At 45.4% G+C, this 221350-nt stretch overlaps 19 protein-coding genes, 1 long non-coding RNA gene and 1 other non-coding gene across 35 annotated transcripts; 10 read left to right on the top strand and 11 right to left on the bottom strand.

The window, feature by feature from the left end:
* Positions 1-15083: 15083 nt before the first annotated feature.
* On the bottom strand, positions 15084-16245 carry LOC111835750 (cystatin-like). Its single transcript, XM_023796363.2, has 3 exons — positions 15975-16245; positions 15666-15773; positions 15084-15319 (listed from the first exon to the last, which is right to left on the bottom strand). The coding sequence occupies exons 1-3, from the start codon at positions 16218-16220 to the stop codon at positions 15188-15190; spliced, it is 486 nt and encodes a 161-aa protein (XP_023652131.1). The 5' UTR covers positions 16221-16245; the 3' UTR covers positions 15084-15187.
* Positions 16246-26506: 10261 nt separating this feature from the next.
* LOC111835751 (cystatin-like) lies at positions 26507-27653 on the bottom strand. The gene is made up of 3 exons (XM_072709439.1): positions 27395-27653; positions 27087-27194; positions 26507-26739 (listed from the first exon to the last, which is right to left on the bottom strand). Exons 1-3 carry the CDS (start codon positions 27638-27640, stop codon positions 26608-26610), a joined length of 486 nt encoding a protein of 161 aa, XP_072565540.1. The 5' UTR covers positions 27641-27653; the 3' UTR covers positions 26507-26607.
* Positions 27617-34261, top strand: LOC111835752 (cystatin-like). Of its 5 annotated transcripts, none has more exons than XM_023796368.2 (5): positions 27617-27658; positions 31864-31923; positions 32546-32839; positions 33452-33550; positions 34010-34261. In XM_023796368.2, exons 3-5 carry the CDS (start codon positions 32642-32644, stop codon positions 34091-34093), a joined length of 381 nt encoding a protein of 126 aa, XP_023652136.2. In that variant the 5' UTR covers positions 27617-27658; positions 31864-31923; positions 32546-32641; the 3' UTR covers positions 34094-34261. The 5 variants fall into 5 exon arrangements, with proteins under 5 accessions (XP_023652136.2, XP_023652135.2, XP_023652137.2 ...); XM_023796367.2 differs by lacking the exon at positions 27617-27658 and adding an exon at positions 28034-28095; XM_023796366.2 differs by lacking the exon at positions 27617-27658 and adding an exon at positions 28936-29429.
* A 5556-nt stretch (positions 34262-39817) lies between these two features.
* LOC140588160 (cystatin-like) lies at positions 39818-41747 on the top strand. Its single transcript, XM_072709438.1, has 3 exons — positions 39818-40327; positions 40964-41062; positions 41522-41747. Exons 1-3 carry the CDS (start codon positions 40130-40132, stop codon positions 41603-41605), a joined length of 381 nt encoding a protein of 126 aa, XP_072565539.1. The 5' UTR covers positions 39818-40129; the 3' UTR covers positions 41606-41747.
* Positions 41748-41802: 55 nt separating this feature from the next.
* xpo5 (exportin 5) lies at positions 41803-55577 on the bottom strand. 2 transcript variants are annotated; one of them, XM_072709437.1, is made up of 34 exons: positions 55303-55577; positions 54659-54780; positions 54414-54486; positions 54148-54285; positions 53366-53548; positions 53057-53083; positions 52721-52906; positions 52222-52298; positions 51828-51866; positions 51500-51599; positions 51154-51237; positions 50884-51009; positions 50691-50781; positions 50263-50391; positions 49736-49851; positions 49264-49419; positions 48617-48658; positions 48277-48366; positions 47915-48114; positions 47573-47672; positions 46929-47110; positions 45839-45939; positions 45534-45630; positions 45316-45451; positions 45036-45134; positions 44792-44838; positions 44483-44589; positions 43953-44012; positions 43575-43675; positions 43377-43484; positions 42877-43014; positions 42623-42787; positions 42450-42515; positions 41803-42374 (listed from the first exon to the last, which is right to left on the bottom strand). In XM_072709437.1, the coding sequence occupies exons 1-34, from the start codon at positions 55402-55404 to the stop codon at positions 42363-42365; spliced, it is 3600 nt and encodes a 1199-aa protein (XP_072565538.1). In that variant the 5' UTR covers positions 55405-55577; the 3' UTR covers positions 41803-42362. The 2 variants fall into 2 exon arrangements, with proteins under 2 accessions (XP_072565538.1, XP_072565537.1); XM_072709436.1 differs by having other exon boundaries at positions 41803-42515.
* A 990-nt stretch (positions 55578-56567) lies between these two features.
* On the top strand, positions 56568-83621 carry tp53bp2a (tumor protein p53 binding protein, 2a). 3 transcript variants are annotated; one of them, XM_072709435.1, is made up of 19 exons: positions 56568-56708; positions 66051-66198; positions 67453-67566; positions 68693-68769; positions 69212-69313; positions 69403-69577; positions 70104-70300; positions 70461-70625; positions 73055-73102; positions 73539-73749; positions 75873-75977; positions 76082-76206; positions 76443-76854; positions 77744-78555; positions 80025-80162; positions 80431-80564; positions 81122-81288; positions 81660-81859; positions 82147-83621. In XM_072709435.1, the coding sequence occupies exons 2-19, from the start codon at positions 66051-66053 to the stop codon at positions 82186-82188; spliced, it is 3372 nt and encodes a 1123-aa protein (XP_072565536.1). In that variant the 5' UTR covers positions 56568-56708; the 3' UTR covers positions 82189-83621. The 3 variants fall into 3 exon arrangements, with proteins under 3 accessions (XP_072565536.1, XP_072565534.1, XP_072565535.1); XM_072709433.1 differs by having other exon boundaries at positions 56582-57258; XM_072709434.1 differs by having other exon boundaries at positions 56583-57258; positions 70104-70285.
* Positions 83622-84207: 586 nt separating this feature from the next.
* On the top strand, positions 84208-91519 carry polh (polymerase (DNA directed), eta). Its single transcript, XM_023796333.2, has 11 exons — positions 84208-84317; positions 85018-85163; positions 85366-85500; positions 85606-85829; positions 85971-86143; positions 86217-86320; positions 86737-86856; positions 87114-87237; positions 87349-87414; positions 88232-88404; positions 89276-91519. The coding sequence occupies exons 2-11, from the start codon at positions 85027-85029 to the stop codon at positions 90159-90161; spliced, it is 2142 nt and encodes a 713-aa protein (XP_023652101.2). The 5' UTR covers positions 84208-84317; positions 85018-85026; the 3' UTR covers positions 90162-91519.
* On the bottom strand, positions 91019-101508 carry LOC111835732 (GTP-binding protein 2). Its single transcript, XM_023796334.1, has 12 exons — positions 101141-101508; positions 99865-99891; positions 99036-99220; positions 98635-98743; positions 98361-98558; positions 98070-98244; positions 95402-95621; positions 95048-95183; positions 94708-94766; positions 94376-94547; positions 93682-93846; positions 91019-93193 (listed from the first exon to the last, which is right to left on the bottom strand). Exons 1-12 carry the CDS (start codon positions 101333-101335, stop codon positions 93044-93046), a joined length of 1791 nt encoding a protein of 596 aa, XP_023652102.1. The 5' UTR covers positions 101336-101508; the 3' UTR covers positions 91019-93043.
* Positions 101509-103142: 1634 nt separating this feature from the next.
* On the top strand, positions 103143-105766 carry mad2l1bp (MAD2L1 binding protein). The gene is made up of 3 exons (XM_023796207.2): positions 103143-103415; positions 103953-104251; positions 104599-105766. The coding sequence occupies exons 1-3, from the start codon at positions 103190-103192 to the stop codon at positions 105118-105120; spliced, it is 1047 nt and encodes a 348-aa protein (XP_023651975.1). The 5' UTR covers positions 103143-103189; the 3' UTR covers positions 105121-105766.
* Positions 105767-105782: 16 nt separating this feature from the next.
* ephx5 (epoxide hydrolase 5) lies at positions 105783-112020 on the bottom strand. Its single transcript, XM_072709432.1, has 9 exons — positions 111867-112020; positions 109159-109378; positions 108288-108468; positions 107879-108091; positions 107653-107782; positions 107354-107567; positions 106946-107055; positions 106641-106766; positions 105783-106362 (listed from the first exon to the last, which is right to left on the bottom strand). The coding sequence occupies exons 1-9, from the start codon at positions 111887-111889 to the stop codon at positions 106161-106163; spliced, it is 1419 nt and encodes a 472-aa protein (XP_072565533.1). The 5' UTR covers positions 111890-112020; the 3' UTR covers positions 105783-106160.
* A 1338-nt stretch (positions 112021-113358) lies between these two features.
* LOC111835679 (cystatin-like) lies at positions 113359-115473 on the top strand. Its single transcript, XM_023796227.2, has 3 exons — positions 113359-113647; positions 114533-114628; positions 114983-115473. Exons 1-3 carry the CDS (start codon positions 113441-113443, stop codon positions 115070-115072), a joined length of 393 nt encoding a protein of 130 aa, XP_023651995.1. The 5' UTR covers positions 113359-113440; the 3' UTR covers positions 115073-115473.
* Positions 115474-118370: 2897 nt separating this feature from the next.
* Positions 118371-120441, top strand: LOC111835671 (cystatin-like). Its single transcript, XM_023796209.2, has 3 exons — positions 118371-118660; positions 119647-119757; positions 120120-120441. Exons 1-3 carry the CDS (start codon positions 118454-118456, stop codon positions 120198-120200), a joined length of 399 nt encoding a protein of 132 aa, XP_023651977.1. The 5' UTR covers positions 118371-118453; the 3' UTR covers positions 120201-120441.
* Positions 120442-122368: 1927 nt separating this feature from the next.
* On the top strand, positions 122369-127024 carry LOC111835693 (glycine N-acyltransferase-like protein 3). Of its 2 annotated transcripts, none has more exons than XM_023796261.2 (6): positions 122369-122450; positions 123642-123766; positions 123864-123974; positions 124081-124189; positions 124322-124448; positions 124610-127024. In XM_023796261.2, the coding sequence occupies exons 2-6, from the start codon at positions 123692-123694 to the stop codon at positions 125010-125012; spliced, it is 825 nt and encodes a 274-aa protein (XP_023652029.1). In that variant the 5' UTR covers positions 122369-122450; positions 123642-123691; the 3' UTR covers positions 125013-127024. The 2 variants fall into 2 exon arrangements, with proteins under 2 accessions (XP_023652029.1, XP_023652028.1); XM_023796260.2 differs by lacking the exon at positions 122369-122450 and adding an exon at positions 122618-122815.
* Positions 127025-130256: 3232 nt separating this feature from the next.
* Positions 130257-131525, bottom strand: pet117 (protein PET117 homolog, mitochondrial). The gene is made up of 2 exons (XM_023796263.2): positions 131334-131525; positions 130257-130857 (listed from the first exon to the last, which is right to left on the bottom strand). Exons 1-2 carry the CDS (start codon positions 131427-131429, stop codon positions 130714-130716), a joined length of 240 nt encoding a protein of 79 aa, XP_023652031.1. The 5' UTR covers positions 131430-131525; the 3' UTR covers positions 130257-130713.
* Positions 131526-131920: 395 nt separating this feature from the next.
* On the bottom strand, positions 131921-134296 carry mgme1 (mitochondrial genome maintenance exonuclease 1). Of its 2 annotated transcripts, none has more exons than XM_023796258.1 (5): positions 134164-134296; positions 133303-133925; positions 132940-133162; positions 132342-132474; positions 131921-132251 (listed from the first exon to the last, which is right to left on the bottom strand). In XM_023796258.1, exons 1-5 carry the CDS (start codon positions 134202-134204, stop codon positions 132117-132119), a joined length of 1155 nt encoding a protein of 384 aa, XP_023652026.1. In that variant the 5' UTR covers positions 134205-134296; the 3' UTR covers positions 131921-132116. The 2 variants fall into 2 exon arrangements, with proteins under 2 accessions (XP_023652026.1, XP_023652027.1); XM_023796259.1 differs by having other exon boundaries at positions 134101-134168.
* Positions 134297-134528: 232 nt separating this feature from the next.
* Positions 134529-144485, top strand: snx5 (sorting nexin 5). Its single transcript, XM_023796257.2, has 13 exons — positions 134529-134668; positions 138095-138199; positions 138738-138848; positions 139297-139418; positions 139579-139702; positions 140030-140125; positions 140245-140350; positions 140430-140505; positions 141039-141078; positions 141509-141595; positions 141808-141967; positions 142561-142646; positions 142742-144485. The coding sequence occupies exons 1-13, from the start codon at positions 134633-134635 to the stop codon at positions 142790-142792; spliced, it is 1200 nt and encodes a 399-aa protein (XP_023652025.1). The 5' UTR covers positions 134529-134632; the 3' UTR covers positions 142793-144485.
* A 17414-nt stretch (positions 144486-161899) lies between these two features.
* rrbp1a (ribosome binding protein 1a) lies at positions 161900-183847 on the top strand. 5 transcript variants are annotated; one of them, XM_023796324.2, is made up of 29 exons: positions 161900-162103; positions 165176-165980; positions 170694-170851; positions 172034-172156; positions 172257-172409; positions 173060-173178; positions 173806-173959; positions 174374-174512; positions 174710-174891; positions 175096-175133; positions 175213-175285; positions 175422-175456; positions 175542-175614; positions 176644-176684; positions 176767-176854; positions 177042-177082; positions 177163-177253; positions 178913-179002; positions 179187-179276; positions 179393-179482; positions 179597-179689; positions 179767-179838; positions 180020-180115; positions 180290-180373; positions 180624-180713; positions 181426-181509; positions 182504-182596; positions 182713-182856; positions 183330-183847. In XM_023796324.2, exons 2-29 carry the CDS (start codon positions 165203-165205, stop codon positions 183366-183368), a joined length of 3351 nt encoding a protein of 1116 aa, XP_023652092.2. In that variant the 5' UTR covers positions 161900-162103; positions 165176-165202; the 3' UTR covers positions 183369-183847. The 5 variants fall into 5 exon arrangements, with proteins under 5 accessions (XP_023652092.2, XP_023652091.2, XP_023652090.2 ...); XM_023796323.2 differs by having other exon boundaries at positions 175419-175456; XM_023796322.2 differs by having other exon boundaries at positions 175213-175303.
* Positions 183848-183974: 127 nt separating this feature from the next.
* LOC111835726 (uncharacterized) lies at positions 183975-185839 on the bottom strand. Its single transcript, XR_002836277.2, has 3 exons — positions 185434-185839; positions 184983-185059; positions 183975-184442 (listed from the first exon to the last, which is right to left on the bottom strand). It is a non-coding gene; the product is annotated as an uncharacterized lncRNA (long non-coding RNA).
* A 1169-nt stretch (positions 185840-187008) lies between these two features.
* LOC111835677 (calpain-2 catalytic subunit-like) lies at positions 187009-197678 on the bottom strand. 2 transcript variants are annotated; one of them, XM_072709430.1, is made up of 21 exons: positions 197341-197678; positions 194337-194406; positions 193465-193583; positions 193191-193324; positions 192590-192758; positions 192188-192271; positions 191833-191918; positions 191670-191744; positions 191302-191462; positions 190939-191108; positions 190834-190845; positions 190502-190713; positions 189879-189915; positions 189369-189434; positions 189019-189076; positions 188811-188875; positions 188472-188540; positions 188281-188359; positions 187763-187879; positions 187583-187641; positions 187009-187490 (listed from the first exon to the last, which is right to left on the bottom strand). In XM_072709430.1, exons 1-21 carry the CDS (start codon positions 197575-197577, stop codon positions 187467-187469), a joined length of 2103 nt encoding a protein of 700 aa, XP_072565531.1. In that variant the 5' UTR covers positions 197578-197678; the 3' UTR covers positions 187009-187466. The 2 variants fall into 2 exon arrangements, with proteins under 2 accessions (XP_072565531.1, XP_072565532.1); XM_072709431.1 differs by lacking the exon at positions 190834-190845.
* Positions 197679-200996: 3318 nt separating this feature from the next.
* Positions 200997-201158, bottom strand: LOC111852356 (U1 spliceosomal RNA). The gene has a single exon (XR_002840214.2). It is a non-coding gene; the product is annotated as a U1 spliceosomal RNA (small nuclear RNA).
* A 5032-nt stretch (positions 201159-206190) lies between these two features.
* Positions 206191-216662, bottom strand: LOC111852340 (calpain-2 catalytic subunit-like). The gene is made up of 21 exons (XM_072709429.1): positions 216352-216662; positions 214465-214534; positions 212630-212748; positions 212356-212489; positions 211755-211923; positions 211351-211434; positions 210996-211081; positions 210833-210907; positions 210464-210624; positions 210101-210270; positions 209996-210007; positions 209664-209875; positions 209048-209084; positions 208538-208603; positions 208188-208245; positions 207981-208045; positions 207643-207711; positions 207452-207530; positions 206943-207059; positions 206758-206816; positions 206191-206665 (listed from the first exon to the last, which is right to left on the bottom strand). Exons 1-21 carry the CDS (start codon positions 216586-216588, stop codon positions 206642-206644), a joined length of 2103 nt encoding a protein of 700 aa, XP_072565530.1. The 5' UTR covers positions 216589-216662; the 3' UTR covers positions 206191-206641.
* Positions 216663-221350: the final 4688 nt, after the last annotated feature.

The following is a 221350-nucleotide window of genomic DNA, read 5'->3' as shown; positions in this document are numbered from 1 at the left end:
AGCTCAACAAGTCCCCTAACCAGGATGCTCCAGATATGAGCCTGAGGTAGGGAAGAAGAGCCCAGAAGAGACAAACTGCAGAATCTCTCCAGGTGATTGTGAGAAACACACCACGTCACAGTTGCCTGCAGAGATTACCCAGTCTGCCCCCTATGCTCGAGCTGCAGTGCACAACCACATATGCTCCAGCTGCAGTGCACTGACCCCTATGCTCCAGCTGCAGGGTGCCGCCCCCTACGCTCCAGCTGCAGTGCACTTCTACATACACTCCAGCTGATGTGCACCACCCCTTAAGCTCCGGCTGCAGTGCATTTCCACATATGCTCTGGCTGCAGTGTGCTGCCCCCTCCGCTCCCGTGCGCCTCCACCTACACTCCAGCTGCAGTCCTACACTCAGGCTGCAGTGCACTGCCCCCTACACTCCGGCTGCATTGCACTGCCACCTGCGCTACTCCTTGTGCTTTTATGGTAACACGCTTACAGGAATGTGTCATTAATCACTGAATTTCCTGAAAAAGAGAGGTGGATTTAAGCCTCTGCTCATGGGGAGCTGGGAGAAAACCCTGTAGGTAGTTTAATCTCAGTGGTGTGTGTCCCTCAGAGTAGGACACAATGGAAGTGTGCCATAGCCAATGGGGGGGCTAATCTGCACACCAGACTGCTGCAAGAAAGTGTGCCACGGCCAGGGAGGGGCTGCCACAGGATAATGGGGGTCTCCCGGTAGCAGCTGGTCCACGTCCTGTCCTCCAAAAGGCAGACGTCCCGGGAGAGCAGCTCTCCTGTCCGTCAGGTCCGCTGTTACCGTGGCGATGGTGAAGGAGGCATGAGTCCCATTGTTGGAAGTGTCCCCCCCGGGGTCAGCAGCAAGCCTGGGGGTGGGATGGTAGGGCGGGGGTCCGAGGGCAGAGGGCCACATTGGAGGTCAGGCAAGGCACCTTCACAGAGGGGCCCTGACCTCTGACCCCCCCTGAAAGGCTGCAACAAATTGAGGGGGAAAAAAACTGAAGAGAAAGTGAAAAGAGGGAGAGAAGGAGGAGAACTGGTTAAAGTTCAAAGAAACTCCATGGTAGCATGAAATAAAAATGTTTAATATCATCATTAATACTAATATTCTATGGAGTCGAACAGTAAGAGATTATGGAAGCTATAGGCTTGGATAAAATACCCTGGGTCTCTTGATACGATATACATATGATGTGTCGGTCTTGTCTGTGAATGTGTAAGTCACTTTATAAAGTATCTCAACTACTCTGGGGCACGATTTCGTTGATTGATGTATCAGTCTGATGAGTTGTTGGCTCCACCTGCTGGTTAAGTGATAGAAGGAGCGGAAGAAAAATTTGGTTGCCAGTAGAATTTAAAGTGATGAAAAAGAAAACTTACACCTCCTGTTTTAACACAGTGGAAATTTTTATTGTTTATCTATTACTGTATTTCAGTGACAGGTTAAAAAGAGGTTTCCCAAAAATCTTACATAAATCTTTATTCCCAAATGTTTTGCTTTCTGGCTTAAAACTATTTTAGAGGCTTTGGCCGATATTATTTTCAAATAGTTAAAATGTTTACAGTACATTATTTCTTGCCATACTGCTAATACTCTGCACCGGAAAAAAAACACTTGGTTACACATTTAACAGCTCTTTAACAGTTTTGAACAAGCGATTACAGCTAAAAGGTGATTTTTAATTAATGTAACCCATGCCATTCTAAAATACATCATGCATTACACACACACACACACACACGCACACCAATCACGACACCCTTAAATCCTACCCAGCCCGAACCTTAACCCCAAGGAACTAAACATACAAGACTTTTGGCTTTTTTCCTTTTTCGGTTGCATGCACAGATTTTTTTTTATAAAATTGAGGTTATCCAAATGGCGACCTGAAAAATGTCCCCAAAACACACACACACACACAGCCAGTACCACCCAACGACATTACTACTTTTGAAATTTCATTTTCGGTATATCTAGAATTTATATTATCCAAATGTTTAAAATTGGAAAATAAAGATACGCTATACGCGTTGCATAAACATTACTTGGAGGGTTTTTATGTCATATAGGCCTGATGACAACCAAGCCATTTAAGCGTTATTTAGAAAGGATGTACTCATTAAGTCCGAATTTTGCATTCAAAATCGGCGACTAAAATGTTTGTTTTGTTTTTTTTTTTAAATAACAGGACACGTGAAAGCAGTTTTGTTTTATTTTCTGCTTGTCAAATAAACCAGGGTACGTATAATAAAGTAATTAAAATTGTTTTGTCGTTTTGCTTACTGTATGTGCGGTAAATTTACGCCACGGTGATATTGGCTTCTAACGAACGGTTTTGTCAGCCGGCTGCCTTCTTCTGAGTGTCTAAAGGACCGATCATTTACTGATGGCGTTTCGGGCTCCATGTGGCTCTCCGGCCATTCAAAGGAAGTCTGAAAAGGTGGTTTGGAACTGACAAAAGAAAAATCTAAAGTTTATTGGGTGGAACAGCCTGGCGGTCCTTACTTTGTTATTCACTGAATAGACAGAGTCTTCTTGACAGCGCTAACCTCCTAAGCCGCGGGCCCCGCTGGGCGCAGCGGGGCTCGGAGCTGACCGCCATCTGTCGGAGCAGCAGTCCCTGCATGCTTGTCATCTCCCGCTATATTCCAACGCAGCCCGAAAACAATGGGTATTAAATACAAATACTAATATCTGGTAAGTGTCTTCCGACCGAACGAGGTTTCCGGATTTTAATTATTTAGCCCCAATTTTCATAGCAGCGATCATATTAAATTTATAATTTTACTAAGTATAAGCCACTTAAAATATCCCTATATTTGTAAGCCACACAACGTGTAAACAATTCTGAAATGCTTTAAGTTATGTTCAGTGCTTGCAACAGGCGTAAGCCCTTCCTTCTGGTTGTTAATCCTTCAGTAAATAGGAGGAGCGGTCTGCTCTCATTAGTGCCCGCGGGGCCGGAGCGCAGTCGGTCTGCGGCGGGGCGAGGCAGTGCGGTGCGGCAGCTGTGCACCTGCTCTGCGGTCGCTTCCCGCTGCGCCGCTTCGCCGCGGTTCCCTAATGACCGCTGCCGTGCAGATGTTGCGAGGTCTCTCCCCCCCAGTCGCCGGCTCATTGTTAGTCGCTCCAAGCGGTTCCAGAAAAACGTTTTGAAATTGGGGTCTTTTACGGCCCATTCACAAAGTTTTCAGAGCAACATCTACACTTATATCTAAAGCAAATTAATTCGTATTTACTCGCAAGTATAACGATGCTGAAAGACTTTATGGTAACTGAGACGCGTAGCTCTGCCGACCCCCAAACTCTCCAGCAGGGTACCGGGCCCTGAGAGCAGCTTTGCGTCTTTTTTCTCGTCCTTACGCTCCATTTAGCCGCCGCAGTTATATCCCCCACCCCCAGCGAAAATAAGATGTAATTTGTCAGTTGGATGGTATTTTCAAAGACATACTGTACAATAGTCCTTCCATCTGAATTATGAACACGTTAGAGCAGGGCGGCTTCCCGGAGAGGCTCATTGTGCTGCCGGCCGAAGGCCTTAGTGGGTGCGGAATTAAAGTGAAGGGTGTGTGGAGGGGGGGGGAGCGAGCGCTGCAATCACCCTCCGGCAGCCCGGACAGCATAACCCCGCCAGCCTCGGAGAGGGGGGGGGGGGGCACACTGCCTGCAAACAATTGCAATCTCGGTGAACGGGCCTGACATTTTTATTTGTCACAGCGTCGCAGTTCTGAATAGATCTGGCTGGAAACCGAGAAGAGGGCAGCGGGGAAGAAGACCGTGTCAAATTCAGAGTCACAGGTAGCAGATTCCAGTTACCCATAACAGAGGAGCGCAGTGTCCAGAGGGAATTCGGGGACAGTTCAACAGTACATAATATGAATAAGGACGAGTGGCAGGTCTCCAGTTACCGGAAACATTCAGAGCTGAGTGGCAATCCAGGTGCAGCAATTCGGCAAAGTGTAAAACCATTAAGTACATAAGCAGCACATAAATTCACTGGAACAGAAGTTACGATAAGAACAATCTAAATGTATTCGTCACCTCTGCGTTTCTGCTTCTTATCACCGACTCGCCATCGAGTAAAGCTACGCCGTAAAAAAAATACAGGAAGATGGCTTACTATATGAGTAATTCAGCTTGAACAAACTCCAGCTCAGTTATTACACAAGTATTATTGAGATATTAAATCACTTGATGGAACATGTTACTAGCAGCCTACTTAAATTATTAATGCATATACTGTAGTCTAAAATTATATATACCATATCCATATAATAAGTAAATACAGTATACTGTAGTGTTTCATATTATATGAAGAAACCAAAACGCAACACGCGCGTTTAACCACTTTTCAGTCACTGTGATTAAATGGTATTGAGTAGTTAAGGGACTTGTTTTGTCCACCACTAATTAATTAAAAGCTCAGCCGGACCGAAAAACATTCCTCAGACACGGAGTCGTAGGGATTATGGCCGAGAGGACATGCTGTTACAGAGAGCCACGGATATACAATATCGTCATATTACACGGCTTCATCATTAGTAGGTGAAATACTCAATTTAACTGTAGTCAATTTCCAGTAAAGTCAATCTCGTTGTGGCTACGAGATTTAGTAAATTGCCTGATACCCTCACGGCCGTCGTTTACGGGGAAGGAAGCAGCTACTCTTTCATTACTTACTTACACCCCGTTTTATTGAACTCATAATTCACCCATGTCCTCATGTCCGATGACAAAGATGTGATTGCGCTAGTACAAGATGGCCTGCTAATTTTCGAGGCTGGTATGGATCAGTGCTATCTGAATCTATGCTTGCGCTAAATGAGGAGGACGCCATCGGCGGACAGCATAGGGACCCTGACCTTTCATAAAGCTTTCCCTGCCCTATAGACAACCTAGGAAATCAATGCAAATAGCATCATTTTGGGTGTTTTACAGCCATAACGTTGTTAGTGTCTACAAAGTGGCTTTGCACTTCACCTCTGAGTCATTGCGCTGGTTATTTCAATTCCAAGTCTCTGCAGAATTGCACGTGTTCATCCAGAAGACATATTTCTAAATTAAACATTAAGGGCAAAAATAGTAAAGGCATCGAGTGCCATCATTTAACATGCATCTGAGGCAGCTCACCTGATCTTAACCCAGCGGGGAAATGACTGCCTGACACCTGTTTGAATAGAATCCCAAGGCTGTCTTGTAGAAATTAGTAACTTTACTCCGTTACTATTGGGGCGCATGTAGCTGACCTGTGAAACCAGACACCAAGTCAAGGTTAACCACGCCTCTCGTTCCATCTTGTTCCAGCATCTTTCAGGTGGGCGTAATTCACATCTGCGGTCTGACTGTGCAGCTAAAACTGCTTAGGGAGCACTCGTAAAATTGCGCATTGTAACGTCTGACCTTTTAAAACAATTTCATGCCAACTGCACAGCAGCTTTCAAACTGCAAGTCATCTGGGTAGCAATATACTTGGAATTTATATTAAAATCACCCCAGAGCCCACTGAATATTCCTTTCCCCAAAAAATTTCCCTGAAATGTTTTACTTTAACGATTCTGAAAGGAGCGGGGAGATTTGTTGGGTGATAATGACCCAGTTTAATGCTGTAGTTCCTACAAGTGTCTTTTTAACATTAAAATGAGGTTTTATGCCTTTGCCATTGATATCATGACAAACAGAGAACAATATCACTAAATCAAATCAGCACCAGGGGAGTTTCTAGCTATTGAACAGATCAGGCTAAGTCAAGTTTGCCTGGGGTTTGACTTTTTTTTTACAGTTACACTGTAACAGATGTAAAAACCAGCATGACGTCCTCCAGTTCATTAATAGTGTATTAATATGACTTTACGATGCAATATCTTTAAACAGTGAAAGTGATTAGTTGTTATTCTTAACGCACAACCATAAAATGTGCCCTCTGCACTGGAACCTGCTCACGTTTGGCAGTCATAAACAAAGCGTGACGTTGCAAGCATTCAACACAAATATCCGAGGTTCCTTCATACTATAGTCACTAACAGGCATTTTTGTGCTACTGTTTAATGGAGACTCAGGGTACAGTAATATGCCACTGACCGGCAGATCAGAAGTACAAAAGTAACAGCGATAAATGTTTTTATCATATGGTGTCACGAATGCCCGCTGTCCTGCTCTGACAAACTTGCATGCGGCTCATCGTGGGTCTGGGACAGTGATGGACTTTAACCAACCTTGTGTCCTTATCACTCAGTCTGAGTCAGCTGCTGGGCTTCCCATGACACAGCCCCTTGCCCCCCCCCTCACCTGCTCTCTCACACACACACACAAGTTGGTCTTCCTATCTTAATGGGGACCGTCCATTCATTTATATGTGAAAAACCCAAATTCCAATCATGAGACCCTAACCCTCTACCCATCCCTAACCTCAACCATAAGTAACCAACCCAAATACAAGACTTTTTTTTGCCATTTTTACTTTTTTTATTGCATTCACATATTTTTATAAAACTGTGGTTATCCAAATGGGGACCTCAAAAGATGTCCCCAAAAGTAGGGAAATTTCAGGTTTTATTACACTTTGGGGACAATTTGTTCCTCAAATGTGATCTATGTAAACCCACATACACACACATAAGTTTCTTGTCATATCTTTGTGGGGACTGTCCATTCATTTCTATGGGAAAAAATCCCAACTATGATAACCTTAACCATAAGTAAACAAACAAAATACTTTTGGCATTTTTAGTTCATTGATTGCAGTCACAGATTTTTATAAAATTGAGTTTCCTTTTGTGGGAACCCAAAAAAGGTGTTTATCACATTATGGAGACATTTGGTCCCCACGATGTAATGTATACATGACCCACTCACACATACACACACAAACATACATACATCCACATATATACAGACGCTCCCCAGGTTACGACGGTCCGTGTTATGATATTTCGACTTTACAACGGGTATTCCAATTCCATTCTGTTTTTCACTTTCAGTACATTATTCAATAATTACATGAGAAATTCAACAATTTTTAATAAAATATGCTTTGTGTTAATGATTTGCCCAAATGTAGGCTAATGTAAGTGTTCTGAGCATGTTTAAGCTTGGCTAGGCTAGGCTATGTTGTTTGTTAGCTTAGGTGTCCTGTATTAAAATGCATTTTGCTGATACCATAGGTTGATCGGAACGTAACCCCATCATAACCAGGTCGGCATCTGTACATATGTATATATAATCTGTCTGTAATCTAAGGATCAGCTGAGCACTCGTCAGTACCTGCGTTTCATTTAAAAATAGTCCCAGTGTTTATCTTCTAGCGTTTTCCTGTACGTACCGCCCCTGCCCCCAGGACAGGAGGATTCAGCTTCCCATCCAGCTGTGGGTGTGATGATGGGTCCATGGGAACACCTCCCCATGTCAAAATTAGCAGTCCGGTACCTCCAAACCCCCCCACTCCAACCACAGGCTTAAAGTCTGATCCTTTGTTTCCCCATCTCTCACTGGATCTCTTCTGTCAGCCATCCCTGCTGCTGATGCAAGTTTGTTTCACGATTAGTAAAAAAAAAAAAAAAAAAGATAAACAAAACTGGGGCTGGGTTAGAAGCTGTGTGCATTTCCCAGGCGAAGTGATGGATAAACAGCAAAACAGAGCCAAAATGTTAATGAGGTGGTGGAACTAAACCCAACACACACCCACAGCTAACCTGGGATCCTGTTCAACTTCATTCTGGCTCACATTATCGTGTGAAAAACCACAAAAAGCAAGCAAAACACATTATTCTCACTCCTGTCCATCAATCAAAATCTGTCTTATTACTGTGTATTTAACCCTGTATTAACAGCCTGGGCTGGAACACAGTGGCGGAATTCAGTAACATTTAAAATATTAATCCAGTTAGACATTTATTTGTAAAGCATAAAGTAAATTGGACATGTGCATCAAAGGAAGACTCACCCCAATCCTGACTCCACATTGCCTGTTTTAGATTAAAAATGCAGAACTGCAGTGTGTGTATTTGAGAACACCCAAACTGCAAAGGTAAAACAACCTTCCTCGATCCAGATACTGTTTTCAGCAGAATCAACATCATGATGGAACAAAGATCACCACATGAGGAAGAGAAGTAGAAAAACAGAACTGAACAGGTGAGAAAGACACCCCAAAATGGCCCTGTTTACGGATCAGGGCCATAAAAACATAACTGTGCCATTGATAATGATGCAATGCCCCCCCCCCACGGGAATCTGCACACCCCAAAAGAGGATTAGGAGTGTCTACAGCTCTAGCAGGGTGCAACATGCACCATCGTCATGCACCAACTGCATGTAAACATCTCTATTGCCAGTCGGCAAGCCCAGCCATCTCCATCTGAAAGCTCAGCCTTCCATTCCAAAAGAGGGGCTGCTGCTGCTGGGGAAAGACGCCCAAATCTTGACCCAGCCAGCCTACACCCTCCCCAAATATTTCCTGGCTTTTCATAAATGACAAGCTCCCCCCTCCTCAGTCACTGCGAAATCTGAATGACAAACCTGCAATCTGACCATCACTTCACTGGGGGCACAAACAGGTCCTTTAAAAGCCAATAAAATGAGTCACCTTTTAAAGAAAACAAGCAGTAAACACTTCCTTGGATAACTCACACAGAAGTACCATCCTATAAACAATTTCCTGCAGCTTTGTGGACAGGACGTGTTGCTGTCGGACGCAATATCTTGGGGACAAAAGGAAGTACGATAAAACACAGCAGTTCTGTGCAGAGCTGAGATGAGGACCCCAAACTGGTGATGCACACGAGTACAAACTCATTCACAACCACTGATAAACTGCACTAGTGGCCAAAATTGTGGAAACATTCCCAGTTTTTGCAGAACTTCATTCAACTATTGCTCCAGTTACTTATTTAATCATCCAGTGTATGATATTTGTAAACATTCTTCAATTGTTCATAAACACTGAGGAAACTTCAAGATGTAGTCATTTTTCAGGTAAACACTAATTGCATTTACTGAGATATTCCTGAAGAGGATTAGGAGTGGAATGTTTTGACTCATTATGTAAAATTTTGTTATGGTTAATACAGCTATGATAATGTTTAATCCAGTCAACATCAACATTATGCTGAAATAAAGACATTCGGCCACAATGCATTTCCTTCTCCAGTTTCACCACATCGACACACGGTCACTAAGCAGCTTGTATAAATACAGCGTGCAGAATCAGTCCAATAACACACACACATGGATTTCTGTTCAGATTCTACTGCAATTACCTCCTGTGCAGAGACCAGCTACCTCATCTATATCAAGCAAAATGCATTAATAAATTAAATAGTGCTCAACAGCATAAATATTCAAAACAAGTGTTTGGGCACCAGCATTTCAGACTTGCCGAATTTCATCAGCGTATTCCAGGGGTATTCGTGTTGCCTCACAGTGAAACAGGGACATTGCTTTGGTTAAAGGAGAACAATCTGCTATACTAATAAAACATTTATGTAAACATACCAGTGTTATAGCTAAAACACACAGCCTGTGGTCATTCTTTGGACTTTTTTGACTCCATTCTTAATTTCACTGGAATGGTGCAGTGAGTCACTTCACTGAGGGACGCACCTCTTGCGGGTGCCAGGATTTGAATGAGAATGGAAGTAGCACGTGCCAATTGTGTGAGGAGGAATAAATAAGGAGTGGGGGGGCAAAATGATTGATTGGGAGGGGGGGCTTCTCTTAATAGTGTTCCTGTTGACCTTACCCTCTGCCAGGGGTTAAACTAATTAGCCCCCGCTCTCGAATGACCCGCTGTGACCTCTGGAGAGAAAGGAGCTGTGCTGAAAGATGGCTGATGGCCTGGCCACTCTGACCTAGGAGGGTGACCAATGGGCCGGCAGAACAATGCCCCGCCCCTTACTCTGACCTAGGAGGGTGACCAATGGGCCGGCAGAACAATGCCCCGCCCCTTCTGCCACATGTGCCTCAGATAACGAACGCCCTTATCAAGTCAATGCGCCCCCCCAGAAAGGGCAAGCGGAGAAAATTCCGGCCTCGAAATGAGATTTTCCACCTCTTCTCATTGAACAAATGGCCATTTCTGAAGTTCTAGTCACGGTGTAATAACTTTAAATTTCACATCGAATATGCACAAACAAATCAGCAGACAGAGCCGTGAAAAATGAAGACATGAAAATACAAGGGAATAAACCTGATAGGCTAGTAATTTTCATTCGGAATAACTGATTTTGATTGGTGTTAACAGCAAGCACCCTGGAGTCACTGCGCGCGGTGGCTTCCGTAAAGTGGGGGTGTTTTCTAAGGGGCTCAAACATGCTGACACCCTCCAATGGCTATCGACCTCCTGACTGAAGGATACAGCTTCTCAGAATCTGGAAATTTCTGAGGATTGTGAGCCTCGTTAAAGGCGACACAAACACAGAGTAAAGTGCATAGATCCTGTATAGCTGAGCCACTCTCTAGCAGGTTGCAGAGAAACAATTTCTTTGTTAAAATTGTATGTCACACTCGAAACCAAGGCATCATCAGAACTGGGATCACATTGGGACGTTTGTTTACAGGGACCAAATGTACAGAACGAGTCTGAAAAAGGCATTATTAGTGTGAACTCCTTCAAAGAGACTCCTGCTTTGTAAAACAGGCAAACTGACCATCACATTAGGCTTCCTGTTAGGAAAACTACCATCTAATTCATCAGCCATCACCCGGCTGATGCTCGATCGATATTCCACAGCCCCGAACATGCATCGGACGCCTTAGGTCTCACTTCACCTGAACCGCTCCGTGTCGTTGCAACACCCAGCATCCCGGTCAATTTTTAAATGAAAAATCCGCCTTATTTATTGTGCCATTTCTTTTAACCCGCCAAAAACAACCCCTGGGACAAGTTACCCCCCCAGGCTCCCCCCCCACCCCCGAGACAGATCTGTGAGAGCGACGCGCGGCAGAGCGTAACGGCTCGGTTGGACACCGCCTGCCGACGCACGCGTGGATACGGGGGCTGCCGCCTCTGAACGCCACTCCGGCCAACTCCCCGGGAGTCACCGGCGCTCACAAGCGGGGGCTCTACGTCCCGCAGGCGTGTGCGTTTAGGAAAGAGAGAAGGGGAGCGTGAAAGGGAGAGAGAGGGAGGCGGAGTACCTTTTGCGAGTGGCCGGCCGCCTGAGCTGGAGGGGTGTGCTTCGTCTGGCAAGTCCGCGGGGAAACTGCAGCCGCGGTGGCCCGTCCAGTCGGGTCCTATTCCAACCCCAACCCCCCCCCCCTCACGTCTAGCCAAAGAGAGGAGGCCTGTCACCCCCCCCCCCCTCATCCCTACATGGGCTCTACCACAACTTGACAGTACTATGATGGGGGGGCTTAGTGCACTGACCACAGCCTGTAATTCAAGCTCTCTCTCACCTCATCTCAGCATCCGCTCATCCTTAACACCCGCCCCCCCCCCCCACCCTAAACGCCATGGCCACACGCCTCCCCCGCCCTCTCCAGTGGTACGTTAATGTTAATACAATCTCATTAATCTGCAGGAGACAGACATATGCTGCTCTTGGCTGCCGGTCCAGAGCCTGTTTGCCTCCTGTGTGTGTGTGTGTGTGTGTGTGTGTGTGTGTGTGTGTGTGTGTGTGTCTCTGTGTTCCCCTCACCATCTCTTAACGCTACAGACACAGGATTACAGCCTGAGTGAAAGAGAGAGAAAATTAGAGAGAGGGACAGGGACAAAAAAAGGGGGAGAGGAAAAGGAGAATCTGGTCACTGGGATAATCACTGCAGTCCAGATCTCGTAGCTCAAGCCTCCCCCCCCAGCTGCACAAAGCCCCATGTGATTCCAGTCGTATCCATCCCTACATAAATCATTCTCTTATTCCATTGGCCACATGCTACGTTGCTGGTATTGATCCCCCCCCCCCCCCCCACTCTTCTCATTGCTAGGAAACCCCTGGTTTTAGTGCAAGAGGAAGTGAGGACCAGAAAAAAGCCCACCCCAGGAAGACAAAAAGGAGAACTGGGAACCTGCGCGACCCCCCAGCACCCAGGACTTTTGAGCTTTGGGAGCCCCAACGCGGCCAATCAGGAGAGGAGGTGAAAACAAACCAAAAATGAGGAAATAAAGATGGAGGTTTTGTACACAAGACCCTTCTGAAGCAGGGGCTTCTGGGAAAGGGTCAGAGCAGCATCAGTGGGCGAGGTAGGGAAGTGCACCCATCCCCCCCAAGGCGCTTGGGAAGGGGGGGGGGGATAATCACAGAGAGACCCACCCCAGCCTCCCTGATGTGGGTGGTTGAGCCCCCACTTCCATCAGCAGTGACCACTAATAGGAATTGTCCAGTGACCCCCAGGACCTGAGAGTCCCCCAGCTGAGCATGTCACACATCGGCCCCCCCAGGGGGGGCTCGGACCGGGTCACATGGTAACCCTCAGCCAGCTCAGCTCATCAGTATGCAAAGCCACCTGGACGGCTGCCATCTATCATCCGCCTCTCGCTGGATATTTCCAATCATTCCTCTTTATCTGAGGTGGGATTAGCACTATGCAGGGGGTGTGGCCACGTGGAAGAGGGTGGCGGGCAGGGCGATTCCCGCACAGGGAGCCACTCCACCCGGGGGGGGGCCCTTGCCTCGCATCCTGGTCCAGACTCACTGAGAGTCTGTGACCCGGAACTTAATAAGCAGTTATGCAGAATGAATGAATGACTCTCAATCTCAACATCGGAAACATTGACGAGGGGGGTGGGACTCTGGGTGGTGGGTGAGCCAGTAAGGTGAGGACACCGGTGCACCTGACCACACCCCCTCTGCAGCCAATGGCTCGCAGCTGCCAGTCGGGGAGGGGAAATATAACTGAGGGGGCAAGTGGGCTGTACCACAAAAGGGGGGGGGGGGGGGGGGGGGGTGAGGGCACAGTCCTCGCCATCTGCCGTCTGGGGCAAGGGGGCACTCGGGTCCGAACAGGCACGGGAGGGTGAACCCCACAGAAGTTACCAGAAATCAGACAGGCCTCCTGCTGTCTAATCTGTGGGAGCCGCCCAACTCTCCCTCATTGTCTTACATTCGATTAACAAAAGTGACACTCGGGGGGCTTCGGTGACACCGTCTGGGTGACCAGAAGCGGCGTGTTTGCAGCAACTCCGCCTGGACCTCTGAAGAACCAGTTAATGCACCACAGTCCCCACCTTCATAAAGCGGAGGTATTTCTCTTGCATAAAAAGAAATCAAAATTGGTAACACCTGGGTTTGGAAACATGCAAAAGCCTAAGAATTATAAAAAGTGAGGAAAATAACACAAAAATGTCCTTGGGGTGGATCTCCAAATCACGAGACATATCCTGTAAACATCTGTGAATCCGTTCTCATTGATAACTGTGTGTGTGTGTGTATATATATGTACAGGTTTTTGTTTTTAAGGAGAAAATGTCTCCACTGAGAGCGAGTAAAGCCTAAAATACCAAAGGTCCCGAATGCAAAACCGCTGTTTTTCGTCACCTTCAAAAAATATATATATTAGAAGGCGCCAGCATATTTTGGTTTTATCACCACCTTTGACGTGCTTTAAAGATCTAGGAGTAGAGATGGAACCGATCCCAAATCCATCAGGGGATCAGTCCCAATATCCAGGGAGAAAGAAGCTGATCCAACTTTGTCAGAGAGGAGTAACCTAAAAAATCGTGAAAATGCTTATAGCCTTAGTGCAACTTACCGTAAACAGAAGTGAGGGTCCCGTGATGGATGGTTGTTTAGCACCGCAAGTGCATCGGAACCGTCATGTTGGCTGTGGGGAAATTCAATAATATACTTGACAATGAAAGAAAAAAGCAAAACCGCAGAGTGCGACGTATGCAAGATATCTTTTGTGAAAGTTGTTACTGAACAAAACAAAGCAGCAGACTTGTGTAAATCACGTCAGCCTTGGATTTTTACCTGTAGTGTGGGAGCATTTAGTTTTAGCAAAACGACCATTAAATTCTCATTCTTCGCAAACTCAAAAATGATGCTACAACACTTGCAGTTTGCCGTGTTACATGAAATGTATGGATACAAACGTTTCAAATGTGGGTGCAGCCTTCCGGACTGCCTACACAGGCCAGTGTGGAGAACAGGCTCATCGTGGGACTTCGTCTTGATCCATAATCACTAAAAGATCGGTGTAAGCCAAGTCCACTCTTTCCCGTTTTGCTAGCATGCCCGGGGGGGTTGGGCATCCAGTTGATCTGGGACCCCCAGGGTTTCCCCCCCCCTCTCCATTGTCATCTGGCTTTCTTAAATCTCTTTCCTTTCCACCCCTTCCTCTAATGATGTTCAATGCTATCACAATTCATGTAAAGCACTTTGGGGCGACTGATCTGAAAAGCTCTATGAAAATAAACTGAATTGAAATGTCATTAAATGCTTAGAAGTTGATAGAGGGGGGGAAAGAAGGATAGCAAGTCAGCAGATACTCAATTTTAACATTGGTATCAGACCAGAAAAGATGCCGATCTCACTAGCCTGTGTCACCCATTTACCAAGCGGGCTAACAGTGCAGCCAGACTCACAGGAGGCTGGTATGTTAATCCCATGGGTCAGAGGGCTTTACCTAACCAACACTCTGACAGATGGAACACCTATAACCTTTCCCCTAAAACCAGATTCAATTTAACGAACCACCAACACATACGCAACCTTTTCACACATTTGGACATGAATAAAACTGGTTCTCACCTCTTAGAGATGGAGGTCTGCATTTTAAAACCTGCTACTGGCAGAATAGTACCATTTATAAGTCAAAGGCTTTAACACATTGAAGCCCGAGTTTAGCCCTTCGCGATATAACAGGGAAGGCATATTCAGTTTTGCCCGGTTTTAGATTTACCTGAGATCTAATATTTGGCTTGGTTGCATTCAGACCAATAATCGTTAAATATCGGCACACTAACCCGACAAATACATAAAGAGTAGCTTGTACTGCCATCCAGTGGCACAATCGTATCAGCCAAAGAGGTCACCGACCTTACATTCTGCACCGACAGCGCTGAGCTAGGAGAAAAACCAACCCCCCAAACACCCCAAAGGCGGTGCATAACTGTACTGTTAGTTTCAGAAGTACAAGACAAATCTTCCATTACTCCAGACATCATTTATTTCAGCAAATGTAACAGTCATAGGAAAGTTGTCCGGGTTTATACGAAAGACACGGGAGCAGAGCCAAAATGGGCGCAAATCAGCGTGTCCCTTCTTTGAGGGAACGGCGAAAGCAGCGTGGACTAGGGGGAACGTCGATGCATGTCTTCTCCGTCAGCAGAGCTTTGCCCTCCCAGGGAATCGTGTACACGACGAAGCGACACAGCAGCCTCTGCAAGGGAAAAACGCGGCGGTCATTTAACAGCGCCACCTGCGCAGGGTGCAGACAAGGCGGATAGAGACGCACGTCCTAATTAAGTGTGGTACCGTTTAAAAATACCGCTGGATATGGTCAACAGATAGGAATATACTCAATTCGGAGTTGCCAAATCGGCATGCTTACATCGGTATTACACGCACAGCATCTTCTCTTTAAATATTATAATGCATAAAAGCACCTGACCCCACATTAGAAGCTAACCTTTGAGAAACAGACTGAATATCCAAGTGGGAAGCGATACGCGTTTTGTAAGTGCAGTTTTAACCAAGATTAGGTTCTGCGTCAGGTGCGCATTTACCTTCCCGTTTACTTGCAAAGGACAGGTTTCCGGGTCCATCGCCTGCGCTTTCATGCACCAAGTCAGGCCCAGTTCTGTGGTCAAGATGTAGTTCAGACCTGCCACAACCTGCAGAGATGGGGGACGCGAGTTCATGTCTCATACTTCGCTCATAAGGACAAATAGAACCAGAAATGGACTGTCGCGCAAAACAAAAATCAATGGAGCGCGGTGTTTGTGCAATTACAGAGAATACGCCGAAGCTCGGTCATTCACAGTTACAGTTTTGAAATCCTGCTGCGTTTTGGGGAGAGAAAAAGAGTGCAATACCTGAGTTTGAGAGGATACTATAGCCGTGAGTTTGTAGGCATAATTCTCCTGGGACGCCGCCGCATTGTACGCGGCTACGGCAAACCAGGCCGCTTGCCGCACTTCACACCGGTCCGAGGGCACGTCGGAGGGAGCCCCAGGCATCGCGGGCGCCCCGGGCATCGCGGGCGTCTCGGCCATGACGTAGCCGATGGGCGCTACGAGGACGCAAATGGCGAGGAGCTGCGGAAAGAAAAGCACTGCCATTACAACAACACATGAGCGGTACTACACTACCCCGCATAAATATAACCATAATTATTTAAATTAACCAATCAGCTGATTATACAATTAGTAGATAATTACTTGATGAAGACTGCAGGCCATTATTCACTACTCATACTTGGTGTGATCTAGCCTTACCTACGTGTGGGTAGTATTTGCACCTGAATAATTAGATATTCTGTTCATATGCTTCTTAAAATTGAACATGAACTGGTCAACTGATCATCTTGGTGATTTGTAAACAATATGGAGTTGCAATCTTCTCAAAAATAGTTATTTCTCTCCGAGATCAAATATCTATGGAGCCCCTGAATGGACATGTGCAAAACAATAAAACGCTCTCACTGTCGCGTGCACACGTGGTAAATTATTCATACCGTGACCGCGACATAAAGGCTTGTAAAGTGCAGCGCATATGTAACCTGGAGATACTGGGGGTAAGACACAGCTCTGCCGGCACTTTGTAAAGCCTATGGCTTGTAACCCGGGTTGCTACGTGAGTTGGAGGCACACTGTAGTTTTGAGTGCTACTTTTTTATTTGATCTATTTAGTTGAAAAGGAAACAGTGTAAGACAACATAAATGCATTTATGTCAAGATGTAAAACCTAATGTTACAAATATGCGGTTGTAATGAAATTACAAATGGAATTGGCACAATTAGAAACACTGGACTGAAGAAAATTGTCATTTGTGATTGTTTTTCCAATAATAACTGTAACTGAAACTTATACAATGTTAGTAGGTTAAATGGTATGAGAAGAAGTTTGCAACAAAGAAAAGAACATTCACGTTCATGGCTGCCCCGTAACTTCAGTCAAAAATGCAGATATTCTGTAACAGATAGTTAGGCCCTGCGTTTGGTGCGCGCTACAAATATGAGGTAATAAAACGGACAGGGTCGCTATTTGCTTAATTTTACTGACGATGTCAAAATACAGTACAGGTGTTTCAAACGCTTTTCAAATTATAGTAGTGTACAAATAAATGTATAATTTAAATACGTTATAATGAGGTAAGCTGACCGGGGGCTGGAAAAATACAACCCCACACACCAAATGTGGTACTTAGTTGTACTATTAGTTTTTCATTAGTCCAAGCCAGAATCTTGCATTATCCATCCATATTTAGACATCCTTCATTTTGGCAAATATTTCATTCATAGGAAAGTTGTCGGGGTTTTTATGAAAGATACCGGACCAGAACCAAAATGGGCGCAAATCAGTGTGTCCCTTGTGTGAGGGAACGGCGATAGTAGCGTGGACGAAGGGGACTGTCGATGCATCTCTTCTCAATTAGCATCATTCTACCCTTCCTGGGAATCGTGTACACCATGAGACGACACAGCAGCCTCTGCAAGGGAAAACCGCGGCGGTCATTTAACAGCGACACCTGCGCATGGTGCAGACAAGGCGGATAGAGACACACACCCTAATCGAGTACGGTGCCGTTTAAACCTTCCTCGGAGTTGGCCAAATCGGCATGCTTACAATTACATTGTCGGTATTACATGCACGGCATCTTATCTTTAATATTAGGTAATGCTTAAAAGCACATGACCCACATTAAAAGTTAACATAATCTTAGTTAAAACTGCATTTACAAAACAAGTGTCGCTTCCCACTTGGATACTCATTCCGTTTCCCAAAGGGTTTCTTCTGTGTCAGGTGTGCGTTTACCTTCCCGTTTACTTGCAAAGGACAGGTTTCCATGTCCCACGCCTGCGATTTCATGCACCAAGTCAGGCCCAGTTCCGTGGTCAAGAAGTAGTTCAGACCTGTCACACCCTCCATAGAGATGGGGGAAGCGAGTTCATGTCACATCAAACGAGCAGCACTTACCACATATAGGTAAATACTAGGGGAGTAAATCACAGCTTTCCTCGCGATACGATACAATATCGATTCCTTAAGCCAACGGTTCGATTTTTTTTTTATACCTCAGAAATTCCCACGATACGATACGATCCGATTCAGTTCGATACTGGGGTTAGTAGTCGAAATTATTACATTTCACACAATCCTTTACATTTCAATGAATTTAAAAAGGCAAATATAATTGCCATTTTGTCCCATAAAACAAGCAAAATAAAGTGCAATAAGGTAAAAAAATAAAAAACATTGCATGGACAGACATGTAGAATGAGGAAGATTAACATGACTGACTTCTGCGGTGAAACAAGTATGTCAGTAATCTCCTTTGAGAGGTTTTTTTTTTTTTTTTTTTTTTAAGAAAAATTAAATAGTCAACGTGTTCAGGAGATTGTGTGTTCAGGAAAGCGTAGCGTCACCTCCCGTACCAAACACACGCTTTGGAGGTATGCTAGCTTGCGAGCTACTTATAAATGACCAAGTCAGAATGATCTACCAACTATAAAAATGCAAAACATATGTATAAAAACATTGAGTATTCTTATTATTAATTTCCCTTTGGTATGAAGTATTTTTTAATTGAACTGGAATTTCAGTTCCTTCACCTTTCTCTTTCTCAGCTCGCTTTTACAGAGGTGGAAATTTCAGATCCAGAAAGTACAAATCCAGATCGTGATTTAGTTTCAACCAACCAGTTGAGCATAAAGAGTCACAGTTACAGAGTACTCCACTGGTTGGTTGAAACAAAATCCTGGTCTGGATTTGTACTTTCTGGACCTGAAATTTCCACCTCTGCGCTTTTCGGAGGGAAGTTAATGTCGTAGTTTTTATGAACAGTCCGAAAATGTCGCTCCGCATTTCTCTTCTTCGGAATAGTAAAGGTAGACTGACAGATGAGGAAAATGCACATTGAATATGACTTGTGTTACGACCCTAGTCTAGGGTTTAGGGTGTAACAGAGGAAGGGAATGGGGAAAGGGGAACGAGGGGAACACAGGGTGTGGTGTACAAGGGAACACACATGGACAAAGGGTATATTTTTATAGCTTTTTATATTTTTTATTCACGCAGGACAGACACAGAACAAATGGTCTAGGTGCGGAAAGACTCAGGAGTGATTATCGCCAAAATAAGAAACAAAAACCCATTTATCCAACACAACCCAATTCTAACTTAACTAAGTGTAAAACCAAACAACAAGTGATACTCCTTACTCCCTATCCAAAAACAGTCACAAAAACTTCCAAACAAAACCGGCAATCACTCCCTAAGCACCAAACAATCACACAAAACATACACACAGCAAAGCGTCAATGTTTGAGGGGCGCGCGAAGACGTAAACCAAAAAACAAGCAAAAGATCGATAACCAGAAAAGCAAGCAAAACCGGGCGAAAGTACAAAAAGGGGTAAGGCAAAGAATCGTAAGTCAAGGAAATCAAAAGTCATACACAAATATCCAAACCAAGAAAGCAATCCAACAATAATCAAGTAATGAGCTAAGCTAGCGAAGTGTCTCTCTGTCCGGCTCTTATCCCTCTCCGGACGGAAGTGACGGGGTCGAGTAGGAATCGAAGGCGGGGCCCGGAGGTGGGGGTGGAGCCAGGGCAGGTCTAGCGGGCACGGTCGTGGGCGGAGTTCGGACGTGGAGGCGGGGTGAAAACAACGGCACGTAACACCCCCCCCCCATAAGTGTGAACCTTGTAGGGTTCATAATTTCTAACACAATTACACATTACATATTCACATTACAAATTTAACAGGAACGTGAGAGGGCATCCGCCACCAGGTTGCTGGCTCCTTTTTTGTGGAGAATCTGCAAATTGAAAGCCTGTATAATCAAAGACCAGCGCATGAGACGTTGGTTGTTATTCCGCATCCTATTCAGAAAAAGCAGGGGGTTGTGGTCCGTGAACATGACCACTGGCTGAACACTGTCACCTACGTATACTTCGAACTGCTGTAGGGCAAGTAATAACGCAAGGGCTTCCTTCTCAATAGTGCTATATGCCAATTGGTGTTTGACAAATTTCTTCGACCAATAGCAGACAGGGTGGTCCAGACCTGCATCATCCTCCTGGAGAAGGACGGCGCCGGCACCGGTACCACTGGCATCAACTTCTAACTTGAAAGGTTTACCGAAGTCAGGGGTAGCTAATACAGGGGAACTGGAGAGTAACGATTTTACCGCGTCAAAAGCCGACTGACACTCAGCAGACCACATCATTTGGGCGTCCTTACGAAGTAAGTTAGTGAGGGGCAACACAACATCGGAGAAATTTCGGCAAAAGCAACGATAATAGCCTGCCATGCCTAGGAAGCGACGAAGGTCCTTTCTAGTTTTGGGAATAGGGAAAGATGTTATAGCCTGGACCTTGGCGTCGACAGGCTTCACTGTTCCGCGTCCCACTAGCTTACCAAGGTACGTAACCGTGCCCTGACCGAACTCACATTTCTCCAGATTTAATACTAAGGAAGCATCCCTGAGCCTAATAAACACTTGTTCCAACGTTGCCAAATGATGCTCCCACGAATCAGAGTACACGACTACGTCATCTAAGTATGCTTCACAATTTTGCACATCTCCCAGAATAAGTCGTTGGAACGTAGCCGGGGCATTTCGCAATCCGAATGACATAACTGTGTACTGCATGAAGGTGTCTGGGGTGACGAATGCAGAAATTTCCGAAACAGGAGGGGTCAATGGAACCTGCCAGTAACCTTTCAGGAGGTCGAGTTTTGTGACAAATTTGGCGGAACCAATGCGGTCTACACAGTCTTCCATTCGGGGAAGGGGAAAAGCGTCTGGTTTGGTAACAGCATTCACTTTTCGATAATCTGTACAAAAACGGAACGTACCGTCAGGTTTTGGAACAAGCAAACAAGGGGAACTCCACGGGCTAGAACTAGGGATAGCGAAACCCGTTTCCAATAGGTAATCCGTCTCTTTCTGTAGTTGCTCCCGCTTCCTAGGACTAACACGATAGGGGTGTTGTTTAATGGGGACATGATCTCCCACGTCGATGTCGTGAACCAAAACAGGGGTCTACGAAGGGGTGTCGGAGAATAGTGAGGGGAATCTACGTATTAGGGCTTGGATATCTGACTTGGCGGCGCGGGGCAAATGATCAAGCCTTTCCGTAAGGGTTTCAAGGGCACGAACACAGGGCAAACAATTCCGGCCAAGATGTAAACCATCGATTTCCGGCGAGTAGTCTCGCACCGGCACATTAACGAGGGCAGAGGGGAGCACAACAGGAGCGGACGAAGGGACAGAGACTGTGCGATCAACATACGATTTTAACATGTTTACATGACACAATCGGGTTTTTCGCTTTCGATCTGGGGTTTCGATGACATAATTGAGAGGACTAAGCTTTTCCTTTATTTTATAAGGACCTGAGAAACGCGCTTGTAAAGACGAACCAGGCAGGGGTAAAAGGACCAACACTCGATCTCCCTCCTGGAAAGTACGCTCTCTGGCTTTCACATCGAACCGAGCCTTCATCTTCTTCTGCGATGACCATAGCGAACGCTTGGCCAGTTCCCGAGCCGCACTAAGGCGTTCACGTAACGACTTAGCAAACATCGATACGTTCCTATTCTGAGGGGATGGATCAGGGGACGGATCAGGGGACAACCACTGTTCTTGGAGGACCTTTAAAGGTCCGCGCACGGTGTGTCCAAAAACGAGCTCAGCTGGGCTGAACCCGGTGGATTCCTGTATGGTATCTCGAATGGCAAACAGAAGTAGAGGGATTCCCTCGTCCCAATCCCTTCCGGCCTCTAAACAAAAGGTCCGTAGCATTGTTTTAAATGACTGGTGAAACCGCTCAAGAGCACCCTGAGACTCCGGGTGATAGGCACTGGAGACCCGGTGTCGAACATTCAATTCCTGCAACACTTGGGAAAATAACAGGGACGTGAAATTTGAACCCTGGTCAGACTGCACGTACTTCGGTAAACCGAAAGTGGTACAAAACTTAATTAGAGCTCGTACCACTCCTTTGGTACGTAAACTCCAAATAGGTATCGCCTCCGGGTAACGAGTAGCGGCACACATTAGGGTGAAAATATAATTATTCCCAGAGTGAGTTTTAGGCAAGGGACCCACACAATCGATGATAACATGTCCAAATGGTTCCCCGATAGCTGGGACAGGACGCAAGGGCGCAGGGGGAATTACCTGATTTAGCTTCCCTACCAGCTGACAAATGTGACACGAGCGGCAGTATTTCTTAACCTCCAAATTTATACCAGGCCAATAGAAGTACTTTAGTACACGAGCGAGCGTCTTTCTAATGCCTAAGTGTCCAGAACACGGGTGGTCATGAGCCAAAGCTAGTACCTGGTCTCTATGGGTACACGGAACTACTATCTGAAATAGTATAGCCCAATCCAAAGGAGTCTGAGGAGGTGTCCACTTCCGCATCCACAGACCCTGATCAACAAAGTACGCCACTGAATGGTCTGCTAAGGTCGCTTTTTCTACGGTTAAATCAAAACACTCCGTCAGAGACGGGTCAGCTCCCTGAGCTGCGACCAGATCCTTTCGAGTACATATATCATCTATAACTTGAGGTAAAGCTGGTTCTTTCCCAAGTGGGGGACTAGCACACGGGGGCAGAATAGGTACATCTCGATCAGCCATGAAGGAATCAGCCAGGTCAATGTCTGCGAATTGCCGAGCTTGGGCACAAGTAAGGACACAAGCGGGAAATGCATCAGGGAAATCATTTTCAAAGTTGTCAGAGCCACTCTCTGGTTCTGACGCTACCTCAGGTAGAGGAACTACCTTACCTCCCGCAATGTCATTCCCCAAAATAAAAGATACACCCGAAACAGGAAGTCGAGGTCGAACAGCAACTTTCACAACACCCGAAAAATCATTGGTTTGTAGATGAACCCGGTGGAGAGGCACTCTCATTGTTCCTAACTCGATACCTTGAACTAGTACGTCATAACCAGCATAGGACGAGTTATCAAAGGTTAACACAGAGTCCAATATGAAGGACTGAGCAGCACCAGTGTCCCGCAATATCGTGATGGGACACTTAACATCAAAGTTCCCCAGAGAAACAAAACCAGGGAAAACAAAAGGCTGGAAGGAGGGTTCCACAGAGTTAGGTGATATCGGAGCATCAGAGACGGGAACACAATCTGTCACAAGTACCTTTTTCACATTTAAACGAGTGTTCTTGCGTTGTAACGCAGGACAAACTGAAATGAGGTGACCAATTTCATGGCAATAATAACTACGGGTTTCCGTAGACGAGGTTACCGGAGTAGCCTTTTCCGATATCGGTCTAGGACTAAGTTGTAGGACTTTGCGTGGCAAAGGGGTAGGGGCAAACACAGTACGGTGCGTCAGTACAAACTCATCAGCCAAGGTAGCAGCTTCAACGAGAGTCGTAACTTTCTGTTCATTCAAGTAGACGACTACACGGTCGGGTACACAATTCTTAAACTCCTCCAATAAAATCAGTTCCTTTAGCTGATTAAAGTCAGTCACACTGCTAGCAGTACACCATATATCTAGCAATATGGCCTTTTCTCGAGCGAATTCCCCGTGGGTTTGCGTAGCGGATTTATAAAGCTTCCTGAAATTCTGCCGATAGGCTTCAGGCACTAACTCGTAAGCTCTCAAAACTGTAGCCTTCACAATGTCGTAATCAAGACTTTGCTCCAGACCAAGGGCTGAACAGACCTCTTGAGCCTTCCCCACTAGTTTGCATTGCAGCAGCAACGACCAAAGATGCCGGGGCCAATTCAAGGTGGTCGCGATGCGCTCGAAGATGGGGAAGTAAGCGTCTACCTCATTTTCCCTAAAAATGGGCACAAGTCCAATGTGACGGCTTACATCAAAGCCAATAGGTTCCCTCTCAGGAGGTCGAGTAGAAACCGGGGGAGATGGAGCATTAGGACGCACACTCTCGTCCAGTGAGCCTACACCGGCACGAGCGGTGGAGCGGTCGGCATCAAGGGGCGAGCTTACCTTACGAGGGTGAGGAACAGGCGGTGTTGGACCTGCCCTCGCCCTTTTCATGTTAGCATCCCGTTCCGCCTCCAACTCCAAAGCCCTAATGCGTAAGAGCTGGGCTTGGCAATCCTGCTTCTTAATCTCCAATTCGGTTTCTCGTAGCCGAATTGTGAGGAGAATCTCCTCCTTAGTCGAGCCGGGACCTCCGGGATCCATGCACCGGGCCTTCTGCTTCCGCCGACACAGGAGACCGGGGCGGGCAAGGTGCAACACCCGAAAGATCACCAGGCTCGGGTAGAATACCCTGCATGACTAACTCGTCGTACAGGACCTGCTTAATTTCTTGCTTCGACGCACAGATCGGAATCCCCACGTTGAAAAACCCCGCAATGGCTACTAGGTCAGCTTTCCTGCAAGCTTCAAAGCGCTCCTGCGTGGGGTTCAGGGTAAACTCAAGCAAGTCAAAGGTAGCCATCCTGCAATCCCAAGTACACCAACTATACCCACTATAGTCAATCCGCCAAGCAAAACCGAAAGTAACGGAAAGACAACACAGAGGAATGACGAAATCCCAGACAGGACAATCCCAGACAAAACAATTCCCGGACAGGAATATCCTGGACAGGAAAATCCCGGACAGGAGTATCCTGGGCCGGACAATATCCCGGACGAGCCCCCAATTTCTGTTACACCCTAAACCCTAGACTAGGGTCGTAACAGAGGAAGGGAATGGGGAAAGGGGAACGAGGGCAACACAGGGTGTGGTGTACAAGGGAACACACGTGGACAAAGGGTATATTTTTATAGCTTTTTATATTTTTTATTCACGCAGGACAGACACAGAACAAATGGTCTAGGTGCGGAAAGACTCAGGAGTGATTATCGCCAAAATAAGAAACAAAAACCCATTTATCCAACACAACCCAATTCTAACTTAACTAAGTGTAAAACCAAACAACAAGTGATACTCCTTACTCCCTATCCAAAAACAGTCACAAAAACTTCCAAACAAAACCGGCAATCACTCCCTAAGCACCAAACAATCACACAAAACATACACACAGCAAAGCGTCAATGTTTGAGGGGCGCGCGAAGACGTAAACCAAAAAACAAGCAAAAGATCGATAACCAGAAAAGCAAGCAAAACCGGGCGAAAGTACAAAAAGGGGTAAGGCAAAGAATCGTAAGTCAAGGAAATCAAAAGTCATACACAAATATCCAAACCAAGAAAGCAATCCAACAATAATCAAGTAATGAGCTAAGCTAGCGAAGTGTCTCTCTGTCCGGCTCTTATCCCTCTCCGGACGGAAGTGACGGGGTCGAGTAGGAATCGAAGGCGGGGCCCGGAGGTGGGGGTGGAGCCAGGGCAGATCTAGCGGGCACGGTCGTGGGCGGAGTTCGGACGTGGAGGCGGGGTGAAAACAACGGCACGTAACACATGGTGGAAGAAAAAAAAAGTCCTCCTACCATTCCGTATGGAAGTGGTAGGTTTTTGGCTTCTTCCTTGGTCCAGCTCCCCCATTCATTTTCATACCCCTATTAGTAGAAATAAATTGGAAGCTGACCAGGGGACTCGGCCGCTTGCCGGAGTTTTGCAGCAGCTGGCGCGGTTGAACGCGTCATCCAGCCTCTACTTTTTATACCAGGGTTATTCAACTCACGGTCCTCGAGGTCCGAGCACTGCTGGTTTTCCAGCCTTCCTTTACCTGTCAGTCAGGTGTGAAGCCTCTGACCAATCAGAATCAGTCATTATTAAACTACCTGAGAGAACTGAAAACACGGCCTGGATTTGGAATCGAGGTCCAGAGTTGAAGAACCCTGTTTTATACTATGCGATCTACCCACTCTACATTTGCAATCGACCAGTAGATCGCGATCGACGTATTGGGCACCCCTGGCGTAGACCATATATACGTCGGAGTGGATCATGAAAACAATACTTCTGCCTTTGAATCGATTCAAATCGATGCATTGTTACACCCCTGGTAAATACGGTGAAGCATAAGGACGTTGCTTATTTCTGATGCATTGTCGTGTAAACGCTTCAATATGCAAATTTTAATTCCTGCTATTAAATAATGAATACCATTTCAGCTCTGTCATTCACAGACACTTTAGCAGTTTCCGAATCTTGATGTGTTTTTTTGGGAAGGCATATTCAGTTTTGCCCGGTTTTAGATTTACCTCAGATGTAATATTTGGCTTGGTTGCATTCAGACCAATAATCGTTCAATATCGGCACACTAACCTGACAAATACATAAAGAGTAGCTTGTACTGCCATCCAGTGGCACAATCGTATCAGCCAAAGAGGTCACCGACCTTACATTCTGCACAGACAGCGCTGAGCTAGGAGAAAAACCAACCCCCCCAAAGGCGGTGCATAACTGTACTGTTAGTTTCAGAAGTACAAGACAAATCTTCCATTACTCCAGACATTTATTTCAGCAAATGTAACAGTCATAGGAAAGTTGTCCGGGTTTATACGAAAGACACGGGAGCAGAGCCAAAATGGGCGCAAATCAGCGTGTCCCTTCTTTGAGGGAACGGCGAAAGCAGCGTGGACTAGGGGGAACGTCGATGCATGTCTTCTCCGTCAGCAGAGCTTTGCCCTCCCAGGGAATCGTGTACACGACGAAGCGACACAGCAGCCTCTGCAAGGGAAAAACGCGGCGGTCATTTAACAGCGCCACCTGCGCAGGCTGCAGACAAGGCGAATAGAGACGCACATCCTAATTAAGTGTGGTACCGTTTAAAAATACCGCTGGATATTGTCAACATATCGGAATATACTCAATTCGGAGTTAGCCAAAACGGCATGCTTACATCGGTATTACACGCACAGCATCTTCTCTTTAAATATTATAATGCATAAAAGCACCTGACCCCACATTAGAAGCTAACCCTTGAGAAACAGACTGAATATCCAAGTGGGAAGCGATACGCGTTTTGCAAGTGCAGTTTTAACCAAGATTAGGGTCTGCGTCAGGTGCGCATTTACCTTCCCGTTTACTTGCAAAGGACAGGTTTCCGGGTCCATCGCCTGCGCTTTCATGCACCAAGTCAGGCCCAGTTCTGTGGTCAAGATGTAGTTCAGACCTGCCACAACCTGCAGAGATGGGGGACGCGAGTTCATGTCTCATACTTCGCTCATAAGGACAAATAGAACCAGAAATGGACTGTCGCACAAAACAAAATCAATGGAGCGCGGTGTTTGTGCAATTACAGAGAATACGCCGAAGCTCGGTCATTCACAGTTACAGTTTTGAAATCCTGTTGCGTTTTGGGGCGAGAAAAAGAGTGCAATACCTGAGTTTGAGAGGATACTATAGCCGTGAGTTTGTAGGCATAATTCTCCTGGGACGCCGCCGCATTGTACGCGGCTACGGCAAACCAGGCCGCTTGCCGCACTTCACACCGGTCCGAGGGCACGTCGGAGGGAGCCCCAGGCATCGCGGGCGCCCCGGGCATCGCGGGCGTCTCGGCCATGACGTAGCCGATGGGCGCTACGAGGAAGCAAATGGCGAGGAGCTGCGGAAAGAAAAGCACTGCCATTACAACAACACATGAGCGGTACTACACTACCCCGCATAAATATAACCATAATTATTTAAATTAACCAATCAGCTGATTATACAATTAGTAGATAATTACTTGATGAAGACTGCAGGCCATTATTCACTACTCATACTTGGTGTGATCTAGCCTTACCTACGTGTGGGTAGTATTTGCACCTGAATAATTAGATATTCTGTTCATATGCTTCTTAAAATTGAACATGAACTGGTCAACTGATCATCTTGGTGATTTGTAAACAATATGGAGTTGCAATCTTCTCAAAAATAGTTATTTCTCGCCGAGATCAAATATCTAAGGAGCCCCTGAATGGACATGTGCAAAACAATAAAACGCTCTCACTGTCGCGTGCACACGTGGTAAATTATTCATACCGTGACCGCGACATAAAGGCTTGTAAAGTGCAGCGCATATGTAACCTGGAGATACTGGGGGTAAGACACAGCTCTGCCGGCACTTTGTAAAGCCTATGGCTTGTAACCCGGGTTGCTACGTGAGTTGGAGGCACACTGTAGTTTTGAGTGCTACTTTTTTATTTGATCTATTTAGTTGAAAAGGAAACAGTGTAAGACAACATAAATGCATTTATGTCAAGATGTAAAACCTAATGTTACAAATATGTGGTTGTAATGAAATTACAAATGGAATTGGCACAATTAGAAACACTGGACTGAAGAAAATTGTCATTTGTGATTGTTTTTCCAATAATAACTGTAACTGAAACTTATACAATGTTAGTAGGTTAAATGGTATGAGAAGAAGTTTGCAACAAAGAAAAGAACATTCACGTTCATGGCTGCCCCGTAACTTCAGTCAAAAATGCAGATATTCTGTAACAGATAGTCAGGCCCTGCGTTTGGTGCGCGCTACAGATATGAGGTAATAAAACGGACAGGGTCGCTATTTGCTTAATTTTACTGACGATTTCAAAATACAGTACAGGTGTTTCAAACGCTTTTCAAATTATAGTAGTGTACAAATAAATGTATAATTTAAATACGTTATAATGAGGTAAGCTGACCGGGGGGTGGAAAAAAACAACCCCACACACCAAATGTGGTACTTAGTTGTACTATTAGTTTTTCATTAGTCCAAGCCAGAATCTTGCATTATCCATCCATATTTAGACATCCTTCATTTTGGCAAATATTTCATTCATAGGAAAGTTGTCCGGGTTTTTATGAAAGATACGGGACCAGAACCAGAATGGGCGCAAATCAGTGTGTCCCTTGTGTGAGGGAACGGCGATAGTAGGGTGGACGAAGGGGACTGTCGATGCATCTCTTCTCAATTAGCATCGTTCTGCCCTTCCTGGGAATCGTGTACACCATGAGACGACACAGCAGCCTCTGCAAGGGAAAACCGCGGCGGTCATTTAACAGCGACACCTGCGCATGGTGCAAACAAGGCGGATAGAGGCGGCTACGGCTACGGCAAAACGGGCCGCTTGCGGCACATCGTACGAGTCGGTGGGCACGTAAAAGGGAGCCCCGGGCATCGTGGCGATGGGCGCTACGAGGAAGCAAACGACGAGGAGCTTATCCTGCGTTATATTTAAATTCAAGATGGCTGAGTTCGGGGTCGATTAGATTCCTCCCAGTTCACGATCTACAATTCCGACTTCAGGGGGCCTTCCAGTTAAATTTCCGACTACAAGCTCGGAATTTACGAATTACGAGTTAAAATGAAACTGATAGCAATGGAACAGTCTAGGAAAAGGACTCGTTCTCACATTTGGGAACGTTTTGCTGTGTTATCTCCAACTAAGGTAGGTCAGAAAAATATAAAAGTAATCATTCCTCGGTACATGAATATTCATCTTCTCATGTAAGGTCCCGTGTCTGATCTGCTCTCAGCAACTGGCCTGCAGTAATAATAAATTACATGTGTGTGTGTGTGTATGTATGTGTATGTGTATATATATATATATATATATATATATATATATATATATATATATATATATATATATATATATATATATACACACTCACCTAAAGGATTATTAGGAACACCATACTAATACGGTGTTTGACCCCCTTTCGCCTTCAGAACTGCCTTAATTCTACGTGGCATTGATTCAGCAAGGTGCTGAAAGCATTCTTTAGAAATGTTGGCCCATATTGATAGGATAGCATCTTGCAGTTGATGGAGATTTGTGGGATGAACATCCAGGGCATGAAGCTCCCATTCCACCACATCCCAAAGATGCTCTGTTGGGTTGAGATCTGGTGACTGTGGGGGCCATTTTAGTACAGTGAACTCATTGTCATGTTCAAGAAACCAATTTGAAATGATTCGAGCTTTGTGACATGGTGCATTATCCTGCTGGAAGTAGCCATCAGAGGATGGGTACATGGTGGTCATAAAGGGATGGACATGGTCAGAAACAATGCTCAGGTAGGCTGTGGCATTTAAACGATGCCCAATTGGCACTAAGGGGCCTAAAGTGTGCCAAGAAAACATCCTCCACACCATTACACCACCACCACCAGCCTACCACCAGTTTCTTTCCCATTCTGACATTCAGTTTGGAGCTCAGGAGATTGTCTTGACCAGGACCAATTGTGATTGGTGGATTAGATAATTGCATTAATGAGAAATTGAACAGGTGTTCCTAATAATCCTTTAGGTGAGTGTATATATATATATATATATATATATATATATATATATATAGTGTTTTGCTCAAGGTATCCGGAAGGACATAAGAGATGAAGCCATAATGAACATGATTGTACTGAATACTCAGCCCTTTTCTGTAGCAGAGCTGGATGGTGGAAGGGAATGAGGCATCAGCTGTAAGCCTGAGAACAGACATGTGGACCTCACTGCACAGGGGTACATATCTCACTGAAACAGCTGCCAACATCATTACCTGTGCTGATACAGTGAAGCTCTGCCACACTGCTTGTACTGCACATGCTCTTAGCCGTACCGTTTAAAAGGCAATTGAGCAAACCCCTGGGTTCGATTTGACCATAGCATGGCTGAGAAGGATTGTGGTGCCAAAGCCTCTGGTTCCAGTGGAGATGGGTATGCCAGTTTCGAAACCGATTCAAGAAGTGGACACTCGCTGGAACAGCACCTTTGCAGTGCTGCAGTGCATGTTCAACAACACAGCCAGTGGGGCTGCCGTGGTCAGTTTAAAAACTGATGTTACCCTACTGAGCTATGAAGAGTATCACTCAGTAAAAGTGTATAGGAGTGCTCAAACCTTTCCAACTGGCCACTGTAGCTTTGGCAGAGGAAAAGACAGTGTCGGGGTTAGAAGTGATACCACTTGTGAAAATGCTGAGGCAGTCCTGAAGCTCAAAACTGGCAGATGAGAAGGCCGTTCACCTTGCCAATACCCTGGTAAGAATGATTATGGAAAAATATCTGTATGGGAGACCATGAGTGTTATGCACATTCCCACTCTGCGGGATCCCAGGTTTAACAATGTTGGTTTCTGCAGCTCCACAAATGCCCAAGCAGCAGTGAAAAAGTTTACAGCAGAATGTGCAGCAGATATGAGGAGATCAATGGACACGGCTGTAGGACCGTCGCTAGAATGCTTTAGTTTTACAAAGCGTCAAGTAATTGATTTAAAACTTCATTGCTTCAGAAAACTTTTCCCCATCACATATGCCTGGTACTACACTACACTGCATAAATATAACCATAATACTTTAAATTAACCAACTAGCTGATTATACTCTTAGCAGACCTGGGGGAAACTTTGCAAAAAAATCGTTCACTGTCCATTAGTGATAGAGTGTAAGTAAGTTCAAGTATTCTTACAAACTCCTTAAATCCAGCAATCCAGCATTCTTTGCTACAGAAAAGGGCTGAGCATACTCGTTCCATAAGTGGAAATTAGTGGGAGAACATTTTAAAATGAATTTGAGAAAACACTTCTTTACACAGCGTGTAGAGTATGGAATAGTCTTCCTGCTAGTGTAGTGCAAGCTAAAACCCTGGGTTCCATTAAATCAGGGCTAGATAAGATTTTTAACAACTCTGAGCTATTAGTTAAGTTCGCCCCAAATGAGCTTGATGGGCCGAATGGCCTCCTCTCATCTGTAAATTTATGTTCTTATACTATTATAGCATCCAGTACAATCATGTTCATTACAGCTTCATCTATTATCCCCTTCAGGTATCTGGAGCAAGACACACATTACATACACATATAATTTAACACCGAATATCTGGTACAGGTGCACTGGGAGCTGGGAGGAATCAAAAACGTGGACTGGCCGGGGATCCCAGAGGACTGGGTTGAGTAACACTGTACTATACAATATATTCAGATTGTGTTTCTTTGGAGTAAACATAATATGTTTTATGTTTAGGTACATAAAAGCTGTTCTGCAGCTTTTTAAATCACCTGTATAAAAAGCATCATTCTAAATATGTTACTTTTGGGGCATTTCTGAGCACTGAGATGAAATTCCTGCAAGGAGGCTTGCACCTTCTGTCTCTGTGACATAACGCATAAGTCAAACGGTATTTGGTCAAAGTCAAGAACAGGAAGGTTGTCTTTTGTTGAATGTCAGCAAAATAAGGGCAGATAATAAGGGTAAAATAGCATATTTTAACAAGCTCAGATATGTTATGAGAGAAGTCGTTTAACTCAAATATGGACATTAGCAGGTCTAAGAAAGGCACGTATCATGGTATTGACTAATGATCCAGAAGATAATGCATAATGGGGAAAAATATTTGATTGTGACATAGCACCTATTCATTAATACACACCGCACAAAGCTCTATTGAATTCAATTCTATTTACAAAGTCAGCTGCATTTCAGATATCCTATTTGATGTATGTTATGTACATTTCAGTTATTGCACTACTGCTTGTGCAAGTATGACTTTGTACTGCTTGTGCATTGTCAGCATTCTGCAGAACAGGGTGGATCGGCTTCGGATGCTATAAAAACCAGCCAGAGCTCAACACCATCACCTTATCTAGCTGCAAGCTGAGATTTCACGATGGCTTTTTGGTGGCTCTGCGTGACACTTCTCTTGGCGTTCCCTTGTGGGGCACGGATGGTTGGAGGACCCGTAGAGCAGTCACCCGATAGCCCCTTAGTGATGGATGCCGCTCGCGTCGCCATGACATTGTACAATGAACAGGCAAATGACAAGTACTTCTACGCTTTGGGAAAGGTCATCTCAGCCAAGACACAGGTGAGACCGTAATCTCGATGATCTCAGAAGCTGTTGAATGTTTGAGGACCCATCCTAACTTCAAATTGCTTTTAATTGCAGCCTTAACACATTGTAAGAAAATTGAATACTTTTAAAAAATGTAGTGAAGAAAATATTAAACAACTTTCCCAAAACTAACAGATTGCAGTATAAACCTAAACGCATGAGTGTCAATAAAGAGGTTTTCCAACTGATAGATAAATTGGAGATTTAACTGGAATAATCACATTATGAATGTACACTAATATTAAGAAAGCACATCATATTAAGAATAGATTTCTGCCACCTATTGGTTTGGCAGCTTAATAGACAGGATTGTGGCCTGATCTGACTCTGTAGAAACACTCCCAGTCTTTATTTTAGTCTTTATTTGTCTCTCAGCTGGCTGTAGTGTGTGTGTGTGTGTGTGTGTGTGACCAGTAACGACCTGGCAATCTGACCAGGGTGACCCCTGCTTCACGCTCCCTAATTCTGGGACAGTCTTGCCCCCCCCCCCTCCAGCTTTCACTGAACAAGTGATTATGAGAGTCTGGTTAATTTCTAGAAATTTCTACACACCAGTTTCCCTTCCCCCTCCCCATTGTCAATTAGGTGGTGGCAGGAGTCATCTTTTACTTGGAGGTGGAGGTGGGGCGCTGTGAGAAGCAAAACCAGCAGATGACATCCTGCCCTCAGGACAGCAACACCAAGGTGAGCGTCTGAAAAGCTTACGGCTGGACAGTTTACATGCCGATGACGTTCAGTACCTATAGTTACATATTTAGCAGAAACTTTTGTCCAAAGTGATGAACAAGTGAGGCAAATAGCCCATTACAGACATACACACTGTTAAGGAGTCAACTAGGGGTAAGTGCAGCTAGGCTGAACTTCCAGGGAATGTCCAGGTACAAGAGCATGAGGGACTGGAGCAGGAACTACACGACAAGATCTAACAGAGCAAGAACATAATAAGACTATTCAAGGAGCAGAACATTGAAGGAGTGTAAATGGGCTCAGGTTAGTAGAGGAGTTCATGGAGAGGATGGGTCTTGAGGTGTTTTTCTTGAAGGTTGGAGAGGGAGTCCGATGATGGACGTGGTTCAGCAGCTCATTTCATCATCAGGGAACCATGAAAGAGAACTAAGCAATGTTTCCCCTAACTTCCTGCAGACGCTGCTCTGTGACCTCAGCCTGTGGGAACAGCCCTGGGAGAACAGCAACAAGCTCCTGAAGAGTCAGTGTCGGGACGCTTGATTTGATAAAAAAAAAAAATAATAAAATCATTCATTTAGGTTAACAGAGCAGGTGAAGATCAATGTAATAAAATAAAATGCAAACTCTCCTTCATTGTTTTCCTTGTATGACAGAAACGTGAAACAAATAAATGAGAATTTTTGCCCACCCCAGCATCGAGTTCTGGATTCTCCTGGATTGAGATTTGCAAGACAAACTTAACAAGAGCTTAACAACTACATTTATTAAAATTTCAAAATATAAACAGCACGTACATTGCAAAGCTCGTTTTGTGTACAGTTTCTTTTTGTTTAGTGTTGATAATAACCATTTATAAAAAGGCAAAAACAAAAGGCAAGGAGAAATGGTGAATAAACAGACATATGGAATGTACAGCCACCGCTTTCAGCCTCAGTCATAGAGCTGCTTAAGAAAAGATCCAGGCCCCACAAAACAAAACGTCAGCTGACCGCCTGCTGGCCTAGTCAGTGCGTGTAGCTTATCTCACACACAACATGAAAGCATGGATCCATCCGTCCTTGTAGCAACAATTCAGGCTGCTGGTGGTGTAACGGTGTGGGGGATATTTTCTTGGCTCACTTGCAACTCCTTGGTCACTTCCATGACCTAACTGTGCTAGTCATGTTCAATTGTAGTTGTTCAGTTCAGTGTTTCCCAATCCACAGACAGTCCACGTTTTTGCTAGGGAGCTGGGAGGGAGCATAAACGTGGACTGTCTGTGGGTCCCTGAGTGAGCAAGGCCAGGACTTCCTGAGTGACCAGGTGAACAAGCCAAAACCTTATATTTAAAGTTTTATTTTGTTAGTTGCTGAGAATTCCAAGCCAGAATCCTGCACTACTCCATTTGCAATTAGACATTCTTCATTCTGGCAGGAGATTTTATTCACAGGAAAACAACTGTCTGGCTTTATAGGTGGGGGTGGGGGGGATGGGAGCAGTAAAGGAAACCAGTCCAAGGGGCTTAAATCAGTCTGCCCTGTGTGTGTGGGAGTGGCGGTATCAGTGTGGGTGAGTGGGACTGTCAGCACATCCCCTGACCACAGTACAACACAGCAACCTCTGGAAAACATGGTGTCTGTTTAACAGCAGAACCCGCAGAACCCGCGCAGGGTGACAAGGCGGATGGAGATGCACATCTTACTTAAGTATGGTACCACTTAAAACTCAGGTCCCCTCAAAAAACACACAGCTCTGATTAGGTCACATTGGCATACCTACAGTTGCATAATCGGTATTACATGCACAGTATCTTATCTTCAGTATTATTTAATGCATAATAATAAACACCCTGAGCCACATTTAAGGCTATCCTTATTTTTAATGAAACAGCATTAAGTTGTACGTATCGCTTCCCTCTTACCTACCCGTGTTGTATTTCCCAAAGGGTGTCACTCTGTGCGTAGAACTCCTGACACCTTTGGACTAGAATAGGGGTGGGTTCTCTGTCCTTGTCTTAGGTTTAGGAACTTTCTATTTACAAGGTTCCCAAATCAGACTATTTAGACTACTAAATTAACATATAATTCTGTAAAAATCTGTTTACACTTGGCTTAAACAAGTTCCATTATAAATAGGCCTAGTAGTTCATATGATTTTAATATAGAGTTGATGTAATATATGTTAAACACTGGATAATATTCCACTAAATTTTAGATCCAATATTCGCACCGATTCATACCTATTAGATGGATCAGGCATCAGCCAAATGTCTCCACGCCCAGTGCTTGTTTCGTTTTCAGCAGTCTGTAAAAACATTGGTTATTACATACAAGAACACCTTTTGCACACTACCATGAATACCACTAGTAACTCTTTTTGGAACTACAGCAATTGTAGGCCCACACCTAACAAACAAACAGTTAGGTAAATCATTCTATGCATTGTTGCCCAAACTGTTGCTGGGGAGCATTGCGGCCTTAAACCAAAGACCACTTCACTCAGAGCTGAGCAACACAAACGACACTCTCACCAGCAGCAGCTGCCTGCCGGAGAGGGAAGCCCTTAGTAGACTGAACGTTGGCTGTCGCCAAATAGTTGTGAGTAGTGATGGGCAGATGAAGCTTCATAAAGCACAGGAGGCATCGCTCTCAAAGTGGCGGGAAAAGTGTTGCTGTTAAACAGCGACATCTGGTGGATGGCAGACGTTATAACGGACAGCCTGGGTGAGATACACCAACCCCTTCTCATCGAGGCATGCTTGGGATTTTGGGGACACCAATACAAATGTACATTAGTTTGAATTTGAGAGTTATCCAAAACTTAGCTAACCAATGTCTAGACGTTGTTTATATATTAAATTTATGCTGCACAAATTCATATGTGTTGTCAGTGTCAGCTCTTGTTGTCCCACTCTGTGTCCCTTCCCCGTTTGGCCAGCAGGTGTTGCTGGTCATCCTGTCCCTTGTGTTGTCAGTCTTGGTGGTTCCCCTTTGTTCTGACAGCCGCATGGCTCAACTTGTTGAGCATATGGATGCCTGTGATGCCTGTGATCCCTTCTATCTTGTGTTTGAATCCTGCCTCCTATGTTTTTGTATTTTGTTCCCTAGTGTTTCATTTGTATGGCTTTTCTTGTTCCTGTGTCTTGTGATTTGTATTTGGTTTTGGTTTCATGTTTTGTGCCCGTGCTTGCGTTCTTACCTGTCTGTTATTCCCCTGGTGTAGATTTCGTTTCTTGGTTTCTTTGTTAGAGTTCCCTGAGTTTAAGTATTAGTTCCACCTCTTGCCTGCCATAGTGTGTTTTCCTGATTGCTCGTTGTCCTAACCCTCCCCAACTGGTTGTCTGTCACTCCTGCTTGTCATTACCCCGTTCAGTTTTTGTATTTAAGTTCCTGCCTGAGTTTAGTTCCCCAGTGGTTCGTTGTTGTATGTTGGATATTGCCCATCCATCTGCCCGTTCATCTGCCCCATTTTGTAATTAGTCTTTGTTTATCCCTGTTTACTTTTGACCTCTCGTGGTCTTTTTATTTTGTAGTGTTTCTTGTGTTTTTCTGTTTGTTTAATGAATCCCCATTTGTCCTGTGAGCCATCAGTGGGTCGTCCATTTCTGTTCCGACTTGCACTATGCCCCGTCCTCGTGTCAAACCCGCCCGGATCCATAACATGTGGGAAGTATATTAAACAAGATGTTTTTTAGTTCATTCATCTGACACTTTTATCTAGAACAGCTCAGAGTAGAGAGAAGGCTTACATTTCGGCTGTGCTCTCTGGAATTTGAATCCATGTCGTTGGCGTTAACACAATATTCTACGAGATAAACATTTGTGTGGGGATTCTTGGGGAAATAAAGAAGCTTGCTTCTGCAAATAAGTAGTGCTTTTGAGGGAACTGAATGGGGAGGGGGGTTATCTTTTTTATTTGACACCGTGTGGGGTGGGCACAATGAGCTGCAATGCGTCGGTACTGAAAGGACCATCAATAGTGAGGAATAACAGCTGTTTGAAGGGAACCCGGTCTTACAGCTCTGTTCCTTTCCGATAGGGGGCGCTGTTTACTAGGTTTATCTGTGGAATAATCATTAAAATAATGATAGTGTAAGATTAGGGACAGATTCAGACTTGGACATGCCACCATTATAATGTCATTGTGCATGTGTGGACTAGGATAAACAGCTCTACATTACCTGCATTGCCAGACCTAATGTCAGTGATCTGCATAGTAAACATTATAAAAGATGACCTCATATCCCTCTACTCTGACAGTGAATTTACCCTCTGTATTAAATGTTATGTAACAATGATGATAATGATAGTCATCATCCTTTACACTGGAACGCTTCTCTTTGGTTGCCCCATCTTGCTCTCCATAGCTTGGGCTTCAGAGCATAGGCTCACTCAACAGATCCTTCGCAGCTCAACATATCCCAAGATTCACTGCACAGGGGTAAAGGGGGCATGTCCCTCTAGGCGATAGGAGCGTGACTCAAGGGTAAGGGTGGGGACAGCTAGTGAGGGCCAGACCATCTTATTTAACTACGCTTCCCGTTCAGCCTTTGAAGAACGCAGCCTACAAAAAGTTACACCTTCATAGACCGAGACCTACTAAGGATGCCGCCCCTGAATTTGGACACAGCCTATAGATGCTCCCCCTCCAGCACGAGACAGGAAGCAGCAAAGAGGGTACAAATTACCGCACTACCATAGAAATACATACCATAGAAATGCATAAAATTACAAATTGTGTAATATATAAAATGAAATCCGTTCACGCAACCAGGTCCATGACCAGATTCTGCCACGTCTTTTCTTTGCCATTTCAAACCAACACACACAAGAGAGAAGCTGCGGGCAAAAGCTGCTACTGTTTCTGTTCCGTTGTTCAACAGTTTTTCCTGCGAAATTTCCAGCGGGAGCAGGATGGGAAGAAGAAAATCTCCCAGGAATCTAGTTGCAGTCTTGCGAATAATGACGCTGCAGGAGGCTGTGACAAAACAACACCCACACACCATACTGACTAATGACATCGTCTGTAGACGTCAAGGAGTGTCACACTTCAGTGTTTAAGGAGTCTTTTCAGATCCTTTTCAAAGTCTTCTACTGTATGGTTACAAATAACTGACAACAGAAAAAAAAAATGTAAACGAGAATAACTTTATTGGAAATTCAGCTGTATTAAAATGCAGTACGTGAGCACAGAGAGCAGGAAAGAAGCAAAGAGATGTAAACACCATCTGACAATAGGCAGAATGCAGATTAGTCATGTCCGATTCCTGAACGAATCTTTTTGAGCTGGTTCTTTTCAGTGAATCAGTCGAACCAGTTTGCAACTCTACCTTTTTAAATTCACGTATATTTGCTTTTCGTAGACTCTCCGTAGCCGTGTGACCTTCAGCGCCCCTCCGTAATGCTTTCTGTTTGTACTGTGCTCCTGCCCGGCCGCACGGTGCCTGCGGCTCACTCACTCAGCGCCTCCCTGTTGAACGCGGGTGCGGTAAAGCAGGTGGCTTGCGGCACGTCACACCAGCCCTAGGGCACGTCAAAGGAGGCCCAGTTACCACGGCCCTGGTGTGGCCGCAGGGCGCGCCGTGGAAACAAAAGCGCCGCCTTTCCGACAACATATGCACGGTGCTGCACTGTACACCACATAAATATACTCACCTAAAGTAACCGATTGGCGGAAGAACTTGGGGAAAATCACCATTCACTGTTCACACTTGGTGCAACCTAGTGTTACGTAACTTGTGGGTTGTACTTGCACATGAATTATTAGATATTCGGTTTATATGCTTCTTAAAATTGACCCTAAATGAGCTTCTTGGTGATTTGCAAACAATTTGGAGTTACCATCTTTTCAAAAATAGTTATTTCTCACAGAGACAAAATATCTGCTGCTGTAGAAGTTTTTCTACTGAGCTCATACAAAGGTTTCTAAATAAGCTTCATGCAATAAAACTTTAGGGTCATAAAAGCTGTTCTACAGCTTTTTAAATCACCTGAATAAAAAACATCATTCTAAATATGTTACTTTTGGGGCATTTCTGAGCACTGGGAAGAAATTCCTGCAAGGAGGCTTGCACCTTCTGTCTCTGTGACATAACGCATAAGTCAAACGGTATTTGGTCAAAGTCAAGAACAGGAAGGTTGTCTTTTGTTGAATGTCAGCAAAATAAGGGCAGATAATAAGGGTAAAATAGCATATTTTAACAAGCTCAGATATGTTATGAGAGACGTCGTTTAACTCAAATATGGACATTAGCAGGTCTAAGAAAGGCACGTATCATGGTATTGACTAATGATCCAGAAGATAATGCATAATGGGGAAAAATATTTGATTGTGACATAGCACCTATTCATTAATACACACCGCACAAAGCTCTATTGAATTCAATTCTATTTACAAAGTCAGCTGCATTTCAGATATCCTATTTGATGTATGTTATGTACATTTCAGTTATTGCACTACTGCTTGTGCAAGTATGACTTTGTACTGCTTGTGCATTGTCAGCATTCTGCAGAACAGGGTGGATCGGCTTCGGATGCTATAAAAACCAGCCAGAGCTCAACACCATCACCTTATCTAGCTGCAAGCTGAGATTTCACGATGGCTTTTTGGTGGCTCTGCGTGACACTCCTCTTGGCGTTCCCTTGTGGGGCACAGATGGTTGGAGGACCCGTAGAGCAGTCGCCCGATAGCCCCTTAGTGATGGATGCCGCTCGTGTCGCCATGACATTGTACAATGAACAGGCAAATGACAAGTACTTCTACGCTTTGGGAAAGGTCATCTCAGCCAAGACACAGGTGAGACCGTAGTCTCGATGATCTCAGAAGCTGTTGAATGTTTGAGGACCCATCCTAACTTCAAATTGCTTTTAATTGCAGCCTTAACACATTGTAAGAAAATTGAATACTTTTAAAAAATGTAGTGAAGAAAATATTAAACAACTTTCCCAAAACTAACAGATTGCAGTATAAACCTAAACGCATGAGTGTCAATAAAGAGGTTTCCCAACTGATAGATAAATTGGAGATTTAACTGGAATAATCACATTATGAATGTACACTAATATTAAGAAAGCACTTATCATATTAAGAATAGATTTCTGCCACCTATTGGTTTGGCAGCTTAATAGACAGGATTGTGGCCTGATCTGACTCTAGAAACACTCCCAGTCTTTATTTTAGTCTGGTGTCTCTCAGCTGGCTGTAGTGTGTGTGTGTGTGTGTGTGTGCATGCGTGCGTGCATGCGTGCGTGCGTGTGTGTGTGGCCAGTGACGACCTGGCAATCTGACCAGGGTGACCCCTGCTTCATGCTCCCTAATTCTGGGACAGTCTTGCCCCTCCAGCTTTCACTGAACAAGTGATTATGAGAGTCTGGTTAATTTCTAGAAATTTCTACACACCAGTTTCCCTTCCCCCTCCCCATTGTCAATTAGGTGGTGGCAGGAGTCATCTTTTACTTGGAGGTGGAGGTGGGGCGCTGTGAGAAGCAAAACCAGCAGATGACATCCTGCCCTCAGGACAGCAACACCAAGGTGAGCGTCTGAAAAGCTTACGGCTGGACAGTTTACATGCCGATGACGTTCAGTACCTATAGTTACATATTTAGCAGAAACTTTTGTCCAAAGTGATGAACAAGTGAGGCAAATAGCCCATTACAGACATACACACTGTTAAGGAGTCAACTAGGGGTAAGTGCAGCTAGGCTGAACTTCCAGGGAATGTCCAGGTACAAGAGCATGAGGGACTGGAGCAGGAACTACACGACAAGATCTAACAGAGCAAGAACATAATAAGACTATTCAAGGAGCAGAACATTGAAGGAGTGTAAATGGGCTCAGGTTAGTAGAGGAGTTCATGGAGAGGATGGGTCTTGAGGTGTTTTTCTTGAAGGTTGGAGAGGGAGTCCGATGATGGACGTGGTTCAGCAGCTCATTTCATCATCAGGGAACCATGAAAGAGAACTAAGCAATGTTTCCCCTAACTTCCTGCAGACGCTGCTCTGTGACCTCAGCCTGTGGGAACAGCCCTGGGAGAACAGCAACAAGCTCCTGAAGAGTCAGTGTCGGGACGCTTGATTTGATAAAAAAAAAAAATAATAAAATCATTCATTTAGGTTAACAGAGCAGGTGAAGATCAATGTAATAAAATAAAATGCAAACTCTCCTTCATTGTTTTCCTTGTATGACAGAAACGTGAAACAAATAAATGAGAATTTTTGCCCACCCCAGCATCGAGTTCTGGATTCTCCTGGATTGAGATTTGCAAGACAAACTTAACAAGAGCTTAACAACTACATTTATTAAAATTTCAAAATATAAACAGCACGTACATTGCAAAGCTCGTTTTGTGTACAGTTTCTTTTTGTTTAGTGTTGATAATAACCATTTATAAAAAGGCAAAAACAAAAGGCAAGGAGAAATGGTGAATAAACAGACATATGGAATGTACAGCCACCGCTTTCAGCCTCAGTCATAGAGCTGCTTAAGAAAAGATCCAGGCCCCACAAAACAAAACGTCAGCTGACCGCCTGCAGGCCTAGTCAGTGCGTGTAGCTTATCTCACACCGTTCCCGCTCTCTCCCCACCTCCTGATCAGTCACCTTCCTCCCCATTCATTCTGTCCAGGCCATCCATTGAAATCTGTAACAGCTCAGATTGTTTTTTTGCCTGGTGGCCGAGCGGCTCTCAAACAGCAGCGGGTCACTGTATCCTACTGTCACAAAAAAAAAAAAAAAAACCAAATCCTGACCTCCGATACAGCCTTTGCCATGAACCTGGTACTTCACGCCATGCTTGGCCGCCTCTCCCCCCATCTGTGTCTCGTTGCTCTTCCCTAAACATCATTCTGCTCGGTGGAGAAGAGCAATGTCAGTGTGTTGCTCTCGCTGTCCAGAAGATCCCTGGTCACCTCCGGCTTCACCTTCTTATAGAGTGAGGGCAGGTTCCTGATGTGGACCTCTTTCCTGAACTGCTCCCCGAGGGGTTTCTGTGAGGAAAGAGACGAGGGCAGCCATGTCATGACCGATTGGACCACCCCAGTCAGAGAGACCCCATTAATCTTTTGGGAACCCAGTGTACCAACGGCCATCTTACGCCGACGGTTCCAGCGATGAGCTTCTTGAATTGCTCCTTCCTCTTCCTCTCTCCTGCTTTCTGTGGCGGTCCCGCCTGGAGTTTCTGGTCAAACTGGTCCAGTGCTTCCAGTTGAATGTTGGGGATGCGAGTCATGACCGTCTTCAACTCGGGGTAACGCGATCTCTGTGGAGGGCGAGTCAAAGCTCAGGTGAGTGAAAGGAAACACGGATCCGTCCGTCCGTTCGGACAGATAGGGGGTGGTTTATGCTCACCAGGGCCTCGTAGATGAGGAAGGCCAGCTGGGTGAGCGCGGCACCACACCCCTCGTGCTGCCCGTGCATCTGTAGACCCTTCAGCACACTAGCGTAGAACCACGTCACGGCCTCGGGGAGCAGGCTGGCCCCGACCACCTGTGCAGTGCAAGGGGAAGTCACAAAAGGAGGGAGTCACAGCAGAGCGAGGAAGAGTCACAGCAAAGTGGAAACAGAGCAGTGTGGAACCACAGTAAGCCACGGAGTGACAAAGGGAGAGTCACAAGAGAGTGAGGGAAGTGAGAAAAGGAAAGAGTCACAGCAGAGTGGAAACATGGCAGTGTGAGTGGAACAACAAGGAAGAGAATGACAAAAGTGAGAGTCACAGCAGAGTGAGGAGAGTCATAAAAGGAAGAAGAGTCACAGCATAAAAGTAAATTACCATACAGGGTAGGAACAATATGAGTCAGAGGGACTTGGTGTGACTAAACAGACTCAGCAGCACGGGCTTCGGCACCCACCTGCCTCAGCAGTGTCCAGCACACCAGGGAGGCTGTGCGGTGGCAGTTGCCCGTGTCCCTCCAGGAGAGGCAGTTGAAGGAGATGGTGAGCAGGGTCATGTAGATGTCCTGGGGAGGTGGACACAGCCCACACGTCTGGCTCAGAGGAGACACCACGAAAGCCGGTATCCCCTCTGACATCTCCTTCGCCACTCTTACCTCATGCCTTATCAGGCACTTCCCGAGCTCCGTCAGCTCGTCCGTGGCGTAGCTTGGCGGTGCCGCGGTAGCCTGAGAGGACTCCACCATCATCTCCTCTTCTGAGGGGGGGGGGGCGCAAGAGCCCATTAGGAGAGAATATTTTTGATCGGCCTCCAAAATTAAATAAATCGGCCCGTTTCATCAGTAAGTGAGATAGCGGTTAAGCAGACAGGAAACGCTGCTGTTCCTTTGAAACATCTTAGCATCTGTAAATATTCTCATCCAGGAGGGAAAAATGAATAGGATGTTTGATGAATCAACAGAAAAACGGAACATGCGAGCATTTGTTTGAGATGCGGTAGGACATTTGAGGAGGAAAGCAGAGTAAACACATACCGTCTGCTTCCTCCTTAGTGCTGGAAGCTTCTGGAACCTTCTTTAATATGCAGGCCACAGCTGCAAAGAAACAGGGTAGGTGGTTAATCCTGACAACCAAAGATCTGGCCACCTTATATCACAGATCCTCCTGGAGTCCCGAGGAGGAGAGTTCAGGCCATTCACAGACTAAACAAAAGGAAGAACAAAATTTCTGTAATTACCGTTTACTCTGTGTGCGTGTGTGGGCATGTACTATATATATTACATTGTGGGGACATGTTTTGGGTCCCCACAAGGGAAACTAATTTTTATAAAAATATGTGACTGCAATCAAAAAACTAAAAATGCCAAATGTCTTGTATTTTGTTTGGTTACTTGTGGTTAAGGTTAGGGCTGGGTAGGGTTAAGGTTGTCATTGTTGGGATTAGGGTTTTTCCCATAGGAATGTATGGATGGTCCCCACAAAGATATGAATAAAAAGGTGTGTGTTTGTATGAGACACACATTCTACACAGGAGGGGTGGGGTGGAGGGGGGGGGACGACTCACTGAGCAAGTCGAGAACCTCCCGGGTGACCAGGCGGACAAGCTGCTCCTCCAGCATCTCCTGCGTCACCTGATTCTCCACATGGCACGCCTCCTCTTCTTCAGAGTCACTGTATTTGTGAGAGGGGGAGAGAGCGAGAGAGACAGACAGAGAGCGAGAGAGAGACAGAGAGCGAGAGAGAGACAGAGAGAGAGAGACAGAGAGTGAGAGAGAGACAGAGAGCGATAGAGAGAGACCTTCAATCACCATCTCACAGCCCACAACACTCACAGCCTGCTCACACCCAGAAGGGCCCAGACCACATATCTTACCACAGACTGCTCCTCTGGTTAATCACCTGCCAGCTCTGATTCAACCTCTAGAAGGGAGACACAACACAGTAAGTCAAACATCAGTCAGCATTATGGATATAACTAGAAGGATAATTTAATTTAACGATTATAAAAGTACCATAAACAGAACTCCATCTGGTTTGTCGATTGCATACAAAAGTGATATTTTCCAGTCAAAATAAGGGCTTGGTTCTGACAGAGATAGAGGTCAAGTGAGCCTTACCTGCAGCAGGTAGGCAAATAGGGGAGCCAGCAGGGGGCAGAGCAGGCTGTCATAATACTCCTGGGGGCAAGAGATCACCAACTGCTTCACGAAGACCCGTTCGCACAGTAACGTTAAGGAACGCAACTGCAAAGTGGCGATGGAGAGCTAATGCTGTACAACAAAGTCAAAAGCAAAAAGAACGCACAAAGATATTAAAAACATACATCGGTGTGGTCCAGACACCACTAAACCCCATCCAGCACACGCCGTAATGATCCCTCACATGGGAAAGGATATGGAGCATGGACCGCAAGCGATGATCGGGCACGTGGTCCAGGTGCACTAGGGCGGCGCTAGTGAGCTGCTGCGCCAGACCCTCGATGGAGTAGAAGTCCTGATGCAGGGAAGGGCCAGCATTGCCCAGAATATGGAAGCTGCCAGATCAGGAGGGGGCGGGTGAGAGGGGCCAGGGTGCGAGGGGGAAAAGACAGACGCCTATGCAGACGGCAGCCTCACCAGTTATCGTAGAGCGTGCAGAAAAAACCCTGCATGCGCTCCAGAGACGTCTTATACACAGGGGAGTCATAGTTATCCAGCACTGGCTGTGGAAGCCCTGTGGGGGAAAGAAATGTCAACGGGGGGGGGGGCATTGTGAAGGATCACCAGCCCTCAGTTCGCAATGGAGCAACATGTGACCTTACCAAGATTTTCATGCAAATGGACTGAATTTCTCCCATTTATAAGGTTGAGTATTACACAGGCTTTATCGTTAACCTTAGTGTTCCTAGCTCCATCTGACACGTTTTACGGAGCCCCCTTACCCAGCACCACATTCTTCTCTACATCCATGACGTCGTATGACCTGGCAAAGGTCTCGCTCAGCCGGGCCACGTTCTCTGACAGGAACAGGCTGTTGTGGGTCCTGTTGAAAGACTGGCATTGAGAGCCCCGCCCCCCAAGAGGCCTGCCCTCGGCCCCCCAAGAGGCCTGCCCTCGGCCCACCAAAAGATCTTCCCTCGGCCCACCAAGAGGCAGTCAAACATGCAGCAATGTTTCTATTAGGGATATATACTCTCAGAGGGTTTCATTTTGTAACTTTCCTCTGAAGGATTTCTGGAAAATGACCCAGGGTTCACAGAAGTGCCTGAATTCAAGGCACAAGTTCAAGATTCACATATTAATGTTAGTGATAAAATAACTATTTCTACTTCCACAAACTATGGAAATCATGTGGCTTTTGAGCCTAACAGCAAAGATTCCAGGCAGGGACTTATTTCAGAAACTCCGCCCAAAAACTTACCTGAAAAAGAACAACTTCAGCATGCTTACATGCTCCGTTACCAAGTCAATTTTTGCCATCACAGACAACAGAAAACTGCATCATTCAATGAAACCCCACATTAAGGCCCAATGATGACCTTCCAACCCACCCCCATGTTGGTAACCAGACAAATCAAAAAGAGGTGACTTTTTAACCAAAGAAGAAAAAAAGAAAAAAGGGGGTGATGTACCAGAAGCAGAATGTCAAAAAAAAAAGACAGAAAGACAAGTGGTGAGTCATGCTTTGCCTTAACCTGGTAGCGCAGGCTCTCATTGGCTGAAAGAAAGGCTGTACTACCCGTCGCTGTGGTTTCTAAGGTAACGGACTTCCGGGCTCACACTCCCCCACTTTCAGCCAGTGGAAGAGGAGGTCCCGGAAGATACATAGGCAGGCCCCCTTTTGGGTATTTTAAAGTAGACCTTCAGTACTACCAGCTGCTTTGACCAGCAGAGGGCAGTGCTGTGTCAGGTGAGGTAGCTCCCCCACTTCCCCGGCCGACGGGGCTCGTCCTCCATGGCGACCCACGAGAGGACGCGGCTCCCCAGACCGGAATGGGTTGGGTGGGGCTGCTCACGCGCACCTGCACCCACCTGATAATCGCCAGCAGGTTGGGCAGCAGCGCCTGCACTTGCGGCGTGCAGGGGTTGCGGTAGATGGGGCCGCCGCCCGGGGTGTACCCGGCCACAAATCCGCCGGCCTTGGCCTCCTCCACATCGGCGGGCCAGCGGGCACGCTTCACCACGCCCAAAATGGTGTATACACAAAAGCTGATCTACAGCAGAGACGGGGGGGGGGGGAGGCAGAGGGGAGGGGTTATTATAAACTAAATGAGGCCAAACGAAAAGGGACAGCAGATTCGAAGGAGCGAACAAACACACACACACAGCAGAGGCAAGGGAGGAAGGCAGAAGAGACTAGAGTGTTCCTCCCTGGAGGCAGAGATTAGGACCAGTCCAGTGTGTGCAGAGACCCAGCAGCACCTGCTACATTCCCACACCTGACTTACCCAATCAGAATCCATATGCTCCTCAGCAACCAATCACATCGCATTCAAGTCACCACTGAGCACATGGAAATGGATTTCACAATTCAACCAATCCTAAATGACCATTACTGATATTTAACCCCTACTTCTAGGGGGAAAAAAAGCATATTAAATAAGAATTATACCTTGCGCTGAATCACAACTGTCTTAGGGGTAAGAGAAGCATCAGAGTGGGCTGTGCTCACTCACCCTGGACCTGTTGATTCCCGTCTGGTCTTCAACGTTGGGGTCTTTCAAAACCTGATCGGCTCCCACAAAGGACAGGAACGACATAGGGTCCATCAATATTCTGTGGGATGGGACATTTAACAATGAGCCAGCAGCGACTGGGAAGCAGGGGGTGATAGATGGGAAGACGACAGAATCCTGGTGTAAGGAGCTGGTTTGGAGAGGAGATCACCAAGAAAATAAAGAGAAACCAAGACGTATGAAACCGTTCAATGTTTCGTTTGTAAAATTAATATCAATGGACATTCAACTGGAGGTCATGTTTCAGGCTAAGATACTCAATAGTTCTCAAGGGAGACGTACTGGTGCATCTCCTCCGACTGCCAGCGGAGGACTACAGGGGCCATGAGCTCCTCCAGGAAGGCCTTCTGCTTAGCGTAGTCCTTGAACTGGTTGCTGATGAGCACCAGTGCCTCCATCAGTGCACATTTCTCCATCTGGGTGAGCAGCAGCTCGTTGGAGAAGAGCTTCTTGACGTGGGTGTAGAGCATGTCGAAGCACGGCTGTGGGAAGGTACACACAAATGTGTAAAGTATTAGCCAGCAAGCTTATTAACAAAGCGACATCTTGGAACAAGGCTCGGTAGTTCCGGTTCAGAACTTTGACTTTCACATATGTACTTCCTGACTAGGTCTTTGTTAGAGACGAGCCGACTGGATACGCACCAGGATGAATTGTGGGTAGTCTCGGCACATCTTGATGATGGAGGAGCAGGCGTGTCTCCGCACGTTCTTCACGGCGCGGGTCCTCGGCGCCTGCCAACCAGTCAACCAATAGCTGCAGGTCAACCGCAGTCACTGGCCAATCGCGGCATTTGTTTGGCCAGCCAGGGCTACGCAGGATAGGCTGCAACATTCTGAACATTCTGAAAGTCACAGGTGTTCCCCAAAGCGGGGCGCACATGACCTTCACGGTAAACCAGGCTTTAAGGCGATGCAACCACAAGGTCTGACCTGAACCACAGGTTGGAAGATGGAGGGCTGTGTGAAGCTGAGAGGGGCTCACCTTGCTTTCTTCAACCACTTCAAACGTGATGGAGGTGAAGAGCTAAGACAGAAAAAAAAATACATGTAACACTCCACAGAGGGAGAGAGATGCAGCTTTACAAAGCGGAAACAAGGTGCAGCAGATATAACGAGACCTGACTGCGCGTTACCACTCTGCCTGACCCAGCGGCCTTTGAAAATCACGGTGCGGCCTGGCTGATGCTTTTCTTAACCACTTCAAATGTTGTATTGAGTGGTAAAGCGGTTTGAGGAAACACGTCACTAAAACCACTGTACAAAATGTATATATTTCATTTCATTCATTTTGTTCATTCAAAGAAATGCGAAATACTTCTAAACATCCATCCAAAGATATTGCAAAGCATATATGCAAAATATTATATTTGCATTATGTTTACATTGCACTGCATCTAAGCAGTTGAAATCATATTTATTGTCTTACTGTAAAAGCACCTTCATTTGTATTTGTGATCTGTGTCTAAGTTTTGCTTATGGGGGGGCTGGAAAGACAAGGGGTAATATTTTCATTGCATAGAGTAACTGCCAGTTTACTGTGCATATGACAAATATCTTGAAGATACACTGAAGGAAGTAAAAGCTTTTCCTGTAATGACTTGGGGGGGGGGGGGGGGGAGTGGAGCTCACCTTGGCCAGCACCTGGGGAACTAGGTGTGGCTTGTATGTGGCGAAGGGGAAGAGGGACGACACGTTGGTCAGTACACAGGACAGGATCAGAGGGTCCCGGGTCTCGTAGTTCAGAACTGCCTGCAAGAGCTCAAACCCCTGGTCTACGGGGAGTTTCTGCAGTTGGGGAGGGGGGGGGGGGCATAGGATCAACCAATCATTTTCAGCTTGTACTTCATATGCTACCTGTCCAGGTAAAACAGGAAAAAAATAAATAAATACAAGTATAAATATTAAAAATATATAGGAAATGTCTACAATGCTTCTCTCCAACTTCAAGCCAAAAGTCAAGGTGAAAAAAAAACAAAAAAACACCACACATCACGGTGACAAATTACGACTCTGACATCACAGAATTAAGCACCCAACTCCCCTCCCCCCACCTCAAACATTAAAGGACAGTGAGTTTGAACTGAGTCCCAGTTTCTGTTACCTCAGTCTCCACATTCTTGAAGAGCTGTCCCACGATGCTCTCCATGAAGAAGGTCATGGCGTCCCACTGCACCACGGACGGGGACAGGATGGAGCAGAGGCCCTCGGCCGTCTTTGCTGCAGGGTGGGGGGGGAGGGGGGGCAGAGATGACAATACTGGCCGCAGGGTACGACTCCAAACACTATGTCAAACTGCTGACTATGTGTAAACAGACTCATGGATCTTTATGCGCAGTGCAACTCCAGGATACAAGATAATGAATCTTCCATGTCTACCACCCCCTCTATCTCAATAATCAGGGATAAGCTTAGACCTCCAGGCCTGCTGAAATAGGCAGTGGGTAGCTTATAGAGCCTCCAGCTGTACTGTCTGCCTGTTCTGTTCCACTGCTCTAGGCCACAGGAATTTCCCCTAACCATTTCCTCCCCTCCCATTCCTAACTGCACACTTTAAGCAGCCCCCCCCTGCCCGCCCCAACTCTCCACCCCAGCTAGACCAGGGTCCGAGTTGCCTCCTCCCACACTCACAGATATTTGGGCCGACTTCGATGGGCGTCTTGATCTGGTACTGCAGCCACTCGCCCGCGATCTGGAAGGCCTCTAGGGGGATGATCCTGCAGGCTATGCGGACGACCTCGCCCTGCTGAGCCCGGAAAGCTGCAGAGAGTCAGGGGTGGGGGAGCAGGACAGTTAAGAGGTCAGAGGGTCGCAACCTTAAGCTGAAGAAGCAAGAGCGCAAAGCCCTATATCTGTGGCTCCAAACCTCTCTTTGAGATCCCTATGTATCCTAGATCATTCTAGGTTCTAGCTGTTACAGCAAACATCTGGACTGTGGCCTGGCACATCAGGCAGAGATGGCACAAATCAGGCTGCCTCATCTGGGCTGGGACTATGGGAAAAGGAGTGAAAAAACAGCAAGGTAGAGGACAGCGTGTCCCCTTAGAGCACAGACTCACAGTTGAAGAAGGCGTTGAAATCCTCGTCGCTGTCAAAGTCCACGCGGGAATACTGACAACTGAGACTGTCATTTCTGGAGGGGAAGCCGGTCTGTGGAGGAGAAACGACCAGGTATACCATTATACCAGCTCAGTGACAGAGGACAGTGGACTGGGCCAGGGCAGCATGGTAGGGTGGAGAGGTGGAAAATACCTTCACGAAGTTGGTCATGGTGGCTCTCATGTATTTGCTGGTCACCTCCACAATAACAGGATGCTTGGAGAGAAGCTCGTGTCTGAACAACATGCCCCACGTAAGCTGGGTGGATGACCTTAAGAACTGGACACATCGACCAGACTGGTTAAAATAACGGACCATTCATTCAAGACAGAACCTTCACTCTTTAAATAACATGATCATACTTTCTGCTTATTGATGATGGAATCTTATTAAAAGCAACCAGGTACAAGGCGGGTAGGTCACCTGGCTCGCGTGAGTGGTGAAGGCGAGAAACGCTTCCACAAACTTGTTAAGGTTACCAGGAACTTCTACGTCGATATCAGAGCCCTACAGAAAAGGCCAAACAAACAGGAGACAGCTGGAAGGTTCACTGCAGTTACTCTCAGCATACTTAAACGCACACACATTTACAAAACAATTATGTATTTAGCAGACTAATGCTCAAGTGAGGAAAGCGCAGGGTCAGGAGCAGCTGGAGCAAAAGGTCTTGCTTAAGGTCCTGATGGTGATACGTCAAACTCCCCCCTATTGTGGGGTTGAAACCAACAAGCTTCCGAATACAGCCAGAGATTCCTAGGAGAGTTCTTACCACCAGGGCACAGAGTTGAGATGCCAGCGCACACAGCACCTGGCACAACCTCTTCAGGAAGGTGTAGTGTCTCTCGACCAGCACGCCTCCCTCTGTTGACCTGGGTCAGACACATAAGCGCTGACTATGAACTGAGAAACATCGTGAATCGTGGAAAGCACTTAAACCGAATTGTCTGATGAGGTGGCTTTTGCCTTGAATGATGCGATACAACGCCGTTATTCACAACGTGGAACATTTTTTCATTATAGTGTTGCATACAAAACCGTACAGACTAGTGATAGGAACACAAACAAATCACTGATTTGCTTAAAATGCCCGGACTCACTGTGAGAGTTTGTTGCCCATCGCTGCTCCATCTGCAGATCTGGACCAGAGACAAGAGGAGTGGATGACAGAGGCAATAGCACAGCAGAAAGCCACTGTGAACCTTCTTGGTAATCCACAAATGTATACAAATGTTTGTGAGGGTTTTTACGTTCCTTAATTCCAAACCATAGAAAACTCTGAAACAATTCACAAAAAACTATTATGTCAGTTCTTCAGGATTTTGCATAAAACTGCACACACCCACATGACATGGGAACTACCAGACAGCTTAGCCAATCAAGAGGAACCAAGCTGGCAGAGAATAGGACAGAGGCTGTGACATCACTTCCTCTGCGGAGAGTGAAATGACAAGAGTTCCACAGGGAAAAGGGACCAGGAACGCAGATACTCACTGAGCGGCTGACAGGATGTAGTGCATGGCCACGTCGTCAAACAGCACCATGAGGGGCTTCCTGTCTTCTAGCTTACCCTGGGAAAGTGGGGGGGGGGGGGGGGGGAAGGGGGGGGGTCAGAGACACCAGGGAGAAAACGATTACCTCAACATCATGCATTCAAAAGCCATATGTACCTCTACCCATTCATATTGCTGAACAGAGATGTTTTGAGTTTAATTTCAGCGTTGCAATCATCAGATACGATTTAGCCCCAAAGGACTGGGGGGTAAACTAGTCCAAAGTCACACTGCCTGGTTTAAACATATATAGGTCCATGAATTCCTAGATGTTTCAAACTGAGACCAATAACAAAACTAAGATTTGTCTTAAGTGGTTCTAACGAGGTCTTTTGGTCGAGGTAATGCTTGAGCAACCAGGACCTAGAGCCCTAGAAATGGAGCCACACAGCCCCCCCATCATCATCCGCATGAGGCCTAAATGCATCCGAGGGTCCCACCTTGCGGCTGACGGCAATCAGCAGGCATTCGGCCGCCTCCAGCTGCAGCTCTGTCTCGCTCAGCAGCAGACACAAGATCTCCATCAGACGACACTGGTCCTGTGTGATGTGCATCAACGCCACCCAGTCGATGTAGCCCGCCAGGGTGTTCAGCGTCGCCACGCCGACCCGGCAATGCGCCCTGGCCTGAGTCGGAGGGGAGGGGAACCAAATGGAGGGTCAGGTGACTAGTGGAGTCGGCTTCCCACCAATTGCCAACTGTCATTCTATTGACCACAATATTTTTTTGGTGACCATGCATGTCAAAAACAAAAAAATTCTAGGAGTTTTACCTACCTTCAATTCCTGACTGAGATTTCGTTTCTGTAAAAGAAACATTCATTTTAAAGGAGGTCACACTTCTCTTCATCCAAAAAAAGATCTGACATAGATATTTTAATGAAAATTCTGGCATATTATATGCCTTCCCATACACAATCTTTTATATGCAGTTTTATATCATTACTAAAGCAATAAATACTAATGAAATCTTCCTTGCCGAAGGTCAACATTTCAACATATACATTACTTCAAACAGTCATGTGTAGCTTTACAGATGAGGGGGCGAAATGGAGTGGGGGTGGGGTAGGGGGGAGCGGTACTGACCAGGCGGCGGTACTCGTCCACGTTCTGCTGCAGGATGGCGAGCAGGAAGGCAAAGATACTGTCCATATTCTGAGTGAGCGTCTGCTGGATGTCTTTGCGACGTTGGCTGGGCAGCGTCTGGAAGGTGATCACGTCCTCGGCCAACCGGAGCAAGATCAGCATCACCAGCTCTGTCTGGGCCTCCTGGGGTTGGAGGGAGAAAGTGTGTGTGGGGGGGGGGGATTATTTCCTGACTCATTGTTTTCAAATAAAAAGAGTGGAAATGTCAGTGCTCATCTAACTACATTACATAAAGTTTCACAAGCCATCACTGCTTTGTATATAAGGTGCAAGTCAATGGCTGTGTCAAGGCTGCAAGCTCCTAAGGCTGCATTCTAAGGCCGAATGCATCAAAGTGGCACGACAAGGATGTCCCATTCGGAAGGCTCTTCAAACAGAAAATGCATGCTAGAAATGCATGCTCCTTTGCCAGGTTTGCAACTGAACATATCCCAAGTTTCACTGCCCAGAGGTAAAGTGGGTGCATACCAGCTAGGCAATAGGAGCGGCGCTTTGTGACTTAAGGGTAAGGGCGGGAACAGCTGGAAATTATCCACAGGGCAAGCCGTCCCATTTCGACCCTGTAAGAACACAGCCTACAAAGGCTACACCTTCGTAGATCGCACAGCCATATTACCCACCGCATGACATCACTTCTTGCGAAGCTGACGGCAGCTAATCTGGAGCAGCAAGCCAAATCACACCTACCGCACCGTGACACGTGGCGATCAGGTCAGACGTACCCCCAAATTGGTAAGGGCCTCTAGTTCCTTCAGCATGTCTGGCCAGTGCTGGGGCCACTCGCGTTTGATCATCTCCACAACGATGCGGGACAGAGCGTCCTTAATGTGGCTCTCCTCTTCCAAGATGGAATGTGTGCCCTACATCCAAGACAACACCTTATAAATAACCTGCATTACACAAGCGAAACTCTGGTTCATGATAATTTTATTTTAAAAGTTTGGGGTTGCGGACATTATGAGAAAAATGCACCAAGGACCGGACTTACATTTGATAACAATTCCATGGCACAGTTTTTCAGCTGAACCTTCTCATTCTGCGGCATGTCGTTCCAGCGAAATCTTACATTAAAAGGAAAATTCTTCACACATATTGCAACGATACACAGTGTTACAATATGCAATTACACTTTGTTTCAGAGCAATGCCAGCAAAAGCAGTATTGTTCAGTACCATGCCAAAGGCAGCTAAAGCTAACATGGCAAATGGCGCATGTGGTGGGAATATGACTCACTTGATGACATGCTCTATAATCTGAAGGCCGAAGTGTCTCACTACTGCTGGTTGCGACTTTTCTGCGAGTTGCAGACCGCAGGGGACACAGAAGGGGCACTTCTCTTTGAACTCCTCACAAAACTGCAGAGATGGAGGGCAGGAGGTTTACATAATGAACTGGGTGTCATGCTGGAAGTGGCATTTTCCGTAGTATTTTGATTAGATTAATCGTTCCACGTTTCAGTGACAGGTGTCCTCAGTCGCTGCATCGTTAACCCACAGATATAACGGCATTCTCGTTACGCCATATAACAAAAAAACCCTTAGAGGACAGCACCGCCCTGTAACCAAGGCGATCCACAGATGGCAGTTATGCGAGTTTCCTCCCCGGCGTGATTCCGTTAGCTAGCTAGCCAGGGAGGCTAACCCCGCACTCCACGTTGGCACAGCAACCACACCGCGCGAGCGACTTCCCATTCATTCTGAATGAATCATCGTTAGTCTGCCGGTTAGCTCGTTAGCCAACCACGACACGGACAACTGTGAATAAATCTCGTTAGAGGTTGACCCGGACGGACACGAATACCCGTAAATACGGGCGGTCGCTGAAAATAACCAGTAAGAGATATGACCAGTTATCCAGTTAACTAACCAACTAGCTACCTTAAGGGCCTCCAGGCGGTATCGTTGGCTAGACGCCGCGTCCATCATCACGTTTACGGCTTTAATTAGCTCGTCGCACATCGCCGCTATCGGTTCGGCCATAATGTCGGCTCTTGTTGGGGGGGAAAAACCTGAAAGAAGGAAAAGTTGTAACGCGACGCAGAGCCGAAAGCCGGACACCCGCCAAAAGCGTGTTAGGTTCGGCCAGCCGCTTAGCCGAGCAGCGCACCAGCAGCGTGAGGGCTGCCGGAGCTCGTGGCGCGTGAATGTTTCGTTTTCAGACAGCCCGTGTGGAATTGTGGGAAGTGTAGTTTTAACCCTCCATTCCTTTATGAAGAAGGGAAATGGGAAAGCTTCATAAACTTTTATTGCATGTGAAATTTTACAACACGTTACAATATGAATCACCTACAGAAGTACAAAGATAATTAGGAGACTTTATCTCCATATATATGCATACATTATGAACTTAGTTTATTATTCTATGAAAATTGACTTATGATTGCTGGTTTTGAGTGCTTATACATACACCAAATATACATAATAATGCATATGCTGATTGCACTAAAGATTTAACGCTGACGATGCAAAATGTATGATAGAAATCACAACTCTGGAGTAAGCCTCATTTATTTAAAAAAAAAAAGAGAACTGTACATTTTAATATTTCACTTACAAATATTTAACAGCATGCTACATTTTGCATTTGTCATCAGTAAATTCGCTTAGCAATATATGATTCTTATCAGCATTTTACGTCATTCGTCATCTTATCCTGAGAGGTGTTTTGGAATGATGACATTTAACGGGTTAGTTCTGCACGTCTTAGAAATCTTGGGAATAAGATGTTTGTATAATGCATTCTACCCAAATATATAATGTTAGGTATACAATATTTGCTCTAATAATTATAATAAGGATAATTGATATGTTGTACTTCACTATTAAAGGAGTACGTATTTTGGGAATTTCTATTACAAACAATGGATTTTCGCCAATGTTTATGAAATGCATGCATTTCTATGTTGTTTCATCTGCTCACGTTCACAGATTACACATTTTAGATTTTAAGCAATGTTAGTATATGCGATATACACAGGTTTGTATAAAATCTGCAACATTTTTTTGCATAACTAGCAGCTGCCATATAATGCAGTAATTCGTGTACTGTGTCCGCTGTGGATCGATACCGATCAATGTTGTTTTTTCCCTAAAATTGTAACCGATGAGTCCACTCCAGGATATCCGGGCGGTCCTGGGTTTCTTCGCTTTGTACCGAGGGCAGGGGCTGCGTGGGAGGCGACCTCCCTGGGCAGGAGGAGGAGGAGGTGTCCGGATTCCTAGGGGATGAGTCTTCTCCGCACAACGTCACCCAGAGCTGGGCTGCAGTTTAAGAGTTTGGCCAGGCACGGTGTCTTCGGCACTTTCCAGCGAGACGGTTTGACGTTTGCATGTATACCTGAGAATTTAGCTTAGAATAAACGCACGTATATGGATTTCTTTTCTTCCCGATGGCGTTTGTACGTTGCCGCCTGAAACCCAGCTGCAAGGCTGCCTGAAGTAAATGAACCGGGCAGGCTTACATCCCGTGGGAGGGTTTTCTCGTAGTGAAACTAGGAATTCGCTTAGTAAAAAACTTTCGTGATTGTAGGAAGGCCTCGAAGTCCCCCTGCAACAGGTTTCAACGAAGGAGGACTAATTAGGTTTCCAAAAAGTGGCCTGGACTGTAACCGGATCTAGGGAGCGATCGGATACATAGGCTGCATTTCCAATGCGAAGACTTTTAAAAGCGACCGCATATAAGCAGAAAGAGGAAGTGAACGGGAGCTAGTTTACCCATTGTGGGTTTTTCTCCTCGGGACCGCAGGACTGTCTAACACGCCTTCAAGTTTAATATAAGATCAAAGAATCAACTTGTCAAAGGTTTAAATGCGGTACGAAGCTAAAATGATGCCGGTGAGTTACCGATTCTGTTTGATTCTTGATCTAGCGAGAATTATGTTGGGTACAATATTAGCTCAACGAATACATGCGCGTGTTATTTAAAATACTGTTAATGATTTTGTGAGTCTACTGAAGCCAACATTTTAGATTTTTACGAGCACGCGTAAAGGGATTTTTAGCTGCTTTTTGATTAACTGGACACCAGTCTGAATAATTAAAGCAAATTAAATAATTATGTCGTGTGGTGTTAAGACTCTGTACCGTTTGTCATCAGTTTGCCATCAGTTTTGTCGCATTTTGGTATCACATTAATACACACAATATTTATCGGTAGGGGAGTAGGAACCGGGGGTCGGATACCTCCCAGTATTTAATTTGGATTAATTCTTCCCCCAGTAAATAGAGCTTTTTATGTAAGTTGTGTTCCCCCAATATCTAACTCTCCTACGCCGTTGTTTATGGCACGTACTGTTTGATTAAAGTTAATTAGTTTGATATCGTAGGTGGTTTCGTTATAACTGTCCTGAAACTTTAGTTTTTTCTTTTATTCAGTTCTTTAATACCATGTTTTTATTTGGGGATATTTTTAAATTACTGATTTACTATGAGTAGTACACTCCTTTTTAATCATTGAGCGCACAACATTACGCATATCAGCACAGCCTTACTGTTTTTGGAAATCCCTTTTATTAAGAAAAGTGATTTGATAATGTGGGTGTTGTACTTCACTGCACCCTGTTAAACATTATCGGTCCGATAATCTGAAGCTCCCGCCGCATCCGGTTTCGTTTTATGGATCGAGGGCCTTTGCCTCAGACGTCTGAGATTCGTGTATAAATGTAACCTTTTTTCTTTTCTCTTTCTAGTTTTTCTAAATGGTACAAATGTAAGAGAGCTTTCGCAGGTGGACGCACCAAACAGCGATCATTACATTCTAATAAGGGAGGGTGTAAAGGTTTCCTTTTATTTACCCATCAGGACAGCATTCAAGATGAAATGCTGCAAACGAAAAAGCTTCACAATGGCAATTTTAAAGTTTAAAATAAATGCGGGGAAGACGTGTAACCTGTATGACCGACGGCATGTAAAGGGCACGGGAAGGCGGCGTTTGGCCGGACTTGCAGGGCATCAAGGACTCCGGACCTCCTAGAGATCTGGGGAGGGAAATCTGTCCTATTTCATACCGAGGGTAGATTTTAGGTTGGGGTGGCTTTGCAGTTGGAAAGCGATGGTTTCTGTCGAGATACTGTCCAGTAATGTACAGTTTACAGTGAATCCCCTCCATACTCTCACTTCTGCAGAGATGGCGTGAGAAAGTCTGTGCGCGCGCACAACCCCGTAATAAAGGCAAAATAAATAAACAAAACACTGGCTCATAAATCTATCGCTGGTCGTGCCGTGGTAACAACTGCTCTAGTTTCTTTGCTGGTGTTATGCCGAAAAAGGCATCCCTGCCGTAGAATGCATGCCTGTCTCTAAATGATCGATTGGTCGCTGATCTGAAACGAGTTGAGCTACTTTGTCGAGTAAGGCTACCGTAGTGCTAATCAATAGCCCCAAAAAACCCGTAAAACTCTAACCCTAACCCCCAAAAAACCTCTAAAACCCTAACCCCCAAAACCCCCCTAAAACCCTAACCCTAACCCCTAAAAAACCCCTGACCCCCAAAAAACCCTTAAAAGCTCAACTCGTCGGAACACCGGCATGCATTCTAAGGCAGGGATGCCTTAGGCTTTTTCGGCAGGGATGCGTTTTTCGGCATAACACTTGCTTGAAGTAGGATATAGTCATCAGTCAGATAACACGGAACAGTTTGTATGATTTTAAAACTAAATGCTTCTCAGTTTTTCATTTATGGGTTTTATTTTTGCTACACCACAAATTTGACCCAGCTACGTATCTGACTTGCTAAATGGATAATTTTACCCTAAAAGGTATTAATCCGTTGTTAATCTTGAGGCTGAAAAGCCGTTTCAGTGTCCTGTTGATCATGTGGTGCTACAGGTTTGGTCTTCAGGTCAAGCTGCCATGACTGTACCTGTGACAGACGGAAATGAAATGCTTGTGTCCCTCCGTCACGTGCAAGTTAAGAGTTTACTCAGCACTGCTTCGACATGAGCAATCAGTCCCTCAGGGTGCTTTGAGAGGGCAGGTTGTAAATATATGAGAAAATATGTCTTTTCCCTATATGTCCTCTTCATAGTGCACATCTGCGATCCATCTTAGATTCCTGTTGAAATGAGAGATTCTGGTGATGTGGTGAACCTCTGGTGAACTTCAGAGGTTTCGTTTTTTTCTTTTTTCATTTTTGCCCTGACAAAACAGCCGGGTAATCGCAGAGTTCCCCTGGGTCCATGATGCATTTTATCGTCTCGTTGCTCCGGTGCTGTTTGAGCCTGAACGGTGGGATATAAAGCACTTTGTATTCAACCCCGTCCCAGCCTTAGTGGGAGACTGTCCTGAAAGTGAGCCGCTTTGGTGTAGCATTTCACGATTCAGTCATGGGGGACGTGTCCTCCAGAGGTGGATGCCTCTCTTGCTGATTGTTTGGATAAGGCTGTGGTGTGGTGGGGTGGGGTGGGGTGGGGGGTTGCTTCGGGATGAAATGATAAGCATTAAGAGTTGGTGTAATTTAATCTGGCTTCCGCTGTCATATTGAAAATGACCCCTGGGTAATAGGAGCTGAATTGCCTTTGTTGAGTGTTAAACGGTCTCAGTTAGGGGGATGTCTGCCCTGTTTTCTCGGGTTTGGTGCTTTGAGGCTTTCGGTGCTGTCAGAAACGGCACATTAATCACCCGTAAGCAATCAAATGGTGGTCCCCTCCCGTTATGTAATCTCCAACGCCCGTGTGTCTTGTATCAGGGCCTGTTTACCCAGAATTCCATTCAAAATGTGTCACTTAGTCACCACCGACACAATGCATCCTCGCTACCGTATGCGAGGGAACGTATTGTATGATGCATCCTGGGTAGAATTGATAAGGTGTTTAAATGAGTAAGGGGGGTGTAATCCAGTGTAGCAGGAACTGTTTGTATTATTTTTATTTTTTTTTGGACTTGAATGACACAATGGCCTTTGTGCACCGATTGCACTACAAGGTGATATGAAAAAGACCCAGCTTTCTGTTCTCAGCCTTATCTGTTTGTCCAACCATAACATCACAGTCAGCTAGGACCTGTTCCCTCCTGACAGGGTTAAGAGTTTACTCAGGGTGTTTATTAGTCTGGTTCTCCATATCTGCTAGGCATTTAGCTGAAATGAGCACCAGGCCTCACTGTGCCGAATCAGGGCTGTGAAAATGACTCCCCGTGGCCCCTTGACGTTCTTCACGCCGCCGGGGCAGTTTAATTTTTGGGGGCGTCATGCCAAAACCACCAGGAGATTGACTTGGTCATTTTTGTCAGTCTGAGAAGGACGTTGGTAATATGGGATTGAGGGCCATGCATCCAGAGTAACAGGCGCCAGAGGCAACCACATGTTTTAGCAAGACGCGTCCAGCTGCCACGTCAGAAAACTGATGCAGAACAGTAAAATGATACTGGGAAATAAACTTTTTGAGATCGGAGGAGCGTAGAGCTGCTTGGAAAATCCAGTAGCTTAGCCGAGGAATATTACGCACAGGGACACTATGGAAAGCACTGGCCAGTTGGAGCGATACTTGGCAGTGGGGGCAGGATTGTTGTTATGGGAACTGGATATCCTTACAAGAACTTCAGAGCGTAGTGGGGGGGCGTGGCCCCGATGGCCGGCGTGCTCGTAAAACTGATCCGAGTGTTTTTCGCCACTCGGAGGTAATCGAGCGTCCGCCGCTCTGTCGTGAGCTGCTACTCTGGGCGTGGCATGGACACGTGCCATTTGGGAGCTCTGGACTCTAATGGCACAGTTGCAAGCGCACTGGGAGCATGCTGGCATCCGCGCTGAACTTCTGTAAACAAAAACAGACGTTTTTGTTTACCCGTTTGCGGTAACTTGCGTTTCGGTTTGTTACTGGAAGCGCACTGTAGTTTTAAGAGGCCGTTAAACGTAGCGTAATAAAGCTTCTCTCCTCCTGTCCTTCACCCCCTTCATCTTCTCCTTATAAGAGCAGTGGTAACACCTCGCAGCTACTGGTTGATCACTTCCAGGCTCTGTGTCTGGAGGGCTGATGCGAGGATGTATTTCTCTCTGCCGTGGTGTTTTGGTCTTTGACAGTGATAATAGGATTGGGTGAATTTATTGGGGGTAGCTGGCTTGAGTTTTTGCGCCTCTGCTGCTTATCAGCCATGTGAAAGCTGGCACCTACCTTTGGCTCCGCCTCCTTTTCCCCTGCCCTAAGGTGACCTCCATGGTCTCCATGGACCTCTCTACCCAGCTGCTCCAGGTGTCTTGATGCTGCAGTCAACACTGCACTGAATCCAACGGAATGGATTCCGATTCCGGAGAGCGTCGTCTGGGATAGACTGTGTGAACCTTGTAGATTCCTCATCACGCTCTGTCCTCCCCACTTGTTCTCTAATGCATTTCTAAAGCTTCTGCAAGTCCTCAGTTAATCTGCCTTTAAAGGAGGAGCCCATCAAGGTGCTGTTTGTCTTTAATGTTCCACTGCTGCTTTTTTTTTTTTTTGAGAAATCCACATTTGCGTGTTTGAGACTTGAGTGACTCACAGCTCAGGTGTGCTGAAGTGAGTATTTGTACCCATTTAACTCTGCAGGTACTCCTGTGCCTTCAGGTCTAACGTCCATGTTCTTTGATTAAAGGTCTTGCTTTTAAATGTGGAACCTTCACTGTTTTCCTATGTGTGTTCCAGTCCGTTAAAAACCGTGGTTTGGAGAGTGCGCTTTGAAAATGGAGTCGGCGGTGTTGTTTCAGTAGGGGACAGCCTGCGTGATGAATGGATCTTTTGTCAGGAGTTCATGCGCTGTTGTTATGAACTTAGGTTTGGGCTTCAGACGTCCATGCAGCTGAAGATGCCAGTGGAGGGCAACCTGAATGGAGCTTCATGGTGGATCATAGACGGCTGGGAAAGTCGCGTGCGAGTGTTTTCCACAGGGGCTGTGGCCCTTCCCGCGACTTTATCTCCCTGCTCAAAAGGCCCCTGCAGTCCACAGCTAATGGAAAAGGGTGGACATGTGACCTTCTTGCAGTTACCCACAGGCCCTGTGTTGTGGTCATTGTCCCAAGTGGTCAGATGATAACCTCTCCCACCCCCGTGCCACCCCCTGCTGCTGAAGAAATGAGAAGGCTTTGGGGGCATGTGAAAGACAAGGATGGATGGGCAAGCCACCCCCCCCCCCCCAAAAAAAAGCAGCTGCTCTGATTGCTGCCATGATGCCCACTGTCACTGTGAAAGCTTTTCTAGACATAACAGGAAATTAAATATTAACTTGTGTTTGAGATTACATTTGTTTCGCTGTGGGATTCATATATAAGAGCGAGAGCTGAGGAATTCCTTGGATACGGAAGTTGACTCATGCTTGTTTCTGAGAACATGCGTGCCCAGCGTTCACCGTTGCAGTCTTGGTACAGGACGTTCATTTCTCGTGGCATCCCCGTGCTCTGCCACGCCTGGCAGGATGCCACCCTCGGCAGCCGGTTCCATGGGAGATGCCGATCCCTGGGTTAGCACTGTCTGGGGCTGCCCCCGGAAGGGCGGTAGAAAATGGTAGATGTTTGTGAAGAGACTATGGCAGGTTCCTCCGCACGGCCGTGGGGGTGCAAATGTCTCTGATTCATAGTTTGTATCGTTACGTTCAGTTTTGTCGGCGAGCCAGCTTATCTACGTTTTTTGTGAAGAGGCACAGCCCTGTTTGACAATGTGTATTGTTTACTTTCAGGGAGTAATAGTTTTTATGTTATGAAAACTTTGAAAAGGGGGACAGGGAAGCTAATAATGAGTTCTTGCTTTCTGTGCCCCTCCCAAAGAAGACTTTCCCTGTGCACTTGATATTCTATCATTTCTGGTGCAATCAGGACATGTGGGAAACCACCAGGTCATGCAGTTTGCTTTTTTTGATGGTGTTTTGGTTCAGTGAATCTTGCGTTGTGCTAGTAGATTCGTACCCTGTAGACCATTCAATGCCGGTGAAGGAGTAAGGTAATGATACTGATCATTTATTTTTATTTGCTATTTGTGCGAGCATGAGTACAAGTCTTCACATCCCTGAGCAGTGAGTGGTTTGCAGGGTTTGCTCAAGGGCCTAACAGTGATATGATTACCCAGTCATGGGAATCAAACTGGCAACCTTCTGGACACTGACTGCTAAGCCTCAAGCCGCTCAGCGCCCCGTGTTTGTGCCATCAGCCTCAGACTAGCGTGTGAATGCTCCCCCACCCTTGATTCTTGTGTGAAACTGGGTCGGATGCAGGTGTTTCATCAGTCGGGCCACATTGCTGTAGCAGGAGGAGGGAGGCAGTATCACGGTGTCACAAGGCAAGTTGTCGTATTTGTTTTTCTTTTTTCTTCCCTGCAGCATTCATGGTTGGATTAAGCTGAAGTGAGTTACCTCATCGCCAGGGGTGTGTGCTGGGGGCGCAGCCACAGAGACACTGGCCCCAGCTAATAGCTGATTGGCTCCCAGGGTGCCCCCTCCCCTGTCACTCACCGATTCAAAACACATTCTTAGCTAATGATAAGATCGGCCTCTCTGTGTGAACTATGGCCGCTGTCTTGCTTCCCACCTTAAACTCTAGAACCACCTCTGCTCATTGCAGAATCACTGCTGGTTCAGGTTCTGACCGTTTATCTTGACTTTAAGGGGCCTTTTGCACTGTCAGTGATTCCGTTTGTCGTAGTCTGTGGTTGGGCCAGTTTTTGCCCACGGGGGACGTCAGGTCTTCACATGACCCTTTTGGCTGGCTACCCGCTGTCTCTAACGGCCTGTTAGCAGTGAGTTCCATTCATGGGCACGCTGCCTGGTTTCCAGCTTTCTGCTGACATTAAACTGGTTTGCTTCAGCAGGAACGGCAGAAGTCTCCTGCTGATTATTGAAACCCGTTGGTATGCTTTGGGAGGGAAATGGGGTGGGTGACTGACTGATGCGGCCTGGTTCGGAGCCAAGTGATGTCATTTTCAGCCAGGAGCTGAAGGGGCACGGAGCTGTTATCGCAAGGGTTATTGTTTTGGGGTGGGTTATGAGTTGCGTAGGTCCTTGGGAGAGGGACTGACTTATGTCTCGAGAATCTGCTGAGCTGGAACTTGGGCACAGTGTCTGTCTAGTTTAATTGAGGCCCTGGTTCAGCTGTAGAATAAGCTCCTTAAAATCTTGCCATGCTTATGAAAATACCCTCACTTTGATCTGGATCGTCAGCGACTAGACTTGCATTGCGCAAGTTTGCGCAAGTGATCTTTAGCTCAGCCAAGCTCCGCTCATTGGCTGTGTCCTTGTAAGCCGCTTGTTTGCGTCTGCACTTGTGTTGTGTGACTTGTTTTTTCACGCGTTATGCACGCTTGAGGGTATATGGAGGATCTGAGCTTTTATGGAGCTCCTTGGTGCCCAAAGCACATTTATCATATGCTCTTATTACATTTCAGTTTGGTCTTGTTCACCAATGCATGTTCTGGGTGCCCCAGTGTCACTGAACAATAAAGGCCTTCACTGCGCAGTCAATCGCTGCAGCTTCTGCTCTTAAGTAGGTGCTGAATGTCCTGCCTGCGTTTCCCTGGTGACCTATGGCGAAGACCCCTCTCTGGTGGTCCCATTTGCAAGAACGTGTCAGACAGCAGTCAGTCTCGCTTGTTCCCACACTGCAGTCCACCTAGCTTGTATTTATAAACGTACGTTTTTTTGGGGTCTTAGTTCATGGGGACACCCTGCTGTTAACCATCTGTTTTCCCAGTGGTGCCTAACATCCTGCCTAGGATTGAGGCAATTGCCCCGTTTTTGGGGTTTTGCACACTGACCTTCAGGAGCCCCGGCTTAAACGTGGGTCTAGATGAATCCAGAATGCTGTTGTTGGATTGTGTGCGTTAATTCCAGTCAGGATAACTTTGCCCCCTGTTCGGTTCTGGGTCAATCGGGGAGACAGGGAGGTGTCATTTGCCCTCATTTTTCTACCCACTCCCATTGCATTTCCAAGACTCCTGTTAAAGTTTTCTGCTGTGGTGTGAAATTCCTCGGAATAGCCTTTCCACCTGAAAATTTCATTTCTACTTGTAATTGCCTCCTGCTTTGGGGTGTTGGTGTGACGAAGAGATGTGGCTGACGGAGGAGAAACCCTTATGACGCTAACTCGGTGTTGAAACTTTGTGGTAATCTTGCCAAGTCCCATGGTAGTTGAAGGGCATTCGGGGGGGGGAAGAAACCCAAAAATGGATTTAAGGTCTGCATTGAACTGATGTTCCTCATTGAGATCAAAATCAAGCTAGCAAGTTAGGGTTAACCTCCAAACAAAGCAAGTTTGGGCAGTTTTAATATTTACATGCAGCTGCGATTTCAATTTGAGTCCCCTAACAAGGGCGCTTGCTTTGAGGTGGTGGCAATCTTCTGTCGTGTGGGCAGGTCCTGAATCATCAGAATCATTCCTGACCACCTCACTTGTTTAATGTCGAGAAATATACTGAAAGTTAAAACTTTCAATTTGACTGCCTTGCATGTTTGTCTTCAAGCTCTTTTTAATCTGTGCATTGAGTCTGCGTATTAGCATGAGTAAAAGAATCGCCGCACCCTTAACAGAAAAGCTGCAGATCCACCCATAAAAAGAGAAAATATGAAACAATATTAAAATTGCTTGGTATTGTTTAAATTGCCTATGGGTGTGTAAACAAATTATCCAGAAATGTAATCTCTCCAGAGTTTCGCTTAGTTTATTTGTGCTCATTTGGCAGATGTTCCTGACCGTGTACCTCAGCAACAACGACCAGCACTTCACGGAGGTGCCCATCACACCAGAGACCATTTGCCGTGACGTGGTGGAGCTCTGCAAGGAGCCCGGGGAAGCCGACTGCTACCTGGCCGAGAGGTGGAGGGGATCAGGTGATCCTCTTGGGGACCAGGACACGTGTAGATCATGGAGAAGTTCACCTGTGTGCCTAGTGATAATCAGTCTGGGTCTGACTGACTGTAGTGGGAATAGCACATACCAAGGTCAGACATATCAGGATTGTTACCATACAGGATTTGAAACGTGGTTTTGGTCACGTTGCAGATCGGTGATGGTAGCCCTGGAATGAAGGTTAGGAGAGAGATGGCAATCTTTGTCCTCGTTCCTTTTCTCTCAGATTGCTGGACTCTCTTCTTGCGAAATCAGAGAGTTCAGGTTCAGTTATGAGGAAAAACGCCGGGGTTGTCAACTCGTGCATCTGGCGTGACGCTCACGTTTTCCGATTCTCACGCTCGCGCAAGAAATCTTACGGCAAATCTATATTATTCCATTATAAGCCTAAAATTAGCTACATCAAAAGCATTGGGGTAGTTTGCAAACCCTGTAGATTAACATGTTAATAAAACTGTTGCGTACATCTAAATGCTAGTTAACCACAGTTGGTGACACTGAAAACGCGCACAGACCAGCCCGCACACATACACAAACCCTCTAGAGTCCAGTCTCCCATGTCAAAAAGGAGTTTCAGGTGCTCTTGGGCTGGTTCCATTGTCCACCCTGAAGTACCCGGACTGCGTGTGCCGAGTCGTCGTCATGGCGACAAGGTCCGCCATGACAGCTGCTGGTACTTCAGATGGAGAACCCAGCTGCCTACCTCTGAGGGAGCGCTTTGGGTGTCAGGCGAGGGGTCAAAAACACCAATCTTACTCGATAATTAAGTAGCCTTCAGAAATGCCTGTGAATTCCTCTCATACCCGAGTAAACTACCCGGGTTGCAATAAAATAATATCTTTAGCTAGCTGAAACCACCAGCACATTTTTACATTTTTTTTTCCCCCCCTCGATACTGAAAAGTAAACATTAGAAAGCGAACCAAAAAGTTTGTGCGGTGACAAACATTCTTTTTAAAACGTGGGTTGGGCCTGTCAGGGCGGTTTGGCAGGGTTCCGCTAAGACGCGTCACGTGCTCGTCTCTCCGTCTGCTTCTGGAAATGTCGGGAGGAGGTTGACCGGAAAGGGTTGATACGTCGGGTCTCGTTGGGGGTTTTGCTGGGGACGTGCCGTGTGCCTCTGTGACGCAAAGGGAGGCCACTAAAAACAAGAACGGTCCTGGGGACGGACCTCGGGTTGTTTGGCTAGCGTGCTAACGCGCTAACAGGCCATGGTGTCTCTCCTCGCCGCCACAGAGCGCCCCATCGGTGACGGCGAGCGGATGCTGGAGCTGCTGCAGCGCTGGGGCCAGCAGCGAGCGGAGGTGCACTTCTTTCTGCGGCACGAGCGGCCGCCCAGCCGAGACTCAGGTGAGCCGGGCCGGGAATCAGGAAAGTGATGGTGGTGGTGGTTGGGGGGGAGGTGTTGAAGTGGGGGCTCGAAAACAGAGGGACTGAGTTGAGATAAGAGTGAGTGAGGCTTTGAAACTCGCTGGGTGTGGTGGGGGGGAGACTCTGTGCTTTGCTGAATTATCGGCCGGACCTGTGAGTCACAGCACACATGTGAGTCAGCCATAGTTGCTGTAATGCGGAACCGTGGCGTATTTGTCTGAGGTTTGCATACACCTGCAGGGATTGTGGGTAAAGCCGCTGTGTAAACCCGATGTCCAATCCGGCACAGGCTGAGCCATCTGGGCGGGTTAAGCCCCTCCCTCTGCATTTAGGTGGCTCTGCACGTCTGACCTCAGACTACGCATCAGTTCTTGGCAGAGGTTCCCCGCAAGGTGCTCAGTCAAGTAATCACCCCTGGGACAGGATGAAACGTCCCCTGGCTGACTGAAGAGTGACCTGCTTGGTTTAGACACAAAAAGCCAAGCAGGGATGATGGTTTTTTTTGGTCCTGACTCTCGGCTGAGGTTTGGCAGGCAGGCTGCTGCTGAGCCATGCAGGGAGGTCCAACAGCACTGCCCTGTGCTCCCCTGGGGTTGTGGTCTTAGCCCTGTACACTCTGGGGGGGGGGGGGGGGGGAAGCAATGTCTGCTTCTCCGGCTCGCGTTGCAGTTAGTGGGCCGAATATGGATTTAATTCCTGGATGAAACGTGTGTAACAATATTGGCTACAAAATACAACTAAAATGGCGTGTGTTAGTGTTTGGTGGGGGCTTTATTTTTTCTTCAGTGAATCATGAAGAATTACTTTTCTTTTCCTCCATGTGCAGTCTTTAGCCCAAGTTATGTAATCACTAATCCTTCCCTTTACTGTTCAGGATTAACTAGCTGCTAACGGTCTTGGGTTGGCCAATAACCTGTAAGTCTATGAAACATGCCTTTTGCAAAAAAAGCCAGACTGTTTTTGTGTGAAAAAGGGCTTTGTAGGTTTAGACCTCCATTCTCTGGCAGTCACATGACACGCACGTGGATTCCTAAGAAGGAGAATGTATTTTGGCCTGATTCTTTGTGGGAAACGAAAGCTAAAGGCTGAATGTCCTAATTTCCAGGTATATCTAGGACCCAGGAGCACACAGCTAAGAGGAACGGAGTAAAAGCCACCATAGACAGACGCATGGAGAACGGGGTGAGCAACATCTCCTGGGTGGTGTCCCCTGGAGCCATCAAACTGTTTTTTATTTATTTTTATTATGTTGTGCAATAAAGTGCAGTATGAATGAATAAATCTCAACTGCCTGAAAACAGTAATTTAATCCCTGCCCTTTCGAATTCCCTGACACATGCCTTTCTGTGTGTCATGTGATACGTCTGTGATGTTGCCATTGGCAACCGCATTTGCTAGAAAGTATGGCTGGTGTGTTTGTTCGAATTCCTTGCAAACCCCCCGCCACTCTGGGTTAAACTGGTTTCGTGACGTGGATCCCTCAAGTTATGCGAGGAATGTATTATATTGTTGGCAAACCAGAATGGCCGAGAGTAACCTTTGTGTGACCTGGGTTACTGTGTCCCTCGGCGTCTGCCGCAGCCTTGCCGCCAACAGGAAGCTGACCGTGTCATTTCCTGTCCAGGTGTACGGCCCGCGCATGGACATGACCCTGGCGGAGCTGCAGGATATGGCCACCCGGCAACAGCAGCAGATCGATGCCCAGCAGCAGCTGCTGGCCTCTAGGGTATGTGACTGTGGAGGCCTTTAGGGGTGGGGGGTGCGGTGCCCATCATCTGCTGAACTGTCGTGCCGTGCCGCCCCCCCACCAAACAGGAGCAGCGCTTACGCTACCTAAAGCAGCAGGAGCAGAGACAGCAGCAGCAGGCGTCCGAGCAGGAGAAACTGCAGCGACTTCGCGAGCGATCCGAAAGCCAGGAGGCCCGGCTGAAGAAGGTGCGGGCCCTCAAGGGCCAGGTGGAGCAGAAGCGCCTCAGTAATGGCAAGCTGGGTGAGTCTGTGCTGCTCGGCACCGTGGTCACGACCCTGCTTTACCTCTTCTGCCGGGGTCTGCGATACGCTTCCATTAGTGTCTGATAGGCACGGCTGATGTTGCCGGTGTTTCTCAACACTTAAATCATTATTTTAGCTCAGTGTTTCTCAATCCAGTCCTGCAGGACTACCAGACAGTCCACATTTTTGCTCTCTCCCGGCTCCCAGCCAATCAAGAACACCGAAAACCTGATACCTGGTGTGTTGGAAGCTGGGAATGAGTAAAATGAGGGCTGTCTGAATGAGAGTTGAGAAACACTGCCCTAAGCTGTTAGACAGACTGGTAGATGTTTAATCTCTGTTCAAACAATGTTTAATCTAATGAAAGATTGTTTCAATTTCCAAATCGGGTCCTGACTGATCCTTGGTAAGGCTGAGGGATGGAAGAAGTCAATGATTTGTGTCCGGTCAGATGGTTGTTATAGCGATGAGGTTGAAGGCTAACTTCATGATGTGGTGTTTGTCGCCTGTGTGGCGCCCCCCAGTGGAAGAGATCGAGCAGATGAGCAGCCTGTTCCAGCAGAAGCAGCGGGAGCTGGTGGCGGCCGTGTCCAAGGTGGAGGAGTTGAGCCGGCAGCTGGAGATGCTGAAGAACGGGCGCATCGAGGCCCTGAACGATAGCCAGAGCTCTGTGGCCGAGTTAGACCGCCTCTACAAGGAGCTGCAGGTCTCTGCTTTAGAGGTTCTGTTTAATTAAAGCTGGTTCATTGTGTAAGGGGGGGGGGGTTATGCTTTCATTTCATTATTGGAACTAGATTGTTCCTCCCTCGCCCATTAGGGGGCGATGTTTTCTTGAAGCCTGGACATGGCTGACTTTGTTCCCCACCATGCCCCCCCCCCAGCTGAGGAACAAACTGAACCAGGAGCAGAACGTCAAGCTGCAGCAACAGCGAGAGAATCTGAACAAGCGCAACCTGGAGGTGGCAGCCATGGACAGGCGGGTCAGCGAGCTGCGGGACCGTCTCTGGAAGAAGAAGGCGGCGCTGCAGCAGAAGGAGAATCTGCCTGTGAGTTTTGGTGCCGACCCAGTCTGAACCTGGTCCTGACGTCCCTTCCACCAGCTCACAACCGTCAAAGCAAATGATTGTTACATCAGTGTTTCTCATCGCAGTCCTCGGGGGGGGGGGGGGGCCCAGCCAGTTCCCAGCATGCCGGTACCAGGTCTTCGCTGTTTTTGATTGGCTGGGAGCCGGGAGAGAGTAAAAATGTGGAGTGTCTGGGAGTCCTGTAGGACTGGATTGAGAAACACTGAGCTAAAATAATGATTTAAGTGGGATTTAAGTTTTATCTCCCTTTATCTGAATTTATAATATATTTGTTCTGTCCTTCTAATATAAAGTGAAATTTAGTAAGAATGATGTACAGAGTATTCTGAAGGTGAGGCCTAAGCCTAACCCTAAGCCTAACCCTACCCATGGTCTGTTTGGCTGTGTCAGATGGTCTGTTTTCCTTTCCTATTTCACTGGAACATCTAAATCTAACATCTTATCACTGATTCGCTGTGTTTAGTTTAGTCTAATGCTTCCGCTTGCGTTTCCGTAAATTCTTGCCCCGCTGAAGATCCCCGGCCTATAATGACTGGAATGGCCCCGAAGGTTTCCCTTAATCCAGCCTCTCGTGGTTAAACGTGTTGACACTCCATGTTGTCGAGTCGTCTCTGCAAACTCTGATATCCTGTGTAAGCTTCTGAAGTCCTCCCCCCTACCTGTATCGATGGCGCGCTTCACTGGAATGACGTGAAGTGGCGTTTGCTTGATGAGATCTAATGTGCCTCTTCAAATCACGTAGGAGCACGTCACAGTCCACTGATGCTCAAGGCGCATTTCAACACTTGCTGTCAAATGTTTATACAAGGTGTGCAGATTCACACATCCTTGCAGTTCATGACCTCCTCCATTCTGATGGCAGTTTTGCGCCCTGAGGGATGGATTTTCACTCTGCCCCTGCATGCAGGTGCCCCCTGTGTTGCTTTGGCTCTGCTGCGTGTGACGTTCTTCTAGGGCAGCGGTGGCCAATCTTACCCATAAAGGGCCGGTGTGTATGCAGGTTTTTGGGATAACCTGTAGGTCAGCTGTTCAAACCCAGATGTGAGGACTCTTTCAGCCAATCAGCCCTCTAATTAGTAATCTAATTAGGGAGCTGCAGCGAAAACCCGCATACACACCGGCCCTTTGCGGATAAGATTGGCCAGGGGGGGTTTGATCTGTTGGTTAAATCTGAAGCTGGTGGAACCTGAATCATCCTGCAGGTGCTGGTGGTAACATCAAGGGGGGGGGGGGCACTGAATTGGAATGTTACTAACACTGACATGACCTGTTTCTATATTTGGGGAATGTTCTTTGTAGCAAGTAAAAAATCATTACATGGGAAATGATGGAAATTCTTTTTTTTAATGACATTTCATTGGGCAAGTTACCTAATTAGCCATATGACAGTGGTTACTATGTCAACACAGGAAATGTTGCAGATAAGCCAGTACAGAATTAAAGTTTAAAAAAAAAAAAAAGCACTTTCAAAGTCCCCACGTGGCATTTATGTGGTGATGGGAAATGTCTCACTGGAGACTGGAGTTCTTGGCCAGCTGCTCTGTCAGCGCCCCCTAGAGACGTCACTGGCCACCTAGAGGTCGCTGGACAGTTGTGGAAAGGACACTGCTTCTTGGACTGGTGCCAGGTTCCAGTGAGCTGGGAGAGCGAGTGGGAGGAGGGAGTGGCCAGTCGGACAGCAGTCATGATGATGTCATTAAAAACAGTCTGGGAAGTGTGACTGGGGTTTAAATTGGTGAAACAGTGTGGGGGGGGGACCACTTTGAGGTTTTATGCTGTGTGTATGGAAAAATAGTAAAAATTATTGTTTTAACATTCAGTCACTTTGAGGATGGGCCGAAAAGTCATATTAGCAGTGAATGGTTTGTCTCTTTAAGTGAATCTGTTTCTGGTGGGATTGCGCTCTGGGTCAGGGTGGTGGATGGGCGTATGTCTGCGGAGGCCTGGATGAGACGACCCCCCCCCCCTCAGTCTGAAATCTCTCATCCCAGAAGGAAGGATGAGTGCAGATCCCGAGGGGGTCCTGGAGAATCTGTGTCTTACTGTCCTTTTAGGGGGCCTCTGTGAGTAGGTAATTTAGTATCACAGTGCCCAGAATTTTAATGAAGCCCCCCCCCCCCACTGCAAACAGCCTGGCTTGCAATAAGGATTACGTTTACCCCCCAGTCTTTGCCAGTTTTGGAAGCAACTTGAAAGTCGAGCAAGCCAACTACTTCATTGCAACTTGAAAGGGTTCTCTGAAGGACAGCTTAATTTTTTTTTTAATTCTTTTTTTTGTTCCCCCCCCCCTCCGTGTTGACGGTCTCTCGGATACATGCCGCCCTCCTGATTTGGACTGTTTCTTCAGTGGCTGTCATATTTTGATCAGTCTGTCTTTTTGTTTCCTTAAGAATGGTTTCCCCGATAAAGAGAAGTCTGCAAAGAGCTCTCAGCACAAGGTAAAGCTACTGGTAATACTGGTATTTTCCGGAATCTTGTGTCCTGTTCTCGTTCTCTCTCTGTCCCCCCCCCCCCCCCAGTGCCTTTCCTGCTTTTTAAATGACATTCATCCGGGTCAGTTTGTTCCGAGCGGCATAGCTATACAGGCGAGGTTCCGGGTAGTCAGGGTCGAGTCCTGCGTTATGTGACTGCGACTGGGCGTAAATGCGGCCGGTTCCTGTAAGGCTGTGGTTTTGTGGGGGTGCAGCAGAGGAGATGCCCTGACCGTCAGCGCCATGTTAGTGTCTGACTTATAGATCAGGTGTTACTGATGCTGCCGTTATCCGTTAGACGCCATCGCCCGTAGCCTTTGATTCGTGTATTAATCGGTTGTGAGTAGCCTGTCTGTTGTGCTGTATTGACCCCCCCCCCCCCCCGTCCCGTGCCATTGCTCAGGTCCCGCCGGATGGCCCCGCCCCCCTGCCGACCGGCCCCTCGCGGGTGGCAGCCGTGGGCCCGTATATCCAGTCGTCCACCATGCCCCGAGGTCCTGTGAGGCACGAACACCCAGTGAAGCCCGCCTACCCGGACGGCACCGCCACCTTGCCCCCCCAGGACGGGCCCCTGAAAGCCCAGGCCCGTGCCGCTGCAGGGACCCCACCAGTAGGTACGTGCTGGTCGCCCCACGGCCCTTGTCCTCTGGAGGTCCTGGACACAAAACTCATCAAAGTGCCCCTCAGACTCCAGAAATGGCTGCCTAACATTATTGCAGTGTGATCTATCAGAGCCCAAGAACGGTCAGGCTACAGGTCAGACGTACTGCAGAGATTATGCTTTTTTTTTTCATTTTAACCAAAGGATCTGTGTTTTAACCACAGTAGTTAGGCTGAAAAACACTATAAAGCCAAAAGTATATGGACACTTCTATTGGAGGAACTGCCTAAGCTGCACCCAATGCTGACACGAGTGAATTTAACAGTCATGCAACGTCCTGCAACAAACAGTAGCTGCAGGGTGGGTGGTTGTACACAAGTAGTTAGCGGCACCATCGCAGGACGTCTTTCCACCCGGTCAGTTTACCGTATTCATACCCAGCCAGAGCTGCCCTGCAGGTGCGCGGATTGTGAAGGTTGAAATGTCTAAGAGCAAATTCAGCTGCAAAGTTACAGCCCCACAAGCTGACAGAAAGGGACCTGATCACCCAACATCTACACCCAACCTGAACTGCAGCGAATCCCACCAATAATGTTGCGGCGTCTAATGGAAGCTGTTTCCAGAAGAAGATGTTACAGCAACAGAGTGCGACTAACTTCATATTAATGTTTTTGGCTTCGGAATGAGATGTTGGACTGAGGCCTACATGCTGTTGGCTGTTCAGTGTAACTTGTTCAAAGGCACAGCGATTGGATGCCTAGGAATTGCATGTCCTTAGCCACCCTGCCACCTGCTGGACAAAAAAAGTCAACATTTTTTGTGTTACTTCTAGTAGATGCCCCACTTTGTCTGACCCCAGAGCCTGTCTGAGAATGGTGAAGCTAAGCCAGTGGCATTTTTAAACCACGCATGTTAACGTTAAGGACGAAAGTGACATTTGTCCATGGGGAGTTGGGAACGTGCTCTTTGAGAGCTGGGAGGCTTGACCTTGGCCGGTGCTAAAACTGCAGGGTTCTGTGGCTGTTCTCCCAGGAACGCACCGGGCCGGCGAGCCACCTTGGTCTCGGGCCAAGTCCAGCCCCGAGGTCACGCTGAGCTCACAAGGTGCCGCGTGGATTGGGTGCCCTGTCTATGGTGATGCAGTGCCTCTTTCGGGGATGTCACCGTTTTTCTTCAACTCAATACGTGTCTCCACAAGAGGGCACTAGCGAGTAAGGGTCACCTAGGCCATGCGTGTTTACTGCATCTTAACTTGGTCATGCGTGTCCTTATAAAACTGTGTGGCTTGAAATAGGACTGATTCTTGGAGTTTAATGACCCGACTGACTCACTGAAATCCGGAGTTAAGCTCCAAGTTTCTTGTTAATAGTTTGTTCCCTGAATCATTTTATTGAGCCCTTTCACCATAACTGGGGCTCCGGACACGTGACGCCGGCAAGCCTGCAAAGGCAAACGACGCTCTGAGTCACTCCGGTAGAATGACTTTGGTGGAATAATTACCAAAGGATGGAGGGGAAGAGAATAATGACACTGTCCAGACCCCGAAATCGTAATCTGGGTGACCTCTCAATCCCTGCCTCCACTCCGTGACTCATCCTGCTGTTCCTGGGTTTAAAACACGCCTCCCCCCCTTTTTTTTTTTGACCTGCCCCCAAGATGGATGCAGTCAGATCTGCTTAAGGGGTGGGTGGGGGATCCTGTAACTGGGCGGTACCCCGGGGAAGCGGCATAGCCCCTTCGCTTGCGTCCGAGTGCATGAGCTGTGTGCTGTGCTTTGTGTTTGTTTTTGCGGTGGGAGGAGCTTAACCACTTAACCCTTCGTGGAGCTGCGGGCTAAGCGGAGAGGTACGGGCTGCCCGTGCCCTGCCAAGCGTGACCCTACCGGCGGCTGCCATGTGTCGTGTGCTTGTCGACCTTCCTGCTGTACTCCGCCGTAGCAAAGCTAAACCGCGTACCTGTAAAACGTGGCGTATTTCAGAAATCATTGATTCATGGTCACATGATGCTTGATTCCTGAGTTTTTTTTTTTTATGATCTGTGTGCCAACGGACTGATGTCCCCCCAAGCACCGCATGGGCAAAGCCCGCTACTTCAATGGTGCTAGCACCCAATGCTAAACGTTGGATCTCCATCCAGGAGGCAAGGTGTCTGAGTGGAACATCGCCGGCCTGGAGTCCAACGGGGGCCCCGGACTCTCCTCCACCCTCCCCCGCATGCCGTCCAAAGCCGCTGTGGAGCTAGGTAACCTTCGACCCCCCCCCCCCCCCCCCCCCCCCCAGCCGTCCATTTCCTCACGCGCCCAGACCGCTGATGTGAGCCTCCTCCTCCTCCTCTGTTTCCACCAGAAGATGCTGAGGGGCTGAAGAAGGACAAGAAGCTGCGTCCCGTCTCTATGTTCGAGGCACCGGAGCCGGGGACCGCCTCGCTGCGCAGGAACCAGAGCAGTGACGACCTCTTCAGGGATGCCCAGGTAAATGCCCACGAGCAGCTGTGCCCATCCTGCCTCTCTGCTCGCTGTCTGTAGGGCATAAGGCATCACTGAGCAGCAATCAAAGTAGTTAAATGATTTAAATAGATTTTTGTATCGTTCTGAGAATACAAGCGCATAGCCTGGCTTGTTTGTAGTGTGATGGCTCCATAGTTTCTTCCCTCTTAAATCAAGTCAAGTCTAACAGATTATAAATCGTTCCTTTCCTCCTCTTCCAGGGGAAGGGCGTGGTCAAAGTTCCCCCCCCCGTACCCAGCAAACCCAAGCAGGTGACGCTGCCCCCGTCCTATGGCAAGGGGGGCCTGTCTGCGGGCACCTTCCCCGGCAAGGCCAGGCCGGCCGTGCAGCTCCAGCCTTCCCGGGGTCCGCCGCCCCCCCAGCAGTGCCATACGCTGCCCCTCCCCCCAAAGCAGGAGCTCCCCCCAGCGGTTGCCGTGCGGCCCTTTACCCCCGAGCCGCCGCCGCCCCCGAAGGAACCTGCCCCCTCCGCTTTCCGCAAACCCCCCATGGCGGCGACCAGCTCCATCTACTCCATGTACACCCAGCAGTCTGCCATTGGCAAGAGCTTCCAGCCCGCAGGGCAGGGCGCCGTGAGCCGGGCGCCGGGCCGCTCCAGCCCCTTCTTCAGTGGTGAGCCTCACCTCCCCTCCTGGGAGTCTCTGTCAGCACCAATAGGGGACCTGTATACACTCAGGAGAGAGAACTGTGGGAAGGGTTAGGACCAGGGGTGTATATAGGGGCGGGACCACAGGGGCACCTGCCCCTTATTGAAGCTGATTGGCCCCTAGTGACTCCTCCCCTGTCACTCACCGATTCAAAACTTATCATTGGATAAAGACAAGGTTACGGTGTTCAATACCCAGGATGCACTTTTGATTGGCACACCCTCCTTTATAGACTCCTCCTCTTCTGTCACTTATTTAAATCTTGGTCACATCACTGGCATTTCCTATCCCGAGTCAAGGCTGGGATTCGAACCAACGACCATGCATCTTAATCTTTCAATGAGCTGCCGAGGCTCTGGATTAGTCCCAGTTATCGAGTCGGTTTTGTTTTAGGGCTGTAGTGGGGCTTGACATGCACCAGGAAAAACGATTTGTAGCCTTTAGCTTAGACTGCTCAAAATGGGTTCACATCACACCTTGCGTCAAACGGGTCTCTTTATTCTGATATTTCTTGCTGTGTGGATGTCACATCAGTTAGCTGGAAAACGGGTATAATCAAGTCAAAACATGTAAAAAGGGCTTTTTTGTGAATCCCGCTGATATGGTGTTATTCTGGGAAACAAACACTCTTCTTTCCTCCTCTGGGGATTAAGCTCGGCTGCGTCGTTCTTATCTTCTGCTGCTGAAGAGTATCGAAAATGTCAGACATTGAGTCCACAGTGTAGCTTTTTGGGCAGGTCTGTTAACCTGGTGCTGAGCCTAAAGGTTAAGAGTAAGGCATCCTCTGTCTGTCACACTGATCTGTATTCGGGTCGTCGGCCTGATTCTAACCTTTCCCCCGCATCTCTGTGCAGTGTACGGGAAGCCTGTTCTCCAGGGAGGGATTCAGCAGTCCCAGTATCCAGAGAATCCCTACGCAGATCCGCCCAGTACCGTGGTGGACCAAGCGGTCAACAACGGCCTGTCCACTGGGGATGCCCCGGAGGTGGATCGTGCTCCCCGGCCACTGAGCCCCACCAAGCTGCTGCCCTTCATCTCCAACCCATACCGGCACCAGAGTGACGTGGAGCTGGAGGCCCTGCGCAGGCGGCTGGCCAACGCACCGCGGCCCCTCAAGAAGCGCAGCTCCATCACGGAACCCGAGGGGCCCGGCGGCCCCAACATCCAGAAGCTGCTTTACCAGAAGACCACGCTGGCCGCCATGGAGACCATGGTCACCACGGCGCCCCTTCGCCCGGCCCGTGCTGAGGATGAGGAGGAGGAGGAAGAGGAAGCAAAAGGAAAGGAAGCAGACGCCAAGGAACAGGACACTGAAGCCACACCAGCTGACAAGACTCAGCCTGCCGAAGCCCCGCCCACACCAGAGACCCCGCCCTCAACGGAGTCCCCGCCCCCTAATGCCGAAGATGACATAGAGGACTTCGTACCGCCTCCACCCCCCTCCCGCCCAGCACCCACCCTGGACGACACCCTAAGCCTCTCTCCTCCCCATCCAGCCCAGGATGTTGATGAGTGCTCCCTCAACCCCTCGACTGATGAGTTCCTGGAGGAGTTTCCACCATACCCCCCTCCTCCCTACCCCAGTGGTGGGGAGCAGGAGAGCCTTGGGGAAGACACCTTCAGTATGCAGCCCCCAGAGATCATGGGACAGGCCAGTCTGCCACCGGTACGCAGCCCCGGAGCTCAGCAGTGCAAGTGGAAAGATAGACAAACACCCCCCCCCCCCCCCCAATTACCAGAGCAGGGAAACATGGTCAAAAAGGTCAAAAAACATCCGTCATTATACTATTCACTGTCTTCACAGGCTGATGGTATTTTGTGTTGGTGTAGTATAAAGTGGAGGTAGAGTCTGAAGAGGTGAGTCACTCCTGCGGGAACGGGGGAGGTGACTCAGCAGTTTCTGGGTGTGAGGGGGGGAAAAAAATCTAGGCCTCATTTTAAGGGGAAGTGATGCTGTGCATCTGTTTCATCCCCCCCCCCCCAAACAGTTTAATGGCCCTAAGTAGCTGCTCCCAGGAGCCCGTTTGATTATGGAAGAACGACCACAGTTATCTGTCCTCGTTTCATACACCTGCAATGCAGCTGCAGAATGTCTGCCCCCCCCCCCCCCCCCCCCCAGTGGCTCCCTCCTTCCTGGGACTAAATCATGTCTGACAGTGGGAAGCCAGACGTTAAGTTTCAATAAAGGGAGAAGGCACAGCCTGCTTCAGTGAGACACATGGAAAATCTTTCCTGAAGTGTCTAGCAGGTAATACTGCAGCAGGCTAACTGGAGGATTATGGTGCCAGTGGTTCACCATCTTTCATTATGTGCAGTAATAATAACTGCACTTCACACAGTAATACTTTAATATTTCTAAGTAATTTGATAGAAAGATGATGCCGTGATAAGGAGCAGCGTTTTGGAGGATTCTGAGTTTGTAGGGAGGGATCCGGTGCTTCTCTGTGTGAAGCCCATAGTTCTGGCTTTCGTGTCTCAAGTGGCCACGCTTGGGTCACCCTGGTTATTGGGAAATGCGCCACCCGTCAGTATCGCGTGCAGCCATGCGGCCGCCTTAGTGATTCTTACAGCCTTTCCGTGACGACGCAGCGCCCCTCCCCTGCCCCAGATTTGTGGGCGTTACTCTTTTTTTTTTTTTGCTACTATGTGAAAATAAACAATGTGCAGCACTCTGTCCCGGGCATTTCGGCATGAGTTCTGCCAAAGTCGCATTATGGGATGGAGCTGGGCTTGGAGTGTGTGGTGCAAACTGACCCACTTCAAAGCAGCCTTTGTCTGTAAGCCTCATCCCCCTAAATCCTCAAAAAGGCTTTCTTGTAGGGACCGGGGGAGGGGGGCCTTAATCAGATTATGCGACCCCATTAATTGAGACCAGCTTGTATTGGTGGCAGTTTCCCCTAAAGAGTGCTTTAGTATTTGTTGGAGACTTCTCTCTGTCCTCAGAGCCAAGACCAGTAATAATCGCACTGTAAGTTATGAATAACAGTCCTGTAAATAGTAGTGATGAAGATTTCTATTTGACGATGCTGTGAGTCATAAGTCATGGGTGTGGCGCAGCTGTGCTTAGCCTGGCTCTAGGTCCGAAAGCAGTAGTTCGGCTGCCTCATTGGAACCTTGTCTCCCCTTGGGACCCAGGGAAAGAGGACCAATTTGCAGAAACCGGGCTCGGAGCGCATCAGCCACAGCATGCGGGTCCGGTTCAACCCCCTAGCCCTGCTGTTGGACTCGTCGCTGGAGGGCGAGTTTGACCTGGTGCAAAGGATCATCTATGAGGCGAGTGAGGTTCCTTGTGCATGTTATTAAACCCTTGAGGTCAAGGACATAAATTTGGTTATAGGTGGGTTGGGACTTACCGATATTGATCTAGTACCTTGTGTGTAGGGGGACTTGGGGCTGATTTGGTCTCCACCAGTGTTGAAACCAAATTTAAGCCCTTGTTAAAGGTACCATGAGGTTTCACCATCACTGCTGGCTACCCGGGCTGATGTGACAGATGTTCTGTAATGTAAACCTCGGCCAAATGTGCACCCATCCATGTCAGGTGGAGGACCCCAGCCAACCCAACGACGAGGGCATCACTGCCCTGCACAACGCCGTCTGCGCCGGGCATACCGACATTGTCAAGTTCCTTGTGCAGTTTGGGGTCAACGTCAATGCTGCGGACAGTGATGGCTGGTAGGTCCCAGTGGTGCAGTGGCAGTGTGGTTAGTAGGTTCAGGATAAGCTGGTCTGGAATTTCACTGGCTCAAATCCTGTGGCTGACAGTGTAAACTGTGTAAGTGCTCTCTGATGCCAAGCTTTCCTCACTTGGGTGTTGTTTTGGACCAAAAGTTCCTGTTAAATAAATGTAAATGAACAGAATTCTGGCCAAGGTTCGATATTACTACTGTCTTTGATTCTTAGCTGCACTGATCAAATGATTTCATATTTTTCAGTTGTTAAAACCTGTTTACTGCAGCTGGGATTGTTTTTAAACCATTTTAAACACCAACCAGTGTTTCCCAATCCAGTCCTTGGGGACCTCCCAGCTCTCGGTAGGGAGCAAAAATGTGGACTATCTAAGGGAGCGAAAATGTGGACTATCTAAGGGAGCGAAAATGTGGACTGTCTGGGGGTCCCCAAGGACTGTATTGGGAAACACTGCTTTAGAGAAAGGGTGCAGCAGCAGGCAGGTACGGGGAACACAGGGCAAACGGGCACTTTCTGATTCCCCACCCCCCCGTGGTTCCCAGGACACCCCTGCACTGCGCAGCCTCCTGCAATAACGTGCAGGTCTGCAAGTTCCTGGTGGAGTCCGGGGCCGCCGTGTTCGCCATGACCTACAGCGACATGCAAACTGCAGCCGACAAGTGCGAGGAGATGGAGGAGGGATACACCCAGTGCTCCCAGTTCCTGTATGGTCAGTATCCCGTCTGAGACATGAGGCTGCACAGTCTTCAGTATAGTCCTTTATCCCGCCGCCTCTTGAGAAATGAGCTCTACAAAAATGGGGCTGGTGGCAGTATGTCTTTCATCTGCATGCAAATCAGCCCAGCAAGTGCTTGAGATTAGCAAAGTCATTCAACATAGAGCTGATTCAGCCAGTCTCAATGCACAGTCTGTTTTTTGTGTCTGTGTATGTGTGTGTAAAAGCTTTCAGTTGTGCCAGCAGCACATGTGTGTTGGCAGTTTGAAGGGCCCAGAAAGCTCACGCTAGGCAGGGGACCCGGTGAGGTCTTGGAAGCTTCTCTGGAGGCTTATGTGAACGTGCCGGCCCACGTCTGTCCACAGGTGTGCAGGAGAAGATGGGCATCATGAATCGGGGCGTGGTCTACGGCCTCTGGGACTACGAGAAGGAGAATGAGGACGAGCTGCCCTTCAAGGAGGGCGATGGCATGAGCGTGGTGCGCCGCGAGGATGACGACGAGGTGGAGTGGTGGTGGGTGCGGATGGGCGACCAGGAGGGCTACGTCCCCAGGAACTTGCTTGGGGTAAGTGACCTCAAAACTGTAAACCAGTGTTTCCCAATCCGGTCCTCAGAGGGGGAGCAAAAATGTGGACTGTCTTAGGGAGCTGGGAGGGAGTGAAAACCTGGACCATCTGCGGGTCTCCGTGGACTGGACTGGGAAACACTGCTGTAAACTGATTTTTAGTTCCCATCCTTAATAGTCATAAATTTACTATCATGTCATTAGACTTCATTAAAGACCTTTTGGGCCACAGAGGGGATGGGAATATGGCGCTGTATATTTAGTTTACATGTGGTTCTTCTCAACAGCTGTACCCAAGGATCAAGCCACGGCAGAGGAGCCTGGCCTGAACACAGTGAAAGCAGACAGATTTCATCACTGCCATGGTCCGCACTGCAGATCGACGGCAGCACGGTGTAGGCAGGGCTGCAAAGGTTATCGAAGCTGTGACTTAATAATCACAGTCGTGCGGACAATGAAACGAGGAGCTGGCCAAACACATGAAGGATTTTTGTTATTATTACTATTGTTTATTTTTTTTACTAAATGGTGAACTGCGGATGTGCTTGTCTCGTGGCAAGTGTCACTGGTTACCAGGAGAACTTCCGTTTTTCTTGATATCAGAGAATGAACTAGTTATGTGAAAACTGAGTGTGACATGTCTGGATAAGGTTGTACTAGTCTTTTAATGACAAAAAGAAACAAGTACAAACAGTGTTTTATGTAGCAAGTTATTTTTTCCCACTGACTGTTTCATGTACAGTTTTTCAAGACAGTTATGCTGAAATACTTGGGTAGGGGGCTGTTTTAAGTGCTTTTTACAAAGGAGGGGGGCTTTTAAGGTGTCTTCGATGACAGTGATAAATGGTGTTTATGCGGCTGAAAGAAAAAGAGAATGGGCGCCCCCTTGGGGCACCATGCGGTATGTCAGTGATGCTGTTACGACTCTGTTTTCCTTGTATAGTTTCAGACCATCTGTTAGGTCTGGGCTTGTTTACGCTAACGCCTGCATTTGTGCATGCAAGTCTGCACACTTTAGTGTTGACCTGCTTTTTCCCGCTTATTAACGGGGGTGGGGGGCACCTTATAAAACACTAGCTTTTAAAGTTCATTCAGTCTGACAGATCTGGATACCTACCTAACTTTTGTTAAAACGAGCCTAGCAAGATTACTGTCACAAAAATGGTTTGGATGAAAAGATTTTGGTGAAAAAGATTGACTATACAGTTTTGTACCAGTAACCAGTAGACCAAATGGAATTCAAAGCAATGACACATTTTTTTGTTTTCTGTACATACAAGTCATACATTATAGAGATACCATAGAAGACAATCGTCCAGCAGCAGCAGTAACTAACATTACGACCAATTGGATGGACAACAGACACTTTGACACTTTGGACTGGTCACTATACACCAGGGGGCCGATTTAGCCCTAATGATTACAATCTGATTCTGCTTTGTCAGCGACAGTGACAAATCCTGCCATATGAAGGTGTACTAGTCGAGGAAATTAGGTTTAGAAAAATCCAGTCCTTCAATTGGATTTGATCACATCATGCCCTCACACCAATTCCATGAGTAACCTCAAGGCTATTAACGAGTAACCACATGGTTATTATTAAATTGTAGACCTAGTCACTACAGGGTTACGACGAGGCAGCTTACGACACTTTTCTTGTTGCAGAAGTATTTATTTTGTGATTGTCCTTTAATTTTCTTTCTCATATTGAAAATGTTACATCTGTAGAATAAAGATTTCCAATAAAACACTTGAAATAAAATATCGCCTCTTTTTCCTGAACTCTCTCGAAACGCTGCATATACGCATCATTCTAAACGTAGCCTATTAGACAGACGAGGGATCGTAATAAGAAAATCGATCCAGTCTGTGTGAATAACAGACACAATACAATACAGACAGCTGCAGTACGACAGCTTTGTGTGTGAACATTTCCCTCGAGATTTCACTTCTCTACACCGTAGACGTCCTTCGGGTATTTCTTGTGATAAAGGTAACGATGTTCCGTACCTAGAACATTTTTTTTTCGTTTTCACAGCATAAGTAAAACTCAACGTGCGGCGTGGTGCAATGCTTTTTTCCTTTACATATAGGTTTTAATAGCATAACACCTGACAAGCACGATAAAATCCGCCTCCTCCAACATTACGTCACAAGACATCATCTTTATGTATATACTGTATGTATGAGAACCACTAACAACCGGAGACAATTCCATGCGTGTATGAATATACCGAGCCGATAAACCCGAATTTGATTGTGTTTCCGAAACCGCGACACACAGGTAATTCTTTTGACCTCACAAATATGGCGCCCAGAGCCGGATACCGGCTGGTGCTTCGGTGCGTTTTGATGACGTTTTTATCGCCGTTTTCTTCCGCGAAGTCTGAATTTTCTCTGAAATGGATTAAGTGTTTACTGTTGTGCAAGGAAGCTGCAAATTAGCGCTCTCGACTTTGTAAGTTTTATTTCTGTGTTGTTTAATGTACACGTTATGTGCAGGTGATGAGATTTAATCCATAATGATGCTATCAATAAGTCGTATTTGAACGTCGCTCCTTACCGATTCAGAGACAATTTTCACTGTTGTTAACCATGACTCGAATTGTTTATACCAGAAGATGTCGTACACAATTTACAATCTAAATTCATTCATTTGCTAGCTGATAACATGAAAATGCATAATTAGTCTGCCAAAATGTACAGCTTCCCCCAAGCATTTCAAAATTGAAGTATATATATTTATATAAGTATATGCAAATCACCCTGAACTACAGCTGTAAAATGGTTTCGTTTAACTGAGGAAGTGAAAACTAGCCACTTACTGATGTCTTACGGGTGTGTGCTGCGTTTGCCTTGTTAATAATCGAACTGTTTTAGAGTAATGCTGCACCGACAAGACCGATGTTATTTAAATATTCTGTCTGCTTTGTGGCACGGTAATACTGACAGAAGGACGACCAGTTTTTATTTGTCTTAATCCAGTATCAACGAACAGCCTAAGTAATTGTGCACTGAAATATATATATTTTTCCAAAATACAAAGGTGCATCTTTGTTTAAAAAGGGGAAAAAAAATCTGATTTCGCTCATCGGTATATGGAGCACTTAATTAACTACGGTTAGGTTTATCTAAATTACCTTTTTTTCTCCCTTTAGGCTCCAAAGATGAGTTACGGGAAGGAGAGAATCATCGCTTTGATAGACATGGACTGTTTCTACGTTCAAGTCGAGCAGCGAATGAACCCTGAGCTGAAGAACAAACCATGTGTGGTGGCCCAGTATAAAACGTGGAAAGGTGGGGGGTGAGTTACCCAGGCAGTCGCTGGCAGTGAATAATGGTTGTGATGTGATATGTTGGGGCTGTGGTCTGTGGTGTCCCAGCGCCCAAGTTATGGCCCTTTAAGGCATTAGGTACAATGTTTGGGGCGTCGTATTTCCAATGCTCGATTTACCAGACAGTCTCGATGAAGCCCTTGTCCCGCTCCATGCCGGTCCTTCTTGCAGCATCATCGCCGTGAGTTACGAGGCCAGAGCACATGGCGTCACCAGGAACATGTGGGCAGACGACGCCAAGAAGCTGTGCCCCGACCTGCAGGTGGCACGGGTGCGCGAGTCCCACGGCAAGGCCGACCTCACCCAGTAGGTGAACGACCTGGTTTCCCAGTGTGGACAGAGAACCCCCCCCAGCCGCCAGGGGCCAGTCAGTGGGCTAGTCAGACCAAGTGTCCCCTGACTCCCGTCTAGTTACCGTGAGGACAGCGTAGAGGTGATCGAAGTGATGTCCCGCTACGCCGTGATCGAGAGGGCCAGTATCGACGAGGCCTACGTGGACCTGACCGCTGCTGTGCAGCAGAGGCTGAGGGACATGCGGGACAGGCGGGTCGAGCCCGACCAGCTGAAGACCACCTACGTGCAGGGGTTTCCACAAAGTACCACGGGGCACTCAGAAGCGAAGGAATTAGACAAAGGTCGGCCATGTTGGTTCCTCCGTAAAGTCAAAATAATGAGACAGTGAAGTGTGTGATTGTGTCACAAACTGGTAAAGGTCGGGAGGTGTCACAGGGGCCTGCTGATTGGTTGCTGTGTCTCGCCCCTTTGTGTCTGTGCAGAGGAACAGCGGTTGCTCGGCCTCCATGAGTGGCTGGCCTCCCTGTCCGGTTGTCCCGGCAATGCATCACCTGACCTGCAGCTGGCCATGGGGGCTCTGATCGTGGAGGAAATGCGAGAGGGCGTGGAGAAGCACACTGGCTTTCGCTGCTCTGCCGGGATATCGCACAACAAGGTGGGACACAGTGAAAAGCCCAAACCGGAAAACCTTTGTGCACCATTTGAGCTGAAATATGTCTCTGTCACAGGTGCTGGCTAAACTGGCGTGCGGCTTTAACAAGCCAAACCGGCAAACCATCCTCCCTTCAGGTTCTGTGCCTCAACTCTTCAGCTCTCTACCCATCAGCAAGATGTGAGTGCCTCCATTCATTCTACGCTTGTAGGAGTTTTAGTTACGCAAAAATGTCCTGAAGGCAGAATGAAAAATGATTGGTTCAGAGACATAACCAATCATATTGTAGAGGAGGTGGGCCCAAGCAACTAGAGGAGGCGGGACCACAATATCTGATTGGATCTTATTGGTTATCTCTCTGAACCAATCATTTTTTGTTCCTCCTCCTGAACATTTTGGTGTAAGTAAAACTCCCGTGAGCTTATTCTACACCTGCTGCGAGCCCTCTGGTGCCTCCCTCTGTTTATATACCAGAAAAATATGGAGCCATTGGGTTTTTACTCCTGGCGGTCACGGTGTACGGATGTTCTGGTCCTCTCTTAAACTGCCATCCTCGCATGACCCTTTAACCGAGTGTCACCACGTCATCGCTGCAGCCGGAACCTTGGTGGGAAGCTAGGAACGTCCATTGTGGAGAGTCTGGAGGTGGAGAACATGGGGGAGATCACGAAGTTCACCCAGGCCCAGCTGGAGCAGCGCTTTGGGGAGAAGACGGGGTGAGCCCCAAAGCACGTAGCATTCCCAAACACAAAAAAAACGAACACAAGTAATTGATTTGGTAAAGGCACATATTTTTACAATTCTGTAATATGACAGGTATGCGTACTTTCTGAAGGTCAGTGGAATTTAAAATACTCATAATCAAAGGTGTTTGAATAGTATCATCCAGATTAAAATGTGGATACATTGGCGTACTGCATTTTTCTGGGGTAACCTCTAATGGACTTCTGTTCTAACACGGTTCTGTCTCCAGTCAGTGGCTGTTTGACCTGAGCCGTGGGATTGACTTTGAACCCGTCAAACCGAGGCAGCTTCCCAAATCCATCGGCTGCAGTAAGAACTTCCCTGGGAAGTCTGCCCTGGCCACCAAAGACCAGGTCTGGTACCCATGATGAGACGATTGGTCAGATTGCTCCACTCTTTAATCTGATTGGTCAGCACGCTTTTAAAGTACTGTGACATCAGTCTCCTCCACTCTCTCCTCACAGGTGCAGAACTGGCTTTACCAACTTGCCCTGGAGCTGGAGGAGCGACTGACTAAGGACAGAGAGATGGTGAGGAGGGCATAAGGGTCCGAGTGACACTGACAAAGGCAGAATTATGATGGTTACTCGACTGGGTCAGAGCATCTCCAAAACGGCAGGTCTTGTGGTGTGTTCCTGGTATGCAGCAGTCAGTAACTCAGTACCTACGAAAAGCGTTTCAAGGAAGGCCAACCGGTGAATCGGCGATGGGGTCATGGGTGCCCAAGCCTCATTGGTGCGTGTGGGGAGCGAAGGCTAGGCTAGCTGACAAAGTTAATGCGAAGCATGATAGAAAGGTGTCAGGACACAGTCCATCGCATCTTGCAGCTATGATAGAGCACACAGTGCAGCTGGATGCATATAGAGCTGCGTGGCCACAGACTGGGCAGATTGCCCATGCAGACCCGTTTCCACCGGCAAAAAAGTTCAAGGTGTTGACTTGGCCTCCAAATCTAAGGTCTCAATCCGATCAAGCATCTGTGGAATGTGCTGGACAAACAAGTCCGATCCTTGGAGGCCCTACCTTGCAATTTACAGAACTTAGAAGATCTTCTGCTAATGGCTTGGTCTAGATACCACAGGACACCTTCATAGGTCTTGTGGAGTCCATGCCATGACGGGTCAGAGCTGCTTTGGTGGCACGTGGGGGACCTACAGAATATTGGGCGGATGGTTTTAATGTTATTGCTGATCGGTATAGTTACCCCCCCCCCCCCCCCAAGACTACCTAGAACACACACCCTGAGACACCTAGACAGTGAGATGTTTGACCTCTGATTGTGGGGGCTTCAATGCACTGTCCTGTCATGCTCAGTAGACACATGCCAATGCAAGTGTGTCCCTGCAGAATGGCCGCGTTGCCAAGCAGCTGACAGCCGGGGTGCGTCAGGCAGGGGACCGGAGGGCCTGTAGCTTCTCCCGCTGCTGCGCTTTGGCTCGCTATGAGGCCGGCAAGATCGCCGCTGACGCCTTCGCCATCATCAAGAGCCTCAATGCTGCTGGCAACCACCAATCAGCATGGTGAGTGACCTCTGCTCTGAGCCAATCTCTGCTTGATGTGGGCAGGATGTGGCCCACAATAGGGCTGCCCAATATCACATCGTGGTATAATTGTGCAGCAATCCCCAGGGCTTCAGATGACGGGCAAAACATTAGTCCGGACGCCAGCTTTTCAGGAATATACAGACATTTACTTACGCCTACAATTTGATAAGCAGATTAATACTGTGCTTAAAATATTAATGAGAGGTGTATTGTGACGCCCAAAAGCTAAGCTGTATAGATTTGGTGTATCCTTATGTTTATTAAACTCAGTTAGCGGAGAACGCCACATGGTACTGTTTTGATAAATCATGGAAGCGATAAGCACAAGTGGCTGTGAAGAAAGGGACAGATCAACAGCCACATCTTTTAAAAGGGGATATTGTGGATAAACAAGGTAGAAAGATGGTATCCACAGCCCTGTAATCATTCGTAGGCGCTGGTTTGTGTCTGTTAACGTAACTCGCAGCAACACCACCAACATATGACATTCTATTGGTAGATAATAGCAAGTTTTGTTTGGCTGTATTTTATTTCTGGTAAATTTCATCTTTTGTTTTATAATATTAAGCGCTCATATTTCAGACAATCGCAATATGATATCGTGCAGCCTTCTCCCATGCCACCAGCCCAGGGTCCAATGGGCTGCAGTTCTGGTTCTGTTGGCCCAACCCTGGGCTGTGCTGGGGGCCCTTCAAGGCTGAACCTGTTCAAGGTCAAGCTCTAGAATCCTCAAACTGAACGGTCAGGTCACCTGAAATACCGAGCCCTTAATTATCCACTATGCGCTGCTCAATCCTGTCTGTCTCTTTATGCTCGGTCCCTGACATGCTGCTGTGGTTCTGTGCAGGTCACCCCCCCTCACGCTGCTCCACCTGTCCGCCAGTAAGTTCATGGAGGCTCCGGGTGGATCCACAGCCAGCATCGCTAGCTTTCTGAGCAGCGACATTAGCGCCACGCAGAAGGAATCTGCCACTGGCTCCCCCGCCCCCGCCTCCCCCACCCCTCGCTCTCCCATTGCCAGCTCAAAGGCAGGTCTTGCCCCCAAGCGGCTCAGTACCATCCAATCCTTCTTTCAGAGGGCTGCTGAAAAGCAGGAGAGGCGAGACACAGAGTCGCAGCCCTCCCCCACCAAAGCCCCGCTGGCTCCCACCCCCCAGCGCTTGGCCCTCTCCCCCAAGCCCCAGGCCGAGCGCAAGCCTGGCATCTCCTCCTTCTTTGAGAGGAAAACCCTCGAGAACAAACTGAAGATCGTAAAGGACCCAGCCTCCCCCGCAGACGGGGCCCCCCAACCACCACACGACGAGCAGCCGAGCTGGGGAGGGAAAGGGGGCTCCGCTTGGGGCGGAGACGGAAGTGCGACTCAGGCCAGCAAAAATGGGTGGGGTCCTGTGGAAACGGGCGGCCAGCCCCATGTGTCAGGGCAGCTAAGCAGCCCCTCCGGCTGCAGCGACGCCGACGCCGTGAAGTGCGATCGCTGTGGCCAGCAGGTGTCAGCGTGGGACATGCCGGAGCACGCCGACTACCACTTCGCACTGGATCTGCAGAGCTCCTTCTCCTCCTCTTCCTCATCTTCCCCCAGTCCCGCCCCTGCAGTCGCCCCTCATCTGGCCGCCGAATCTCCCAAGTCGTCACGCGGCAAGACGAAACTCAAGAGCCAATCGGGACCCCAAGCGAAAAAGTCCAAATCTCAGGGATCCCACCCAACGCTGGACTCCTTCTTCAAGAGGACTTGAAGCAAAACAAGACTGCTTATATAGATCCATATAACCATGCTTTTTTTACACCTGCTTAGTAATGATTCCTTAACTAAAATATACAAACCATTGCAATTTTAACAGCCTGCACATATGATGCCCTAACACAACATGCAGAGTATTTCAGTGACGCTGAGCAGTTGCACTTTCCTGCCTGAAGGGGTCAGCATCTGCGTCTATTCTGCTGACTGGCCTTGGACTTGGGGTTTTTTTTTTTTAGTAGAATCGCAGCTTTGACCAAAATGTTCTCCCATCTTTTTAAGGGCCTTTTGCTTGCATAGTTTGTGTTTTGCTTTATCTTAATGTTCTTGAATTATAAGTACAGTAAACTACGGTGAATAATGCTGACTTATGAATCACCTTCACAGCTTGGGGGATGTTTTGTGTTAAACACAGGGATTTGCTTGCTGTGCTGGAATATAGGTTGGCTGCTGTGCGATTCAAGTCTCTTTGACTCTGGTGTTCTGGCTGCTGGTAGACAGTGACACAGGCACTTCCTGCAGAGGAACAGCCTGTAGATGATGCTCGAAGGCTTTTTGACAAGAGGTGAGGCCATGATAAGCCCAGTGCCGTGATGTCACTTCCTGTCGGGGGTTCCAAAGCTCTCCAGCCAGTCATTGTGTATTCGGGCCCCAGCAAATGAGTAGCTCACCAGCTGAGGGGAACTGAATCCAATTTAACCTTGTCTTTCCATCATGAATGCTTAATAGGTTCCTGTCGACACAGCAGTCAGAAAATGTCTGCATTCAAAAGTAAGAACTTTACTGAGTGTTAGAAGCGGGAAATGAGACAGCAGCAGATAGACTGAAGCAGCACTGTGACCACAACCCTGTGGATAGGTCTGTAATAAAGATTTATTTATATACACAATAATATACAAACTGGAACTGTACATAAGTCTCTGATAATTCAGTCAAAAGAAAGATTAAAATATTACTATGTTTTAAAAACATTCCTGCATTGGTACCTGGTAAAAGAAACAATGTTTGTGATACTCAGGTGTGATATTCGGGTGTACTCCTAACTAGTGGAGGAAAAATGAAAATGATGTTTAAAAAATTTGCTAAAAGGTGACCTACAAAGTTATAAAATAAAAAACACTTTGAAACAGTGAGAACGGTTCAAACAGCTGATACACTGTTCTCTAAAGATGGTTTTGGTTTGTATATAAGTCTCCCCCTGGGAAAAAAAAATTGCACAAGAATTATGAACAAAATCGTCCAGATAGAAGCTGGGATCTGAAACGATTAAATGTTTCTACTTTGGAGCCTTTGCTGCATTTTAATGAGGAACTAAGTCGTCCTTCGTGAATGATGTGGGAGAAACGGCCCAGAGCGTGGTGTCCGAAAAAACACGTCGTCCCCATTCGGTTCCAAAGAGTAGCACCAAACGAAGGTTTAACAAAAACATTCCGGAAACTCAGGGAGACGTGACAGTTGTCCCTCTTGTAGGCACTAAGTTTAACCCCCACAACTTAAAGAAGCGATAACGGTAACAGGAGACGAATCCGGGAGACTGCTCTAAACGCGACCACTTGGTGGCGTCGCGGTTGAAGTGAGCCGCTCAAAGAGGCTGGATTAGCGCATGCTCACTCGGCTCTGCCGGTGACGGTGACCTCGCCAGCTTGGGTCTCGGGTCCCCAAAGCTACCAGACTTTGGTCAGGCATCTTCAGTGTGCTGCTCGAAGATGCACCTTGGGGCAAGTTAACAATCGATCGCTTACAAACAGAATGCAGTCGTTTAAAAATACTCTGCAGTGGAACTAAAGCACTTGTAAGAAACAGACAGAATTCTGTTTACTGACTGTCAGCTTCGATTTTACAAAAGGCAATGATTCCAGCTCGTGATTTACAGAAATCCCATCAAGGTCCCGCTTGACTGGGCTGATGGAGCCTTTCTGTTCTTGAGTTCAGGCAGAGATTGGGCGATCTGCCCAGATATGCACGAGACAAGACGGGTCCGTAAAAGCAGAAGATCCCCCTGTGATTCCAGAACCTCTGCGGCTACTGTCAATATAAATGCCTCTTAATGCCATCATGTTTCTACAGTTACTGAGAGAAACTCCCAAGTAATCAATCTTGTGCCGCCTGTCTCTAAGCTGCCCTTAGTGGCGATGCTGTTCTGGGGCCCAAAAATATCCCACCAGTCCCAGGGCTTGGGTCTGATAAGGGGGGACCTTCTTACCCTGGCTTATCGCTGAGGCCAGAGGACATCTAGTAGCTGCCATAAAGAGAGAGGACTCTTTTTTTTTTTGGTATTGTAAACGTCTCCAGCTGAGAAGACTGTTCGCACGTTCAAATTTCACTCAAGACAAACTTACTTGGGCCAACCGCTGGATATGCCTCCCTTTAAACGTTTAGCAGAGTTATGCATGTGACAGACATCTCAACATCCAGCGCGACTTCGGCAACTTTCAAGGATATTTTCTTTCTTAAAGCTGCCCAATTTCCTTCAATACTACGCAGTTGCACTCTACTTGACCTAGAACTGCCTGGTTTAGTCACGTAGCTGCCTCAGCATAATATTCACATATTTCAGAAGTAAAATATATCTGATGTATTTTTCAGATTGCTAAAAACAGCAGAACTAGTGTGGCAGGCTATCAGCTTCGACACCAAGTCTTGCTGGTCAATAATCTGGTGAATGAGTCTCGGGATGGACGTATTAAAATCTGGCATGTAAAACTGTTAGTGCATGCTAACAGCACTTCTTGTTTTATAAAAAGTGGGGGCTGGCAAGGTGAGGCAGCAAACGTTATCCAGAGGCCAACCCAGACCAAAGAGGGACAAAATGGGGAAGGGGGGGTGGGGGGTGGCGGTGCTGAATCGTCATCAGCGGAGGACTGGTCTGGGTGTGCGGTGTTACAGGGAGACTGGCTGCAAACTGGTGACGTGTCCGATGCCCTTGGTCACGCCCTCCCGGAACAGCAGCTTGGCGCCCACCTTCAAGTACTCGGGATGCTTGATGAACCTGAAACGCACCACTGCCTTCTCCCCTGTGCGGAGCTCCTCCTGGAGAGAAACAGCAGGGGCACGAGTTGACCAATCAGGGCCTAGTCTGAAGGCGGGACTTCCTGCTCTTTGACAAAGTTCTTTTCAGTAGTAATTAGGAAATTGAGTACTGTCAATTTCTAGTGGGGGGAAAAAATTCTAGTGAAAGTGGGGATACTAAATCAGCTCATTTTGTTTATTACTTTAAAAATACTTTACACCTATACAAAAACAGCAGCCATAAATCATGCGTTTCAAGAATGGTAAAAGATATACTACAATGCTCAAAATAAAAACATAAAAAAACACTTACAAAAATCAGCATTACTGCAGATTAGTGCTTCCCAACCCAGGCCTCAGGAACCCACAGGTGGTCCATGTTTTTGCTCCTTGCCAGCTCCCGGCAGAAATAAAACATGGACTGTCTGCGGGTCCCCGAGGACCGGATTGGGAAAGACTGCTATAGATGGACAGGAGGATGTGAGGCTGGTGCTCAGAGGACGACCCACCTTCCCGTACAGACGCTCCACCATGGCCGTCTGCCTGATGTTTCCTATATGCACTGTCACCTGGAAGCCTTTGTGGAAGGTCTTGGCGTGGAAGAGCAGCACGATCTCAGCCTCAAACAGCCAGCAGATGGTGGGGTTCATCTGCGGACTCACCATCACCATGCCCTGTGGGGGGAGGGGGAGGGGGGGCATCATGCCTGCAGTCCTTAACTAATTGCTGAAAGGTTGCACCAACATCCAAAATGTAGAGGTGGAGATTTCAGGTCCAGAGAGTACAAATCCAGACCAAGATTTTGTTTCAACCAACCAGTTGAGTATAAAGAGTCACAGTCACAGAGTACTCAGCTGGTTGGTGGAAACAAAATCTTGGTCTGGATTTGTACTCTCTGGACCTGAAATCTCCACCTCTGCCAAAAGGTGACAGAATGGCTGAATGGAGCAGCACTGTGGCACTGTAACACTAAGGGGAACAGGAAACCTGGAAGGGTGACGGAGTCCCTGTAGAACAGCAGCACCCCCATTAACAATATGGGCTTGTAACCTGAAGACTGCGGATTCAAATCACACAACACGAGCGCTTCCAGGAAAATACTGTATTGTGCAGATTTCTTTGAACAGAAGCACCTGTTACAATAACCGACATGACAATGAGCACAATGGGCCCCATGGCGACCAGGCCGCGCCAAAGGCTGACCTTTCGAAGCAGCGAGCGGTCAAAGCTCCCCAGTGCCAGCGTGGCGGCCTGGCCCGCCCGGAGCACCCTGCAGGCCGAGCGGTTCCTCTGGATGCTGCACACCGTCAGACCCAGGAATTTGCCCTCGTCCGTGGGGCCCACCACCAGCTGCTCGCCCTCACGGCAAATCCCACTGCAGGCAGAACCGGGGAATGATAAGCTGACCAGAACTCTGACAGCCGGGCAGCGCCAGAGTAACGGGATCCCAAAAACACGGGATCCGTGTCCCGCTGATGGTCAAGGCACATTCTGAAAGTTCCTGGGGACACGTGGGGGCTTGTTTATGCACTGACCTGTAGAGAGTTCCTCCTACCACTGTGCCCACGTCTGGCACAGTGTAGATCTCATCCACCTGCAGGGACACCATCTCTGTTAGGTTGGGCTTCATTTAGCAAATTACTAAAAGTGGATATTTATATTTTTATAAATTGAACACTTTATCTGAAATATTGTATAACTAAGAAAGCACGGTCAAACAGTCCCTGGGTGGCTGAGGGTTAAAGGCCTTCCTGTAAAATCACTCTGCCGACGCTTAGATTTGAACCGACGACCTTCTGGTCACAGACACAGCGTCCCAACCTGCTGAACCACCCCAAAGGAAAAAAAAGATGGAAATATGCATCTTTGAAGGACCTGGAATTCGGTGAGCTGCTGCATGAGCTCCTCCTGCTCCTTGCTGTTGCTGAGGGGGGGCAGGATGTTGAGAAACACCTTGAGCAGATCTAGGCTCTCCCCCGACACGCTGGACAGGGTGAAGATCGGTGTGATGCTAAGAGCGGAAACACAAGACTCTCCATCAGACGCCGAGCTCCGGCTCACAAACTCACCACCGTAAGGACGACGTGTGCATGTATGTCAGCTCAGCTGAAGACCCCGCGGCGGCTGCACAGATGGCCGCAGCTATAAATAGCCCGTTCTGCCGTGAGCCGTAAAGACACCGTACATCCGGTGCGGTAGGAATGAAGCGACGGGACGCAGACGACTCACCTGGGTGACTGAGCAAACTGCTGGGCGGCGGTGACGGCGTCGTCCTCGCTGGCCACCTCCATGGGGACCTTGTTGCAACCAGGCTGCTTGAGGATCCGCTCCAGCTGCCGCACGGTGCGCTCCACAGTGCCACACGGGCACAGGTCCACCTTGCTGACCACGATGAAGATGGGCACCTTCAGAGCCATGGCCAGCCCTAGGTGTTCCCTGGTGGTGCCCACTGAGAGCCAAACCAGAACCATCAGTGCTCCGTTCACTACCCAACCAACAGGAGACTCTTCTCCATTTTCAACACTGGACACACTGGTGCCAAAGCATAAAACACCTCAAGGTGTCAACATGAAATAAGTAGGAGCATTCAGAGTCGGGCACTGAGAAGAATCTGGAAACTTCTCCATGGCACAAGAAAAAAACACTCTGGTTACAGAATGAAACACCGTGTTGACAGTACAAGGCAAATTAGCCAAACTGGTTTATTATGTCACAGATATAAATCCAATCAGAAGGGAAATGGGTTTGTTAGCTTTGAGTAGTGGCTTTGTTCAAGGGACTCGAGACTCCTGTGAGAAGAACCAGCATGACTCATTACGATTTATCTAACTCACACTGGTCTCACATACAGAACCTCCTCGACCCCTCCCTCCCAGATTTCCACTCCAGCTCCATAAACTCAACCCTTCATTTTGCTGCCGGCTGCCCCAGTGAAAGCGGAGATCGGAGAATCAGGTTTTCCACCTGACCGCCCCAGTAGGGCCAGTGACACCAGAGATCGCCCCTCCGGTGCTGATCATGACATCTCCTCTTTGAAATGTAACATCTTAAAGTTCTGGATAAGTAAACAGCTTCTTTCGATCTTATCCTTGCCCAGCTCACCTACTACTCACCTACTACCACTCTGAAGGCTTTGTGGAAGCGCTTACACAGAACACTAAACAGAACTTCATCAACACACAAAATAGTGCTTCTTAAGTAGCTCTCTGTTCTACACTTGACAGATAGGGGGCACTGTAGCAAAAAAGAACAGCGACACTGTGCTACTGCCAGGTGTCTCTTGTATTGTGTGTTCATGGTCCATTTTTGAATAAGCTGAATGTCTTTACAAATGCTGAAGTAACCTGTAATACAATGTATAGTCAATGCATCTACAGCCCATCTAGGAAAAGGCAAGATCCACAAAGGAACCAGGCATCTGTTTGCCAGTATTTATGAACGTGCTGACAGCAAGGAGATACGTCCTCCCTCCCGGTATACGGGGATCTGCATCTGATGCTTAGAGCACAGTTCCCACAGAGGTTGTCCTAAGTATTAAGTGCTTTATTTCCATCAGCAGTGAAAGCATGTATGACACAAACATAAACACCCCAACTAATGCCCTTAGGGTTCCTGTTACATATTGTGAAGAACAATATGGATTAATTCTCAAAACAATGCTAGCATCACGGTTAGCATCGCGCTGCACAACTTCACCTATTCCGAATTACTGACACCAGATGTCATATTGCGCTGTAACAGAATTATGTCGTTTCAATCCCAAATGTTCGGGGACCGCAATCTGACGAGGGAACCTCAGCAGGCATGGTGGAGGTGCTGCAACTGAAAGACGAGCCTTAAGAAACCTGATTTCTAAATACAGCTGACCCTTACTGTAGAGGTCGCCATTCCTTAGCGAGCCTTAGTGACCACTGCACACATCACGACACTCGAGAGGAGTTTCCCCAAGCGCCTTTGCGGCAGGACCTGCTTGTAAACACATCGTCGCCACTCCCAGCGACTCTGATGCCGTAAAACAGCCTGGATAGCTCTGATCTCGATGATCCCAAAGAATGCTAATCACGCTAAGAGCGCACCGCATATAGCACAAGGGCATCGACCCCATGGCAATATGACAGGCGTTACACAAATGCCCGCCTGCATTAGCTGATCCGGGCACCAGTTTGCCAGCTTGTAAAAGCGATATAACTCTCCAAAGTCCAAAGTCTCTCACCCACTATTAATCATTCATGAAAATGCGTTCTATATGAAAAGCACTGTCTCTGGCAAATGATGCAGTTGTTTTATGAGAATCCATTAAGCGCACTGGTCCTTGGAGCTTTCCATCATCTAGGTTTTACATACAGTATTTACTGGCAACGCCGAAAAAAAAAGGTGCAACAGCAGTGACATCAGCACACCCCTAATGGCCTCAAAGCCATTCCTCAATGCTGCAGTCCTGACTTCCTTGGCCCTACAGCGGTAAGTCAACAGCACTTACAACACTGGCAGGGATCTCAGATCCCCCCCCCCCCCCACCTCGTCACAGTCCACCAGTAAGCTGCTACGTAACAGATTCAGTTTACTGCCAGATAAGTAAGACCTTGGCTCTGGTTGCAGGAACAATACACCCTGGACAGGCCACATTCCCAACCCACTTTCGCGTGTGGCACTGACGCATTTCCGTCGTGCCGGCTATCCCCGTATCTGTGCCAGACCGAGCCGCTACCAGCGGTGCATTTCGGGTTCTGAACCTCTACGGCTACATCTAACTTCCACCTTACAGCTCATCTAACAGCATGTGCGTTTTGGTCGTCCCTCTGCCCCAGCAAGAATTATACCGCGTGTTCATCTGCCATCCAACGTTTATACATAATATAGCTGCTTTCGGGCAATTGTGAAAACATGACAGACTCACCGATGCCGGTGTTGGCGCCAACGACCAGCATGGCAAAGTCAGGGCAGTAACTGGTGAGGCCAAAGATGGTGGTCTTCAGGTACTTGTGGTGCCCGGCCAGGTCTATGAACGTGATCATCTTGGAGGCGCTCTCGCAGATCTCCTCTGCCGTACGAGACTCGCTGTAGTTCACCACCTGTGGCAGAAGGAAACTTAGAGGTCTGAGGCGTAATGCTAATTACCAGCTCGCAGGTCCCCACAACAACCACAGCTCCGTTAGCTTGAGGGAGCCTTAGTGTCGTTGTGGCTTACCTCCCCTTTGCTGTTGAAGCCCAGGATCTCAAAGCTAATGCTGGACGTCCTCCCAGACTGAATTTCGTGGAGGTGTCTGAAGAGGTTGAGACGTGCCCGCCCTCGGCCGTTGTCCAGCTCACCTTGCGTCAGCACGCCCAGGAGGGTGGACTTTCCGGAGTCCACGTTTCCCAGCACTGCCACACGCAGGTCCAGAAACTGCGCACGTACACAACCCGCGACGTTAGCATGGCGCTGGGCCACACCTTCGCCGTCTGGCGCGAGAAAAACCCACCTGCTGGTCGTCCGGCACCTTCCTCACCAGGACCTCCGCGATCTTTCGGGAGACGTCGGAATCGTAGTCTACCTCTCTTTCTCTGAGGATCGTGATGTCAGCGCCAACCCTGCAGATGAAGGCAGGCGTCACTTAACAGATGGTACAGAAGCGGCCAAAGCACCTGGAGAGACACCCCCCAAACGCACCTCTGGGCCATGCAAGACTAGGCACTGACTAGAAAAGATAAAGTTTTCACAACATAAAGTCCCATAAAAAGTTCCTATTTAATTAAAACTTTAGCCTAAAGAAATGTTATTCATTTAAATATTCACTTCTCATCTAAGGTAAGGTAAGTGAGAAATTATTGTCACAGGAGATATTAAAGAGAGAGGGGGGGGGGGTTCCAGATGTAAACGCACTTCTCTGCCATCCTGCGCAGAGTCCTGAGCGACGCCCTCATCTCCTCCTCCGACAGGCCCACCAGGAGCCCATTGTCCTCCACGCCGATCTGGTAGACGGCCTCGCCGCGGCCCTCCTGCAGACGCCATTTCAGCTGCGTGGCCAGGTGCTCAAAGCGATACTGCGTGGGGTTCACTAGCTTCAGCTGCCAGGGAAAGATGCCGGGGAGGGGGGCGGGGTTAAGGTGTCAGGGCAGCACTGATTATTGGGCCAGCATCTCCATGGTAACCTGGCCAGGCCAATGGCACTGCCCGACACATGTGAGCCATGCAGTACTGTAACGTAGACTGTAACGTGACACAGCAGGTCATTAGAACTCTAAAGATGAGCCCAAGAACATGGGTGCCCAAGCCAGTCCAGCCCATAACATCACATTATTATTATAAAAATAATAATCATTATCATCATCAACATTACTTAGCAACTTCCATACACCTAAACCCAAAACTAAAACTGTACAATGCATTATCTCCCTCTACTGTCATTTAAGCAGATAATAATATACGAATAAATTGAAATAAGACCAAGAAAACTGAAAAAGTGGTAAACAAGACAACACAAGAGAAAATTAAAGGCATTAACAAAAAATGGTAAGAATAAAAAGAACCAACCAATAAATAAATAAATAGTTACAGGCGTTTTTTTTAGTCTGGCCAAACATTAGAGTTTTTCCCCAGAGCTAATAGAGTGCCACCATGTGTATGGTTACTAATCCTTGACAGCTGTGTTCAGCTGTGTTCAGTGATAAGGTGTCCTGTGAACCACCCTGTCAGAACAGCCCACATTTACCTTGTATTCGATATTTCCTTCTTCAGCCTGAAATGGGGGAGAAAACGAATTTTAGCATGATCAACATAAAGGAGAAACCTAATTCTGCCAATTATTATTTTACTCTAAAAGTATGCATAACTGCAAACTAAAAGCCCCAAACGCTAAATAAAGTTAAACAATTTCACAATTGTTTGAGGGCTGCACAAAAACAGTACTCTCCCATGTCAATGATCATTTTAGGTCCATATTCTTCTTACTGTATAAAATTTCACGGGCGTAAATTCACAAGGTCATCAAACGCCATTGGATCATGTTGAGACTTGTCCCCTCACGATATGTAACAGGAAGCTGAAGTACTTTATTTGGGGCGTTATCTGTGCATGTATGTATGTATGGTACTGCTCGTTTTCACTGCTGACGGAAAATTTTTGACGGAGTCAAAAAGCGTCACAACAAAAGCCAAACGAGCGAGATCCGTTTACTGGGCGAAATGTTTTCAGTAAGACACCCACTGTGCCGTTAAAATAACCAGGGGTGACATGTCATGCCAGCTGGCCTCTAGCTTTCTCTAAATGACAACATATATTTTAAGATACGCTTAATGTTTAACTACAATTTCTTTTTCTGGGATTTACATGTTCGTGCGGTTAAATGCCCTTAAAAAATACCCCCACCTGACAGCAGGGGCAAGAGCAAACGTGGTGAGATACGGCTAACACGCAATGTACGGCTGCTAAACTGTAGGTATCATGGAGGTTAGAACATGCATATATTCATTTATCGGTTTTGCAAAGTACAGCTCATCCCACCCCATCGCTCTGCAGATTTTCAGGGTCAAAGTGACGCGACTTCTCCGTGGGTGATGCATTCCCGCCCCCGTCACGAGTGTCAACTCCCCGTATTTACAAACACGGCCAAGCCCGCCCAGCTGCTCCGCTATTAGAGCTATTAAAACGGCGATCGGGCAGCACGGCACCGTACAGGGGTGTCCTCCGAGGCTTTCTGCAAGCGTTGGGCACAAATGTGCAAAAAGCACAGCAATGAGAAACGGCCATGCAGCCGTAATTAAGCATGCATTCCCAAAACACAGCAAATCCTTGTCATATATAAGCAATTTAGCTGTAACGCGTTTAGCATAGCAAATAAGGAAGCATTAGATAAATTATATTTCCGCTGATATATCCGCGAATGCTCAGCCTGACTGTTATTATGAAGCACTGATATTGGCCACGTAGCATCGTCCAGAACGTCAGCGCAGCATAGCTTTGTCTGCCCGGTAGGACAGGACGCTTACCTCCGGAGGTAGGTATGGTGGGTTGTTGCTGGGTTTTGTGCCTCTGCTGGATCTACTCTTTGCCTTTTTCCCGCTTTTCGAACCGGGCTTTTTCAACCCCAGCCCAAACCCGTTGCCCGCACCTGAGCCCAGTCCCTGCGAGCCGGACTTCAACCCGGCGCCGGTACCGAAGAGCTCTGACACCCGCGGATCCATTCCTTCAGACCCCTATTTATAAAATCACATTCGAAGATATATTTTATTGATTCGGGTCATTCACACCGAATGGGCAAATACAGAAAAAAAGGTAAAGATTTTTCAAAAAATAAAAAAGGAAACAGACCACCTAAACCCCCCATACAGGGACTACAAAACAGATCCAACTCGTTTCCCCATATAAAATACGGATATACGTCATCGATCTCATTAATATTAACATGACGCCAAAGCAGTCTCCTCTTTGTCATTGGTCAATATGTCTGTCAATTACCTGATCAGCGATCAGTGCTTATTTATTATTCATGAGTAAGTCGCGCAAACGTTGAAATCTCCTGCAATAGTTATTGCTCTACTTTTGCGTCATCAAACGGAAAAAAGAAACTGAAACCCTTTGTAATCTTCCATTATCTTTTGTATTCCTTAAAAAACTTAGTCAAAGTTTTTATTGTGTATTTTAAAAGGACACAATTCATTATAGTATGAAGGGTCTATTAAAATATCGCAGTTAACCTGTAATGTCGTGTATTATCTGTCCTGAGTACTGCCCCAATTGTATCATATTTTTGTTTATTAAGTAAGTTATTTTATCATCCATATTCCTGTTAAACCTAGAGCTACTGATGGGTTGAAAGCCACAGAATTACCGAACTATCACATTTATTATTATTGATGTTGTTGTTGTTATTATTATTGTTATTATTGTTTTGCTAAGATGCGCTATATATTGACTAGGAGCATTGTCAGATATTCTTTTAGAATCGTTAAAATATTTCAACAGTAAATTTAACTCAGTCAGTGCATGATTATTTTAAATGACTGAAGTAAATACCATAATCTTTAAGTAATGCATAATCTGTTTCAGTTTCTTTATTTCAAGTTCACACCCAGACATAGCAGTGTTTGTTTGTATTGTTAGCTAATGACGTTTTAGAAATTCTTGTGGAAATAGAGTACCCGCATCATACTGGGTAGTGGATAACATCAATTTAATTGTATACATAATTTCAGACAACTATGCTAGGTTTGAATGTTTTTAAGACTTTATGTGTGTATGGTTATATTTACACGTAATGCTAATTACGACGCCTTCAACATCTAAGAACATCACTTAGCATAAGAACCAGATTCTTCGGCAAAATCAATAACGGAAAAAAATTATACTCGAAACTATTTTCTGTGTACAGTAGTCCCCCAGTATCCGCAGTTTTTAAAAAAGTGTAAAATGACCAGCGGATATTAATATAAATTACTTTCTTGTTTATGTTTTAAAATAATTGATTAATACCCAGTATGTGAAGTAACCTGAAGAATTTATTCAAGAGTGCTCACATTTACTCGACGTTTTTAATATCCTGCGTAGTAATGTCTGAAAATTAATTTAACTGAGTGAATTTCGCAGTTGAACATTGATTAAATGATAATGAGCACGCGAAACGGCACGACTGACTACCGCCTCCTAGTGGTTAGGGACAGGCTGAGCCGTGACTCAACGTATCAGATAGAAATCTTAATTTTGTAATTATACAGGATTAGAAAACTTTTATTGTTACGGAGGACACTGTTTATATATTGTAGTGTATACTGATTCTCATTTTTAGGTCGTGTAAAGATTTATTTTTTTCCCCCTGGTCAGTACAAACATGATTTTTTAACAAAACTAACTATAAAACGCCGTTTAAATTAAATCAGTTTAGGCATTTAAAGTGTCACACTTTTATTTGTGTATGTAACCTTCTAGTACGCAAAGGCAAAAGTTCAAAAAGTAAGTTTTTTTTGCAGGTTCCGCTTCCGGTTTCCCATGATGCATCGCAACAGGGGGAGATTCAAACCTATTTCCACCCTTTCCGAGAGATGGCGGATCGGTGTTTCGGGCAAGCAGTCGCTGGTGGGGTGGACCTAACACACATATCTGACAGCGATATCATTCCCGACCCGGAATGTAGTGAGGCAATGCCGACGGAGGGCTTACATGTAGACAACCGCACAAAATCGTCCAGTATGATGGATCAGGCTGATAAAGAAAACTACGATCTTCCGGCCCTGTCTGACTTAATGCTGGAGGATCGGTCCTCTGACGGTGGGTCCAGAACGTAGTGCAGTGTTTATCCGACGTTTGTATCACGAATCGAGTGGTTCAGCACTTCAACAAAAAGCGAAAATCAAGAAGCGCATTATCCCCGAAGTCCCAATTGGCTGTACTACTGTACCAGACTGTATCACAGATGTATTAAATTAATGTGCAAAGAGTGTGTGTCACTATTAGGTAAAAGCGTCAGCTCGTAACGGAGTATTTTGTGAAAATTGTAGAAACCGGGGGCGTTAAATGTCTGCTATAATTATAATTTTTCCCTTAAAGTTAGTTTGTGGCTTTAAATCGTCCATGACGTTTTATGGTGCTCGAGCGGTGAAGGCATTTCGAGACTGACATCTGACTATTTAGCTAGAACTTTTGATTGTCCGTCGCATGGACGCGGCACAACCGACCAGCAAAATTAATCTTGCTACCATTACATATTTTACATTAGTCATAGCGCTGCATTATTCATTAAATTTTTATTTATATATATATATATATATATGTGTGTGTGTGTACGTACATTTTTTTATTTTCCAGACAACTCTGAATCTCAGAAGAGGACAGGCAGTTTGACAAACTACACCTCGTCAACGGACTTGAGGGCTCCCACAAACATCCCCGCCAGGCAGCATGATTTGCTGGATGATGAGGAGGTGGTACGGATGGCCAAGGAAGAGGGCCGAGTGGCTGTGGTGTTCCCGGGCAGAGTCACCCAGGACAGCTGCTGCAAGATTGTCTGCGAGATCCTGAAGTGTGTCCTGTATCAGCGACAGCAGCTCCCCATGATGTATGATCAGCTGGTGTATTACCAGAAGAAGCAGCAGGCGGCCGGCCGGGTATGACTGGGGTGTCACCTACCATGTGCCCTTTTATCATGGGATAGGCCCCAGGTTCCACACTACCCAGTACTGGGTAATCAGTTATAGAAACTAGAGGATATGTCCCCTAGTCTTTGCATGTTGTGATTATACTGGGGCACAGTACAAAAGTGAATTTTAATTGGTTAGATGTTTTTTGCTTCTGTGTGATGTGTGGATCACTACTTTATATATTTAGGTACATAATTATATTGATGGTCTTGACTGTTTTGCATGACACCCCAAAATAAATTCCTTATATGTAAAAGTACTTGGTGATAAATGAATGATTCAGGTCGAGAGACGGGCTGTTCCTTGTGTTCAAGGTGGAGGATGCCGTCGGCTGGCAGGCAGCACGGCCGGGTGGCTGGGATTGGAGGAAGTGCCAGCGCACGCTGCAGGATCTGGATGAGGTCATGCTGCACCTGCAGGACCTGTTTTCCCTGAGCCGGGTGCCGCGTGTCCTGCTGATGCTGGGGGGCAGCGTCGTGCTGCCTACGGAGCTCTATGAGGTCGACATGGAGGCGCTGGCGGCAGGCATGGGCGATGGCTTCCTCCGCACTGCCCCCTGCCTGCGACAGCTCTTCCGTGCCCTCTTCGTGGCCGACATCCTGTCCGACGCCCGACCCGTCCGCCTCATGGCCACTACGGTCATGGCCTTGGCCCACCGGGACTGCGGGGTGGACTGGTTCCGGCCCAAGCTGGACTACCGAGTTCCGGCGCGTGTCAAACGGCAGATCATCTCCTTGTCCAGCGACCCGGCCCTCTCACATCGACCCACGACACAGGCCTGGGAGGACTATGTGTGGTTTCAGGCACCTATATCCATCAAAGGCTTTTGCAAATGACCCACAGGAAGGCAGATTATAGTACCTTTTTAAAATTAAACTTTGACTTGGGGAATCAAATTGCAGGGAGGCAAAGGGACTGAAGGCAGGTCCCCACCATCAACACTCAGGGTTTTACTCTGCTCAAGAGTTCAGCGGTGCTATTTTAATCAGTGATCAATATGAGCGACGAAGGCCATGCCTTCCCCGTCTCACTCGTGTTCGGTGCATTTTAATACATGTGCATAATTCTTGGATTTTTTTTTTAACCAGTGTTTGGTGCTGATTAGGATATTGCTTTGGGGGGGATACAGTGAAGCGAGATCCAGACTGGATTCACTTTCCACCAAAATGGATCTTCAGCGTGATGTGAACCAGTGTCTGCATCTCCTCTTCATGACTGCTTCCTAACTTTTTTCATTTTTTTTTTTCCTCACCCAACTTTTAAAATATTTTTTTCTGTTTACTTTTAAAGTATTACCCCTTTTAAGTTATTTTACACCCTCCCCTGTTTTCACTGGAGGAAGCAATGTTGCATTGCACTTTATTACACCTCGTATGTGGACGTCTCGTGTGATGTGATCCAACCCTTATCCGTACATCCCCAGTGTTTTCCAGGCATGAGTTGTGTGCATAGTGTATAAAAATATTAAAACTCCTGCAAGCATGTCGTCTTGACCTCATTACACATGCTTACAGATTTTAATGTCCCATGACAAGTATAACCGTAAAAACAGTGAAGTGCTCCACATTGCAGAGGTTACTTTATACATGCCACTCAAAATTATTTCAGAAAGGAATCATTTTAAACTCAGGATGTATCTGACTTAAAAAAAAAATCAGTCCATTAGAATCAATGTAAGTAGAACAAGCTTGTTAAAAGTAGTTCAACTTCTAAACATTCTTACTCTCTGCATTATGGGATTTTAAAGAATCATCAGTGCAAGAACTTCTGTTTTTTTCCATCTTTGCTTCCTGAAACACCTCAGAATTAGTTACTTCAGTGATTTACTGAAAGCAGCCTGACCTCGTCAGCTGCGATCTGCGCATCGTGGGACCTGTTAAAGCTTCTCCACCTTCTTCACAAACATCCTGATGTCACTGGCCAGTAGCTCAGGCTGTTCGAAAGCAGCGAAGTGACCCCCCCGGGGCATGTAGGTGTAAGATTGGATGTTCCTGTACCGTCGACGTGCCCAGGCCCACGGACAGTGTAGCATCTCGTGTGGGAACGCCGCCAGCCCCGTGGGGACGTGCACATTCATCCTGAGGACAGAGACCGGTCACATCACTCTCCTGTGTCCAGGCAACATCCGTGATATTTCCAAACACCGGGAATGGCTGATTCTGGTCCCAGAAAGCTACGCTCTGCCCTGGTGTTGCGTGCATATAATTTTTTTGTGAGTTGATCAATAGTACTGTCTTTGAAAACATTAAATTAAGTAATTTAACTTGAGGCACACTATAAGATTTATCGGGTTACCGTATTTACAACTTTAGCATCAGAAGTTTAAGCTACGAACATGCTAATGTTTTGGTCTTACTTGTAGTCCATTCTGTTCTCAATGTTATTCTTCATGTTTTCTTTGTAGAAGCGCATGGAGGGCACAATTGTCCCCGTTGTCCAATATATCATCACGTTAGTCAGGAGATCATCAAGGGTAAATTGTCTGGGATACAAAAGTGGTTTTATGTGAAAGAGGAAGGAAAGGGAGGAAGAAACGTTTCCACATAAATAAATTTCCTATTGGCATAATGAATGAAAGATATCAGCATACATTAGAAATGTACATTTTTATAACAATCTAAGTTTCAGACATTCTGTGCTGTGATTCTAGCTTGTGGTTACCTTTCCAGACCTCCATCCGCTACATTCCTGTTGTTATAGTCAGTCCAAGTAGAAAACTTCTCCAGGATATAAGAGGCCAGACCCACGGGGGAGTCATTTACTCCACAGCCAGCAGGGGGAGACACAGTCAAGGTTAAAAATATGTTCAGGCTTTAGTAACAACTTCCCAGTGGTTTATAGCAAGGGTGTTCGATCTCCCTTAATTGAGGGATCCCCAAATGAACACAGACCACGACAGAGTTAGAGACCCTCTTTTTTCACTTCACGCAAAAATGGACGATAACAACATTTAAATTTAGAATATGTTTCTGAGGACCTCCAGCTGAGAAATCCTATTTTAGAGCAAGCTGGAAACTAGCCAGTGTAAAATGAATGCATACTCTTAAGGAAGACCGAGCTGCTCTCACCTACAGTGTCGGGCTTCGTGGCCTGGATATGCAGGTAGCCACTCTCCCTCAGTATCTCGTACACATTCTTCTCCATGAAGGGGAAGAGCCGCTTGACATCCTCCTGGGTAAAGCCCACCAAGAAGGGCAGGTAGGGCCCGATGATCAGTGAGAGCACCATGCCGAGCCCTTTGCTTCTCACAGAGAAGAAGTTCAGATGCAGGCCCCTCACGCAGCTGCAAGGTCACCAGAAAAATGAGGGCTGTTCACATATACCAGGAACAGCATGGCTGACGTGATTTTGTGGACCACTCTACTCACGCTGGTTTCATCTGGGCCATATTGCTGGTAATGAGGGACCCCCAGTCACCGCCCTGCAGGTAAAATTCCGTAAAGCCCAAGCGCTCCATCAACTTGAGGAAGATGCGTGCAGCATCGAGGGAATTAAATCCTGAGAAATACAAGAATTCAATTTCTCCCACCCTTTTCAATCCTCTGGCTAAAAAATGAAGTCTGCAAAGGACAATGATTCTTTGCTGTTTCTTACCCTGCCTGTTGGGGGCCTCAGAGAAGCCATACCCTGGGATTGAGGGACAAATGACCTCAAACGCCAGGCCATCCTCCTGCTCAGTCAGCAGGGGCAAGATCTTGTAGAACTCAAAGAAGGACCCTGGCCAACCGTGAACCATCATCAGGGCTCTGACTCTGCAGCCCTCAGGGAGGCTGGGGGAACGCACACGGATGAAGTGAACATCCAGCCCTGTGATTGGCAGGTGTGGTGCACACATGAAAAAAAAACACACACACAGCAATACTGAACAGCCAATCACAATCAGCAAGGTAATAATGATAAACAAGTTTTGGATGGAACTTTATTACATATATATGATGATGGCACACAGTCATCCACCATGCTGTTGACCTTGTGTGATTTATTTATTGCCACTGAATCTCACCTTCAATTTTGGTTTTGAAATGCGGATACTTATTGAGAATATCGACCTGTTTCTTCCAGTCAAACTCATTCCTCCAATAAGAGACCACCTTTTTGAGGTAGGTGGTGTTGAAGCCGTAGTGAAAGCGTGCGTCCTCTAGGGGTTCGGTGAACCTGGCCTGGTCGATGCGTCTGTGGAGATCCTGGCAGGAGGGAGTTGGAAAGTCAGTTGTTGCTAATTCAAGCACATGCAACTGGGTCAACAGAGTGTACTGAGACGCTTAATGATTCCTTGCATAATATCAGTTGTCGGTGTGATGACATTTGCCTCATTTCCACCAACACGGAAATTGGTGCTGGTGCCGATACTGGGCTGGTTCTCACTTGGTGCCTTTTGAGAACCTGCCCGCGTTTCCACCGATTTCAAAAAAGAACATAACGGAATTGTTATGTAAGCAGAAGTGAGAGTAAAGTAAAGGTTTATATGTATTCCATCTGGCAAATCAATCTTTCGTTTTCCACAGAATAAAAAAAATGATGTAATATTATTCCACTAATCAGTTGGCAAGTTGATTCACTGCCGGCACCGGCGATATTAGACAAAACGTTATCGACTATGGATTGAATTGGAGTCCTTTTCACTGGCCCAGGACAAATTTTTTCGCAGCACAAACATGTGGAACTAGTTCTGGATTGGGAAAAAGTCTGGCACCGGCACTCCCTTGGTGGCGGTGATGATGCATCACCACAAATTTGTACCAACTGTCACACCCTGTCTTGATGGGAGTTAAAACTCTATAGCCTACTTTGACTCAAGACCACAGATTTGCATCTCTGAAGGGCAAATAGGACGTCACAGAAAACTCAAAGACAATCCCTGATGCATCCCTTACCTGAATTTCGTCTTCTGACATTTTTACCAGAAAAGGGTAAATACTTTTGTCCTCTGACGGTGGCTTTGGACCAACACCCCACCAGCCATCGCCCATCGGGAGGGTCTTTGCCTTCCTCTGAGTAGCACAGTAACATGCCGCTAATCCACCTACAGCCAGGACAGCTCCAGATGCTGCCAGGAGGTGCAGCCTAGGTGTGTCCAGGCTGAAAAGCGTCTGTCTGCAAAACAAGCAGAACACAGTAGGCCCAGGTAACACCTAACCCAGGCGCATTCCACCGACAGGTACCTGCACGTCACAGATGGACTGGCAGGATTCCTTTTTCATTACCACGGGCTGAACTGCAATTTACAATCTTCTTACAGCAGCACTGAAGCCAAATCACCAAGAAATGCAGGTGGCCTCTATGTATGTACATAACCATGTAGAATGGCTTGATTTTTCTCTGATACATAGTTATTCGTGAATTATAAACTTTCTTCTATAATTCTATAAAGCACCTTCATTAATATGAGTATTTTTAAGTATTAAGAGAACAACTACAGTACATAATACACTCACCTAAAGGATTATTAGGAACACCACACTAATACGGTGTTTGACCCCCTTTTGCCTTCAGAACTGCCTTAATTCTACGTGGCATTGATTCAACAAGGTGCTGAAAGCATTCTTTAGAAATGTTGCCCCATATTGATAGGATAGCATCTTGCAGTTGATGGAGATTTGTGGGATGCACATCCAGGGCACGAAGCTCCCGTTCCACCACATCCCAAAGATGCTCTATTGGGTTGAGATCTGGTGACTGTGGGGGCCATTTTAGTACAGTGAACTCATTGTCATGTTCAAGAAACCAATTTGAAATGATTCGAGCTTTGTGACATGGTGCATTATCCTGCTGGAAGTAGCCATCAGAGGATGGGTACATGGTGGTCATAAAGGTATGGACATGGTCAGAAACAATGCTCAGGTAGGCCGTGGCATTTAAACGATGCCCAATTGGCACTAAGGGGCCTAAAGTGTGCCAAGAAAACATCCCCCACACCATTACACCACCACCACCAGCCTGCGCAGTGGTAACAAGGCATGATGGATCCATGTTCTCATTCTGTTTACGCCAAATTCTGACTCTACCATTTGAATGTCTCAACAGAAATCGAGACTCATCAGACCAGGCAACATTTTTCCAGTCTTCAACTGTCCAATTTTGGTGAGCTTGTGCAAATTGTAGCCTCTTTTTCCTATTTGTAGTGGAGATGAGTGGTACCCGGTGGGGTCTTCTGCTGTTGTAGCCCATCCGCCTCAAGGTTGTGCGTGTTGTGGCTTCACAAATGCTTTGCTGCATACCTCGGTTGTAACGAGTGGTTATTTCAGTCAAAGTTGCTCTTCTATCAGCTTGAATCAGTCGGCCCATTCTCCTCTGACCTCTAGCATCAACAAGGCATTTTCGCCCACAGGACTGCCGCATACTGGATGTTTTTCCCTTTGCACACCATTCTTTGTAAACCCTAGAAATGGTTGTGCGTGAAAATCCCAGTAACTGAGCAGATTGTGAAATACTCAGACCGGCCCGTCTGGCACCAACAACCATGCCACGCTCAAAATTGCTTAAATCACCTTTCTTTCCCATTCTGACATTCAGTTTCGAGTTCAGGAGATTGTCTTGACCAGGACCACACCCCTAAATGCATTGAAGCAACTGCCATGTGATTGGTTGATTAGATAATTGCATTAATGAGAAATTGAACAGGTGTTCCTAATAATCCTTTAGGTGAGTGTAGTTAACATTATGAATTAAGGAATGTATCTTCTGATATTTCTTTTTCTCTTTTACTAATCAAAATTTTAATACACATTTACAAATTTACTTATCACTATTTTACCCTGCTGAGAAAACCAGCTTGACCAGCTTCATTCTGTTGAATTTGCTTACACCAGCTAAAACCAGCTACCAGCATAAACTGGTTTTTAGCTGGTTTTTCAGCAGGGTTTATATGGCATTATATATATTACATCAGTAATGTGGAAAAAACATCTATTTGTTATGGTTTAAGTCAGGGGTAGCCAATCTTATCCGCAAAGGGCCGGTGTGTATGCGGGTTTTCGCTGCAACTCCCTAATGAGATTACTAATTAGAGGACTGATTGGCTGAAAGAGTCCTCACATCTGGGTTTGAACAGCTGACCTACAGGTTATCCCAAAAACCTGCATACACACCGGCCCTTTGCGGATAAGATTGGCTACCCCTGGTTTAAGTAAAGGAGCTGGGCTCCTATCCAGATTAAACATCGTCATGACTCTAGATTCATTTTGTAACATAATTACACGCAAATGGGAAGTCTTAAATGTTACTAATAGAGAAATTATAGCAATCTGAAGATCTGTCAAAACGCGCAAATCTAAGCTTGCGATCAATAGCATGGCCGTAAACACCGTGTCCTCACTTTTTAAACGACCTACATGCGGAAGACAACATACGTAACTACTACTTTCATTCAAAACGAGCTTCCTGTTGATTCTTCTGCATTTTGTTGTACAATATGCAAAAGATAGACCTGACATAGTCTAGACTGGGTATCCAAAATATTTAAAATATAAGCTAACTCAAAATGTTTTTTGACGCAGGCATTTGCCATAAATGATTCGTCTAATTTGTTCTTCCCTTTTCGTTGATGACATTAATGTATTTTGTGGTAATCGCCTTTACTCACCTAATGCTCTCCAGAGTTTGCATATTTGTTTAGAAAGATCTATGTATGTAAAATATGCTGCTTTTTGCGAGCGAAGTCCGTCGCTAACTTTAAGGTTAATCTCTTAGCTGCAGCCTCACCAACTGGCTGAAACGGTGCGCGAGAAAAATGAACGTTAATGGGTCTGTGGGTGATTATTAACACGCATGCTGGCCTGAAAGTGTCACCGACTCGGCAGATAAGCTTGGATAAACCCCCCTTTCCTGTCACAAGTCTCTTTTCTGGTCAGATTTGTTAAACATGTCGACCTCCCCCGGAAAAAATGCACTGCGAAATTTCACAGTATAACTGTTAAGTTTACAGTTAAACCTTAATTATTCATAGTTGTACTATGAAGTTTACAGTTCGACAATGAACGTTTCATAGTAGAACTGTGAACTCTTGCTTTATTTTGAAGTTCATGGATGCCTCTTCTGGTGTTTAATCATTCTGACAGTGAAGTTTTCAGTTCAACTATGAACATAATATAGTTGAACTGTGAAGTTAGTTTGGTAAGTCATGCAATATACAGTCAACTGTGAATATTTCTATGTTCTATGAACCAAGGTCATAGCCATGAAGTCAACAAGGGGGGGGCAAGGCTATAAGATTAATCAATGCCCAATCCCCTAAAACAGGATAAGAACACTGATATTGTTCATTGTGTTTCGTAATTAGTACTGTGTATATTGCTAATCTTGCCACTCCGCATAACATTCTCTTTCGGTAATGCCCTAACTTTAATGTAAAAAGGGTGCCTCAGCCACACTGTGAAATGTCATGTCATATTGTCTCCCAGTTTTTGTTAAATGCTGAACGTTGCACAACCACATAGAGATCTCATTATTTAACACCCTGTGTCACTCTGGTTACTATAGTTTGTATAGCCATTAGCAAGGTGTTTTGGCCACAGAAATGTTTTTTTTAATTACACAATTCCCTGTAATCACTAGACACTGTACTAAGTGACAATCACGGGAGGGTGGGTGTTTCTGAAATGCTGGAAATACCACATCCGGAACCAAGTCACACCCTGTTTGAAACCACTTGGATCATGTATCTTAGCTGCCCTGCTATTTAGTCGAGAAGTAAATGACCTGAATTGCAGCTACATGATTTTCAATAACAGCGTTCTGACTGTCAGACATCCCACCTTTCCTGTTAGTTCCGGGAGCCTCCCACATATTGATAACACTTCCCTGTCGCCCACTCTCCTTCTCCAAAGGTTCTATAAGCTCTGAGGTCTTTGCTTACTCTCACTTTAAAAAACAAATATCCAGGATATTGTCCAGGGAGCTGCAGGAGACTCATGGAACTTCCAGGAGAGCTGGGATGTCTGCTATGTTAATGTGCCTCTGTTAGACAGGGTTAAAGTTCCATTACTCAAAAAAGAAGGACAAGACTCTACTTGTATGGCCTGCCTATGCTCGCAAATATCCGTACAAGCCACTCCCTCACCAAAACCAATAGTCACATGACTTCAGTGTTTATATAACCTCACCAGCGAACTACGTTTCTGTTTATGCGTCCAGATTAAAACGGTGTAAATTGGGAAAATGGCTTTTTCTTGGAAAGCAGTAGGGCTCTGTCTCGTTGCATTTTTAATGGTGGCAAATGCCACTCTTGTTGGTGCACCGAGTGATGCCAGCTTGAATGACCCAGAAGTGAAAAAGGCCCTTCGGTGGGCTGTCTCGGAGTACAACAAGCAGAGCAACGACGCCTATCTCAGAGGGGTGTCAAAAGTAGTCAAGGTCCAGAAACAGGTTTGTAGTCATTAAAATGTGTCTCTTTTTGTCTTTTATTAAAAAAAAAGGATTAATGGCATGCGTCATCAGTAATAAAATTTAATAATAATTAAAACTGTAACAGGATTTGTTTAACCTTTCATTTCCCATTTCCTTTGGGATGTAATTAAGTTACCAAATACTGTACTTAACCAAAAATACTTTTACTGAGTTGCGTGGTGTGTCATATCCCAGTAATCCGTACATAAGGCAGTCACTGTTAGATTGAAGAAAACAAAACTAAAAGAGAACTGCAGCTATTTATGTATGAAAATAAAAGCAACATGTATTCATTTAAAGCAGAAGCTTTATTTGAGAGAGAGTTAATGTTTGGTGCCTGGTTATAAATTGTGAACGTGCTATATGTAACTCAGTCTTACTGTTTTTGTGAAGGTCTAATGTATTTTATTATTAATATTGGGTACAATTGTAAGGTTTCAATGATGTTTTGTTTACTCTGTAAGCCAATTATCAAGCCACTAAACTGATACACCTGTCTTGATAGAAACAAAAATGTTTTATTATATTTTACGTACCCCCAAAAAAATCTATGCAATGTAATGCGGTTGGCTAATTTCCCATACTTGATTAACCATTTGATCATTTAAACTCTATGCTGACTTTTCAGAATATATGTAGTGAAGTACGATGTTTAATGAGGGGATGTGTAGTTCATGGAGACATTTACTATGGTTAAGCCTTTTTGAACCTGAATCAACATGAATCATGTGAAATTTTCAGCCAGTAATATTTTGCTTGTTTTTTTTTTATTGATCTGCCTAAATGTGTCTTTAATCAAATGTTCTTGTAATCAGAGGTGCTTATTTAAAACTTGATCACTTTCTTTAAAAATGTTGCCCACAGGTCGTCAGTGGCATGAAGTACATTTTCACAGTAGTTCTGGGTAGTACCACTTGCAAGAAAGGTCGTGTGTGTGAAGCGGGTTCAAACCAGGCAAAGGTAAGGAGCCTCATTCCCCCCCCCCAAACACCCCCACACAGCTTCCCATGTTCCTCACTGGGATGGCTTGTTCCCAGTGACACAAATTACTCAGCCTCTTAGCCACCAACTTAAATCATGCGATGAGTCACAGTTTTGGTGATTTGGAGCTTTCATTGACACATATAAAATGTGATTTTTATATAATATGTCTGTGATGGCTTCATGTAATGTTGACATATATGTGAGTTTTTGCGAGTGTGTGTGTGTGTGTGTGGGGGGGGGGGGGGGCGTCATTTCAGCAAGTCCATCTGACACCTTGACATATTAATTGATTAGAGTCTTCTTCAACTGGTTGAATTTTTTTCCTTTCAGCCCTACATTTGCACTTTTGAGGTATGGAGCCAGCCCTGGCTGAAGAATACCCAGCTGGTAAAGAATGACTGCAAGGAATATCATCCCTGAGCCCTTGTAGCCTAGTGTACTTTGTAGCTAGAGTTGGGTGATACAACACAATATTACAATGATTTTTTCATATCACTTGATAATGATTTGAATCATGTTATAATTGAACTAATTATTTCTTTACTTCAGGGCTCAATTTTTGCGTATAGTTGTCTTAGGATTCCTCTTAAACAGATTCAGAGCAAGAAAAAGTTAAATGGACTGCAAAATGAAATGTAATTTTAAATAGAAAAGATGCTGTTGGATAAACAACAATGTATTCTCTGGACAACCCTGTCACCCCTCCCCCCATCTAATCCCTACTCCTCTCACACCTCCAACCTCTACAATTCCTAGAATTACTGGATGGATCAACTGGAATTATGAAAGCCAATAAATGTGTTTTTACACAAATGCCCTGAGTTCACAACACTGAAACTACACTCATTTATTGCACATTCCACTTACAGGCCAATTTGCACAATCTTTCTCCACCAATTAGTTAGGTAACTATTTCTTTGTGTGTATCTTAATGTCTTAAAATTACATTTATATATCTAAATATTTCTATCCATTTCTCATTTGCACTATGACCAACATTTTCAATCACATTGCAGTAAGAGCTATAGTACATGTACCATATATACCATATACAGAGCCCTGGAAAGGCCACAGACAGCATGTGCTAAATCGAGTTCACAATTTAGCTTGACATGTTGATATGCCCATGAAATAGTAGAGGGAGGGTAAAATGTGCAGACATTTTTTTCATGCTTTCAGTTTGCTATTTTAAGCTCTCAGATGAATTGTTGTGCTCACATCTCAGTTATTTGTGTTCTTACCTAACGTCATGACGGGAAGCGCGGAATGGGTGATGATCCATATGCAGCTTTAATAAACTGAAGGAAAGTTACACAGCAGGGTGAAACAGAATACAGAAACCAGCCAAGTAGAGGGGGGAATCGGACAATTCATGTAGAACAGGCCTGTAGATTAAAATACTCCTGCTTTATCCCAACATCTTTTATTTCTTTCTATTGATGGTACAGAGTCCTTTTCCTCTTGACCTTCTTCTTAATTTTAGTTGAAAACCACCTTGGCTGTGTCTTCACAGTTTATTTATTTATTTATTTTGCAGGAAACCGGTTTGAATCCCCCTTCAGCTTGCAATAATGTGCTATGTAAACATTCACAAGGCTACTCTACAGTTCTGGTATTTACCTCCATCCAGTTTACCGTCTCCAATTTCTGTCTCATCCCATTACAGTTTGCCTTCCTAACATTGTATATTTTTATTACTGACTTTGCTTTATGGACATGAAAATTCACCTCAAATTTAATGGCATTATGATTACTGCTGCCAAGTAGATCAAGAACCTCGAGTTTACCAATTCTGTCTTGGTTATTTGAAAGCACAAGATCGAGAATGGCAAACTGGGTGAAAAAGCAGTCTTGTACCATTTCCACCATATCAAGTTCATTTGCTGTAGAGCCCATGACCGGATGCATTTACTGTATACCTGGTAAATTAAAGTCACCCATAAAAACCACATAATTTTTATTACTCATACCCCTGATATCATTATATAAAGTTCTGCTCCCCTCTCTATAGAAACAGATAATGAATACCAGATGAGAGACAGGTGAAAACATTTCACTAATGAAACACCAGGGTAGGAGTAATCAGGAACAAGCTGGGGGTGAAACAGAATAACCAGTGACATCTGCTGGCCAAAGGAGAACATGACATGACTGACAGAGACCGATCCAGACACCTAAAGAAAATGTAAGAACTGTGACACCCCAAAGGTATAACTAACTACCATACAAATTGCAAGGAAACTGATAAAAATGACAACAATATATTCCCTGAACACCTCTTCAAAAAATTTGAAGTAACATGGAAATGATACAATCATTAATTTACCATTTGCACAAGTACAACTACAGGAACACTGGAATGCTTCTTCTCACATACCCCATTTCGTCCTCCTTTTGAGACGTACAGAAATTGGTGAAGTGCCGCAAAATGATAGCAAAGAGAAGGGCAATCTCTGACACCATTACTGTGATACTCAAAAACTATTTTTTTAAATATCTTTATTAGGTTTCTCATAGCTGAGATCGAGAAGTACAATGTAACTGCATTAGTCCCAATCATTTATTACTAACCATGCCCAAATCTATTCAGTTTTGAAAATTAAGTTGAAAAGACATTATTAATTTCATGAGGTTCTGAAACGGAGTAACCTATTGGTGATTTGATTTTGGGGATTAATCTCAAAGTGCTAATGCGCATGCCTGGCTCTCCAAGAGCATCCCTACTTCGACACCAAATTCAAGAATGTATGTACTGTAACAACTGTCTTTCAAGTTGAGAGCAAATCATATTCAGACTGGAGTGGGAGGCATCTCCTATACAAGTCTGGAGAGTGGCGGAGTACTGGTTTTAAAAGCTCATCTGATATGTCAATCTAGTTCAGCCATTTTTTACTAGGGGAGAAATTAGATAACTTGTCCATGAATTATAAGCTTTAAAAGTCTCCCAGAGAATGCAGCTGCTATCCTCGGGCATGTTATTGGTCTCAGAAAAACTTTTTTCAGATAAAAGAAAATCTTTAAATGTATATTTAGAAAGTAAACGCGAGCTGAATCGCCATTGTTTACACGGTGTCACTTTTCGGGGAGACCTAATGTCTACGGTGTCATATACAGTACGATGCGGGACGAGAGCAAGTGCACTGATCTAACAAAAGGGTGTTTTATTAAGTATTTAGTAAAAGGAATAAAGACTTGAAAGTAGCTGGATAACAGGGGATCGAAAACTGGAGGATCGTTAAATTCTCACGTTTATAACAAATACAACTTCATGAAAATCGGTTCAGAATTAATTCAGAATCGTATCACTAAACTGTACTGTATTACACCTACAGTACGTCTGTCTGCCCCATAGCATACTGTATGCATACTATCTATATTATATATGGTGTCTTGTATGTGTATTACAGTTTCTTTTTTAATTTGTGCATTTGTAAAGTTGTATTGTTCTACGGTTGTTTTATGTAGTCTTTATGTACAGTATGTTCAGTTTGCTTTAATTAATGTACTGCGCTGTTCATAAGAACTCGTGACCAAATGCTTTCAATCCCCAGTTCTAGCGATGTGAGAACAAAAGCGATTTGATTTGTTTACTAGCGGCTCTTGACCTCTCTAACATGGCGGACGCGGAGAGGCATAGCGGCGACTTCCAGCATCGGCCAATGAGCTGTCGGATTTATACCTATGAGCCACGCCCACTCACTGAAAAAGAAAAGTCACATGATTAGAATGTTTATATACCCTCTGCGGCGAACGGTACGTGTTTAATTTACACTCCTAGACTAAATTGGTGTAAAGGGGAAAATGGGCTTTTCTTGGAAAGCAATAGTGCTGTTTCTCGCTGTGTTTTTAATGGTGGCGAATGCTACCCTTGTCGGTGGGCCGATGGATGCGAATTTGAACGAGCCGGGAGTGAAAGATGCCCTTCAGATGGCTGTCTCCGAGCACAACAAGCGCAGCAACGACGCCTATCTCAGAGACGTTTCAAGCGTAATCAAGGTCCAGAAACAGGTTTGTAGTCGTTAAAATGTCTTTTCGTCTTTTATTCTTAAAAAATGTATTAATGGCATGCGTCATCCGCAATGAGATTGAATAATTATTAAAACTGTCATAGGAATTATATTAATATTTTATTTCTGATTTCCTTTGGGTTGTATTAAATTGCCATAGCCTTAAATAACCAAAGATACATGGTGTGAGGTCGCTACATGCGTCGTGTCCAATGTGATGCTATTGTTAGGGCTAATCCGTTATGTAACGCATCAGTTCGGTCGCCATTAAACTGAATAAAACTGGAAGAAGATGGCAGCCATTTAAACCTGAAAATAAAAGTAGAACTTTTATTTCAGCAGTTACGCCAAATACATTTTTTTAAATAATATTTGCAGTGGTAGTGCGTCGTTTTTTGTTCACTCTCTAGTGTAAATCGCTTATCAAGCCACCAACCCGATACGCCGATATTATTTCACGTCTGCCCGATTAACATCTATGTGATGTAACGCGGTCGGCTAATTTCCCATGCTTGATTAACCATTGGATCTCTTTGTAAATTGACTTTTCAGAATTCAGTTCATAGATACATTTACTATGGTTAATTTTAGTTTTTTTGGACCTGAATTAACATGAATCAGGTGAAATGTTCAGTCAGTGTTTTTCTCTGCATTTCTCTATGTACGGCGTGTTTTTTATGTTGACCACATGACGACTTCTACTCATTTTTGGGCTTCGTATCTAACATTAAGTTGCATATTAATTATTCCCTTATTAAAATGACTGCAAACGAGTAATTCAACTTCGTTCCTGTGGGAAATATATCTATCCATCTTACCACCGCGTATCCAGATCAGGGTCGATGGATTGTGGAAAATAATTCACTTGTATTAAAGCGGAATTTAACTTAATATCTGCCTAAAAGCATCTTAAATGAACTGTGCTTTTACTCAGAGGCGCTTTTTGAGATATTCCTTAATTTCTTTAATGTACTGCCCCCTTCCCAGGTGGTCAGTGGCATTAAGTACATTTTCAAAGTGAACATGGGCCGAACCGCTTGCAGGAAAGACGGTGCTGAGTCGTCGTGTGCAGTACATATGGACGTAGACCAGGCAAAGGTAAGGAGCCCCATTCCTCCCCACAAACCCTCCCCCACACATCAAAGCAGACATTTACATTACTGCAGCTTGCCATAGTTTCTTCCCAGTGACATGAATTTTAACGTTAGCCAATTCACATCAGGACTGTGGCTAGTAGCTCCTAAGTGCCTGAATCAATTCATCTAGTGCTGAGTCTCACTGTTGAGGCTTTTATTGATGCACATATAATGTGACTCTTGTATGTAACGTGTCTGGATTGGCTTCATGTAATGCTGAAGCATCTATGTGTGTGTGTGTGTGTGTGTGTGTGGAGGGGGATCCTTTCAGCAAGTCCACCTGACACCTTGACTGATTTAGCTGTGGTCACTTTCTTGTTTCAGGCCTACGTTTGCACTTTTGAGGTGTGGAGCCAGCCCTGGCTAGGAAGCATCAAGATGGTGAAGGATGACTGCAAGCAATGAGCTGACTGCTGCCTGGATCTGCTTTGCCTCAGTTAACCCTCTCTGTACCTGCAGTTAACACGTGCAATTTTTAGTATTTTATCCTTGCACTTTGCTTTTTTCTGGCATGATGATGTATATTGGATTTTTTTAGGCAGGCTTCCTTTTTAGGAATTAAAAAAAAAAATGTAACAGTCATAGGACTAATTGATGTTTCAAGCTATGCAATCATTACATTTAATAAATGATTCTTAAAACATCATATTTGCCTGTTGTTTTTCACAAGTGTTAGTAGTCCTTTGCCATAAAGGGTTTAAAGTGTGGTTTGTCTCCCCCCCCCCCCCCCCCCCCCCCCTTGTGAAATGGCAGAATGTGGGCATTTTTTGTTTCTCATCTCTTAATGGGTCTTTCCATTGGAATCCAGACTTCATTGCACATCGCCTTGCAGCGTTCCAACTTACTCTCTCCCTGTTAAAGTTTTTCCTTGTACAGGTTTTCCTTGTACATGCACTGTTATATAATCTTTCCATGTTATAAAGGAAACTTGTTCTATTTTACTTGTATTTTCATTTATAGTTATTCACTCAGTTTTCAGTGCTTAAGTATAAAAAAAATCTGCAGTTTATGAAATAAATGGAAAATTGGTAAAAACCTGTGGTGTGACTGGTAGTGTATATTCATGTGGTCTTCAGTACAAGTGAGTATGGGATAGAGGTTTAAAAGGTTTTCTAAAGCCTAGGGGTATTCCTCAAAGCAGAATTTCTCAGTTAGCTGGATAACTGAAACCAAATGGAAAGCTGTCCAGTAGGAGTTTCTGCAGTGAGGTTCTGCAATGGGTGGCTGCCCTTTGTGGCCAGCTTGCTCTTACTTAAAGAGAGCAAGTTGAGGGGGGCATAAAGAGAATTTCCCCACAGGGATCAATAAAGCATTAATTATCTGGCTAATGGAAAATGTCCCGCTTCGTGGAATATACCTCCCCTGCTGCAGCTTTGGCAGAACATCAAAGGCTGTTTTCATTAAGGGAAGGACCATTTTCCTTATGGCACAGCATCGTGTATTTAGATGCTCTGGTTGTCTCCTTAGCATCAGGCAGGAGGGTTAGGGTTAGACCTCCTACAACATAAGGGCCCCCACCCCCCTGCATGCGCTCTGTGTCCCCCCATATCATCAGGCTACGCAGTATCAGGGCTAGATCCTCTAGGCCAGGGGTCACCAACATGGTGCCCGTGGGCACCAGGATGCCCCCAAGGACCACATGAGTCGCCCACGGACCTGTTCTAAAAATAGCACAACTCACCAGTGAGCAGTGTCTAAAATTGAATTTTATCCCGTTGCTATTCTTCTTTAATCACATTTTCATTTATATAGATTTGAAAATGACAATATCTAAAAAAATAAAGCCTTAAAAACATGTTTATTATACATGGTTTGGATAAGTTTAGGAGAGGGTTTCAAACTGGTAGCCCTTCGTATGGCTCAGTACCTGTGAAGTAGCTCTCAGTTTCAAGAAGGTTGGTCACCCCTGCTCTAGGCTTAGGAACAGCACCTTCCCTGATCTCTGCCTCCCACTGATCCCACAGCCCCCACATCTCAGACGTACTGCACTGTCACTTTACAGCCAACGCTCTTTTACTACTTTTTATTATTTTTAATTCCATTCTTTAAATTATACCTCTCTCTATTTTTTGTACAGCACACCAGAGGAAACACATTTCGTTCCTTTACGTTGCACTACTTCTCATTAAATCGGTCGCACACACTATACCGTCCAACTTATCTGTGGGCGTGTTGCTACGGAGTTTTATACGTAAAGCACCGCGCGTAATGTCTTATCAACTGATATTGCTAACAATTAACCGGGCTAGAATTGGATTTCATGATTAGTCGGATTATTTGTCGTATTTAAGGTATTTCGGGCTAATTGTAAGTGAACGAAGATAAAGGCCATTTAAACTGAGGTACCTTAAATCCGACAAGTTGTCCCGCTAAGCAAAAAATCTTGCTTTTTCAGAAAAAAATGGAACGCACGATTAATACAAGTGTAAAAGACCCCCAAGACGCATTGTGATCCCATAACTCACACCGTTTGCCGATGTGGTCTGAGACGCATTTGACCACATGCTTTCAGTGTAAACGCTGATGCGTCCCACACAAGAACATTGCCGTAAATTCTTGGGCAGTAACGAAATCTGAACACATGCATGGTCAGCTGGACACCTCGGGCACGCAACTATGAAGGGCTATATAGGCCTACCCATAACCCGCTCTTCGGTACGCTTCATTTAGGTTTCCAACTACACGGAGGAAAGTTATTAACTAGCTACCAACGCCACTATGGTACCTTCAATATACAGGCGTAAATCAAGCGCTGCAACGTGCTTGTTGAACAGGCTCGTCCGGCGACGTGCTGCGTGCCGGGTGGGTGGGTGGGGGCCGGGTTGGGGGCCGGCTTGGATGTCCACCCACGCCTCCCCGTAGGTCGGTGCAGGTCGCGGCGAGACATGTTTGAATTTTCTTTGACTTCTTGTTGATCTAAAGAAGGCATCCTGCAGATAACGGTTAAAATCTGACAGGCGCCGGGGTGCAGATCCTCGAAAAATTTGACGGACCGACTTTTCTATCGCGTGACTGTCAAGGTAGCATAAACAAAATCCCCGATTTATGTTGTTCATATATGCATATTTGCAGTCGTGTAAAAAAGAGGTTTACAGAATGTAACTAAATAATCAGTTTTGTGGTATAAGAACTTGGTTTGTTTTTCGTTTCACATGTATTCTAAATCAGACGTTTTGTTCCGGTTATTGGTTTATAAAGTATAACCTTCGATCCGACCACACTGAAATAATCTTAAATTATTTAAATGAGATGTGCTTTCTAAAGAACGTTTATTTTTACGTTATTAAAAACATAGAAATAACATTAAAATAGTATATCGTAACATTATATTTAACGTAACAGAAATACACGTTTTCAGATTTGTAAATATTAATTCTCCGTTCGTTAGGTTATACACGCGTGTCACATGATGCATCATCTCGCAGCCGATGTACTTCCACAGCTGAACAGCAAATTCACAAACTCCAAATTCTGTCCATGAGACTGTCCGTCAATGACCTAAAGTCATACTTCCTCATTGTGGGCTATTTCACAGTATTGGGAACCAAGACCCACTCGTTACATTTTCAAAACTCATTCCACAGACCACAGAAGTCATCTCGAAAATGTATCCCACGGACTGGGTGAATTTAGAAAAATTGTTTTAGAGTTATTTTATCTTTTGTCAGTCCAAGCCTCTGGGTGTTGTGTACCCGTTTGACATCAAGTCCCACTGCCGAAGTATAGTTCCAATCTTCACGCTCTTGGTATTTGTAAACACCCTCTGTCTGGTTTTCTGTATTTGTTCTGATATTTTCCTTTAAATCCCTTAGCATAACTTGCAATACATCTTCTTCATTTTCTCAGTCTCTCAGGCTAGAGGTTCAGTTTTATGATCACTGAGACATCAAAGGAAAATGAAGGTGCTTACCAAGGCTCAGATGATGGACGCAGCAAAAGTCCTGGAGACCTTCCTGCCACAGTCCCAGCAGGTGAGTCCATGGCCAAACTGGTCATAGAGTGACATATTAACTGGTCTTTGAAAAGAAATAAAATTTGGATATTGATAGTGATGTGTTGATTTCCTAGGTTTATGGACACCTTTTGCAAATGAGCAGAATAAGATCTTACCCGATGGACATTGCAGTGGATACTTGGCCTAATTTCACGGCAATAATTTGCAAGCCAAGAGTTGAGACGGTACTACAGATGACGTGTTTAGTGCTTGTATTTTGTTTGTGTTTTTCCATTTGTAATGCTGATTTTTTTTCTTACTCGTTCACTGATGAAGTTCTCCTGATTGCAGGAAGGAGATCTCTTCAAAGACTCGAGTGTCTTTGCTAAAGATGGAGCCTCCTTAAGGAAAGTCTTGGCAGAGCCGGCAATTATCAACTGGGGAAAGTTTTTCTGTCTTGGTATCTGGCTCAAATGTGTAACTTTTTTTACTCTTCTGAACTTCTTGGCACTTTGGATAAAAGCATTTCCTAAATAAATGTAATCTTTCTTTGTGTAGATCTATCCCAGTGATGTTTCCCTTTGCTCTCCAGCAGCCGATCTGTCACTGGAGGCCGTCTTAAAGGAGGAAGCTGAGTGTAGGGGGGTGTCATGGAGACGTGTGACGACATGTTACATGCTAAAACTGCAGTGTGTGAGTCATCTTCCCACAGTGGACAGGTACAGTAATACTACCAGGGGTGCAAGGATGCCAGACCCTGGGTGCATGTTCCAACATAGGCTTCTGTAGTCGTCACCTATATGCCTCATCCTTTCATGGTTGTGTATGGCTGTCTTGAGATGACTTTCAAGGCTGATGCCATCTTCTGGCTCTTTCGCAGTGCGCTGGGGTTCAGGATATCCTCCCTCGATGAGTCTCATGTGGACCTGGTGAACCAGAGCTGGAAGTTTGGGGCTGGAAAGCACAGCGTCAGGATGATCCAGGACATGATTCGACACTTCCCCTCCTGCTGTCTGCAGGACGGGGAGGGCCGGGCCGTTGCATGGATCCTCACGTACCCTTCAGGGTGCATGGGGATGCTCTATACCATGCCTGAGCACCGGGGCAAGGGCTACGCCAAAATCGTGATAAATGCGATGTCGCAGAGGCTCCACAGCGGTGGCTACCCCGCCTACTGCTTTATCGAGGTGGAGAACAAGCTGTCGTTCAGACTGTTCAAAGGCCTGGGCTTCACTGAGGACCCCACATACAGAGCAGCCTGGTTTACCTTTAATCATTTATGAAGTAGGACAAAAAAACTAACAAGCTAAATCAATTAAATCAGTTGATTTTAAACAAGCATTTTTATAAACCACTCATCACTTAATTACCTGAAATTTTGTAGCACTTGAAGAAAGATATAGAATCTCTTGTGGGAAATTACACTGGTTTACAAGGCTTTTGTTTCCTTTATCAATTTTAATGTGCCAGATAGATTTTGTGATGCTGATCACAAACACTTTATTTGACGGGACACAAAAACTAAATGGTGCCTCAGTTACTACTGAAGTACAAATTATGAACAAATACTATAGTTTCGTGAAATAAAATATGTCATGATTTATTAATGATGAGCAAACATGAGATCAGTATTTCACTTGCGTTATTCATTTCTTGTTTCATTTCTTCTTTAAGTCTGAGAGAAAGACCTGAGAGAGAGTCTTCACACCTGTGAACAAGCTTTACATCTGTAAATATAAACCTACGGTGGAATTATACTGACCAGATGGACACTTATTGACCGCACAGATCTTTTCCTGAGTGATTAAAAAATAATAGGTTAATGTGATTGGCCGAGAGATTCGTGTCATGTGCTGAACACGATGTACAAGGAATCTTCAGGTGGGAGGTGAGACCGAATCGGGAATCAACTTGGTGAGGTTTTCCTTCATGCTGCATTATCTTTTGTTTGTTTGTTTTGTCTTTTGAGCCCCTTGATAAACTCTAGATTGTTGGCCAGTTGCCAGTATTTTTTTCCACAAATGAAAGCTAGATAATCTTTGATTTTTCTGAAAAGCCAGTCATTGTTGTGTGTAGAGGTTTGTGGGAGGGAGTTACTGGAAAACATTGTCTGAATTCTTAGAGTGCAGCTGATTTTTCCAAAGTGTTTATAGCGTATGAATAGCTTTGGTTTTGTTCTGGAAAACAACAAGTTTCAAGTGGATGAAGCTGTATTCTGGTTAGTTGTGCAGATAGTAATTACAGAACCTCTTCCTAACTGCACTGTCATCAGTCTTTCATTGACATGATTCATCAACCTGAATGCTGTACTTTTTGAGCTACGCTTCACTTTTCTTCAATACGATGCTGCTTTTTGTCCTGTCTGTCCACTTCCAGCAACCCTAACCAGTAAATCAATTTTGGGAATAAACAAACAGCTTGATCTGGGTCCTCAGATTGTAACAGATTCTTTAAAGGGCTGCTAAACCAATGCCAGAGAAATTAACATTTTAAAAAAATAACGTTTGTTATTTCAAAAATGTAATTGATATATCACACAGGTATTTATGTCATTCCACGAAAAACCTATGAATGCAATTACCTCATTGTAATGCTCATTTGGGTTCTCGTGGTGTTCTAGCACTGATACGGTATATCCTGAAATATTCCCACACAAGTGACATCAAAGCTAATTTAACAAAAGGGTCAAACTAACTGAGCCCACAACAAATGTGAGAGTGTCTAACATCTGAGTCACGATTCCATGTTCATTGTTTTCAAACCATTTTCAGAAATTTAAAACCATTCAAAACTATTTTAAGCAGTTAAAAGACCAGCAAAAATCCCAGGCTTGAGCCAAGCATATTATAGCATATTTTCAAACATAAAAAAATCAAAGTGCTTTACAGAAAATGAAATATGAAATAAAATCCATACTTAAATGGACATAAAAACGCAAAACATTTAAAAACAGATATTAAAAGTGAGAAAGTGCTGGTCACATAAATCATTAGAATTAGGTGATCATGTGAAAATCATGTGAAAGCAGACAAGTATGGAACCGTTTTTAACAAGGACTTAAAAGTAGTGACATGAGGCATTTTTACGTTCACTGGTAGGAGGTATGGAAGGAGTTACGATCGTAGCGGGAGCATTTTGAATAAGATGAAGTTGTTTGATGGACTTTCAGGGAGAACCAGCCAGGAGACCATTACAACAGACCAGTTAACTGGAGATAAATGTATGCATGCCTCTGATTTTCGCTATATCTTTAAGACTTTAGTTATAACTTCAGCAACTACAACGAAGTTAACGTCCTCATCTATTATTAAACCAAGATTTTTAACTTGGTCTGTAGTCTTTAGAGCCCTATTGCCCAGAAAAGCTTGTAATTTGAGTCTATTCTGTGATTTCTCAGACCCCAGATGCTGCCCCGCTGGGCTGAGCTGTATCACACTGCACTGCACCCCGCTGACATGCTTGATCTCATCTCACTCCCTCCCCTTGCAATCACAGCTGCACAAACAGCCCAGCTGGGGGCTTGACCAGCACCCCCAGAATCCCACAACATCCAGCCCAAAATACCTCCTCCAGAGAAAAGGAGCCCACATACAGGACAGAGGAGTAGCGGCTCTGTGAATTTGTTGTTTAAATTATTTTGAATTATTTTACTTAATTTCTTTTATACAGCTGGGTATTTTACTGGTGCAATTTGGTTAAGTACCTCAGGTTACAACATGAGAGTCCTCTTCAGGACTAAGCCAGAGCCTGTCCTCTGACCCCAAGCTTCTCTCTGACATGTATATGTGTCTTACAGGAAAGTGAGATAGGAGGCCAACACTAAAGAATTCCAATGTACAGACTGTACCATTAACCACTGGCTTCCGTTCCAACTAACAACTTGTACGTCAAAATGGACATATGTTGGAAAGGGATAATCTGGATAATCACACGGGATGGTCCCGCTGCTGTGTAGCACAGTACTTTCCCACATCAACTAGGTAGCACAGCACTGCGGGGCGTACTGCTACCAAAAATTTATTTTTATGTACATTTACTGATGTTTTTTAAAAATTGTGTGCATATGTGCGAGTCCTAAGTTGCATAGGTGGTAAATTATGGAGATTCTGTACCTATACATGTACAAATTTCAAATAAAGCATAATTTCATTTCACTACGCCGACCCAAAAAGGATAAGCGGTTTGGAAAATGGATGGATGGATGTCTTCTTTACATTTTCAATCCAATGTACTGGTGGACTCACAAGTGAGTAAAAAAATTCTGTTGAAACAAAATCAGTTAGACACCCTATAGCGTTTTCCTCTGCTTACATGCACATCAAGTGTGGTGACAGCTTCTGGCTTCAGCTGAACCACCCTCCCTTAGTGTACTGCTTAGCATATTGCAGACCTATTCAAATCACACTCCCCAAGGGACCAGCACTGATTTTCCAGCCTCCCTTTACCTGTGAGCCAGGTGTGAAGCCTCTGACCAATCAGAATCAGTAATTATTAACCTAACTACCTGGGAGAACTGAAAACAAGGCCTGGATTTGGAATTGTGGGCTAGATTTGAATAGGGGTATCAATCTGATTGAAACCCAACGCTAAGTGCGAGCATCTGTCATGATCAATCCGTTACCATTCTATGAGCTGAAAGTGTGTTCTGGTATCATCATGACAATTTCAGCTAAATTATCTCCAGACCTAAAAACCCAAACTGCACACACACTGTGGATTCCTCTCATGAGTCAGAAAACGTTTAGAGGCTCCGTGGGAGTAAAGCCGTTTTGCTGCTTTGTCATTTTGGTCAGAAGTTTTTTTTTTTTTTTTTTAAGCAATGGTTACAGTTCTTTAATGTTAAAGCTGGTTTGGTTGCCCTGAATAAGGCCAGCTGAGCGCAGTGTGCTGTAGTTAAGTAGACGCCCACACCACAGGAATTCCAGCTCCAAAGGTCACTTCGGCTTGCAGGGTGCAGCCTTTCCAGCTCGCCTGAAAATGCCAACCGGCCCAGTATCACATGGGAAAGTTAACATAGCGCTTGGATAGATCTATGTTACCCATGTACTGCCAGGACCAGGGCTGACAATCAGCCAAAGGTCGATGAGCCTGTCCTGCAAAGCAGCATTTCCCAATCCGGGCCGCGTTTTCTTTGCAAACGTGGACAGTCTGACAGAGAGCTCAGAGGGAGCAAAAATGTGGACAGTCTGACAGAGAGCTCAGAGGGAGCAAAAATGTGGACTGTCTGTGGGTCCCAGATGACTGAATTGGGAAACACTGCTCTAAGGACCGGGGCAGATAATGTGGTAATTTCACCCTGCTGTTCTTTCAGACTTCGTGTGGGGAGGCAAACTCTTCCCTTATCCCCAATCAGACCTTGCTTTCCACCCCACCCTGCTTCTGCCCTGGGGAGATGGGCAGAACTTCACTGCTGCATACTCAGCTGCAGCAACACCAGCTGCAGTCAGATAGAGGTCTGAGGTCTGGTTCTCCTGGGGATATGAGTGGCAGTCCCGACAGCAGCACTGACTTTGGACTCACGCATGAGTGTCAACCAGATTAGAAATAGGGAAATACACAATGGTGTCTTTATATTATCCCATTCCCTTTTATCTGCACAACCAACATAATAATCTATTTTATTACTTTATTATGTGAACCTATGACAGGGTACATTCAACCCAGTCCCATCGTGAAAGTAATGGTGTCTCTGGCCACAACACCAATATCATTCTGCCTTTAACCATGGGACACTCAATCCTCGGCATGTAATACTCCAAAGCCCCAGCAATACAGAACTGTAGGCTTTCCCAGTCACTGTACAATGCACTGCTTGTGCCCAGGTTGGAAATACACCAGAACACTGCCCTTTCCCAGGCCAGGGCTCCCAGAAACCACAATTTACTTAAGCTCACTGCACGATTGTACACCTTTTCCCTTCAGTGCCTGTAAAATTAGGACTTGAGTTGTGTAATCCCTCCCCACCAAAGGCAAACAAGAAACAACACAGTACCCTTTTCATACGGCCTCTGCGGTGTGATTTGATGAGAAGCTACATCTAGTGCTCAAACTGTGTAACTTTGTACGTCTGAAGTCTCCTGTACCTTCGGAATATGTTTCTCAGACAGTGCCTTCAGTAGAAGATTAGTGTCAGGACCTCCTTAAAACCACTAAGGAACAAAAACCACCAAGGGGACTTAAACTAGTAACCTTCTGGCTACGAATCCATCTGTGCTACAGGCTTCCCCATTAGCTGTAATCAAATTAGACAGTGCATGTCATAGGGATGATTATGCACAGATATCATGAGCTTATTAGAGATGATGCTTATGAAGCAATTACTGCTTTAAATATTTCGTAAGGTTGTTTCAAAACTGACAGAAGACCCAAAATGTTGAGATAATGCCTGAACCTGTGGACCAGTAAACTGATACTTAAGGCATTATATAAAACTCTTGAGTCATAAAACTGCCACAACTTCATCATAATGATTGACAGTGGTTAAACTTTAGCTGAACTTTCTAATTTAAATGAAAATCAACAGTATGTCAGAAGAAAAGCACAAAAAGTTTAATTGTGTGTTACTGTCCACATCAGGGTTCCTGTGAGGAACAACATGATGGAATTAGTTCTTCATTACACTGAAAATCTGTGGTCTTCATAGCAGACTAATGCCGGCTTTCGCGGGCCTGCTTTTGCGTCACATTCATGGCCCTTGCGCCCCCTGGAGGCCAAAATGAAAATCGCCATCTGGCCTCACGTGCAGTTCAACGACCAGTTGGTTGCTACTACAGCCTGGAGACCAAACACCATGAAAGATGGGATACTCTCCAATATCCTCACAGCACAAAAACATACAATACGAAGTACGGAAACCTGCTCATCTCATGGAACATAATCCACTTTGTATGAAGCAGTTTGTGGCTAAAATCCATTCAGCACGTTTATGCAGTTACGCAGACGATGAGGCCGCCCTAGCCCCCACCAGCACTCAGGTATCCACATCTAGGGTCCCTGCGATGCGGCTGCTCCTTGATCACGCTCTGCCTCCAACCGCTTGGTAAGGACGATCTGCTCCTCTAGCTGCCGCAGGTTTGCTTTCTTTCGCTCCAGCCTCTCCAAGTCTCGGACGACTCCCTCGCGAAGTCTCTGGCAAAACCATGATTACAGCATGTGGCACTTAAATTTGGGCTACTGCCCCTGAAGGCTTAATTAGCACGTCTCCACCTACACATATGCAGCCCGAGTACATTTAATAACACCATTAATTACTTTGTCGTAATAAGTTGCAGTAATGGTTTTCAAACCAGTCACAGCTGACGGTACCGTTTGGTGTTACGGCGTCTGTGCAAAATTGCCTCTTTATTAGTTTTGGTATTAAAGTGTCACTTTACAGCTTAAAAATGCTGTGACAGGGTACCGTGGCATTGTTAAGCATTTTCGTGACATTGTCACCGTTTCACATTGTGAAGCAATGCAGCGCACTGTGGTCTGATAATTTAGACGGAAACTCCTAACACGCCACTGAATAAATCAGGTGCTGTCTGCTTGGACATCAGAGAGATGGGCCAAAACAGGCAACCCGATAACATCCAGACGCGCTGCTAATGTCGGTGATTATTTACCGCTCTCTCCCAGTTCTGTTTGACATGCACGCCAATCACGGTAGCTAGGGTGAGACCAACCGATACACCCAGGACCATTTTCGAAGCCGTGGACATGGTGAGACCCTGTTCTCCTCCGGCGACAAACAAGGATTTTCAGCTCTGCGTGAACCGTAAGGTTCGGGTCTGTGCTACGTCACAGACCCGGATGGAATCGTTTCTCAGGCCAAACTAATCGATTACCAACCCCGAGTCGCTTACATTCAGCATCTCGATTCATTGTTAAATCCTACACTATCACCCAAGTCAAATATTTAATATAAACTGAACTATAAATTAAATACTGCACCTAAGTGAAGAAATATCTATTACTTATCAACACACAGTACACTTAAAACAGTAAGCAGATGGCTATACTCATATGAGTTTGATGTTGAGATCCTCTGTTCAGGTTTTCCTTAATTTTTCAAAACTTTGACTTCAATAAAGTCCTCAGTGAAAAGGAGGAAATTTATTCTTCTTTCTTTAAAACAATAGTTTTAGCTTGTAACTTGAAACATTTTGCTTAAAACACATATTACACACTTCAAAGAAAACACATTTTGAGCTGATTGAAAAACCATGTCATTTTATTAAGACACACAGTAGTCTTTAATGAACAATACTCACAATTAACATTGTTGTGAAAAAAACAGGGAAATTCTATTACTAAACAAACACATTGTGTGCAAAATGAATGTGTGCTTCACAATTAGAAGGACGCATCTCACTTTTAACCGCGTAATGAAAATCTTCAGACACGATTTACACCTTCTCCTTAAACTCCTCTAGTCGGATTAGCCATCTGTTCCAGTACACCAAACATACGTCATGTTTCATAAAGTGGACGTGCGCAGGTGAACCATCTTTGTAGGCCACCACGATCAAACCGTTTTGTACCTACAAGGAAACAAGAACAGCAGCACTAAGACACAAAAGTCACAGAAGCACAAATTTTCAGATGCAGGAGAACTGATCGAGCAGACTGACCTGGTAATTATAATTTCCGTCGTCGTTAATGGCCCCCATGTAAGCAGCGATCTGTAGGGGGTTATCATATGTGTTGCGGAGGTGCGGTTTGGGCTTCTCTGAGGTCTTCCAATCAATCACACAGAGCTCCCCTCTATAACAAAGAGACACCATGTCCTCAGTGATCTACTTGTGCCAACAACTGGAGCAGAGACAGTAATGTTCAATACCAATGTGTACGCACAAAACATTTAGGTTTCATTTGACCTTTTAGTAATAACAGTCATCTAAACTTAAATACTGACTAGCACACTAACACCAAATAGATAGTTAAGTATTTCTATTATAAAAAAAAACTAAGATCATTTGACATAGAATACCATAAACCTTAATTCCCAAAGATATTGATGTTAATTTCACCAAATCCGCTTACATTTACAAATGGGCGTTCATTAGAAGCTCAGCCGAGCTTATGCCTAGTCGATTCCTTGACAGCATGTATATCTGTAATCTGCTATTTGTCCTGCTTGCATGTTGCTTTGGACAAAAGTATCTGCCAAATAAAAATAAGTGCAAATGTAAATGCACAAACCAGTTAAACCGTGGAGGCTGTTCCCACCTGTACATAGCTACACAGTCCACCAAGCCAAGGTAGTTCAGTGACTGATGCTGCACAACACTCTCAATGGCCCTCACTCCACGGATTTCTCTGAGAACGTGGCGAACACTCTCGATGTATCCTTCCACCGACTCTGAAGATCCTGTGTCGCTGGACAGCTCTTCCTCCGGTATTAAAATGCTCTCCAAGGCCGAGTGGAAGCGTCTGCCTTGTCTGAAAATATCTGAAATAATTTGGCAAATAGCTTTTCAGTTTGCTACACTATAAGCTGATCAGGTTAACATGACAAAAAAGAGCCGCTTTGAGCCTAGTCAGCTCTGGGTATGATCTGATGTGAAGCGGAAAAGGGTTAAAGTTTCTTACTGATGGTGTACTCCTTGAAGCCTTCTTCTCCAAGTTCAGCAATCATCCTCTCCTTCCAGCGTTCCAGGTAAAAGGCTTGCTCAGGGGGCATGGTCTGCTGCAGAATCTTAGTCACGCTGGGGACCGTGACCTTGCTTGCACCTCTCTGCATGGCAATGCGCATTGGAGGATTTCCCTCATCTTCTGATGGACGATCCAGTGTCTTGTCAGGATAAACTAGTGGATGGGAGCTTTTGGGAACTTTGCACTCTTGTGCAAAGGCTGGTTTTGATTTGATAATGGGGCCAAAAATATGTTCATCTTCCTCTTTAAGGCTTGCTGGAGTTTGGGAGCTAGTTCTTGATAACACTGACCTTACCAGGGAGGAGTACTTCTCAGTGTCCACTGAGCTGTACTGGCTGGACTTTTTACGAGTGCTCCAGCGGCTGGATGTTGAGAGACATGCAACTGGACATAAGGCACAATAAGGAAAGAAGGAAGCCACTAGCCCCTTCATACTTACATGTCTGATTTGATTCAAAAGTTGAGTACATTTCATTTTTGAAATAAGAAAGCCAAATCCTGCATAAGCCTTTTGTATTAATGATCCCTTGTTATCATTAGTTGAATTTCGTGCCAAGATGCTGTGAAACAAACGTGAAATCACTTTTACTTGACATGAAATGTAGACATATACTTATTTCTAAAGTCAGTTTCCAGAAAAGTAATGTAACCTCCAGAAACTATATTCTAATACCGCTCTGCACGTGTTACAAATTACAACAGCACTAAGCAAAATAATCAAAAGAATACAGTTACCACTTCGTTCTTCGCGAGCTTTTTTCGTGCCGTATTTTATGAACCAAAAGCGATTGGTAGTACCTCAATGTGATGATGGGAATTGTAGTTTTTCTCTGCTCCATTTAAATTGTTCCGGTGCTCTTAACTCCTACAAATTCCATGATGCTTTGTCCCCATATTCTGTCCGTTAAGAAATTCCGTCCGTATTCTTGATGCGGAACGAGATGTATGTAAATTACCCGAGCCACGATTCCGCCTACTACATTCCTTTCAACTGAGCAAAAGAAAAACATACCGGATTCAGCGGAATCAGAAAGCAACAGAAAACCCTATGACTGACAAGCAGGAAACGTAATAGGAAATGGGAACAGAGTTTGGCCCTGCCTACCCCGAAACGTCCGTGGCTCGGTTTTGAACAAAGTTAGTGGAAGTAAACGGAGTGACAGGAAAGGCAAGGGCAGTGGACAGTAATTTGGATAAAGTAGCTCTGTAATTAAATGAGCGATTTCTGTAATACTTTACCTAGTTAGTGTGTACCGTGTCTTGAAAAATGGCATTGACCCCCGATGAAGGCGATAGAGATAAGGTGAGTGAAGCCCGTAGCTAATTCTTTCTATCGACAGTTTCCATTTTCTAAATTCTAAAATGACAGTACGGGTTTTTAATACATAACATGTTCACTTATTTCATGCAGCTGCAAGTTGACATGACAGTCTTCTATCTTCCGTTGTTCATTATTAAAAGATGAGCCAGTTAATAATGTGTGTCACGGGAAGTTGAACTTGATAGCTAACTTGTTAGCTAGGGCGCTCCTGCAGGACGTGTCACATGCTTTGCCCATAAAATTGTTTTTCCTTGTTTTATTCCCGTCTAGTAAGTGCGCAGCCCATCGATGCTTTCAAAGTTAGCATTAAAACTTGCATTAAGCTGCACAACTCATACGGAGATAGAAAAGTAACGTATGTTAATTATGAATGAGATTACCTGGAGTTTTATTTTCGTTTCTCACAGTATAACTGTGTGTACAGGCGTGTCTTGGAAGGCTGTGCCCTTAAATTATCTGCACAACTAAGTATAGCGATAGTAGTGTTTGGCTGTGAAATAATGATACACTTGTTGTGCAAAATACTTCTTTATGCGTGTATTTGGCGTAGTACTGGTGTTTTTGCGTTGTGGTGGGGGGGGATTATATTTGGTTTGTATAAGCGTGTGTAAGTGGCGAGTCTTATTAATTTTAATACTGGATGTCCAAGGAGACATTGTGAGCACGCCTGAATTTGCGCCCTCATTTGCGCCTTTCGCCTGTCACCCTCGTGTCGGACGCTAATTGCGCTTTTTGGAGGTTTGTTATCCGATTATCGCACGCGCCATCCAGACTGATTCTAGTTGCCAGTTATTCTATTATACACTTAGCGCTTCTTTCTTTTTCCAGCATTACTTCCGAGTGCATTGATTTGTTCTTTATTGTAACAACATTTGATCTTGACTTGCGTAAATGAGATCACTTGTCGAAATTTAGGTGTCTTTTAATTTCCCTACCGAATTAGCAGTTAAATATTGATTTTGTAAATTAACATTGACAAGTTACACCAGACTAGCTTGCTCAAGAGACATTCATCTATATATCAGATTGGTGTCTGGTTGCAGTAAATGTTCGTGTGCCTGTGTGTGTGTGCAGGAATGCAGGTATTTTAGCTCTTTCTTTTTTGCGTTTGGAATTTGAGTCATACATCGTGTTGCAGTCAAGTGCACCGTGTTGTGTTGATTATATCATAGGCCAGTGATTTTGGAGGTCTGCTTCTTTAAGGCTTCCTGCCAGGCATTCCACGGGAAATAAGGACTTCCACCTTATCTGTGGATGTGTTTCTGCTGACACTGCAGTCGACCCTGGGATTGTGTGACACACGGGTCAGGGTTATGGGGACATGCTCTGATCATCACTTGCATTTATCTGTTTTTTTGTCCGAAAGCTGAGTTTTCTGTGCCAGCTTTCTGTGCACCTTCCATAAGAATTGGTTCAGAATTACTGGTAGTAACGAACAGACTGCCAAGGAATTTTACAATGTGCTTGACATTCAGTTATGCCTGAAGCTCTTCCTTTGTTTGCTGTGATTGCCATGCTTGCCACTGTCATTTTGTGCAATAACCCAGTGAATTATGGGAAGTAAAGGCCTTGTGGCGATTTAATGTATTGAAATTATCTAACCACCAGATGTGGATGGAGTGTGTTGAGGCCCTGAGGTGAATTTTACCTTTGTCTCTCTGGTAGAAAGCATGTGGTTCTCTGTCTGCCTTGAGTGGATTGGTGTCTGTCTGCATCCTAATTACTAATAAGGCAAGCCCGGACAGCTGAGGTAGGGGGGACGATGAGCTGTGTCATCCATTAGCACATTGCAGGTCGCTTTTTTGTTTCCTGGTGTATTGTTGGTCACCTTGTGTGTTGGGTGTGTGAAACAGCAGAGGCCTGGTTTTACTGCTCGGAGGCCTCGTGTGATGCAGATGGACATGGAACACACACACAAGTCTGTTTATTTTGACATGGACAAATGCTTGTGTCAATCTGGATTATGACACATCAGTTCAATTCAGTTCTATTCAACTATTGTCATTATAGTATCTAGAGGTAAACATATAATGAGTGTCTTGTGACTCCTACAGCTGGTGCAACAAGTTTAAAATAGAATAATGGAATAGTACAATAGTAGAATAACAAAGACTAAGACAGTAGAATAACAGACAGAGTAAGGAGTATATGTGTCTAAAGCTTTTACATAAAACAGGCAATACTGTATTTGTTCAAGAGATCAATATCATAACAGTATGAAGGATATGGTGTGGTATAAACATTGAGTTCTGTAAACAATTGTAATGAGTAATGAATAGATCAGCAGATATGTATACCAGGTCAGAAGAGTACTACAGTGCAACATCAGGAGACAGGGGTCAGGAGTAGGGGGATCTGTGGGGGATTGGAGGTCATGTTTCACCATTCAGATGTCTGGTACTGAAGTAGGTGGTCCAGATTCTGAGACACTTAGGTCTTTTTCCTGAGGGCAGGAGTGAACCATTGAAGGATGAGAGGATTCTTTGTAGATGCTATGCCCCCTTTTCAAGCGGCGTTTGTAGCAGACATCCTGTGTTGCGGGTAGCTGAGTATTGATGATGTGCTGTGAGGCCTTGCCCACTTTCTGGAGAGCCTTCCTGTCTGAGACTGCACTGTCACCGTGCCATGCAGTAATACCATACGTGACAATGCTCTGGAGGGTGCTCTGGTAGATGTTGACCAGGACATTCTTAGTGAGTCAGACCTCCTTCATCTTCCAAGGAATTAGAGGAATTGCCAGGCCTTCTTTGCAATGGAGGTTGTGTTGAGTGTCCCTGAGAGATCCTCAGTAATGTGGACCCGTAGGAATGTGTAGTTAGTAACATTTCACCTCAGAGACATAGATGTAGATAGGGGTGCGGTGATTACAGAGATGTCTAAAGTCAATAATGAGTTCTTAGATTTATTTTTTTTGTTGTTGATAAGAAAGTTGTTGGTGGAGCACCATGATTCAAAGTGCTGGACCTCCTCTCTGCACCATGCAGAAGACTGTTCCTTCTCTTAGGACCACAACTACTTTGCACAGGTCATCTTTGGTGTTGCTGGCCGTTGGACCATGGGGCCCTAGTCTCAGTCCCAGGCTCAGAAGAGTATAAAAGCCATTTGTAGGGTTGATTGTTGTGACTCCTGATATGAATGTTGTTACACTCACACATACACAAAAACAGTATGTTTAATAAAAAGTGTACATTTCCCTGGCTTCCATTTCCAAAAAAGTATATTTCTTTCTTTAAATACTCACGAAAGCAAAACAAGGAAAGGAGAGAGAAATCTTTGAGGCCCTTGTCTAGAGCCAGCTACAGGACGCTGTTTTTCCATTCAGTAATATAATTCTTAGGTTTATTTAAACTCATGCAGCAGTCTTGAAGCAGAAGGGATTGTAGATAAGTGAACACTTTGTCTTCTCAGGTCCGATCGGTGTCTGTGGACCTGAACAATGATGCCTCTCTGCTCATCGACATCCCCGATGCTTTATGTGAGCGGGACAAGGTGAAATTCACAGTCCACACCAAGGTAAAGGGGGGGCGCCCTTGTTCTCAGTGAGAGGTGTCACTCAGAACTCTGCCTTTCTCCCTCTGGATCTCCACCTCCCAGTTGGTGGGGGCCTCTGTGTTTGACTCCATGACCTTAAGAGCAAAAGACAAGAAGGTGCCTGCTCTGCATGTTATAAATTTGTTACCCCCCCAAAGAAAAAAATGTTTATTTGGACAGATTATCTTTCATCACAGAGCATGCTCACATGCATACCAAGATTTTAACTTAAATGTTGACATTATATTTGTTTTTTTTTGTTTTGTTTTTTAAACACTAGATATCTGTGGTCTACTGGCCTATATCTTTTATTCTGTGATAGCCAAGCATGGTTCAGACTTTTGAAACATGAGAGAATGAAGACCTACAGCCACATCCTAGCTTTGTGAAATGCAAAACGTGCATTTATCGTGACTGTGTTTAGCTAAGTGTTTGTGACCAGGCCCGTCCCTGGGTAGTGTTAGCTGCCCGCCGTGCTCGGTGAAGCAGGCTAACGGAACAAAACCCTATGTTTCCTTAGACGACACTCAGGAACTTCCAGAAGCCCGAGTTCTCAGTGCCACGGCAGCATGAGGACTTCATCTGGCTCCACGACACCCTGGTGGAGACGGAGGAGTACGCCGGGCTTATTGTGAGTCACCCGACCGGGCCCAGAGGGGGCCGGTAGCTTGGCGTTGGGGAGTCGGGCACCAGCCAGAGAGAGGTCTCCAACAAGGGTGGTGCTCAGCTGGACACATTGAACCACGTTGTTGACAATGAGTAAATCGTCTGATGCAGGCTGTGTAACTTAGCCTCCTCCCTGGGCTGGACTCACAATCTTTATGTAAATAACTGTCAGAGTTTGGCTGTGTCTCTTATCTGAGACACATGGCTGCTTCTGTAATATGTTAGATAGACACCCCCAGTCTAATGGGGACTTTACAGTAAGTGCTGTTAGCGTTTTCGACACACAGCCTGCACTTTGGGCTTCCTGTGCCTCACTTTGCGTGTTGCACAATTACCGGTCAGACACGCTTACGTGGCAGACACTCTTCCGACCGTCACAGATGTGGCTCACTGTCTTTCCACGAACCCACTAGATCCCACCAGCCCCTCCCAAGCCTGACTTTGAGAGCCCCCGGGAAAAGATGCACAAGCTGGGGGAGGGAGAGGCATCCATGACCAAGGAGGAATATGCCAAGATGAAGCAGGAGCTGGAAGCGTAAGTGCAATGCGGCCATTGGCCACCAGAGACATTGTAATTAGTAACTTAATGGCAGGACTGTTTAAGGAGCTCAACATCAATGTAGTCAGGTGTGTGGTACTTTCAGGAGATCCCTCTTCCCCCGAGTTAAGCCCCATGTCTGTATGTTTCTCGGCAGTGAGTACCTGGCAGTATTCAAGAAGACCGTGCAGGTCCATGAGGTCTTTCTCCAGCGCCTCTCCTCCCACCCAGTCTTAAGCAGGGACCGCAACTTCCAGATCTTTCTGGAGTATGACCAAGACGTACGTGGCTCCCGGTCCCCAGGGCAGGGGGCGTGCCCAGGCCGTGTCCTTCCAGGACTGGCTTCCTGTAGAGTTGCTGGCCTTGCATTTGCAGGAGGATCACAAACGTTTTTGCCTAACCTCAGCACTACAGCTGTGTTTGTTACATGTATATATTTTTAAAGAACAGTGTTTGCATGATTCCTGTTTTGTAATATGGCAGCTATATAGCATTTTCTGCTTTTGTTGATGATGTGTTTGGGTTTCGTGGGGCCTGTCCATTGTTAGTGTTTCACGTACCTTTTCTGAGAGTTGAGGTTCACTGCGGTTCTTTGGTTCCTCCGACAGCTAAGTGTGAGAAGGAAGAACGCCAAAGAGGTGTTCGGAGGGTTCTTCAAGAACATGGTGAAGTCTGCGGACGAGGTTCTGATCTCGGGAATCAAGGTCCGTTGGGCGTCCTGGTGAAAGTCAACACCTTGCCATTCTCAGTGCTGTTGGCGTTCGGAAGGCATCGGTCACGTGTAGGTCCCATGACTCGTGACAGATAATACTATATCCTGCAGGAAGTTGATGACTTCTTCGACCAGGAGAAGACCTTCCTGCTGGACTACTTCAGCAAGATCAAGGACTCCACTGCCAAAGCGGAGAAGATGACTCGCTCCCATAAGAGTGAGGGCACCTTTCCCCAGCCTGCTTATACCTTGTTTCTGTGAGCACCCCTCAGTGCTCACCTCCCCTCACTTTGCAGGTGTGGCTGAAGATTACATCCACATCTCCGCCACCCTGAACAGCCTCTCTGCAGAAGACACCACAGCACTGAAACAGTGGGTACCTATAGGACACGGTGCCTGAAAACCTCTCTGCTCTTTGTCTCTGGGTTCTCTGTTTCCGTCTGGCTTTTGCATGTAGCTTTCCAGTAAAAATGATGCTCTACAACATGGCAGAACCTGTGGTGGTTGCCCTGTTGTCCAAGACCATGACTCCGCCCCCTTGTGCCTGCGCAATGACACTTTATCTACAGCGGTTGTGATCCATTAGGACCTGTAGCTCAGGTTACATGGGGACCAGATTTGTTCAAGGAATACAAAGCCGTGGCATATGGCCTTCCTGAATTTCTTACTTTCTCTTCCTCCTATTTAAATTCAAGCTTTTAAATTAAATTACATTTTTTTTATATAAAGTGAAAGAAAAGCTATATTACCAGATAAAGTATCAACACTCTACTAAAGCAGTCAACACACAATAGACTATGACTGGAATATATATTTAAATGAACTGCAATAAACTGCATGTTTGGAGAAGATAACAATTTTTCTTTCTGTCTCTTTCCATCGCTTCCTCTTTCTGAATCCACAAGGCACTTGGAGAAGCTGTCGGACCTGTTTGAGAAGCTGCGGGTACGTCTTGTCGAGTCCGTGGTGGTGCTGTTAGTGTGCATGGTGCTGTTAGTTCGCATGGTGCTGTTAGTGTGCATGGTGCTGTTAGTGTGCATGGTGCTGTTAGTGTGCATGGTGCTGTTAGTGCGCATGGTGCTGTTAGTGCGCATGGTGCTGTTAGTGCGCATGGTGCTGTTAGTGCGCATGGAGCTGTTAGTGTGCATGGTGCTCTTAGTGCGCATGGTGCTGTTAGTGCGCATGGTGCTGTTAGTGCGCATGGTGCTGTTAGTGCGCATGGTGCTGTTAGTGCGCATGGTGCTGTTAGTGCGCATGGAGCTGTTAGTGCGCATGGAGCTGTTAGTGCGCATGGAGCTGTTAGTGCGCATGGAGCTGTTAGTGTGCATGGTGCTGCTTCTCACCGGCCGGCTGCCTGTCTGCTCATTTCTGCCAGAAAGTGGAAGCCCGGGTGGCGTCAGATCAGGAGCTGAAGCTGACGGAGCTGCTCAGGTACTACATGAGGGACATCCAGGCTGCCAAGGTGAGGGCCGTCTTCGTGGCAGGAGGGTGTGTTTCCGCTTAGTGGCCCAGTGCTGAGTCGGCGCACAGTGCGTCTCTGATTTTTCTTATTGACTTATACGGAGCTGGATTGTTGAGGACCGTCCATTTGTAGTCCTGGCTGTGGCCAGCAAGCAGTGACGTTCATGGTATTACACTCCCTTCCCATGATCCCCACCTACCCACGTCCCCTAGGACCTCTTATATAGACGGGCCCGGGCGCTGGCCGACTACGAGAACTCCAACAAGGCCTTAGACAAGGCTCGGCTCAAGAGCAAAGATGTGGTCCAGGCGCAGGAGCACCAGGAGCAGTGTCTGCAGAAGTTCAACAAGCTCTCCGAGTCTGGCAAGAAGGGTGAGGGCGGCACTGGGATGGCGTTTATTCAGCCCGCCTTGGGTTGGTACTTCGGTGTTCCAGTGGCCCAACAGGAACTGTGAAGGCATCAGATCTAGCTGACTTTCCCATTAGTCATAGACAACAGTGAAATGTCAGATTCACATGTGTAGAGATCCTCCTGAAAATAAGATTGTTCTGACCTTGGCAATGAGGGGGGGGGATCCTAGAGAAAAGAATCACAAGAGGAGATTATTAAAGGGTTATTCACAAGTCTTAGAGGTGGATATCCATTGGTTTCCTCCAGTAAGGGATGCAGTGATCTGGAGTCTGTTCAGGCACAGAACCAGATGCACTTTGGATGTCAGTCCATTGCAGGGCATATACAGATACTTTAAGAGCAATTATGTTAATTTAGTGATTCACCTAAAGCTTTGGGGGTGAACCACCAGAGCACAGGGAGGTCAGACGCAAACCTGCAGCCCAGTAGATGTGTGATGGTGACACGAAGCATAGACCCACTATGTTACCCAGAGCCGAAGATGATGCAGATCATTTTTCTGAGGTTTTATCACCGAATTCAGGGTCATTGACATGATGTTTTTCTTCTGCAGAGCTGACCAGCTTCAAAGGAAGGAGGGTGGTAGCTTTCAGGAAGAACCTGATCGAAATGGCAGAGCTGGAGATCAAGCACGCTAAGGTGTGTGATGGACCGACCAGCCGTTAGCATCCCCAGCGGCTCCCGACCCTGTGTTGAACCCACCCCCCCCACCGTCCATCTGTCTGTTTCTGCAGAATAACATGTCGCTGCTGCAGAGCTGCATCGAGCTGCTGAAGAGTAACTGAGAGCCAATCTTTGGACAGCCAGACTGAAGGGAATCCCCTCAGTTCACCTCCAACTGCACCACCCACACCTTCCCTGGAGCCACCAGCGTAGCTGTCCTTCAGCACACTTAAAGTTTACAAATATTCCACCCCCCCTTGCTGCTCCCATCTCCTGCTAACCTACGTCTGTTTGACCTTCCTCATGCTCGGTGTCCATTTTTGTGTTTCCTGAACGCTTTGGGCGTTGTGTTGAGTCCTTCGCCACTGGAGTCCCCACTAAAGCATGCCATTTTGAATTTAAGTACACATAGCTTCAGCTGTGTACCCCAAGTTTGTTTATTGAGTGTACTGACTAGCTTTAGCCATTGGTTGACATGCACTGTCTTTTGGGTGCTGACAATGAACCAGAATCCCCAGTTCTGTCCTCTGGTCTTTGCAGTGAATTTAGTTGCCCTTAGTTTGTTGATTGCCTACGGTCTTCTCTCTCTATCTCTCTCTTTCCCCTTCTCTCTCTCATTTCGTCACACAGTGAATATTTCCTTTTTTGCCTGGTTTGATTCAGGCCTTTGAAACGCTGACAGTTGGCCTTGCTCTGCACTGATGTGGAATGAGGTTTGGACACTTGGATGAGCACGTTAGAAAAACAGAACAGGAGTCATTGCGTTCCTTCTTCCCCTTGGTCCGGTGTAGTTTCCTGTATGTGTGTTTACCATCCGGTGGCACTGTGTTTGTGTTTATGTTTGTGTTTGTTTTTCCCCTCGAGGGATAAATGGAGCCACCGTGTAGCACTATACTGGTAAAAGCACGGCAGGGATGATTTTTAAGACTCTGGTCATGTTTCTCTCTCTCTCTCTCTCTCTCTCTCTCTCTCAAAGGACACCGTAATGCTTAAAAATACAAATTATCCCCAGATGGGGCAGGTTAAATGTGGGAATCCTTTTCAGCGATATACACGCGGCCTTTTGTGGCGGGAAAATGAACAGCAACAACAAAAAAAACTGACCAGTTTTTTGTTACTGGTTTTTTTTACTTGGGGATATTTATATGCTTTGACCAGTGCCCTGTGTGTTGGTGAGGCATAGTACCAGTGTGAGTCACCCCCTTAACCTTACATCCGCCCGAGTCAGAGTCAGATGGTCCTGACTCGTGGTGGTGCAGCCAAACCCACTTCCTGCTGCGTGTGGCTTCTCCATCTCAACTCCACACCTTCCACCAGCTTCCTGGCCATTCGTGCCACTGTGCCAGCCGTCCTGATGTTCTCTCTCTCTTTCCCTCCATCTCTAGCATCTAAAGATCACATTCTGTCTCTTTCATGCTTCTGTTTCAAAAAGATGTTTGCTTTTTTTATTTTCATAGTTAGTCGCAGGCTCTTTTCTATTTTTTTTTCTTTCCCACAGACCCATGAAAATTGCATGCTAAAGCAGTGGAATAAATTTGCATTTCTGTGTAACACCTGAATTCCATCAACCCAGAAAAAACGCCATGTTTAAAAGCAATAAGAGAGCGTGATGGCACTACAGTTTAGAAATCAATTGTGAGCTTGATTATTTCCTAAATCGTTATTGTTTTTTTTGATAATTGAATGTATTTCTAATTGATACAGATTTTGAACAATGTCTTGTAGATTGTTTTTCTTATGGAGTTTTGTTAGTTTTTTGCTCTTTTTTAAGATTCTTGTAATAATGACAATAAATGTCTTAATTTCCCAGCTGAAGGTGTTTCAATCAGTATTTTTTTTTTCCTTGGGATTCATGGAAAATAAAGAAGGACATTAGTAGTTACATTATTTTGCCAGTAGGGGGTAGTGTCTGCCAATGTGCCAACAATGTTTTGACCTGTTGTCTGAAGTCTTATCAGCTCTATTCTTATTGTACATTTTTGTAGGAGCTGAGAAATTTGAACTGTCACTGAAACTATGCAAGTTCTATGATGCAGTTTTTTAAAATTATTTATTTATTTATTTATCTTTAGGTTTTTCCTGTCATGAGCATTTTTCAGAGCATAAAAAATGCACAGGACCCACGAGAGACAGCAAGTCTGCAGCCGTTTAGCTGTACCTCAGTGCGTCTGAGCAATGGCAGTACCCCTGTCTTTCATTTTGCTGTGCTTTTTGTTTGGTCTGTTTTTCTCTTCTTCAGATTTGCCTTGCCCAGCTGGGATTGAGTGTGCTATGAGGAGTCTCTTCCTGGGGGGGGTTGGATTCTGTTACACTGCCATATGATTATGTTACAGAAATCTCCGCACAGCCTATATAACGAACTGCGGCTTGGACCAAAAGTAGCGGTGGCCAGTGTGAGCCCTGAAACGTTATAGGCCTGGGATTTTGAGTAATGGCTGCTGTTAATCTGCAAATGGAGTAAAGGTCAAGGTGCGGGCGGCGGGGGGGGTGGGTTTTGACGGGCCGGCGAATCCCATCATGGCTGCGAGACCATCCGGAATATTCACAGAGCTGGGCTCATGGCGAAAATGTGATTAATAGCCCTTAGCAAGTCTGATATCCTTGTTTTTCAGCTCAGATGAGGCACTGTAGAGCGGTTTATACACAAACTAGGCCCAATTTCCTCTCTAGTATTCCTGGCTAGCCACAGCACTTGGGTGTAATTTACTACCTCCCTTCACGTGGTGAGTAAAATTTTTTTTGGAGGGGGAGGGAGGGTTCCCAACATAGTTACTCTAAAGGGGTTAATTTAGGACAGTAACAACAAGGAATACTGAAGCTAATTTTGAAAGTTACGAACTCACTGACAGGCAGGAACGCAGTTGACATGCCATAGCCACACAGGGGCCACACCGCTGCAGCTCCTTTGCTCTCCAGAAGCACTCGAGGAGTCATGCATTCACCTCCTGCGCACCACTGATGTACTGAGCTGTTATTTTTGCACTTGTGGTTTTCCTGTTAGCATTAATGAGTCTCTCCCTTAAGCAATGTGTTCTCAGCAACTGAAAATTCCATTTAACTGGAGGTTTTTGATGATCGCGTAATTCTCTGTGATTTCTAGAGATTGCAGTGTGTGAAAATCCCAGGACCGGGACTTTCTGGATCGGCCACATCCGATATCGACAGTCATGCCATGATTATCTCAGGAGTGTTAATGCTTAGTCAAACAAAGCCTGAACTTCTTGACCCTGTCTCTACACACTATGTATTCAGCATTCAGAGGAGCAGCCTGTTTGCATTAACAAGCAAGTGTACCTAATAAAGTGTCGACAGAGTGTAATATAATGTGGAAAAAGGGGTCAAAATAAACCCCTAAGGTGTATCGAAGAAACAGGTTTTCCAAATTATTGCCCAACCTGGCCAGATGTTAAGTCTATGAAAGTAAAAGAAAGCACTTCGAGTGTTATCTGAACAGGAATTAGGGACCATGTAATGAACTATGGTCAAATTGGTTATTTTTTGTTTTTTTTGTTTGCGATGTCATGTTCCCTGTGACCTCCTGAACTTCAGCATGGACCTGGATCGATGCAGTCACGTGTCTGAGCTCTGAGATATTCCAGTTTTGGTAACAGCTGGGAAGTCGTGCGCGTATGAATGCTCCAACAGCAGTGGCGCGCTGCTGTGGAGAGCAGGATGTCTGCACCTCACTGTAGATCAGGAAAGCGTCCACCTCTGGGCCGGACTGTGTTCTGGAGATCTCAGCGAAAGATCTTTACCCTGGAATGAATCTCAGCCTCAGCAAAACAAATTCATGTGAGCATATGTAGCCTTCAAGACTAACAACATCCTTCCCTCACGGAAGGTGAGATGAGAGAGAGCCAGGACCACACGATTACGTGACCCTATTCAGCAAGACATCATGCTGTAGATGCAGAGTAACTGTGGCTCATTGGTTGACTTGGGAGCAGATTCAAACTCAGCCCAAAAACATACTCACCAGTGTTCAATGTGTGCGTGATCCTTCTTCCAGCCCCTGGAAGCTCTCAAACTGTGCTTTTTGCAATCGAGTGTGACTTACATCAACGGTCATAACCTGGAAACATTAACTATCATCTTCCTGATTGTTAGCATAGTCTCTACCCGTGAAGTTTCATTTTGGTGTTTAGTGGTAAACCAGGAAGTATGTTGCAACTGCAATGTTTATCACAAATTCTTTAGATGACCAGCAATAATAACATTAACATGGTAGCCACAGGTAAAATGCCTGAATAATTCTAGTTCTATTATAGTCTGGCAGCACCTTGTGCTCTGCAGCCTTTATACAGTTGAGTTTTGCCACCCTCCTCTCCTGGTGTATTAGCTTGCAAAGTATAGGTCCATTCATAGAGCAGAGGCAGTCACATGACTCAGGCCTGCCTAGGCGCTCTTGGACGTCTGGAAAAAGCATTGCGAGTCAGAGCCGCAGCTCCAGCACGCTGTGGCCCGCAGGTGAGCTACTTGCGAGCCATTCTCTCAACAGGAAATGCCAGTAAGCCCCCGGCAGGAATCACCTCCACCAAAACACACACTGCGTTTCCTGTGCAGGCCACACTGCCTGGCAACCGGCCGCAAACAAACACTCTGTCTGCGGAAGGCCGGCAGTCCGGCCAGAATCTGATTCTGTTAGGCTCTCCGAAGTCGATTTGGTAACTCCCTAAAACCTAGAGTGGAGCGGCTCATGTGGCATTTATGCTGCATACTTTCTGACCTTGCTCCATTGGGATTGCGGTTCTTCCTTGCTGATTGGCTGCTTTTCTGGCTTTTTGAGTCCCTCCCCTACAGTGACTCAGCACTTACTGCTGCTGGAATTTGCTGACTTGGCACTTTGCTATATATCTCCTCAATGACTAGTTGTGTCTTTATTGGCCTCTCTGTCACCCATCAAACTCAATATCTAGCATCTTATCGCATCCCTCAACATGCTTTTGGCAGCAGCATAACTGAGCCACAATTTTTCGAGACAGAGAGAAGTGCTAAATCGTACACCCTCCAACTGTGCAAATAGGATCTGCAAACTGTTCATATTCTATCTGCAGCCAGTTATTTCTTTCCAATCAGTTGGAGACCAGGATCACAAGGTCTGAGCTGAAGTCCTGTGAGGCGATGGTGCCATCTTGTGCTGGTCTAGTACTCTTGTTTATGAGAGATCATTTTTGTGTTACATTTTGAATGAAACTTTAGTACATGATTTTGCTGAGTTCCTTCTGAGGTATGAATTCATTGTTTCATTGACATGGTTTGTTTGTGCACAGATTTGAATGGGATTGTATTTTTTCATTTTTTCTTTCTTTTTCAGCCATCTGAGATGCTTTCCATTGAAGCATCTACAGCATCTTCTCAAGGGCAGTGCTGAGTGAGGAGGAATTTGCACGAGTCCGCCTTCAGAGACGGCCGGCTGAAGATTGATTTTGGGGGGCTGATCCGACTTGGTGATTTCCCCTGACTTCGTGGGCCAAGTGTACAAGTTCTCCCATGAAAGGCATGTGCAGATTGGTCAACACAGAGAAACCCAACATTGCCTCTGCCATTTTCTGCCCAATCTTCGTCGCTCTCTGGATATGTAGCCCGGAAGTTTGGCTTGGGAGTGACGGCCATTGAAATTGGGGAAGCTCCAAAACACCCAGCACCAACAACATCTTGGAATCCTCAATTTCTCGAGACCGCCATCAGCAGATGCTGCACTTCCCATCATTCCTCAAGGCTTTGATCTTTGCAGATGACGGAGGCCTTTCCATCCAGAACTTTCCAGGTGCACTTTGAAGATCCAAGATGGCATGATCTTGGAAGACTTTGATGGAGCATCACCTGTCTGTGATTATCAGTAAATGCTAAGTCAGGGGATCCGTGGTACCTTGGTGAAGCATCAGTCATCCCAAGAAAACCCAGCACAGCCTACCTTGCTTTTTCATACAAGGTTTTCTCAAAGTTTCCTCCTTTGGTGAGACAGACGTGATGTAAGAAATCACGTGTCTGCATCTCTGTGTACTTTTGAGCCGGCTCTGTGTGTTTACGTGAGCAATACTGACGCCCAAGGTTTGGACTTCCAGAGCAAACATTGACCTGAAGTAAGCAGAGCAAACATGCTGACACTTTGCTGTTTCTCACGCGGGGCCTTAAATGCGAGTCTGTCAGCTTCCATCTGCGTCCAGGACCTTTCCTTTCCAGTCCTTTTTTTTGAAACCCAATATCTTTCATGCCTGCTTCCGTGGGGCTCAGGGTACTGTGTGGTACTTCTGTCAGCCCTGTCAAATGGCCCGGTGCAGCTTAGATGTGGCTCCAGTGATAAAGAGACCAAAGTCCTCAGCTGTGAACAATAGCCTGGTGATGAGGGTCACAGTGCCCAGGAGGACACGGCCACAGGACACTGGAGTGCATCTCTGTCGGTGTTTCATCAAGACTGACCCCCCAGGACCCGAAGGTTCTTTCTGGAGTCATTCCCAAGGGTCAGTCTGACACCAGTGATATGCAAAAGGGCAAGACTGTGCCACCCACCTGGCCCGTCTAAAGTAGATAACAAAATTACTGAGTGGATCCAGGGGCGATTCTAGGACTTTTTTAAGGTGGCGGCATATGATACAATTCATACAGAAGAGGGGCCATAATTCATACAGAAGGGCCAACCTTTTCATCATATGTTTTGAATTGGTGAGTGACAGAGGAGTGGAATCCAGGGGCCAATCAGCTTTCAGTGCTTTTTCAGTGCCCTTGTGGACCCGCCCATGTATGTACCCCTGGGGAACTCAACTCGCTCTTCCCCCCACCACATTCTTCTCAATTCAAAAACATATGTACACACTCCTGAGCTCTGGCTGGGGGGCCTGTCAGGTAGGAGTTGATCCTTTAGGGCCACACAAAGGCCGGTCTGTGCTCCCGATGGCCTGAAACCCCCTCATATGTTGAGTAGATGCCTGATGACCCCCCTCCTTCACAATGCACAGAGGGTGCAAGCAGAGAGAATGGGCACAAGGCTAGAATAAAATAATAATGCAATAAAAATCCAGAAACCCATCGTTTGCGATGCCTGCTGGTTTGTTATTACACTCTAGCGTTGGCACATTATGTCAGTTGTTATACCAGTTTAAAGGTGTCTCTCTTTAATATGGTCAGTCTGCTTCAGTCAAGTTTATGGGTTTTTGCTGTAACAGGTGCTACAGCAAAGGGTGAGGTGTTCACCCAAGGCCAGGGTTCAGTCTTGGGTCACGCAGTACACTGGTGATATCAAGTAGGTCATCTCCTGAGATTCACGGCCTCATTGGCGCTTCCAGGCCATACCCTTGAGTTTGCCACACAGAAGTTCTGCAACTCCTTGTATGATTCACTCTGGCATTTCATCTTCAGTCCCCAAGGCTGATGACTTCACAACTCGAAGATCATCAGTCTATATCCACTCAAGGTCAAATGTCGGCCAGGAATCGGACAGTTGAAGTCAATCTTATTAGCAACGGCCTCGGAGCATAATTGATCATAGCCTTAGTAAATACTCACAAGGCATAGCTACTACTAGTCATTGTGAATCAATTAATGCTGTGGGATAAAGAGGAACTGAAATTTTATAATGTCATGAATCATGTATCATCTTTCTCATAGTGGGAAACTTTTAAACTGTAATTTCATTTATGTAAGTATTAAAATTGGTGTTTTCATCTTTTGTTTCTTGGAGTTTGTATTGGCAGTTTCATAAAATGCCTAATAAATGTGTTACCTAGACTATTCATAACCATTCATGGCACCAAAGGCTCATGGGGAAGAGATTATAAACTTTAAGACAAATCTGGAATTTTATTTTAAACACCAAAGTAAAAGAATGCTGCTTAGAAATGCATCACTTGATGTTAGACTATTAGTATGTGTATTTTTTTGAGTTACAAAAATACATCTAATATTTAGTTGTTAAAAGCTTTTGTATGATTTCCTCTACATGGAACTGAGGGGCATTTCTGTCCACATGCATTATGATTTCAGACTTTAAATCGGGTAGTTTCTGGTGAAGTACCATGTGAAATCAGTGGGTTTTTCAGAAGATAACCTGCCATGTCTCCCTTTGTGGATGTGTGGCGTCAGCTGAAAAAGAACCACCCCAGGAGTGACCAGGGAAATTTTCCTGCTAAGTCAAGCGAAAACGAGTATTTAGTTTTATTCATTAGTGAATTTTTTTTGCATCACATTTACAGGTACTTTCAATCATCAGACACCTCCGTCCAAAGCGAAGTACAAGTACCTGATGCCGAAGATCCAACTGGAGCATAAGAGCACTGGTGCTTCTCCGGACCTCATCGTTTCATGCCCATACATCTCTGACAGCCATGTATCTCACATTGCAAATCAAAGCTCCAGTGAATTCCACAAGACAAAGGAGAAATGAATCAGAAATTGTAATAATTTCCAAAAAAATGCTGCGAGTTATAATTAATTTCTCATAATTCATCCCTTGCAGTCACTGTGGACATTCAGCAACATTAGTAAGGGCATGCCTAGCCTTTAGTAATTATGAAACTGTACACTAATCAAGTTATTTCCTGTCTTATTTTCAGTTTCTAGTGAAACGTTCCCGAGTTACAGCCTGATTCACTCATCATAGAGCTCCAGGTTATATGAACCAGCAGCTGAAAATACCGAAACTCTCCCCCTGGTCCCGTTCCACCATCCAGTTTGGGAAGTTGCATAAAGCTGGACAGATGGACACTGGTGACAGCAGCCACACAAAAAACACAGTGACTCCAGTGAAGCCAGAACTCATGACGAGAGCAGGGAGGCAGTACATCTGTCTGATGCTGCACCCCCAGCCGTCATAGCAGAGGGACAGCATGTGTGATGAAATGCATGAAATGGCTTTTGTCCGGGCACAGAAAGTGGCTCAGGCAACTCTCAGACCCAGTTTACAGGGGCTTGGTAATGATTTCCAGGCCCTTGGTTGGGTCGTCTATAAGTGTGGGACTCTGCTGTTCAGCGCTATCGGAGATGTGGCTCTAATCACTGGTCACTGGCAGCTCTACCAAGCCGCTCAAGTTGTGCCTGTGCCTCTTCGGAAATGCTCCTCTGCTATTGGTTGCACGACAAGTGAGATGTCACCCTTGAGAATGCCGAACATTTTCTGGTGACACCAACAGGTCCTTTGAGCTTCTTCCGCCATTTCCCACAATTCCTCCAGAGGAAACTGCGATGCATTTCTCGCCCATTTACAAACATATCAACAAATGGAAAACCTTTGCACTGCAGCATATTTATTCTGCAGTATGAAAATGAAGGTAAACCAATCAATTTTGGAAGGCATGAAAGAATATAAAACACACATGACGTTTAATGCATACTAATGTGTATAGATGGGTTGGCACCCCATCCTGGGTTGTTCCCTGCCTTGCGCTTGTAGTCTCTGGGATAGGCTCTGGACCCCCCGTGACCCTGAATAGGATGAGTGGGTACAGAAGATGGATGGATGGATAATATATATCTGGAAAATCTCAAATGTTGGTAACATTGGAGATGCGCATATCTTTTATCTGGTAACTGTAAAAGTTTATTCTTAATGAGTGAATGTTTGTTCCACACTCTTACGGGCTGTGTTTCCTGCCCGTCTCTCCCCCTCCATAATACGGAAAGTGGGCCACGTCCTCTGCTTCAAAGAGGGCATAAATTGAAGCTCGTCATTCGTCTGAGGGAGGGGGAGCGAGGGAACCTGTCAGATCTGTGATTCACACCCCCGCAGATGAGCACGAGGGCTTCAAAAGGCTGTCAGCGGAGTGTGGCCCCCTATCGTGCCACAGGTATACACACAAGAATCTACAGGGACGTTCGTTGCCTTTAATGGGGTTTTGAATGCTTGTTGCTAGTTTGTCTTTTTGCTAACACTTAACTTACTGCCATGTTCTTAGTAATTTATAAACACATTTATAACAAAAAACAGTGCATTCATAAAGCATTATAAATATAGCTATAAATATTTACGAAAAGGCATAACACATTATAGCTATGTTTATAATGCATTATGAATGCATTATTATTTGCATTATTATTGTGAGTGAGTGGGGTGGTGTGTGGCTCTGTGGGTAGGGGACTCTGTGCCCATGATCAGGAGGTTACTGGTTCAACATCCATGGCTGAACGGGTGATTTTAATGTTGGGGCCTTAAGCAAGACCCTTAACCCCAGATGAGTGCTGAGTGCTGAGACACATAGTGCATAAAAGTCGGCAATGTTCTGTTGACTCAAAACTGGGAGCTTCGTGGAATGGGCTTCCATGGACGAGCAGCTGCATGCAAGCCTCACATCACCAAGCGCAATGCCGGATGGAATGCTGTAAAGCACACTGTCACTGGACTCTGGAGCAGTGGGAATGTGTACTGTGGTGTGATGAATCATGCTTCTCTGTCTGGCAGTCCGATGGCCTCGTCTGGGTTTGGTGGATGGTAGGAGAATGTTACCTGTGTCTCACTGCAACTCTTAATGCTTCAGCATACCAAGACATTTTAAAAATTCTATGCTCTTCCAACTTTGTGGAAACAGTTTGGGGAAGGCCCTTTTCTGTTCCAGCATGACTGTGCCCCAGTGCACAAAGCAAGGTCCTTAAAGACATGTTTGGGTGAGCTTGGTGTGGAAGAACTTGACTGGCCCACACAGAGCCCTGACCTCAACCCCATGAAACACCTTTGGGATGATCTAGAATGGAGATTGCGAGCCAGGCCTTCACATCCAACATCATTGCCTGACTTTACAAATGATATTCTGGATGAATTGGCAAAAATTCCCACAGACACACTCCAAAATCTTGTGGAAAGCCTTCCCAGAAGAGCGGCAGCTGTTATAGCTGCAAGGGGGGGACAAACTCCATATTGATGCCTATGGACTTGGACTGGGATGTCATAAACATTTCTGTGGGTGTAATGGCCAGGTGTCCCAATACTTTTCTCTGTATAGTGTATGTCATAACCCACCTTATGAGCATTTGTACAGGCCTGATGAAATGATTGCATCAAGAACACAAAAACTGACTTATAACCACAAGAAGCTGTTTCCTGATGTTTGCAAATTGTTACAAGCTATTAGTGCATTTCGGTTTGCGATGTCAGTTGCATTTTCGCTTCTCAGACCAAATATGGGACGATATCAGTTTTTTCAGGTCAGCTGATGTACTGGTTCAAAGCGGGGGCATGTCTAGCGTCTAGCTTGGCCTGTGCTCAGGAGCTGTTCCCACATGCTGTCTACATGCCCCCCCCCCATACTCCCCTTTCCTTTGCAGCCTCATGACAGCGGCTCCACTGCTCATACAGCCTTCTCTTGTTTACTTCTAGCGCACATTTTATCAAAGATATTCAAATCAGTTTGTTCAAACCCATCTGATTGAACATGCTTAAAATGCTCTCCGGGTAGCTACTACTAACCATTTCCTGCTGGCCTGCTCTCAGCTCCTCCTAGCAACACTACAAATAGCAGCGAAACAGCTTCTGACGTCCGACAACAACTAGGTAGCCTAAATAAGCCAGAACTTAAGTGAATACACAAAACATCAAATGTAGCTGGGAAATAAATAGTATGTTTAATTTTTTATTATACAAATCATTGGATTTTACTGCGCAGAAAAGGTGGCTCGAATATTAGCCAACTGTGGCAGATAGCTACCTGTCAGAAGGCTACTCTGCCGATAGCAAATGATGGTGACCTCAAACTTTGTATAGATTAACCGCAGTGCAGTTAAATAACATGGCGCTTAGGTTAACCAGGTGAACTATAATGTCAACAATTTTACCTCTCATGTCCTAATTAACCTGACATCAGGGTGAGGATGCGTGTGTTTATTTGGTGAGAACCAAAATTAGACAGTTCAGTGGTAAGGGGAATGGCGGGGGTGGGGGCGGATTGCCAAGGATTGGATTGGAGCATCCAAATGGTTAAACTGGTCAAAAGTATGTGATAGGAATAGGACTAAGGTCCCACCATTCTGTGGGCTGGCAGGGCAGGTTCGGGGCTACTGCCTGGTTCTTGGTACACCCCTGGTTCAAACCAAAGCACAACGTCTCACTTTTTTCCCACAACTGTATGGGACATCTGCTGCCATTAGGGGGAATTAGAGGGCTCTTACGATCAAAAGGGTTGAAACATATGGAGGCAATGGATAAAAATGACAGATAAAAACTTCTGGAAACCATCCAAGCAGGGCGAGGTCACTGGTTTATCGTTGACCCTTACCTGCCAGGAGTCGGCGTGCCCTGCCCTAAGGACCGATATTCCACGTCAGCGGTCACAAATGTCTGCACTTACTGAATCAGTGATATGGGCATTACAGGCCACTGCTTGGCAGGTTCCCGGGCCTCCGCCCTCCAGCAGCCTGATGTGGGTATGGTACGGAACGGGGGATGGGCTGTCACTGTGCATTTCTAGCTGTCCTGCATGATAAAGTTTCCTGTGTGAGGTGCTGTAAACCTGAACTTAAGAACTTGTTCTAAAAATGCTCTCGAGTTTCACCTGCTAGACATTTCAATTCCAGTTTTTAACCTTTTCTTCCTGATTCTCTGTAGTTGTCGAAAATTGGTTTTGCCATTATTTTCCACGGAAAGAATGGTGATTCTTATGAGAAAGTTTCATCTCTGTATCTGGTTTCTACTTCCTTGAAGAAAAGGAGGGTTCACTGTTAACTCTGCCTTGCTGATATGGGATCAGATCAGCTACTCGGCATTCCAGCTTTCATCCCGGTGCTTTTCGCTTGCCTGAGACTACACGATGCTCCCCGGTACAGGCTGAATAATCTCCTGTGATTCCTGTGTTTGATGTTGGCTCCCAGACAGGACACTAATGATTTACTCCGGGTAGACACTTTCCCGGATCAAGGCTACTTCTTGCCAAATCCTGTTTACTCAGCTATAGGAGGGTCGGGAGTCATGGGTGCGCATGGGGTGGCCGGCCAAGCACAGCCAGCTGGGGCAAACTGTTTGACCTGGAGCCACATCAAACGCCAGAGATGCCGCTTTCCTCAGCTAGGAGGAGCTCAACTGCTGCACCCTAGACAATGAGTCTGGTGTTAATACCAGTATAGGTTTCTACTCAGCAGTGAGGGGATTACATTTCAACCACCATCCCAGAAAACCACCCTTGTCTTTAATTTTCCAATGCATAACCTCTCTGATTTATTCATTCATATAAATAATGAAGATAACATCCATCCATCCATCAATCTTCCAACTGCTCATAAGGTACTGGGTCCTGAGTATAATTCTTCTGTTGACTATGAAGTGGAATCTGTGTTACCTACCGTCCTGCTCCAGTGGCAAGGTGGCTGTATGCAGTTTATAGAGCTTTTGTGTGACATTAATGACCTTGACAAGAATGAGTGTGACAAGGTCCATGTACAGTACTTACACTTGAAAGGCAGACATAGATGTAACACATGTGAAAATGTGACACCTACCTTCAAAGTGTTTGGTCTCACTGTGGTTGTCATTTACAAGACATTGATGGGAAAATTATAAGCAATGTCTTCAAGCACTTATGCTTTGCTTGTGTGGGGCTCATGCTGTGGTCTGTGTTTATGTGTGTGTGGTGGTGGGGGCACTCCGGATTCTTACCCACCCCCAGGTCAGAACATATTATTTTGGTTTGGGTGACTGCTCACACAGGATATGATGCCAAAATACACAAAAATTTCTCAGTAAAAACATGGGCATCTCATTTTTGTAACTTTTTCGTCTAAATAATGTTTTCCTGAAACTGGTATCAGAGCAGTAACCAATAGAGAAAAAGTTCATATCAGCGTACTAGCAGGGTTGCCAACTTTGGTCAGCTGGCTGGCTTGAGATTTTCAATTTGAAACACGTATGCAGACGCATTTACATGCATGTAACAGTTTTAGTACCTTTCACACAGTCTGTAGGGTTTGCAAACTACCCTAACACTTACGATGTAGCAAATTCTAGGTTTATAATGAAATCATATAGATTTGCCATAAGATTTCTTCCATGAGCATGAGAGTCTGAAAGCGTGAGTGTCACGCCAATGCGTAAGAGTTGGCTACCCTGTATTAGTGAGTCACATGAGAAACAGCTGAAACTGTAGCCTAAATGACATGAATAGTGGAGGTCAGTATAAGACAGTTAACATCTTATACAATTTTCATGTCAGGATTCATCCAAGCGCTTATACTGATATATACACTCATTGGCCAGCTTGTTACCTGAACTGCTGGCTAATTCAAGAGCCTGTTCCTCCAAACAGCAAATCATGTGGCTGCAACTATGCAGACAGCATGCACACGGTCAACAGGGTCACCTACTGTTCAATCAAGCAGTAAGACACTTGACGTAAGTGGTTTTCAATGTAGTCTGATTGTCGATGCTGTACGTAGTTCTTCCTGAACCATTTCAGCAACCCTCCTGGGACCACAGAGTGTGGAGTTTAAGGAGAACGGTTTGATGAACAAAAAACATCCAGTCAATGACGCTTCTACAGCCAAAAACACCTTCTTAATGAGAGAGGGCAGAGGAGACTCGTTAAAGCTAACAGGAAGACACAAGTGGAGAAGTGACAGCTCTGTGCAACAGTGCCGAGGACCCTGGAGATAGACCCTCCTTGTTAGTAGATAAGTGCACCCAAAATTTTATATATTTTAAATAAAAAGTATATTTTAAATAAAAAGGAGCATTCAAAACAAGTAAGGCCAGAAATCTGACCCTAAATATCTAAAGTCTAACTTTTGCTTTGTTGTGATTAGAGATTTGAGACAAGATTAAATAGACATGAAATAGAATAATTAATAAGCACTTATATATAATGTTTATTGTTTTGGAATATAAGATGTTCACTTTATGCAAGAAAATGTTAATTTGTGAATTTGTTCCATTCTATAGCATAATATTTCATTTGCCTTTCCTTAGATGTCAAATAAGACTTTTTTTTAGGTTGGAATGCCATCCCTTGATGAATTTCTAGGCTTGTTTCACTTGGGTGATGTTAACAAGATTGTCAATATTGTTTTAATGGTTGAACCTCTCCCATCTACAATCTTTCCAGCACGTCGACTGTATCGAAATCCATCAGCTCCAGTTTACGCCTTTATATTAATAATAAAACAATGAAATGCTTGTGTTAATTAAAACTCCAGGAGTTTTCTTTATGAGGGCCACCAGAAATTTTTGATTGATCCATAAATATTTCACAGCAAACTGAATTTATGAACCACCACATATCAATTACAAATAATTTTATTTTCGGCCAACTCAATTCAAGCACAAATGCCCCATACACATTCACATCAAGTTACATGCTTGGCAGACTGTTTTCAAAAGCTGGCAATATAAATATTGTCCAAAGGCTTGTTTGATCACTGGGCAGATAACATACACTATATGGACAAAAGTATTAGGACACGCCTCTTAATCATTGAATTCAGGTGTTTCATTCAGATCCAAAGTCACAAGCAGTCATGCACCTAGCCATGCAGTCAGGTTTACAAACATTTGTGAAAGAATCGGTCATTCTGAAGAGCTCAGTGAATTCAAGCGTGGTACTGTCATAGGATGCAACCTTTGCAATAAGTCAGTTTGTAAAAAAATTTCCCTGCTAGGTATTCCAGAGTCAACTGTAAGTGGTATTATCGTAAAGTGTAAGTTTTTCAAAACAACAGAAACTCAGCCATGAAGTGACAGACCACGTAAAGAGCAGTGCTGCTGAGTGCTGAGGCACACAGTGCATGAAAGTTGCCAACATTCTGTTGACTCAATAACTGCACAGTTCCAAAACTCCTCTGGCATTTACCACAAACACTGAGGGCCGGGATCTTCATGGAATGGATTTCCATGGCTGAGGAGCTGCATGCAAGCCTCACATCACCAAGCGCAGTGCCAAGTGTCGGATGGAGTGGTGTAAAGCACACTGTCACTGGATTCTGGAGCAGTGGAAGCATGTTCTATGAAGTGACAAATCATGCTTTTCTGTCTGGCAGTCTGATGGACGAGTCCAGGTGTGGTAGATGCCAGGAGAACATTACTTGCGTGACTGCATTGTGCCAACCATAAAGTTTGGTAAAATAGGAGTAATGGTAAGGGGTTGTTTTTCAGCAGTTGGGCTTGTCCGTTCCAGTGAAGGGAACCCCTAATGCTTCAATATGCCTAGACATTTTTGACAATTCTCTGTTTGGAAATTTGTGGGACTAATTTGGAGAAGGCCCTTTCTGGTTCAGCATGACTGTGCTGCAATGCACGAAGCAAGGTCCATAATAACATGGTTGGATGACTGAGGTGAGGAAGTACTTGATTGACCTGCACAGAGCCCAGACCTCAATCCCATCGAACACCTTCAGGATAAACCATTACGGAGATTGCAAGCCAGGCCTTCACGCCCAACATCAGTGCCTGACCTCACAAATGCTCTTCTGGATGAATGGGCAAAAATTCCCACAGACACACTCCAAAATCTTGTGGAAAGCCTTCCTAAAAGAGTGACAACTGTTATAGCTGCGAAGGGGGGACTAACTCCATATTGATGCCTATGGATTTAGAATGGGATGCCGTAAAAGTTCCTGTAGGTAGCCAGGTGTCCCAATACTTTTGACCATACAGTGTACCTGCACAGAATTAAAAAAAAAAAATCTCAGAATCTGAATGTGCAGACAATAGGTGTGATGATGTCATGATGGTCAATACAAATATTAATTTATCAGTCTTTTACACACTGGAGAACATAAACGCTGCATGACCTGTTGTCAAATACCATCATCTTTGATGCATTCCTCTCATTTCAGTAACATATAAAACTGTAGTATTACATTTCTTTGGTCCCTCCTTCTTCCTCCTTTCTTGCTGCAGTCTCTTTACGCTCATGTTACTGCAATGATACTGCAATGTCATGCTGCTGTGCCTCACAGAGACATGACAACCCTACTTTTCATTCATTATTAAAGGTCACTTTCTCCACCCTGACCCTCAACGCCGGCACTTCGCAGGGAAGCGTTCTGAGTCCACTGCTGTACTCCTTGTTCACGCCTGACCGTGGCCAGACACAGCTCCAACACCGTCATTATGTTTGCTGAGGACACCACCAACAAGATGTGGCTCATGCCCCCATTTGCATTGGAGGAGATGCTGTGGAGATGGACAGCAGCTTCAGGTTCCTTGGAGTCACCCTCAGCGATGACCTCAAATGGACAGAGCAGCTGTCACCCAGATGTCCACCACAGTCCTCACCAGTGTCTACAGGAGAGCTATGGACTCCACCCTCACAGGGTGTATAACATGCCGGTGAGGCAGCTGCTCCGCACACGAGAAGAAAGCCCTGCAAAGTGTGGTGAAAACAGCTCAGAAGATCCCTGGCACTCCACTCCCAACAATGAAGGACATTTATACCATGCGCTGCCAAAGTGTTTCATGAAGGACTCTAGCCACCCTGCACTGCCTCTTCTCTCTTTCCTGCCTTCTGCTAGGAGACACAGGTCAACGCTCACATGCTTCACAAGATTCAGGAAGAGCTTTTACCCCAGTGCTGTCAGACTGTTCAACATACACTGCTGTGACATATGAAGGTGTAATGTGCAATAATAGCAATGCTTACTATGTGCAGTATAATGTGCAATATACAGTATACTAACAGTGGGTTCAACAAACTTACGTGCAATATTGCCAACACAAAATACACATGCTACAGACTGTTTAAAAAACACTTCACACCTGCACTCTTATGGTCACTCATGGACACCCTGTCAATAGCATGTTATCTGTTAGCTGTTTACTGTTTGTTGTTTATTTAATGTTAGTTATTGTAATGTTGCACTGCTCTGTTAATTGTTACAACCAGTAACCCAGCAAAAGATCATGCATTCACCCCCACAATATTTTTACTATTTGTGATTTACAATCTTGCATCATGTAATTTGCTAACAAGGTGTTTTCGTTGAGCAAAGGGTCAGCAGGAATTATGCGGGGAATTGAGAGGGGTGTTGGAATCAGCTAGAAAGACCACCCACATTTAGGGCTGTAGAGCTGTCGGTAGCAGAACAGAGGAGTTCTTGTTAGCCTCTCGTGGCTTTGCTGTGCCAGATGCCATATGCATAGAGAGCCAACAAAGAGGTGCATCAGGCAGTCAGGGTGTGCTGAGGGGGGAGTCTGAGGTGGAACATTCCAACCCCCCCAACCAACCAACAAGTACCTTGTCATTGGGACTTCCTCTAAAAAGCTGTAGTGGCTTTGGGGGTGGGGGGGATGCTGTTTACATTGCCCCTCCACTTCCCACAGAATTCCCGGGCTGTGACCATGCAGATAAAATGCGTGCCTTCTGCAGACACAGACAAAACAACAGCCATGCTCTTCCGCTTCCCTCAGGCGGTAGTTTTAATAAGTCTATCCTCTGGGCATGTGCTCAACGGATGCCATGATTTCACAACTGCGTGGGAAGCATGGATGGGACATTTTTACACAATCAAAGTCATCTTCAGCCTTCTCATTCTTTCTTTACACTATCTTAAAATTCACCCAAATTCCAGCCAAATAGTTATGACACAGCTGCATATTTCTTATACCAGCTGGCATCAGAATTAATGTTGAAACTGCCTGCCACTATCTGGATATCTATCCAGCATGTTGGGTTTGTACTGGCAACCAGGTGTCAGAGCCAAGTGAACTGATTTGCATTTCTTTAATTGTTAAATACTCGAAGAAATGCCACGGCCTCCTAAGAGATCAAAGAAATATTACCTATTTGATGAGTTAAGGTTCCGTTCTTGGGGTGAGCAGACAGCAGTGCAGACCCCCCTTGCAAAAGGCAGTGATAAAAGTAGGTCTGCAGAGACGAGTGTGTATTAACTTAAGTCTTTATTAGGGAAAACTAATTCGAGTCAAAAAATAGCCACATTCTTTGCCACAACAACAAATTATAACGCATCACTTAGTAAGCAGAAAATATCAAAGTGCACTAAATATAGATAAGAAATATTTTTCGATAAGAAATACAATATCTCAAAATACTCCAGATATTAACTTTTTCTTTTAAGTTTCATTTGTGAATCTGTTCAAGTACTGCCGAATTTTTTGTCATAACTGTCTGGCGTCTGTAGTTCTTTTCCCCTTAAAGCGAAGGGCAATAAAACTAATAAAAACTACACTTCCCGAAAACGAGCCATTACGAGCTTCACTCGTTCAACGTTGCTAGTATTTCAACGATTTGGTTGGTTAGACACAATTGATTGATCACATTCTAACCAATTAGATCTGGACTAGATTATCAGTACCTGAACCACTGACCGGCTTTTTGCCAGCTCACAAAAAGTGCCACGACTCCACAAGACTGCTGCTACTCTGAAATACTGGGAACGGGAGGCTGTGCAGAGTTTTTTTTTGCGTTTGAGAAAAGGAAGAAGGAAAATTGGAGGCTTAAAATACATCTTTAAACATTTTTGACCTACATTTTTGAAGCGGTCTACAACTACTCCAAAAGGTTGATAAGGTGAGGTCAGGGGGATTTATTTTATGTTGGTTGACCACTCAGATGATACCTGGAAAGATGGCTAAATTTATTCATGTTTTTAAGTCTTAAATATTTGCCCAAGTCTGCTAGTGTAATGCACATTACATACCCACTGATTACAAGTGCAGATTAAAACCTAACCCACTTCCACGATACTGAATTTTAGTTGAACTGTAGCAAATGTGGCAAGTCCTCAAAATATTTTTATTACTGTTATAATAATACATCGAGCACGTTTTTGACATAGGGATTGTACTTAACTAGTTCTTCCTCCATATGTCTATAGTAAACGGGAAAATTCAGCCAGTTGGCTAGCGACACGTTGAACTGTTGCATTATAACCAGCTATAACGTTACCCACGTAGCTAGCTGTTTGAAGACTTAAGACGAGACGATGAACATATTTAAGAGAACCCAGGATTCTTTTGTTTTTCGGCACATCAGTTAAGTAATTTTAAAAACGTCAAGTAATCACAAACGCTTAATCATTTTAATGTGTGCCGGGCTAGTACACTTTGTTAGTTCCTGTGGAATTTTTCATGAAACGCTTTTTTCCAGTTGTCAAGTTTATAAGATTGCTAATATTGCGAACATTTGGCAGTAGGGGAATTTAAATGATCAGTGATGTGGATGTAGACGCCTTTTTAGCCAAATAAATGTTAAAGGACTTATTGGCTGCATGTTTTTCGTGCGGCTACGCAGAAGTTGGATAACTTTGATTCGATCTCCCCCCCCCCGACATTAACACAGCTACTTTTAGTACGTTATCCGGTGTCGCTGACTTTCTGCATACTTTTAGATGCTGCTAAGGTGATCCCTTTCCGTCCTTAAACGTTGCATTTTGTGCGCCCCTTCAGACAAAAAGAATGCGCACTTCGGTAAATCGGAGTGACGTGTTCGCATGTAACGCCGAATCCACGCCGGATGCGTTACGCGATGCTTAATGAGCGCGTGCCGATGAGACGGGGGGGTTAAACCGGAGTTTAGTGTTCGTGTGTAACGCGACGCCTAATGAGCTCGTGATAATGAGGCGGGCGGTTCCGAGCTCTCGTGTGTCGCTTCGGTTCGGCCGCTTCATTAGAAGCTCCTCCCTTGTCTGTCCTCGTCACGCGTGGAATCGGCGTTACCCGACCTGAAGATGCCGCATTGTGTGCTTAAGCCGCCCCGGTCCTCGGTTGTGTGCTGCTACGTGTCCAGTTGTGTGCTGCTACGTGTCCTTCCCCCTTCCACATCTTTTTTATTATACATTATTTTTATCTTTCGGAAATATTCTATCACCACTGGCCGTTATCATACCTCACCATGTATTTTGTACTTAAATTGAAATGTATTATGTATTTAAATCGAATAGTTATCTTGTGATATGCTTTGTTAGACCGAATGCTGATGTAATCACTTTCATGGCGATCTGTGTATCCGTAGTGGACATTTAATTGGGGAATGCCCCATTCAGCATCTGGTGCTGACTCGAAAGTTGGCGATCCCAGTTAAGACGTAATCAAGCGACTAGCCCTTGTACTTAAGACTTAGAAATCAATGTCAGCTAAATTACCACCTCAACTAAACAAATGTATGCTGTTAATTTTTTTCCAGAATATTAGCAAAATGTGTTTTGTGTTTATACAGTTGGTGAAAGGCAATTATGGGGCCTTTGGGTAATTAGAAGTTGTTAGTTTTTCTCCTGAAAATGAAGTCTGTGGATGGGATAAAGCTGACTTTTTTACCCCACAGGGCAGTTCTTGTCGTATGGTGGGCATTGACCCACTTGCTCTTGCCCTTTGAAAAGGTCTCTTTACTTCCTGTGTATCATATTCCAACGTGGAAAGTGTACAGTGAAAATATGCTGAGAAATTGAAGGTGTCTTTGACTAGATGTGAGGCCTTGTCTTTTGTTTAGTCAAATGTGCCTAAAAAAATAACTGTGTAGGAAACTTATTCCATGGTTGCTTGTATCTTTATACTGTCTGTACAGTAACAACTTATAATGGGTCTTTATAAAAGGTATGAGGGGTTCAGCTCTTGGGGCCTCCGTTGCTATGACACCCCCGGAGGTCCAAGATGACACTGGGGGGCCCCAGTGAGTGAAGCGGGCCTGGTCCTCTGGGAATCCTTCAGGAATGGGGAAAGTGGAAGTGGTGTTCACATGCATAGTGTGAAAAGGTTTGGGTAGGAGTGGTCAGTGGCAACGTGGGAAAAGTATGGTACAACTGGCCTGGGGGGAGGATTGGGGTCAGGGAAATTGTACAACTTAGGTTCTGTGCAGGACAAAATGACCAGGATTGCCTTTTGCTAAAGAAAAGTTCCTCTCGGGTAGCAGGAAGCCTTCTGAGCCGCTGTCCAAGGATAGTGCCATCTGTTTTTCTTAAAATGTGTGTTCAGTGTTGTGAACTTTGTGTGTGTGTGTGTGAATGTATGCCGTAGCTGCTACTGTCAGTCCTGAGTTGTTGTTGAGAAGCTAGGATGTTCTTGCCCTTAAATATATATATTTTAGCCTTACTAGTCTGCAGCCATTTAAATATGTGTGGACTTTCAAAAACCCCCTGCAAAGCAAAGAGCTGCTGTTGTCTAAAATAGTTTTCCAGTATGGAGTTACCTTATTGTGAAGAATGCCAAGCTGAAAGTGGAGGAAATTCCACGATCACTTTTCTGAGATAATGCCTGTCTGCTGTACTTTGAACCAAAAGAAATGTGTTCCTAGATAAGAGATTGTAATTAGTCGGCTGACTCTCCAGCACAAAGCTGTCTAATGCTGTGTCTTTATTTTCCTGACCTTTATCGCCTAAGATGGAGTGCAGTGCTCCGGGTGGATAATAATGCCAATTCTGGAGGCAGCATGCAGTGAGACTTGTGGTGATTGAAGTCACTTATGTTGCACTGGGGAATCTCAGAACTAAGTATTAGTTAATGCGGTGGAAAAGTTTAGCTTGTATGGTATAGAATAACTTGGGGAAGTGATATTCAGAACAATATAAAAAGGAAAGGAATAAAATCAATGACTTCCCCATCCTGCTTTTATGCTGCCTGTTAATTGATTCGTTGTCTGCTTAAACAGGCTTGACTGAACGTTCCTCGTGCAGCCATGGACATCTATGACCCCCAGACCCTCGGCATCATGGTGTTCGGCGGCTTCATGGTGATCTCTGCCATCGGCATTGCCCTGGTGTCGTCCTTCTCCATGAAGGAGACCTCATACGAGGAGGCCTTGGCCAACCAGCGGCGAGAACTTGGCAGGACGCTGCCTCAGCGCTCGGAGAAGAAGAAGAAGGAGAAGCCTTCGGAGAAGAGGAGCCGTGCCAAGAGAAAGGATGAGAAACCCAACGGTAAGCTACCCGAGTCGGAGAGAGTCCCGGAAGCTGGAGAGCCAGTCAGCGACTCGGAGCACGAGCCGCCAGCCACCCCTGATCTCACCCCTCCCGTCTTGGAGTCTCCCATCGTCGTTGCCACAGCTGCGCCCGTTCCTGTTGCTGCCACCCCTGTACCCATACCTGCCCAAGTCTCGGCCCCCGTACCTGCCCCAGGCCCTGCCCCGGTTTCTGCCCCAGCTGCTCCTGCCCCTCGCCCTGCTGTTGTGGAATCTGGCCCTGCTCCCTCCCCAAAGGACAGGAAGAGAAAGGAGAAGAAGGTAGCCAAGGTGGAGCCCGCACCCACCCAGACTGCCACCGCCCCGCCTCCCAAGGCCCCGCCCGTCTTGGAAGTGGTCACCAAAGAGGTGCCGGTCATGGCTGTGCCACCTGTTGGCCCGCGTCCCTCTGCTCCGGTCACCGTCGCCCCTGCTCAGACGCCTATGAAAACAGAGGAGTCCAAGGCTGAGCCCCCCCCCAGGAAAAAGGCAGCTTCCAAGAAGAAAGCTGAACCAGGTGAGCTGTGACCCTCTGTGGGTCACACGGTTTCAGGCCCATGAAGGGCGCCCTCTACAGGATGGTGTCTGGATCAGAATGGAGGGGCAGCTTTCTGTGTGCAGTACGATGGGTGATCGTGCAGCAGTAACATATCAGGGAAAGTTTAAAAGTAAATATTAGTGGTGCACCAATACAGAAAATTTGACCTGTGCTGATGGCATATTTTTATGTAATATCACTGATGCTGATAACCGACTGACCTCATAGTCACTTGCTGAGTGGAGGTGGGGTTGATGTCCCTTATGTCTTTGCTTCTGGTGCTGTTTAACATTTAATCCTGATAGTTAAAATGTCAGACAAAATTGACACATCAGACCAATACCGGTATGATGATTAACAAATATCACATCAGATCCCTTTTATTGTCACATTACCAGGACGAGAGATGTAGGGAATGAAAGTCTTGGGCCATGATTTTCCTATCAGCAGTGCAGTACATGAAATAAATGCAAACTGTGCATAAAACAGCCGTACAACGGTGTTCACTCACAGACCAGGTGCTTCACAGCAGTTTAGTGTACCAGAGGAATTCACCAGTGCAGTGGGGAGTGGGGGTGGTGACCTGTGGGGTGGCAGACCTTAGCTGGAGTTCAGCATCCTGGTGAAGAAGCTGATCCGGGGTCTGCTGGTCCGGCTCTTGGTGCTGCTGTACCATCTGCCTGACTGTAGCAGGGGGAGCAGAGCGTGCCGGAGGTGGCTGGGGGTCCCTGATGATTTTAGCGGCTTTCCCCCGGCTCCGCCTGGTGTAGGTGGCCTGCAGGGGGCAGTAGCGGGGCGAGCAGAGTGTGTCCAGGGTGGCTGGGGTCCCTGATGATTTTAGCGGCTTTCCCCCGGCTCCACCTGGTGTAGGTGGCCTGCGGGGGGCGGTATCTCCCCTCCGATGACCTGTTGGGCAGAGCACACCACCTTCTGCACTGCTTTGCTGTTTAAGGCAATGCAACTTCTAAATACTAGCTGATATATTGTGCATCTCCTAATAAATACAGAAGTAAAGTAGTAAATGGTTTAGTGCCTTTGTTTGTTCACTTATGTCATTACTACTGTGGGATTTTGCTGTAAGTTTTGTTTAGAGTAGCTAGTTTGTTTCAAATCTTTCTGTTGAATCATTTTGTTTGGGTTTTTTTTTTTTTTTTTTGCCTTCATGTCAACCAAAAGAATGACAGCCCTATTCATTAAGCTGGGGCAAAACCACGGTGTTTTAGGTTTGTGATGGATTTTCACCTGGGGCACCAGGTGAACTTGAGGAGGGACATAAAAATAGCTTCTGTGAAAGCGGTTAAGCGCTGAGGTCTAGGGAGACGTAGCACCACCAATAGCCCCTGGGGGGAGCTGGTTTTCCCCATCCATCCCTCTAAATACAGCAGCTTGTTGGTGCATTAGTCTGACAGCAGTGACGGTGCTGGCCTTTGTTCTCTGGTCAGGGTGAGGGTGCTCAGCCTTTACCCCTCCGCTAAGTGCACACGCTGTGTCTTTGATCCCAGCGTCCCGGTTGGTGCCCCGCAGCAGGCGTGGCGCTTGATTGGTTGTCAATGTTGAGCTTCAGCAGCTGTGGAAATGGGCCCCGTTTATGGTCTTAACATCTGTTTCACCAAAGAGGGAACATCTCATAGTTCGGGGAGCCCTCTGTGCATCTATTTGGGGCTGCTTCTTGCCAATGCTTATCTCCACGTAAAGACGGCCAGTAATCTGTGTAGTAAAACGAGAGCACTGTATTCCTGGGAACAGTTCATCTAATGTTTTATTTAGCATGTTCCATTTCCCTAATTGACTGATTTCTTGGCGAGTTTCCCGGATTGTCAAGTCAAATGTAAATATTTTAAATGGAAATAAATGGCAGGATTCTGCCTTGATGGGCCTTCGGACTTTGGTGCAGTCCAGAAGAAAGTGATATGATATCGGTGGTGGCGTATGGGACTTTCTTCCTGTCGTTGGCCCACAGAAAGCCAGCTTATTTGGGTTTGGCTGTGGTCCCTCCCTGAAACCGGCAGGATTGAGTCCGTCTGGTTGATTCGACCACTGCAATTACAGCCGCGTCCTTGTGCGAGCGCTCCGGAAGAGAGCCGCCGCTGCAGACCCGAGCCGGGCCTCTGCGTGCGTAGCTGCATGTCTCGCGGTGAATTGGGAGGGGGATGCTTCGGATGGAATGATTTGTGACGGGAGGGGGTGGCCTGCTGGTGCAGACAGACGGAAAATAGAAAGTGTAATGTGTGTCTGGAGCGGGTGTGTGACTGGTCGCCTTCGAAGGAGGAACGGTAGAAGCACGACTGGGCTGGATCCTCTAATTAAATGATACACTTGGCCGCTTCACCTGAATTCAAAACAAGGCCGCAGATGTATCTTATCGGGAGTTTTTGCAGATATTTTTAGGTATGGAAAAATTCCAGTGGTGTAATGGTCTTTTTCTGTGTATGTGATGTGTGATGTTTGCAGCCTGTGCGTAACTGTGGGTGGTGCCCTGCTCCTGAGCGTGAGGCCTGCGTTTTGTTTGTGGCGTCACGCAAAGGGTTTCCGACACATGCGGTAAAGTTAGCCGGAACGCCAGTGCGCCAGCATTGCAGCCCCGGTTACGGTCTGACATCCGGACGCGTGTGCCTGGATGGAGGACTCGCATGCACGGTGTGTTGATTTTACCTATCACTAGGGCGACCAAGGTAGTTTGTGGGATGGTTTTATCCAGTACCTTTTTTTGTCCTCTGAGGCTCTTCTGATGGATAGACGATTCTCTTGCTAACCTCCCCCTGCTATCTTGTTGATCACAGGCTTTTTGAGTGTTGTCTGTGCCAGTGTGCTCAGAGCATTGGTCCAGGTTGTCCCAAAGTATTGTGAGTTGCCTCCCCACCCCAGGTCCCGAGCCCCTAGCACAGAGTAGCCAGAGTTGCGGCTCACCCCCCCTTGAGCGTGGGTAACGTGTACTCGACAGAAGCTCTGGCAAATATCATTAGCCCCCAAAAGCGTTGCTTTGGGCTTCAGCAATGGAAGTTTAATAGGTACCAGAGTCATCTATAGAAGGATGGAGAATCCTGAAGGGGCTGTTATGTAAACTGTTGTGCAGCAGGTATCTTCTGGACGTCCACAATGCTCTTACGGCTTCTACATGGCTGGATGGTGGTGGCAGGAACCAGTGCTTCTATAATGTAGAGTAGAGCCACACGGCACTTGAGAATTCAGCCTGGCGGATTTGACTAAGAAGTTAAGTATGCAAGCTTCTGGTTCTCAGCCCTGTCCTTCGTGGGTGAATAGGAAGAGTAGTGTCCCATCAGTCCCTCTTTTCAAGGGGGGTGGGGGGGAGCAGGGTAAGATTTTCCATACTCTCACCGAATGCTTTCCAAGCGCTACTGTAAGCATGCTGGGGGAGTCTCTAGTCTAGCCGTTGACTTTAAAAAAAAAAAAAAAAAAAAAAAAAGTGGACGCATGGAATGTGACATTCTGAGAGTGCTGGGGGGGGGGGGGTTGTCAGTGGCTTCTCACAGTAGGATGATTGAGGGGTGTGGATTAGCAATCGCGCCGCGCTTCTTTCCGGCGATGGCGGACTGCGAGGAGCCGCGGTTCGTGGCTCAGCCCCGTTCCATCCAGTCTCTGGCTGGATGATGGTCTGGCACACGCCGGGGACTGCGGGCGTTCGCCTGAGAAACGCCCAATTAACAAGCGACTTTTGTTGCTTTTTGATGGTAGGAAAGGAAACGGTTTCTTTCCAGTTTGAACGTCGGAGTTTATGGCGCGGAGCCTGCTCTAGTCGGAGTGAAGATCTGGGTGGATTGTATGACCCAGCAGTGGGAAGTGGGCACTGCGCCAAGCACTGGCACACCTGGTATCAAAGGGTCGGAAGAGTTTGGGCTTTCCAGGCAGAGTGAAATATTCCAGCGGGGGTCGTTTCCCAGTCTGCCTCTTAAGTGGTGTTAATGACGCCGTGTGGAAATGGGGAGGCCTGTCGCCTGGGTTATGGATCGGAGGCGTGTTTGTGCCTCACGCCTGACTTTCCTGGCTGTGTGCTTAGGTCAGCTAGCGACTGTGTTTCCCTTAAGCGCGATGAGTAGCTGTGGGGTGCAGCTTAGTCACGCTCCTCGGGCGAAGCGGTGTGGCCGTCCAGTCATGCCAACGTCGATACCGGTGCCGAATGACATCAAGTGCATGGCGGGATATTTTGTATTGAATTCAAAAAATGGATATAGTTGTATATTATAGGACTGGACGACGTGCCATATTAGTACCAACATCTCATGTTTTGCACATCCAATTCTTACATTGGTAGTCAGATTACGCTTTTTCTTACTTTCAATTCTGTATGAACATTATAGTGGGGGGTGGTTAAAGTTTTGCTAAAATGCTTTTATTCTGTTTGTCATAGGAAAAAAAAAAAACACTTGACAAGCTTTGCAATTGTAATTATTCCTTTTATAGATTCTTATGTTTAAGAACCATTTTACCTCCGCTGCGTTTGCATGAGCACTGCCTACGTCCTGAGACAATCGTAATCATTTCCATCTTTGGCATTTAAGTAACTCGAAGATGGGTTTGAGAGAAATTTATGAACTCCGCTTTTTTGTTTTATAAATACCCCAATATTTATTACATCAAAATCACAATGCTAAGATCAGCGCGCCGCTACCATTAGCACTGTCACCTTTTCCTCATGTGCTGTAACGCCGTCAACACTCTCTCCTCCCCCTTTAGCTCCGGTGGCCCCCGCAGCCACTGATGCTCCCCTCAGCTTGCCCTACAAGTCTCTGGCCTCCACGCTACGCGGCACGACGCTCAACGAGGGTGAGGTGCAGCGGCTCATGGAGATCCTGTCGGAAAAGGCTGGCACTGTGCAGGGCACCTGGCACACGGTATGCCCCCCGCCAGCTCTCCGGAGCCACCTTCGGACGCCTGTAGCTGTCCCAGCTCCCGCGTGATCCAGTGGAGACAGGGATGCTGAAAAACTGCCCCGGCTTTGTCTAACGAGCCGCCGTGATGCGTCCGGAGATACAGGAACTCCCTGCTTCCTTGCCTTGGCATCTGGCCGTGTCTGATTAGACCTTTGCACACAGCCAGCCAGTGATGTGGCTTTGATACGGCTCCTTCCTTTTATGCCGTCTGGCCGTGACTGTGACCGCCATTCAGCACTAAACACTTGCTGAGGTCAAATATGTGTAGCGGAACGCAGTTTGTTCTGTGGCCTGTTAGTCTAGTGCGACACCCATTCATGGTGAGGCATCTCAACCCTGACTGCATGGATGCTGGAACAGAGATCGTTAGGGGCTCTCTGTGAATGATCTGTGAATGATTTTGTTGTGGTTTTCATGTTGTTGTTTGTCTGTCTGAGCCGAACTTCACCCTGTTTCCAGGAAGCATTTAAAATTCCTTGCATATTTGCATGATTTTTACTCATTTAGGTTCAGCTTTAGTGTAATGAAATGCTTCCTAATCTATTTCCTATTGACGAGCTAATAGAGCCATGTGTCAAGTTTAGTGATGCTGACAGTGTTTTAATTTTCAAATATGGGCGTACTTGCTTAAAATAAGATTTGAAGTAGATCCAATACCAAATAAATCAGTTCACGGAACTTTTATGCTGCCCTGCACTTAGCTGACCACCTGAAAATTCTGAATTGAACAGGCTGTTGGATGCAGTCTTACGATGAATACTGCCTCATGTCTGACTGCCTTTCGCAAAGCAAGGCTCCCTGTTAGATTCTCTGTCGTCTGACTATAAAAGTAACACTGAGGAGATGCTGATGGTGTTGACGTTGATGGTGTTGACGTTGATGGTGTTGACGGCCTTAGCCTGGCAGTCAGTGAGAGCCGCCATAAAGACGACAAAGAGCCTGTTATGTTTTTATTCCTGTGACCCTGTAACAGGGCGTCAGCTGCAGTGGAGCAACCTGCTCGGCCAATCGGAGGTTGTTATAAATCTGCATCAGGTTTTCATGTTTTGACGTCTTGCCCGTTAGGTTGCGTGTGTCGGGTTTCAGACGCCCGTCGGTCCGAAATGTCATTTCCTGGCATTGACCCCCCCACCCCCAATTCAGGCCACCCAGAGGGGGGACCCCTTGGCTGTGCTGAAGAAACAACTGGAGGAGAAGGAGAAGCAGCTGAACGCGGAACAGGAGGACGCCGCTGCAGCTAAGGGCCGCCTTCGGGAGCTGGCCAAGGTGCGAGTGGTGTCCATCCCAACGGGAGAATCCGTGCCGTTCCGGCCAATTAGATCTGTCACTGGTGACCTGACCCGACCCGTCTGTCTTCATCTTGCAGGAACTGTCTGTGGAGAAGACCAAGCTGACCAACGTGGAGACGCGGCTGAGCTCCCAGCTGAGCTCCCGGGAGCAGGAGATGAAGGCTCTCCAAGCTCGCATGCAGGCCAGCTACCAGGACCATGTTGCTGAGACCCAACGGCTGAACGCCAAGGTGGGGCCACATGCCACATCAGGGGCTGGGGCCTGGGGGTTCCAGTGGGCTTCTGGTCTGCAGCATTGGTCTGGGGGCTGCGATAGGGTTCTTCAGATATTGTGCCTTTGATGTCATCCTGTTGAGCGCGGTCTACTGGAATGCCGCGTACTGTAGTATGAGGTCTGCTATCCCTGAGTTGGAAAGCGGTTGTGTGTGTGACCACCTTCCTGGCAGGATCTAGCAGTGCCTCTGTTGGCATCCGGCGTGTCATTGAAGATTTCACTTTGGTGGCGGTGTGCTTTGAAGTCTGTGTTGCTAGCATGCCCGTCTTTGAATGTGAATGAGACTGCGCCCACGTGAAATCTCCCTCATCTGCATCTGGGTCCTGGCCAGAGTCATGTGATGCTGGGATTTGAAGTCCAGCTCCTATTGTGCGGAATTGTATGTAGGTCCAGAGTCTCCGTTCCATTTGGCTGGCTGCCCTTATTTTTTTCTGCAGAAGGTCCGAAAGCTTGCGCACTTAGTAATGCAAGCAGCTGCCTTGTAGCGTGACTACAGAGACTTCTTGTTTTTTTTTTTAACCAGCTGCGAGAAAGAGGCAGCGATGTCTGTCAGCTGTCCGATGGTAACACTAAACAAGGAACCCCCACCCCTCCACATGCACACAGATCCAGAGCCTGCAGGACCAGCTGGAGAAAGGCCCCAATGCCCAGCTCGCCCGCCTGCAGCAAGAGAACTCCATCCTGCGTGATGCCCTCAACCAGGCCACCAGCCAGACCGAAAGCAAGTGAGTGCCAGAATTGGGGGGGGGGGGGGTGGGTGATTTGGAACTGGTGATGACCCATGCTGAGTCCCGGGCAGGTAATCGTAAGAGCAGGGACCAGAGGTGGAGCATCGTGGTTTAAAGCAAAGAACATACTTTCGCAGTGACTAATCTGATTAGTCTGCTGAGAGCTGAAGCCCGTTCCCACAAATAGCTCAGCGGATGTGTCCCCAGCCACTGGCGGTGCAGTGTTCAGTGCGAGCACTGCTCCACGCCCCCCCAACACTGCTTCCGCTCGGCCCATCCTGGGATTTTAGCCATTCCCCATTGGTCCCGAAATGGAGAGGTGCACAACCCCCCCCCCCAAGTGAAGCAGGGTCTGGAAACCCCCTCACCTTGCTGCTCTGGGTACTGAATGCAGCCGTCAACGACTGCTTGTGTCCCAGGAGACGCGTGTGAACGGCCTTCACTGGTCTGCGAGGACAGCTGAGCGAAACCGGCATGTAGACAGAGCAGAAACTGAGAGGGGAGACTATAGGAGAATGATGATTTAAAAAATAAAACCTCTTTATGCACCAGTGCAGCTCCGCACCAGCTCAGTGCGTTTGTCACATCTGATCGCGGATGCTCCCCCCCCCGTTCTCTGTGCAGGCAAAACGCAGAGCTGGCCAAACTGCGTCAGGAATGCACCAAGCTCTCTAAGGAGCTGGGGGACAAGAGCGACGCCCTGCTGGCAGACGAGCAGCAGCGCAAAGCCCTGGAGGCCAAGGTGGTGGCCTCTGAGAAACAGCTGGCCCAGGTCCAGGTGTGTACGGCCTGCCTGCTGCACTACAGCGCCCTCCTGTGGATCTCCACCAGAACAGTCACTGCCAGAATGCCTTAGTCAAAAATAGTGTGAATACCTCACCCCAGTTAAGCCCGTTTGCCTTAGTTGCTCTGACCCTAAACCACTCTTCTGGTTCTTGTCTGTAATTTTGTAATCTTGTCTGTAAGGCCATGATGTGCAGAAAGTGTGTTAATGGTGGATGGAGAAGAAATGCTTGCTGGTTTCTATTCTTTTAAAAAGAATGAATGTGTGAATGAAAGACTTGATCACCCATCAGATGTATAAAGTCATTTTACCGGGAGTGACAGGTGTCAGTAAGGGGTAGAATTATCAAACCCTGTCCTAGCTTAGCTGTATGTTTTCCTGTTCATGGCTCACTGTTGCCCCCTATAGGCCAGCCAGCTGCAAAGCACGCATGCTCTGCAGCATCGTCTAGAGGAGGTAAGCGATGAGCTCCGCAAGGCCCAGAGCACCAGCGGCAGCCTACAGACGGAGCTGGACAAGGCCCGACAGGAGGTGTCCAGCCTGGCCGGTCAGTCTGCATCACATGTTGTTCTGTAAGAACTATGTGCTGTGTGCTTCTTCCAGAAGATTCTGAAGTTTTCCTGCCCTTGGGTCTTGACCCTAAAACCTGCTGGTAGAATTTCTTACCTGCTGTGGGATCTGCACTTTCTGTCTGCCTCCCACAAACCCTTGTATACTGCTGCTCCCTCCTTACACCCCCCACAGAGGTCCAGGCACGTGCAGCCAGCGGCGAAGCTGAACTGAAAGGATCCCGTGCCCAGGAGGAGAACCTACGGACCCAGCTGGCCCAAGGCGAGACGGAGCGTGTCCAGCTGCAGGAACGGATCTGCTCCATTGAGGCCCTGCTGGAAGCCGGCCTGAAGAAACAGGAGCAGGAAGCAGAACTGGTATGGGTCTTTGCTGGGCCATTTGGGGTTTCCTTTTGACTGTCTGTACCACCTTCTGATTTTGAATGCCGTCCTTGAAAATTTGTCTTGAGCTTTCTGGATCCTTGTTGTGTGTTGATGTTGACTTGCGCGTATTTCTGAGCGCAATTCCAAATTGCATGTGATCTGGGAGCCTGATTGGCAGTGTCCGTTTTGCATTTCCAGCTCTCCAGATCTGCAGACACACAAGAGCTGCAGAGCAGGTACCCTCTCGCCCGTCCGTCTCTTCGATGGGGCCCATTCAGGTGTGAGCATCTTTTAGAAAAGCTCTTCCTCTCTCAGCTTGAAGGAGAAGGAGTGCCTGGTGGCCTCACTGGAGGAGGAGCTCAAGCAGCTGAAAGACAAGATGGAAAATGTGAGGAAGGCCAGCGCCGTAGGTTCCCGACATCCACAGGGGCACCAGTGAGAAGTTCTGAGTCCCGTGGGCTGCAACACCAACACAAAGAAGGTTCAGCCTGGTGATTTTGGATTTTTGTGTTTTCCCCCAGCAGAACCGTGTCATGGAGGTGGACCAGCTGCACAGAAGGTCTGTTTGATTGCTTTTACACCCGTTTTTAATCTATGGAAGCTTTTAATAAGCAAATGATTCAAAGCCATATTGTCCTTTTCAGCTTGAAGGAGAAAGAAGACCATGTCAGCACCATGGAGAAGGAGCTGAAGGAGCTGAAGGCTGAAAGGGAGCAGGTGAGCGATCCCAGTGGTGTACGTTTGCCTCGCTGGCCGGACCATCCGTCGAAAAGCCTGCTGACTCCTGCTGCGTTCCTGTTATTCTCTCTTTCAGATGTATAATGTAACGATTATTTGATCTCTGCAGAATTAGTAGTCATTCCATATCAAATAACCCAGTTTGAGAGAAATTTCCCAGGTCACCCTCTGATTCCCCTGGAAAAAAAATCACGTACTCTCCTCTACCAAACTTAGAGAAATCCAAAATATTAGGTACGTCTCTCTAATAGTTTTGAAACTACAGCCTTTTGAAGTTTCAGCTTATGAATTTTGCTGACTGTTCAGGTCCAACTTCCAACATTCATAGCTTCATAATGCTTTACGAGGCATTTGTAATGCATTATAATGGTTGGTATACGAATTAATAGAGAATTAGAGAACAGTTGTCAAATCATTTTCAGATAAAACATGGTAAAAATACGAAAAGGAATTTTTAACTTGCATTTTGAATTTTTGGCCCTTTTCATGGCATTTTAGAAGGGAAATTTACATAACTCACTGATCTGATTACATTTTTAAATGTTACTAACTAGTCACCAAGTTTCAAAGCTGTACGTGCCATGTTAAAGGAGCGATGCATATTGAAAGATGGGCTGAAACACTGAGTCAGAAACATGCATAAAATTTCAAAAGGCTGTAGTTTCAAGACTTAGACCCAATATTTGTTTGGTATAGGAGTACCTGCAGATGTTTTCAGGGGAATTTGAGGGGGTGACCCTAGACCCTCTGGGTGATTTGATATGGAATGACCCTGTAATTCTACAAGTGTAATGGTGTGGATCAGTGGGTTAGGTTGCTAATCAGAAGGTTGCTGGTTCAAATCCCAGAGTCGTCAATGATTGTGCTATTGGATTGTTGAGCGAGGCCCTTAACCCCCCCCCTGATTTCAATTGTACGTTGCTTTGGATAAAAGGATCTACTAAATAGACTGTAGTTGTTATTCAGCAGGAGAATCTAAATGTTTCTCTTGTAATGGGTTTATTTCAGCGACTGGACAATGCAGCCATGGTGGCCCAGCTACAGGAAAGGTTTGTTTTGGTGATGTCATTCACCACCACCCCCACTCCAAGCACCGCAACCTTTAATTTCTCACCTTTCTGCTGCTTACAGTTTGAGAGATAGAGACTCACAGGTGGTTTCACTAGAAAGAGAGGTACAAAAGCTTGAAGAGGAGGTAGAAGACAAGAGCAGGACCTTGGTGAGTCTGCCGTGAAGACACTGGCCAATGGAGTCGGCATCCCCAATTTATGGCACAACCATCATTCTCATTAAATTGGACAGTTTATTGTTCTGTGCAAGATTAAGAGAAATCCTTGAATCTGCTAGAACTGATCACATAATTTGCCTGTGGTGTTAACATGCGCTGGTGATTCTGTTGTTCTTAGCAATCTGACAGCATGGCCCAGCTGGAGCAGTTACAAAGCAGGTACAAATTTAAACATTAAACAAAGCCCCTGTTGTACAGCTGTCAGTGTGTGTGCATTCACACGGAGTGAATTTTTCCAGTCTGAAGGACAAAGAGGGTCTGGTCACATCATTGAAAGCTGATCTTCAGCAGCTGAGGGGAGAAATGGAGCAAGGGAAAAGCAGGAGCAGTGTAAGCCCCGCCCTCACTCCACACCCATGCCTGCTATTGGTCACCGCTGTTTTTCTGTCCAATTGTACTTGAAATTAGCTCTGTTAGAATGTGATGGAGAAGCCATTCTTGATATATTTACCTGTGCAAACTATCCTGGATGGATACGTCCGTTGGTGGACTAAGCCATCTGACCATTTGGCAAATGACGTGTGATTAATCGAAGGATTTAAAGGTTTGTTCCTTTTTTATTTGTGGGATTGCAAGAATGTTAGCAGATAAGGTTTGTCTGGGCTGAAGCCATCTACTTATAAAACGCTACCTGCCGTGGGAGTATTTTGGCTGTAGCTCTGAAGCCGAGATCACGTACATGTGTGGTAAATGCAGGCAAGCGAGTGTTGTGAGCCCACATTATCCCGGTGTGAAGCCGGGGAGTCCCCGTAGTCGTGTTTGTGGAGAGTGATGTAGGTGAGGAGGCTGTTAAGCCAAGTTCTGCACACTTGGCCTGTATACTTAAGGGTAGCCTGGAGACTGTTAGTTTGCTACAAAGTCTTGACTGCAGTGTAACCTTTAGACCAGATAAGGTATCACTTTAGCTTAACTAGGCACTTTCTGAATAATCCAAATTTTGTGCTTCTTGCACTGATTATTTGCCCTTAAGTCCTTGAGTGCTCACTGTCCCCCCCACTTCCCCCCCCCCCCCCCCCGATCTCCAACTTGGGTCATCCAATGACATTGTAGATTAGGCTACGGTGGCATCTTTTTTTTTTTTTTCTTTCATACCATCAGACCTTGCAGACATTTCCCCTTGGCATACTGTGTATGATGATGTTTATTTAAATGTAAATCTTGTAGGCTACTGTACACTCTGGAATCAGAGCCGGAGAAGTTGAGCACTTGGGAAACGAGGAGATGAGTTGAAAAGATCAGCCTTTGTTTGGCAGCACTCACTGCCCGTCTGGCCGTATGCGTACCGGGTTTCACACGCCTGCACATTCTCCAGCAGTTTACAGCACATTCATAAGATACTGCCCAAAAGTATTGCAGATGATAAATGATTAAACAACAAGGGTGCGTACTTTGTGTTGGAAAGTCACACAATATGCTCATGTAGTTTCAAGTACAGAAGAACCTTGGAACTCGAATGCCTCTTAACTCGAGCCAAGTCGGACATCGAACAGGTCGGTCATGGAAAATCTATCCACAACTCAACTTTAAACTCGGAACATGATAAAACAAAACTGACCTGCTAAAACTTGAATGGATCAAGATGCGTCTCTGATGGGCTGAAACAAAGGCAACTGGACCTGCTGTGATGCTTATGCCTATGAATGGATCTCAGTCTCTCGGTTCCTCTCCACGGAGTTCGACGTGCGAAAGCAGTGTTCCTGTTTGGTGTGGTTTTTTGTGTGCTTTATCTACACTACAGTACATTTAGTGATACACTAAAAATGCCCCCAAAAAGTGAGCAGTGATAACATGATAGTGGTGACAGTAACTGTAGAACTTAACTTACATTATTTCTTATGTAGAAATTCGACTTAGACCTCGATCAAATGGCAACTCGACCATCCTACCTGAAAGAATTAAACTTGTGTTCCAAGGTACCACTGCATTGTAATGGCCCAGGAGAGGAAGTGAGCCCCCTTGTGGCCAACAGTTGTATGCCTCCATTCACAGGGTATTGAGCAGCAGTTGAGTGAAGTTAAGAATGAGACAAGGATGGCTCTTCAGTCCCTCTTCCCTCACATCTCCATAGAAACAGAACAGGTAAATGCATAACCGCTGTCCCATCCTTGATGCCATTAAACCAAACGGCTAACAGATTTGGCATTCTTTGTGTCATTACGAACACCCATGATTTAATTTTGGTGGGCTTTTTGCCTTGGTTGGGTTCAGATCACAATGGCCTTATCTGCAGTGTGCACGGAACCATCTTTCCCTTTTATTTCAGGCTCATTGGCTGCAAGAATTTGCACAGAGAGCCCATGAGGATTTACAAAGCCGGAAGAACCAGGGGGCCCAACAGACGAAAGAATCGCCCGTAAGCATCTGCCTGCTTTTCAGTGCCCCTCTGAACTTCGACGGGGGGGATTTGTGCAGGGATTAACGCAAGCAGCTCGTACATTAGCTGAAGCCTTTCGCCCGTCGCCGTTAAAGGAGCTGCAGGGGATGCTGAACGCGGCTGAGGAGTCCAGGAGCATCCTGCAGGCCGAATGCGATCAGTACAGGACTGTCCTGGCAGAAACCGTAAGTCTGGGGCTGCCGGTCGCTCAGGCAGGGGGGGGGGGGGCGGGGCATGCTGAGGCACCTTCAGTTAAGCTCCCCTCTATAGCAATGGCTGTGTGTGACACCCCTCTGCAGGAAGGCATGCTGAAGCACCTGCAGAAGAGCGTGGAGGAGGAGGAGCACGTGTGGCGAGGCAAGATGGAGCAATCAGAGGAGCAGCTCAGGAAGGTGACTGTCGGCCATCTTAAATGCCCCCCGCCCCCCAAGAGCCCCTGCACCTGGAACACTCATCTGTCTGTCTGTAGGCCTTGGACCAGGTATACACCCTGGAAACAGCCATGGAAACGGCAAGGACAGAAAACCAAAGCACAGAACAGGTGATTGCAACCACAGCTTAGCGTGTCTCTGTGTGGTGATTAAATGTGACCCCAGGCAGAAATGCTATTAGAGCTGTAGCGGTGACACACTCGGGGGCTGCTGGAAGCATGTTCTAGCTGTGATGGAGTGGGGGGGGCGGTGTTTCTGGATTGGATCATCAATTTATTCTCATGGGTGCAGCTCAGGAGTCAGGTGATGCTTCTGGAGGCTCAGCTGGAGAAGCAGATGGAAGCTGCCAGCTCATACGACCAGAGTACCTCTGAGGAGATGACCCAGGTACAGGGGTCGTGCATCATCCTTGTGACAACGTCATGCACCACTAGCGAAGAGCCAGTGCCACGTAGTCACCTATGGAAGTGGACTGCCATTAGTTTTCTCTCACCATCATAGTGATGGATCATGTGACTGGACTCGTTTGCTGTGAGCTAATGACTTTCCCTTCTTTTGCAGCTGAAGCAGTTGCTGTCAGAGACTCAAATCCAACTGGAAACAGCCCAATTAGAAGCCCAGAAACAGAGGGAGGAGCTGGTCCTGGTGAGGGTTGCCGTTGGGCAAATCATCAGCTTTAATATCAATCAGTGTTCTTGTCCCCAAACTGCATTTTGTCCAGCCTGGCCTGCAGTTTTTCGGTTGCTGTGATGTGATCTCTGCTCTTGCCGTAAGAGGAATGACGATTTGGTGGGCTGGTGTTAAGCTTTCTGATCATTGAATAAGAGGGAGGGAATGGGAGGGCATTGGCAAGGGGGGGGCAGGGCCTGTGATGAGCGACAGCTTCCTGTTGCAGGTCAGGCAGCGCCTGAGCGAGATGATGGAAGGCACGTGGGAAGCGGACAAGCCCCGCGGGCCGCAGAACGGCCAGCTGGAGCCTGTCCAGGTCAGGGCTCGAGGCCGTGTTGGGGCGAGTGGGGGCATGCTGGGGGACACTGGGTATGGACTGGAGGTTACGGCCCTGCTCCTTTGCGGGGGAGACCTCCGTGTTTATGGTTTTCCAGTTCACCTTGCTTGCAGACACCTTGCATCTGGAACTGTTGAGATTTGGTGTCCAGGCAGCTGTTCCTGTAGTAACTGATCACTGCTAAAACCCAACGCATGCTATGTCCTTAGACATCCAATATATACACTGACTGGTGCTTCTATGAGCAGCCCAATCTCTTCTTTCAGCAAGTTCTGACCCCAGTGTGCCCCAGAAACAGCCACTAGCAGTTTGCTACCAACCCCCCCCCCCCCCCCACAACATGTGGTTACTTTATTTTTAGCCTCCTAGACGTTTTTCAGGATGCCTGTCTTCTCACTCTGGCATGTTCATTACTGTGCTTTTCCCCTCACCTGCTAATGAGTCATTCTAACACTTCTGTGCCAACGGCTGCCTCGTCCTGGAGGCCTTGTATTACAGTGCCCACTGCAGTCTGGAATGAGCAGTGCGGCCTGACAGATTAATGTTATGGTTTTCTTATGCCTGATTGGGTGGGGGCGGGGATTGGGGCAGAGCCAGCCCACCAATGAAATGCACAATTAACCCTTATTGGTCTGCATCTCTGCCTATCACTGGATACCTGTGCTCCTTTCAGACATAATCTCTCCCACAGGTCCTCTCCCAGTTGCAGCAGGCAGAGAAGACCATAGAGACTGAGATGGCACTGAGGCAGGGACTCACTGAGGAGTTTGAACAGGTATCCCTGGCCCAGCTGCCAAGGCCTCTCATTCCACGCATTCCCCTCCAGCGCCATGTCAAACGTGGCAGGAGCTTACAGGCCTTGGCTTGACAACACAGGCGGTTTCTATAGCCTTGGGTCCCAGTTGGAGAGGAAGCCGCATAAAGCTCCCTGTGGGCCAATGACGTAACAGCAGCTGACTGGGGGAGGAGGAACCAACACGTGTACCTAAGCCAGTGTTTCCCAACGCAGTCCTCAGGGACCCCAGACAGTCCATATTTTTGTTTTCTCCCGGCTCTGAGTTCTTGATTGGTTGGAAGCTGGGAAGGAGAAAAAATATGGACTGTCTGGGGTCCCTGAGGACTGGGTTGGGAAACACTGACCTAAGCATTGTCAGAAGTTACTACTGTAGTGGTATATGGCTCTGGGTTAGGGGCCTGTGCTTGTGTTTGGAAGATCATTGGATGAAAACCTGTGGTTGGCGGAGTGATGTCACCATTGGGCCCTTGAGCGAGGCCCCGAACCCCCAGCTGCTCTGGGGACTGGCTGATCCTGCCTTCTCAGAAGGGGAAGAGTTGCTTTGGATAAGTGCTAAATAAATAAGATCTAAAAGTATTTTAGCAATATTCTTGAAGTTCTTTTCACATTTGTATTTCACAGAATTTCCAGGGAAAGATCTTTAAATGGGTGTGAAGCAGAAGGGTTTTTATTCACCTGATTATATCTGAATTTAAACATCATGGCTCTAGGGTCTTGCATGACCCTGCTTTCTCTCTGCGTTGCTTTGGATTGAAGCATCTGCTAAATAAATGTGATTCTGTGAATCCTACATCTGACAGCTTCACCGTATTCGTACCACAGCCCCTGGGCAGCTACCCAGCTGTGCAGTAACACCCGTCTAACTGACGCTGCTCAGAGAGGGATCCCTCATTGAGACATATAGCAGGCCTGTCAGCTTTGACCTTGTGTGTCTTCATTGACCCTCCCTCCCTTCGCACTCCTAACCCTCAAGGCTCAGCGGTGTGTCGTCGACCTGCAGACCCAGCTAGACCTGCTGAAGGCTGTTGGCTCCGCCCCAGACACCGAAGACGTGACCCAGCTCAAGGTACGGGTATCTGGCAGTGCTGTGCGGAATAGCCTTTCACACTCCAGACTGGGTGGAAAGAGACCTGCCAGCCATTGGCTAATCGTAGCTCTCATCTGTGTTCCTGGGTGCTTCAGGAGCGGCTGGAAAAGGAGAAGAAGCTGTCCAAAGACCTGGGCCAGGCAGCCACCAAGCTTCAGCAGCTGCTGAGAACCACCCAGGAGCAGCTCACCAAAGAAAGAGACACTGTCAGGAAGCTGCAGGACCAGCTACAGGCAAAGGTAACATGCCGGAGCCACCGGGGGCCGCTCAGATTATCACGATTTGAGGCATGAACACACATTCGTAATATAAAACTATCACAAAAAGATGAAGCTCAGTATTACTCTTGCTAAGTGTCAATCATTCAATACTTAATTTTAAAGCTGCCAGCCCCAATACTTTTATTTCCTGAAAATTCCATATGCATATCTAGCCCTTTGGGCTTTCATATGGACTGATGTCTATCCCTTACTGTGTAATGGCCCCCCCGTGCTGGTGTTCATAGTGGACCTTCAGATCCTGGATGCCGATGTCAGGCTGTGTGGAGAATGCTAACATGGCCAATTCGAATGCTGCAAGCTGCTGTCGAACTGGGACAAAGCGTACAAGTGTACCCAGCAACAGGCCAAACACGCGAGCCACGTCCGAGCTGGCCTGAGTGCAGGGTGATGTTTTCTCAGCCAACTCAAGTCTGCCTTTCTCTCTCTTCCAGGATGGAACTGATGAACTGAAGGAGGGGACCTCTGTTTGAGACCGAGACACTACAAAGTTATCAAATTGCCTTGCAATTCACTATAGTTATGCATTCCTGAAATATATGCTGTTTATTGTACTGTAGTTTATAATTTTTTTTTTTTCTGAAACTTAAGGAAAAAGGAATTAGCGATGAACATTTCATTGCAAAGGAGAGGGCTAAAATAGTGATGTACACCTTTTTATAAATATCTAAATGTACATTCCAACAGGTGACTTCTGGCTGTGTCAGAGATTTGACCCAATCTGCCTTATGTTGACAGATTATCCCCCCCCCCACCCCCCACTTCAGTGTTAAAAGGGAAGTCATGTGTACGTTAAACGTACATCATCTAGTGCAATTTTACTTTTTTGTTCCAAAAAGTAGAAATGTTATGGTACAAGGATGCAAAACATGTATCGCCTTCTACTTAGTGTAGCTGGTTGTCAACAGAAATGTGTGAATTTGATGAAGAATAAACTACAATGTAACTGCAACTGCTCTATATTTTCTGGATTTCTAATGTGCTACATAAAGGTGGACTTGTAACTGCGAGGTGGTTAAAAAAGATGCGGTTTCTGCTGGAGGTGGACAAATCAGGTTGTGCTAGACATGTAGGGGTTCACTTGTTTAATTGCTTGACTTTGTATACATTGGAAACTCAGACTGAAGCTTGACAGAAGGGTTTTAATAAAATGGAGAAAATGTACGTAACACATCTGAGTTTTCCTGCTGGCAGCCATCACAGCACTTTCCACGTAGGGTGGAGAGGTTTTGAAAAAGTGAATAACAAGCTTCACCCGGTTAGGAAAAAAAAACAAAAAACGAAGGCTTTTTAGTTTCGAGCGAGCGGAGGGTTTTGAGCTTTGAGCAGTCAGTTTCCTGGCTTTCGAAAATTGACCGTGTTGCTGGTAACTACATAAGGTGGAAAAACTGTGAGGTGACGTCCTCAGGTAGAGCGATGGTGACCACTGGGGCATCACGTACAACGGCTTCCCCTCGATAGTCTTCACTCAGTCTAACTAATTTGACGGCAAGTTCTGATGGCTGGTGTCTCAACATTCTCTGTGATCTCCCATTCGCACCTAATGCCTGTGGAATTAACCAAATGGAGCCCCAGGTAAGGACTATACAAGTCGTACTTACACATATACAGTAATACAGTTGTCCCTCGCCATTTCGCGGCTTCACTCTATCGCGGTTTTTTCAAATACATTTATTCATTAAAAAGTTGACAGACAGTGAAAATGATACAGCCCGCGCTCGGTTGTCTGAGTCAATTATACACCTCTGTATTACAATTAAAATTTTAATTACTGTACGTATGGACTGTAGGCCTATGTATTCGAGCACCCCCGCAAATCCTTGTTCAACGCCAGGTGCAGCCGAATAATAAAGAAATAAAGAATCCTACTTCGCGGAAATTCATTTAACGCGGTAGTCTGGAACGGATTAACCGCGATAAACGAGGGGCGACTATACAAATTTAGATCTTATGTGCACACCCCCCCCCTCCCTTTTCCCCTATCACTATGTCCCACCTGCTGTTAGATACTAGGGGGTTTCAACCATCTCTCTCCTCCACAAAAAATCAGATGCTGGATGTGTAATGGCACAGATAAAGCCTGTTACCTTGTAGTTTTATCTTGAGGGCAGTCCTGACATCTGTATATGCCTTCGTATTTCTAACTGAAGCATTTTCTGGATTCCTGTGTTTTAAAAAAGATCTCATGGTTAATGGGTTCACATTTGCCCACTCCCCGTTTTGGAATACTTTAACATTGGCCAGCTGATGCTTTGTTGCGGGCCCAGCTTCACGGGGGTGCCAGGGTGGGCCTGGTCAACCCACCCAAGAGGGGAAAGAAAAATAGAAAAATGTTCTTCTCCGGAAGTGATTCTGATTCTGTGGGATCATGAAATACATTTTGTCTTTTGCGAATCAGTATTTTATTGCAAGATATGATAAAGAAGCATTTTAACTAACTTATTTGATTTAATCATTAATTCCACTAAGTCCCCGACACCCCTTGTGAATTTAGCGCTATTTCTAAACGTGCGGCTTCATCAACAGCTTCAGACTCACCATTGCTGAAGCGTTTCGGATCGCATCCCCTGACGTAACCACTACTTTTGAAGTCAGTGTGCGCCGCAAGAAGGGACCGTATGGGCTGATATTTGTGCCACTAGAAACTGAATATGAATTTTGTATATTTTAATCTGCAGTTATCCGGACTACAAAACTGAATCTGAATTTAATAGTTTGAATTTGAATTCCAGTAACTCGAAATAGCATTTATCCTACCTCGAAAAATTCAGTTTGCGAATTCAATTTCAATCTAGTGTGACACACATCCGGGTTCTTGAGCAAAAGTAATCGACCGCAGATTCACAATGCAACTCATTTCCACGTTTACGACTTTTCTACTAACATTTTAAATAAAACAACAACAGCCAGCCAAACAACATAAATATGCACATGTTAACATGATTAAGAATATTTCATATCGTTCATAATTGGTAAGACAGTAACTCGAAAACGTACCATTTTTACACTTAATTAGCACTAACTTAGCAAATAGGAAACGATTCCCCGGTTGCACTTCCTGTTGTGGCTGAGCGTGCACATGACGTCAGTGGCTGAGCGTGCAGATGGCTGAGAGTGCACGTTCTGAGCGGCTGCAGCCAGACCCTTTTGAGCTTCAATGCCCCCCAGCAACCTTCAACGGGTGCAAGGAGCATGCTGGGACTAGCGACACCTACCCGCGACACAGTGAAATCAGCTGGCTAAGTTGGCACCTGTGTCACCTCATGGATTGACTGGCACAAGTTCTCACCCATTGTGGGTAAATAAGGAAGGATAAGATGAACTGGCTGTGCTATTGGTGGAATATGCCAGGATTGTGTTGAGGGAGGGGGCACGTGTACGATGTGTGTGCCAGAGAGGTGTTAGGGTTTGAGGTGTTCCCCTCACCTGATGCTGCCCATTATCTTTTATGGAATTCAACCAGGTTCTTTGCAGAAATCTGACAACACTGAATCATTACCCTGAATCATCTCTGATTCATGCACTGACTAATTAATCACCATATAATATAAAATGCCATTGGCTGTTCTGGGGACAGCCTATAAGAGCCTCCAAGGATGGTTTTCACTGCTAATTGGCCATAGTCTGTGTGCCCTGCAAGTGGACTGGCATCCCATCCAGGGCATCCAGCCTGGCATGTGCTGCATGGGAAGTTCTAGGCCTGGACCCTGCCCAGGAGACATGGTCAGAAGTGTCATTATTCTTTATTTTTTTTTATTTTTTTCCATTGTGCTCTTTTGTATGTTTAATGTACTGGATGCCTAAATTTTGCCCAGGATGAATGAAGTATCTGTATCTATCTGTCAATCTAATCTAAAAGACTAAACAGCACACAGCAGAAAACATCCAAGATATAGACACATCAAAAGCATGATTTCTCGGACATTTCTTCCTACTTGGGTTTTTTTTTGGCCCGACATGACATGACTTGACAGGAATCTCCAGTTAAGTTTCTCTGTGTGTCTGCTTCTATTTGAGGAGTGGAGGTTATGTGGACAGGAACTGGGAAGACTTGCTGTTTTTGGAAACGTAGGCCCAAGACAGAAACTGAAATAATTCAAAACGTAGGCCGACTGTAAACGCAGGCAGGCCCCCAAAGGTGCCTTAGTTTAATAGGCCTGCCACAGATGATTCTGAAGCATCTTCAGGCATAGAGTTAATGGTACAGTATTAGGATGGCAGAGAGTAAGAAAGGTGCTGCCATCTTCTGGTCAAAATTTGTAATTACAAGCTCAGTCTACATTCTGTAAAAGCCATAGGATATATGCCAAACACCCTACTGACGTGATAAACAGTACAGTAAAAGCAACCGTCCTACACATAAAACTAGAATAATAAGTCATTTTGTGAAAGAAAAACCCCATTTCCAATACAGTAGGCTAAACATGAACGAACTACTTTTTAAAAAAAAATTATAACCTGACTTTCGTTGTATCTTATCTGTTCTCAAACTTTGAACTCTCAACTTGCATCATTTTCCCAGTTGCATCTCCTGGCAGTTGCAGATTTGACACCTTCCTCTGATCTGGAGTTTAATTCATAGCCACACAAAACCACTGCAAATAGAAGGGAACACGAAATTTGAATTGTAATTTTGCGGTCACTTATTACAACTCATATATGCGAAGGGCAGCAAAGTTAAACTGACCTGTGACATGTCCAGCTGAATTTTCCCAGATTTATTCATGTCAAGCTTTTCGAACATTCCTGAATGGGGTGAAATGCAAACTGAATCTTTACATGTGGACATTAACTAGATGTTGTTAAATCATTATTGTATTTGTTAAAAAAAAAAAACCATTGCACCTAAAAAGTGACAGAAACTCACTGAAGAGCATCTCGACTCGAATCAAGGCACTCAGGAAGCTGTCAAAGTCGACTGAAGACTCTGAATTGGCATAACGGCTCACAATGACCTGAAGCACCGCGTTGTTCACCTGGAAACCTGCAAAACCCGAGCACATTAAATCCTGCATTTTCACTACAGCGCCACACACCACGGTCACAGTGAATCCAAGAGAGATTCCTGCATGCCAAGCAAACATACCTTAAAGCATGTACCAAAGATGAATCAGCAATGCAATAATAATTGCAATATATCAAAAGTACTTTTGTTGAGAATGAACTGAAAATTTCAAAGGAAGTTGATGTAGTTTAGCTGCCTTAACATTTTATACAAAGAAAGATTATATCTTTTGTGTGCTGCAGGCATTTGTTCACTCTTATTCTTTGGTAACCATGTGGACCATGTGGTGCTGTCTGACAGTATTGTCTCTCTAAATATCTGGTATTACTGTGAATGCACTAAAGATGAGCTGATGGGCTTCACGGTCTGGCTCATTGTACCTGCTTGGGAGAGAGCCTCTCTCATCTCGTGGCTGTTCATGGCACCAGAGTTGTCAGCATCAGCGCTCCGGAAGATTTTCTGGAGGATCAACACATGACAAGCGTGACGGTGACGAGATATGAGAGCTCAGCCAGGGTGCTTTGAGTGCAGAACTGTGGTGAGGGACATCGCTCCATCCATGATACCAGACCTGATACTGCTGGATCTTCATCCAGAGAACATGGAACTCGGTTAGGCTCAGCTTCCCATTTCCATCTTTCTGGTTATAGAAGGTCAAGGTTGTACCACATGCATGGAACTAAATAAGTGTGGATAAATGCAGCTTTTATTTCAGTACAAACAGGTGCATGATTCCTGTTTTCAGCTGACTAGCAAATGTTCTAATTTTTTTCTAGTTGGTTCGGAACAGGATTATTAAAGTTGTCTGTCTGTCTATCTAATACAGACAGGACTGTGTTTGGCGGTGTTTATTTGGGCAAATGTTAACATACTCTGCAGATGATGATAATTCAGGTGAACAAAAGGATACATCCAGGAGATTGACGATGCTGCGACAGGTCTCCAGTGTGATGCCTTCTGACGGGATGCTTGTTTCTGAAAAAGTCACAAGTTCTGCTGGGACGGTGGTCTATCCAGGGTGTGAGCAGGAAATTCAAACAGAAGTGTGGTACTGATTGAGGCATGGACTGTGTTCATATTGCTACATCACTAGTAACCTCTGATAGCTCATAACTCACTTTTTGACAAGACGTGGTTCAAAACCTGCAGTAGCTCAGGTGCTGACAGCTCTGAATCCTGTTTGGGTGGATTACAGTGAATCTTACGTCAGCAAAAAGACTGTAAACCATTAAAAAATATGATTTGAATGATTGATTAATAGTCAACATTCTAGACAACTGTCATGGCAACAAATTATAGTTTACGCAGAAACCAAATGTAATGGCTTTGTTAGCAGCTCTAGTAAGATGTTTTCAGGAACAATAATATTTTTTTTTATCTAAATAATAATCAAACCAGAGATACTTTGCATGAGCCAATTACCAAGAGACAGCAAATTCTTTACCAGGATGCGAGATGAAAAACTTACATTTCCTGAAATTTCCTTGAACAGCTGCTTGAACTGGGGATCCATGTCATCTTTCGAAATTTTATTCTGTAAACCATTTAAGAAGACTTGCATATGAATTAGTGTTGGCGTCTTTGTGTATTATAGAATATGTATCGATGTATAGGCTAGTTCAATATGTTTAATTCAAACTACAAAGTCACTGATCTAGCACATTTTTCAGAGGTATATCTGAATTTGCACTGATATGGAAACAAAATATAATGCATTGTAATCTTTATATGCTAAGTACTTCATTTGCGGTATACAGCTTAAAATGCAAGCTATTTTCCTGTCATAGCAACGCAAATGCACATAAAATAAGTACGCATCTGCACTTTTACAAACAATCGATTCTCGCACGTATCGTTTTTAAAGGCGAATGCGTACTTGCGTACCAGTTATGTTCATCCCTGTTTATATATTATTTTATTTGTTTTTCTTTAAGCATTAGAGTGTCAACATCCAGGAGAAACTAATACTTTGACTTACCTGGACTACATTCATGCTCAGACCTGCTGCCATTGGTCTGCAACAAAAAAAAATCATAATATCATTGGCTAAAACAGTCAGATGCAGAGATTTTGAAGACTCTCTGGTCCTTGCCAAAGTTCAAAGGCCTACATGTTGAACATGACAGTTATAGCACAGTTAGTTTGGACAAATACACAGCTCCTGAAAACCTTATTGTTTATCTGAAGATGGGATCATCAGCGTGTCCACACAAGGATGAATGTGTCAATGTGAAAATGTTTTGATTGAGGGGAAAAAAAAGCTATGTATGCTACGTTTTTTTAAAATACCATGTTATCAGTAAAAATTGCATTTTGATCCAAACGTCCGTCAGAATTCGCCCTGGCGTTGACCCACAATCTGAACAAACTGAAACGCGGACGAAATACAGAGGACTAAGTCTTACACATTATATGTTAACTTTTAAACTGAAATCAAGCTCCTATGAAATCCATATATTTAGGCCCATCACGAACCTGACCAAGATAAGCGCTTGAAAGTTGGATGGATTTATATAATAAAGGTCCCGTGTCATTGGTGTCTAAAATGTGATGTGTTTATGATACGTAATGGCAGGATTTTAAAAGACTCTTTATGCCCACCTGGTGCTCGCTTGCTTCTCAGTGAAGACCCGCAACAGGAAGCTGCCGTGCTTGTGAGGCTCAAAGGTGGAGGGGATGATGACGTACTCGCCTGGTGGAAGTTGAAAGCGGTCACAGACCTCGCGAGAATTGGTGAAGGTGCTACTGTTGGCCACGGGCTGGTGCTGCAGGAACACCTTGAGGCCCAGGTGGACATCAGTGCAGCCCTGGAACTGCGGGACGGGAAGAGCAAGGGGAGCAGAAAGCTCCAGTCAACATCGCCAAGGTGCTACCTGGACTCTGATGTCATGAAAGGAACCCTCAAACAGAGAGGCAATGGAGCTTGCACATACCTCTGAAGGAACCTGAAAAGAAGAAAGATCTTTGTTTTAGACAGACTTACACAAACTACATTTGTCGTTCATGGTGCGTTTGATTTGACCAGGCAAAGTCTGCACCTCATATATGCAGAAGCCGATGGCGTTGAGATCCTGGCCGAGTCTGCGACTCTTACGGACGTCTTTCTGCATGAGGCCGACCAGGAAGGAGCAGCCGTGCTTCCCGTCAAAAGGATTGTCGTCCACTTCCTCCAGCTTGATGGAAAACTGGGGGTTGGACGCGAAGGTGGCTGCAGGGGGCAGCAGAGAGCTCAGTATTCACCAGCTTCCATTTTCAGCTTCAAATTTCGCTGCTCCCTATCAATGCTACCCTCTGGACTATGTGACAACCAGTTGGATTAAGGTATAAACCGCAGTATAACCATTCATAAGACAGGAAATGGAACAAGACTTGGGTCACATGGAAGGTTGATCAGCACCTACCTCGATTATTCAGGCAGCCCCCAGCAGTGGAGCCAACCCTCCACTGGCCATTGAACTCATAGTAGTTCCACGACCCCAACTTGTTACTGGTCAGAGTGTCTGGGGTGAGGTTACATATGTCTAGGTCCGTGAATTGCTGAATAAAGTCAGGGTAGGCCATCCTGAGAGGAGGAGCAGACAAAGCCCATAGCCAAACACTGTCATTAAGACCATGATTGTATATAAATATGATTTGTGTTGCCGTTATTCGTGTTGGGTGGAAACTGTCCAGGTGACCTCACCATGCTGAACCTACATCCAACATGACATTGCACCATTCTACAATTCTCTCCAGCCCAAGATCAAACTCTGTTGAGATGAAAGCTCACCAAAATTCCCCGTCTTCAGCAACGCTCCTCAGCCTGGCTTTTTCGCTCGGATCGATCTTGTCCCATTCCCCCGATCTAGTAGTTGAAACATCCGTCTTTGATTTGCTTGCTACCTTTTGATTACAAATGTGGCCCGTTGGGACACCGGCATCCATGGTCTCACCTGTCACTCCAAGGGCCGGTCCATTCTACCTTCCCCCAGGGGTTCCGGAGCCGCAACAGCTGGATACTGCGGCCTTGCATGTGCACCTGACGTTTGGATTGGACACCACAGACAAAGGCTTAGAATTTTAAAATCTTAAATCTTGACATAAATATTCTTTTCTATCAGATTTGATGCACCACATTAATCATCCGACTTTGCAAATAAAACTCCCAAGCTCATGTGAACTTTAAAAAAAAATGCTGGAGTGATTTTTGGAAAACATCACCCTCTTGACAAAGTTTTGAACTCTACATCCACAGCTCTGTTCACAGGCGATGCTGATTTTACCCAGGTGTCCTGATAGCTGCCTTACCTCCTCAGCACCCGTGATAGAATATGCGTGTCCTTTTACCAGCTTGAGGGCCATCTCAGCTTCTCGGTCATAGGCGTTGGTGGTCTGTGCAAAATTACAGCCTCATGTAAGAGTATAAAGGCAAGAACAGGGTCTGGGGTGTTGAACTAAACAAGCAGTTTGCCTCATTTTCATATTGCCCACAATGCACTTGTCTCATTCTCCATCCATCAATCCATTCTCCAGTACTGTTTATCCTGTTCATGGGAGCCTAGAGCCAACAACAGGTAACAGGGCACAAGGTACAGTCTGAACACCAGTCAATTTAGAGAGCCATTCATCCACTCAGTTAATCATCTTGCAGGCTCATTCAGACCCTAGAGATGCCAGTCGAAAAAATGTAAATGAGTGATTTGCATTTACCATGATGGAGGCACCCAAGAGTGATTTAAGCTTTAGAGCTCTCTGGATGATATTGAAGAGTTGAGGAGGAGCTTTCTTCAACTTGTAGGATTCTGCTATCCCTCCAGTGAAGTCCTCAAAGCCTTCAGTGGTGTTTCCCCCAGTCAGAGCCTCATAGCATCCATTCAGCCTGTGAAGAAAAAAAAACTGAAAAACAGCAAACCCTGCAAAGAGACATTTAGCTGTAGGAACGTGCTTGCTTGGACAAATCAAATGCACTGAACACAACTGTGAATATGTCTGGATATTCTGCAATTGAAGCTAGAGCAGGGGATTTTGTTTTACCTCAATAAAGCTTCAGTCATACAATATCTTAGCTTATTTCCATATACAAAGCCGGAATCAACTGACTGTGGGCCTTGGGTGTGATTCAGACCTGTCTTCCTGTGGCTGCATCACCTCCTCCATGTTGTCTAACGTCAGCACGGAGCCTAGATTTCATGAAGCTCATCTCTCCAGTGTCATGATCTTAACTCTGCCCTCCATTGTGTTTGTTCATTGGTGTCACTGCTGGTAGTTTGGATTTCCCACCATGAAATTCCTGCTTGAGGTTCCTACTCACTTGGCGTAGGCCTTCTCTAGCAGGGCGTTCCAGAACTCCATGCAGTCGTGCGAGTGGACGAACACCAGCTGTCCGTTTCTGGTGGGTAGTCGGTCGTCGATCACCACGTCCACCCACACCCCATACTGCCAGAACTGGTGATCAGAACAGCAGAAAGACCTGTGAACCTCATTGCTTGACAGAAGCAGGTCAATGACACAATGTAGCAGCAACGGTGATTTTGTCAGCAGACAAAATGCTCAGCCCAAGTTTTCCATAAAGCCTTGATGCTAACCTGGAAGTGAAAGATCCCAGCATAATTCTCCTCAAAGTTCTGCCCTTGGGGGACCACACGGGCCAGGATATCCTCGTCTAGAGTCAGGGAAGCAATGGCCGCCAGCAACCAGCAGTCACCTGAAGGAGGTCGTCAAGACATCGGTATTTGGCGCGAAGGTAAATGTAGGAGTGTCTTTGAGTTTAACAGTGGGCAGATTTCCTGTACAAAGAATGTCATACCAAAGGATGATGAATGAATGCAAAGTGAAGGTACATATATAATTGCTACTTGCGCATTAACCATTCCCTTCTGACTACTGTCTCATTTAAAATGTCCGGTAGGGGGCGCCTATTTCCACATTAAAAATACAGTGGTACCTCGCTTCTCGAACTCACTAGAACTCGAATTTCTTGAAAGTCGAACAAACCAGTTTGACCTAGAACTCGATCTGAATATCAGAAGTCGAACCATGAAATGAGTCACACGGCACATCAAAGAACTGGGGATTTCAGGTCAGCCAACAAGAAGAAGAACAGGAAATTAAAAAAAATACTCCAGCATAGGAAAAAAGTAGTATTTTTACCCCTTGCTGTCACTCTAACACAAATGCACAGGTGAAGAAGGTTGTTTAACATCCAGTGGAGCAAAGTACATTAATGTTAATGAGAGGTTAATTTCTCTCAGTGACTCAACATACTGGTCCTTCAGTGTGCTTTAGATCAGCCAAACCTGTATGGAAACATCACAGCAGATGCAGATATGTATTTCAGTTAAAAGGAACTGAACAGAAACTGTGATGTTGATTTTCTGCTGAAACACTCAGGCTACTGGACATTCTGATCTTCTCACCCCATCCTTGATGCCATGCTTTGACAATCCTGAGAACTCACCCAGGATTCCCTGACAGATGTCTGTTCTCGTTGCTCCATCGATGATAAAGCATGGATTCGGGCACAACTCCTGTAAAGATCAAACACCAGGAGGGCAAGAATCAGAGATGCTGGCACACGGTGCTGAATTTTCTTTGACAGAATAAGGCGTTGGGCCCTGAATAGCGAGAGCCCCAGAATTCTGAAGCCACCCATCACATCTATGGACCAGACGTGTTCCCAAATCCACAGAGGAGAGTAAATAGTCGCAATGGGAATGGAAGATTATGGTGGAGCAGCGAGGACTGATAAAACCCAGGAGCGATTTATCATCTTCCCTGGAAGGGTTAACAATAACTAAGAGGATCCTGGAAACTTCCGTTCTGAAATGTATTACTCGTTAGCTTTGTAAGTCATTCATAGACGTATATGTGATGCCTGCCAGACAAAGGTGCAGGTTCTTTACATTCAGGATTTATTTTGACCATTTTGGATCGAGTTTCGGCCAGCAGAGAGAGCTTTGTGAAAGGATCCCAGGGCACAAACACTGCTCCGTAAAAAGTAATGACTGTACGTCACACTGTTTTGGTTTCACACTGGCTGATGATACGGTCACATGACAGTGACCAGGTTGGCCTGGCCGGTCCTGTTTTGCCAACAGTATCAGGTATTAGATTTGCCGTCCGCACAGAATTGCTGAAAGTGCTGCACGGTCCATTTGCTGATGGGGAAAAGCATGTGCCATAAGTATACAGTAGGTGCTCAGTCCATGTGTGTTAAATTGGTCTGTGAGGAATGGAGAGCACACATCTCCATCTACACAAACCAGCCCAGCAATTTTATATATATATATATATTAATATATATGTGTGTGTGTTGTGTATATTGCTTTTTAGTTTACAGTGTACTCATAGTTTATAGCTGAGCCACAGAACATCTGCAAACGGTTAAGTACTTACTTTGATGTTGAGTATGTTACACAGAAATCAAAGTGAATTATTTTGTAGCCCTAAGACAAGACAGCGCCAGCTGATGGGATCTGACATATTCAGCAAACAGAGAAACAGGGAATGTGTTAAGGCTCCGTGAATCCCATCCGGCTGGGATGTTTGTGACTGGGGCTGCATCACAAGCCATTTTAACCTTAATTCATTTATAAATATCAAAACTTCAATTCTAACTTTTTATAATGTGTATATCTTATATCAGAAATACACATTAAATTGTAACTAGTTGTAATTCGATTTTAATTATATCTACCAACAACTGAATTCCTGATATCAGAAATATATATTCAATTGTAACTAGTTGTAATTTGATATCAATTATATCTACCAACTGAATTCCTGATATCAGATTCCAACTCCCTGTGAAATGAATGGGAAAAATGTTTTGAATCTCACTAGCTAAAAGAGAATTTCTGATACAGAACTGGCATTTTAACTAGTTACAGCTCAATTTCTGATATCAAGTATTTGCATTCTAATTTAGAATTGAACTTGTGATATCCTCTAGAAATGAAATAAAGCTAAAACAGCTTCCCATATGGTTGGAGCACTGAGCCTTTATCCCTGAGATAGATAGGGTAGGGAGAAGAGCATGTGAGCGATTGAAGCGGTGAGAATTTCTTCTCCTCGCTCACGAGGCTGTTGGCTCCGCCGCTCCGCTCAACACCGCTCCTCGCTCCACTAAAATTTCCTCCCGCTCCAGTCAAACCGCTCCACGCTCGCTCCAATTTAAAAGAGGAACAAATGATCTGCATTCCTAAACCGAAGCCTTATATCATAAAGAAATATGAGCAACGGCAACATTGCCACTCAGAAAATATTTATTTTTAAGCAACATATAGGCAACAACGGACAGGTTTAGCAATGGCATTCCACGCAAAAATAGACTTAAAAATAAAGGAATCAGTGGGCTTAATAGCCTAAAGAATATACAGGCTAAGCATCCGCGTTTTAAATTCCTCAACTTTTTTCTGCTGATGCTGCTGCGCGTCTATCTATAAAATAAAATTTCACTGACAGCGTTACGTGAAATTAAAAAAAATCATATTAGAACTACTTCGAATGACAAAACGAATTTATTTGATTACCAATATTTACTTTATAGGCTTTTATCTTCTTGTGTGCTAGCTTCACAAGCAGTAGTGGTGTGCAAAATCTTGTACTTATCTTTTTTTTTATATATATATAGATTTTGCACACCACTACTGCTTGTGAAGCTAGCACACAAGAATTTCACTCATATGTACTGTACCAGTAACATGATGTGACAATAAAGATTTGAACTTGAACTTTATACTTTATATACTTGATATGCTACAACCATATAAAACTTGTTCACGTTTTGCTCTGTCTTCCGCCTGTTCGCTTAGCACTCTCTCATGTTTCTGAGAAAAGTGATTCCAAAGTGAATCTTTACTCACTGAAACAGTTTCACCACATTGTTGTTCTTGCAATTAAACATTATTGTCATCTATACGTTTGATAAGAATAGTACACTTGTATGACTTATCACTTTCCTTTGTGAAATACTTGGCGAATTCCATCTCGGCCAATCTGTGATAATTGTACAGATGAATTCTGGGTAGATTTGGGCACGCCTCAGAATCGTAGTGTGAGCGGCATCGGAGCGAAATTGGAGCGAGACAGAACGACAGCTCCAGCCTTAATTAGAAAACCGCTCCGCGCTCTGACCAAATTCCGCTCCTCGCTTACGCTCCGCTGCACTCCGCTCACATGCCCTGGTAGGGAGATAATGGACGACCATACCCTTGTTTGGGGAAGAGAAAAGTGGATTTCTCATCAATACCCAAAGGCTATTATTTTTAAGAAGATATATGGATGTAAACATATCTTGGACCCTTTGTTTGCTGCACGCTGAAGAAACACTGAACAAACTAAGAAAACAGAAAATTAGATTATGCAACTATTCATACAGTCACAGCAAAAGCTACTGTCCAAAGCAAAGTGTAAGTGAGGAAGTTGATCACAGGTTCTGAGAGAGCCTCGCTTCTCCTTACCTTTGGCCTCTTCCACACCAGATTCTGGGTCTTTGGGGATAGTGGCCCCAGCTCTTGGTATCCCAGAGCCCAGGACCCAGCCGGGAAGAGATCATCCTCGAACAGCTTGCCCTGCTGCAGACAGCGGCTCCTCAGAGTCTTGTAGTCCTGGTCGCCGAACTTCACGGCTGTGTCATTGGTTCCGACACCGCCGGCTCGCGCCTGCTGCTGCGCCACTTTGCCCGCTATGGACGTCATCGTTGGGCTGTTGGGGAGGCTTTCGGTGGTCTCCTAGCAGAAAGTGTCGCTCTGCTGGTTCTCTTCCTCCTTTATGTCCCCTGCATTGTAGAGTGGGCGGAGCCACCAGTTAGATGGTATAACTACCCCCAAACAGCCCCGCCCACTCAGACCTCCCATTGATGCTTTGAAACCTGACCCTCCTCCACTTTGTCGGAAACCTGTTGGGTAAAACACAGCGGGGATCCCTGCTACAGAGCACCAGCTGGCTGAAGGCTCTGTGCCAGTGACTCTGCCAGTGACTGTGCCAGTGACACTGCTTGCAGTGCCAGGTGTCAGGTTTCACGTCATGCTAGAGCAGCTTTGCATGCTGGGCGAGTGCTGCAGATGCACATAATCTAATGCGACGATCAGCTGAAGATGTGCTGGGTTCCCAGTGGACACCTGGTGATGTGCTGATGCTGAAGGAACTCTCAGTGTAGCCACTTCTGTTGCCTGAGACTCCACACCATCTCAGTAATGCAAGTCTTGCAACAGCTCTAATCTTCTTCTTCTCCAAACTGTTCACCAGCAGCTCAGATATCTTTTCTGTTAATGTCCCCCACCTCCCCCGTGAGGTGAAACCAGCCGCAAGCTTAGCAGCAGAGCCCAGACAAGCCCATAATTTGCCAGCAGTTGCTTAATGGGTTTACACTGTTATTAAATGAATATATTGAATGCAAGTAGTATTAAAAATTCATTTCGAAGAAGGTGCATGTCACAGTGACTAGTGGTTTGAATCTCGCCCCTTGTGCGTGGTTGAGGGTTGTACATTCTCCCTGCGTTTGTCTGCATTTCCTCCCACTGTCGTCAACATGTAGCGATACTCATGTTTATTGCCCATTGTGTGTGTGTGTTTGTGCTGCCCTGTGACGAACTGACATCCGGTCCAGTATGGGCCCATGCATTGCGATTTGTGCTGCCCGAGACATTAGCCATTATAGAAGATGGATGGATGGATGGAATATGAACAAATACAGGTGATATTTGTGCGCTTAAGGAATCTAATTGCAATTGACATAGAAATTTTAGTGAAACTTTAGTTTAATTGTACTGCATGCAGGTAAAGCAGCAGAGTCCATCGCAGGAATAGAATAGGTCCTCCAGAGATGACTCTTCCATGCCCTTGACCACCATGGTCCATGCTAGCTAGGCTCGATGCCATATACTAAAAAAGATGCTGAGATGTTTAATGTTTGCTTCCATTTGCTTCGCTAAGGTTATCTTACGCTGTTCTGTTGTCTTACGGAGTACCTGCAGAAGTAAGTCGTCTTAGTGATATTTCTTTTTGCTTGTGTCTTTGTGCACTTTTGGCATTGAGACAATCAGTAACAGAAGTTAATCAGGTTATGTCGCTTAAATACTGTGATTCTTGGATTAGGTTACCCTTTACATTTGAACAGGTATTTTTTAATAACTGTACCAGAATACATTTCTAAAGTTATCCTCAAAACCCTTCCTGGCAAACAGAGCATTTGTGAGGTCAAGCACTGATGGTACTGTAGATGTGAAGGCCTGGCTCGTAATCTCCATTCCAGGTCATCCTAAAGGTGTTTGATGGGGTTGTGGTCAGGGCTCTCTATCACCAAACTCACCTAACCATGTCTTTATGGACCTTGCTCTGTGAACTGGGGCACAGTCATGCTGGAATAGAGAAAAGCCATCTCCAAACTGTTCCTACGAAATTTGCTTTACACCACTCCATTCAATGCTGGGCACTGCACTTGGTGATGTGAGGCTTTCATGCAGCTTCTCAGCCATGGAAGCCCATTCCATGCAGCTCCTGGCGCAGTTTTTGTGCTGCAGTTAATTCCAGAAGAAGTTTGGAACCGTGCAGTTATTGAGACAACAAAGTGTTTGCAACTTTTACACACTATGCACCTCAGCTGCTCTGTTACTTTACGTGGTCTGACATTTTGTAACTGAGTTTCTGTTGTTCCGAAACACTTTGACTTTGTAATAATACTACTTACAGCTGACCAATATCTAGCATTGAAGAAATTTCATGAACTGACTTATTGCAAAGGTCGCATCCTATGACAGCGCCACACTTGAATTCACTGAGCTCTTCAGAAAAACACATTCTTTCACAAATGTTTGTAAACCTGACTGCAAGGCTAGGTGGTTGATTTTATACACAGGTGACAATGGGTCTGAATGAAACACCTGAATTCAGTGATTAGGAAGTGTGTCCTAATACTTTTGTCCATACAGTGCATCACACATAATAATGACTTGTTAAAAGTAATTAAATTGCGTCTGTAATACTATGTTACTAGCAGTGTTGCGGAGTAACGAGTTACATGTATGTAACAGCATTACGTAATTTAATTACAAAAAAATGTAATTGTAATCCGTTACAGTTACTAGAGAAAGAAAAGTGTAATTAAATTACAGTTACTTATGAAAATATTCATTATTACAATTTTAGTTACATCATAAGATTGTATGCAAAACCTTGATAATATCTTTAATACCAGTATTTTCATTGCTTTTCGTGTTTTTCTTATGCAAAACATCCTCCTTTGCTATTTCCCTCCACAGCCTAAAGTTTGAAACTATTCGATGCTTCTGATTGGTTATCCTGTCGCGTCTACATTTGCAGCCAATTCTGCTAATTAACTTGCCTGAGCGGTCTGAGTTTCTGTTGCAGGCAATGGCAGACAAGGAAAGGAATGCATTCCATTGCTGGAAATATATATAAAAAAAAACATTTCCGATATATTACGGGAAAAGGCACAAATTTAACTGTGCAATGCAGTGCGTGTTTACCGGCTATAAAGATGTTTTCGACATCTAAACAGTCCATGTCCAACCTAAGGAAACATCTAGAGGTAAGTGCAGCTTACTGTAACTGCACACAGTCATATTAAACAAGGCAGGGAAGACATGCCTATCTAAAATGTAATGCCCGGTACACACTGTGATTTCAGCAATCTTATAAGAATTAAAATTAGAATTAGAATTTAGTGATCAGTGGTCATTGTCAACACACCACAGCACACAGTGCGCAACAACGAAATGTGACCTCTGCATTTGACCCATATGTGACTTTCGTGACATAGCAGGGGGCAGCTAATTCAGCAGTGCTTGGGGACGGTATCTTGCTCAGGGTACCTCAGTGGTGACTTGCTGGTGGGGGATTCGAACCTGCAATCTTTCAATTACAAGTGCGCTACCCTAACCATCAAGCCACCACTGCCCAAAATTTTATTAATTTTTTTTTCCCCTCATGTGGAAAACACCTTTACGTCTCCCCAGCTTGCTTTTACGGAGAGCATGCTGCGCACATCGGGCTGCCTAGCTCAAGTACCCACCGAAGCTGGGTTCGAACCGGCGACCCTCTGATTACAAGCACGCAAGTTTAGCCCACTGAGCCACCCGCTGCTGGTAAAAACATCAAGGGAGAGCGCGAACGCAGTCCCCACTACCAGAAATTATGCAGTCGAGATTCCCACATTTGGGGAATTTGCAGGAGTCAGCACAGCCGCAGTGCAATGGCTGGGCCTCACCCTGGGTGAACCACCTTCGTGATCATGGTGTGTCCCCTGCCAGGTAAGTATGCCAGTAGGTAAAATCATTACTGATCACACTGTGCGATACGGATCTGATAATCTTTGCTATGACAGGTATGCAGACTGTACGGCGACAACACCAACTCAATCATAAGATACGGCGTGTATGACAACAAAACAAAATGTAAACACTGACAGCATGCGTAAACACCACAATGAATCGCGAAGTGAGTACCGCGCTTTATAAGCCACACTGGCACTTCTGATCCCGTTGACAGAAAATGTGCCGTCCTCCTTCAATATGCTAAGGTTATTGGTAATTTATGTTAGGTCTGATATTAGAACTCCCGACATGCTATTGTCGTATTGAGTTTTGAAAATTCACCAACTAGCTAACTCCTGGGCGATGCTAACCCATTTTATCTTACAGTGCTGCGAAGACACTGTTTTAGGCTACTCCGTGATTTGCGATTGAAAAATTGATTTAAACAGTAAGTGATTACACAATCAGCTGAAATCTCATATCCTGTCTGATGCAAGAACTGTTCAGAATCAGAATCAGAATAAGCTTTATTGCCTGGTATGTTAACACATACGAGGAATTTGTTATAGTGACAGAACTCTACAGTGCAACAGAATGACAGTGACAAGACAAGACACAGGTAATAAAAAGAGTCATATACAGAAGTATATAGAGTATATAGAGATCAGAAGTAAAATGGAACCATTTATTTTCGCAAGTATATAAAATGTTTGCATCATAATGTAATCCTGAAGCGTCACGGAGTGGTCAAATCACTCGTAGTTTATCTTGTTTTGACTCCCAAAAAGTTTATATTATGAACACACATTAGAATTTAATAACTGAAGGCTGAGTTTTAACAATTTTTTTTTTTGTCATTTTAGGTATATTTTATGTAACATTAATGTTATGACTTGTTACACTAAGGGAATCTGGGTTTTCACTGAGTATGAAGCGAGGATCTATTCTTACCCATTGTTTAAAATCATTATTAGGCCTACTGTATATGGTATGTTTGGTATATTTATTAAATTGATCAATTATAATCATGTTAATTCATGTATTGAAAGGAGTTTGACAGTAGTCAGTGTTTAGTACTGCTGTAAGGTAAACACTGCCAGGTTACAAAATTTCAAAATGGTTAACAGTTGAGAATATTCATTCATAATTTAGAAAAGTAATCAAAAAGTAATCAAATGTAATTAGTTACATTACTTTCATATAGTAATTGAAATAGTTACACTACTATTACATTTTAAATAGAGTAACTTGTAATTGTAACAAATTACATTTCCAAAGTAATCTTCCCAACACTGGTTACTAGTCACAATGGAAGACGCCACGATTGTAAATTATAGGTATGACATCAAGTCAGGTAAATCGAGGCACTGAATTTCTGCACAAGTTTCCAAGCAGAAAATCCAACTTGTCAGTATAGGGCCAATTCTGTGCCAATTCTAGTTCGAATCCTGTAGTTAACAGACTGATTTCACCACTGGGCTCTTACAAATAATGCAAAATAAATAAATGCCACTAAATGACTCTCATTTATGTTTAATATAACCCCTGTTAAAAGTTTATTCTGTGGTGCCCATATTTGTTAAGATTTTCATGTGCAATAGCAACTGAAGCATCCCGAAGCCACAATGTTGTAGATCTATTGGGGGCGTCACACTTGCACAAGAGACATGGTGGCTTCTCGACAGATCATGCATGTTGACAATGAATAGCAGAAGTGTTTTGTAATACAGCCAAAGCAGGACATACCTGTAGCCAAAAGTCACATAATTATGGATGCTCTGTATCCGCTGTTAAGTGACATCAACACCCAGCCCGTGTGGCTTCTTTTGAAGCCCTTTAATTTTCAAACAGCCTGTCAAACCGGTTGCCATCCACCTGCAACCCTACGGTGCCATTCGATACTGACATCAGGGCACTCACAGGTACATCAGGGCACTCACAGATTTCCTGGTGTTTAAGCTACACTGCAAACTGAAAGACATCTGAGAAAAGTGCCCAGATGACACAGCCATGTTCACTTTATAGTGCTTTCATAATATGACCACCATCCTGTGATAACAATGACGTCCATTCATTGAAAGGTTTCAGTGGATTGTTTGCTGTTAATGTGTTGCAAATTCTCTGAATATGCTGGTTGCTGATGGGCAGCATGTTACTCAGTTTGTTAAACCCATGACAGATCTGTAATGCTTTGTGGTACTTTACGGCATACTTTGTCACATACAGGCATGGCTGATGATACACAATGCAGCTTTCAGACATGGGGAACTTCGTTTCAAACTTAACTCAAAACACTCAAAAAGAAAAGGGACCACAATGGGTTTAAACAAAAGGGGCAAGTAATTGTAGAACGAACAAAGACTTAAAACAAATACAAGAAAATAGAAAGTGACTACACAGATCCAGAACTGGGCATTCAACTGGACCCATCATCAAACATTTTCAATAGCTGAAAATGGAATAGCAAATGGGCAACGAGCAGCCACCCCCCTGTGACCAAGTTTAGTCTGGTTCAGGGAGATAGTCGCACTAGATTTGCATGCCAGCATGGCAAGATGCAGCAACATAACCATATTTGCCCGCCCCCCCCCCCATCCCCTCCCCAGTCATGCTGTATTGTTTGACTGGGTGCGGTGGAAGTAAATCATTTTAAGTAGGAATTTCATTTTAATCCAGATAAGCAAATCACAGAGAGATGAGACTGATCAGCCAGTGCTGTCTGGGGCCTGCAGGGTGAAGCGTCTCGGTGTGACAGGGGCTCGCCTGCGGGTTTCTGCACATTCAGCGATGGTGATTAAGGTCATTTACTCGCTGATTTGGAAAAACCTTTGAAATCAAACTCGCATTTCCAATCACTGCTGTCACTTCTCTTGTAACTTTAAGTTTTTGTCATAGTGGTATATCATTTGTACATGTCTGTGTATTTCTTGTAAATTGATTTTTAACTTTATTACAGATAAAATTGTGTATGTGTATGTATGTATATATATATATATATATATATATATATATATACAGGCATATGCCAGGTTTATAATTATATCTTTGTGGGGACTCTCCATTCATTTCCGTGGGCATGATGATCCTAACCCTAACATTAACCATAAGTAACCAAACTACGCAGTACGAGACTTTTGGCATTTTTACTTTTTTGACTGCATTCACAGATCTTTGTGGGGACCTGAAAAATGGTCCCCACAATGTGCAAATAAAAGGTTTTTTTTTACCAGATTGTCCCCCACAATGTCCCCCACAATGACATATAAACCTAATGCACACACACACACACAAAAATAATGAGTCCGAGACAAGGGACAGGTGTGGACCATTAATAGTTATCCAAAAAACTAGGGAATAAGACCAGGAGATACAAAGAACACAGGATGCAGATACAAACTAGGCACAGTGGTAAATATTCAGCTAAAGCACTGATGAGGTTAAGCAAGAACAAAGACATTAAGGGCAAGGACTTAACCAGAGTGCACAAACACAAAGAACATGATTTACACATAAGGGTAATAAAAACCAGGGGCAAAAATAAACAGAAGTCCAATGTTGTTCAGCTCCAGATATTCTGGGTTAAATGGTTATCAGCTACAACCTCAGCCCACTCAGATACACGGTGGCCCAGGAACAGGGAGAACTGTGGGGTCTGTGACTGGGGATACACCTAAAGGAACACAAGGAGCCAAATGGGATGACCAGTGACACCCACTGGCCAAACAGGGAACTGTAACACAGGACGTTGACATTGGGAGAATACCAAGAAATGAGCTAGAGTAGGGACACTTGATAAGATTAGCAACATGTGCAGGTCATCAGGGGAAAGCAGGGAACTGACAGGACAGACAAGGGCAAGACAGGAACTGATCCTGAGGAACTTCATTACTCAGATGAAGAAAGCAGAGGGTTCTTCCAAGGAACTGCGCTCCTGAACACTTTGAAAACCCCAAAACACACTGCATGGCTCAAAACAGTTTAATATGATTGATATGTAAATTAATTACCAGACATTATTCTCTTAAGATTAGATAAACACAGTTTCAAAGTTGCCAAAAAAGATTTAAAACATAAAGTTACTTGGTTCCTCTATCGTAATATCAATTTTTTACTTTTGTAAAATAATACAAATCAACTACCAGTTCTCATTAATTTTGATAACTCAGGAAGAGTGATGTACGTAGGTTGTTTTTCAATGTCAACGTCGTGCCGATTTAGCTATGGTTTTGTACGTCCCCCTAGTGGCATAATGTATTACTACAGTTCCTATCTCTAACGCAACCTTCTTGACAGGGTGGCACATGTGCGGCACACAAACTTCCTTTAAACGGTCCATCAGACATCACACGTATTAAATTAATCTTGCCTAGTTATGTAATAATCAGTTTTGGATGCATCTCTGTTTTTTACTTTCTGCGGCTGTTAGGCTTCATTGAAAACATCGTAAGCAAACAGCAGAAAATCGGTGTCCTCAGTTCACAAGCGTTTACACCGTGCTGTTAAAAGGTGATGTAACACCGTGGGAAATATGCCCCTGTCCCAACGTTTTTCAAAGATGTTGTTGGCATCAAAATCAAATAGAGAATATATTTCTTATAAAATAATAAAATTTCTCAGTTTCAACACCTGTTTCCAGACCTGAACGCCGAAGAGCCAGCTCATTTCCAAATTGTCCCCCGGGCATGTTGGGTGTCGGCCCTGATGCCGCAGTGTCGGTTCCGACCTTTTTGTACGATCGCTGTCACAACAAGGCGCGATCCATAATTGTGAAACGTGGCATTTTTTTTGGACGCCGGTGACAGCGCACAGGTAAGCAGCACCAAAGGCGAGTGAGCATTTAACGTAACGCCCTTGTAAAAAAGGTTCAGTGAACGCAAGATGCAACCACCCGTGTTAAGTGTCCTTCAAGAAAATGTGCTTATGTTTGTGTTAAAGGGGGAGACCGGCACTGTGCATATACGGAGCACACACCTAACCATGGCTGTCATGTATTGTTCCAGTTGCAGATGATATTTTATTATTAAGAACATGAGCCGCAACATTTTAAATGTCCTTTTATTATTAAGATCAGCCATTCCACATGCAGCACACGATATACGTCAGCTTATTTTCTTTAATAGACCACATATAGGATCAGTTAAGCTGTACAAAACAGTGGCTTAACTGTTATAAAGATCACCTGTTATGACAAGGAAAAGCAAAATAAAAGCCATAGGATATATGCCAAACACCCTACTGACGTGATAAACAGTACAGTAAAAGCAACCGTCCTACACATAAAACTAGAATAATAAGTCATTTTGTGAAAGAAAAACCCCATTTCCAATACAGTAGGCTAAACATGAACGAACTACTTTTAAAAAAAAAATTATAACCTGACTTTCGTTGTATCTTATCTGTTCTCAAACTTTGAACTCTCAACTTGCATCATTTTCCCAGTTGCATCTCCTGGCAGTTGCAGATTTGACACCTTCCTCTGATCTGGAGTTTAATTCATAGCCACACAAAACCACTGCAAATAGAAGGGAACACGAAATTTGAATTGTAATTTTGCGGTCACTTATTACAACTCATATATGCGAAGGGCAGCAAAATTAAACTCACCTGTGACATGTCCAGCTCAATTTTCCCAGATTTATTCATGTCAAGCTTTTCGAACATTCCTGAATGGGGTGAAATGCAAACCGAATCTTTACATGTGGACATTAACTAGGTGTCGTTAAATCATTATTGTATTTGTTAAAAAAAAAAAAAAAAACCATTGCACCTAAAAAGTGACAAAAACTCACTGAAGAGCATCTCGACTCGAATCAAGGCACTCAGGAAGCTGTCAAAGTCGACTGAAGACTCTGAATTGGCATAACGGCTCACAATGACCTGAAGCACCGCGTTGTTCACCTGGAAACCTGCAAAACCCGAGCACATTAAATCCTGCATTTTCACTACAGCGCCACACACCACGGTCACAGTGAATCCAAGAGAGATTCCTGCGTGCCAAGCAAACATACCTTAAAGCATGTACCAAAGATGAAGCAGAAATGCAATAATAATTGCAATATATCAAAAATACTTTTGTTGAGAATGAACTGAAAATTTCAAAGGAAGTTGATTTAGTTTAGCTGCCTTAACATTTTATGCAAAGAAAGATAATATCTTTTTTGTGCTGCAGGCGTTTGTTCGCTCTTATTCTTTGGTAACCATGTGGTGCTGTCTGACAGTATTGTCTCTCTAAATATCTGGTATTACTGTGAATGCACTAAAGATGAGCTGATGGGCTTCACGGTCTGGCTCATTGTACCTGCTTGGGAGAGAGCCTCTCTCATCTCGTGGCTGTTCATGGCACCAGAGTTGTCAGCATCAGCGCTCCGGAAGATTTTCTGGAGGATCAACACATGACAAGTGTGACAATGAGGAGATATGAGAGCTCAGCCAGGGTGCTTTGAGTGCAGAACTGTGGTGAGGGACATCAATCCATCCATGATACCAGACCTGATACTGCTGGATCTTCATCCAGAGAACATGGAACTCGGTTAGGCTCAGCTTCCCATTTCCATCTTTCTGGTTATAGAAGGTCAAGGTTGTACCACATGCATGGAACTAAATCAATGTGGATAAATGCAGCTTTTATTTCAGTACAAACAGATGCATGATTCCTGTTTTCAGCTGACTAGCAAATGTTCTCATTTTTTTCTAGTTGGTCGGAACAGGATTATTAAAGTTGTCTGTCTGTCTATCTAATACAGACAGGACTGTGTTTGGCGGTGTTTATTTGGGCAAATGTTAACATACTCTGCAGATGATGATAATTCAGGTGAACAAAAGGATACATCCAGGAGATTGACGATGCTGCGACAGGTCTCCAGTGTGATGCCTTCTGACGGGATGCTTGTTTCTGAAAAAGTCACAAGTTCTGCTGGGACGGTGGTCTATCCAGGGTGTGAGCAGGAAATTCAAACAGAAGTGTGGTACTGATTGAGGCTGGACTGTGTTCATATTGCTACGTCACTAGTAACCTCTGATAGCTCATAACTCACTTTTTGACAAGAGGTGATTCAAAACCTGCAGTAGCTCAGGTGCTGACAGCTCTGAATCCTGTTTGGGTGGATTACAGTGATTTTTACGTCAGTAAAAAGACTGTAAACCATTTCAAAATATGATTTGAATGATTGATTAATAGCCAACATTCTAGACAACTGTCATGGCAACAAATTATAGTTTATGCAGAAACCAAATGTAATGGCTTTGTTAGCAGCTCTAGTAAGATGTTTTCAGCAACAATAATATTTTTTTTATTCTAAATAATAATCAAACCAGAGATACTTTGCATGAGCCAATTACCAAGAGACAGCAAATTCTTTACCAGGATGCGAGATGAAAAACTTACATTTCCTGAAATTTCCTTGAAGAGCTGCTTGAACTGGGGATCCATGTCATCTTTCGAAATTTTATTCTGTAAACCATTTAAGAAGACTTGCATATTTAATAGTGTTGGCGTCTTTGTGTATTATAGAATATGTATCGATGTATAGGCTAGCTCAATATGTTTAATTCAAACTACAAAGTCACTGATCTAGCACATTTTTCAGAGGTATATCTGAATTTGCGCTTATATGGAAACAAAATATAATGCATTGTAATCTTTATATGCTAACTACTTCATTTGCGGTATACAGCTTAAAATGCAAGCTATTTTCCTGTCATAGCAACGCAAATGCACATAAAATAAGTACGCATCTGCGCTTTTATAAACAATCGATTGTCGCACGTATCGTTTTTAAAGGCGAATGCATACTTGCGTACCAGTTATGTTCATCCCTGTTTATATATTAATTTATTTGTTTTTCTTTAAGCATTACAGTGTCAACATCCAGGAGAAACTAATACTTTGACTTACCTGGACTACATTCATGCTCAGACCTGCTGCCATTGGTCTGCAACAAAAAAAAATCATAATATCATTGGCTAAAACAGATGCAGAGATTTTGAAGACGTCATCATGAGGGTCTGAAACGTTTCCCAATCTGGTCCTTGCCAAAGTTCGTTAGGTCTACATGTTGAACATGACAGTTATAGCACAGTTTGTTTGGACAAATACACAGCTCTTGAAAACCTTATTGTTTATCTGAAGAAGGGATCATCAGTCTGTCCACACAAGGATGAACGTGTCAATGTGAAAACGTTTTGACTGAGGGGGAAAAAAACTATGTAGGCTACGTTTTTTAAAATACCATGTTATCAGTAAAAATTGCATTTTGATCAAAATGTCCATCAGAATTTGCCCTGGTGTTGACCCCCAATCTTGATTAAGTCTTACACATTATATGTTAACTTTTAAACTGAAATCAAGCTCCTATGAAATCCATATATTTAGGCCCAGCACGAACCTGACCAAGATAAGCGCTTGAAAGTTGGATGGATTTATATAATAAAAGTCCCGTGTCATTGGTGTCTAAAATGTGATGTGTTTATGATACGTAATGGCAGGATTTTAAAAGACTCTTTATGCCCACCTGGTGCTCGCTTGCTTCTCAGCAAAGACCCGCAACAGGAAGCTGCCGCGCTTGTGAGGCTCAAAGGTGGAGGGGATGATGACGTACTCGCCTGGTGGAAGGTGAAAGCGGTCACAGACCTCGCGAGAATTGATGAAGGTGCTGCTGTTGGCCACGGGCTGGTGCTGCAGGAGCACCTTGAGGCCCAGGTGGACATCAGTGCAGCCCTGGAACTGCGGGACGGGAAGAGCAAGGGGAGCAGAAAGCTCCAGTCAACGTCTCCAAGGTGCTACCTGGACTCTGATGCCATGAAAGGAACCCTCAAACAGAGAGGCAATGGAGCTTGCACATACCTCTGAAGGAACCTGAAAAGAAGAAAGATCTTTGTTTTAGACAGACTTACACAAACTACATTTGTCGTTCATGGTGCGTTTGATTTGACCAGGCAAAGTCTGCACCTCATATATACAGAAGCCGATGGTGTTGAGATCCTGGCCGAGTCTGCGACTCTTACGGACGTCTTTCTGCATGAGGCCGACCAGAAAGGAGCAGCCGTGCTTCCCATCAAAGGGCTCGTCGTCCAATTCCTCCAGCTTGATGGCAAACTGGGGGTTGGACGCGAAGGTGGCTGCAGGGGGCAGCAGAGAGCTCAGTATTCACCAGCTTCCATTTTCAGCTTCAAATATCGCTGCTCCCTATCAATGCTTCCCTCTGGACTATGTGACAACCAATTGGATTAAGGTATAAACTGCAGTATAACCATTCATAAGACAGGAAATGGAACAAGACTAGGGTCACATAGAAGGTTGATCAGCACCTACCTCGATTATTCAGGCAGCCCCCAGCAGTGGAGCCAACCCTCCACTGGCCATTGAACTCATAGTAGTTCCACGAGCCCAACTTGTTACTGGTCAGAGTGTCTGGGGTGAGGTTACATATGTCTAGGTCCGTGAATTGCTGAATAAAGTCAGTGTAGGCCATCCTGAGAGGAGGAGCAGACAAAGCCCACAGCCAAACACTGTCATTAAGACCACGATTGTATATAAATACGATTTCTGTTGCCGTTATAACGTGTTGGGTGGAAACTGTCCAGGTGACCTCACCATGCTGAACCTACATCCAACATGACATTGCACCATTCTACAATTCTCTCCAGCCCAAGATCAAACTCTGTTGAGACGAAAGCTCACCAAAATTCCCCGTCTTCAGCAGCTTTCCTGAGCCTGGCTTTTTCGCTCGGATCGATCTTGTCCCATTCCCCCGATCTAGTAGTTGAAACATCCATCTTTGATTTGCTTGCTACCTTTTGATTACAAATGTGGCCCGTTGGGACACCGGCATCCATGGTCTCACCTGTCACTCCAAGGGCCGGTCCATTCTACCTCCCCCCAGGGGTTCCGGAGCCGCAACAGCTGGATACTGCGGCCTTGCATGTGCACCTGACGTTTGGATTGGACACCACAGACAAAGGCTTAGAATTTTAAAATATTAAATCTTGACATAAATATTCTTTTCTATCAGATTTGATGCACCACATTAATCATCCGACTTTGCAAATAAAACTCCCAAGCTCATGTGAACTTTAAAAAAAAATGCTGGAGTGATTTTTGGAAAACATCACCCTCTTGACAAAGTTTTGAACTCTACATCCACAGCTCTGTTCACAGGCGATGCTGATTTTACCCAGGTGTCCTGATAGCTGCCTTACCTCCTCAGCACCCGTGATAGAATATGCGTGTCCTTTTACCAGCTGGAGGGCCGTCTTAGCTTCTAGGTCATAGGCGTTGGTGATCTGTGCAAAATTACAGCCTCATGTAAGAGTATAAAGGCAAGAACAGGGTCTGGGGTGTTGAACTAAACAAGAGCAGTTCGCCTCATTTTCATATTGCCCACAATGCACTTGTCTCATTCTCCATCCATCAATCTATTCTCCAGTACTGTTTATCCTGTTCATGGGAGCCTAGAGCCAACCACAGGTAACAGGGCACAAGGCACAGTCTGAACACTGGTCAATTTAGAGAGCCATTCATCCACTCAGTTAATCATCTTGCAGGTTCATTCAGACCCTGGAGATGCCAGTCAAAAAAATGTAAATGAGTGATTTGCATTTACCTCGATGGAGGCACCCAAGAGTGATTCAAGCTTTAGAGCTCTCTGGATGATACTGAAGAGTTGAGGAGGAGCTTTGTTCAACTTGTAGGATTCTGCTATCCCTCCAGTGAAGTCCTCAAAGCCTTCAGTGGTGTTTCCCCCAGACAGAGCCTCATAGCATCCATTCAGCCTGTGAAGAAAAAAAAACTGAAAAACAGCAAACCCTGCAAAGAGACATTTAGCTGTAGGAACGTGCTTGCTTGGACAAATCAAATGCACTGAACACAACTGTGAATATGTCTGGATATTCTGCAATTGAAGCTAGAGCAGGGGATTTTGTTTTACCTCAATAAAGCTTCAGTCATACAATATCTTAGCTTATTTCCATATGCAAAGCCGGAATCAACTGACTGTGGGCCTTGGGTGTGGTTCAGACCTGTCTTCCTGAGGCTGCGTCACCTCCTCCATGTTCTCTAACGTCAGCACGGAGCCTAGATTTCATGAAGCTCATCTCTCCAGTGTCATGATCTTAACTCTGCCCTCCATTGTGTTTGTTCATTGGTGTCACTGCTGGTAGTTTGGATTTCCCACCATGAAACTCCTGCTTGAGGTTCCTACTCACTTGGCGTAGGCCTTCTCCAGCAGGGCGCTCCAGAACTCCATGCTATCGGGCGAGTGCACGAACACCAGCTGTCCGTTTCTGGTGGGTAGTCGGTCGTCGATCACCACGTCCATCCACACCCCATACTGCCAGAACTGGTGATCAGAACAGCAGAAAGACCTGTGAACCTCATTGCTTGACAGAAGCAGGTCAATGACACAATGTAGCAGCAACGATGATTTTGTCAGCAGACAAAATGCTCAGCCCAAGTTTTCCATAAAGCCTTGATGCTAACCTGGAAGTGAAAGATCCCAGCATAATTCTCCTCAAAGTTCTGCCCTTGGGGGACCACACGGGCCAGGATATCCTCGTCTAGAGTCAGGGAAGCAATGGCCGCCAGCAACCAGCAGTCACCTGAAGGAGGTCGTCAAGACATCGGTATTTGGCGCAAAGGTAAATGTGGGAGTGTCTTTGAGTTTAACAGTGGGCAGATTTCCTGTACAAAGAATGTCATACCAAAGGATGATGAATGAATGCAAAGTGAAGGTACATATATAATTGCTACTTGCGCATTAACCATTCCCTTCTGACTACTGTCTCATTTAAAATGTCCTGTAGGGGGCGCCTATTTCCACATTAAAAATACTGCTGTTATAAAGAATAGCCACCAGATGTTATCAAACGACTGGGGATTCCAGGTCAGCCAACAAGAAGAGCAGGAAATAAAAAAATACTCCAGCATAGGAAAAAAAGTAGTGTTTTTACCCCTTGCTGTCACTGTAACACAAATGCACAGGTGTGTGCCTGTAACCTAGTCTGTATTTCTGTTAAACACTTATGACAAAAAAGCCTAGCAACCGTCACAACGTCATAAAGGTATTTTCAAATAACAGCTTTGCATTGTTTGTGTACATTATAGAGTGAACTACAGACAGGACAATGCTTGTGAAGCAAGAGGGTGCAATTCAGTGATTCTGGAGATCCTTAAATTGTTCTGTTTCTTAATATACTGTCCTCCAAAAATGTTTTTGTAGTTTAGTATAATCTTTGCTTCAGACTGACACAGGCCACCACCCTTCGAGGCTGAGAAGCGGGTCCCTTGCTTCCTCGTGTGGTCAGCTGATCTGTGGTTCCACACCAATTGGTTGGTCTGCATTACAGGTTCTCCGGTTTTCGTGCAGCCCAGACCAGCCACTCTGCTCATTAATCCCACTCAGCCACAGGGGGTTTGTTCCTGTTGTTAGACCTTCGTCATTTCAGATCCCGTTTTGTCTTTTGAGGAAGTTGCCCAGGAGAATGCTAAGTTATTTATATATCTTTGGGCAAATGCATCAGTATTAAATTAGTGAATGATAGAAACAGTAGGGAAATATCATATAGAACAGTTTTATTTGCACAAAGTGTGCTTTATATTATAAGTAATAAACCCTGTCAAACATGTCATTTAGTAGACAGGTGGCAGCCATACCGTCATTTTCACTGTGTTCCTGTTAAACAGGGTTTTATTTGTACAACAAAAAAACCAGATGAAATATTAATGTTCAATACACAACTATCCATTCGTAGATGCTACACGATGGTTTAGATGTTCCTCTTTTGTGTCCGTAGCGAGCATTAGGAGTAAAGCTCCAACTAAAAAGATTCTCTACTAAATTTAAGTTTTAAAAAAATGTAACCTCTCTTCCAATCTCCATTGCTTCAACAATATTGGTAAAAAAAATGTCAAAATATTTTTTAGCTATTACCCTCATTTCATATCTAATAGGCCTAACTCTCTAAACCTTAAGTTATTGAATTTCCCTACAATGTTTTCTTAACCATTAACCAAAGAAGGATAAATCGTTAATAGTAACCAGGAAGAAGGTTGTTTAACATCCAGTGGAGCAAAGTACATTAATGTTAATGAGAGGTTAATTTCTCTCAGTGACCCAACATACTGGTCCTTCAGTGTGCTTTAGATCAGCCAAACCTGTATGGAAACATCACAGCAGATGCAGATATGTATTTCAGTTAAAAGGAACTGAACAGAGACTGTGATGTTGATTTTCTGCTGAAACACTCAGGCTGCTGGACATTCTGATCTTCTCACCCCATCCTTGATGCCATGCTTTGACAATCCTGAGAACTCACCCAGGATTCCCTGACAGATGTCTGTTCTTGTTGCTCCATCGATGATGAAGTGTGGATTCGGGCACAACTCCTGCAAAGATCAAACACCAGGAGGGCAAGAATCAGAGACGCTGGCACACGGTGGTGAATTTTCTTTGACAGAATAAGGCATTGGGCCCTGTATAGCGAGAGCCCCAGAATTCTGAAGCCACTCATCACATCTATGGACCAGACGTGTTCCCAAATCCACAGAGGAGAGTAAATAGTCGCAATGGCAGTGGAAGATTATGGTGGAGCAGCGAGGACTGATAAAACCCAGGAGCGATTTATCATCTTCCCTGGAAGGGTTAACAATAACTAAGAGGATCCTGGAAACTTCCGTTCTGAAATGTATTACTCGTTAGCTTTGTAAGTCATTCATAGACGTATATGTGATGCCTGCCAGACAAAGGTGCAGGTTCTTTACATTCAGGATTTATTTTGGCCATTTTGGATCAAGTTTCGGCCAGCAGAGAGAGCTTTGTGAAAGGATCCCAGGGCACAAACACTGCTCCGTAAAAAGTAATGACTGTACGTCACACTGTTTTGGTTTCACACTGGCTGATGATACGGTCACATGACAGTGACCAGGTTGGCCTGGCCGGTCCTGTTTTGCCAACAGTATCAGGTATTAGATTTGCCTTCCGCACAGAATCGTTGAAAGTTCTGCACGGTCCATTTGCTGATGGGGAAAAGCATGTGACATAAGTATATGTGCTCAGTCCATGTGTGTTAAGTAGGTCTGTGAGGAATGTAGAGCACACATCTCCATCTACAGCCCAGCAATTTTATATATATAATATATATAGAAATATATATATATGTGTGTGTGTGTGTGCGTGTGTTGTGTATATTGCTTTTTAGTTTACAGTGTACTCATAGTTTATAGCTGAGCCACAGAACATCTGCAAACGGTTAAGTACTTACTTTGATGTTGAGTATGTTACACAGAAATCAAAGTGAATTGTTTTGTAGCCCTAAGACAAGACAGTGCCAGCTGATGGCATCTGACAGATTCACCCAGCAAACAGAGCCACAGGGAATGTGTTAAGGCTCCGTGAATCCCATCCGGCTGGGATGTTTGTGGCTGGGGCTGCATCACAAGCCATTTTAGCTTTAATTCATTTATAAATATCAAAACTTCAATTCTAACTTTTTATAATGTGCATATCTGATATCAGAAATACACATTCAATTGTAACTAGTTGTAATTCGATTTTAATTATATCTACCAACAACTGAATTCCTGATATCAGAAATATATATTCAATTGTAACTAGTTGTAATTCGATTTTAATTATATCTACCAACAACCGAATTCCTGATATCAGAAACTATTGTTTTAACTAATTCAGATTCCAACTCCCTGTGAAATGAATGAGAAAAATGTTTTGAATCTCACTAGCTAAAAGACAATTTCTGATATTTCTGATACAGAACTGGCATTTTAACTAGTTACAACTCAATTTCTGATATCAAGTATTTGCATTCTAATTTAGAATTGAACTTGTGATATCCTCTAGAAATTAAATAAAGCTAAAACAGCTTCCCATATGGTTGGAGCACTGAGCCTTTATCCCTGAGATAGATAGGGTAGGGAGATAATGGACGACCACACCCTTGTTTGGGGAAGAGAAAAGTGGATTTCTCATCAATACCCAAAGGCTTTGAATCTTAAGAAGATATATGGATGTAAACATATCTTGGACCCTTTGTTTGCTGCACGCTGAAGAAACACTGAACAAACTAAGAAAGCAGAAAATTAGATTCTGATACTATTCATACAGTCACAGCAAATGCTACTGTCCAAAGCAAAGTGTAAGTGAGGAAGTTGATCATAGGTTCTGAGAGAGCCTCGCTTCTCCTTACCTTTGGCCTCTTCCACACCAGATTCTGGGTCTTAGGGGATAGTGGCCCCAGCTCTTGGTATCCCAGAGCCCGGGACCCAGCCGGGAAGAGATCATCCTCGAACAGCTTGCCCTGCTGCAGACAGCGGCTCCTCAGAGTCTCGTAGTCCTGGTCGCCGAACTTCACGGCTGTGTCATTGGTTCCGACACCGCCGGCTCGCGCCTGCTGCTGCGCCACTTTGCCCGCTATGGACGTCATCGTTGGACTGTTGGGGAAGCTTTCGGTGGTCTCCTAGCAGAAAGTGTCGCTCTGCTGGTTCTCTTCCTCCTTTATGTCCCCTGCATCGTAGAGTGGGCGGAGCCACCGGTTAGATGGTATAACTACCCCCAAACAATCCCGCCCACTCAGACCTCCCATTGATGCGTTGCAACCTGACCTTCCTCCACTTTGTCGGAAACCTGTTGGGTAAAACGCAGCGGGGATCCCTGCTACAAAGCACCAGCTGGCTGAAGGCCGTATTGTTGGGCTCTGTGCCAGTGATCAGGTTTCACATCATGCTACAGCAGCTTTGCATGCTGGGCGAGTGCTGCAGGTGTGCATAATCTAATGCGACGATCAGCTGAAGATGTGCTGGGTTCCCAGTGGACACCAGCAGGGGATGTGCTGGTGCTGAAGGGACTCCCAGTGTAGCCACTTCTGTTGCCTGAGACTTCACACCATCTCAGTAATGCAAGTCTTGCAACAGCTCTGATCTTCTTCTTCTCCGAACTGTTGCACCAGCAGCTCAGATATCTTTTCTGTTAATGTCTCCTGTCTCCCCCCTGAGGTGAAACCAGCCACAGGCTTAGCAGCAGAGCCCAGACAAGCCCATAATTTGCCAGCAGTTGCTTAACGGGTTTACACAGTTATTAGATGGATATATGGAATGCAAGTAGTATTCAAAAACACATTTCGAAGAAGGTGCATGTCACAGTGACTAGTGGTTTGAATCTCGCCCTTGTGCATGTTTGAGGGTTGTACATTCTCCCTGCGTTTGTCTGCATTTCCTCTCACTGTCGTCAACATGTAGCAATACTCATGTTTATTGCCCATTGTGTGTGTGTGTTTGTGCTGCCCTGTGACGAACTGACATCCGGTCCAGTATGGGCCCATGCATTGCGATTTGTGCTGCCCGAGACATTAGCCATTATAGAAGGTGGATGGATGGATGGAATATGAACAAATACAGGTGATATTTGTGCGCTTAAGGAATCTAATTGCAATTCACATAGAAATTTTAGTGAAGTAACTTTAGTTTAATTGTACTGCTTGCAGGTAAAACAGCAGAGTCCATCGCAGGAATAGAATAGGTCCTCCAGAGATGACTCTTCCATGCCCTTGACCATCATGGTCCATGCTAGCTAGGCTCGATATCATATACTAAAAAAGATGCTGAGATGTTTAATGTGTGCTTCCATTTGCTTCGCTAAGGTTATCTTACGTTGTTCTGTTGTCTTACGGAGTACCTGCAGAAGTAAGTCGTCTTAGTGATATTTCTTTTTGCTTGTGTCTTTGTGCACTTTTGGCATTGAGACACTCAGTAACAGAAGTTAATCAGGTTATGTCGCTTAAATACTGTGATTCTTGGATTAGGTTACCCTTTACATTTGAACAGGTATTTTTTAATAACTGTACCAGAATACATTCCTAAAGTTTTCCTCAAAACCCTTCCGGGCTAACAGTGTCTTGCTGCCTCAGAATAATGACTTTGGAAATGATTTTTTAAAGAATAGCTATCAAGAGGCAGATTTGGCATCATAAAAATATGATCTACATCTATACATTTAGAGGTTATCTGACAGATATTGTGGCGAAAGCTTGCTGGTTTAAATTAAGATGACACAGTATAATTTTTTTCTGGTCCAATCCCAATAATAAAAATTTGAGCTATGACAGCTGCCACTTTGGGAAAGCTTTTCACAAGATTTTGCAGCGTATCTGTGGGAATTTTTGCCCATTCATCCAGAAGAGCATTTGTGAGGTCAATCACTAATGGTAGATGTGAAGGCCTGGCTCGTAATTGCCATTCCAGGTCATCCTAAAGGTGTTTGATGGGGTTGTGGTCAGGGCTCTCTATCACCAAACTCACCTAACCATGTCTTTATGGACCTTGCTTTGTGAACTGGGGCACAGTCATGCTGGAACAGAGAAAGGCCATCTCCAAACTGTTTCTACGAAATTGGAAGCATACGATTGTCCATAATGTCTTGATATGCTGAAGCATGAAGAGTTTCCTTGACTGGAACTAAGGGGCCTAGACCAACCCCTGAAAAATAAGCCCATATGATTATCCCTCCTCCACCAAACTTTACAGTTGGCACAATACAGTCAGGCAAGTAACATTCTCCTGGCATCTACCAAACCCAGGCTAGTCCATCAGACTGCCAGACAGAGAAACATTGGACAGCACAGAACATATTTCCACTGCCCAGTGGCGGTGTGCTTTACACCACTCCATTCAATGCTGGGCACTGCACTTGGTGATGTGAGGCTTGCCTGGCACTGCACTTGGTGATGTGAGGCTTGCCTGGCACTGCACTTGGTGATGTGAGGCTTGCCTGGCACTGCATTTGGTGATGTGAGGCTTTCATGCAGCTTCTCAGCCATGGAAGCCCATTCCATGCAGCTCCTGGCGCAGTTTTTGTGCTGGAGTTAATGCCAGAAGATGTTTGGAACCGTGCAGTTATTGAGACAACAAAGTGTTTGCAACTTTTACACACTATGCACCTCAGCTGCTCTGTTACTTTACATGGTCTGACATTTCTGTTGTTCCGAAACAGTTTGACTTTGTAATAATACTACTTACAGCTGACCGTGGAATATCTAGCATTGAAGAAATTTTATGAACTGACTTATTGCAAAGGTCACATCCTATGACAGCGCCACACTTGAATTCACTGAGCTCTTCAGAAAAACACATTCTTTCACAAATGTTTGTAAACCTGACTGCAAGGCTAGGTGCTTGATTTTACACACCTGTGGCAATGGGTCTGAATGAAACTCCTGAATTCAGTGATTAGGAAGTGTGTCCAAATACTTTTGTCCATATAGTGCATCACATATAATAGATAATGACTTGTTAAAAGTAATTAAATAGCGTCTGTAACACTACATCACCAGTCACAATGGAGGACGATTGTAGATTATAGTTATGACATCATGTCAGGTAAATCGAGGCACTAAATTTCTGCACAAGTTTCCAAGCAGAAAACCCACCTTGACTTTGAGTTTAAATCTCTGACAGAAAACCTGATAGGTTTCTAACTGCCTGTCCATCAATATCCACAGCAGTATTTTTTGTCAGTATCGGGCCAATTCTGTGCCATTTCTAGTTTAAATCCTGTAGTCAACAGACTGATTTCACCACTGGGCTCTTACAAATAATGCAAAATAAATAAATGCCACTAAATGACTCTCATTTATGTTTAATATAACCCCTGTTAAAAGTTTATTCTGTGGTGCCCATATTTGTGCTGAGAGGTTAAGATTTTCATGTGCAATAGCAACTGAAGCATCCCGAAGCCACAATGTTGTAGATCTATTGGGGGCGTCACACTTGCACAAGAGTCATGGTGGCTTCTCGACAGATCATGCATGTTGACAATGAATAGCAGAAGTGTTTTGTAATACAGCCAAAGCAGGACATACCTGTAGCCAAAAGTCACATAATTATGGATGCTCTGTATCCGCTGTTAAGTGACATCAACACCCAGCCCGTGTGGCTTCTTTTGAAGCCCTTTAATTTTCAAACAGCCTGTCAAACCGGTTGCCATCCACCTGCAACCCTACGGTGCCATTCGATACTGACATCAGGGCACTCACAGGTACATCAGGGCACTCACAGATTTCCTGGTGTTTAAGCCACACTGCAAACTGAAAGACATCTGAGAAAAGTGCCCAGATGACACAGCCATGTTCCCTTTATAGTGCTTTCATAATATGACCACTATCCTGTGATAACAATGACGTCCATTCATTGAAAGGTTTCAGTGGATTGTTTGCTGTTAATGTGTTGCAAATTCTCTGAATATGCTGGTTGCTGATGGGCAGCATGTTACTCAGTTTGTTAAACCCATGACAGATCTGTAATGCTTTGTGGTACTTTACGGCATACTTTGTCACATACAGGCATGGTTGATTATACACAATGCAGCTTTCAGACATGGGGAACTTCGTTTCAAACTTAACTCAAAACACTCAAAAAGAAAAGGGACCACAATGGGTTTAAACAAAAGGGGCAAGTAATTGTAGAACTAACAAAGACTTAAAACAAACACAAGAAAATAGAAAGTGACTACACAGATCCAGAACTGGGCATTCAACTGGGCCCATCATCAAACATTTTCAATAGCTGAAAATGGAATAGCAAATAAGCAGGGGGAGACAAGGAACAGGTGTGGACCATTAATAGTTATCCAAAAAACTAGGGAATAAGAGACCAGGAGATACGAAGAACACAGGATGCAGATACAAACTAGGCACAGTGGTAAATATTCAGCTAAAGCACTGATGAGGTTAAGCAAGAACAAAGACATTAAGGACAAGGACTTAACCAGAGTGCACAAACACAAAGAACATGATTTACACATAAGGGTAATAAAAACCAGGGGCAAAAATAAACAGAAGTCCAATTCCCTTGCCCTTATCAATTTTGATAACTCGGGAAGAGTGATGTACGTAGGTTGTTTTTCAACGTCAACGTCGTGCCGATTTAGCTATGGTTTTGTGCGTCCCCTAGTGGCATAATGTATTACTACAGTTCCAATATCTACCGCAAACTTCTTGACAGGGTGGCACATGTGCGGCACACAAACTTCCTTTAAACGGTCCATCAGACATCACACGTATTAAATTAATCTTGCCTAGTGATGTAATAATCAGTTTTTAATGCATCTCTGTTTTTTACTTTCTGTGGCTGTTAGGCGTTAGGCGTGAATCACCATCGTAAGCAAACAGGAGAAACTCGGTCTCAGTTCACAAC

The sequence above is a fragment of the Paramormyrops kingsleyae genome, chromosome 3, assembly GCF_048594095.1.
Source record: "Paramormyrops kingsleyae isolate MSU_618 chromosome 3, PKINGS_0.4, whole genome shotgun sequence".
NCBI lineage: Eukaryota > Metazoa > Chordata > Actinopteri > Osteoglossiformes > Mormyridae > Paramormyrops > Paramormyrops kingsleyae.
The sequence above is the reverse complement of the archived record's forward strand: the minus strand, read 5'-3'. Positions and strand labels throughout refer to the sequence as shown.

Coding starts and splice junctions, on each gene's coding strand:
- ephx5 (XM_072709432.1), bottom strand. CDS start 111,889: ATGCAAACTCTGGAGAGCATTAG. Junction 109,379..111,866: donor CAAACTCTGGAGAGCATTAG/GTGAGTAAAGGC, acceptor CTTGTTTTGCAG/ACAGACGCTTTTCAGCCTGG. Junction 106,767..106,945: donor GCGGATGGAGGTCTGGAAAG/GTAACCACAAGC, acceptor TTTGTATCCCAG/ACAATTTACCCTTGATGATC.
- LOC111835693 (XM_023796261.2), top strand. CDS start 123,692: ATGAAGGTGCTTACCAAGGCTCAGATGATGGACGCAGCAAAAGTCCTG. Junction 124,190..124,321: donor GGGAAAGTTTTTCTGTCTTG/GTATCTGGCTCA, acceptor TTTGCTCTCCAG/CAGCCGATCTGTCACTGGAG. Junction 124,449..124,609: donor CATCTTCCCACAGTGGACAG/GTACAGTAATAC, acceptor GCTCTTTCGCAG/TGCGCTGGGGTTCAGGATAT.
- LOC111835751 (XM_072709439.1), bottom strand. CDS start 27,640: ATGGCAGTGCTTTTCTTTCCGCAGCTCCTCGCCATTTGCTTCCTCGTA. Junction 27,195..27,394: donor TAGTATCCTCTCAAACTCAG/GTATTGCACTCT, acceptor CCATCTCTGCAG/GTTGTGGCAGGTCTGAACTA. Junction 26,740..27,086: donor CTTTGCAAGTAAACGGGAAG/GTAAATGCGCAC, acceptor TTTCCCTTGCAG/AGGCTGCTGTGTCGCTTCGT.
- LOC111835752 (XM_023796368.2), top strand. CDS start 32,642: ATGGCTTTTTGGTGGCTCTGCGTGACACTTCTCTTGGCGTTCCCTTGT. Junction 32,840..33,451: donor TCATCTCAGCCAAGACACAG/GTGAGACCGTAA, acceptor ATTGTCAATTAG/GTGGTGGCAGGAGTCATCTT. Junction 33,551..34,009: donor CTCAGGACAGCAACACCAAG/GTGAGCGTCTGA, acceptor AACTTCCTGCAG/ACGCTGCTCTGTGACCTCAG.
- tp53bp2a (XM_072709433.1), top strand. CDS start 57,232: ATGCGGTACGAAGCTAAAATGATGCCG. Junction 68,770..69,211: donor ACAGACGCATGGAGAACGGG/GTGAGCAACATC, acceptor TTTCCTGTCCAG/GTGTACGGCCCGCGCATGGA. Junction 70,626..73,054: donor AGCAGAAGGAGAATCTGCCT/GTGAGTTTTGGT, acceptor TGTTTCCTTAAG/AATGGTTTCCCCGATAAAGA.
- LOC111835732 (XM_023796334.1), bottom strand. CDS start 101,335: ATGGATCCGCGGGTGTCAGAGCTCTTCGGTACCGGCGCCGGGTTGAAG. Junction 98,559..98,634: donor AGGTGCCGGACGACCAGCAG/GTGGGTTTTTCT, acceptor GTACGTGCGCAG/TTTCTGGACCTGCGTGTGGC. Junction 93,847..94,375: donor ACCGCTCGCTGCTTCGAAAG/GTCAGCCTTTGG, acceptor CTCCCCCCACAG/GGCATGGTGATGGTGAGTCC.
- mgme1 (XM_023796258.1), bottom strand. CDS start 134,204: ATGGAGCAGAGAAAAACTACAATTCCCATCATCACATTGAG. Junction 133,926..134,163: donor ATTCCCATCATCACATTGAG/GTACTACCAATC, acceptor TTTGTTTCACAG/CATCTTGGCACGAAATTCAA. Junction 132,252..132,341: donor ACGGAAATTATAATTACCAG/GTCAGTCTGCTC, acceptor GTTTCCTTGTAG/GTACAAAACGGTTTGATCGT.
- LOC111835677 (XM_072709430.1), bottom strand. CDS start 197,577: ATGACGTCCATAGCGGGCAAAGTGGCGCAGCAGCAGGCGCGAGCCGGC. Junction 191,463..191,669: donor GCTGAAGACGGGGAATTTTG/GTGAGCTTTCAT, acceptor TCCTCCTCTCAG/GATGGCCTACCCTGACTTTA. Junction 189,916..190,501: donor GAGAAGCAAGCGAGCACCAG/GTGGGCATAAAG, acceptor TTTTTGTTGCAG/ACCAATGGCAGCAGGTCTGA.
- LOC140588160 (XM_072709438.1), top strand. CDS start 40,130: ATGGCTTTTTGGTGGCTCTGCGTGACACTCCTCTTGGCGTTCCCTTGT. Junction 40,328..40,963: donor TCATCTCAGCCAAGACACAG/GTGAGACCGTAG, acceptor ATTGTCAATTAG/GTGGTGGCAGGAGTCATCTT. Junction 41,063..41,521: donor CTCAGGACAGCAACACCAAG/GTGAGCGTCTGA, acceptor AACTTCCTGCAG/ACGCTGCTCTGTGACCTCAG.
- LOC111835679 (XM_023796227.2), top strand. CDS start 113,441: ATGGCTTTTTCTTGGAAAGCAGTAGGGCTCTGTCTCGTTGCATTTTTA. Junction 113,648..114,532: donor TAGTCAAGGTCCAGAAACAG/GTTTGTAGTCAT, acceptor TGTTGCCCACAG/GTCGTCAGTGGCATGAAGTA. Junction 114,629..114,982: donor CGGGTTCAAACCAGGCAAAG/GTAAGGAGCCTC, acceptor TTTTCCTTTCAG/CCCTACATTTGCACTTTTGA.
- mad2l1bp (XM_023796207.2), top strand. CDS start 103,190: ATGGCGGATCGGTGTTTCGGGCAAGCAGTCGCTGGTGGGGTGGACCTA. Junction 103,416..103,952: donor GGAGGATCGGTCCTCTGACG/GTGGGTCCAGAA, acceptor TTTATTTTCCAG/ACAACTCTGAATCTCAGAAG. Junction 104,252..104,598: donor AGCAGCAGGCGGCCGGCCGG/GTATGACTGGGG, acceptor CTTGTGTTCAAG/GTGGAGGATGCCGTCGGCTG.
- xpo5 (XM_072709436.1), bottom strand. CDS start 55,404: ATGGCCGAACCGATAGCGGCGATGTGCGACGAGCTAATTAAAGCCGTA. Junction 54,487..54,658: donor ATTATAGAGCATGTCATCAA/GTGAGTCATATT, acceptor TTTTAATGTAAG/ATTTCGCTGGAACGACATGC. Junction 44,839..45,035: donor TATTTGCCTACCTGCTGCAG/GTAAGGCTCACT, acceptor TCTCCCTTCTAG/AGGTTGAATCAGAGCTGGCA.
- LOC111852340 (XM_072709429.1), bottom strand. CDS start 216,588: ATGACGTCCATAGCGGGCAAAGTGGCGCAGCAGCAGGCGCGAGCCGGC. Junction 212,490..212,629: donor CTGGGATCTTTCACTTCCAG/GTTAGCATCAAG, acceptor TCTGATCACCAG/TTCTGGCAGTATGGGGTGTG. Junction 208,604..209,047: donor TGAGCATGAATGTAGTCCAG/GTAAGTCAAAGT, acceptor AATGGTTTACAG/AATAAAATTTCGAAAGATGA.
- snx5 (XM_023796257.2), top strand. CDS start 134,633: ATGGCATTGACCCCCGATGAAGGCGATAGAGATAAG. Junction 138,200..138,737: donor AATTCACAGTCCACACCAAG/GTAAAGGGGGGG, acceptor ATGTTTCCTTAG/ACGACACTCAGGAACTTCCA. Junction 138,849..139,296: donor AGGAGTACGCCGGGCTTATT/GTGAGTCACCCG, acceptor CGAACCCACTAG/ATCCCACCAGCCCCTCCCAA.
- LOC111835750 (XM_023796363.2), bottom strand. CDS start 16,220: ATGGCAGTGCTTTTCTTTCCGCAGCTCCTCGCCATTTGCGTCCTCGTA. Junction 15,774..15,974: donor TAGTATCCTCTCAAACTCAG/GTATTGCACTCT, acceptor CCATCTCTGCAG/GTTGTGGCAGGTCTGAACTA. Junction 15,320..15,665: donor CTTTGCAAGTAAACGGGAAG/GTAAATGCGCAC, acceptor TTTCCCTTGCAG/AGGCTGCTGTGTCGCTTCGT.
- pet117 (XM_023796263.2), bottom strand. CDS start 131,429: ATGTCCACGGCTTCGAAAATGGTCCTGGGTGTATCGGTTGGTCTCACC. Junction 130,858..131,333: donor AACAGAACTGGGAGAGAGCG/GTAAATAATCAC, acceptor TGGTTTTGCCAG/AGACTTCGCGAGGGAGTCGT.
- polh (XM_023796333.2), top strand. CDS start 85,027: ATGAGTTACGGGAAGGAGAGAATCATCGCTTTGATAGACATGGACTGT. Junction 85,830..85,970: donor AGCGAAGGAATTAGACAAAG/GTCGGCCATGTT, acceptor GTGTCTGTGCAG/AGGAACAGCGGTTGCTCGGC. Junction 87,415..88,231: donor TGACTAAGGACAGAGAGATG/GTGAGGAGGGCA, acceptor GTGTCCCTGCAG/AATGGCCGCGTTGCCAAGCA.
- LOC111835671 (XM_023796209.2), top strand. CDS start 118,454: ATGGGCTTTTCTTGGAAAGCAATAGTGCTGTTTCTCGCTGTGTTTTTA. Junction 118,661..119,646: donor TAATCAAGGTCCAGAAACAG/GTTTGTAGTCGT, acceptor CCCCCTTCCCAG/GTGGTCAGTGGCATTAAGTA. Junction 119,758..120,119: donor TGGACGTAGACCAGGCAAAG/GTAAGGAGCCCC, acceptor TTCTTGTTTCAG/GCCTACGTTTGCACTTTTGA.
- rrbp1a (XM_023796321.2), top strand. CDS start 165,203: ATGGACATCTATGACCCCCAGACCCTCGGCATCATGGTGTTCGGCGGC. Junction 173,179..173,805: donor ACCAGCCAGACCGAAAGCAA/GTGAGTGCCAGA, acceptor TTCTCTGTGCAG/GCAAAACGCAGAGCTGGCCA. Junction 181,510..182,503: donor TCACTGAGGAGTTTGAACAG/GTATCCCTGGCC, acceptor CTAACCCTCAAG/GCTCAGCGGTGTGTCGTCGA.